The 288358-nt window shown below is 41.3% G+C and overlaps 1 pseudogene; it reads left to right on the top strand.

The window, feature by feature from the left end:
- The first annotated feature begins 187048 nt into the window (after positions 1-187048).
- LOC101109251 (casein kinase I-like) lies at positions 187049-188140 on the top strand (annotated as a pseudogene).
- Positions 188141-288358: the final 100218 nt, after the last annotated feature.

Below are 288358 nucleotides of genomic sequence, written 5' to 3'. Positions count from 1 at the left end.
GAATTGCATTCATCACCAATGGGATTTTCTAAATAAAAAGAAGCAATTTCATGACAGCACAGCCTGCAGCAGTTATGAGTCTCCATTTCACTCCACGCAGCAGATGTCAAGAGAGCTGTGATAATTTTCTTCTCATCTTTCAACCTGACATTATAGTGTGGAAGAAGGTGCGGGGGGCGGGGGGGCTGGAATTTGTGAATTAATTGCACTCTCTTGATTTTGAAACTTATATGAACAAGGCAATGTGGTTGGGAAAACTTTTTCTTCAACCGAGTACTTATTTGTGTATTTTTAGTATCAGCATTGAACAACCTCTTCCCCACAAAGATAGGGTAAAATGTGGCTTCAGTGTGGGTTGGGCAGGAGTCCTTCAGAGGGCACAGAAAATATCTCACAAACAGTGCACAGAACTGCCTCTGAATGGTTCCTTTGGGGTGCTTTTCTACACATTTTACTTTCAAACACACCACATGTGTTGGTGGCATCCTCCAGAAAGCAGATCTAAGACAAAGGAAGAAGAATAAGATAGGGAACACCTGTGACAAATTAAACATAGGGGAGTAGAAGTAGGAGAGTCTGCCAGCCATCATTCTACTCTGACCCTTGTGAAATAAGGAAAGAGGGCTGGGTAGGAAAAGATTCAGACTACCCAGCTCTTGGTATGCCACATCACACAAAAACAGCCAGGCCCAAGAACATAAGCCATACTGAGTCACCAGCTAGGGGCTGCTGGGAGGTGTGTCCTGAGCTCAAACATTGCTGCTAACTGCATCCTAACACCTGAGTAATAGGACAACAGGTAATTTCTTGACAGGAGATCCAAATGGTATGTGTCGTAGCTGCTTGATTTTTTTTCCTTTTTCCTTTCCCTTCACAAACACTATACTGTTAGCTCCGTGAAGGAGGTTTCTGTTTTTCTTTTTCTAGCTACTTTATCCTCTGCACCAGTAACTGGCAAACATTACTGTTTGGCAAACATTACTGTTGTTGTTCAGGCACTAAGTGGTGTCCAACTCTTTTTGACTCCATGGACTGTAGCACACCTGGCTTCCCTGTCCTTCACAGATTTTGCTCAAACTCATATCCACTGATGCCATCCAATTATCTCAACCTCTATCACCCTCTTCTCCCTCTGCCCTCAATCTTCCCCAATATCAGGGTCTTTTCTAATGAGCTGGCTCTTTGCATCGGTGGCCAAAGTATTGGAGTTTCAACTTCAGCATCAGTTCTTTCAATGAATATTCAAGGTTGATTTCCTTTGGGATTGGCTGGTTTGATCTCTTTGCAGTCCAAAGGACTTTCAAGAATCTTCTCCAACACCACAATTCAAAAGCATCAATTCTTCAGTGTTCAGCCTTCTTTATGGTCCAACTCTCACATTAATACATGACTACTGGAAAAACCATTGCTTTGACTGTGGTTTGGCAAATGTTAGGTGTTCAGTAATTACTTGTTTCTTTATAGTCCAACGCTCACATCCATAAATGACTACTGGAAAATGCATAGCCTTGACTAAATGGACATTTATTGGCAAAGTAATGTCTCTTATTTCTAATATGCTGTCTAGGTTAATCACAACTTTCCTGCCAAGGAGTAAGTATATTTTAATTTCATGGCTGTAATCATCATCTGCAGTGATTTTGGAGCCCAAAAAAATAAAGTCCCCTTGGACTGCAAGGAGATCCAACCAGTCCATCCTAAAGGAGGTAAGTCCTGAGTGTTCATTGGAAGGACTGATGTTGAAACTCCAATACTTTGGCCACCTGACTTTGGCCACTGAAGAGCTGACTCATTTGAAAAGACCCTGATGCTGGGAAAGTTTGAAGGCAGGAGAAGAAGGGTATGACAGAAGATGAGACGGTTGGATGATATCATCGACTCAATGGACATGAGTTTGGGTAAACTCTGGGAGTTGGTGATGGACAGGGAGGCCTGGAGTGCCACACTTCATAGGGTTGCAAAGAGTTGTACATGACTGAGTGACTGAACTGAACTGAATGCTGAATGAATGCAAAGAAAATGGTAGTGACTGAGCTCTTGCAAGGGGCCTAGGAATATGGTAATACTCCAGTAATACTCCTACTCCTACTGCTCATGACTACCATGCCAGAAGACATTTTAATCCATTGAACAAAAAGGAAAATCAGAAATTTTGAAGATTAAGTAAACTTGCCTAGGTCACAGGGTATGTTAACATAGGTGAATATTGCCTCTAAAGCCCTTAGACTTTCCACTATTCTAGGTTGTTCTGTTGTTAAGTAGCTAAGTCAGTTCAGTTCAGTTCAGTCGCTCAGTCGTGTCCAACTATTTGCGACCCCATGAATCGCAGCACACCTGGCCTCCCTGTCCATCACCAACTCCCGGAGTTCACTCAGACTCACATCCATCGAGTCAGTGATGCCATCCAGCCATCTCATCCTCTGTCGTCCCCTTCTCCTCCTGTCCCCAATCCCTCCCAGCATCAGAGTCTTTTCCAGTGAGTCAACTCTCTGCATGAGGTGGCCAAAGTACTGGAGTTTCAGCTTTAGTATCATTCCTTCCAAAGAAATCCCAGGGCTGATCTCCTTCAGAAAGTATTGGTTGGATCTCCTTGCAGTCCAAGGGACTCTCAAGAGTCTTCTCCAACACCACAGTTCAAAAGCATCAATTCTTTGGTGCTCAGCCTTCTTCACAGTCCAACTCTCACATCCATATGCTAGTAAAGTAATGCTCAAAATTCTCCAAGCCAGGCTTCAGCAATACGTGAACTGTGAACTTCCTGATGTTCAAACTGGTTTTAGAAAAAGTAGAGGAAAAAGAGATCAAATTGCCAACATCTGCTGGATCATAGAAAAAGAAAGAGTTCCAGAAAAACATCTATTTCTGCTTTATTGACTATGCCAAAGCCTTTGACTGTGTGGATCACAAGAAACTGTGGAAAATTCTGAAAGAGATGGGAATACCAGACCACCTAATCTGCCTCTTGAGAAATCTGTATGCAGGTCAGGAAGCAACAGTTAGAACTGGACATGAAATAACAGACTGGTTCCAAATAGGAAAGGAGTACTTCAAGGCTGTATATTGTCACTCTGCTCATTTAACTTGTGTGCAGAGTACATCATGAGAAACGCTGGACTGGAAGAAACACAAGCTGGAATCAAGATTGCCACGAGAAATATCAATAACCTCAGATATGCAGAAGACACCACCTTTATGGCAGAAAGTGAAGAGGAGCTAAAAAACCTCTTGATGAAGGTGAAAGTGGAGAGTGAAAGAGTTGGCTTAAAGCTCAACATTCAGAAAACGAAGATCATGGCATCCGCTCCCATCACTTCATGGGAAATAGATGGAGAAACAGTGGAAACAGTGTCAGACTTCATTTTTTGGGCTCCAAAATCACTGCAGATGGTGACTGCAGCCATGAAATTAAAAGACGCTTACTGCTTGGAAGCTAGATCATGTCTGACTCTATTGCAACCCCATGGACTGTAGCTCATCAGGCTCCTTTTTCCATGGGATTTCCTAGCCAAGAATATTGGAATGGTTTGCCATTTCCTTCTCCAGGTATTCTAGGTTGACACACCATCAATTTCTGTGCTACAATGCACCAACTTGTTATCATTTTTTTTTCTTTTCTTTAGATGAGAATATGTGTGTTATATACGCAATGATGAGGCACTGAATTATTTTCTTTTGATTTTGCAGACTGACACTTGTTCTCAATTTGTCCAGAAACCATGGAAGCAATTCAGCCACTGAATGCAGAATGCTATTTTACTTTTTACTTGCCAGTGATCTAAGAACCACTGTTGCATAGTTTTATTTCCTGCTACAATTTCAGCATGCCTTCAGTTAATCCTCTGGATTCAAACCATCCATGAGTGTTCAAATTTCTGGACCTGCCAAATTCATTTAACTCTTTTCTCACCTAGATAATTGCCTATTTAAAAAGAATCCTAATAGACCCATATCTCCTGTGTCCATGGCCACTGGCTTCCCTGTGCACCTGGCTCCACCAGAATACCTATGATCCAAGCAGCCATGCCACCTCCATGCCTGGTCCTCACTGGAGCAGACCCAAGTCCTCCATTGACGCCTCATAAGCTAACTCCTATGGATAATCCACATGCAGAGCTGGGAATAAAACCACAGTTGAGTTCCAGGGGCAGAGTGACTAAGAAAGAAGATCAAAAATAAATTTCCACTAGCTGTACAAGCTACAGATTAAATCCACATAATCAAATAGATAGACTCTGTGTCTGTGGACTATATAAAAGGACAATGAGTGTTTCCACAAAAGAAAATGCTCTAGCTCTGGCAGCTGTGGGCATTGGAGGCAAGCATATGCAGGAGTAGGACCAGACTAGAATCTGAGCTGTCCCTACAGCAGGTCCAGAGACCAGCCCTTCCCAGGATTGAAGGGTCTCCTAGGGAGGTAGAGGTAGGCTGCGGCTCACAGCAGAGGTAAGGATACTGACAGCTGAGACCTGAGAAAAACATTTATGATGATGATGATGTTTTAATTCATTCTGTAGTTGGTTCTGGATTTTTTTTCTCTTCAGCTTTTTCTCCATTGTTCATTTTATTATTATCTCTAAGCTTTTGGAAATTTTAATCATATATTTTTTAAATTTCCTTTATCTATTTCTACTTCTACTTTGGCTTTCTGCAGTTCTGCAGATTTTGTTGCTCTCTGCTTGTAGTTCTGCCTTAGTACATATATAGTCCTTTCTAACTTTGTTTTTATAGTTTTTTTTTCCCACCATGCTGTGTGTTTGTTTTGTTTTCTTTGCTTAATTCCTAAATTGACACTCTGCTTTGGTCTTATTTTGTCTTAGTTTTGTTATTAATTGGTTGTTATCATTTTTGTTTTCTTTGTCTGCTGAGTCACTCTCGTACTTTGTTTCTTTTCTTTGTTTTGGTTTCATTTGTGTGTGTGAGTGTGTGTGTGTGTGTTCCTTTGTTTTGTTTCTATTTGCATTATTTTGCTTTTACCGTTTGTATGGGATTCATTTTATGTTTCTAGGCTCTTTTGGCTGTTGTTTTTCTTTTCTTTTTTTGTCTGTTTTCTATTTTGTTTGTTTGTTTTAATTCCCTTTGTTGCCATAACAAACAGTTTATGGGATCTGAGTTCTCCAACTAGAAGTCAGATCTGTGACTCTGGGAGGGAAGGGCTGAGTCCAGGACACTGGACTACCAAAGAACTCTTGATCTCAGAGAGTATTCCCGTGAAGTCCCCCACAGAATACAAGACCCGGCACCACCCAACTGGCTGCAACATCTAGCAGCAGATGCCTCGAGCAAGCAAGCAAGATAAGAACACAGACCAAATCATCAGCAGATAGGCTGCGCACAGATAGCCCAAAACACATCACCTCACATGGACTATCACCATCCAAGGGAAAAACTCACCTCCCACCAGAACGCAGGCACAAATCCCTCCCAACACAGGCTTGCACAAGCCACTAGACCGACTTTACTCACCAAGGACAGAGAACAATAGCAAGAATTACAACCTATAGCCTGGGGAAATGAGACCTTAAACACAATAAGTTAGACAAAATTAAAAGACAGAGGAACATTTTGCAAATAAAGGAACAAAGTAAAAAACAGGACCAAATAAATTAAGAGGAAATAGTTAAACTACCTGTAAAATAGTTCAAAATAATGATAGGAAAGATGTTCCAAAATCTCAATAGTTGCCTATTTAAAGTGTTTCAAACAAAGAAGAGATGAAAATTATATTTCATACTAATTTGAGACTTTAATTATAAAATGCTTGTCTCAGTATCTATAATATTTCTTTTTACTTGGTCATATGACCATATCCTGACATTTCATAATAAATGAAATTAATGAAGTTTGATTAGTTACAGAGATTTAACTAAACAGCACTATGGAAGGTTAATATGACTATATTTCAGCAAGTAAAATAATTTATGAATAATTGCCATTGTCTATGAGGGGCAACCTGGCCCCAAGAATTTTATGTAGATGCACTTGGAAGAAATAGCTTCTTTTTTTTCCAGTCTTTTGGTTAAATTTTAAAATTCAGATTATTTATCTTATTTCCTGATACTCCACACAACTTTATTTTTTTTTCAGCTTCCCAGATATTTACATAACTTTCTTATATCTTTTAAAGTTCTCTTTATTTTTATTTCTCTAATGACCAGACTAGGAGGTGACGTTTGCTCCCTGTAGGCATTGGTCTGTTTTGCAGTAAAATCTGTTTGCAGTAATATCCTGAATATATACATATGGTATGATTTAGCACATGCATCAAGTCATAACTAAACAAATCACACCAGTATCATTCATTATGGGCAAAATCTCAAAACAATTATCTATCAACAGAAAAGTTAGACCATAAACTGCAGAATGTTCATAGCACGAAATTTTATTGGCAATGAAAACCAACAAACCACAGCTAGCCTCACAACACAGATGAATACAAATACTGAATGAGTATAGACAGACAGAAGTATACATGTTCTGTGTTACCATTACAAAGTGCTTGAAAATGAGAAACTAAAACACAATATTTAGGGATGCATGAATGGTAAGGTTATCCATTTTAAGATGTGGATGTTAATATCATAAGTGATAAGTTGGTTACCTTCAGAAAGATTTAGGAATGATAGAGATGGGGCAAGAGGGAGTCTGAAATGTTATCAGTGCTTGAATTCTCCACCTGAAGGTGTGGTTTCACATGTATATTCACTTAGTGATAATTTATTGAGGGTCTCATTCATTTTTATGCACTTTTCTATTTGCATTGAATGTTTTAGAATTTTAAACAAACTGTAGCATGGAAGCATATAGCTTCAATTACAGACTCCAACATAATCATCCTCTCTCTCATTCTCCTTCTCGTCTCCCTCTCCAATTTTTTTGTCAATTTCCCCAATCATGACATTAAAGAGATAGATTAGATGACTTCTAAACTCATCTCCAGTCCTTGTATTTTCTGATTCTAATTTGCTGATAATTTGTAAGATATTTTTCTGCAAGAAAATTATTGTTTGTTTCCTAAAAGACACATTTTTTTTTCAATTTCATCTCTTGCTTTTTATGCTTCTAAAGGAGTGATCAACCACCCTATCAGCTTGCTTGACTTTTGGTAAAATAATGAATGGCAGTGGTGAAGGAGAAAAACCATTTACTTTGTTGTCTTCTAACAAATGTCAGTTGAGACAGAAAGTGATGGTTAAGGAAAGGAGATGGTCCTTACCATCCAATCCCCTAAATGTAACAGGACTTCTGGAGGAGAAAGTGGGGACAAGGGTAAAATTTGTAAAGTATTTTTAAAAATGGTTAACCCAAAACAGATAAAGACATTTGGCTTCATTAGATTTTTTGAGATGAACAGAGGCTCTAGATTTATTAGGGATTCTGTTGCCATTTGAAAAAGAAAGATAATTAAACATACAGGGAGCCATCAAGGAAAAGTTAGTCTATCCTGAGGGCACTGTTCACCTTGAGGAAGAGCCACAGTATGAGCACCATTCTGTCTTGGAGGCTTGACACCTGAATTGTCAGTATTCAGAGTGGTTCCATTTCCCAGGACAGATGCACATTAAAACATCTCTCAGAAGCTGACATCTCAAAACCAGAAAGATCTCATTTCCTTCTATTGAGAATTTCAATTGTCAAATAGACCAAATGAACACTTTCATGAGTGCCAGCTGCAAAATACAAATATCAGCAGGTTGACTTAGAGGTTTCCTTCAGTTGTGCTTCTTTAAGACCTCCACTGACCTTGGCAATAAGGACCAGCTTCGTGGGGAATGTTTGGAGTTACTTTCATTTAGTGCTTGCTTTTGAACCCTCCTGTTTCTTTGCACCCCTATCTTGACAGTCTCTTCCCACACTGTTCAGTTCAGTTCAGTCGCTCAGTCGTATCTGACTCTTTGAGACCCCATGAACTGCAGCACGCCAGGCCTCCCTGTCCATCCTCAACTCCAGGAGGTTACATAAACTCATGTCCATTGAGTCGGTGATGCCATCCAACCATCTCATCCTCTGTCGTCCCCTTCTTCTCCTGCCCTCAATCTTTCCCAGCATCAGGGTCATTTCAAATGAGTCAGCTCTTCGCATCAGGTGGCCAAAATATTGGAGTTTCAGCTTCAACATCAGTCCTTCCAATGAACACCCAGGACTGATCTCCTTTAGGATGGACTGGTTGGGTCTCCTTGCAGTCCAAGGGACTCTCAAGACTCTTCTCCAACACCACTGTTCAAAAGCATCAATTCTTCAGTGCTCAGCTTTCGTCACAATCCAACTCTTGCATCCATACATGACCACTGGAAAAACCATAGCCTTGACTAGATGGACTTTTTTTGGTAAAGTAATGTCTCTGCTTTTTAATATGTTGTCTAGGATGGTCATAACTTTCCTTCCAAGGAGTAGGCATTTTTAAATTTTATGGCTGTAATCACCATTTTCCCGCACAGGTACAGTGCAAATGAACAGGCTTCTGGATCCGAAATCACAGTCATGTACTGATCTTTCTCCCTCACATTCCTCACTATCAGGATTGGACTTATGTCATACCTTTATAGCAGCGTCTTACTCAGCTCTGGCTGCTGTAATAGTATATCAGGCATCCCCCCAAAATAGGAATTTTTATTTTCTCACATTCTGGAGGCTGGAAGTCCAAGATCAAAGAGCCAGCAAGGACAGGTTCTGGTGAGAGCTCAATTTCTGGCTTATAGTCAGCCACTTATTGATGTGTGCTTATATAGACAGAGGAGCACTCTGGTCTTTCTTCCTCTTCTTATAAGGGCACTAATATCCAAGTCAGGTTTCAGCAATACATGAACCATAAACTTTCAGATGTTCAAGATGGTTTTAGAGAAGGCAGAGGAACCAGAGATCAAATTGCCAACATCTGCTGGATCATGAAGAAAGCAGGAGAGTTCCAGAAAAACATCTATTTCTGCTTTATTGACTATGCCAAAGCCTTTGACTGTGTGGATCACAAGAAACTGTGGAAAATTCTGAAAGAGATGGCAATACCAGACCACCTGACCTGCCTCTTGAGAAATCTGTATGCAGGTCAGGAAGCAATAGTTAGAACTGGACATGGAACAACAGACTGGTTCCAAATAGGAAAAGGAGTATGTCAAGGCTGTATATTGTCACCCTGCTTATTTAACTTCTATGCAGAGTACATCATGAGAAACGTTGAGCTGGAGGAAGCACAAGCTGGAATCAAGATTACCAGGAGAAATATCAATAACCTCAGATACGCAGATGACACCACCCTTATGGCAGAAAGTGAAGAAGAACTAAAGAACCTCTGATGAAAGTAAAAGAAGAGAGTGAAAAAGTTGGCTTAAAGTTCAACATTCAGAAAACTAAGGTCATGGCATCCAGTCCCATCACTTCTTGGGAAATAGATGGGGAAACAGTGGAAACAGTGGAAACAGTGGCTGGCTTTATTTTTCTGGGGCCCAAAATCACTGCAGATGGTGATTACAGCCATGAAATTAAAATACACTTACTCCTTGGAAGAAAAGTTATGACCAACCTAGACAGCATATTAAAAAGCAGAGACATTACTTTGCCAACAAATGTCCATCTAGTCAAGGCTATGGTTTTTCCAGTGGTCATATATGGATGTGAGAGTTGGACTATAAAGAAAGCTGAATGCAGAAGAATTGATGCTTTTGAACAGTGGTGTTGGAGAAGAGTCTTGAGAGTCCCTTGGACTGCAAGGAGACCCAACCAGTCCATCCTAAAGGAGATCAGTCCTGGGTGTTCATTGGAAGGACTGATGTTGAAGCTGAAACTCCAATATTTTGGCCACCTGATGCGAAGAGCTGACTCATTTGAAATGACCCTGATGCTGGGAAAGATTGAGGGCAGGAGAAGAAGGGGACGACAGAGGATGAGATGGTTGGATGGCATCACCGACTCAATGGACATGAGTTTATGTAACCTCCTGGAGTTGAGGATGGACAGGGAGGCCTGGCGTGCTGCAGTTCATGGGGTCTCAAAGAGTCAGACACAACTGAGTGACTGAACTGAATTGAATCCCTTTTCATTGGAGCCCCCATCTCATGACCTCATCTAACCCTAATTATTTCCCAAAGGCTCTGTCTCTAAATATCATCACCTTGGGGATTAGGGATTCCACACATGAATTTTGGGGAAATATAACTCAATCCACAGAAAGTAGATTAATTTTTGGAAGCCCCCAGAAATGGGGGTAAGAGACACCTTAACTAGTGCCACCTTATCCTAACCATGGCTTTTCCCTGCAAATGGCCTGAGGTATATGATGGGAATGCAGCTTATCTCCAGGAGACAGAAGCGTCAGCCTTGATCCTGACATTTTACAAAGAAATGGTTTTTCCTGAAGAACAGTTAGGGAGTCTCACTTCTTTCTCTCAGCTTGAGCTGCAGATGAGATCCTGGTCTATAGATTCATTTAGGAGCCACTCCCAGGGAAGAAGCCTGAAGTCTTTCTCAACTGCACCCAAAGACAAACAAAATAAGAGACCATTTTACTCAATGGAGATGCTACCCTAGTGATGTTATCCTATGTTTCTATGTAAGCAGCCAGTGCCAGCCACAGAGATGCTCTTGACCTCCTGCAGGGAAAGGGTACTGGAGAGGAGAAGTGGAGGAAAAGAATTCACAGATGTTTCCAATTTGTGGCCCATGGTGAACTGAGAGAGGAGGGATGGTACAGGGAAACATTTCAGAACCTCAAGGATAGTAGTTTATGGGAACATTGAGCCTTGATACTTAAGTCTTTCTGGATCGAGAAGGCCAGAGTAGTGTCATGGAATAAGTCCAATCTTAGGGCAACTTCCCTAAGCCTTGCTTTTCTCATCTGAGACAAACACTGCTATTTTACAGATATTAGGCAGAATGAGGTCATTTTCATTACTTTTTGACTTCTGGTATATTAAAAAATACCAAATAGGCTTACAAAAATTATATTACATTTCAATGATTTACATGTAACAGATTTTCTGTTTCTCTGGTCCCATTCCCCTCAGCATAGTCAACCTTCAACAGGGTTATATGTATACCTTCTAACAAACAACAGGCAAATCAAGAATATGTGCTTGTCTTTGATTCAAATTCATGTTCACAACACCTAGAACATATGCAGGGCATAGTCAATAAAGTTAGGGTTGTCAAATGTAGCAAATGAAAATATAAGATGCTCAGAAATTTGATTTCAATGTTAAACCTTAAAAGTATATTTCACACAATATATGATACATATGTATACTTTAAAAATCACTGTTTTTTTAATTTAAATTTAACCAGGTAAGGCATTGTTTATTTTACCTAGCTATCTTAAATGTTTATTTTTAAAAGAATAAATAAATGATTTTATGTGTATATTCATTTGACCATGTGGATTACAACAAACTGTTGAAAATTCTGAAGAGATGGGAATGCCAGACCACCTTACCAGTCTCCTAAGAAGGAAGTCAAGAAGCAACAGTCAGAATCAGACATGGAACAATGGACTGGTTCAAAATTGAGAGAGGAGTATGACAAGGCTGTATATTGTCACCCTATTTATTTAATTTACATGCAGAACATATCATGTAAAATATTAGGCTAGATGAATCACGAGTTGGAATCAAGATTGCTGGGAGAAATATCAACAGCCTTAGATCTGCAGATGATATCACTCTAACGGCAGAGAGTGAAGAAGAACTAAAGAGTCTCTTGATGAGGGTCAAAAAGCAAAAAAAAAAAAAAAGAAAAGAAAAAACTGGCTTGAAACTCAACATTAAAAAAACTGAGAACATGGCATCTGATTCCATTACTTTTTCAGCAAATAGATGCAGAAAAAGTGGAAACAGTAACAGATTTTATTTTCTTGGGCTCCAAAATCACTGTGAATGGTGACTGTAGCTATGAAATTAAAAGATGCTTGCTTCTTGGAAGCTATGACAAACCTAGATAGTGTATTTAAAAGCAGAGACATCACTTAGTGAACAAAGATCCATGTATTCAGTGTTATGGTTCTTCCAGTAGTCATGTATGGATGTGAGAGTTGGACCATAAAGAAGGCTTAGCATCAAACAATTGATGCTTTTGAGTTGTGATGCTGTAGAAAACTCTTGAGAGTCCCTTGGACAGCAAGGAGAAAACTAGTCAATCTTAAAGGAAATAAACCCTGAATATTGACTGGAAGGACTGATGATGAAGCTGAAGCTCCAGTACTTTGGCCACCTAATGCAAAGAGCCTATTCACTGAAAAAGACCCTGATGCTGGAAAAGATTGAGCCAGGAGGAGAAAGGGTGGATAGAGGATGAGATGGTTGAGTGATATCATCGACACAACAGACATGAGTTTGAGCAAACTCCAGGAGATAGTGAAGGACAGGGAAGCCTGGCATGCTGCAGTCCATGGAGTCTCAGAATCAGACATGACTTAGTGACTGAACACAGTATATTCATTTATGCATTCATTGATGTTAAATTATTTAATAGTTTGGTTTCCTCTACTTACCTTTTCATATTTTAAACTAAGTCTTCCCTATGAGGTTCAGCTTTAATACATCTTTCTCAATATCTGCTAAGAGGTCCCAGTCTCTCAATTTTATGACAGTTTAATTTTTATTATGTAATTTATATTTATCTGTTATTATTATTCATATATGTGTATCTTTTTATATTATATGACCATTGAGATTATAAATGGACACAATATATGCTTTGATTTTTTTGTAGTGAGGAAATGTGCTCAATGTTTTCTAATCCACTGATCTCTATGACTATAAATTCCCAAGGATATGAAGTACATTGTATAAAATATCAAACAGTGAAAATGCTGATCATAATTGTCTTTTAATTTTGCAGTTGACTGCACCCTCACAGCCTTCTGGCTTATTTGGAGAAAGATATTCACAAACAGAAATATAGACTTGAAAGAAAGCTTGCTTGGAATACAGAGCCAAAATTTTATTATAAGACAAGAATGGAGCATGTACCATGAGAGACAGTCCCACCACACAAGCAGAGAAAATAGGAATCCCAAAAGGATTCATTCAGCTTCCATAAATAGAAGTTGTATGAGGGATATTTGAAGGGTAGGAGAGTGAGTATAATAACCGTGTCCTTAAAAAAGGACCACATACACAATCAGACTCTAGATATCATTGAAAGTAGGGGTGGTGAAATAGCAAAAGCATTTATAAACCCTCAGAGTGATTGAAGAAGAATCCTAGAATCCCTGGAGGAAGTGTTTTGTTTCATTTCTATATCCAGCCTGGGGCAGGAATAAGGCTGGTAACAATGAAAATTATAGTACTTGCTTTCATGAGGCTCATGTTCTAGTAGGAGAATAAACTCCCAAATAAGCAAGTGACAAATAGATGTACATCATTTTAACATGATGTACACTTTGTTGTACAAGTGAATCATGATGATTAGAGGATGAGGAGAAATGAGGTTTTTTCTTTTAAAGGGGTCAAATTTAAGCTAAAAACCTGATAGAAGTGAGTGAAGTTAAAGGAAGATTTGCAAGAAAGTACAGCAGTGCCAAAGGTACTGGAGCAGGATTATTCTTAGACACTTGATGCTGCTGCTGCTTCCAAGTTGCTTCAGTCGTGTCTGACTCTGTGCAGGCCCACAGATGGCAGCCCACCAGGCTTCCCCGTCTCTGGGATTCTCCAGGCAAGAATACTGGAGTGGGTTGCCATTTCCTTTTCCAATGCATGAAAGTGAAAAGTGAAAATGAAAGTGAAGTCGCTCAGTCCTGTCCGACTCTTAGCAACCCCATGGACTGCAGCCTACCAGGCTCCTCCGTCCATCAAAAAGACCAGGGCAGGTGGTACAGATCAAGTGGTGAGAAGAGGGGTGAGGGATAAGAGATGAAGCAAAATAGATAAACTGGAGTAAATTACTTGTGATTAATTTTCTTCATTGTAATGGAAAAAAACTGCCAGATTTTGAAGGGAGGAAGTGAATTGTCTTATTTGCATTTCTAAAATGTCACATTTTCTAGAATATAGAGTGAGGCAAAATGTGAAAAGAGCCCATTTTGGAGGCTATTTTCATAACCCAAATGAGAGAAAATGTGGATTGTAGGAGTAGGTTGCGAACAGTGAAGTTGGTGAATAATGTATTTGAGATACATTTTGAAAATGGAGCCAATAAGACTTGCTTTTGGATTAAGGAGGTATGAGACTGGACAATCAAATGAAAATAATATCATTAACCAAGATGTAGGGAAAGGGGATTTGTGGAGAAGAGGGTCTATGTGGATGAAACCAATAAAATGTCTAAAAGGAGCTGTTGAGTAGTTGCTTGGAAAATGAGCCTAAGGCTCAGAGAAGTAGTCAAGCTAGTGATAAAATTTTGTGGTCTTTAGAATATTATTGGAGAAGGCAATGGCACCCCACTCCAGTACTCTTGCCTGGAAAATCCCATGGATGGAGGAGCCTGGTGGACTACAGTCCATGGGGTCGCTAAGAATCGGACACGACTGAGCAACTTCACTTTCACTTTTCACTTTCATGCATTGGAGAAGGAAATGGCAACCCATTCCAGTGTTATTGCCTGGAGAATCCCAGGGACGGGGAGGCCTGGTGGGCTGCCATCTATGGGGTCGCACAGAGTCAGACACAACTGAAGCGACTTAGCAGTAGCAGCAGCAGCAGCAGAGCATTGTTGATTTATAAAGACATGAAATTAGATCAAATCATCCAAGGAATATATGCCAATAGCAAAGAGAAGACAAAGAGCTGACCCCTGGCACCTTCATCAGACAGCAGATGCAGGAAAATGAATGTGCGGCATGAAAGAAGAAACCCAGAAAACTCAGCTACTTCAGAAGGCAAGAGCAAAAAATATGTCTGGAAGAAAGATGTAATCAACTTTTTTCATGCTTTCATTACACATGTATCTTATCTAATGGGACATTTATTAATTGGCCAATGTGTATAACAACACATGAGTCATCATCTTAGGAGTGCTTTCCATAAAGTCGTAAGACAAACCACTTACTGGAGTGAATTCCAGGGGGAAATGAGAGCAGATAATCCCTGATAGCTCAGCTGGTAATGACTCTGCCTGCAATGCAGGAGACCATGGTTTGATTCCTGGGTCAGGAAGATCTGCTGGAGAAGGGATAGGCTACCTGCTCCAGTAGTCCTGGGCTTCCATTGTGGCTCAGCTAGTAAAGAATCCACCTGCAATATGAGAGACTTGGGTTCGACCCCTGGGTTGGGAAGATCCCCTGGAGAAGAGATAGGCTATTCACTCCAGTATTCTGGTCTGGAGAATTCCATGGACTTTACAGTCCATGGGGATCACAAAGAGGCGGACACAGATGAGTGACTTTCACTTTCAGTGTGAAAATAGGAAAGCAGACAAAATCTTTGAGAAGTTTTATTAAAGATAGAAGCGGAATAAAAGAGTGGTGGCTGGATGGAGATATGGAAGTCAAAGAAAAGGTTTTTCAGAGATAGAAGATACTCTGCAGATTTTATTGCAGTGAAGTTGAAATCTTCAGAGGAAACTGAAAATTTTATAATGCAGGAGACTGGAGACTACACAAGAGCAAGCTCCTTGAGAAGGTAAGAGAATCACTTTGGTGATGGAGTTGGCCTCAGGAGTAGAGACAATTTTATCTGTTGTCTCTAGAGTAAAGAGAACACATATGTGTATAATGGAGAGGAAATGTTAGGTGTGGTGGAAAAGAGTAATTGTTCTTTGACTGCTACTAATTTCTCAGTGAAATAAGAGTACACAAATCAGAGAATGAGAAAGGAGCAGATATTGGCGATTTGAGCAAGGATGAAATGGTTGTATATGGGAGTAGGAAAGAAAAATAATAATGCTTAGAGAAATAATAGTATTTTTGCTGGACAGCACCAAGTTTTCTTAAGGTTTGTTCATAAATAGATTGTGGATTTGGTCAGCACAGTTGTTTTTCTCCTTTCATATTAAACTTACTTGAGTATAGACTAAAGAGTCTAATTAATTGGATTTAATTAAATTTAAAATCATGCCAAGGAACTTTAATAGAGGTTGGGAGGATCATGGGATTTAAGGATGCATTAAAAGAATGATTAGCAAAATAGACAATGGAATATTCCATACTTAAAGAAATTAAGAACACTATGGCAGAGATAAACAGTTAAATACTAGAAACCTCAATGTATTGGAAGTCTATGTGTTTTTGAAAGTTGCTGAAGTAGGAATATTATAAAGGGTGAACTGGAAATATAGGTTGTTGTTATTGTTCGGTTGCTAAGTCATATCTGACTCTGCAACCCCATGGACTGCAGAGCACCAGGCTTCCCTGTCCTTCACTATTTTCTGGAGTTTGCTGAAATTCAGGAACTCTAAGATATGGAGCTTAAAAAAGTGAATGCCTAAAACTGATATTTTTGAGGTGGCTTAGATAATGGTGATGGAAAGTCTTTGTGATATTTCTAAGGAAGTGAATGGTTAAGGTGGCATAGAGAAAAAAAAAATTATAAATGAGAAAATCAAGGCATTTGATGAATTATCCTCTGGGTTTTGTAGGTACCACGAGTAATTTAATGAGTCCCCACTATAATAGCATTGTTTTATATACAACTTATAAAATAGCAAATTTTCTTAAAATAATTTGCAATATTTCTTAAATTATTTTTATATACAGTTTTATTATTTTATATAGGGTTGGAATTTTCTCAGATCTGTCATTTTATAAAATAGTTTTATGTTTTTTGATAACATCTGATTGTTTCAAATAATATGAGTAGACCTATGTAAAGAACTTACTAGTGAAAAAAATCCCCATAACCTCTGCTTACTGATGATTAAGAAAGACTGTGGCAACAACTGTGGCCTCCTATGCCAACCATGAGTTGACACAAGCCCCAGAAATTCATGATTAGAAAAACAGAGGAATGCAGAAACAAAGATAGGTCAACCAGGCAGGGACAAAACCATAACTTAATAAATCAGTCCCAAAGGCTGCCAGTTCTGTCTCAAAGGTAAAGACAGTCCAATGCACATTCTTCCGCTGTTGTGTGGAAACCAGATCCCAGTAAGACAGAAAATAGCTATCATGAGCACATATCCACCAGACTGTCTCGAACATGAAGACTGATAAGGCTGACCCTATGGCTTCACCTGGTTACCTCACCACCCACTAATCAGAAATTGTGCATTAGTTGATCATGTTCCCCACAACCTTCTCCTTCACTTTGTCTTTAAAAACACATCCCTAAAAGCCACTGGGGGGTTCAAGACTTTTAAGTATGAGCTGTCCATTCTCCCTGTTTGGCACCCTGCAATAAACACTGTAATTTTCTTCACCTACAAGCTGGTGTTAGTAGATTGACTTTGCTGCGCAGCAAGCTAGAAAACCAAATTTTGGGTTGAAAATATAACTATTGAACCTAGAGATTGTATCTTATTTTCATTACTTCCCAGATTTTCTATATGACCCAGATTCTTATACTAAGCTTAGAAGAGCCACAATATTGATATTAAGTATCATTTGATCATCATAACTAGTATAGACTCATATATGAGAGATTCCCCATGAAGGATAAATGTTGATACATCACTAAGATGGAAATAAGAAGGTCAAGTCTGAGCCCTGATATCAGGGAAGACTTCAAAATGTTGACTTTGTTATCTGAGAAATCTAATATGATGGTAAGAACATATCAACAGGAATTGTCTGGTTCCATTTTGGTAAGGTTGGTGATCCTTTGGGTTGAAATAGCTATCTAGCCTACTGTTTTTAAGAAAAAGTTAAAGAAGAGAAACAAGGTTCATCTTGCAAGTACAAGGAACTAGTAAGAACCAGAATAACTGGTGGTAAACCAGGTGGGCAGTTTTAGCTTGTGGCTGGGCTTTGTCCTAGGTTCTGGATAGAACTAATCAGAAATGAGAAAGAGTCAGCTTTTACTTCAGAATTAAGGGGAAGACTGTACTTCTTTGGTCAGGGTAGGTTTATGAGACCTTGAACTTAAGATACCAATAGAATTCCCAAATTCCATTTTCTCTTGAAGTGAGTCATTGGACCGAGGACCCATGATTAGTTAGCACTGGTGTAAATAACAATGAATATTGATATTGGATATTGGATGTTAGATACCAACATTTCTTTAGTTTTCTTTCATTATATATCTTAAACCCCAGCTCATTTCACCAGAAAATATGTTTTATATCAAACCTTATCTATAAATCTTAGGAGATAAAAACTCAATGGTAGAAGCTAGTCTCTGATCTCAAGGAGCTGAGAGTAATGTATATTCACACAAAAATCACTTTTTCTTCTAAATCCAGTGAGTGATCTGTACCAAGTCCAAAATCAGACATATCACTGTGGAGGTTAGAAGAGGTATCATGTCACAGCTGAACAAAGTGGACACAGAAAGATTCCAGGAGAAGGCTCAGTCAGACAACCAGAGCTTTCAGCCATCATTCACAGATACTTCTGCTGTTTTCTCATATTTTCTGTCTTCTTCCAAAATCATCTATCTATGTTTACCTGCTTATCCTTTCCAATAGACTTTAAACAAACACAGTTTTACATTTGGAAGATGATAAGTAAAGTCTGAAAATATTGCTGTTATTTTTTTCACTAGTGTCCTAATAGTTCTTATTTCTATGTTAGGTTTTATTGCATTGGCTCAAAATTCCAGAATAGCATTAGAGACTAATGGTGAAGAAGAGTAGCATTGTTTTGTTTCTATTCAAATTGGAAAACTATTTGTTATGTATTTTAGCAGGTTAGTATGAGACTGAATATTATTATAGTCTTTGTGTCCAGAAACTTATCTATTAGTTTGTTAAAGAACTTCCTTTAAATGAAAGAAAGTTTAAATTTAAAAAAAGAAAGTAAGTAAGATTCCAGGAGGAGGGAGTATCTGAAAACATTTTCTCAGAAAATAGAAGAGAACAGGAAGAAAATTTAAAAAAAGGAAGAATGGAGTTAAAGTTTCAGTGGAAACAGCTGCCAAAGCCTACTGCAATGTTGGCATAAACAACTATAGGCTTTCTTGTTCAGAAATTCTCCTATTCCTACCTGCAGACCTATAGGTAGATTTTTCCTACTTATAATTCCTTGCTTTGCTGACAGTCTCATGTTCAGGAACCACATCCAGCTATGCAGAATGGCATGTGCAGGCTCTGTCCAGATTCCTAGAGTATGGTAAAAGTTACAGAATGGTGATGGAAATAACATGCAAACTCAGATAAAATAATATGAGGCTGCCTTTCCATTCTGTTCAGTGCATTTCTAGACAATAGTTCATATTCTCCTTCCTCTAGAATACTGGTCCTGTGGAGCCTGCAAAACCTAACAGAGAGAAAAAAGGCAAGATGGTTAGCATTAACCATAGTTCTGGAAGAGTAGACAGTCCTGCAATAGAAGAGTTTGTCTTTGAGGTTCACCACCTTGAGGGGAAGGACTGCTGCCAATATCCCTTCCTCTGTTCACTGGACCTGAAGCTTACCCCCTTCCCCTATCTTCCACCCTTGCTCCATGAAGGAGCCAATCAGATGAATCTGAATGACTGTTTCTTTCAACTTTTCCACCCAGTCAAGGCCAGCCTTCTTAACTTCCTAGAATAAGTCAATCTATTTGCTACTTCAGCACCTTTCCTGGTTTTTGTTCCTCTTCCCAAAACATCCTTCCCAGTGCTCTTTGCTTGTCCTCTAACTTCTGCTCAAGATTAGAAAATCTTGCTCTTGATCTCAGCCTCCAAGTCACTTCTGAATAGGGGAACTTTGCAATTATTATAAGGTAACCCTATATTAACCTTTATCCTGGCACAGTTTTTTTTTTTTTTCTCTTATTAACTCCTAGCACTGATGTAATTGTTTACTTGTCTGTGATCTTTCTAACCAACTGAAATGCCATGTCCCTAAGGAATTTGATCATGTTAGTACCCCATCTGGAACAGTGTCTAGCACAAAGTTCATAAATAATACATGATTTGTGATGAATAATTTCATTTTAAAAAGTTTTTAGTGATGTTATAACTACACTCCAACTCAACTTTTTCCAAGGCAGAAACTTTTCCCCACTCTAGAACCCAGCCACTCTGTTCTATTCACAGCTGAATTCCACGTTCTATAAGAAATCTCAGTAATTTGAAGTGTGATTTCACAATTCCTTCCTTCATCCTTTAACAGAGTTTCTTCTTCCATTTCACTTCACATATATCCACCCCCAGAGAAATCTTAAAATATCAGAAAAGTTACACGCCATTTCCTTTTAAAGTTAAAATTCATGTCATCTGTGACAGTGATGATAGAAGTTCACACTTTAGATGAGAGCCTCCAAATCATTAGCGATCCACACTGAAATGGTTTGAAACTCTCCTCTACATCATTTGCCTGAAAAGAATAAAGAAAAACACAATAAAAACTCTTCCCTTTCAGATATTTGGTAACTATGCATGCCAACCCAGGGATTGAACCCGGCTCTCCTGGATTGTAGACTGAGCCGCCAGGGATGCCTGTTTTGTTCTTTTTATTTTAAGATAAAAACCGTTTACTCTATATTTAGGGCTCTATGATTTTCCATGTGACTTTTGGAACCAACTCTGTACACTTTATCATGTATTTGTGGCAGTATGGAAACTGAAACTCACAGAAATTATTTAAAATCAGGAAAAATTTAGAGAATTTGAAACTGAGGCTGACTCAAATACCTAGACCCTAAACTTAGGCTAAACATCAGAACAACATCAAATATCCCATCTTGCCTGCTTCAAGTACTCAGGGATATAAATTCTATATAAATCACTCAGTAATGTGTATTCACATTGATAATATTTACCAATTTACAAAGTACACATCTGTGATCCCCTCCTTTACCGCAACATGAAATGCAAAAAAAAAAAAAAAAAAAAAAGAGCTCATTGCTTTTGCCGGCAATCATGTACAACATGGCTGACTCCTCCCTAACCAAAAATCAACATGTTCAACTTCAATAATCCTTGGAGTTCGAAGAAAGAGACATAGAGTCTGCTATTGAGTGTGCATTTTGGTCACTGACATCGTCATGTTGATGTGATCACTAATCTAGAGCCAGACATCTTGGAATGTGAAGTCAAGTGGGCCTTAGAAAGCATCACTACAAACAAAGCTAGTGGAGGTGATGGAATTCCAGTGGAGCTGTTTCAAAACCTGAAAGATGATGCTGTGAAAGTGCTGCACTCAATATGCCAACAAATTTGGAAAACTCAGCAGTGGCCACAGGACTGGAAAAGGTCAGTTTTCATTCCAATTCCAAAAGGCAATGCCAAAGAATGCTCAAACTACCGCACAGTTGCACTCATCTCACATGCTAGTAAAGTAATGCTCAAAATTCTCCAAGCCAGGCTTCAGCAATATGTGAACCATGAACTCCCTGATGTCCATCTGGTTTTACAAAAGGCAGAGGAACCAGAGATCAAATTGTCAATATCCACTGGATCACGGAAAAAGCAAGAGAGTTCCAGCAAAACATCTATTTCTGCTTTATTGACTATGCCAAAGCCTTTGACTGTGTGGATCACAATAAACTGTGGAAAATTCTTCAAGAGATGGGAATACCAGACCACCTGACCTGCCTCTTGAGAAATCTGTATACAGGTCAGGCAGCAACAGTTAGAACCGAACATAGAACAGACTGGTTCCAAATAGCAAAAGGAGTCCGCCAAGGCGGTATATTGTCACCCTGCTTATTTAACTTATATGCAGAGTACATCACGAGAAACACTGAACTGGAAGAAACACAAGCTGGAATCAAGATTGCAGGGAGAAATATCAATCACCTCAGCTATGCAGATGACACCACCCTTATGGCAGAAAGTAAAGAGGAGCTCAAAAGCCTCTTGATGAAAGTGAAAGAGGAGAGGGAAAAAGTTGGCCTAAAGCTCAACATTCAGAAAACGAAGATCATGGCATCTGGTCCCATCACTTCACGGGAAAGAGGTGGGGAAACAGTAGAAACAGTGTCAGACTTTATTTTGGGGGGTTCCAAAATCACTGTAGATGGTGACTGCAGCCATGAAATTAAAAGACGCTTACTCCTTGGAAGAAAATTTATGAGCAACCTAGATAGCATATTCAAAAGCAGAGACGTTACTTTGCCGACTAAGGTCCATCTAGTCAAGGCTATGGTTTTTCCTGTGGTCATGTATGAATGTGAGAGTTGGACTGTGAAGAAGGCTGAGCACCAAAAAATTGATGCTTTTGAACTGTGGTGTTGGAGAAAACTCTTGAGGGTCCCTTGGACTGCAAGGAGATCCAACCAGTCCATTCTGAAGGAGATCAACCCTGGGATTTCTTTGGAAGGAATGATGTTAAGCTGAAGCTCCAGTACTTTGGCCACCTCATGGGAAGAGTTGACTCATTGGAAAAGTCTCTGATGCTGGGAGGGATTGGGGGCAGGAGGAGAAGGGGGCGACCGAGGATGAAATGGCTGGATGGCATCAAGGACTCGATGGACGTGAGTCTGAGTGAACTCCAGGAGATGTTGATGGACAGGGAGGCCTGGCATGCTGCGATTCATGGGGTTGCAAAGAGTCGGACACGACTGAGTGACTGAAGTGAACTGAACTGACATCACCCAAGCCCACAGGGTATATTTAAATAAAGGTGAGATAAGCAAGGTTTCCATCTTTCTGTTCCAAGATGGAATACAGGGAGTTTTGCTTAACTTCCTTAGTGATGCAGAGATCAGCTTTTTCTAGCTGCTACACATTTTCTCTTCCAATGACCTCCATCAGATGTTGAGGTTTCTGGTCTTTGCACGCACATCCTCTCACTTTACACTGGATATTTTTTGTCTTTTTACCTGAAAACTATTCAATTGTATTCTAATGTAGAGTGATCCAACTAAATTTTTCCCAGTGGGACTGAAATTAAAAAGCTGGGAGAGTGAGAACATAAGAAACTCATATTTTCAAGGAATGTTGGCCTTTTGTGCTGGAGATGATGTGGAGGTAAAAAGAGACATACATTATTTTGACATAATGAAGACAGCATTAAAAAATGATCAGCTATTGGAAAGCTTTTATTGGAATATAATTGCTTCATAATGTTGTATTCGTTTCTGCTATACAGCATCATGAATCAGCCATATGTATGCATATATTCCCCTTACTCTTGAACCTCCCTCCCACCCATCCCCATTCCACCCCTCTAGGTCATCACAGAGCACCAAGTTGAACTCCCTGTGTTATACAGCAGCTTCCCAGAGGCTGTTTCTTTTACATACTGTAGTGATTGTATGCCAGTGCTACTTTCTCAATCCGTCCTCCCACTCCTTCCCTCCCTGTCCACAAGTTCATTCTCTAGGAATGCAACTCTATTCCTGCCAGGCAAATAGGCTCATCAGTACCATTTTTCTAGATTCCATATATATGCATTAATATATGATATTTGATTTTCTCTTTCTGACTTACTGGATAATTCCATATTTTTAGAAAAAATATGTATGAGAAACTACATAGGAAGTAAAAAATAAATGATGAAATCTTTTATTAGAATGTTTAAAAACAAATTATTGATATATGTTTTAAATTTTGTATTGCATACCATTGATAGTTTGCCTTCAAATTTTATCTATTATTAAATATTGTCAGATACTCTTCTTTTATTATCTTTATAATATCCTTATGCTCAGTAATGATGATCTTTTTGATTTCTAATATCAGTAATTTGGGTCTTCTCTCATTTTTTTCTTGCTTAGCTTCACTTGTTATTCAGTTGCTCAGTAGCATCTGACTTTTTGCAACCTCATGGACTGCAGCATGCCAGGCTTCCCTGTCCTTTACCATCTCCCAGAGCTTTCTCTGACTCATGTCTGTTGAGTTGGTGTTGCCATCCAACCATCTCATCTTCTGTTGTCCCCTTCTTCTCCTGCCTTCAATCTTTCCAAGAATCAGGGTCTTTTCCAATGAGTCAGCTCTTCGCATCAGGTGGCCAAAGTATTGGAGTTTCAGCTTCAGCATCAGTCCTTCCAATGAATATTCAGGATTGATTTCCTTTAGGATTGACTGGTTTGATCTCCTTGCAGTCCAAGGGACTCTCAGGAGTCTTCTCCAACACCATAGTTTGAAAGCATCAGTTCTTCAGCACTCAGCCTTTTTATGGTCCAACTCTCACATCCATACATGACTACTGAGAAAATCTCACTAGAGGTTGATAAATTCAATAATCTTTTTAAGGAAACAAATCTCATTAATTTGTCTTTATTGTTTTCCTATTTCTAATCATTGATATCTAACCAAACTTTTCAAATTTATTTTCTTCTGCTTCCTTTATGTTTATGTTGCCCTTTGGCCTCAAGATTTCAGAACTTTCTCCTTCCTAATGTATATATTTAAAACTTAATTTCTTTCTGAATCCTGCCTTCACAGCATTCCACATATTTTCACAAAATTTATTTTTATTTAGCTTTAGATAAGAATCTGCCTGCAATACAGGAGAGCCAGGTTTTATTCCTGGATTGTTAAGATCCCCTAGAGAAGGGAATGGAAACCCATTTTAGTATTCTTGCCTAGAGAATTCCATGAACAGAGGAGCCTGGTGAAATACTGTCCATGCAATTGCAAAGTATTGGACACTACTGAGCAAGTAACACACTCACACACAAACATTTTAAAATTATCTGGAGACTTCTTGGACCCGTGTTTTATTTAGAAGTAAGTTTTAAATTTCCATTTATTTGGAAAATTTCTGGTTATCTTTCAATTTTTCATTTCTAATTTAATTTCACTCTGTTCTGAGAACATTCTTTATACTAATGACTTCCATTATTTTAAATTTGTTGAGGTGTGTTTTATGGTTAAAATGTGGTCCACCATGATGAATGGTCCAAATGAGCTTGAGAAGAATATGTTTTCAGCAGTTGTTGGATAGAGCATCTGGTTGACTAGAAGTCAGTGAAGTGCTGCTCAAGTAATCTACAGTGTTACTAACTTGTCAAATTTATCTGTCAATTACTAGCAGAGAGCCTTTATATTTTCAACTCTCATAGTGGATTTGTCAATTTCTCCTTTAAATTCTATCTGTTTTTGCATCATGCATTTTGGCATTCTCCCACAAGAGTCATACAAGGGGAAGATTTCAATATATTTTTTTTGCAGGGGGAGAATTGATCTCTGGTAATCTTTCTTGTTCTTAAGTTTGCTTAATCTTAATTAATATAGCTAATCCATTTTTTATTATTGTTATCTTTGTCCATATCTTTCATTTCAGCTTGAGTCTGTATATGTTAAGTTGATTTCTGCCAACAATCTATAGTTGAGCCTGTGTGTGTGTGCATTTGTGTGTACATGTGTGTGATTTTCAAGTTCATTCAAGACAATTTCTATGTTGTGAGGGTGTATTTAGACCATTCACAGTTAAAATCAGTATTGGTATTCTTGGATTTATATACATCATGCTTGTAATTATTTTCTATCCATTGCATTGCTCTTTGTTTCACCCTTTTTTCTACCTTTGTTGATTTTAATAAGTATTTTAAATATCTCCATTTAATTTTCCTTTCAAGTGTATCAGTTATATTTCTTTTATAAAAATAAATTTTAGTGACTTTGCCTTAGGGTATATAAAATACACATTTTTTAAAATGTTAAAAAAAAAATGTGAATGTGTTAGCTGCTCAGTCATGTCAGACTCTTTGCAGCCCCAAGGACTGTAGCTGCCAGGCTCCTCTGTCCATGGAATTCTCCTGGTGAGAATACTGAAGTGAGCATTTTTCACTTTTCCAGGGGATCTACCTGATCCAGGGATTTAATTCAGGTCTCCTGCATTGCAGGCAGACTCTTTACTGTCTGAGCCACCAGGGAAGCCCAAAGAATGTAAGTCATCCTTCAAATAGCACTATAATGCTTCACATGAATGTGGTATCTGATATCAGTATTACAAACTCCTTCCTCTTTCCAGCCACCTGTGTCACTGTGCCTTTCTCTTCAATTATCCCTGGGATCTACCTAACACATTGCTACTTTAACCAAACAACTGTGTTTTAGGTCAGTTAATCAATAAGAAAAATGAAAGATATTATCTTATTTTTATTCATTCATTCACTGAACTCTTTTCACGCAGATCTGAGTTTCTGAGCTATATCTTTCTGAACAAAATCTTTTAACACTTCTTACAAGGAAGCTGTGCTGAATGAAATTTCTAAGCTTTTCTATGTCTGAGAAATTATTTCTCTTTCACTTTCAGAGAATATAATTTTTTTGGTCGAAACTATAAATTATAGGCTGGTGACTTTTTAAGACTTTAAATATTTCACTCCAACACTCTTCTTATTTGCATGGTGTCTGATGTAATTATTTTTCTTCTTTCCCTACAAGTAAAGCTTTCTTTTTCCCCTATGATTTTCTTCAAGATTTGTTTTCTCCATATTTTTGTGTATTTTGAATAAGATGTACCTAGGTATGTATTTTACATGTTTATATTTTGTTTAGTGACCTCTGAGTTTCAGGAGTCTGTGCTGTGATGTCAGTCATTTTTTTGGGGGGCGGGGAAGTTCTTGTCTATTGTTACTTCAAGTATTTCATCTGCTTTATTCTTTCCTTTTGCTTCTGGTATTGAAGTTATACCTTAGAAAAATCTTCACAGTGTTTAGATGTATTGTTTTTTAAATTATTTTTATCTTCAAATTTCAGTTCGGATCTCTTTTCAAGCTTATTGAGTCTTTCTTCAGTCGTGCTGAGTCTACTGATGAGCCCATCAAAGGGAATCTTCATTTGCATTGTTCTATTTTTGTTGTTGAGGGGTTTTTTATTTTAATGCTATTTTCTCAGAATGTCTAGTCTCATTAGTAGACTCGTCACTTCTCTCTACTTACATTATTCATCTGGTTGTCTACTTTTCCATTCTTTATTATATTAAATATAGTTATTTTAAATTCCTCATCTGGTAATTCCGACATCTGTGTCCTATCTGGGTCTAGTTCTGATGATTACTTTGTCTCTTCAGACTATTCTCGTTTTCCCCATGCCTTTTAGTTTGACATAAGTTCTTGCGGAAAACTGGACATATTGTACTCGGTAATAGGAAGTTAGTTAAATGGACTCTTAGCATATGGTTTTATGTTTATCTGGATGACAGACGTGTTGGTTTGATGTATACTCTGGACGTAGGAGCCAGAAACTTCATATTCCTCTCCTGTCTTCTTTCCTGTTTCTGTTGTGAACTGTGGATTTCCCCAAGTACTTGCCTCCAGAGTGAGAATACATCTTGAAGTTCTGTCATCTGTAATCCAGAATCATCTCTGACACTTCTCTTTTTCTCGTATACACACCAAACATGTCAGAACATCATACTGGCCTCATCTCGAACATACATCCAGTCTGATATTCCCTGTAGATACCTTAGTGTGATTACCAACATCTGCTACCTGTATTTTTACAACAACTTCTTAACAGGTTCTACTACATTTTTTTTCCTTGTCCTTTGAGGCAGATATCTATTTGGCTTTCAGATCTACTCTCTGCTCTTTGCCTTACTGCTCTGTGCCTCAGGATCCTGAACTGGCTTACGCTCTGCTGTCCACTTGGCTCCACATGGCAAAGATCTGTGGAAGGAAGCCAGTGGGAAGGAAGACACTGTAGGGGTTTTTTAGTCTTCTAGGACTCATGTAACAAATTAATCACAAATTGAGGACTTAAACAGAAATTTATTTTCTCACAATCAGAGATCAGAAGTCCAAAATAAGTATTATTGGGCTAAAATGAAGACATCGACAGGGCAATGCTTTCTCCAGAGGCGGTAGGGGAAAATTCTTCCCTGTCCTGTTCCAGCTTCTGATGGCTGTCCTTGTGTCTCAGCTGTGGCAGCAGCACTCCAATTTTCAAATTCCCTTGTCTTTCTCTCATAAGGACACTTCTGACTATACCTAGAACCTACAGGAATAGTCCAAGATAACTTTTCCATCTCAGTATTCTTAATGTAATCTTATTTGAAACGACCATTTTTTTTTTTTCATATAATGTACCATTTACTCATTCCAGGGATTAGGACCTGATATCTTTGATGACTATTTTCATTCTACAGGAGTGTCCTTCAGCCAAAGGTTATAGCTCTTATCAATGTTGCTTTCTCCATGCAATTCTCTTCTTCCTGATTAGGAAGACTGCTAGAGAGGTCCTCCTGTCCGTATATCATCAGGTCCAAGAGTGACAATGTCTGCCACCAGCACCACCATTAACATGTTGTTAAAACTCATACATGTCCTATGTCTTGGGTTTTCCTTCTTTCCTAGCCACACTGGTTACATTTTATTTTTCTTTAAATTACTGAGTTACATGTGCCATCTCTTTTCTGACAGAATCCTGACAGATAAAACCCTACAAATAGTCTCAACATAAAAGTCAAAGTGATACTTTTCAAACTAAATTTATATATAGGGTGCCTCCTTACATTAAGAATAAAAGTCATTACACCAAGAGGAGCAGAAAAAGAAGAAAAAGAAAACCCTTGAAAGTTAGTGGAAGGAAAGAAGTAATAAAGGCAAGAGTGAAAATAAATGAAACCAAGTCTAAAAAAATTGAAAAGATAAATGATGCCAATAAGTGATTCTTTGAAAAGATGAACAAAACTGATAAATCTCTGGCTAGATTCATCAGGAAAAAGAGAGAGGGTCCAAATAAATAAAATTAAAAATTAAAGAGAAGAAATTACAACCAGCATCACAGAAATACAAATAATATAAGAGATTAGTATAAAAAATGCATATCAACAACATGAACAACATAGAAAAATGGATAAGCTTCTAGAAATATATAATCTCCTAAGACTGAATCAGAAAGAAATAAGAAATATGAATAAATTACAAGTAATGAAACTGAATCAGTAATTTTAAAAAAAAAAAACTATTGACAAAGGTTCAGGACCAGATGACTTCATAGGTGAATCTTATCCAAAGAGTTAACATCTATCCTTCTCAAACTATTTCGAAGACTTGAAAAGGAAGGGGCACTTGAAAACTCATTCTATAAGGCCAGCATCACTGATACCCAAACCACATAAATACACCACAAGAAAAGAAAATTACAGCCCATTATCACTAATGAATATAGATGTAAAAATCCTAAACAAAATATTTAGAAAATAAATTTGACAATACATTAAAAGGATCATACACCCTAATCAAGTGGGGTTTATCTCAAGGACAAGAGGATGGCTGAATGTTATACACCTCAAATCAATGTTATATACCATGTTACCAAATTAAAAAATAAAAACGATATGCTCATCTCAATGAATTCAGGAAAAACTTCTGACAAAATTCAATATTCATTTATGATAACTCTCAGCAAAATAGAAATAGAAAGGACATACCTCAACATAATAAAGGCCACATATAATAAACCAATAGCCAACATCATACTCAACAGTAAAAAGCTGAAAACATTTTTTTTCTAAAATCAGGAGCAAAATATGAATGACCATTCTCACCATTTTTATTCAACATAGTACTGGTGAAACCAAAGACATTCTTTTGAGAAACAGTTTTTTAACACTATCATTGCATAAATAATGGAGATCAACATCTAGGATTTGTTGTGGATAAATATTTGCAGCAAATATGAGTTCTACTCTTATTTCCAATTATTAAAGGCAGTTTTACTACAGTAATTGATTTTGTGCCACCGTCTTTTGATTTCCTTGAACCAACAGTTGGTGATTATACAAAACTATATAATGTCAAATTTCTTCATTGAAACTTGCATACCTTAGAAAAATAACAGGAGAACATGGCAGACTTCAATTTTCTCAGCTGGTGAAAGAATAAATCAAGCAAGAGATTAAAAGTGATCACCAGTATTGCTGAGGGTGTCACAAATAATCTTCTTTTATGCGCATTTACTACCAGTCAGTTTCAAATTCCAAGTATTTAAAAAGGTGTCCAGATGAAGTAGCACAGTAATCAAAATCATCAAGGATTCTCTTCCATTCAGGAAACAAAGTTCAGTTTAAGTATGATGCAGTAGCTATATGGCTGAATCTAACAGAAAATCTAAATGCTGTGTATAAAAGGTCTTAACAGAGCTACAGAAGAAAAGTCCATATTTTATTGCATTTTTACTTTAACTAAACAATAAAACATAATGAATATTACCTGCATTAATAATATGGAGGGCTTCCCTGGTGGCTCAGAGGTTAAAGCATCTGCCTGCAATATGGGAGACCCGGGTTTGATCCCTGGGTTGGGAAGATCCCCTGGAGAAGGAAATGGCAACCCACTCCAGTATTCTTGCCTGGAGTATCCCATGGATGGAGGAGCCTGGTGGGCTACAGTCCACGGGGTCACAAAGAGTTGGACATGACTGAGTGACTTCACTAATAATATGGAAAGCACTATCTGATATCTAGTGCAGGTAAAACTGATTATAAGACTGCGGCTTATCTCTGGCTGGTATCAAGAAGCCTAAGATAAAATAGCAGAGGATATCTCATCAGCCTCAAGATCACATTGTCCTCTTTCTGAGGAGAAGTCTGACTGTTAACATTTGCTGTAGAAACAGATGCCCAAGTTCTGCCCTCCTTCTCTCCCTCCTCTTCATCATTTCACAATGTTCTGCTTGTTAATGCGATTCTGTCAAACAAATAAAGCCATAGGAAATATAGAGGGTACAATTTTATGCTTGACCTTGGGAAATAAATCTTCCATATGATTAAGAAATAAGAGTTTTAATTGCAAATTAGATAAGTATAATAGTACTTGGGCCAGAAAACTCAAATTGTGTGTGTGCTTAGTCACTCAGTCATGGCTGACTCTCTGTGACCCTATGGACTGTAGCCTGCCAGGCTCCTCTGTCCGTGGAATTTTCCAGGCAAGAATACTGGAGTGGGTTGCCATTCCCTACTCCAGGAAATCTTCCCAATACAGAGATCAAACCTGCATCTCTTGCTTCTCCTGCATTGAGAGGTGGGTTCTTTACCACTGTGCCACCTCACTGCTTAAATTTATAGATAGCCAGATTCAAGAGGAAAAATATTTCAAAATTTAAAAATGAGTATTAAACATTCATTTTTGTTAAACTAGAGGAAAAATTTTGCTTAAACCTTCAGAAGTCACATGGTTGAGTGTGACTGAATGTCCAGTATCAGTTACATATTTAACAATGGGATGAATGCTCATTCCAGTTTCTGTTTGATAACCCTTGAGAAAGACAGTCAAGCTAAGAAAGTTATATTTATTTTCAGGGCTAGCTGAGACTGTGGACACTAATAAATTCAGACCCCATAAAATCTGAAACCACTCCTACTAGAAACATACTTCCACAGCCACATGAAAGCCCAAAAGACATTATCAAATAACATTGTAATATTTTTATATTGAAGACAGTAACATTCTGCCCAGGAAGTTTGCCTCCTGTTGAACTATCTGTAAGTAAAATATAAGCATAGTTTGTATAAAATAATAAAAGCAATGATAATGACGTCTAATTTATGGAAATAAAAAATACAGAACTAAAACACTTGAAAATAACATGTACTTATGGAAAGAGTTGAAGTAAATTTTATTTAGTGTTCTTGAAGTATAGAAAACAGGTTTAAGATACTAATTTTAGAATAGTTAAGTTCATTGGTATAATTTTAAAGATAAGCACTAAGAAATATAAATAAAAGATTTCAACTTCCAAATGAGAAGAAGGGAAATGAAAAATAAAAAAGGCAACTCCAGTTGCATTAAATATGTTAATTTTTTAATGTAAGATTTAGAAAAATATAAATAGAATGTTTTAATGATATCATAAAGGGAATAGTTCAGTTCAGTCGCTCAGTCATGTCTAACTCTTTGTGACCCCATGAACCGCAGCGTGCCAGGCCTCCCTGTCCATCACCAATTGCTAGAGTTTACCCAAACCCATGTCCATTGAGTCAGTGATGCCATCCAGTGATGCCTCTGTCGCCCCCTTCTGGTTCTGCTCTCAATCTTTCCCAGCATCAGGGTCTTTTCAAATGAGTCAGCTCTTTGCATCAAGTGGCCAAAGCATTGGAGTTTCAGCTTCAACATCAGTCCTTCCAATGAACACCCAGGACTGATCTCCTTTAGGATGAACTGGTTGGATCTCCTTGCAGTCCAAGGGACTATCAAGAGTCTTTTCCAACACCACAGTTCAAAAGCATCAATTCTTTGGTGCTCAGCTTTCTTTATAGTCCAACTTTCACATCCATATTGAATGCAGAGGGGATAAGAGGACAAGAAAATTTTTTTCTAAACAAGACAACAATAATTAAAACCACTTATAAAATTAATTAAATTCAATGTAAAACTTGTGTCCTTAAAAAAACATACTAAAGAATATGAAAATGAAGTCACAAATTGTGAGATGTTTGCAACATACCTGACTCAAAAAGTAAATAAAAAGGGGCTTTTAAGAATCAGTAAAAAAAACAAAGAGAAACAACGCCCCCCCCCCAAAAAAAAGGCACAAAACTGAAAAGTGATTTTACCTAAAAGTAAACATGAAATGTTGCTGTTGTTCAGTTGCTCATTTGTATTTGATTCTTTAGGACCCCATTGACTGCAGCACACCAGGCTTCCTTGTCCTTCACCATCTCCCAGCATTTCCTCACTCAGGTCCATTGAGTTAGTGATGCAATCCAATCATCTCATCCACTGTCGTCCCCTTCTCCTCCTGCCTTCAATATTTCCCAGCAACAGGGTTTTAGTAATAAGTAGACTCTTTGCATCAGGTGGCCAAAGTATTGGAGCTTCATTCAGCTTCAACATCAGTCCTTCAAATGAACATTCAGGGTTGATTTTGTTTTGGATTGACTGGTTTGATCTCCTGGTTGTCCAAGGGACTCTGAAGAGTCTTCTCCAACACCACATTTCAAAAGCATCAATTCTTTGGTGTTCAGCCTTTTTAATGGTCCAACTCTCACATCTATACATGACTATTGGAAAACCATAGTTTTGACTATACAGACCTTGTTGGCAAAGTAATATTTCTATCTCTCTGTTTTTTAATTGAAGGATAATTGTTTTACAGAATTTTGTTGTTTTCTGTCAAACATCAATATAAATTAGCCATACTGTCTAGGTTTTTTATAGCTTTTTTCCAAGTAGCAAGCACCTTTTTATTTCATGACTGCAGTGACCATCCACCGTGATTTTGGAGCCCAAGTAAACAAACTCCATTACTGTTTCCATTGTTTCCCCATCAGTTTACCATGAAGTGGTGGGACCAGATGCCATGATCTTAATATTCTGAATGTTGAGTTTTAAGCCAGCTCTTTACTCCCTCTCTTCCTTCTTGATCAAGAGGCTCTTTAGTTCCTCTTCGCTTTCTGCCTTGAGGGTGGTGTCATCTGCATATCTGAAGTGAAGCGCAAGTCATGTCTAACTCTGTGTGACCCCATGGACTAGCCTGTCAGGCTCCTCTGTGCATGGAATTCTCCAGGCTTGAATATTACAGTGGGTAGCCATTTCCTTCTCCAGGAGATCTTCCCAACCCAGGGATCAAACTGAAGTCTCCCACATTGCAGGCAGATTCTTTACCATCTGAGACATCAGGGAAGCAACAATTACTGGAGTGGGTTGCCTATGCTATCCCCAAGGGATCTTCCCAACCAAGGAATTGAACCACGGTCTCCTGCATTGCAGGAGGATTCTTTACCAGCTGATCTATGAGGGAATCCATATCTGAGGTTATTGATATTTCTCCCTGCAATCTTGATTCCAGCTTGAGCTTCATCCAGCCTGGCTTTTTGCATGTTGTACTGTGTATTTAACTGCATGCAAGTTCCAGAAAAACATCTATTTCTGCTTTATTGACTATGCCAAAACCTTTAACTGTGTGGATCACAAGAAACTGTGGAAAATTCTGAGAGAGATGGGAATACCAGACCACCTGACCTGCCTCTTGAGAAATCTGTATGCAAGTCAGGAAGCAACAGTTAGAACTGGACATGGAACAACAGACTGGTTCCAAATAGGAAAAGGAGTACGTCAAAGCTGTATATTGTCACCCTGCTTATTTCACTTATATGCAGAGTACATCATGAGAAATGCTTGGCTGGAAGAAACACAAGCTGGAATCAAGATTGCCGGGAGAAATATGAATCACCTCAGCTATGCAGATGACACCACCCTTATGGCAGAAAGTGAAGAGGAACTAAAAGCCTCTTGATGACAGTGAAAGAGGAGAGTGAAAAAGTTGGCTTAAAGCTCACCATTCAGAAAACGAAGATCATGGCATCCGGTCACATCACTTCATGGGAAATAGATGGGGAAACAGTGGAAACAGTGTCAAACTTTATTTTGGGGGGCTACGAAATCACTGCAGATGGTGATTGCAGCTATGAAATTAAAAGACGCTTACTCCTTGGAAGAAAAGCTTTGACCAACCTAGATAGCATATTCAAAAGCAGAGACATTACTTTGACAACTAAGGTCTGTCTAATAAAGGCTATGGTTTTTCCAGTAGCCATGTATGGATGTGAGAGTTGGACTGTGAAGAAGGCTGAGCACCAAAGAATTGATGCTTTTGAACTGTGGTGTTGGAGAAGACTCTTGAGAGTCCCTTGGACTGCAAGGAGATCCAACCAGTCCATTCTGAAGGAGATCAGCCCTGGGATTTCTTTGGGAAGGAATGATGCTAAAGCTGAAGCTCCTGTACTTTGGCCACCTCATGTGAAAAGTTGACTCATTGGAAAAGACTCTGATGCTGGGAGGGAGTGGAGGCAGGAGGAGAAGGGGACGACAGAGGATGAGATGGCTGGATGGCATCACTGACTCGATGGACATGAATCTGAGTGAACTCTGGGAGTTGGTGACGGACAGGGAGGCCTGGTGTGCTGCGATTCATGGGGTCGCAAACAATCAGACATGACTGAGCGAATGAACTGAACTGAACTGAACTGAACTGAAGTTAAATAAGCCAAGTGACAATATACAGCCTTTATGTACCCTTGTCCCAATTTTGAACCCGTCCTTTTTTCCATGTCTGGTTCTAACTGTTGCTTCTTTACCTGCACACAGGTTTCTCAGGTAGAAGGTATGGTGGTCTGGTATTCTCATCTCTAAGAATTTTCCGTGGTTTTTTGTTGACCACACAGTCAAAGGCTTCAGCACAGTCAATGGAGCAGGAGTAGATGTTTTTCTGAAATTCTCTTGCCTGAAATTTTTCTATGACCCATCTATGATTAGATGTTGGCAATTTTATCTCCGGTTCCTCTCCTTTTCTAAATTCAGCTTGCACATCTGGAAGTTCTTGGTTCACATACTATTGAAGCCTTGCTTAAAAGATTTTGAGCATGACCTTGCTAGCATGTGAAATGAGTACAATTGTGTGGTAGTTTGAACATTCTTTGGCATTGCTCTTGATCAAGAAACAAATCAAAAGATGCTTAATCTCATTTTTACTCAAAGTCTTACTAAACAAAATCACAATAAGGTGTCATTTTACACCCACCAGGCTAGCTAGATTGACAGGTCAGTCAGTAAGGTTGGATATCATACAAGGCAATGGAAACACTTTCTGGCAGAAAATGTTGAAACATATAATCTCCTTTGAAAGCACTTTTCATTACATAATAATCCCACTCCTGAGTATTAAACTTGGCAAACTCTGGTACATTCACACTAAGATGAAGTACAAAAATACTCAGACATCTGCATATAGTCTGAAGTAAAACAAAATCACTTCTGCATATTTTAGCTGAAATGGGATATATCTCTTCAAGAATATTATGAACCTCAATGAATTTATGAAAAACCTTCAGAAATACACTGGAGTCAAACTTGCAGACAAGTCAGAGAGATATACTGCGGAATTCATGAGGGAGGTGGTAAACACTGCAGAAGCACTGTGCAGAACTGGCCCAGGAAGAAGCTGAGTCACTCTCACCAACTACAGAAGCCCACAGAGAATGGGCCTGGAGAATGGGCTGCTGCCACCACTCAGCCGTCCCTCAGAGGACAGAAATGACTGCTGCCCGCCTGAGGCTCGACTGAACTTATTTCACATCAGAAGTCTAGTACTACCCTGTTGTTGCAGAAATCCAAGGCACATTCCTTCAAGGAAGCTACAAGAGAGACTTTTGAAATACAAAGTGAGCACTGTGAAAAAATTCCAAAATATGAAACAGGAAGAATGTTATTCATAACAATAACAGAACAAAACATCATGCTATTATCTTAATAGATGCAAATAAAACATTTAGCACAATCCAATACTCATTCATGATAAAAATTCTCAGCAAAGTAGGGATAAAAGGAAACTATTTTAATCTGATAAAGGCTGTCTACTGAAAAACCAAAAGTTAAAACCATAGTTATTAGGAAGAGACTGAAAGCCATTTCCTAAGAATGGGAACACAGCAATGAGATCATTATCATGGCTTTCATTCAACATTGTGTTGTAAATTCTAGACATTGCAATAAAACAAGAAAAAATGATGAAAAATTGAAAAGGAAAAAGAAAAACATGTTTCCACTTGTACATGACATTCATTGGACACATAGAAAACTTTAAGTAGCATTAAAAGCAGCTACTAGAATTAATAAGCAAATTTATCAAGGTTGAAGGATTCAAATTCTGTATGCAAATAATAATTATATTTCTACATACTAGCAACAAGTGATTAAAATTGAAATTTTTGAAAACGTCATTTACAATAACAGAATGATACCTAGGAACAATTGCTTAAAATATGTGCAAGACCTATAAAATAAACTCTATACAATATTTTTGTGAGAAATAAAGACAAATAAATGGAGATATACATTGTGTTTTTAGTTTGGAAGATACAACATTAAGTTGTCAATTTCCCAAATTAATCTATAAATTTACTATAGTAAACTTTTTTAGTAAAAATTGAAAAAGTGATTTAAGAATTTGTATTATAGATGACCTAGAGTAGCCAAGATTATTTCAAAAAATAAAAACAAAGTACTTCCTGATTTTCAGTTCAGTTCAGTCGCTCAGTCGTGTCCGACCCTTTGCGACCCCATGAATCGCAGCAGGCCAGGTTCATCACCAACTCCTGGAATTCACTCAGATTCATGTCCATCGAGTCAGTGATGCCATCCAGCCATCTCATCCTCTATGGCAACCACAACAATGTGGCAATGGTGAAAGGACAGACAAGTAACTCAATAGAACAGAATCAAATATTGAGATATATGTGACCAATAGATTTTAGAAACACTGGTAAGTACATAATAAAGAATGTATTATTATCATATAACTGAATGTTATAAAATAGTTGTATGTGTTCAGATTTTATGGACACCTTATAAATCTACAAAATTGCAATTATTAGATTTTCAACAGATATTCTAAGGTACTTAAATGAGCAAAAAATTTTTGAAAACTTGTGCTGGAGAAAACTGGATATACATAAGAAACAAGTGAACCATGAACTAAAACCAAAATTAATTTCAGATCAATTATAGATCCAGATATTAAATAACAAAGATAAAGTTGTTTAAAAATAGGAAGTATCTTTGCAACTTTGTAAAATGAAGCACACAAAAACTAATCATAAAATTAAAAAATGAAAAATTATATTTTAATAAAATTAAAAATGGTTGCTCATCAAAAATCACCATCAAAGAAAAGAAAAATGCAAGGGAAAGACTTGGAGAAAATATTTGCTATATATAAGTGCACCAAGAATGGTATCCAGAATATATATTTTTTACAAAGTAATAATCAAAAGAAAATAACAACACAAAGAGTGAAGAAGGGGTGGGCAAAGACTTGGATAGATATTTCATAGGATGAGCAACATCATTAGTCATCAGTAAGATAATTTAGTGAGTTATCACTTCACTTTCAAGCATGGCTAAAATTTGGAAGACTGACAATTTAAAGTGTTAACTTGAAAAATGGAACTTTAATGCAAACAAAACTGGAATTCATTCACTGCTGGAAATGCTACAACCACTTTGGAAAACCACTCAGCTGTTTCATATGAAGTTAAACAAGTAAAATTTGAGCTAGAAGTTCATTTCAATGTAATTATCCAGGAAAAAGAAAAGCATACGTGGCACAAAATAGTTTGTATTATAATGTTTCCCTCTCACAACTGGAAACCACCAAAATAGCCATCAACATGTAACCACATAGAGGAAAATACAGTACATCCATTTAATGGAATACTGATCAGCCATAAGAAGAAATGAAGTTTTATCATGATCTTGCAGCAATTCAGCCAGATCTCTGGGCTTCTCTTATAATTCTAGTCCTCTTGCTATTTCCACTGCATCTCTAGTTACTTCCTCCACTGAAGTCTTGATTTTCTCAAAGCCATCCATGAGGTTTGGAATCAATTTCTTTCAAACTCCTGTTAATGTTGATATTTTCACATTTTCCCATAAATCAAAAATATTTTTAATGGCATCTAGAATACTGATTCCAGAAAATTTTAAATTCATGCTGCCCGGATCCATCATAGGAATCACTATCTATAGCAGCCACATCCTTAACAAAATTTTTTTTTAATGATAATAAACCTTGAAAATTGAGATGACTCCTTGATCTATGGGTTGCAGAATGAATGCTGTGTTGGCAGGCATGAAAATACCATAATTCTTATGCATTTCCATCACAGCTCTTGAGTAACCAGGTGCATTGTCAATAAGCATATTTTGAAAAGATGTTTTCCCCCAGGCAGTAGTTCTCAACAATAAGCCTAAAATATTCTTAAACCATGTTGTGAACGGGTTTCCCTGGTGGCTCAGAGGGTAAAGCATCTGCCTGCAATGCAGGAGACCTGGGTTCGATCCCTGGGTTGGGGAGATCCCCTGGAGAAGGAAATGGCAAACCACTCTAGTACTCTTGCCTGCAAAATCCCATGGATGGAGAAGCCTGGTAGGTTACAGTCCAAGTGATTGCAAAGAGCTGGACACAACTGAGTGACTTCATTCTCTCTCTCTCTCGTGTTGTAAACAGATGTGTTGTCATCTAGGCTTCATTGTTTCATTTCTAGAGAACAGAGTAGATTGAGCATAATTCTGAATAGCCCTAGGGTTTTTAGAATAATAATTAGATTGGCCTCAATTTATAGTCACCAGCTGCCTTAGTTCCCACCAAGAAAGTCAGCCTATCCTTTGAGGGTAAGCATTGGCTTCTCCTCTCTTGCTATGAAAGTCCTGGGTTATATATTCCTTCAATATAAGGCTGTTTCATCTATAAGTATTTTCTTTAGTGTAGTCACTTTTATTAATGATTTCAGGTAGATCTGGATAACCTGCTGCAGTTTCTACATCAGCAGTGATGCTTCACCTTGCACTTTTATGTGTAGAGATGGTTTCTTTCCTTAAACTTCATGAATCAAGTTAAACTTTCTTCCCTATCCTAACCTTCATAGAATTGAAGAGAGTTGGGGCCTTGCTCTGTAGCTTAAGAGAATGTTGTGGCTGGTTTAATCTTCTATCTAGACTGCTAAAACCTAGCAATAAGTTTGCTTCATTTTCTTGTCATTCTTGTGTTCACTGGAGTAACGCTTTTATTTTCCTTCAAGAATTTTACCTTTTATTCAGGGAGGCCTGGCGTGCTGTGATTCATGGAGTCGCAAAGAGTTGGACACGACTGAGCGACTGAACTGAACTGATAGGTATTTATAACTTGGTTAACTGCTTGGCATAAGAGGCCTAGTTTTCAACCTGTCTTGGCTTTTGACAAAACTTCCTCAAAAGGGAAACAAAACAAGACAAAAAAGCTTAAATCATTTCTAGCTTTTGATTTAAAGTGAAAGTTGTGTGACTGTGTGACTTTCCTTTCGCTTAAAACACTTAGAGGACATTGTACAGTTATTAACTGGCCTAATTTCAATATTGTTGTGTTTCAAGAATTAGAGAAGACTGAGGGAGGGAGCGAGATGGGGGAATAGCCGGTCAGCGCAGCGGTGAGAATGCACGTGCTAAACAATAAAGCTTGCTGTCATAAACAGGCACTTTGTGGCACCCCCCAAAAATTACAGTGGTAACACTAAAGATGGCTGATCACAGAATACCATAAAAAATGCAATAATGATGAAAAATTTGAAATATTGCAGTCATTAACAAAATCTGACACACTGGGTTTCCCTGGTGGCTCAGTGGTAAAGAATTTGCCTGTCAATGCACGAAACATGGGTTAGTCCCTGATCCAGGAAGATCCCACAGGCCACACAAGCCCATGCACCGCAACTACTGAGCCTATACTCTAGAGCCCAAAACTGCAACTACCGATGCCTGCGCAGGCTAGAGCCCATGCTCCTCAACAAGAGAAGCCGCCACAATGAGAAGCCTAGGCAATGCAACGAGAGAGTAGCCCCCACCCACGCAACAAAGACCCAGCACAAACAAAAGTAAATAAATAAAATTATAAAAATGCTGGACTCAGAGACAAAGTGAGCAAATGCTGTTGCAAAAAAATGGTACCAATAGACTTGCCTGATACAAAGTTTCCATAACCCTTTTAAAATGGAAAAAGATGCAATATCCACAAAGTGCAATAAAATAAGATGAGATATGTCTGTATATCATAAATTCTGCATTGCCAAAGTTCAATAAATATCATATATCGTCATTTTATTTTATATCTCAGGAGGTTTTGAAACAGAGTGCTAAGTTACTCAACAAATTATTAAATACTTCTTTCTTGAAGTACTCTCCCCTGCTGGTTTCTGAATCAGTGCAGGCTCCTTAATTTCTCCCTACATCAATAGCCACTCCTTGGTCTTTTTTGCTGGGCCATCTAATTTTTCACAACCTTTAAATTATGGTGTACCCTAGAGTCCAATCTTTGGACCTCTTCTCTATCTACTCTTACTCTCTGTGTGATTCCATCAAATCCTTTGGATCTAAGCACCAGAAGAACTGCATCACTCACAAATATATGTTTTTAACTTTGATTTCTCCCTCTGAAATGCTTCCTCGGATGGCCTTATCTAGAATCACTCTTTGTCACTACCTTTTTTCCTTGTGTTTCATTTTTTATTATAGCCCTTATCACTACCACACACACACACACACACACACACACACACACACACACACACACAATGTGTTTAAGGATTTAATATCTGTACCTACTCTATAAATAAATGCTATTTGAAGGCAAAGCTTTATTCATCATTGTATTCTCAATGCCTAAAATAATAGCTTGTTGTTCAGTCTTTCAGGCCGAGGGCTGAAAGAGCTGAGTGCATAGACTTTGTTCTGCGCTAATGAGATGAGCTGGTACATCAACAACAGTGTGCAAACTTGCAGCCATAGCTGATTATTAGGCCAATCTTCACAGCATCGGGATGGCTGTTGCTTCATGTTAGCCTTCACATTTTACACACATTTCTATTGTGCCCAACCATTACCTGGAAAAACAGGTAAGAGAACAGGTAACAGAGAGAATTCTAAAGAACGTAGTTCTAACTTTTCTAAGTTGACACAGCCCACAGTTACCATATGGAGTATCTTTCTTCTTGGAGAAAGTGCTAGTCCAGTAGAAAGCAGAATAAAGGAGGGAGTAAGATATACTAATCTCTGAGAGAAGCAAGTCCCAGACAGAGCTGACAGTGAAGGTAAAAGCCTGACCTGAAGCATGCTGAGAGTGCTCCAAAATAAGAAGGAGGTCAGCATGGCTTCAGTAGGGTAAGGGAGAGAAAGATGCTGTCAAAGAGGTGCCTAGGGCATCAATTGTTTGGGGCTTCTGTTTCCCATCATACTCCAGGCAGTGCACATAGAAGATGGCCAATACGTATATTTTAAGAAAGCAATAAATACACAAATAATTTTCTTTGTAATATGGGAGTTAAGAAAATTGAGTGACCTCTAATATAAACTATTTAAGTTCATGAATTCTGACTTAAGTGTCTGTGTGGTGGCTACAATGTCTTTTCAGCATCAGCACATGAGGGTTGTCTTATCTGTATCTCCATAAAACTCATAGAAACAAAGGTGTGGATAACACAGCCAACTTCTGTACACTAATCATGAAGTGAAGTGAAAGTCACTCAGTCGTGTTTGACTCTTTGCGACTCCATGGACAAGTCCATGGAATTCTCCAGGCTAGAATACTGGAGTGGGTAGCCTATCCCCTTCTCCAGTGGATCTTCCCGACCCAGGAATTGAACCAGGATCTCCTGCATTGCAGGTGGATTCTTTACCAACTGAGCTTTCAGGGAAGCCTGATATTCATCATATCTAAGATCAACACTGCAGAAGATATAGAAAAGATCAGATCTGTTATCAGAAAGATAAAATGACAGATTAAATTCTGATTAAATGCAGATCCCAGAGAGGTTACAATTGTTCCTGAGATATTTACAGGATGGAGGGGCAGGTGGCTAACTCCAAACAATAGCTAAATAGCTAAACCAAGCAAAGACTATAGAGACACAATATAATTATTATGAAGTTATGAATGGGAGCATGGGTGAACTATGTGCTTATTTACATATAGAATACACATTTTTTATCAGGTTTACATGTAGATGATACTCATGAAAACTCATATAAGAGCAGCACCTCTGAGGAAGAAGCTATACTTGAGGGCATTTGATTAGAACTTGAGGAAGGTCTTTGGAGGCACTTGAGATTCTGTTAAATAAACTACTCAAAACACTAACAATTTCTTTAATACATTAGAAAAATACCCATTAAAAATATAGCTGGGAAGCAATCATACTCTAGTTATTACAAGCCAGGGTAAACCCTTACTTATAGTCTCTTTAAAAACTGAACTCAAGATATCTCAGAATCCAGTAAGCATACGGAGAAAGTTTTTAGCTGAGAAAATAAAAGAACACTACTTTTCTTGCATTTGAATCATGGAGACATCTGCCATAAGGAGGAGTAAACTTCATGAGACATAATAACAGACCACATCTGCCATGTTGTACAGATACAGGTCACGCAATCAATTAAACTTTAAAACACACACAAAAAGGAAACTGTCAGAAAACAAACAAACAAGAAAAACAAAAAAACCTTAAAATGGTCAGTCTAATAACTATGAAGAAAACAAGAACTTGAATGGGCATGTAGACAAAAGATAGCCCATCTGTACCGAGGGAGAAGGGCAAACCAGCTAAGTCATAAACAATGCGATTGATAAAGAAAGGTAACATACAGGAAAATCACTAAGAAGTTATTCATAGTTGTTCTCACAAATAATATCCATTGGTCTAAGAGTCTGGTTCCCAAAATGGAAAACAAATAACAGAATAATGGACCACCAATGTGGATAAAATAACTGGAGAGGAAATACATCAAATATTAGAACATAGTCACATATCAATCAGATATATTTCAAAACCTTGGAAAGATAAAACTTGAAAATAAAAATAAAAATGAAGATAAAATAATATAACTAGATTTATAACATCCCAAACTAATCAGCTAGTAGAACCAGTAACTAGATAGGTCTATTAAAAAATTAGACATTTAGAATAAACCTGTCAGTTTCAGAGTCAGATGAATACAATTGCTATGCTCTTCTAAGACCAAAAGGTTGAAACAATGGCCAGAAGTCATCTAAATGTTGCTCTGATGAATGTCCTTATATAGAATCAGATCCAAAATAAACTATCATAGACAAAGTCTAGAAATTATGGTACTAATTTAACAGAGCAGGAGGCTTTCTTGGAACAGACCTCCCCCTGCCTTCATGTCCTCTGCCTGCCTCTTGTTTGTTGAAAATCTTTAGTCACTTAGACCTTCCTCAAGTTGGAAAAAATTAATCAGAGAAGTGAGACAATGTAGAAACAAAGGAAAACAGTCAGGCAAAACAAAAAATAATAGCTTACCCATTAAACAAACTCAAGGACCTTTAGTTCCTCCTCAAGAGGAACATATAGATAACAATATGATGCTTTCAAATTGTGTTGCTGGATAAGATTCTTGAGAGTCTGCAAGGAGATTGAACCAGTCAATCCTAAAGGAAGTAAACCCTGAATATTCATCAGAAGGACTGATGCTGAAGCTCCAGTACTTTGGCTGCCTGATGAAAAGAGCTGATGCATTGGAAAAGACCCCGATGTTGAGAAAGACTGAAGGTAAAAGGAGAAGGGGACGGCAGAGAATGAAATGGTCCATCACTAACTCAATGGACACAAATCTGAACAAACTCTGGGAGATAACAAAGGACAGGGGATCCTAGAGTGCTGCAGTTCATGGGGTCACCAAGAGTGGACATGACCTAGCAACTGAAGAGCAACAACAGTCCTTGAGCTATTTACAGATACTGAAACCACCACTAGCTCGAAGAAGTATGCTGACCACAAGCAGTTAGACCCCAAACCAGCAAAAACCAGAAGGCTGATAAGTTTGTTTCCCACAATGACCTCATCACCAACAAATCAAAAGAATATCCATATGCTTATCATGCAATCCACAACCCCTTCCCTCACCCTATCTTTAAAAGTATTTCCCTGAAAGCCATTGCGCAGCTGGGAAATTCTGAGTATTAGCCACCCATACTGAACAGCAATTCCTCTCTTGGTGCTTACAGTCATAGTTGCACTTTCTTTCACCACAACCAAGTGTCAGTAGATTGGCTTCACTGTGTACAGGCTAATAGACCCAAGTTTGGTTTGGTAACACTGTGGACCAAATTATATACTTGTTTTATATGTATTAGTGGTATCTACTAAAGCCATCATTATGCCTGTTTGGCTTATTTTAAATTGAGATATATTTGCTTTAAAGAGAAAAAGTACTGGTGAAGATATGTGTGTATTAGTCTCTCAGTCATGTCCAATTCTTTGGGATCCCGTAGACTGTAGCCCATCAGGCTCCTCTGTCTATGGGATTCTCCAGGCAAGTATACTGGAGCGGGTTGCCATTTCCTTCTCCAGGGGATTTTCCCAACCCAGGGATTGAACCCGGGTCTCCTGCATTGCAGGCAGATTCTTTATCATCTAGCCATCAGGGAAACCTGGTGAAGGTATGACCTAATATTCTTCATAGCCCTGTTGCAGATCACAATGCTTTGAATTTCCAGATTTATATAATGAAAACTGGTATGGATCACCTTTCTAAAATGCAGTAAAACTCACATAAAATTTCCTACAGAAACAGGGAGTTGATTTAGGTTTTGCAAAATTTGAATTAAATATAAAGTGAAATTCTTGAAAAGTAGAATATTAACAAGACAAAAAAAAAAAAAAAGAAACTGAGCTCCTCTAATATAGTTTTCAGAATTTTGTCTAACATCTCTAAAGCATTTAATAAATATGGAAGTTGTCTTCCAAGTCACTTGATTGCTACTGACTGCCTTATATTTACAGAAGAGCAAGATTTCTAAGTGGAGGAAAATTAACTTTTAACTATTATTCATACCCAATGGGGGATTCTAAAATTCTTTCAAGTTTCCTGCCAGTAGGAATTGCTTTTTATGCTAGAAACATCTTCTTAATGGAAGTTATAGGCTACAGAGAAAGAAAAGGCATGAACTTAGATCAAAGTAAGTCTGTTAAAAAAAAAAAAATGTTTCATCAGAAGCCTGAACATTACTTTGAAAGATGAAAGAAATTGAGACCAAACAGATCACAGTTCAGAAAAGAAAGACAAATAAGAAAATCAAGAAAGAGATGTAGGCTCTACAGAAGTCCATTGAAAGAGACAGTGTTTGTGTGTGAATGCATGTAAGTATTCATGCATATACAAAGTTACAAAGTTTGCCATGCTTCAGTAGCCAGATATAAGAGACAATGCTGAAAATTCTTTTATTTGAATGTTGGGTGCATGCACATCAGATACACTTGCATTATTTACTCTGATTGCTTCAAATGTAAAATTGTCTTTTAAAGATAATGTCTGAATCAAAATAATAGGCAGTCATAGCAGGCAAATACATGGAAGCTATGAAGGCAACAAGTGCAGTTATATGAGAATATCAACAGAACAGTGAATTGGGGAAAATCTCCAATGGAGATGAGAATGAAGAGAGATTCATGACATCAGAGAACCCTCTTTATTAAGGAGGATATGATTGGTACAATGGAAATTGTGGTATACTTGAAATAAGGACAGAAATAACATGCATAGGAAGGATATCCTAGTCATATCTTCATTCACATCTGATAACCAATTCCTTGACTTTTTCCACCAGCAGTTGTCATTCTCAAGCTGCTAGAGGTCCATTCATATAACAGTCAACAATCTTGAATGCATTTGCATTTGATACAGTGAGAACAAACACTGTAGATAAAAATTCTAATTTGCCTCTTCAAGTAACTAAAATTCTCATGCTGGAAGAAGAAAGAAGAAACAAAGTCAGAGAGCAAATGACTGAACTCCCAATATTTTTTTAATACTTTGCTATTACAATTTTTTTTCTATTGGACGTGTGCTATACTCAGTTCAGTTCAGTTGCTTGGTAGCGTCCAACTCTTTGCGACCCCATGGACTGCAACACAAGAGACCTCCCTGTCCATCACCAACATCTGGAGCTTACTCAAATGCACATCCATTAAGTCAGTGATGCCATTCAGCAATCATCCTCTGTCGTTTCCTTCTCCTCCTGCCTTTAATCTTTCCCGGTATCAGGGTCTTTTCCAGTGAGTCTGTTCTTTGCATCAGGTGGCTTAAGTATAGGAGTCTCAGCTTCAGCATCAGTCCTTCCAATGAATATTCAGGACTGATTTCCTTTAGAATGGACCTCCTTGCAGACAAAGGGACTCTCAAGAGTCTTCTTCAACACCACAGTTCAAAAGCATCAATTGTTGTGTGCTCAACTTTCTTTACAGTCCAATTCTCACATCCATACATGACTACTGGAAAAACCATAGCTGTGACTAGATGGACCTTTGTTGGAAAAGTATTGTCTCTGCTTTTTAATATGCTGTCTAGGTTAGTCATAACTTTTCATCCAAGAAGCAAGTGTCTTTTAATTTCATGGCTGAAGTCACCATCTGCAGTGATTTTGAAGCCAAAAAAAAAAAAAAAGCCTGCCCCTGTTTCCACTGTTTCCCCATCTATTTGCCATGAAGTGATGGAACTGGACGCCATGATCTTAGTTTCCTGAATGTTGAGCTTTAAGCCAACATTTCCACTCTCCCCTTTCACTTTCATCAAGAAGCTCTTTGCTTCCTCTTTGCTTTATGCCATAAGTGTGGTGTCATCTGCATATCTGAGGTTACTGATATTTCTCCTGGCAATCATGATTCCAGCTTTTGCTTCATAATGTTTCTCATAATGTACTCTGCATATAAATTAAATAATCAGGGTGACAATATACAGCCTTGATGTACTCCTTTCCCTATTTGGAAACAGTCTATTGTTCCATGCCCAATTCTAACAGTTGCTTCCTGACCTGCATACAGATTTCTCAGGAGGCTGGCCAGGTGGTCTGGTATTGCCATCTCTGTAAGAGTTTTCCACAGTTTGTTGTGGTCCACACAGTCAAAGTCTTTACCATAGTCCGTAAAGTAGTAGATGTTTTTCTGGAACTTTCTTGCTTTTTCAATGATCCAGTGGATGTTGGCAATTTGATCTCTGGTTCCTCTGCCTTTTCTAAATCCAGCTTAAACATCTGGAAGTTCACGATTCATATACTGTTGAAGCCTGGCTTGGAGAATTTTGAACATACTTTACTAAAGTGTGAGATGAATGCAATTGTGTGGTAGTTTGGTCATTCTTTGGCATTGCCTTTCTTTGAGATTGGAATGAAAACTGACCTTTTCCAGTCCTGTGGCCACTGCCAAGTTTTCCAAATTTGCTGACGTATTGAGTGCAACAATTTTACAGCATCATCTTTTAGGATTTGAAATAGGTCAACTGGAATTCCCTCACCTCCACTAGCTTTGCTTGTAGTGATGCTTGCTAAGGCCCACTTGACTTCACATTCTAAGATGTCTGGCTCTAGGTCGATGATCACACCATTATGATTATCTGGGTCATGAAAATCTTTTTTGTATAGTTCTTCTGTGTATTCTTGCCATCTCATCTTAATATCTTCCGCTTCTGTTAGGTCTATACCATTTCTATCTTTTACTGTGCCCATCTTTGCATAAAATGTTCCCTTGGCATCTCTAATTTTCTTAAGAGATCTCTAGACTTCCTCATTCTATTTTTTTCCTCTATTTTTTGCACTGATCACTGAGGAAGTCTTTCTTATCACTCTTTGCTATGATTTGGAACACTGTATTCAAATGGATATATCTTTTCTTTTCTCCCTTGCCTTTCACTTCTCTTCTATTCACAGCTATTTGTAAGGCATCCTCAGACAACCATTTTGGCTTTTTGCATTTCTTTTCCTTGGGGATGGTTTTGATCCCTGCTTCCTGTACAAGTCACAAACCTCCATCTATAATTCTTCAGGCACTCTGTCTATCAGATCTAATCCCTTGAATCTATTTCTCACTTCCACTGTATAATCATAAGGGATTTGATTTAGGGCATACCTGAATGGTCTAGTGGTTTTTCCCTACCTTCTCTTCAATTTAAGGCTGAATTTCACAATAAGGAATTCATGATCTGTGCCATAGTTAGATCCCAGTCTTGTTTTAGGTGACTGTATAGAACTTCTCCATCTTTGGCTGCAAAGAATATAATCAATCTGATTTCAGCCTTGACCATCTAATGATATCCATGTGTAGAGTCTTCTCTTGTGTTGTTGGAAGAGGGTGTTTGCTATGACCAGTGCATTCTCTTAGCAAATCTTTATTAGCCTTTGCCCTGCTGCAATCTGTACTCCAAGGCCAAAATTGCCTGTTACTCCAGGTATTTCTTGACTTCCTACTTTTGTACTATACTGGGGAAATTCATTTCTCCAGTGTTATGATAATGGATATAATCCAATATCTGTCTTTACATGTGTGTGGCTTGAGCATCAGTCTTGTTTGTTGCATTGTCTCCTAAGGATAGCTGTGATGCCAAGAACTTATGTGTAGTTCCAATCAGACTCAGAGACTCTGCAAATCTCACGTTTTTTATTTCCCCTGGGCAGTATTTCTCAGACTGCACTCGTGGGATCATGCCAATTTTTTCTGTGGAATACTTGAAACAGGCTTTCTTAAAATTGACAGTATATGAGAAAGATGAAAAGAATGTCCAAAATGTCTCTATTTTTATGATGTATTATAAGATACAAAGTGCAAAATCATTTTGACATAAAGATATTTCTCAGTATTATATAACTTCTCTTAAACATGGTAGAATTTTTTCTCATTTTCAATTACTGCATGCAAAAAATTAATCACCACAGAAAATAAACAGCATAACAAATTTTAAAGCCAAATAAATATTTTACCATTATTCATCTTTGAAGTTCTTCTCCTCAATTTCTAAATCCTGAGTCAGATTTAAAATATGTAAAGGAAGCATTTTCATTGCCCCTCTGGCCAAGAAATCAGTTTCTTGTCCCTTGCTCTAATAATTTCTCTTTTTTCTAATCTCAAAAGTGTGTTTAAATTTATTCCAAATATATAGAATTATTTCCATCTTCCTTCCATTGGAAATGTATTTTTCTATTGTGTAAACTTCCATTGTAATATTCAGCATTAGTCCAATTTTACAGCTATCTGAGATCCACTGATATTGCATTTACTTCTTTCAGTTACCACATCTATTTCATTTTATTACACTCTGCACAGGTACATAGAGACCTAAAGCCAAAGAAAAAGTTTTTGGTCCAAATTCCTTTAATTTCTATTGATTGCTACTTCCAAGCTAAATGAAGAAATCAAAAAAGAGTTGATATGCCATATACAACAAACCTGCAGCAAATATTATTCTTAATGGTGAAACACTGGAAACATTTCCTCTAAAACCAGGAACAAAACAAGGGTGCTCACTCTCACCACTACTATTAAACATAATTTTGGAAGTCTTGGCCACAGCAATCAGAGAAGACAAAAAAATAGAAGGAATCCAGACTGGAAAAGAAGTAAAACTCTCAGTTTTCAGATGACATGATTCTTTTCATAGAAAACCTTAAAGAAGCCAGCAGAAAATCGCTAGTACTAACCAATGAATATAATAAAGTCACAGGATACAAAATTAATACACAGAAATCCCTTGCACTCCTATACACTAACAATGAAAAATCAGGAAGAGAAATTAAGGAACAATCCCATTTGCCATTGCAACAAAAGGAATAAAATATTTAGCAATAAATTTACCCAGAACAAAAAGTATATATGCAGAAAACTATAAGATATTTATGAAAGAAATTAAAGATGACACAAATAGATGGAGATATATACCATGTTCTTGGATTGGAAGAATCAATATTGTGAAAATGCCTTCACTACCCAAAGCAATCTATAGATTCAATGCAATCCTTATCAAACTACCAGTGGTATTTTTCACAGAACTAGAACAAATAATTTCACAGTTTGTATGGAAACACAAAAGATCATGAATAGCCAAAGCAATCTTAGGAAAGAAGAATGGAGCTAAAGGAATCAACCTTCTTACTTCAGACTATACTATAAAGCTACTGTCATCAAGATATTATGGTACTGCCACAAAAACAGAAATATAGACCAATAAAAAAAGCCTGGAGATAAATCCATGCACCTGTGGGCACCTTACCTTTGACAAAAGAGGCAAAAACATACAACGGAGAAAAGACAGTCTCTTCAATAAATGATGCTGTGAAAATTGGGTAGCTATGAGTAAAAGAATGAAATTAGAACATTTTCTAACACCATACACAGAAATAAATTCAAAATGGATTAAAGACCTACAGGTAAGACCAGAAATTATATTTAAAAAAACAATAAAAGTAAAGCTACCAAACTAAAGGAAAAAATAATAAAGCACTTACACGCAGGTCAAAAAAAAAAAAAAAGCTCTTATAGGAAAATAGGGAGAACACTCTTTGACATAAATCATAACAAGATCCTCTATGACCTACCTCCTTAGAGTAATAGAAATAAAAACAAACAAATGGGACATAATTAAACTTAAAAGCTTTGGCACAACAAAAGAAACTATAAGAAAGGTGAAAAGACAACCTTCAGATTAGCAAATGAAACAACTGACAAAGATTTCTCTCCAAATTATACAAGCAGTTAATGCAGCTCAATAAGAGAAAAACAAACAACCCAATCAAAAAGTGGGCAGAAGACCTAAACAGATGGCTAATAAGGCCATGAAAAGATGCTCAGCAATGCTCATTATTAGAGAAATGCAAATCAAAACTACAATGAGCTATCACCTCACACAGGTCAGAAAGGCCATCATCAAAAAATCTACACACAATAAATGCCGGAAAAGGTGTGGCAAAAAGGGAACCCTCTTGCACTGTTGGTGGGAATGCAAATTTATATAGTCACTATGGAGAACAGTATGGAGATTTCTTTAAAAACTAAGAATAAAACTACTGTGTGTGTGTGTGTGTTTGTATGTGTGTGTGCACGTGCATGTGCACATTAGTTGCTGAGTCATGTCCAACTCTTTGCAACCCAATGGACTTTAGCCCACCAAGCTCCTATGTCCATGGAATTTTTTTCCAGGCAAGAATACTGAAGTGGGTATTTGTTCCCTTCTTTGGGCAATCTCCCCAACCTAGGGATCTAATCCCGGTCTCCTGCATTGGGAAGAGCCAGTGGGAACCCCAAACTGGTGCTCTGTGACAATCTAGAAGGGTGGGATAGGGAGGGAGGTGGCAGGGAAGTTTAAGAGGGAGGGGACATGTGTATGCCTGTGGCTGATTCATGTTGATATATGGCAGAAACCATCACAGTAGTATAATTATCTTCCAGTTAAAAATAAAATAAAAATTTTAAAAAGAGCTGATGGTTTTAAGCAATACAGTTTCTTTTTATTAACCTTCCCCAAATGTCCCCTGTAAATTTCCTCAAATAAGAGCATCAGTCTCATGACAATGTGTGTGTGTGTGTGTGTGTGTGTGTGTGTGTGTGTGTGTGTTTGAACTTGTGTGTTAGTCACCCAGTCGTGTCTGACTCTTTGTGACCCCTTGGACTGTAGTCCTCCAGGCTCCTCTGTCCATGAAGTTCTCCAGGCCAGAATACTGGAGTGAATAACCATTCCCTTCTCCAGAGAATCTTTCCAACCCAGGGATCAACCCTAGGTCTCCTGTATTGCAGGCACATTCTTTTTACTGTCCAAGCCACCAGGGAACATGTTCTTCCCAGTTTTCGTAATCAACTGTATTATCTCCAACAATACATCATTCTAGTATGGTAAAGTGCAAACTTGAAAATAAGATATTATTTTGTTCAGTCTTACTGGGTGGGGAATCACTTTCTAAATCCCTTTTCAATAATTCAAAACCAAGATTTCTAATTTCAAAAGAAGAAAATGGCAACTCTTCAATGTACGAGATTTTTAAAACTCTAGAAATACACTTCATATTTTTATTATTGTGTTTATTCTCATGCTGTTGCTGTTTGGTTGCTAAGTCATCTCCAACTCTTTGTGACTCCGTGGACTGTAGCACACCAGGCACCTTTGTCTTCCACTATCACCTGGAGTTTGCCCAAATTTATGTCCATTGAGTCAGTGATGCTATCTAACCATCTCATCCTCTGCTGCCCCCTTCTCTTTTAGCCTTCAATCTTTCCCAGCACCAGGGTCTTTTATTAATGAGTCAGTTCTTTGCATCAGGTGGCCAAAGTATTGGAACTTCAGCTTCAGCAACAGTTGTTCCAATGAATACTCAGGGTTGATTTCCTTTAGGATTTATTGGTTTGATCCCCTTGCTGCCAAGGGATTCTCAAGAGTTTTCTCCAGCACTACAGTTTGAAAGCATAAATTCTTTGGTGCTCAGCTTTCTTTATCCTCCAACTCTCACATCCGTTCATGACTACTGGAAAAACCATAGCTTTGACTATATAGACCTTTGTCAGCAAATCATGTCTCTGCTTTTTTTTTTTTTTTTTAGTTTTTTATTTTTTAAATTTTAAAATCTTTAATTCTTACATGCATTCCCAAACATGAACCCCCCTCCCACCTCCCTCCCCAAAACATCTCTCTGGGTCATCCCCATGCACCAGCCCCAAGCATGCTGCATCCTGCGTCAGACATAGACTGGCGATTCAATTCACATGATAGTATACATGTTAGAATGTCATTCTCCCAAATCATCCCACCCTCTCCCTCTCCCTCTGAGTCCAAAAGTCCGTTATACACAGCTGTGTCTCTTTCCCTGTCTTGCATACAGGGTCGTCATTGCCATCTTCCTAAATTCCATATATGTGTTAGTATACTGTATTGGTGTTTTTCTTTCTGGCTTACTTCACTCTGTATAATCGGCTCCAGTTTCATCCATCTCATCAGAACTGATTCAAATGAATTCTTTTTAACGGCTGAGTAATACTCCATTGTGTATATGTACCACAGCTTTCTTATCCATTCATCTGCTGATGGACATCTAGGTTGTTTCCATGTCCTGGCTATTATAAACAGTGCTGCGATGAACATTGGGGTACATGTGTCTCTTTCAATTCTGGTTTCCTCGGTGTGTATGCCCAGCAGCGGGATTGCTGGGTCATAAGGTAGTTCTATTTGCAATTTTTAAGGGATCTCCACACTGTTCTCCATAGTGGCTGTACTAGTTTGCATTCCCACCAACAGTGTAGGAGGGTTCCCTTTTCTCCACACCCTCTCCAGCATTTATTGCTTGCAGATTTTTGGATCGCAGCCATTCTGACTGGTGTGAAGTGGTACCTCATTGTGGTTTTGATTTGCATTTCTCTAATAATGAGTGATGTTGAGCATCTTTTCATGTGTTTGTTAGCCATCCGTATGTCTTCTTTGGAGAAATGTCTATTTAGTTCTTTGGCCCATTTTTTGATTGGGTCGTTTATTTTTCTGGAGTTGAGCTGCATAAGTTGCTTGTATATTTTTGAGATTAGTTGTTTGTCAGTTGCTTCATTTGCTATTATTTTCTCCCATTCAGAAGGCTGTCTTTTCACCTTGCTTATATTTTCCTTTGTTGTGCAGAAGCTTTTAATTTTAATTAGATCCCATTTGTTTATTTTTGCTTTTATTTCCAGAATTCTGGGAGGTGGATCATAGAGGATCCTGCTGTGATTTATGTCTGAGAGTGTTTTGCCTATGTTCTCCTCTAGGAGTTTTATAGTTTCTGGTCTTACATTTAGATCTTTAATCCATTTTGAGTTTATTTTTGTGTGCGGTGTTAGAAAGTGATCTAGTTTCATTCTTTTACAAGTGGTTGACCAGTTTTCCCAGCACCACTTGTTAAAGAGATTGTCTTTACTCCATTGTATATTCTTGCCTCCTTTGTCAAAGATAAGGTGTCCATATGTGTGTGGATTTATCTCTGGGCTTTCTATTTTGTTCCATTGATCTATATGTCTGTCTTTGTGCCAGTACCATACTGTCTTGATGACTGTGGCTTTGTAGTAGATCCTGAAGTCAGGCAAGTTGATTCTCCAATTCCATTCTTCTTTCTCAAGATTGCTTTGGCTATTCGAGGTTTTTGTATTTCCATACAAATCTTGAAATTATTTGTTCTAGTTCTGTGAAAAATGTGGCTGGTAGCTTGATAGGGATTGCATTGAATTTGTAAATTGCTTTGGGTAGTATACTCATTTTCACTATATTGATTCTTCCAATCCATGAACATGGTAAATTTCTCCATCTATTAGTGTCCTCTTTGATTTCTTTCATCAGTGTTTTATAGTTTTCTATATATAGGTCTTTAGTTTCTTTAGGTAGATATATTCCTAAGTATTTTATTCTTTTCGTTGCAATGGTGAATGGAATTGTTTCCTTAATTTCTTTTTCTACTTTCTCATTATTAGTGTATAGGAATGCAAGGGATTTCTGTGTGTTGATTTTATATCCTGCAACTTTACTATATTCATTGATTAGCTCTAGTAATTTTCTGGTGGAGTCTTCAGGGTTTTCCATGTAGAGGATCATGTCATCTGCAAACAGTGAGAGTTTTACTTCTTCTTTTCCAATTTGGATTCCTTTTATTTCTTTTCTGCTCTGATTGCTGTGGCCAAAACTTCCAGAACTATGTTGAATAGTAGCGGTGAAAGTGGACACCCTTGTCTTGTTCCTGACTTTAGGGGAAATGCTTTCAATTTTTCACCATTGAGGATAATGTTTGCTGTGGGTTTGTCATAGATAGCTTTTATTATGTTGAGGTATGTTCCTTCTATTCCTGCTTTCTGGAGAGTTTTTATCATAAATGGATGTTGAATTTTGTCAAAGGCCTTCTCTGCATCTATTGAGATAATCATATGGTTTTTATTTTTCAATTTGTTAATGTGGTGAATTACATTGATTGATTTGCGGATATTGAAGAATCCTTGCATCCCTGGGATAAAGCCCACTTGGTCATGGTGTATGATCTTTTTAATGTGTTGTTGGATTCTGATTGCTAGAATTTTGTTGAGGATTTTTGCATCTATGTTCATCAGAGATATTGGCCTGTAGTTTTCTTTTTTTGTGACATCTTTGTCAGGTTTTGGTATTAGGGTGATGGTGGCCTCATAGAATGAGTTTGGAAGTTTACCTTCCTCTGCAATTTTCTGGAAGAGTTTGAGGAGGATAGGTGTTAGCTCTTCTCGAAATTTTTGGTAGAATTCAGCTGTGAAGCCATCTGGACCTGGGCTTTTGTTTGCTGGAAGATTTCTGATTACAGTATCAATTTCCGTGCTTGTGATGGGTCTGTTAAGATTTTCTATTTCTTCCTGGTTCAGTTTTGGAAAATTGTACTTTTCTAAGAATTTGTCCATTTCTTCCACGTTGTCCACTCTGCTTTTTAATACACTGTCTAGGTTTGTCATTACTTTTCTTCCAAGGAGAAAGCATCTTTTAATTTCATGGCTGTAGTCACTGTCAGCAGTGGAGCCCAAGGAAAAAAAAAGTCATTGCTTCCACTTTTTCCCCATCTATTTGCCATGAAGTCATGGAACTGGATGCCATGATCTTATTTTTTTTTTTTAACATTGAGTTTCAAGACAGCTTTTTCACTCACTTCCTTCCCCCCTCATCAAGAGGCTATTTAGTTCCACTTTACTTTTATTTTATCTTATTTCTATTTATCTCCATAGATCTCCATAAATGTGTAGTACTATTTGTGAGAATTTGGAGTCCTTTAGTGATCATTTTTTATACAGTTCATGGGGTTTTCATGGCAAGAATACTGTAATGGTTTGCCATTCCCTCCTCCAGTGGACATCACGGATTCAGTGGACATGAATTTGGGCAAGCTCTAAGAGATGCTGAGGGACAGGGAGGCCTGATGTGCTGCAGTCCATGGGGTCAAGAAGAGTCAGACTCAACTAAGCAACTGAACAACAACAATAGAATGATCATTTTTAGGGGAACATAGTAAAGCTTCTAGTTGTAGTTGTCAAAAATGATTACAGAATAAGAGGTAGAGAAATATATCAAGGCTGTGAAAGAAAAACTACAATCATACCCTTGATGAGGCATTCAAAAACCAAGGTGTGGGCCTCCAATTATGTTATAGACACTCTCAACATTTTTATAATCTAAATGCATGTTTGTTTGTTTGTTTTTGTCTTTTCATATTGTTCATGAGGTTCTCAGGGCAAGGATACTGGAGTGGTTTGCCATTCTTTCCTCCAGTGGACCACATTTTGTCAGAACTCTCCACTATAACCTGTCCATTTTGGGTGGCTATGACTCATAGCTTCATTGAGTTATGCAAGCCCCTTAGCCATGACAAGGCTGTAATCCATGAAGGGACATGAGAATGAGGATGAGAGAGGGGCAAAAGAGAATGAGAAGGGTGGATAGAATCATTGACTCAATGAACATGGGTTTGAGCAAACTCTGGGAGATAGTGAAGGGCAGGGAAGCTTGGTGTGCTGCAGTCCATGGGGTCACAAAGTGTTGGACATGACAAATGTATTTTTAGCAATACGTAGTATATTATGATAAGTTTGCTTGGAGGATATCATCTGAACAGAAGCTCAGGAAATAGAATTAATATATTTGAAATTTTTAAAATGAGTACAAGACAAACAAAATTTATAAATTATGGTGTTCAAATAGAAAGATAAATGTGAGTTCATACTCTTTTCAAACTACATCATTTCTGATTTTACCTCTAAAATGACTGAGAAAGGATGTCAGCCACTATCTGTGCTCAGGTAAAGTTAACTGATGTTTGTTTCAACTAAAGGAAAACTATAACTCTTTGGAAAGGGCTCTAGGCAGAAAAACTCAAGTTGAGACAAGACATAATTATATTGCCAGAGTTAAGACTGATTTGAAAGATATTCTGCATAATGTTGGAATCAACAAAGGAGTTACTTAAAGAGACTTGTTCACTGAATTCAAACCATTTAAGCAATAAAAAAATAATAATAATAACGCCATGAAAATCCAGCTGCTCCTAGTGAGGTTTTAAAAGATCAACTACTGTCAGATATGGTAAAGAGCAGGTATACAAGGATTTCTAATTTAGAGAAATTCTGCATGTTAATCAGTTTATGGTCATAAACTGTTGTCAACAACTCCATGATTTGCTACCATGACCCAGACAGGAAAGAGGAAGAAGGATAAGAGCGAAGGGCAACATCTTTCCTTCAAAGTGGTTTTATGTTCTGTGACTTCATTAAGAAGAAAGTCTCTCTCCACCTTTGAGCTGCCCTTTGTTAAAGCATGGAGGGTTTTGCCCTACACTTTATGCAGCTGTAACTACAGAGGTTTTTTTCCCTGTTTTCCCTGCAGCATCTATAAAATTCTCAGGCAGGGTCTCTGGAATGAGAAGATAAATCTTTCTAGAAGTAAATTCAATGTTGTGAATGGTGTCCTTCTCATTTAACCACCTAGGTTTTAAGTAGAGTTTGCAGCTTTTCTGACATGATGGTTTTCTTTTCTTTTTTGTTTTGTATTATTAATTATTTATTAAGTCATTTTAAAGTAGCTGTAATAAGCCTATTATATATTAACATAATATTACATATTAGCATATAAGTACATTTTGATGAAAACCAGCCATATTAAAACATTTAAGCTATGTATTAATTCATTTAAAATAATTATAATAAAATGGGTATGTGTTAATATAAGAAAATATTTTATTAAAATGACTATTTTCCCAGATTAAAAAAAAAAGTCAGTGAGAAGAGGGGAATTGTTTTACATTTTTCAAATCACCTAATGTTTGGCTTTAAAAAAAACAACTGGGTTCTCACATATGCTTCTGCATGAATTCTGCTGGGATAGACTCTTGCTTGCAGTCTGTGAGGAAGAAGAAGCCTCACACAGATAGTAGCTGGGAAAGGAAGGAGTTTTCTAGTGGTCATTCAAAAATATATATATATTCTTCTTTGATACTACAACAAATATAAGTGATAGTTTCTTTTTTTAACATGATGAGAATTTTATTTTATTTTTTAAAATTTTATTTTAATTGGAGGCTAATTATTTTACAATATTGTGGTGGGTTTTGCCACACATTTACATGAATCAGCCATGGGTGTACATGTGTTCCCCATCCTGACCCTCCTTCCCACCTCCCTCCCATCCCATCCCTCAGGGTCATCCAGGTGCACCGGCCCAGTGCACCCTGTCTCATGCATTGAGCCTAGACTGGCGATTTATTTCACATATGATAATATATATGTTTCAATGCTATTCTTTCAGATCATCCCATTGTCGGCTTCTCCCACAGAGTCCAAAAGTCTTTTCTTTACATCTATGTCTCTTTTGCTGTCTTGCATATAGGGTCATCGTTACCATCTTTCTAAATTCCATGTATATGCGTTTATATACTGTATTGGTGTTTTTCTTTCTGACTTACTTCACTCTGTATAATAGGCTCCAATTTCATCCACCTCATTAGAACTGATTCAAATTCATTCTCTTTAATAGCTGAGTAATATTCCATTGTGCATACGTACCACAACTTTCTTATCCATTCATCTGCCCATGGACATCTAGGTTGCTTCCATGTCCTGGCTATTGTAAACAGTGCTGCGATGAACATTGGGGTACATGTGACTCTTTCAATTCTGGTTTCCTCATTGTATGGCAGTTCTATTTACAGATTTTTAAGGAATCTCCACACTGTTCCTCACAGTGGCTGTACTAGTTTGCATTCCCATCAACAGTGTAAGAGGGTTCCTTTTTCTCCGCACCCTCTCCAGCATTTACTGTTTATAGACTTTTTGATAGCAGCCATTCTGACCAGTGTGAGATGGTACCTCATTGTGATTTTGATTTGCATTTTCTGATAATGAGTGATGTTGAGCATCTTTTCATTTGTTTGTTAGCCATCTGTACGTCTTCTTTGCAGAAATGTCTGTTTAGTCCTTTGGCGCATTTTTTGATTGGGTCATTTTTTTTTTCTGGAATTGAGCTGCAGGTGTTGCTTGTATATTTTTGAAATTAATTGTTTGTCAGTTGCTTCATTTGCTATTATTTTCTCCCATTTTGAAGGCTGTCTTTTCATCTTGCTTACAGTTTCCTTTGTTGTGAAGAAGCTTTTAGGTTTAATCAGGTCCCATTTGTTTATCTTTGCTTTTATTTTCATTACTCTGGGAGGTGGGTTATAGAGGATCCTACTATGATTTATGTCAGAGAGTGTTTTGCCTATGTCTTCCTCTAGGAGTTTTATAGTTTCTGGTCTTATATTTAGATCTTTAATCCATTTTGAGTTTATTTTTGTGTATGGTGTTAGAAAGTGTTCTTGTTTCATTCTTTTGCAAGTGGTTGACCACTTTTCCCAGCACCACTTGTTAAAGAGATTGTGTTTTCTCCATTGTATATTCTTGCCTCCTTTGTCAAAGATAAGGTGTGCATAGGTGCATGGATTTGTCTCTGGGCTTCCTATTTTGTTCCATTGATCTATGTTTCTGTCTTTGTGCCAGTACCATACTGTCTTGATGACTGTTGCTTTATAGTATAGCCTGAAGTCAGGTAGGTTAATTCCTCCAGTTCCACTCTTTTTCAAGATTGCTTTAGCTATTTGAGATTTTTTTGTATTTCCATACAAATTGTGAAATTATTTGTTTTAATTCTCTGAAAAATACTGTTGGTAGCTTGATAGGGTTTGCGTTGAATCTATAGATTACTTTGGGTAGTATACTCATTTTCACTATATTGATTCTTCCAATCAATGAACATGGTATATTTCTCCATCTATTTGTGTCATCTTTTATTTCTTTCATCATTGTTTTATAGTTTTCTATATATAGGTCTTTTGTTTCTTTAGGTAGATTTATTCCTAAGTATTTTATTCTTTTCATTGCAATGATGAGTGAAATTGTTTCCTTAATTTCTCTGTCTGTTTTCTCATTGTTAGTGTATAGGAATGCAAGGGCTTTCTGTGTGTTAATTTTATATCCTGCAGCTTTACTATATTCATTGATTGGCTCTAGTAATTTTCTGGTGGAGTCTTTGCTGCTGTTATGCTGTTAAGTCACTTCAGTCGTGTCTGACTCTGTGCTACCCCATAGACAGCTGCCCACCAGGCTTCCCTGTCCCTGGGATTCTCCAGGCAAGAATATTGGAGTAGGTTGCCATTTCCTTCTCCAATGCATGAAAGTGAAAAGTGAAGTTGCTCAGTCACGTCCGACTCTTAGCAACCCCATGGACTGCACCCTACCAGGCTCCTCCACCATGGGATTTACCAGGCAAGAGTACTGGAGTGGGTTGCCATTACCTTCTTTAGGGTTTTCTATATAGAGGATCATGTCATCTGCAAACAGTCAAGAGTTTTACTTCTTCTTTTCCAATCTAAATTCCTTTTATTTCTTTTTCTTCTCTGATTGCTGTGGCTAAAACTTCCAAAACTATGTTGAATAGTAGTGGTGAGAGTGGGCATCCTTGTCTTGCTCCTGACTTTAGGGGAAATGCTTTCAATGTTTCACCATTGAGGATAATAATGTCTGCTGTGGATTTATCATATATGGCTTTTCTTATGTTGAGGTATGTCCCTTCTATGTCTGCTTTCTGGAGGGTTTTTATCATAAATAGATGTTGAATTTTGTCAAAGGCTTTCTCTGCATCTATTGAGATAATCATATGGTTTGTATCTTTCAATTTGTTAATGTGGTGTATCACATTGATTGATTTGTGAGTATTGAAAAATCCTTGCATCCCTAGGATAAAACCCACTTGGTCATGATGTATGATCTTTTTAATATGTTGTTGGATTCTGTTTGCCAGAATTTTGTTAAGGATTTTTGTATCTATGTTCATCAGTGATATTGGCCGGTAGTTTATCTTTTTTTGTGGCATCTTTGTCTGGTTTTGGTATTAGGGTGATGGTGACATCATAGAATGAGTTTGGAAGTTTACATTCCTCTGCAGTTTTCTGGAAGAGTTTGAGTAGGATAGGTGTTAGCTCTTCTCTAAAATTTTGGTAGAATTCAGCTGTGAAGCCATCTGGTCCTGGGATTTTCTTTGTTGGAAGATTTCTGATCACAGTTTCGATTTCTGTGCTTGTGATGGATCTGTTAAGATTTTCTATTTCTTCCTGGTTCAGTTTTGGAAAGTTATACTTTTCTAAGAATTTGTCCATTTCTTCCAAGTTGTCCATTTTATTGGGATTTAGTTGCTGATAGTAGTCTCTTATGATCCTTTGTATGTCTATGTTTTCTGATGTGATTTCTCCATTTACATTTCTAATTTTGTTAATTTGATTCTTCTGCCTTTTTTTCTTGATGAGTCTGGCTAATGGTTTGTCTATTTTATTTATCTTCTCAAAGAACAATCTTTTAGCTTTGTTGATTTTTGCTATGATCTTCTTTGTTTCTTTTGCATTTATTTCTGCCCTAATTTTTATGATTTCTTTCCTTCTACTAATCCTGCGGTGCTTCATTTCTTCTTTTTCTAGTTGCTTTAGGTGTAGAGTTAGGTTATTTATTTGATTTCGCTCCTATTTCTTGAGGTAGGTTTGTATTGCTATGAACCTTCCCCTTAGCACTGCTTTTACTGAATCCCATAGGTTTCGGGTTGTTATGTTTTCATTTTCATTCGTCTCTATGCATATTTTGATTTCTTTTTTGATTTCTTCTGTGATTTGTTGGTTATTCAGAAGTGTGTTTAGCTTCCATATGTTTGTATTTTTAATAGCTTTTTTTTTTTCCTGTAGTTGACATCTAATCTTACCACATTGCAATCAGAAAAGATGCTTGAGATGATTTTAATTTTTTTGAATTTACCAAGGCTAGACTTATGGCCCAGGATATGATCTATCCTGGAGAAGGTTCCATGTGCATTTGAGAAAAAGGTGAAATTCATTGTTTTAGGGTGAAATGTCCTATAGATATCAATTAGGTCTGACTGGTCCATTGTATCATTTAAAGTTTATGTTTCCTTGATAATTTTCTATTTAGTTGATCTATTTACAGGTGTGAGTAGGGTATTAAAGTCTCCCACTATTATTATGTTACTGTTAATTTCTCCTTTCACACTTGTTAGCATTCGCCTTGCATATTGTGGTGCATATATATGTTGGGTGCATATATATTTATAATTGTTATATCTTCTTCTTAGATTGATTGTTTGATCATTGGGTGGTGTCCTTCTTTGTCTCTTTTCACGGCCTTCATTTCAAAGTCGATTTTATCTGCTATGAGTATTGCTACTCCTCCTTTCTTTTGGTCTCCATTTGCGTGAAATATCTTTCTCCAACCCTTCACTTTCAGTCTTATGTGTCCCTAAGGTTTGAGGTGGCTCTCTTGTAGACAGCATATATAGGGGCCTTGTTGTTGTATCCATTCAGCCAGTCTTTGTCTTTTGGTTGGGACATTCAACCCATTTACATTTAAGGTAATTATTGATAAGTATGATCCCGTTTTCATTTACTTTGTTGTTTTTGGTTTGAGTTTATAAACCTTTTCTGTGTTTCCTGTCTAGAGAAGACCCTTTAGCATTTGTTGAAGAGCTGGTTTGGCGGTGCTGAATTCTCTGAGATTTTGCTTGTCTGTAAAGCTTTTGATATTCATATTTGAATGAGATCCTTGCTGGGTATGGTAATCTGGGTTGTAGGTTTTTCTGTTTCATCACTTTAAGTATGTCCTGCCATTCCTTTCTGGCCTGAAGAGTTTCTATTGAAAGATCAGCTGTTATCCTTATGGGGATCCCCTTGTGGGTTATTTGTTGTTGTTTTATTTTTTTTCCCCTTGCTGCTTTTATTATTTATTCTTTGTGTTTGATCTTTGTTAATTTGATTGATATGTGTCTTGGGGTGTTTTGCCTTGAGTTTATCCTGTTTTGGACTCTCTGGTATTCTTGGACTTGGGTGGCTATTTCCTTCCTCATTTTAGGGAAGTTTTCAACTATTATCTCCTCAACTATTTTCTCATGGCCTTTCTTTTTGTCCTCTTCTTCTGGAACTCCTATGATTCAAATGTTGGGGTGTTTAATATTGTCCCAGAGGTCTCTAAGGTTGTCCTCATTTCTTTTAATTCTTTATTATTTTTTCCTCTCTGCTTCATTTATTTCTACCATTCTATCTTCCACCTCACCTATCCTATCTTCTGCCTCAGATATTCTACTGTTGGTTCCCTCCAGAGAACTTTTGATCTCACTTATTGCATTATTCATTATTGACTGGCTCTTTTTTATTTCTTCTAGGTCCTTGTTAAACTTTTCTTGCATCTTCTCAATCCTTGCCTCAAGACTATCTGTAACTCCATTTTGTTTTCAAAATTTTGAGTCATTGTTATTATCATTATTCTGAATTCTTTTTCAGTTAGACCCCCTATCTCCTCCTCTTTTGTTTGGTTTGGTGGGCTTTTATCACGTTCCTTTGTGTGCTGAATATTTCTCTGCCATTTCATCTTGTTTAGGTAGCTGTGTTTGGGGTGGCCTTTCTGTATGCTGAAAGTTTGTGGTTCCTCTTTATTGCGGAGGTTCCTCCCAGTGGGTGGGGTTGGACGAGTGGCTTGTCAAGGTTTCCTGGTTAGGGAAGCTTGCGTCAGTATTCTGGTGGGTGGAGCTGGATCTCTTCTTTCTGGACTGCAAGAAAGTGTCCAGTAGTGAGTTTTGAGGTGTCTGTGGGTTTGGTGTGACTTTTTCCCACCTGTATTTTTGTGCTCAGGGTTATGTTCCTGCTTTGTTGGAGAATTAGTTTGGTATCTCTTGCTCTGGAACTTGTTGGCTCCTGTGTGGAGCTTGGTTTCATTGTAAGTACGGAGACTTTTGGATGAGCTCTTGTCAATTAATGTTCCCTGGAGTCAGGAGTTTTCTGGTGTCCTCAAGTTTTGGATTTAAGCCTCCTGCCTCTGGCTTTCAGTCTTATTATTACAGTAGCCTCAAGACTTCTCCATCTATATGGCACCGATGATAAAACATCTAGGTTAATGGTGAAAAGATTCTCCACAGTGGGGGGCACCCAGAGAGGTTCACGGAGTTACATGAAGAAGAAGGAGGAGGGAGATAGAGGTGACCAGGAGTAGAAGAGGGGGAATCAAAAGGGGAGAGAGCAATCTAGCCAGTAATCAATTCCTTATTTGCTCTCCACAGTCTGGAACACTCAGAGAGGTTCACAGAGTTCCATAGAGAAGAGAAGAGGGAGGAAGGAGATAGAGGTGACCAGGCGGAGAGGCTGGGGAGTCAAAAGAAGAGAGACCAGTCTAGCCTGTGATCAGTTCACCAAGTGTTTTCCACAGCCTGGAACACCCAAAGAGATTAACAGAGTTAAGTACAGAAGTGAAGTGGGAGGGAGGAGATATTGGTGACCTCGGGGAAAAAAAGGAAAGTCAAAAGGGGAGAAAGTAATCAAGCCAGTAATCACACTCCTAAGTAAAAATGGGTACTGAAGATTGGTTTCTTGAAGGTACAGAATTGATAACAAATACCAAAAAGCAAAGATTAACAATCTAGAGTAGAGGTTAGACTCTCAAAAATACAATATTAAAAAAACAAAATGAAATCACAAAAGTTATAAAAAATATGTATGTAAAATTTGCTTTAAAAAATAGGGTCTTTTTTTTTTTTTTCCAAAAGGTAAATAGCAAGTTTTTGCCTGGAAAATCCCATGGACAGAGGAGCCTGGTGGGCTGCAGTCCATGAGGTCATGAAGAGTCAGACATGACTGAAGTGACTTAGCAGCAGCAGCAGTAAGTTTTAAAAATGAAAATTAAAGGAGTAATAAAGAACTTAAAAATAAATAAATTAAAAAATGATAATAGTAAAATATATCTAGGAATTCCTCTGGTGCTGTTGAGGGTGGTATAGGGTCAGTTCAGTTTCAGATAGTTCCTTGTTCCAGCTTATACTTCTTCTCAAGGTCTATAGGTCCCTCCCAGTGTTGCCAGTGCTAACTACAGGGTTTTAATCTGTTGCACCCATCTCTTCCATAGCCATTCTCTCTTCTTTGTTTATTTTGGCTGCCTCTGTTTGCAAGTCTCTTCAGCATCTAACTTCTGCCCCGACACAAGGGGGCGAAGATGGTCATTAATTTAGGCTCACTTATTCAACTGTGCTGTGGGGAGGGAGGAACACTGCAAACAAATACCACTGGCGTGTGTGGGGAGTGCTTGCAGTGTCTGGGCCACATTGGGTTTGCCCCCACTCACAGCGTGTGTGCTTTCCCAGTCTACACTGCTCAGGCTCCAGGTTGCTCTCCTGGGAACTGTCTAAGATGGGCCCTGGGTTGCATGCACTTCCCAGGTCTAAGCCACTGAAGTTCAGGCTCTTGGGTACTCCAAAAAGGCACAGACTTGGTTGGGCCTGTGTTTTGTGCCCTTCCCAGGTCCAAGCAGCTCAGGCAACTAGCTGCTTGGTCAGTGCACTCTCTGCAGGTGCAGTGCATCTTATCACCTCCATGGTACAAGCCGCACAGTTTCCTGGGTGCATAGTAGGAGTGCCGCCTCAAGTGTGCCATATGTCTCTTCTGGGGAGCTGATCTCTGGCTGTGACCCTCCTGGCAGATGCCAACCGTCCAGGATCCCAGGAAGATTTGGTTAGCAACTGAGAGCTTGTTTGCAGTTTGGTAGGGGATGCCGTCTCTCGGCCAAGTTTGCCCTTTGCCTTTCGACTCTGGCTGTCGCCTGCCTGCCTCCCTGCCTCCAGTGGGGGATGGGCCAGTCTGCAGCCAGCTAGCCCTCCTCTGGTATTTGCTCAGTCCTTTGTTCTGTGAGTGGTCCCAACAGTGCCTTAGATTAGAGCTTTCTGAGGGAAAGGTCTCTGTCTCTCTCTTTCCTTTCTTTTTCCTCTCTCTCTGGCTATCCCAAGGTTTGGGTTGCTCTCTCACGTTAGCTCCCTTAGATTGCCCTCAAGGCATTCAGGCCCAGTTCTCACACTAAGCAATACAGCCCGTGCCTGCCTGTTCAGCCCCCGCTTGCGGGTGGCAGATGTGAGCATCCGGGTTACTTCTCTGCTGGCAGTTGCAGTTAGGTGGGTAATCTGTGGGGGTTATTTATTTATTCCCCCTCCCTCACCAGTTATGTTGCCCTCTGAGATTCCAAAACTCCCCACAAACCCACCGGTGAGAGGGTTTCCTGGTGTTTGGAAACTTCTCTTTTACAACTCCCTCCCTGGACAGCTCTCCATCCCTAATTCTTTTGTCTATCTTTTTATCTTTTATATTTTGTTCTACCTCCTTTCAAAGAAAATGGGCTGCCTTTATGGGTGCCTGGTGTGCTCCACCAGCGTTCAGAAGTTATTTTGTGGTATTTTCTCAGCGTTCAAATGATCTTTTGATGAATTTGTAGGGGAGAAAGTGGTCTCCCTGTCTTATTCCTCTGCCATCTTAGGTAAGTTGATGGTTTTATTTTCTGAGAAAGCTTCGGTTTTCAAGTAAATAGTTTTGGTGCAGGCTAACTTCACCATTTTGCTCATTGAGTATTACCCTATGATAGACAAAACTGAAGTTGTCATTTTCTAAGCTATGGCAATTTGTTTCAGTTGTAATTGTTTCAACTTGTAAAAAAACTTTTACTTTACTTTAAAAGTTATCTATATAGGCTTATATATAAAAGTTATATATATATATATATATATATGTATATAACATATGCATATATAGAGAGAGAGATAGAGAGAGAGAGAGACTTCCCAGGTGATGCTACTGGTAAAGAACCTGCCTGCCAGTGCAGGAGACATAAGAGACCTGAGTTTAATCCCTGGGTCAGGAAGAGCCCCTGGAGGAGGTCATGGAAACCCACTCCAGTATTCTTACCTGGAGAATCCCATGGACAGAGGAGCCTAGCAGGCTACCTTCCATAGGGTTGCAAAGAGTTGAACACAACTGAGTGACTAAGCGCACTCCCACACATACACGTACACATATATGAAATTTTTCATAACATTTTTAAAAACTAATGGTATTGCTGGAAATATGGAATAGATATAGTTCTCCTATTCTTCCCATTAAATAGAAATTTTAAAATCCTGAGATTATATATAAAATAAACATAAGCAGACTATGAAAGTGGGCCAGTATAAGGCAGGCCAACTGAGGACACAGGACTCCATAAAACACAGTGATATAGTCCCTAGTTTTTTCTTTTTCTTTTTTTTTTTTTGTCTCATACATCCTATAGGAAGTAATATCAACCTGAAAACTAGAAACCTGGAAACATGAACAGGTATAGACAAGAAAATCCCCAAGAAAAGCCTTCTCTCTCTAGCCAAAAGTACATAAAAAGACACCCTGACAAGAAAGAGAGCTTTCAGATAATAATCACTCTACTCCAGTCAAAGACATCAGAAAACAAAAAAGGCATACATCTGAAAGGAAAGAATAAACTGTTCCAGTTTGCAATGATGTGATAGTCTACATACATCATAATAAACTGATTGAACTAATAAACGTGTTCTTCAAAATCTCAAGATATAAGATAAACACAAAAATCAACAGATTTCTATATACTAGCTATGAATACATAGGCACTAAAATTAAGAACCCAGTACTATTTACAGTTATTTTATTAAAAAAAATACTTACATATAAATCCAAGAAAACATGTATATGGCCTATGTCCTAAACAATGCAAGATCTATACAGGGAGATACAGAACATGCTTGTATTTTGAAAAATTCAATATAGCAAAGATGCCAATTCTCCCCCTAACTGATATGCAGGTTTTATGCAATTTCTAGTAATACTTCAGCAAAATTATTTTGCAGATAAAGACAACATTATTCTAAAAAAATATGAAAAAGCAAAGAAACTAAAATTTCTAAAAGAATTTTGAAAACAAAGGTAAATTTGGATGAGTTACTCTCCACAGTTTCAAGATTTATTATATAGCTACATATATGAAGGTATGTAGTATTGATGACTAAACAATGATAAGGAATAGAGAATGAACTCATATAGATATGCCCAACTTATTTTTTTTAATCAAAAGAAGGAAGATTACATTTTAAGAAATGATGCTACAGCAATATTATACAACTATAAGTTTAAAAAAAAGGAAACTCAACCTATTTCTCACATTTATAAAAATCCTAAAAATGGATCATAAAGTGAAATGTAAAATATAAAGCCATAAAGGTTTTAGGAAAATTTAAGAGCAAAATTGCAGCATCTAAAGCTAGTCAAGGAATTCCTTAACCTTGACATGAAAAGCATGAACCATGAAAGGAAAAGCAGATAAGTCAGTCTTCACCAAAATTTATAACATTTTCTCTATGAAAGACTCTCTTAAAAAGTTCCCAGCTGGAAGAAACTGTAAGTGACATAGCTGATAAAGTACTAATATCTAGAAAATATAAAGAATTTTCAAAACTTGATATTAAAGAAGTATATCATCAAGATAGTAGAATAAGAAGCCCTGTAGCCATGTTCCCCTATAGAGTAATAGACTCAACAAGGATATGTGGACCAAGTTGCTTTGTGAAACCTCTGGAATCCATGTAAGAGGCTGCAGAACCTCAGGTGAGAACAAAGCCAAGAAAACCTCATCAAAGCATAGGAAAAGTTACTGCATTTTGCCCATTCTGGCTTCACCTCTTCCCCAGCAGTACAGTGCCATTCAGGGGAGAGCTCCCAACTCCCAGGTTTTCCCTTAGGAGAGAGAGAAGAGTAGAATGTGCATTCAACATTCTGGATTTTAGGGGACTGCCCAAGTAACTGGCTTTTATTTCATTTAACTTGAATGCTGCTGGAAATTGGTATGATTTGGAATGCAGATTGGGGCCAATGAGAACAAAGTCAAGTCATACAGCTCTTTTTACCACCAGAGGGACCACAATACTGTAGACAGGTACAAAAGGCAAGAGATTAGCAGAGACTAACCTCTTTAACTTGGAAATTGCACACACAAGGTCAGAAAAACCACATTCCCAGAAAAGGTTTGGGAGTCCCTCAGAATCTCTAGCCAGACTGATAGGTGAAGCTTTTCCCATGTACGGAGCCAGATTATGAAGAAGGGGAGAAGCAGTTGTTTTCTCAGATGCTCAAATCTCAACAGAGACCACAAAGCACATAAGGAAACAGAGAAACATGGCCCAATGAAAGAAACAAAATACTTTCTAGAAGCCAACCCTAAAGAAACTGATTGATGAATTACCTAAGCAAAAATGTAAAATAGAAATTTTAAATATCTTCAATGAACTGAAAGAGAGCAAAGATAGACAATGAAGGAAATAAAAAAATGATCAAATAGCAAAATGAGATTATCAGAAAAGAGATAAAAACTACTTCTAAAAATTCAAGCGGATTAATTGGGAACTGAAAAATATAGTAACTAAACTGAAAAATGCATTAGAGTTTCAACAGCAAACTTGATCAAGTGAAAGCATAAAAAAGAATCAGTTGTCTTGAAGACATGTCATTTAAAAATATTAAGTCAGAGGAGCACAATCAAAAAAAGAATGAAGCAAAGGAGATCCAAAAGAACTTATGTGACACCATTAACCAAAAGTTCATTGCATTTACCCACCCTACTCTCCTCCCTCGCAGGACAATGCAGAATAATGGGGAGAAAATTCCCAACTTCTGGCTTCTTTCTCAGTCAGTCAGTTCAGTCACTCAGTCATGTCTGACTCTTTGTGTCCCCATGAACTGCAGCATGCCAGGCCTCCCTGTCCAACCAACTCCCAGAGTCCACTCAAACCTGGTGATGTCATCCAACCATCTCATCCTCTGTCATCCCCTATCCTCCTGCCCTCAATCTTTCCCAGCATCCGGATCTTTTCAAATAAGTCAGCTCTTCACATCAGGTGACCAAAGTATTGAAGTTTCAGCTTCAACATCAGCCCTTCCAGTGAACACCCAGGACTGATCTCCTTTAGGATGGACTGGTTGGATCTCCTTGCAGTCCAAGGGACTCTCAAGAGTCTTCTCCAACACTACAGTTCAAAAGCATCAATTCTTTGGTACTCAGCTTTCTTTATAGTCCAATTCTCACATTCATACATGACTACTGGAAAAGCCATACCCTTGGCTAGACAGACCTTTGTTGACAAAGTAATGTCTCTGCTTTTTAATATGCTGTCTAAGTTGGTCATAACTTTCCTTCCAAGGAGTAAGGGTCTTTTAATTTCATGGCTGCAATCACCATCTGCAGTGATTTTGGAGCCCAGAAAAATAAAGTCACCACTGTTTCTACTGTTTCCCCATCTATTTGCCATGAAGTGATGGGAAGCTGGTACGCATCAGTGTACATGCTTTCTGGGGTATGTTTTCTGTCTCACTTGATTGAGAGAGCTGAAAGGAACAGAGACATAATTTGAATGACAGCTTGGGGGCTTCTGAAAACAAAGCCTAGCCCCAGAGCTTATTACAGTAACAGGGAGATTGCAGTAACACAGATAGACACCAGGTGGAAGAGATTATGGGCTCATGAGACCAGTGCAAACATCTTCAACAGGGAATTTACTTGCTCAGTAAAGACACATTCCAGAAAATGTTAAGGAGGCTTTCAAAATCTCTAGCCATGCTTATTTGTGAAGGTCTTCCTCTGTATGAAGCCAGGAGAAGGAAAAGTGGCTAGTTTTTCAAATTCCCAAACCTCAGCAAAAAGTTTTAAATTATAAAGAAACAGCAAAACATGGCCCAAACAAGTGAGCAAAATAGATCAGTTACCTAAGAATTGAAAATAATTATCTTAATGATGATAAATGAGCTTAAAGAAAGCACAGATAGACAACTAAATGAAATTAAGGAAATAGCAGATGAATGAAATAACAAAGAGACAGAAACTACGAAACATAACTAAATAAACATTTGGAAAAAATATAAAAAATAAAAGTTGATAGTCCATTGGACCTGCCTTAAAGAAGAGCTAAAATATCAGTAAAATCAACCAGTTCTTATGTAGATTAAGAAATAAGACAGGACTCACATAATTAATATAGATATGAGAGAAGGAACATTATAACTAGTGCCACAGAAATAAGAGGGATTATAAGAGACTATAATGAACAACTACATGCCAACTAGTTAGATAAGCTAGAAGAAATTAATATAAGTCTCAAAATGTCAAAAAAAAAAAAAAAGATCTTTACGACCAAGATAATCAAAATGGTGTGATCACTCACCTAGAGCCAGACATCCTGGAATGTGAAGTCAAGTGGGCCTTAGAAAGCATCACTAGGAACAAAGCTAGTGGAGGTGATGGAATTCCTGGAGATATTTCAAATGATGGTGGAGATACTTCAAATCCTGAAAGATGATGCTGTGAATGTGCTGCACTCAATATGCCAGCAAATTTGGAAAACTCAGCAGTGGCCGCAGGACTGGAAAAGGTCAGTTTTCATTTCAATTCCAAAGAAAGGCAATGCCAGAGAATGCTCAAACTACTGCACAATTGCACTCATTTCACATGCTAGTAAAGTAATGCTCAAAATTCTCCAAGCCAGGCTTCAGCAATACGTGCACTGTGAACTCCCTGATGTTCAAGCTGGTTTTAGAAAAGGCAGAGGAACCAGAGATCAAATTGCCAACATCCGCTGGATCATGGAAAAGCAAGAGAGTTCCAGAAAAACATCTATTTCTGCTCTATTGACTATGCCAAAGCCTTTGACTGTGTGGATCACAATCAACTGTGGAAAATTCGAAAGAGATGGAAATACCAGACCACCTGTCCTGCCTCTTGAGAAATCTGTGTGCAGGTCAGGAAGCAACAGTTAGAACTGGACATGGAACAACAGACTGGTTCCAAATAGGAAAAGGAGTACGTCAAGGCTGTATATTGTCACCGTGCTTATTTCGCTTATATGCAGAGTACATCATGAGAAATGCTGGGCTGGAGGAAGCACAAGCTGGAATCAAGATTGCCGGGAGAAATATCAGTAACCTCAGATATGCAGATGACACCACCCTTACTGCAGAAAGTGAAGAAGAACTAAAGAGCCTCTTGATGAAAGTGAAAGTAGAGAGTGAAAAAGTTGGCTTAAAGCTCAACATTCAGAAAACAAAGATCATGGCATCCGGTCCAATGACTTCTTGGCAGATGGATGGGGAAACAGTGGAAACAGTGTCAGACTTTATTTTTCTGGGCTCCAGAATCACTGCAGATGGTGATTGCAGCCATGAAATTAAAAGACGCTTACTCCTTGGGAGAAAAGTTGTAACCCACCTAGATAGCATATTCAAAAGCAGAGACATTATTTTGCCAACAAAGGTCCGTTTAGTCAAGGCTATGGTTTTCCAGTGGTCATGTATGGACCCAAGAGTTGGACTGTGAAGAAGGCTGAGCGCTGAAGAATTGATGCTTTTGAACTGTGGTGTTGGAGAAGACTCTTGAGGGTTCCTTGGACTGCAAGGAGATCCAACCAGTCCATTCTGAAGGAGATCAGCCCTGGGATTTCTTTTGGAAGGAATGATGCTAAAGCTGAAACAACAGTACTTTGGCTACCTCATGCAAAGAGTTGACTCATTGGAAAAGACTTTCATGCTCGGAGAAACTGGGGCAGGAGGAGAAGGGGATGACCGAGGATGAGATGGCTGGATGGCATCACTGACTCGACGAACGTGAATCTGAGTGAACTCCAGGAGTTGGTGATGGACAGGGAGGCCTGGTGTGCTGCGATTCATGGGGTCGCAAAGAGTCAGACATGACTGAGAGACTGAAGTGAACTGAACTAAACTGAACAAAAAGATTCCTGGAACACCTACACGTATTTGGAAACAAATTAAAATATTTTAAAATAAGACTCAAGTAAAAAAAAAATCAAAAATGAGATCTTAGCCAGTATAATAGGTAAGGAAAAAGAAATAAAAGGCATCAAGATAGAAAAGAAAGAATACAGCTGTTTTGTGAATGGCATGACCATTAACATCCAGGTCCTAAAGCTGTAGAAGCTATTGTCAGTCTTCTAGAACTAACATATAATTTTGATAAGGTTGTCAGATATCAGATCAATAGATATAAAAAATTCTATAAAACTGGTAACTAACAACTGAAATCTGAAAAAAAGATAATACCATTTTCAATAGCATAAACAAGTGAAATGCCTAAGATTAGATTTGACAAAAGTAAAAGACCTGTCACATGAAAAATGGCAAATCATTGATTAAAGACATTAAAATGACGTGAATAAATGGAGAGATTGTTTTGGGTCATTCTCAGCCCGTCAACAGTGATGCTATGGGCTAAAAATACCTGAACATTAACCTGGGCCTATATTAGTGTGGCAGCCCCTACAGACATTTCCCTGACTTGATTTGGAGATGTGGCTGGACTGGCTGACATGGTTTTTGTTATAATTGTGGGATGCACCTCAGCCAAAACCATCAGGGAACTTTGTAAAAAACAAAATTGATTACTTACAGGTCCCACAGAGTACATGGCATGCCCAGGTCCACAAAGCCAACTCCTGGGTAGAGAAATGAGGAAAACAGAGATCCCATGAACCTGGGGTTCTGTTTTTATTGGGGTCATAGATGGGGTTCCTAGAGTTTTGTAATTTTACTCTTTATTGCTGAATTTAGAAATAAGAACAAGAACTAAAGTGTGAGAAAGGAAAAGCAGGGTTACTCAAGCAGGGTTATGTAGGTCACCCAGGACTACAAAAGGAACTTCAGTGATGGTGTGGCACAGCTTGGCTCTTTACCGAGTTTTGTAGGTGGCAATGTACTTATTCCAGATGAATTACTTTGAAATGGATTCTTTGGCAATCAAAAGCTTAATGTCAAGCACTTACACTACAGTCAGAAAGGTTAATTGCCAGGCACTCACACTATGGAGACATACATGTTCACAAGTCCTAAGTTTCAATATTGTTAACTTGTGGATTCACTCCAATAGTAACTACACACTCTGTGAGCTTGCTATAGAAATTAACCATCTGATTTTAAAACCATGTGAAAATGGAAAAGGCATAAAATAACTGAAATAATTTTGAAAAAGAACAAAGCTAGAGAGTTAACATTACCAAATTCAATAACTTATTATAAAACAACAATAATCAAGAAAATGTAGTTTTATTTAAAAAAAAATAGTAAAATAGATCAATAGAGACCAGAAACAGACTTAAACATATACTATTGTTTTTAGTCTTTAAGACGTATTCTACTCTTTACGGAGAAGGCAATGGCACCCCACTCCAGTACTCCTGCCTGGAAAATCCCATGGACGGAGGAGCCTGGAAGGCTGCAGTCCATGGGGTTGCTGAGGGTTGGACACGACTGAGCGACTTCACTTCACTTTTCACTTTCATGCATTGGAGAAGGAAATGGCAACCCACTCCAGTGTTCTTGCCTGGAGAATCCCAGGGACAAGGGAGCCTGGTGGGCTGCCATCTAGGAGGTTGCACAGAGTCGGACACGACTGAAACGACTTAGCAGCAGCAGCAGCTGCAGCAGCTGCTGCTCTTTACAGCACCATAGGCTGTAGGGGCCCACCAGGCTCCTCCATCCATGAGATTTCCCAGACAAGAACACTAGAGTGGGTTGCCATTTCCTTTGTCAACACACATGTACAGGCAAGTTTTTCTTTTTTTTTACTATGGTGCAAAAGTTATTCAGTGGTGAAAGGGTAGTCTTTTCCACAAATGTTGCTGAAAAAAATTGGTATCTATACACAAAAATAAATAAACCAAACTAAATTAAACCAAACCAAACAAAAAGTCCACATTGATCTATACTTTGCACCATATACAAAAAAATAGCCCCAATTGGATTGCATACCTAAATATAAAATTAAAATTATAAAGCTGATAGACAAAAACATAGGATAAATTTTTCAACACTGAGACAAAGATTTTTTAGATTTCACACTGCAAGTATGATACACACACACAAAATCTACAAATTGGACTTCATCAGAAGTCAAAGCTACTGTTCTTTAAAAGATAAGGAAATAAAAAGATGTTACAGACTTGTAAAAAATATTTGCAAACATATGGGTGTTAAAGGGCTTGCAACCAGAAGTCATGAAGAACTCCCAAAGCACAATAAATAAATAAATAGTTAAATTTTTAAATGAGCAAACTATTTGAACAGACGCTTCATTAAAAAAGAAACATGAACAAATGTTCCGCATCATTAGCCATTAGGAAAATGCAAATGGAAACCTCAATGAGCACCTACTCCACACCTATTAGCATGGCTAAAATTTCAAAGACTGACCGTCCCATATATTGGAAAAGATATAGAGGAACTGAACTTCTAATATACTGCTCATAAGAATGCAAAATTATACAATTATTTTGGAAAACTACCTGGCATTTATCTTAAAAAGATAAATGTATCCTCCTAAGTGTTTACAAGAAACTAAACAAATCTCTATACAAATACTTAAACATGAATTTTCACAGCAGCTGAATTTAACAGTCAAAAGGTGAATGGATAAACAAACAATGTAACAATGCCCTGAAATAAAAAAGGGATGGGCTAATGATAGTCCCACAACATGAATGCATATCAAAATAATTACCAACAGAGAAGAAAATTTAAAAAAAAAAAACATATTGCATGGTTCCATTTATATAAAATTCTAATAAACACAAAAGATACAGTGACTAATGTAGGTGGGTAGTTGGGTAGAGCTAAATGGGAGTTATAGCATGAAGACATTATAAAAAGTCAGCAGAAAACTGTTGGGAATGAACTAATGGATATCTTCATCTTCTTGATTGTGCTGATGTTTTCACAGGTATATACATATATTAAAGCTCATCAAATTATAATGTTTAAATCCACACACTTTATTATATTTCAACTATACACCAGCATAGCTTTTTTTAAAAGAAAAATGTTAGAAACTTCAGTTTGTGTTGTCCTAACAGTGAAAATCCCCTTACCCAGCCACAATTCTCATGGGTAAATTAGAATTATGAAATGAAACTTCCTGTTTCATGAACATGGGGTGCAATGAATCAGTCTGATTTCTACTATTTCTGAAAAAAGAGAATAAACATACCAAAAGTGGCAAAATATGTATCCTAAACTGACCTGGGATTTTACACAAGGGTTTTTTGTTGCAAATGTATTTTGTAAAGTGGACTTTTCTTAATTTTAATGCTTTTAACTTCAAGAGAAATTAGTGTCTCTTGAGTGTAGGAAGTTAATAAAAACATTGATTACAACAAATGTATGAAATTAACATAATTAGACAAAAATTGCTTTTTTTGTAGATATAATATAGCACCAAATTGATCTTGCTAAATATGAGTGCATTAAGTTTTTGTTTTTTTTTTAAAGATTGATAATCAGTAGAGTATTTAATTTGGGGCTTTTAATGAAAAGAATGGATCTCTAAAAAACAGGGAGGGGAGAGATCATTTTATCAGATCTCCACTATCTGATTACTCTACCATCATGGAATATTCCTAAAATCATTGAGGATAGGGGGTATAATGAATCAACAGTAGTCTTTATGGTTTATTCCTTCCATTAGTAGGGACCATTTTTCTAGGCAAAAATAAAAAATAAGAGCAAAGGGCTGGCAATATTGTATTCAATTTTATGTGTTGACCAACTTTGAACTACTCCTCTGAGGTAAGTTCGACTGACTGTAAATTGGTAAGAGATAGGAGATAAATCCAGGAGATATCAACAGCATGACCAAAAAAAAAAATAAAAAAAAGTTACAAGAAAGTAAATAAATGGATAAAAGTGGGTGTGAATAGGGAGAAAGGGTGAGAGCACTCTTGCCTGGTTAAAAAATGCATAAGAAAAATGTTTATTTATATGTTCTGCCCATTTTTTACTTGGGTTGTCTGTTTTTTAATATTGAGCTGATTGAGCTGTTTGTATATTTTGGATATTAATCTCTTGTCTGTCAATTCATTTGCAAATATTTTCTCCCACTTTGTGGATTGTCTTTTCATTTTGTTTATGGTTTCCTTTGCTGTGCAAAAGTTTTTAAGTTCAATTAGGTTCCATTCATTTAGTTTTGGTTTTATTTCCATAAATCTAGGAGATGAATCCAAAAAGACCTTGCTGAGATTTATGCCAGAGAGTGCTCTGTCTTTGTTTTTCTCTAAGAGTTTTGTAATATCCAGCCTAATATTTAGATCTTTAAACTATTTTGAGTTTATTTTTATGTAATATTAGGGAATGTTCTAACTTCATTCTTTTACATGTAATTGTCCAGTTTTCCCAGCACCACTTATTGAAGGCAGTCTGTCTTTCATCCATTGTATATTCTTGCCTTCTATGTTGTAGATTAAGTGATTACAGGTGTGTGGGTTTATTTCTGGACTTTCTATCCTGTCCCATTGATTTATATTTCTGTTTTCATGCCAGCATCATACAGTTTTGATGACTATAGCTTTGTAGGGTAGTCTGAAGTCAGGGAGTCTTATTCCTCCAGCTCTAAAGAAGACATACAGATGGCCAAAAGCAGATGAAGAGATGCACAACATCACTAATTATTAGAGAAAGCAAATCAAAACTACAATGAGATAGTCCCTCACACTAATCAGGATGCACATCATCAAAAAGCCTACAAACAATAAATTCTGGAGAGGATGTGGAGAAAGGGAGCCCTTTTGCACTGTTGATGGCAATATGAACTGGTACAGCCGTTACAGAGAACAGTATGCATGTATGTGTGTTCAGTCAAGTCCAGCTCCTTGCAACCCCATGGACTGTAGCACACCAGGCTCTTCTGCCCATGGAATTTCCTAAGGAAGAATACCGGAGTGAGTTGCCATTTACTACCCCACAGGATCTTCCAGACCTAGAGACTGAACTTGCATCTCTTGTGACTCCTCCATTGGCAAGCAGATTCTGTACCACTGTGCCACCTGGGAAGGCAAATAAACAGTACAGAGGTTTCTTAAAAACTAAAAATAGAGATCTAGCAGTCCCATTTCTGGGCATATAGCCAGAATGCCATAATTTGAAAAGATACATACATGCATCTCAATGTTCATTGCAACGCTATTTACATAATCAGGACATGGAAGTGACTTAAATGTCCGTCAACAGAGGCACAGATAAAGATATGTGGTACATATATACATTGGAACATTACTCAGTCATGAAAAAGAATTAAATAATGCCATTTGCAACAACATGGATGGACCTAGAGATTGTCATACTGAGCGAAGTAAGTCAGACAGAAAAAGACAAATGTTATAAGAAGTTGCTGATGTGTGGACTCTAAAAAAAATTAGCACAAATGAAATTATTTACAGAATAGGAATGGAGTCACAGATTTAAGAAACAAACTTATGGCTGTCAGAGGGGAAAGGGGGAGGTATAAAGTGGGAGATTGGGTCTGACATATACACACTACTAGGCATAAAATAGATAACTAATAAAGATCTACTCTATAGCACAGGGACTCTACTTAAAACTCTGTATAATGGGTTCCCAACCCCTAGGCCATGGACCAATAACCTGGTAGGAACTGGGCTGTACAGCAGGAGGTGGCAAGTGAAACTTCATCTGTATTTACAGCCACCTTCCCTTGCTCTCATTACTGCCTGAGCTCTGCCTCTTGTCAGATCAGTGATACCATTAGATTCTCATAAGAGTGCAAACCCTACTGTGCTGGAATCATCCTGAAACCATCCCCACGCCCTGTCTGTGTAAAAATAGTCTTCTGTGAAACCGGTCCCTGGTCCCAAAAAGTTGGGGACTGCTGCTCTGTCTATATGGGAAATTACCTATATGGAAAAGAATATAAAAAAGAGTGAATGTATGTATATGTATAGCTGATTTCACTTAGTTACACAGCAGAAACTAGAATGACGTTGTAAGTCAACTAAATACTTGAATTTAGAAAAGTGAATGGGATAACTAGAAACCAGGAAGGAATGGCTCCAGCCTAGGGTATCTGGAAGAGGTAGTCTGACTGGAGATGATTTGCAGTTGGAAATAATAAAAGGGTAGCAGCAGCAAGGAGAACATAATGGTCTGTGTTGTGATAAACAGGGCCCGGTGATATCTTGTAGGGCCAGCAACATTTGACATCATGGGTACCTGTCTATTCAATACAACACGTGCTATGTGAGTGTATGTGTGTGTGTGTTAGAAAAACTATTGAATCTTGAATATAGGCCTGCATGCCTTTTGACTAGACCAGATGTATCACCTATTAAGGAGTAAGGTGTGTGAACAGACAGCAAGGTGATGAGATAAAATGCCAGCAAAGAGGCAGCAGGCTACAAGGGAATATGGAAAGTGGCTTTCTAACCCTTCAGACCCAGGAAGCACAAGAAGTGGGGCCAATAGTATTCTTAGGGACCTATCCATATTTTAAATATGTAATTTTTATTTCTTTGAAAATATGAAGACAGATGAAGATAATATAACAATGAATTTAACCTACAATATATTTATCTTTGGCTTCCCCAGTAGTTCAGTGGTAAAGAATCTGCCTGCAATGTAGGAGACATAAGAGATGCAAGTTTGACCCCTGGGTTGGGAAGATCCCCTGGAAGAGGGCATGGCAACCCACTCCAGTATTCTTGCCTGGAGAATCACATGAACAGAGGAGCCCAGTGGGCTACAGTCCATGGGATCGCAGAGTCGGACAGGACTGAAGTGACCTACCATGCATGCACATATTTGTCTTTATACTGATACAGTCACAAGTTTTAAATGCTTTTTATTTCTTTTTCAGGAAGGAGGACGTTTGCAATGGCAGCTGTTCCTCAGACCATAGGAGTTATAGCGCAGCCTTACTGGAAGGAGGTTACTGACATGGCTTTGTGTCTTATTAAATGTTAAGCCTATGCGGTGTCAGAGCGACCCTGGAGTTCATGACATGGACAGCACTGTGGACAGCAATGCAGCTTTCCTTGACTAGAAAAACAGCAGTGAGATGAGGAGTCAAAGCGATGTGTTTTGCTGTAGAGTCCCCCAGAGGTGCCTAAACACCCCTTCCCCAGAGCAAGTGCATCGCAAAGGGAGGTCAGGTAAGAATCTGCAGTCTTGCTTGAAGGCGACCTGCACTGCCTTTCTAATCAGGGCCTCTTCTTGCTAAAAACACATAGATGTTACCTTGACTACAACTTAAAATTATTGAAAGGATCATCAGAGGATTTTTATTACCTATTCCCCGCTTACCTTTGTTTCCTATCTCCAGGGGAAAATAAAAAGATCAGAAGAGAATTCTGGTTAGACAGTAAAATGCAAATACTAGTCAAAAAATAGAAAATCACCAGGGCCTGAGGAGGTAGACCCAAACACACAGAGAAAGAGCAGTGTCAGGATGCACAGTAGAAGGTAATTCCCATCAATATACACTATTTATCTAACCTTTGAAATATCGCCACCATTATTGCATAATATCAGCATTCATATATAATATTCTGATAAAGGTCCTGGAGGCTCTGAAGGCTTTTCATGTTAAAACATACTGTTTGTGTCACATCCAAGCTTTCTCTGCTTTTTCCTGATTTGACTGCCTCTCTTAACCTTTATTTTCACTGCAACTGGTAAGGATTGTGCCCCCACCTCATTTCAGATTTGGTGGGTTCATTCTGTTGTGAGAGTCTCAAGATGGGATGGACTGGAACTAGGGTTTCTACAATGAGGAGTGTTAGTGGATTGCCAGTCATCAACTGTGGAGAAGGCAATGGCAACCCACTCCAGTACTCTTGCCTGGCAAATCCCATGGAGGGAGGAGCTGGTAGGCTGTAGTCCATGGGGTTGCTAGGAGTCGGACACGACTGAGTGACTTCACTTTCACTTTTCACCTTCATGCATTGGAGAAGGAAATGGCAATCCACTCCAGTGTTCTTGCCTGGAGAATCCCAGGGATGGGGGAGCCTGGTGGGCTGCCATCTCTGGGGTCGCAGAGAGTCGGACGCGACTGAAGCGACTTAGCAACAGCAGCAGCAGCAGTCATCAACTGAGCATGAGGGTAGAAGGGTTGGCCTTTGCAGAAAAAGTAAATGATGTGGGGGGAAAAAAAAGCTAAGTGTGATGGAATGAAACCCACTCCACTTCAGTGATGCCGATGAAAATCCCCAAAGAGATGATTAAAGCCACTTCCGGTGTCTGTCCACCCTCACAACAGATAGAAGAGTTGGAGCAATGTGAGGAAGAACAACACTGCCACCTTCAGGTGGCTGCATGCCTCTGCAAGGGCACGGGTTGATCTACAGGTTGTATTCGTTTAGTCGCTCAGTTGGTGTCCAACTGTTTGCGATCCCACGGTCAGTAGCCTGCCCAGCTCCACTGTCCATGGAATTGTCCAAGCAAGAATACTGGAGTGGGTTGCCATTTCCCTCTCCAATAAGCCATATGCTATGGGTATTTATGATATTTTAAAGGCATAGACATGATGAGCTCTGTATCTTCATTACTTGTATATTGTGTTACCCGCTTTTTTTCTCTAGTAATGTGTACCATTTTAAAATAGATTTCAGTCTTAGAATGCTTTCTTTTTTACCCTTTTTTTCCCCATCCTTGAAAGGGGAAGAACTCTCTTGAGGTCTGTAGTGAAGTTCTTTCCAAAGGCTTCATGAATCCTTTGATCTCATTTCAGTTCCTTTCTCAGATACAGCTGAGGCTAGTCAGGGGGCACAGTGTTCCTTGCTGAGGATGGGGCACCCCACAGACTGGGGCTGAGGGAGGGCTCCGGGCTTCACTCACCCTCTCCTTGGTGAAGCTGGGTCAATGTCCCCATTAGAGACATTCTGAGGTTTTGGAGCTGACGTGCTTGGAAGGGGGTGTATATAAAAACATAGATCTTAAATCCTTCTTCACTATACTTCTACAACAGATTTCAAGTAGATTCCAAATTTTTATCTGAATCTGCTGAGACAACCAGTAGGGGTGATATCCCCTTCTGTTTGCATGAAGGTTTTGACAAAAGGGAGTCAGGGAAAAGAACATTTAAGTCAATACTTGACAACTATCTCCCATTTCTTATGTGCATAAGATTTCCTACTTTAAATACCTCATTTACAAATTATGCCTCAAAAGTTACCATAAAAATATTCCATCCATACTGCTCTGTTTACCAATAACATAAACATACAACTTTTGCTCAATTTGTTAGGAAATCAAAAGGAAATAATTGGCAATTAAATAAGTTTCTTAGGACCATTAACATATTATTTCTATAGTGGACAATTTGGAAGAATAGTAGAAGATAAACCAAAATTATGGAACAATTTGTATAGTTTACATAAGATTTGATAAAAGCAATAGTGAGATCCTCACCCTAATTATATCTGTGCTTCAGTATCTACATCTGTGTAAAGAGGAGAGCTTCTGAGAGCTCTATGGTATGATATAAAGGATAGTTTCTTCATTTCTGTAAAGAGTTAAAACTCCTACATCTAATTCCAATAACCTTATAGCACAATCAATAATTCTTTTCTGTTAGGATTTCTAGCAGTTCTCATTGCCTATTACACTTTTGAATTTGTAAAGCATTCATTTGTAAACTGTGCATTTAAATTACTTGGAAGGTGACAATAAATGCTAGATCTGAATGTGTGCCAGTTACAATAAAGAAAAAGGAACAATAAATAAAGGAGAATGTTGAATTAGACATAAAAGTATTTTGATAAAATGATCAAGGCAGGCATACCGAAATATGAGGAAATAGGAAAACTTGGCACTAGCATTTTTAGAAGAAGGTGTAATTCTGAGCCAGACAGAAAACCATAGCTATTTCCTGTTCCCTCTGGGTCATTTAAATATTTTAAACTGTTGTGAAGGCACAGGGGAACTTGGCCTACGGGTAGATTTGCATTGCCCATCACAGATTATCAAAATGTAGTAGTTACTGATGTTGCAACTTTAATATATCAAATATCATCTGTATTCATGATGAGTCTATTAATGAATATAGTTCATCACTAGATACCAGCTTCTTCACTGCTTAAATGTTTGCCTCTCTTTTTCCTTCCCTGATTTTACAGGGGGTATGGCATCCATGTATGTGCACAAATAGAAGAAGACGCTCAGGGAAGGCTCTGAAGGAGCTGTGATGGCTATGCTGTGCTCGTTCTTCAGTCTCACAGTTGTGTCCGACTCTTTGTGACCCCATGGACTGCAGCATGCCAGACCTCCCTGTCTTTCACCATCCCTCAGAGTTTGCCCAAGTTCACGTCCATTGAATTGGTTATCCCATCCAGTCATCTAATCCTCTGATGCCCTCTTCTCCTTTCACCCTCAATCTTTGCCAACATCAGGGACTTTTCCAATGAGTCAGCTGTTCCCATCCAGTGACCAAAATACTGGAGTCTCAACTTCAATATCTGTCATTCCAATGAGTATTTAGGGTTGATTTCCCTTAAGATTGACTGGTTTGATCTCCTTGCTGTCCAAGGAACTCTCAGGCATCTTCTCCAGTACCACATCAATTCTTTAGCTCTCTGCCTTCTAAAGGGGCAGCCTGGTGTGCTGCAGTTCATGGAGTTGCAAAGAGCTGGACACGACTGAGTGACTATCATTCACTCACCCTTTGGAGATGGCCAATAATTAAAATGTTATCCATTATCAGCTAGCAAGTCAATATAAAGATAATTCTCACCGTGTAGCTTTGCCTGCAGTACAGTTGTATCGCTTGCCAGCGGTTTTAAGGGAAAACAAAAAAGTATTGAAAAAGAAGCAAAAACATGGCTGGCCTATAGGGAAAATATATAAATATCATTCAAACTGCTTGCCTTTCTTCTTATCCTCCCCTTGAATTCTACTGTTTTTTTCATCAGTATTGTTAGATGAAACCAACCCCTGAGAAATATAGCTATTTCTCACCATGTCTCTATGCGTCTGTGGTTATATGTGTATTTTATTTTGTGTCTTTTTGATGGTTCAGTTTTTGCTAAAATCATCCCAAGAAACCATGACCAGCATTTCCTCTTTTTTGAATCAATATCTTGGTCAGTTATGTAGTGAGAATTTCCCCAGAGATTCAGCAAATGCCATTCAACTCAAATTTATTTGCATATCTATTTAATTACCATAAAGTACCAGGAACATAATCATGATAACTCAAATCTGAAGCATGTTTGTCTACTAGTGGTGAGGTTGGAATGAGGCCATGAGACGTTTATACTGTCGGAGGGTTGGCCTTGTGTCAGGTGAAAAGGGTTGGCTGTAAGAGCCAGGGCCATGCTGGAATGCAGGAAACTCTAAGAACCTTAGTCCTGGTGTCTGGTGAGATGTGCAAGCACTGGCCGATGTCATGGATAGATCAGAGGACCAGGTTAAGAAATGAACAAAGTCAGGAATCAGGAGGCATTCAAAAGCTTTTATAAGAGCAGAGAAATGGTTGCACAGATGGTAAAGAATCTGTCTGCAGTGCAGGAGACCCAGGTTTGATTCCCTGGGTTGGGAAAGTCTCCTGGAGAAAGAAATGGCTACCCAATCCAGTATTCTTGCCTGAAGAATTCCATGGACAGAGGAGCCTTGCGGGCTACAGTCCATAGGGTTGCAAATGACTGAGCAACTAACACATTCAGGGAAACAGAGGCTACATTTTAGGAGGCTGAAGACTCAGTGGAAAAGACACATATACAGGGAAACCCTAAAGGTGAGGTCTTAACATGCGCAGCAGGAGTTCAACCCCTTCTCTCCTGGATAACCTGCGTGCTCAATGGCTTTTGGTGTCCTGTTGGCCAGGGGAGACTGAAGGTAGAGGGATGCTCACTGAGGCATGCTCGCTGAGGGATGCTCATCAGAGAATTGATCCGGTCCCAGGGGGATGACCCACAAACAGGACGGCAGGCCTTCCAAGTGCGCTCCCATCTGAAAAGAACCACCACTGCAGAGTGTCTCAAAGTGACAGCTATAGCTGGCATTAGAATCCACTAAGAAACTCATTACAATGCAAATTCCTGGGATTCCATTCTGGATCTGCCACATTAGATCTAGCTGTCTTTCTGGGTGTGTAAGAGAGATGAATTTCTGCCGCACTTAAGCTTGCAAACCAGCCAAAGTCAAGTAAGTGCTGCCCTCAGTTTTATGTTCAATTTAGTGTTTGACCTTGTGCTACAGTTGCCTCAGCAATCAGAGAAGGATATCTATTTATATCCTGTCTATTGGTTAAAATAACAAGAAATTTCTTTTTAAATTTGGAAGTCTTCTCCAGAGATTGGGCTTCCCAGGTGGCTCAGTGAGTAAAGAATCTGCCTGCAATGCAGGAGACACAGGAGATGTGGGTTTGATCCCTGGATGAGGAAGATCCTCTGGAGGAGGGCGTGGCAACCCACTCCACTATTCTTGCCAGGAGAATCCCATGGACAGAGGAGCCTGGCAGGCTACAGTCCACATTGTTGCAGAGAGTGGGACACAATTGAAGTGACTGAGCACACACATATCCAGAGATTTGGATTAATTTCCATTGGATGAAGGTGAGCATTCCTCTGACCTCTGGCTGTCATCAACATCCATATTCTTGTATAGGTGCGGCAGAAATTCTTCTCAAGTGGGGCAGAAATTCATCTTATTCGTGTAAGACCATGTATAGGTGACATATTGAAACATGTCTCCCTAGGGTGTTGTGTTAATTTCCTTGATCACCATAATAAATTACTATTATACAGAATATATTCTGTGCAGCGTGGGGCAGTCCCAGTGGCTCAGTTGTAAAGAATATTTCTGCCAATGCAAGAGACATGGGTTTGATCCCTGGATAGGGAAGATCCTCTAGAGGAGGAAATGGCAACCCACTCCAAGATTCTTGCCAGGAAAATCCCTTGGACAGAGGAGCCTGGCAGGTTAGAATCAGACATGATTTAGCAACTGAGCACACAGGCATGAATGCATATTCTGTACAGGATAAATATACTGAGCAAAATGCATTTCTCCAGGAATATCTGCCAAAGAGCACAGAGCGCATGTATTACACATTGCAAGGCAGGGCATGTTCATCAGTGGAAAGTAATTTTGAACAGGACAGTACAAGTAAAGCTTCCTTCTGACAAAGGCTTTCAGGGAGGCTCCACATGAGAGACGTTCTGGGTCCTACACAGTGTTCAAAGAGCACAAAGGGCATTCCACAAATTGTGTACGTATGTTGCAGGAAGGGGGACCCCTTCCAGGACCCGAAACTGTGCTCTTATCTAATACTCAGAAATGAATAGCCCGAGGAGACACACGTGCTGACAAAGCAAGAGAGTTTACTGGGAAAGGGCACCCGGACAGAAAGCAGTAGGATAAGGGAACCCAGAAGAACTGCTCTGCCATGTGGCTGGCAATCTTGGATTTTATGGTGATGGGATTAGTTTCCAGGTTGTCTTCAGCCAATCACTCTGACTCAGAGTCCTTCGTGGTGGTGCATGCCTTGATCAGTCAGGATGGATGCCAGCAAGAAGGATTCTGGGAGGTGGTCGGACATGTGGTGTCTCCTTTTGACCTTTGCCGAACTCTTCCAGTTGACGGTGGCTTATTAGTTCTGTGTTCCTTACCAGCACCTCCTGTCATAAAACAACCCATGCAAATGGCTACTATGGTGCCTGGCCAGGGTGGGCAGTTTCAGACAGTGTGCTTCCCCTAAACTATAGCTTGTAGGTGGGAAAATGCAGCTGTGTGCTCCAATAATCCATAAGGTCCACATGACTGCTGTATAAAGTGTAGGGTGGCTGGTGGGATGAGAAAGGAAGTGACAGAGGAAAACACTAGCTGGGAAAACACTAGCTCTCAGCCTGCTGAGAGTTGGCCTAAGGCTGGTTGGCAGCGCTGGCCCTGTCCTTACTGTTTGAGACACCCTCACTCTGTAGCCCTGGAGCGTGGGGGGTGTCAGGCAGGGGTGCTCAGTTCCCCTTAGCATCACACCAGAGTCTGGGTGCCATCAGCAGAGCCTAGATGTGCTGAGTCTGTGCCCACCTGGGAGGCACAGCACAGGAGTAGGTGGGAAGGCAGAATCCCTTGTATCCCCCCAGAAGCTGTAGGGGTTTGTAGGTTTGTGACTCCTGGGTCAGTGCCTTGCTTTTTTGAGGCCCTTTTCTGACACTTATGTCCCCCAAGAGGGTCTGGGGCTCTGGACCATGCACACAACAACAGGCTGACCAATGGAGATTCACTTTCCATTCTAGTCCCTTGGCAGGAAGAGAAACTGACAGAGGATAACGCCTAGTCCCGAGATGCAGCAGGCAGGCTGTCTGTTGGTGAGAGTGGGGCTCTGGCCCTTCTGCTTGCTTGGGACTGTGGAAGAGACAGGGAGCAGCAATGGGTCAGGTCTCATCTCCTCTGGGGAGGTGGGGATGGAGGGAAACCAGTGCATAGAGGGGAAGGGAGCCCACCCCTTGCTCTGGAGAGAGACCAGGGCATGGAGGGGAAGGGAGCCCACCCCCTGCTCTGGAGGGAGACCAGGGCATGGAGGGGAAGGGAGCCCACGCCCTGCTCTGGAGAGAGACCAGGGCATGGAGGGGAAGGGAGCCCACCCCCTGCTCTGGAGGGAGACCAGGGCATGGAGGGGAAGGGAGCCCAGCCCCTGCTCTGGAGAGAGACCAGGGCATGAAGGGAAGGGAGCCCCACCCTCTGCTCTGGTCCACTGGCAGCTCTGATGCTGTTTATCATCTGTCTTGTCACCACATCCCTCGTCTAGACCAGGGCAACCGAAGGGTGATCACTCCTCCCATGACTGACCCAGTGATGGAGTCAGAGCTACATAATATTTTTCTGTGTGCCTGTTACATACTTTTAAGCCATTCCTCATCATAGTAGGAATTTCACATTTATTTCAAAAGTATTATTAAGCTGAATCTACTTGAAGTAAAATATTTGTCAACATATAGAAGTATTTTCACTATGTACGTGTGTGTGTGTGTATATATATATATATATATATATATATATATATATGAGGAGGGCATGGCAACCCACTCCAGTATTCTTGCCTGGAGAATCCTCATGGACAGAGGAGCCCAGCAGGCTACAGTCCAGCAAGTCGCAAACAGTCAGACATGACTGAGTGACTAAACATATATATATTATATATGTATACATACACACACACACACACACATACAGAGACGTTTACAGTTTGGGGTCATATCAATAGTTTTGAGGTTTTTGAGTATTACCTTAATTTATAAATTAATCTAGGAGGAATTGAGATCTTTTAGCTAGTCTATATTTTTCTTATGAAAAAAGTTAGCCATTTTAAGTTAAGAGTTTTATAATACCTCAACTCCATGTGTGTTTTTCTTCGGTAAATTGCTCATTTCTTGTTGACGCTATATCTTTGTATTACAATGTTCTATAACCTTATGAGTTTATCCAACTCATAATTCATTATAGAATTTGTCATCATTTTTAACATTCATCCTTCCACACATTCACATTTAAGTATTATTGTTGAACCATCTGAGTGAACTCCAGGAGTTGGTGATGGACAGGGAGGCCTGGCGTGCTGCGATTCATGGGGTCGCAAAGAGTCAGACACTACTGAGCGACTGAAATGAACTGTTGAACCATTAGAGTTTTATAAGAATACAATCATATATAAAATAATGACTCTTTCGTCCACTCCCTTCAAAGATCCTGCGTGGGTTTTGTTTTGCTTATGGCTGCATCTGCCAGAATTTCAGAACAATGTTTACTAGGCTCAGTTCTGTAATCGAGGACTCCCGGTTAAGACCAAGGCTGCTCTCCATTATGTTTTACAGGAACCAGCAGCACCTGAAGGATCTCAGCAGAGAAGATGGCTGCTGGTTCCAACAGACGCCACTCACAGTGAGTGTTTTGTTCCTGGGCAGTGGATCAGGAGTGGAGGGAGGAGGGACAGTGTCCTAATTTCTGACTCCATAGCTGTTAGGGCAACTCAGAGAGGGGATGGCTTGTCCCTGAACTATCAGGACTCTAATTTCCTCCCTGCCCCCTCCCCTTTTTCCCACCCTGCACCCCTCTGTTCTTTAACAGTGGCCCCTAACACCTCCCTGTCCTTCCCTCCTCCACCATCCTCTCTCCTCCCTGATTGCTCAGGGCCAGGTTGACCTGCTCTGAGACATCCAAGAGGTTGTGCTGTCCAGCAGGGCACCCACTGGCCCAGGGAGGCTGTGGAGCCCCTGTCCATGCATTCTAAGTCTCTTTAATCATGCCCGACTCTTTGCAACCCCATGGACTGTAGCCTGCCAGGCTCCTTAGTCCATGGGATTCTCCGGACAAGAATACTGGAGTGGGTTACCATGCCCTCCTCCAGGGATCATTCCAACCCAGGGATCGAACCCACATCTTACATCTCCTGCATCAGCAAGCAGGTTCTTTACCACGGGCGCCACCTGGGAAGCCCCGTGGAGCACCTGAACTGTGGCTAAAGCTGATGAGCTGTAGTATATAACTCGATCCTCTAGTTCAAGGAGTTGGTAGAAAAAAGGACTGTAATTTGTCTCGTTAACAGTTTTATTTTTCTGTATATTGGTTACATGTTGAGGGGCTTCCCTGGTGGCTCAGATGGTAAAGAATTTGCCTGCAATGCAAGAGACCAGGGTTCTGTCCCTGGGTCAGGAAGATCCCCTGGAGAAGGGAATGGCAACCCACTCCAGTATTCTTGCCTAGAGAATCTCATGGATAGAGGAGCCTGACAGGCTACAGTCCATGAAGTCACAACTGAGCAACTAATACTACATATTGCAGTGAAAAAACTTCTAAACTTATTTTTAATTGGAGGACAATTGCTTCACAATGCTGTGCTTGTTTCTGCTGTGCAGCAACAGGAACCAGCCATGCTGCTGCTGCTGCTAAGTCGCTTCAGTCGTGTCCGACTCTGTGCGACCCCATAGACGGCAGCCCACCAGGCTCCGCTGTCCCTGGGATTCTCCAGGCAAGAACACTGGAGTGGATTGCCATTTCCTTCTCCAATGCATGAAAGTGAAAAGTGAAAGTGAAGTCACTTAGTTGTGTCCGACTCTTCATGACCTCATGGACTGCAGCCTACCAGGCTCCTCCGTCCATGGGAGTTTCCAGGCAAGAGTACTGGAGTGGGGTCCCATTGCCTTAGGTACACATATATCCCCTCCCTCTTGAGCTTCCTTCCAACGCCCTCATCCCACTTCCCTTAGGTTATCACAGAGCACCAGATTGAGCTCTCTGTTATAAAGCAACTTCCCATTAGCTATCTATATTACATATTGAAATGAAACTTTGTAGAATACTTTGAGTTAGTACCATATTTTATGAAAACTAGTATTGTTATGTTTCATGTTTTCAGTGTAACTGTTAGAGAATATAAACTTGTGTTGGGTGCCCTCCTTATGTACTGTGGATGGTGGTGTGCACAGCATTTCACACACACAGCATTGAATCCGCAGCACAGTCCATGAGGCGGGTGGTGTTTGATCCATTTTATGATGAAATTCTTGCTCAGAGTCTGTCCCCATCCAGCTGTACCACAGTGTCAGGCAGTGAGGCTGAGCGGGTGTGAGGCCGGAGACCTTCCTCCCTCCAGGTCTTTGCTTTGTCCCCAGTGCAGAGGTGGCAGCCAGGGGGTCTCATCCTCCTGAGAAAGGCAGGTGCCCTCCTCTGAGGTCTGTTGCCCCTTGCTGTCCCACCCTCTGTCTCATATCACAGATGCCTTCTCCCTCTGTGACAGCAGTCTCCTCTTCCAGATGGTTCCTCACCCCCTGCTTAGGGCAGGACTCTCTGCTGACCTGGACTGCCCCCAACTGCTCTGGGTGCTGGCGAAGTCCAATGCCCAGTGCCCGGGTGGCTTGTTTCTTTGCTGCTGGGAAGCAGGTCAGGGGCGCAGAGCAGCAGGCTTACCAGCAGGGGGAGCTCCTAGGGTTCCCATCCCGAAGTGAAGGCCTGAATTGAGGGTCCTCTGCCTTTGTGAAAGCCTGTTCCAACTCTGTCTCTGTGACTTTCCCCCAACCTAAGCCTGAAGCTATTCTTCAGTGACTTTGCAGCTATCTTTTCCTTGTGACTTCTGTGATTCGTTCCTGAGGCAGTTGGGCCTCACATGAAATGAGATCCTTGTGGGCAGAGAATAGGCCTGGGTCTCTCCGGATGCCTTGTGTGAAATGCTGCCAGTCACCAGGAAGGGACAGAGGACCTCAGTCAACACCCTGATGGATGCCTTGGAGATGCTGGGGCAAAGATTGACAAAAGAGACAATTCAGGAGCTCCTGCTGTACTCAGAAAAGTATTAACATGTTTATGAAGAAAGTGAGACAGGCTCTGCTGTGCCCTGACTGTTTGAGGACTTCAGTCTTTCAGTTCAGGACACACTCCTAATAGACTTCTAGTTTTTATTTGTATTTGTTTGAAATTTGTCATTCATGTTAATATGTATGCATTTAATGACGTAACTTATAATGAAAGTGTTAGTCACTGAGGCATGTCCAACTCTTTGCGACCCTATGGACCGTAGCCAACCAGGCTCTTCTTTCCAAGGTATTTCTCCAGGCAAGAATACTGGAGTGGGTTGCCTTTTCCTTCTCCAGAGGATCTTCCCTACCCAGGGATGGAGCCTGGGTCTCCTGCACTGCAGGCAGGAGACTGAGCCCCCAGGGAGGCCCCGTGACTTGTAATACACATCATTAAAGTGCAGATGTCTTGTATGTCTTTGTACTTTTCTGTTTGTGCATGTATTTATATGTGTAGAAAAACATTTTGCAAAGATAATTTCTAGGTTTATGTGGGCTACCTGGTTGAGCATTGGCAATCCAAAGCAATTAGAAATACAAAAGGAGGGCATTCCCTGGCTGTTCAGTGGTTAGGACTCTGTGCTGAGAGCCCTGAGTTCAATCCCTGATCAGGAAGTAAGATCCCATAAGCCGTGAGGCAAAAACAAACAAAACCTACAAAACAGCAGCAACAATGAAGGAGAGCAAGCCCACTGCTGGGGGAATTTGACCACTTTGGGATTGCCTGGCGACCTCTTTAGGGTCCAGGCTTTAAACATGTCAACTTTATAGTTGGGTGAATATTTGTATTTTTTATAGGGAGATGCCAACAAGTGAGCAGAGAGGGAGGAGAAGTGGCCCCCCGTGCTGTGTCTGGTGACCGTGAACTGGGCTGTCACTCCCCGGGCTTCCTCCTGCTCATCTGGGAGGTTAGGGTGGGACGTGGGTTAGATGCGAGTGTCAGATAGTTTCTCTTATCAGTGACCTTCATTCCATCGGGGCTCAAGGAAGAGAGGACAGGGACCTGCCATGGTTTCCGGGAGGAAGAATGGACGGGATCCTGGGTTATGTTCAGTGCTGGCTTGCTCCGCACTAGATGGGCCCCACCTTGGTACTTGTGCTCTAAGCCCAGAATTGCCTTTTTGTGTTTGAATTGGCTAACTAAGGATCTCAGCCCCTCTGTAAGCTTTGACCTTCTATAGACAAGACGCAGAAATGCTGATTCTTAAATACTGTGAGAACTGACCTAAAATGCCTGCTATATTAGGGTTTTGTATTTTTTTAATTATTATTATTATTATTATTATTTTTACTTCTGCTAAACCCTTCTCCATAGAATTCCAATCACTGCAGGATATTTAATGGCAGAAGCAATTCTCAGGGAGGTTTTTGGTCTAGTCCATCTCAAGGTTTGTATGCTATCTTCCCTAAGGTTGATGTGACTGGTGTGGTCAAAACTGGAATTGCCTAAAATGTAGGTACAAATGGACACAGTGTGTGGAGGTCATGTGTGTCTGTAGAAGGGCCGCCCCCCGTGCTCTTGGTGCTGCCTCCCTCTGGCCCTGATGTCCCTCCCTGTCCTGGAAGTCAGGTGTTTCCTGTCTTTGCTGTTCCTTCTGTGCAGGACACCCTGCCTTCATCCCCAGGAGATAGACATGAATTCTTGGAACTAGCCTGGTGGTTCAGTGGTTAACACTCTGCACTCCCAATGCAAGGAGCCCGGGTTCAGTCTCTGGTTGGGGAACTGAGATCCCACACACCACAACTAAGCGCGTGCTCCGCAGCAACTGAGCCCATGTGCTGTAGAGCCTGCACATCACAACCAGAGGAGCCTGCACAGTGAGGAGTCTGCACAGCTGAAATAAATAAACAAGGCACAATAGCATTTGCAACTGTTGCCTATATATTACAAAAAGCATGTGCATTTGTGAAACAGTTTAAAAAATAAATAGTCCAGTGTCAGGTCACTTGTCCCTTTCTCAGAAGACTTCCTTGAGTGCCCATCTAAAGTATCAGTCTTGTCAGTATCTGTCATGTATATTCATTTGTACGCGTTTCTAATGTGCTTTACTAATGAGAACCTTCAAGAAATGTGAAACTTGACTCCTTTGTTGTTTTCCGGTGGGTGCTTAGTCTCTCAGTCGTGTGTGACTCTTTGCAACCCCGTGAACTAAGCCTACCAGACTCCCCTGTCCATGGGATTCTCCAGGCAAGAATACTGGAGAGAGTTGCCATTTCCTACTCCAGGGGATCTGCCTGATCCAGAGATCGAACCCGCGTGTCCTGTGTCTCCTGCATTGCAGGCGAGTTCTTTCCCTTCTGAGCCATGCGGGAAGCATTTCTGCTTTATGCCAATGCAAATGTGACAATTGAAAGTTTTACTTGAAGATTGGATGCCTGTTCAAGTTTCTCCTCAGTAATGAATTTGTGACCAAATTAAATATGCAATGAAATATACAAATTTTATAATTTTATGTAAATGTGCAATTTTATGATTTTGAACCAAACTGAATATTCAGTGTTATATACAAATTTTGCAATTTTCTATAAACATGCAATTTAAAGAATTTGTGACCAAATTAAATATGCAATGTTATATACAAATTTTATAATTTTATATAGATAAGCAATTGGATGAATTTGTGACCAAATTACATGGCAGTTACATAAAAATTTTGCTATTTTATGTAAACATTCAATTTTATGACTTTGTGATCAAATTAAATATGTGATGTTATATTCAAATATTATGATTTTATAGTTTATACATTTTAACAAATATGGAATATTATAAAAAGTATAAAAACTATCAAAATGTTATGAAATTATATACTTTTCTATAAATATATAATTTTATGAATTTGTGACCAAATTAAATATGTCATTTTATATAAAAAGAGGCATGTGTGTGTGTGTTTTCCCCATCCTCTGGTTCTCTGGAGCAGTTCTGAGTGAAGGATACAGGGGTGTGTTCTTGCTCTGTGACCCACTCCTTCCTTCTCCCCTTTATGCCTCAGGCTCATCCTGCATGGCTGTGTCTCCTGCTCTGACTCAAGATTTTCAGATACCAGATTCCTGGGGGACTGGAATTCAGCCCCTTCTCCATCCACCTCCTCCCCTCTCTTTCCCTGGGAGAGGGGCCCCAGCCTGGCCAGGCTCCTGCACAGCCTCCTCCCTGTGGTGTCTCTGAGTCCTATCTGGGCCTGCTGGGCTCCCTGGATGTACAGACTGGCTCTGACAGAGCTGTTGGGAAGGGCTGGTGGGGCCCTGCTTGCTGGGGTTCTTCTGTGGCCCCTCACTTGTGAGCCTCCTGCCACTCTGGGGCCACCTTCCCCTTCTGTCCCTGCTGTCCTTTCTGCATCCTCATCACAGGGGGTCTGGTGGCTCAGCCCTCTCCTCATGCAACCTCATGGGAGACCCAACTCCCTTTCCCTGGACCTTAGGGCCTTAGGGTAGGATCCCCCACCCGCCTAGATTTCCTGGGGGAGCCCTGTGGTCCCAGCCCGTCCCCTTCCCCAGAGCAAAGGTGCTAGTGCAGAGCTGCACACCCCCTTGACTGCCTCCACTCCTGCCTGTGAACAATTACATATTACATCAGGAGTGGGAAGAAAAACATTTTAGATCACAAATCAGAAGGAAGAGGTGAATTTATAATTACTTTAAAATAAATTCTTGAAAAGCAGTGTTGCCTGTGTGAGACCCCTATATCAAATCATCTAAGTTGTCCTTGAATGGAGAAGATGGACTGGGCCTCCATTTGTTTTTATGTCTGTTAACACTTTATGAGTAGCTGAGGGGTGGAGGGGGGGGCTGGTGAAGGTGTTAGGGGCAATATTATATAATCAATAGGCTTGAGCTTCCCTGGTGGCTTACATGATAAAGAGTCTGCCTGCAATGCAGGAGCCACGGGTCCAATCCCGGGGTCTGGAAGATCTCCTGGAAAAGGAAATGGCAACCCACTCCAGTATTCTTGCCTGGAGAATCCCGTGGACAGAAAAGGCTGGCAAGTCCCAGTCCATGGGGTCACAAGGAGTCAGACATGACTGAGCAACTAACATTTCACATATGCAATGCATCTGAGCAGTTTTACAGGATAGGTAAGAGCACGTATTAGTGGAAATTACCCTAAAACATAGTGTTTTAAAACTACAGCCTTATTCTTGTTGTTCCGTCACTCAGTCATGTCTGACTCTTTATGATCGCATGGACTGCAGCATGCCAGAATTCCCTGTCCTTCACCATCTCTCAGAGTTTGCTCTAACTCATGTCCACTGAGTCGATGATGCCATCCAATCATCTCATCCTGTCGACCACTTCTTTTCATGCCTTCAATGTGAGTTGGCTTTTCCCATCAGGTGGCCAAAGTATTGGAGCTTCAGCTTCAGCATCAGTCCTTCCAATGAATATTCAGGGTTGATTTCCTTCAAGATTGACTGGTTTGATCTCCTTGCTATCCAAGGGACTCTCATGAGTCTTCTCCAGCACCACAGTTAAACAAAGCATCAGTTCTTCGGTGCTCAGCCTTCCTTATGGTTCTATTTCAACATCCGTACATGACTACTGGAAATACCATAGCGTTGACCAGACAGATCTTTGTCAGCAAAGTGATGTCTCTGTTTTCTAATAATGGCATCTAGGTTAGTCACAGCCTTTACTACATCACCATTTCTAATGGTTCAGAGTAGTTTGGTTCTCTGATACTGAGTCTCACCAGACTGGGGCTGTGGTCCCTTCAAGGCCTGAATGGAAAAGGACGTGCTTCCAAGCATACACATGAGGTGGGGGCTGGATTCAGTTCTTGGGGGCAGTTGGCAGGAGGCTCTCCTTTGTGCTTGTGATGTGGGCCTCTCCATTTATTGTTTATTGTGATGTGGGCCTCTCCATTTATTGTTTATTAGTCGCTCAGTCATGTCAGACTCTTTGTAACCCCGTGGACTGTAGCCTATCAGGCCCCTATGTCTGTGGAGTTCTCCATACAAGAATAGTGGAGTGGGTTGCTATTTCCTTTTCCAGGAGATCTTCCAACCCAGGGATCAAACCCAAGTCTCCTGCATTAGCAGGCAGATTCTTCATGGCTGAGCAATCAGGGAAGCCCAGTCCTCTCCATATGTGTGTATGTACATGCTAAGTCGCCTCAGCTGTGTCCGACCCTTTGCAACCCTGTACCAGGCTCCCTCTGGCCATGGGATTCTCCAGGCAAGAATACTGGAGTGGATTGCCATGCCTTCCTCCAGGGGATCTTTCCAGTTCAGGGATTGAACTGGCATCTCTTAGGTTTCTAGCAATAGCAAGCAGATTCTTTACCCCCAGTGCCGCCAGGGAAGCTCAGGCCTCTCCTTAGGGCTGTACGAAACATGGCAGCTTGTTTCATCAGAGCAAGTGAGCAATTGGAGGTGGGGGAAGTCACCATCCTTTTACCCTGATCTTGAGACATCCCACTGCTTCTGTTGATCCATTTCTCAGTATTTTGTCTGAAATTCTGACAGGTCTGAGATCCTACTTGCAAGTTAATGAGTTACCTTACCACAGTTATTTATATGAGTCTCTATGAGTGTGCATATATACCTGGGTAGCATGTATTTATACCAGTATACAAGTGTATATGTATGCATACAAACATACATGCTAGCCAACTGTACACACACCATCCCGTCATGAGATCTCTGGATCAAGGATCAGACTGTTTCATTGCCGAGTAAACTTAGCCCTGGTTCCCCACAGGGTGAGTGGGTAGAGGCATGTGTACCTGTGTGTGCAGTGGGGTTTATGCATAAATTCCAGGTTATGAAACTCAGAGCTTAAATAGATGGCTGACACATCTACTCCTGCTCTCCTCCTCAGTAAGAAAGATCCTGTATTTTCTTCTGGAATAGAAACAAAGTCTCTTTCAGAGGAAAGCCTAGAATGTGAGTACATGGCCCTGATCGACAGGGGACAACCTCTAGTCCCTACAGGGCAGTAGCCGACCTCTCCCTTCTAAGGCGTGTCAACCATTTGTGCTTGTTGCATGCTAAGTCGCTTCAGTCATGTCTAACTCTTTGCAGCCTATGGACCTTAGCCCACCAGGCTTCTTTGTTCATGGGATTTGCCAGGCAAGAATACTGGAGTGGGTTGCCATGCTCTCTTACAGAGGCTCTTCTTGGCCCAGAGATGGAACCAGCATCTCTTAGGTCTCCTGCATTGACAGGGAGGGTTCTTTACCACTAGCACCACCTGAAAAGTCCTGTTAACCCTTCAAACAGCCTTTAAGCAAAGTTGCCCACAATCTTTGCTCAAAAAACTTAAACGTTAAGCAAATCTGAAAAATGTCATGTCCATTTTATAAATTGAAAATAATAGGATTAAAGGCCAGAAATTTGTCCTCAGTAGTAAAGATAAGCAGGGTGCACACAGTCTCTCTGCCTGGATGTTAAACATTCACTCCATAGAATTTCATTAAATACATATAAAATTTTAAAGATTTTTTGACATTCCCCAATAGTTTGAGTTGGACAAATAGGAAACACAAAACTCAGTTTTTGGAATAGATTTCCACAAAGCCATGAAGTGACTTTTCACCCATCCCTTTCCTGGGTCCTGAGACATCTTGGCCTGTTTTTTCTTGACTCCTCAGACTCGGGTTTTACCATGTCTCAGCACTTGACTGCTCTTCCTCTGGATTCTTTTGTTTTTCTGTCCTCTTGGGCACACCTCATGCTCTTCCTGCTGAATCACAGCAAAAATCTCTGGCTTTGACAGCTGTCTCTGTCCTCCATTATGTTACGATCCCACAGGAGTCTGGAATCTTCCTGATGCAAACCACTTCCCAGGATTTCCACCCCTCCCTCCCTGGAGAGTGTCCAGACAATGTCTTATTAAGCACTTGGCTTTTGCTCCTTTCTCTGAGTTGCTGAAACCATTTCCACACGAATGACCATTTTAGTCTACCTATTAGCCTTGTTAAATAATCATGGATTTTAGAGACATTTGGGCTTCCCTGGTGGCTCAGATGGTGAGGAATATGCCTGCAATGCAGGAGACCTGGGTTCAATCCCTGGGTTGGGAAGATCCCCTGGAGAAGGGAATGGCAACCCATTCCAATGTTCTTGACTGGAGAATCCCCTGGACAGAGGAGCCTGGCAAGCTACAGTTTGTGGGCTGCAGAGTTGGACACAACTGAGTGACTAACACACATATAGACATTTATGTGACAAAATGTTTTTGTAGTATTATTCAAATGTCAAAAACTTCAAAATAATTAAAATGTTCCCAGTGAGATTCTGGTTAAGTTACTGGTGTTAGACCCATACAGTATGTTAGGGAGTTATCAAAAGTAACATTGTAGCAAAATAATTAGTGAAATGAAGAAATGTTTTGTTTTGTTTTTTTTTTAAAAAAAAGATGTTTAAAAATGTTAAGAGGAAAAAACAAGATTATTAATAGTATTTACCTGTGGTGGTTTTAAGGCAGGTGCACAAATTCTTTGATCTTTTTATTTCAAGATATATAGCTGAACATGGGGTGCAATTAGTGACTCATCTGTAATCATTAGGACATGGCAGAGGTGGCTATATATGACCAGCTGCTAAAACTGGGATCTGTCTTCCAGATCGAAGGGCCAGCAACAAGCCATCACAGCAAACAGTTCCTCAGGACAGTGCGGTAACTGTCTTTTAGGGCACGCAGCCATGTCAAAGGGGTCCATGTCCACGTAGGGCATCTGGCCCAGAGTCAAAAGCTAGCTCCCACAGCATCCCTCTGAAGGCGCACCAGTCACTGGCACTGGAGAACTCATTATTAACCAGACCTTCAAGGGCTGTCCATCAAACCCGCCAGTTCTCATTGTCCCACAGGCAATGACAGAGTCCATGAGGAACAAGTCTCTGCAGACAGCATTGTCTGCGATCTTAACTTGAAGTGTGCCCTCAGCAATACGGTTCCTAACAGCCACATCTTGATGCATGCTTCCCTGCTGGACAGATAGCTCATTCCTCAGGCAATCTGAACATTCATGTGAACCAAGTCTTGTTGAGAAACCGCCTGTGGATTATGGGGCTCTACTAATTGGCACAGCCGTAAAAACAATCTAAGATGCCCCCAGTTCATGTAAGCCAATATCCCCAAGGGCTTTTCTCCTTCTATACACACCCTGGTGATGGAAGAGGATTTCTGTGATGAAGATCTCATAGCTTACAACTCTCAGTGAGCATCATTGTCACCCGAATTTCAGAAGCTTGATCTTTATCTGTTTTTACAAATATTTGCTTTTCTTTATTTGGATCTTTTTCTTTTTTTTCCTTTAGCCACAGACTTTATTGTTTGAATATTTGCAACTATTATTCTATACACTTTTAATTTCTTCCAAAACTCTATGCTCCATATTGCTAGGTCACTTCACTCTCCATTTTCTTCTACATTTCCATCAAGCAGTGTTTCCCCAAATCACAATCTGCCTGACTGTGTATTGTTGTTGTTCAGTTGCTAAATTGTATCTGTCTCTTTGTGATGCCATGAGCTGAAGGCCACCAGGCTCCTCTGTCCATGAGATTTCCCAGACAAGAATACTGGAGTGGGTTGCCATTCCTTCTCCATATTTGGACCTTTTTCATCTACTAAAATCCCATGGAAAATATGCTCAAAAGTACCTTATTGAAGTTCATCTTTTAGAATTATCCTCTCCCTGGATATTGCAATATCCTTCACCTTAGCGCTGGCCTCCAAAAGAGTGACCCTTCTCAGGTCATTCTTCAACCCTGCTTGAGTGAAAATAAAAACAAAAAACTTCCGGGGTCTAGCCCCGGTGGATTTAGGGTAATTTGAAGGGTGGACGGAGTCGGTGAGGAGAGATTTATTTAATTAGAAATATAAGATTAGATTAGGAAAAAATAGTGTAGTAGGAAAATGAGTGGAGAAAAGAGGCTGATTAACTTGCTTTACGTGGAAAACCAATAAAGTTCTAGACAAGGAACTTGCACCATCTACGCTGGGGCACAGGCGCCCACTTGAATAGCAGAGGGTGCCCCGCCTTGGGCTCCCTCTCGCGTGGGTCTCAGAAGCCCGGGCAAGTAAATAGACTCAGTGAGCCTCCATGTTCCAAGGGATCAGCCTGAAAAAGAGAGGGAGGGAGAGGGAGCAATAGAAAGAATTGACACAGGGAAGGCCAGGCTTGTGCAAAAACCCCTCTCTTTATTATTTAAAAGGTGTTTATATACCCTAAATTTTACATAATGGAAGATACAGAGTCATGCAGGGGCAGCAGTCTTTTCATATACAAAAGGTCTCAGGTGATTTACATTATCTTCTGGCCAAGAGGCTTGTTAACACTTTTGGCTCTCTTCCTTAATGAATGTTAATCTCGTTTCCCCTGAAGTGTTTTTCTTTAATCTGCATGTCCTTAAAGTACTAAAATTTCATCCCTATAGAACAAAGGCACAGTGGGTTATAACAAAGACCGTACTTAACTCAGAGATCTATGTTGCTACTTGTTTTATCTATATACCAACTATATCAACAAATAAAAGCTATGAAAATTTGGCAGCAAGTATTGGCTCAACAATGAGACACTTAATCAGTTTTATTCTAATGATCTTGACTCCTCCAAAGCCCCTGCATTCCTAGGATGTTTTAAGCTTCCTGTGCCTCTCAGTAGGGAAGCCGCAAACAATCACATGTGCAGCTGTAAGAGTTCTGCAGGCAGGCTAAAAAGCCATCAGAGGGGTTTGGATTGGAACACTCTATTATGCCCAGGAGACTTATTATCTAAAAACTCTAAATTAACCTTTCCCAGAAAAAGGTGGTGGGGGGATAGGTTCCCTGTTAATGTTAGAAGAGTGGATGAAAAGCATAATGTAGTATGGCAGGCAGACTCTCGTTTTGGGGGTGGATGTTCAGGAAATTTCAGGGGTTCCCCCTGAAGCCTGATCACGCCCTTGCTTTTTGTCAGTCTTCCTTCCTCATGACCTTTGCCATGGGAGGGGTTCCTCACATTGGCTCCTGGCAAAAAACCAAACTGTCGCTATGTCAGAAAGGATATCATCAACATAGTTCAGAAGTGACAATGCAAAACAATTTTTTAAACAAAAACATGTTTATTATGCAATCTGAGACAAAGTGCAGTCATGAGGGAGCCTGAATATACTTTAAAAGAAAATGCACTCAGGAGTGAGTCAGGAATCAGAAGCAGCTTTGGTATTTGTTGGACTGTGATCCTCACCCACTTTTGCCTAAACACACAGAGTGGATGGGTCTGCTGCCCTGTGTGCTGGGCTGCAGGCCCAATTTCTTAACACAGGGCAGATTAACTGGGCGAACCATCCCTGTGCTCAGTGGGCAAAGCTGAGTCGCTCTCCTGTCCTCATGGGGCTAGCAGGAGGGACTGACTGAAGACAAAGGGCCATGGGTTACACTTCAGAGGGGTGTGATGCAGGAGAAGGGTGCCGATTTTATTGATTGCAGCCCCATCCACTTCTTCCATCTTCCTGGCTTCCTCCAATTCTCCTGGATTTAACACCAATTAACCTCAACTTCGGCCCCTTACCTAGATTTCTCAAGAATTTCACCTGTGTATAAATAGGAGGAGGAAAAAAAAAAAAAAATAAACCTTTTTGCTGTGCTCAAAGACTCTGCATAACCATCTTGCTTTTAAAAAACAGAGTATAGCACCAGAACACTATATCTTATTCTCTTTCATTTCCTTTTATAATAGTTGAAAATAACATGAGGTGCTTTGGCCGAAAGTCAAGCTTGTTCTAGACCTGTGACTACCCTATAAAGATACAATTACACAAAGGCTCTGCAGAGCTCCACCTTCTCACCCCATGGCACACACCCCAGTTCCTAGCTAGAGACCTAGGCCAGGATGCATTTCTTGGTCAGCCTGCTCAAGGCTTATGTAACTGCTTATGTAACTCTTACCTTCTTCTAAGCAAAAGCAGGAAATCTGGAAATGAGTTTTCTAAAATAAAGAAAGGCACATTCAGGAGATGGTTAAAATGGCAATCATTTCATACTAATTATTTTTCTATATCATTTGAGGTGCTGGAGAAGACTCATGAGAGTCCTTTGGAGAACAAGGATTTTGGCCAACTGATGGGAAGAACTGATTCATTGGAAAAGCCCCTGATGCTGGGAAGGATTGAGGGCAGGAGGAGAAGGGAGTGACAGAGGATGAGATGCTTGGATGGCATCACCGACTCAGTGGGCATGAGTTTGAGCAGACTCTGGGAGATAGTGAAGGACAGGGAAGCCTGGCATGCTGCTATGCGTGGGGTAACAGAGTCAGACACGACTGAGTGATGGAACAACAGCAACAAATGAGGATTAAAGCCATGCACATTGGATGCTCAGTGTGTGGGACCATTGAATAAATTCACTCTGCTACTGTTGAATCACTGTGATTACTGTAAATGTAGAAACTGGCTGGAATTTCCCTTTCAAAAAAAATTTTTTTTTTTTACAACTTCGATGTTGGGCCTGTGATTAAACATCTACCCGCCAATGCAGGGGAGAAAGGTTCCATCCTTGGTCCAGGGATATCCCACAGGCCATGGAGCAACTAAGCCGGTGTGCCATAACTACTGAAGCCCACACGCTCTGCAGCCCATGCTCCAAAACAAGAGAATCCACATCAATGAGAAGCCTGTGCATTGTATCTAGAGAAAGCTTAGCAATAAGATCCAGGGCAGCCAAAAATAAAGAAGTGGAAAAAAAACAACAACAACATTAGTTCATGTCTAAAAAATAATTAGCGTTGTTCAAGGTAATGCTTGCTTACAAGCATTTGATTTGTTGGGAGAAATAATTACATTAAAGTAAATTTTATCATATTAAAAAGGCCTCTCTTATAAATAGAATCAAACATTGTATATTTTAAAATAATATTTCTTATATGTTTTGTTAGACATATTTCCTGCAGAAGGTTAAAATGATACATATATAGAAACCTCACTGTTTTTCTGTCATCTAGATATAGCACTCTCAGCACATTCAGTTCAGTTCAGTTCATTTCAGTTCAGTCGCTCAGTCGTGTTCGACTCTTTGCAACCCGATGCATTGCAGCACTCCAGGCCTCACTGTCCATCACGAGCTCCCGGAGTTCACTCAAACTCCTGTCCATCGAGTCGGTGATGCCATCCAGCCATCTCATCCTCTGTCATCCCCTTCTCCTCCTGCCCCCAATCCCTCCCAGCATCAGGGTCTTTTCCAATGAGTCAACTCTTCCCATGAGGTGGCCAAAGTATTTCAGTTTCAGCTTCAGCATCAGTCCCTCCAATGAACACCCAGGACTGACCTCCTTTAGGAGGGACTGGTTGGATCTCCTTGCAGTCCAACAGACTCTCAAGAGTCCTCTCCAACACCACAGTTCAAACGCATCAATTCTTTGGAGCTCAGCTTTCTTCACAGTCCAGTTCTCACATCCATACATGACTACTGGAAAAGCCCTAGCCTTGACTAGATGGAACTTTGTTGGCAAAGTAATGTCTCTGCTTTTGAATATGCTATCTAGGTTGGTCATAACTTTTCTTCCAAGGAGTAGGCGTCTTTTAATTTCATGGCTGCAGTCACCACCCGCAGTGATTTTGGAACCCAAAAAAATAAAGTCTGACACTGTTTCCCCATCTATTTCCCATAAAGTGATGGGACCAGATGCCATGATCTTCGTTTTCTGAATGTTGAGCTTTAAGCCAACTTTTTCATTCTCCACTTTCACTTTCATCAAGAGGCTTTTTAGTTCCTCTTCACTTTCTGCCATAAGGGTGGTGTCATCTGCATATCTGAGGTGATTGATATTTCTCCCAGCAATCTTGATTCCAGCTTGTGCTTCTTTCAGCCCAGCGTTTCTCATGATGTACTCTGCATAGTAGTTAAATAAGTAGGGTGACAATATACAGCCTTGACGTACTCCTTTTCCTATTTGGAACCAGTCTGTTGTTCCATGTCCTGTTCTAACTGTTGCTTCCTGACCTGAATATAGGTTTCTCAAGAGGCAGGTCAGGTGGTCTGGTATTCCCATCTCTTGAAGAATTTTCCACGGTTTATTGTGGTCCACACAGCCAAAGGCTTTGGCGTAGTCAATAAAGCAGAAATAGATGTTTTGCTGGAACTCTCTTGCTTTTTCGATGATCCAGTGGATGTTGGCAAGTTGACCTCTGGTTCTTCTGCCTTTTCTAAAACCAGCTTGAACATCTGGAAGTTCACAGTTCATGTAGTGCTGAAGCCTGGCTTGGAGAATTTTGAGCATTACTTTACTAGTGTGTGAGATGAGTGCAATTGTGCGGTAGTTTGAGCATTTTTTGGCATTGCCTTTCTTTGGAATTGGAATGAAAACTTTTCCAGTCCTGTGGCCACTGCTGAGTTTTACAAATTTGCTGGTAAATTGAGTGCAGCATTTTCATGGCATTATCTTTCAGGATTTGAAAGAGCTCCACTGGAATTCCATCATCTCCACTAGCTTTGTTTGTAGTGATGCTTTCTAAGGCCCACTTGACTTCACACTCCAGGATGTCTGGCTCTAGGTGAGTGATCACACCATTGTGATTATCTTGGTCATGAAGCTCTTTTTGTACAGTTCTTCCATGTATTCTTGCCACCTCTTCTTAAAATCTTCTGCTTCTGTTAGGTCCATACCATCTCTGTCCTTTATCGAGACCATCTTTGCATGAAATGTTCCCTTGGTATCTATAATTTTCTTGAAGAGACCTCTAGTCTTTCCCATTCTATTGTTTTCCTCTATTTCTTTACATGGATCGCTAAGGAAGGCTTTCTTATCTCTCTTTGCTGTTCTTTGGAACTCTGCCTTCAGATGCTTATATCTTTCCTTGCAGATGGTGATTGCAGGCATGAAATTAAAAGACGCTTACTCCTTGGAAGGAAAGTTATGACCAACCTATACAGCATATTAAAAAGCAGAGACATTACTTTGTTAACAAAGGTCTGTCTAGTCTAGGCTATGATTTTTCTAGTAGTCATGTATGGATGTAAGAGTCAGACTATAAAAAAAGCTGAGCACAGAATTGATGCTTTTGAACTGTGGTGTTGGAGAAGACTCTTAAGAGTCCCTTGGACTGCAAGAGATCCAGCCATTCCATCCTAAAGGAAATAAGTCCTGGGTGTTCATTGGAAGGACTGATGTTGAAGCTGAAACTCCAATATTTTGGCCATGTGATGCGAAGAGCTGACTGATTTGAAAAGACCTTGATGTTGGGAAAGATTGAAGGCAAGAGGAGAAGAGGATGACAGAGGATGAGAAGGGGATGACAGAGGATGAGATGGTTAGATGGCATCACTGACTCAATGCACAAGAGTTTGGGTAAACATCTGGAGTTAGTGATGGACAGGGAGGCCACTGAGCCACTGAACTGAACTGAACTGAACTGAATAGATACACAGATGCAGAGGAAGGACTTGTAAACTCAGCTGGAGAAGAAGAGGAGGTGACGAACTGAGAGAGTAGCATTGAAACATAGCCAATACCATATGCAGAATAGCCAGCTAGTGGGAAGTTGCTATATAACATACTGAGCCCAGCAGGGAGCTCTGTGACGACCTAGAGAGTGGGATGGTGGGAAGTGGGAGGCAGGCTCACCAAAGAGTGGGTAATATACTTATGGCTTATTTGTGTTGTTGTATGAGGAAAACCAACCAAGCATTGTAAAGCAGTTATTCTTCAATTAAAAATAAACACAATCTGAAAACTATCATTCAACACATATGTAATGTCATTAAACCTATATGGGATCATCTTCTATTCCTAGTTTTTTTCCAACTATAAGTGCTTATAAATGTCATTAAAGGTTGTGAAAATATGATTTTAATACCCACACAGTATTGCTTAATATATCATACATAAATAATGAAATTTCAGTCTCAACATAAAAATGTAATACCAAAAAAGTTTTCCATTCTAAACTAAAGCTTGCATTTTAATTCAGCTTGATGAGAATTCCTCTGAAGATCTAAAATTCTCATGAAAAGTAAATTATGTGGAGTCCTTTTTGTTTTCATCTGTTATGCCTATTGTCATTTATTTCTAAGGACTCTTGGACTTTTGACATTTTGCATTTGACTGTAATGTTTGACTGAGATAAAATCTTAAATTTAGATAAAAGGTGGCAAGAATACATGGAAGAACTGTACAAAAAAGGTCTTCACGACCCAGATAATCATGATGATCTGATCACTAATCTAGAGCCAGACATCTTGGAATGTGAAGTCAAGTGGGCCTTAGAAAGCATCACTACAAACAAAGCTAGTGGAGGTGATGGAATTCCAGTGGAGCTCTTTCAAATCCTGAAAGACGATGCTGTGAAACTGCTACACTCAATATGCCAGCAAATTTGTAAAACTCAGCAGTGGCCACAGGACTGGAAAAGGTCAGTTTTCATTCCAATTCCAAAGAAAGGCAATGCCAAAAAATGCTCAAACTACCGCACAATTGCACTCATCTCACATGCTAGTAAAGTAATGCTCAAAATTCTCCAAGCCAGGTTTCAGCAATACGTGAACTGTGAACTCCCTGATGTTCAAGCTGGTTTTAGAAAAGGCAGAGAAACCAGAGATCAAGTTGCCAACATCCACTGGATCATCGAAAAAGCAAGAGAGTTTCAGAAAAACATCTATTTCTGCTTTATTGACTACGCCAAAGCCTTTGACTGTGTGGATCACAATAAACTGTGGAAAATTCTTCAAGAGATGGGAATACCAGACCACCTGACCTGCCTCTTGAGACATCTGTATGCAGGTCAGGAAGCAATAGTTAGAACAGGACATGGAACAACAGACTGGTTCCAAATAGGAAAAGGAGTGTGTCAAGGCTGTATATTGTCACCCTGCTTATTTAACTTTTCTGCAGAGTACATCATGAGAAACACTGGACTGGAAGAAGCACAAGCTGGAATCAAGATTGCCGGGAGAAATATCAATCACCTCAGGTATGCAGATGAAACAACTCTTATGGCAGAAAGTGAAGAGGAGCTAAAAAGCCTCTTGGTGAAAGTGAAAGTGGAGAATGAAAAAGTTGGCTTAAAGCTCAACATTCAGAAAACGAAGATCATGGCATCTGGTCCCATCACTTCATGGGAAATAGATGGGAAACAGTAGAAACAGTGTCAGACTTTATTTTTGGGGGCTCCAAAATCACTGCAGATGGTGACTGAAGCCATGAAATTAAAAGATGCTTACTCCTTGGAAGAAAGGTTATGACCAACCTAGATAGTATATTCAAAAGCAGAGACATTACTTTGCCGACTAAGGTCCGTCTAGTCAAGGCTATGTTTTTTTGTGTGGTCATGTATGGATGTGAGAGTTGGACTGTGAAGAAAGCTGAGCGCTGAAGAATTGATGCTTTTGAACTGTGGTGTTGGAGAAGACTCTTGAGAGTCCCTTGAACTGTGGGGAGATCCAACCAGTCCATTCTGAAGGAGATCAACCCTGGGATTTCTTTGGAAGGGATGATGCTAAAGCTGAAGCTCCAGTACTTTGGCCACCTCATGCGAAGAGTTTGACTCATTGGAAAAGACCCTGATGCTGGGAGGGATTGGGGGCAGGAGGAGAAGGGGACGCTGGAGGATGAGATGGTTGGATGGCATCACGGACTCGATGGATGTGAGTCTGAGTGAACTCTGGAAGATAGTGATGGACAGGGAGGCCTGGCGTGCTGTGATTCATGGGGTCACAAAGAGTCAGACAGGACTGAGCGACTGAACTGAACTGAAGAATGTCAAGAAGCAGTCTTGTAAGTGTGAATCACTCAGTCATGTCCAGTTATTTGTGACCCATGGCCCACGAGGTCCTCTGTCCAGAGAATTTTCCAGGCAAGAATATTGGAGTGGGTAGCCATTCCTTTCTCGAGGGGATCTTCCTGACCTAGGGGTCAAACCTAGGTCTCCTGGATTGCAGGCAGATTCTTTACCATATGAACCACCAGAGAACCCTGACTCTGGTGTACATGGATGTAAAAATCCTTAAAAGAATATTAGTAAACCAAATTGATGAATACATTAAAAGAATCATACACTAGGATCAAATGTAAGTTATTTTGTGCCTGCAAGCATGATTTATTATCTGCACATCAATCACTGTGATACACAATATGAGCAAAATTAAGAATAAAATCACATGATCTTCTCAATAATTGCAGAAAAAAGCTTTCGACAAAGGATAACATCAATTTTGATACAATCTCTCAGTACAGTGGTTATACATGGAACATACTAAAGGGTATATAAGACAAGCCCACGGCTGATATCCAACTCAGTGGTAAAGAGGTGAAAAGTGAAAGTGAAGTCCGTCAATTGTGCCCGACGCTTGGCGACCCCATGGACTGTAGCGTACCAGGCTCCTCTGTCTATGGGATTTTCCAGGCAAGTGTACTGGGAGTGGGTTGCCATTTCCTTCTCCAGGGGATCTTCCCAGCCCAGGGATTGAACCTGGGTCTCCCACACTGTAGGCAGATGCTTTACCATCTGAGCCACCAGCGGTTTTCCTAAAAGATCAGGAAAGAACAAGGATGTCCACCCTCACCTATCTTGCTCATCATAGTAGTGGAAGTGTCCTTCCCAGAGTAACTAGGCAAGAAAAGGAAATTAAAGGCATCCCCATCGGAACAGAAGAAGTTACACTGTCACTATTCGATTACAACAGGATTTATATGTAACCTTAAAAACTCCACCAAGTGACAACTATTAAAACTAATAAACTCAGCAATATGGCAAAATATGAACCATCAGAGAGAGAACAGAACAGTCCCATATACAAATGCATCCAAAAAAAAAAAAAAAAACCTGAAATAAATTTAATCGAGGGGCAGAAGCACCTGTAAGTCATGGGCTCCAAGACCTAGAGTCTGGGTTCAAATCCCAGCTCACCCACTCACCTGCAGAGTGACCCAGGGCAAATCACACAATGATCTGAGGCTCAACATATTCAACTGTAAAATGAACACAAAACCAGTGTCTCCTCCCAGGGCTGTGAAACTCCAAGGAAATGCTTATTTAGGCCGAGGGGTTGGAGTGTCTTCAGGAGCCTCTCCTGGTATGAAACTCCTCTAGAACTGGGCTCTTCTGATCCTGTGGGCGAGGGTCAAGGGTAGAGCCTGGGAGCCAAATGGGACTGGACAAGGACAAGGACAAAAAAATGCTAGTTTGGTGTCAACGAGGGAAGCCACCTGCTTTCCAGATCTCAGAATGGGGCCTGCACCAAGGGCCCAGGGGATGCACAATCAGAAGTTATAACTCCAAACCCCCACAGCAGGGATGGAGCCTTCCTGGCAAGAACCTTCTCTCTGGTCCAGGCTCCAGTGTGATGTAGTATTGCTCCCTGAGTTCTCCATGTCTCCACCAGGCAAAGAGCTCTTGGGAGCTGGAGCTCTGTTAAACCACAGGTGCCTGAGTGTCAGAATGATACAAGGATGAACAACATTGAAAATTAGCTATATTTTTTAAAAATGACAGAAGTACAGATGAGGCAGGGGATGAGAAGCAGAAGGATTGATGACCTCTCAAGCCTTTAGCAGAAATATCTCCACAGCAGCTCAGCAGAGCCTACAGGAGGAAAATATAATGGAAAAGCAGGCTATGGATATATCTCTACACTGCTGGACACAGAGATCCAAGTCCCAATCCACCAACATCACTTTGCATATCCAGACACCAAGAGGAAGAAACACAGACCTTGCCTTAGGAGGTCTCAGCCAGACTTAATATTGGGGTTGCTGAGCGTGGTCACATGGTCACTATGGACTCAGACCCTCCTCCATGCTCACATCCTCTGTTCTCACAGAAACATACACGGTTCACTACAGAGAACCCTCTGAGGGTACTTCTGTATACAAGAAACTGGCAATGGTGAAATGCAAAGAGAAGACACAGAAATGGAAACATGCCTCTGGGGGGCTCTACAAATTAAAAAAGATCTGAAGTTCTTGATACTTGGCATTTTTAAAAAAGCTTCTTAATATGTAAACCCAGAAAGGACATTTCCAGGAGAAAGGACAAAAGAATCGCCCCATTGGGACAATTTGTATCCATATGGTAAAGTAAGTTGGATCCCTACCTCACAAAATACCACCAAACCAATTAGACACATACTAAGAACCAAATAGATTTAAGGGACTAGATCTGATACATAGAGTGCCTGATGAACTATGGACTGAGGTTCATGACATTGTACAGGAGACAAGGATCAAGACCATCCCCATGGAAAACAAATGCAAAAAAGCAAAATGGCTGTCAGGGGAGGACTTAGAAATAGCTGTGAAAAGAAGAGAAGTGAAAAGCAAAGAGGTAAAGGAAAGCTATAAGCATCTGAATGCAGAGTTCCAAAGAATAGCAAAAAGAGATAAGAAAGCCTTCCTCAGTGATCAATGCAAAGAAATTGAGGGAAACAACAGAATGGGAAAGACTAGAGATCTCTTCAAGAAAATTAGAGATACTAAGGGAATATTTCATGCAAAGATGGGCTCAATAAAGGACAAAAATGGTATGGACCTAACAGAAGCAGAAGGTATTAAGAAGAGGTGGCAAGAATACATGGAAGAACTGTACAAAAAAGAGCTTCATGACCAAGATAATCACGATAGTGTGATCACTCACCTAGAGCGAAACATTCTGCAATGTGAAGTCAAGTGGGCCTTAGAAAGCATCACTACGAACAAAGCTAGTGGAGGTGATGGAATTCCAGTGGAGCTATTTCAAATCCTGAAATATGATGCTGTGAAAGTGCTACACTCAATGTGCCAGCACATTTGGAAAACTCAGCAGTGGCCACAGGACTGGAAAAGGTCAGTTTTCATTCCAATTCCAAAGAAAGGCAATGCCAAAGAATGCTCAAACTACCATACAATTGCACTCATCTCACATGCTAGTAAAGTAATGCTCAAAATTCTCCAAGCCAGTCTTCAGCAATATGTGAACCGTGAACTCCCTGATGTTCAAGCTGGTTTTAGAAAAGGCAGAGGAACCAGAGATCAAATTGCCAACATCCGCTGGATCATGGAAAAAGCAAGATAGTTTCAGCAAAACATCTATTTCTACTTTATTGACTATGCCAAAACCTTTGACTGTGTGGATCACAATAAACTGTGGAAAATTCTTCAAGAGATGGGAATACCAGACCACCTAACCTGCCTCTTGAGAAATCTGTATGCAGGTCAGGAAGCAACAGTTAGAACAGGACATGGAACAACAGACTGGTTCCAAATAGGAAAAGGAGTGTGTCAAGGCTGTATATTGTCACCCTGCTCATGTAACTTTTCTGCAGAGTACATCATGAGAAACGCTGCGCTGGAAGAAGCACAAGCTGGAATCAAGATTGCTGGGAGAAATATCAATCACCTCAGATATGCAGATGACACCACCCTTATGGCAGAAAGTGAAGAGAAGCTAAAAAGCCTCTTGATGAAAGTGAAAGAGGAGAGTGAAAAAGTTGGCTTAAAGCTCAACATTCAGCAAACAAAGATCATGGCATCTGGTCCCATCACTTCATGGCAAAAGGATGGGGAAACAGTGTCAGACTTTATTTTTGGGGTTCCAAAATCACTGCAGATGGTGACTGCAGCCATGAAATTAAAAGATGCTTACTCCTTGGAAGAAAAGTTATGCAACCTAGGTAGCATATTCAAAAGCAGAGACATTACTTTGCCAACAAAGTTCCATCTAGTCAAGGCTATGGTTTTCCCAGTGGTCATGTATGGGTGAGAGAGTTGGACTGTGAAGAAAGCTGAGCGCCGAAGAATTGATGCTTTTGAACTGTGGTGTTGGAGAAGACTCTTGAGAGTCCCTTGGACTGCAAGGAGATCCAACCAGTCCGTTCTGAAGATCAGCCCTGGGATTTCTTTGGAAGGAATGATGCTAAAGCTGAAACTCCAGTATTTTGGCCACCTCATGTGAAGAGTTGACTCATTGGAAAAGACTCTGATGCTGGGAGAGATTGGGGGCAGGAGGAGAAGGGGACACTGGAGGATGAGATGGTTGGATGGCATCACCAACTCGATGGATGTGAGTTTGAGTGAACTCCGGGAGATGGTGATGGACAGGGAGGCCTGGCCCGCTGCAGTGCCTGGGGTCACAACGAGTTGGACATGACTGAGCAACTGAACTGAACTGAACTGAACTGAAGAACCAACAATTGAAAGAAAAACTTTAGAAAATTTTGAACAATTTTGGATGAAGGAATATCTTTTAAGTTGAGGTATTGTTGATTGACAATAATTTGTTTGTTTAAGGTGTACAGCAAAGTGATTCAGCGATTCAGCCTCTCAGGTGCTTCCTTGGACAAAATTCATTCCCTTTGGGGCAGTGGGCCATGCCCTCAACTCAGAACAGCTACGAATCCTGAATATGCAAAGCAGCATGTGGTGGTGCTTTTGGGGGTTTTAGACTGAATAAATTATTCTAACATAATACAAGAACCAAGCCCAGAGGTCAAGAGAGGATCTCCTAACCTATCTTAAAACAGGAGGCCCTGCTCCCTTGAATGTGGGTGCGTGAAACAGAGCTTGGGAAGGAAAGAGGTGTGTCATGAATATTTTGCCTGCAGAGGACAAAGTGGTGTGTAGAGAGGATGTGCAGGCATGTCCCAGGACACTGAGCACACGGACAGTGACTGGACTCTCAGCCCTGCTCTTGGAGCATGGCACTGTCTCTACCGCTGCATAGGGGGAGCAGCTCGCAGGTGTCCTGGAGAGTATGGTCACATGATCTGGACCTGGCCAATCGGTGTGTTCTATCCCCCCTGGCCACCGTGATTGGCTCAGAACTGGTGTGGTGACCAATCGGGGCCCAGGGCCGGGCCTTACACTTCAATCAAGGGAAGAGGAGCTTGCCTTCTGCCAGAAGGGGTGAGGCTGGGTGAGGTCAGGCTCCAGCAGTGGGAGGGGTGTGAGGTCAGCCTGGGGCAGTTGGTGACCTTCCTGAGCCCATCAGGGCAGAGCTGCTGGCCTGAGAATGAGGGCGCTGTTGAGCCTAGGGGTTGAGAGCGCTGGTTCCTGCTATGGTCCCGGAGCTCCACCTGAAACCAGAGGAAAGCCGTCTGCCTGTGAGTCCTCTCCTGCTTGTCTGTCAGCTTGTTTGAACCACGCTGGGTTTTCTGTCCAGCTGGTGAAGTGGAGACCCTGGAAATGCAACTGTGTGGGTTTTGGCTGGCTTCAGGGAAGAAATGCCAGATGACACTTGGAGACTCCAGTTTAATCTGGATTCAGGTCATAGCTCTTGAAAATGAAGTGAAAGTCCCTCATTCGTGTATGATTCTTGCGACCCCATAGGCTATACAGTTCATGGACTTCTCCAGGCCAGAACACTGGAGTGGGTAGCCTTTCCCTTCTCCAGGGGATCTTCCCAGTCCAGGGATTGAACCCAGGTCTCCTGCATTGCAGGCAGATTCTTTACCAGCTGAGCCTCAAGAGAAGCCCATGAATACTGGAGTGGGTAGCCTGTCCCTTCTGCAGTGGATCAGGATTCCCAACCCAGGAATCAGACCTGGGACTCCTGCATGGCAAGAAGATTCTTTACCAGCTGAGCTATCAGGGAAGCCCAGTATCTCTTAAGGCCAGCTATTAATTGTAGGATTACCCTAATTAGTCTTTACATGATTAAGGTAGCAACCTGCTAAGGTAGCAATCGATGTCTTTTTTTCTAGAGGACAAAACTGAGGCTCAAAGAAGGAGGTAACAGGTAACACAGCTACAGCAAGGAAGTGTGTACCTAGACAAAATCCCCAGATCCTGCTGTTAGAACTCAGGGAAACCATATGGTGTGGCTCGTCCATATGACAGGGGGTAAGGCACCCAGCCCACACTGGATACTGTGGGGACCTGACTTGGTAACTGCCTTCTGGCAGCTCTGAGACTCACAAAAGCAATTGGCACTGAAGAGAGGAAGGACACCTCCCTTCATCCACCCCACCAGCACCCTCCGGGCACTCCCATACTCTGCCCCCTTTCTCTTGCTTTGTGAGGGAATAAGAGTCACACTCATGTGACCACATTGGCTGTCCACTGTTCACGAGCTGCCAACTGGAGCTGCTCCAGGAGAGGCCACAAGCCTTTGCCCCTGAGTACCTCTCTTTCCTTTGCACCGTGGGAGCCCTCCTCCATACCTGCACACCAGAGGCCTTTTCTGAGACCTGTAGGGACTCTCCCTAAGTTTGCAACAGGTTGCATCCATCACTGTCCTTTCAATGCCTCCCTTGAAGCTTAGCTCATGAGCTCCTTTGTCTGCATCGCGGCCCACCTGGCTGCCACGGGAGGGACAGAGCTGACAATGAATCCAAAGCTCGGATCTCACAGCCGGGAATCTGTGTATACAGGACCTGATTATTCACGCTGTAGAGGCTGTAGTAGGTTCCAGGGATACATAACCAGGGCTTGGGGCAAAGTGACTCCACAGCTGTTTTAATGCCTGGGGAGGGTTCTGGCTATAGTGGGGGTGGAGTGAGTCTCCTGAGGTTCTGAAGGCCCCCTGTGTGCAGGTTCATGGTGCAGAGAGAAGAGAAGGCGGAGTCCTTCACTGGAGTTGGTCACAGCTCATGGGCGAGCCAGACAGGCAGGCAGGGCATGATAGCACCTGAGCTGCCTTCATGAGTGAATGGTGTGGGGGCAGAGGAAGAGAATCAGGTCTGCTCCCTTATGTGGTGCCCAGGGCAGGTTGTCACCAGAGTAAACACTTACTATGGTGATGACCATCACTGCTGTGTGCAAAGGGTTTACATTGGTGTGTGTCTACATCTGAGCAGTCAGGCCATCTCTAAACTACACTGGCCATGGGCATTGCTTCTCCTTAGAACTTAGTATGTTTCGTCTCTTCCTTACCGAACATTCATTGCCAAGAGGGGTTTGGGGCCACAAGGATGTTGGGTTTTTCTCTATCTTTGTCTCATGAGGAATGATTTTCTGGTTGTTGGTGTGGTTTGTTTTTCCAGCTCTCTTTCTTGGCTTATTTTGTGAATTTGTTTCTGCCAGAGGAAGAGCTTAGGATCTGCCTTCTGGCTGAGATGTGACACTTAGCACAGCAATGCCAACCTGGAGATCGTGACCGCGTTTGCCAAAAGGGCTCTGTTTTGCAGAAGACATCTTGAAAGTACCTACACTGTCCTTTCAGATACCCAAAGGCGATTTGAACTGAAATAAAACACAAGAATTCTCAAGTTGACTCTTATAATATGTGGGGAGTCAGAAAAACCCCTTGGAGAAGGGAAACACTTCCCACTCCAGTATTCTGGCCTAGACAGTTCCTTGGAGTGTATAGTCCATGGGGTCACAAAGAATCAGACAAAATCGGATGACTGAACAACAGCAGTGAAGTTTCACCATTTGTCAAACAGAGAAACCAACAGTATTTGCACGACTGTGTGCGTGTTCAGGTTTTCATTCGTGTCCAACTCTTTGCAGCCCTGTGGCCTGTAGCTCCCAAGATCCTCTATCCGTGGAATTTTTCAGGCAAAAATACTGAAATGGGTTGCCATTTCCACCTCCAGGGGATCTTCCCCACCCAGGGATTGAGCCCAGGTCTCCTGCATTTCAAAATCTACATTGGCTGGTGGGTTCTTTTCTGCTGAACCATCTGGGAAACAAGTCATTACATCGCTGGGTTATTCTAAAGTACTTAGAGGCTGGCACTCGGGAAATTCTCACTGGTGATGTGAATATTCAGTCATATATCATTATTGCTCATATGATAATGGAATGGCCATGCTCACAAAGGAGAAAGAAGAGCCTTTCCAAGTCCAGTTAAATCCTTCGCCACACATATCTTCTTCAAAACTTCTGACTTTGAAATAAACATCAAGCATAAAGACATTGGTTATGGCCACCAGGAAAGATCGAGTTGTACTAATAAGTGACGAGGCTTCTTCCAGTTCCAACATGCATGCGTTGTTTCCCTGGCACCACCCAGCACTTCCATGACAGCAGCTGGGGGTCTTGCAACTTAACTCAGTGTGGACACTGCCTATCTGGGGGTAGTTCCAGACCCCACAGGTTAAAGGCCCAGCCCTACAAGACTCTACCCCCAACTCCAGCCATCATTTACAAGCCCAGATTGCCACCTGCGCTCTGACCCACTGGCTACCCATTCAGAGGTTCTAATGACTTTGGGTTCTATTAATTTGTCAAGTGGTCACGGAACTCAGAGAAACATGTTGCCTCATAGATCACAGCCTTATTGTAAAAGGTAATAAACTCAGGAACAGCAGATGGAGGGGGATACATAGGACAGGGTGTGTGGGGGGAAGGTATGGAACTTCACGCTCTCTGAGCCTCACTTTCCCCAAATCTGCATGTGTTCACCAACCCAGAAGCTGTCCAGACCCTGTTTGGGGGTTTTTATGGAGGAGTCATCACACAAGCACAATTGATTAAATCACTGGCTGGTGGTGATTACTTCAACCAGAAGCCCTTCTGGCTTTCCCAAACATGGTCAGGGAAGGAGGCGGGGCAAGGGAGGGACCAGAAATTCCAATCCTCTAACCATGTGCTTGACAGAATGTGGTCCACTTGAGAAGGGAATGGCAAGCCACTTCAGTATTCTTGCCTTGAGAACCCCATGAACAGTATGAAAAGGCAAAATGATAGGATACCAAAGAGGAACTCCCCAGGTCATTAGGTGCCCAATATGCTACTGGAGATCAGTGGAGAAATAACTCCAGAAAGAATGAAGGGATGGAGCAAAAGCAAAAACAATACCCAGTTGTGGATGTGACTGGTGATAGAAGCAAGATCCGATGCTGTAAAGAGCAATATTTCATAGGAACCTGGAATGTCAGGTCCATGAATCAAGGCAAATTGGAAGTGGAATTCAAACAAGAGATGGCAAGGGTGAACGTCGACATTCTAGGAATCAGTGAATTAAAATGGACGGGAATGGGTGAATTTAACTCAGATGACCATCCTATCTACTACTGCAGGCAGGAATCCCTCAGAAGAAATGGAGTAGCCATCATGGTCAACAAAAGAGTCCGAAATGCAGTACTTAGATGCAATCTCAAAAATGCCAGAATGATCTCTGTTCATCTCCAAGGCAAACCATTCAATATCACAGTTATCCAAGTCTATGCCCCAACCAGTAACACTGAAGAAACTGAAGTTGAACGGTTTTATGAAGACCTACAAGACCTTTTAGAACTGACACCCAAAAAAGATGTCCTTTTCATTCTAGGGGACTGGAATGCAAAAGTAGGAAGTCAAGAAACACCTGGATTAACAGGCAAATTTGGCCTTGGAATGCGAAATGAAGCAGGGCAAAGACTAATAGAGTTTTGCCAAGAAAATGCACTGGTCATAGCAAACACCCTCTTCCAACAACACAAAAGAAGACTCTACACATGGACATCACCAGATGGTCAACACTGAAATAAGATTGATTATATTCTCTGCAGCAAAAGATGGAGAAGCTCTATACAGTCAACAAAAACAAGACCAAGAGCTGACTGTGGCTCAGATCATGAACTCCTTATTACCAAATTCAGACTTAAATTGAAGAAAGAAGGGAAAACCACTAAACCATTCAGGTATGACCGAAATCAAATCCTTTATGATTATACAGTGGAAGTGAAAAATATATTTAAGGGCCTAGATCTGATAGATAGAGTGCCTGATGAACTATGGAATGAGGTTCGTGACATTGTACAGGAGACAGGGATCAAGACCATCCCCATGGAAAAGAAATGCAAAAAGCAAAATGGCTGTCTGGGGAGGCCTTATAAATAGCTGTGAAAAGAAGAGAGGCGAAAAGCAAAGGAGAAAAGGAGAGATATAAGCATCTGAATGCAGAGTTCCAAAGAATAGCAAGAAGAGATAAGAAAGCATTTTTCAGCCATCAATGCAAAGAAATAGAGGAAAACAACAGAATGGGAAAGACTAGAGATCTCTCCAAGAAAATTAGAGATACCAAGGGAATATTTTATGTAAAGATGGGCTTGATAAAGGACAGAAATGGTATGGACTTAACAGAAGCAGAAGATATTAAGAAGAGGTGGCAAGAATACACAGAAGAACTGTACAAAAAAGAGCTTCACGACCAAGATAATCACGATAGTGTGATCACTCACCTAGAGCGAAACATTCTGCAATGTGAAGTCAAGTGGGCCTTAGAAAGCATCACTACGAACAAAGCTAGTGGAGGTGATGGAATTCCAGTGGAGCTCTTTCAAATCCTGAAAGACGATGCTGTGAAAGTGCTACACTGAATGTGCCAGCAAATTTGGAAAACTCAGCAGTGGCCACAGGACTGGAAAAGGTCAGTTTTCATTCCAATTCCAAAGAAAGGCAATGCCAAAGAATGCTCAAACTACCGCACAATTGCACTCATCTCACATGATAATAAAGTAATGCACAAAATTCTCCAAGCCAGGCTTCAGCAATATGTGAACCATGAACTTCCAGGGGTTCAAGCTGGCTTTAGAAAAGGCAGAGGAACCAGAGATCAAATTGCCAACATCCACTGGATCATCGAAAAAGCAAGAGAGTTCCAGCAAAACATCTATTTCTGCTTTATTGAGAATGCCAAAGCCTTTGATTGTGTGGATCACAATAAACTGTGGAAAATTCTTCAAGAGATGGGAATACCAGACCATCTGACCTGCCTCTTGAGAAATCTGTATTCAGGTCAGGAAGCAACAGTTAGAACAGGACATGGAACAACAGACTGGTTCCAAATAGGAAAAGGAGTGTGTCAAGGCTGTATATTGTCACCCTGCTTATTTAACTTTTATGCAGAGTACATCATGAGAAATGCTGGGCTGGAAGAAATGCTGGGCTGGAACCAAGATTGCTGGGAGAAATATCAATCACCTCAGATATCTGTGCAGATGACACCACCCTTATGGCAGAAAGTGAAGAGGAACTAAAAAGCCTCTTGATGAAAGTGAAAGAGGAAAGCGAAGAAGTTGGCTTAAAGCTCAACATTCAGAAAACAAAGATCATGGCATCTGGTCCCATCACTTCATGGGAAATAGATGGGGAAACAGTAGAAACAGTGTCAGACTTTATTTTTTGGGGGCTCCAAAATCACTGCAGATGGTGACTGCAGCCATGAAATTAAAAGACACTTACTCCTTGGAAGAAAAGTTATGACCAACCTAGATAGTATATTCAAAAGCAGAGACGTTACTTTGCCGACTAAGGCCCGTCTATTCAAGGCTATGGTTTTCCTGTGGTCATGTATGGATGTGAGAGTTGGACTGTGAAGAAGGCTGAGCGCCAAAGAATTGATGCTTTTGAACTGTGGTGTTGGAGAAGACTCTTGAGAGTCCCTTGGACTGCAAGGAGATCCAACCAGTCCATTCTGAAGGAGATCAACCCTTGGATTTCTTTGGAAGGAATGATGCTAAAGCTGAAGCTCCAGTACTTTGGCCACCTCATGAGAAGAGGTGACTCATTGGAAAAGACTCTGATGCTGGGAGGGATTGGGGGCAAGAGGAGAAGGGGGTGACAGAGGATGAGATGGCTGGATGGCATCACGGACTCGATGGATGTGAGTCTGAGTGAACTCCGGGAGATGGTGATGGACAGGGAGGCCTGACGTGCTGCAATTCATGGGGTCGCAAAGAGTCAGACATGACTTGAGCCACTGAACTGAACTGAACCATGTACTTACGTACCCTGGCAAGCAGCACCCCCTTTTGGAAAGGAGGCACTCTCCGAAAAGTCACTTCGTTCACCTAAGAAAAGACACCTTGACTGCTCTCCCCACTTAGATAATTCCCAGAGTTTTAGGAGCTCTGTTCCGGAACCGGGGGCAAAGACCAAAAATGTATTTCTTAATATTAATACAAATCACAAGGTCACAGTGACCTCAAATTTCAGTGATAATTTGGTTCTATAGCCTTAAAAGTTTTTCAGCAGTTGATTGGACCTTAAAAGAAAAATTTGGGGGCCACACCTCGAGGCATGCGGTGATCTTAGTTCCCCAGCCAGGGATTGAACCCACACTCCCTGCATTGGAAGGCAGAGTGTTAACTGCTGGACCACCAGGGGAGTCTCTGATTGGGCCCTTTTTAGGTGAAACTGTTATTGGCATAAACTAAATGGTTCAAAATTTCAAAAAACTGGAGCTGAGCATGAGCCATCTTCCTGTGGTGTCTTCAGATCATTACCAACTTTTCCATGGCCCCTGCAACCCAGAGCTTTCCCCTGAGATGAGTCAAGCCCCAGGAAGCCTGTTGCCTGCCCCTGCTCGAGACCAGAGTCTGTTCAGGGGCCGCTAGGCACAGGCAGTGTGCGGGGTGTGTGCGGGTCCAGGGATGTCAGGGATGGCTCATTCCTGGGTGTGCTCTGATTACAAGAAGTGAGAAGGTTTGGGGAACAAGATAGCCTCGGAGAGATCCAAGCCACACTACCTTGCCCACTGTGAAATAAAATTGGGGCTTATGCGTGCTTCTTCAGGGAGAAAGAAATCCATGGACTCCATTGGATACTCAAACAGTGACCCCCAAAAGATGGAGAGTCTTAAAGTGGGATTTTTCAGCCTTGGTGCTGTTGGCATTTAATATCTTGCATTCATAAATGCAACTGAAAATGTCCCCAGATGTCACCAGTATCCCCCGGGTGCAAACATGAGGGCCAGCTGGACAGGCTGGACCAGGAGCAGGGATGAAGGAAATGAAAGTTGCTCAGTCGTGTCTAACTCTTGGAGACCCCATGGGCTATAGAGTCGATGGAATTCTCCAGGCCAGAATATGGAAGTGGGTAGCCTTTCCCTTCACCAGGGGATTATCCCAATGCAGGGATCGAACCCAGGTGTCCTGCATTGCAGGCAGATTCTTTACCAGTTGAGCCCCAAGGGAGGCCCCAGGGAAGCCCAGGAGCAGGGGTGGGAGGATGCAAAAGGACAGTGAAGCAAGAGGAATGGGGGCAGATATGCAAGTCTACCCTCCTGGACTGTCTGCTGGCCCAGTCATCTGCAGTTATGACTGGGCAGGGTGTGGAGGGCACAGGGGCTCAGAGGTGTGTGACCCCCTTTGCTCCCCCTGGGCCAGCAGGTGTGACGAGGCCTGTGTGCACGTGAGCCTTTCTCCTGAGTCAGGAGGTTTGTTGTTGAGAAGATATCCCGTGATAACCGGTGGAAGACTGGCCTGGCTGAGGTAGCGGTCGATTGGTGGATCTTAGGGACACAGAACATTGAGTGTCCCAGGTGGGGCTTCTGATACTGACTACCACAAACTGGGGTCGCGGGGAGGCTTTAAACAATACTAATCGATTCTCTCCCAGTTCTGGGGGCCAGAAGTCTAAAGTCAAGGGTCAGCAGGACCGGGCCCCCCGACCTGGGCTCTGGAGGAGCGTCACTCCCAGCTCTTCCAGTTTCTGGGGCTCCGGGTGTTCCTGGGTTTGTGGCCACATCCCCCAGCCTCCGCTTCCTCCTCACATGGCCTCCTCCTCTCTGTGTGTCTCTCCTCTTCTTATAAAGACACCCATCATTCTGCATAAGGCCCATCTAATCCACTGTAATCTTATCTAACTTGATTTCATCTGCAATGACCCCATTTACGAATAAAGGCCCCCTGGCAAATATGGGGAGTTGGGATGTGGGTGTCTCTTTTGGAGGGCACCATTCACCCCACCACAAAGCTGAGCCTTTACACACAAGCAGTTATCCCAGAAGTGGAGGGAGCTCACGCAGGTCCCCTCGAGTACAGCCATGGATGGGGGAGGCATGGTGTGTGGTTGGAGAGCTGAGCAGGGCAGGTGGTCTGGCGGGGACCAAGCCTTGGCCTGGCTGCCTCGGTGCAGGGTCCTGGGGTGTGCACGGAAGCCCCTGGGGTCATCAAGATGCAGGTTCTGACTTTTAGTAGGTCTAGGAGTGCCCCACAGTGTGCTTCTCACCTGCTCCCAGGGTGTATAAACTGCTGACCCTGGTCCATGCTTAGAGGTGCGAGGAGCATGCAGGCCTGTTTCCCAAGAGCTGTCAGAAACTTCCCCAAGGAAGGCCCCCCGTCCAGTGTCTACACAAGTCTCCAACCCCTGTCCAGTGCCCCAGAGGTACCCCAGACAGAGACCCATACACAACACTGGGTGCCTGGGCCAGAAACCCAGTGGAGGAGGAAGTGGTGGGTCTGGAAGAAACGTGCTCATAACTTTGCATATAGGACGGATGGAGGCTGAGCCTGGCCAACTGGCTGTGACCACAAGTGACCCACTTGACCCCCCACCCTCCACCAGGCACCATGGGCCCAGAGGATCTCAGCTTAAAAATTGCTTCCCCAGCCACCCACAAGAGGAGCCCTTATTGTCAAATCAGGATCTGACACCTTGATCCAGAAGACGACGCCCGAAGTCAGTTTCACACATGAGGGTCCAGGAGGGGTGTCATGTCAGAAACCCCTGGGACAGCAGACAGGATGGAAATGGTAGGAAAAGGTCCTGGAGGCAGGTGGCCCAGGCCCACCTCTTCTGCCCATCCCCCACTGCTCTGTCCCTCCGATGGCTGTGGGGTTAGCAGCCAGGGTTCCAGGAAATGGACAAGAGCAGCTTGTGGGCCAACATGTTTCCTTGTAACTGAAACCCATCAGCATTCTTCAAGCACAAACTCAAAGCCAGGGCATTATTTATGTCCACTGGTAATTGCCGAAAAGGCCACACAGGAAAATCCCGGCTGTGTACTGCGGGGGGACCGAGGCCCACACCTCCCTGATGTTGAACTTGACTCCAGATTTGGCAGACTTGTTAAGGCCGCAGACAAGTGAACCCTGCAAGGTCAGTTTGCTTTCAAGCTGCCGTTCAGGGCTCGCCACCACACCCCAGAGCTGGCAGGCTGTAGTTTCTCCTCATTCCTCCTCGGAGTTGGTGTGGGCCGTGGCAGTATCTGTTTCCCATCTTCATGGATATTTCTTTTTGAAAAGCAAGCGAGCAACTGCCTGCTGGAGGATGGGAGCCCCCTGCACACCAGACTCCAGGATGGCTGGTCAGGCAGTAAGGGTACCTGAGCTCCCAGAGAGGCTCAGACCAAACACAGCCCCTCTGAGGCCACATGTGCAGGTCCAGACCCAGTCCGGCCACTTCTTGGGGGCTGAGCAGCCTCTGGCAAGTGGCTTCCCCACTCGGGACCTTGGTTTTCCATCTTAGAATGGAGGGGCTTTCATCTGCTGTGGGGTGGGCAGGGTTGCCATGGACATGGGACAGGGGAGAGGGGCATGTTTCTTGCAGTTTCCAGCTGAGGCTTTGTGGCCATGAGCTGGTGTCTGAGACAGTTCCAGACTTGGTTAAGCGTGGTGATGAGCATGGAGTTGGGGGGCAGGGGTCCCTCCTCATAGCCTGGACATTGGGGTGTGGGTTCTCGACTTAGAGGCACCTCAAATCTAATTTCAACAACTCTGTATGTAAGGATAATGCAGTAACAGATGTTCTCAGGGACTTGTCAGCCTGGATGCAAAGCCCCATCCCCACCCCACCTTCTGTGGGCATCCTGACCTGGCTTGTGGTGCAGGGGTCAGATCCCTTTACCGAGGGAAGGAACTGAGGCTCTGAGAGGTGGGGCAAGGAGATCAAGGCCACTGGGCCTGACAGGGCCAGTTGAACCTGGGTGCTGGGTCTTCATGTCAGACTCTTTGCCCTGAGCCGTGAGAACTGGACTATAAAAAGGGCTGAGTGCCAAAGAATTGATGCTTTTGAACTGTGGAGTTGGAGAAGACTCTTGAGAGTCCCTTGGACTGCAAGGACATTAAACCTGTCAATCCTAAAGGAAATCAACCCTGAATATTCATTGGAAGGACTGATGCTGAAGCTGAAGCTCCAATACTTTGGCCAACCCGTGTGAAGAGCTGACTCATTGGAAAAGACCCTGATGCTGGGAAAGATTGAGGGCAGGAGGAAAAGGGGGCATCAGAGGATGAGATGGTTGGATGGCATCACGGAGTCAATGGACAGGAGTTTGAGTAAGCTCTGGGAGGTGGTGAAGGACAGGGAAGCCTGGTGTGTTGCAGTCCATGGGGTCTCAAAGAGATGGACATGACTTAGTGACTGAACAACAACAAAATGTGGTCTTCAGCCTCCATCTCACTCTTACCCCCAGGCTTAGTGCCTATGCCATGAGCCTCTCCTACAGTGAGGTGTCAGGGGCCATTGTCTAGTCCCGAAGCTATTCATATCTCTATTCATAATTCCACCATTACACATTTATTTCTTTGGCTGTAAAGTTTTTATGTCTCTTGAGTCTTAAGTGCTGAGGCTTTTATACACCCCACCTGGCTTCCTTTGGGCCTCTCTTGGTTTTGTGGAAGCGTACTTGTTGTAAACTGAATAAGGAAATGGCAAAGTTATCAAGTGAATTCTGGACATGTTTTAAGAGTCTTGCAATAGATGAGCAATAGATGGTCTCAGAGAGGCTGAGTCACTCACCAGAGACAACACAGCAGCAGACTGGGACTCCGACCCCAGTTGTTGAAACCACGGCTCCCTCCTGGGCCCATCTGACCTGCCCCTTGAGGGCAGCAGGAAGATCTGGGCTCCCCCAGCCTGAGCGCCCATGCCTGCCTCCCCTCGTCCGTGCTGGGATGTGTCAATTCCCAAACCCGTGTGCTATTTCCCCCGGCCCTGGGCCATCATGTCAGGCTCCAGGCTCCCTGCAGGTGAGCCCCATGCCCACCAGCACACCTTGGAGCCCTGCTCATCTGTTCCCTGTGCCCGAGTGTCCTGATCCTAACTGTCTTCTTGAGGCAGCCTTAGGACTGAAGTCCTGGAGCCCTGCTTCTTCGAAGCTCCCTGCACCAAGCCCAGTGAGGCTCTGCCCGGTGGCGTCATGACCAGTACGGTGGGCTGAGTGGTGGCCCCGAAAACCATCCATCCTTCTGAAGCCTGCAAAGGTGACCTTATTCCAATGAAAGGTCTCGGCAGATGGAAATAAGTTACTGACCTCTGCACCAGATCACCCGGGATGCATGTGGACCCTAAATCCAATGACAGGTGTGCTTGGAAGAGAAGAGGGAGTGATCTGAAGCACAGAGCCACCCAGGGGAGAAGGTTTGTGCAGATGGACGCAGAGGTCGGGGTGATGTGGCCACAAGCCCAGGGAGGTCTAGGGTCCCCCAAGAGCTGGACCAGGCCAGAGGGACCCTCCCCTGGAGCCTCTGGAGGGAGCTGAGCCCTGCCCGCACCTTGATCACAGGTTTCTGACTCCAGAACTGGGGGCGAATGAGTTTGTGTTAAAGCTGTCCAGTCTGTGGCCAGTGGCTGCAGCCACCCCTGGACACTGAGAGTGAACTTGCCGGCTCCAAGGTGAGAACAGTGGCAGGACCGGCGCCCTGCCCCCCACACACAGACACACAACCTTGTCATGAGGTTAAATGAGTTAATACGCACAGATGCCTGAATCAGGGACTGACACTTGGACCTCAGCCCCCTTCACCTCTTCCTCCTCGTCGTCATCACTGTCATTGTTAGGGGCCCTCATCCACTCATTCAGTGGACACACAGTGCTCCTGAATGGCCCTGATGTGGGCAGCGAGGCCAACGAGCTGGGAGGCTCCACACAGGACTCACCTGCCTGCTGGGGCCACATGGACAAGGCCTGGGCAGTGACCCGGAGGCCCCGGGAGAGGCTGGATCCTCTGGTCGTGGGAATCACGGGGGCCTCAGCATCAGAAGTGGAGGGGTGAGCCGGGTTCATCCACGGGGGTGCAGCCCTTCACTCAAAGTGGGGGAAGAATGCCTCCCTGTGTCCGGGAGGCTCCCCTCGCCCTGGTGGGCTGCAGGTACAGCCTTGGATGACCAGGAGTCTGCATCTCAGTAGGGGCCGAGGCTGGTGCTGAGTGAATCTTCAGTGAGGTTTTTTCCTTAAAAACCATCCTAAGTGACTTTAGCTCCATTACTTTTTGCCAGAAACCCAGAATGATCCCAAGAACTTTGTACACTCCAAGGGTGGTGACTGGATGTGGAGCCCAGCACAGACCCGAGTCAGTCCTGCCCTGAGTCCCATGGGCCGGCCGCACCATCCCCCTTCAGTGGCCTGGCTTTCTTCTGCCAGGACCTTCAGAATGGTGGAAAGGCAAGAGTGGCCTCAAGCTGGGGGGCCCAGCGTGTGCTCCCAGCCCCTGGGGGTCCCCTTGGGACATCTGGTGGACCATAGTCCCCACTGCCGTCGGGCAGCTCTGTCTCAGGGATGTCGTGTTTCTTTGCTTTTTTTTGTGATGCAGCACCCCAGGGGCGATTGGGAAGTCTGCTGGCGTTATATGCTCCTGCCTTCAACGGGAAACGTTATTGCTGCATTGACGCTGCTCACTCGATGCTGGGAATCTGTTAAACACAAATGGCAAGGGGAACGGAGAAAAACAGAAAAAGAAAAATGGAGAGTGGCTTGGTTGCTTCAGGTCTCACCTGTGATTAAGAGTGTGTACAGCCTGCACATGAACCTGAGTTCCCACAACTGCCAGCTCTAAGGTGCCAGGCCCTGAGTTTAGAACCCTAGCTTCACTCAGGAGTCATTGACAGATACAGTTTTTGTGTATTTCAGGTCTACATTGCGATGACTTGATGCCCATAGACATCATGGAATGATTGCCCGACATACGCATCGCCTCACACAGTTAACTCTGTGTGTGTGTGTGTGTGTGTGTGTGTGTGTGTGTGTGTGTGTGTGTGTGTGTGTATCTTTAATGTTCCCGTACTCCATGGAGAAGGAATGGCACCCCACTCCAGTACTCTTGCCTGGAAACTCCCATGGACGGAGGAGCCTGGTAAGCTGCAGTCCATGGGATTGCTAAGAGTCCAACAGGACTGATCAACTTCCCTTTCACTTTTCACTTTCATGCATTGGAGATGGAAATGGCAACCCACTTCAGTGTTCTTGCCTGGAGAATCCCAGGGACAGGGGAACCTGGTGGGCTGCCATCTATGGGGTCACACAGAGTCAGACACGACTGAAGTGACTTAGCAGCAGTAGCAGTATGCTAGTCTTATAAAACAAGATGAAGAGTCTTCCTTGTTTACCCTGAGAGTTCCTGTGAGATTGCTGTTTTCTTCCCTAGATTTTAGAAGAATTGATTGACAAAACCAGTTGGTTTCATTGTGGGGAGGCTTTTAATTTCAGATTTAGTTTTTTCATGCAAATAAAATTTTCTGACTTTGTATGTCTTCTTGGGTATATTTAGGTAAAGCATTTCCCCTTTGCTAGGCCAGTAGACTCTCCTATTAGTAAGTGAACTGTGGTTCATAATATTTTTCTTTCCTGCAAGATGTGCTGTCTCCCCTTTTAAAAATCCTTGATTCTGGTGATTTGTGCTTTGTCTCTTTTTCTTAATCAGTCTCTCTAGGGGTTTATCAGGTTTATCAGTCCTTTCAAAGAGCCAGCTTCTGGCTTTGTTTTAAGAAAATTTCATGTTTGCCCTATGTTTCCTTATTTCCTGCTCCTATTTCTTCCATCTACCTTGTGTTCCATTCGCTGTGCTTTTTGTCTGGTTTTTTGGGATGGAGGCTCAATTGATTTTGGCCTTCCTTCTTTTCCAGTATATGTGTTTAAGGCTTCAAGTTACCATCTAAACACAGTTCGCTGGGTCTCACAAGTTTGAATAAGCCAAATTTCCATTATCTTTTAGGTAAAAGTATTTTCTAATATACATTGTGTTTTTATGAATTATCATTCATGAAATTCTACAAGAAGTATGTCATTTATCTTCCCAATGTTTAGGGAGGTTTTTCTAGTGACCCTTTTTTGATCCCTATTAATTCCATGAGGAGCCCCGTCTCAGTCTTTTGGGGCTACTGTTATAAATATTGCAGACCAGCTGATACACAACAGAAAGTTGTTTCTAATGGTACTGGAGGCTGGGAAGTCCCAAGATCACCAGCAGGTGCCACGTCTGGTGAGGCCCGTTTCCTGGTTCCTAGACTGCCTGCCTCTTCTCCCTGTCCTCGCAGCATGGGAGCCCATTCCCTCCTGACCTGACCCCTTCCAGAGTCCCTGCCTCCTAATATCATCACCACGTGCAGGGTGAAGTTTGAGGGCACATAAGCCATCAGCCCATTGCAATCCGTAAGTATCCCCTGCATTATTTCAGTCCTTTGAAATAATTTGAGCTTTCCCAAGGACCCAATATATATTCAGTTTGTTATATGTTCCTTGGGCTCTTGAAAATAATATCTATCAGTGGGAATGCAGTGTTACATGCAAATCAGTTAGATCAGGTTTGTCAATCGTAATTCAGATTTCGGTAGCCACGTCGAGTAAAGCAGAAGTAGGTGAAATTACCTGTAATATATTTTATTTTAACATTCCCAAAATATTATCATTTCAGTGTGTCATCAACCTGATAAAACCTAATGAAATATTTTATGTTCGTTTTCTCATGCTAAGTCTTTAAAATCCAGTGTGTTTCAGGCTTGCAGCCCATCTCATTGTAGAGCCAGCCGCATTTCAGGTACTTCATGGCTGCAGGAGACTACGTCCCAGGGAGCCCAGTTCCCCGAGAGATGAGTCTTTCACGTCTCCCACTGCAATTATGAACTTGGCTGTTACTGCTTTTCTGTTTCTGTCAGTTTTTATGTATTGACGTCTTGAGGTTATGTTATTAGGTGCATTCAAATTTAGAATCCTCATCTTCTTGGCAGACTGAACTTGTGTTAGTATGAGATGCTCCTTTTTATTGCTAGTAATGATTCTTACTTTAAATACTCTTTGACAGTGATATTGCCATATCAGTTTTCTGTCCTTGTTCACCTGGTCTTTTACTTTCACCTGTCTGTGGTCTTCCATCTGAACATGTACCTTTGTGAATAGTGTATAGTTTTAATCAGTTTGACACTTTAAATCTTTTAATGAGAATACTTGCTCTATTTATAATGTTGCTGTTTCAGCCTGTAGATACCGTGTTGCTGTGTGTTTTCTGTTCGTCCCACCTGTTCCGTGTTGCTTTCTCTTGCCTTCTTTTAGAGGACGAGGTGTTTCTCTAGTTCTCTGCTCCTTTGCTGGGTTGTTGGGTGCACATTCGCACATACAGCCTGTGTTTTACATTGAAGTCTAACTTGGCACTTTTACTGCCTCCCTGGCACGACTGTTTCCTCCTTGTCACTGTTATCCTTTAAAGTTTTAGATATATTTTTGGCGTTATCATCATTGTAGCATTAATATTTATCCTTACAGTTACCTCATTGTTGGTCTTTACTTGTTTTTTATATTTCAGTCAGAGACTACTTTTCTTTCTCCCAAAGCACTGCCTTAATATTTTTTTAGTTCGTGTCTGTGGGTGATGAATTGTCTCATTTCCATTTGCCCTAAAAGTCTTTATTTTGCTTTCACTTTCAAAGAGTGTTTTTGTTGGTATAGAATTCCAGGTTGGTGGTTATTTGTTTTTCAGCATTTTACAGATGCCAGTCCATTATCTTCTGACTTCTTTTTTCTTGAAAAGTCAGCTGTCAGTGTTGCTGTGCCATTAAAAGCCACACCTTTTTTCCTCTGAGAGCTTGAACATTTTCTTCTTGCCATAGACACCTGCAGAGCTGCTGAAACCAATGTGTGGTTTTCATTTTTGAGTCAATGCTCTGATTCTTGAACCAACTCTTGCCACAGTCCCTGTCAGTCAGTTCAGTCGCTCAGTGTCTGACCCACTGCGACCCCATGGACTGCAGCCCGCCAGGCTTCCCTGTCCATTACCAATTCCCGGAGCTTGCTCAAACTCATGTCCATCGAGTCGGTGATGCCATCCAAGCATCTCATCCTCTGTCTTCCCCTTCTCCTCCTGCCTTCAGTCTTCCCCAGCATCAGGTTCTTTTCCGATGAGTCAGTTCTTCGCATTAGGTGGCCAAAGTATTGGAGCTTCAGCATCAGTCTTTCCAATGAATATTCAGGACTGATTTGGTCTACAATTGACTGGTTGGATCTCCTTGCAGTTCACGGGGCTCTCAAGAGTCTTTTCCAACACCACAGTTCGGAAGCATCAATTCTTTGGAGTTCAGCCTTCTTCATGGGCCAACTCTCACATCCATTCATGACTACTGGAAAAACCATAGCTTTGACTGAATGAAACTTTGTCAGCAAAGTAATGCCCCTGCTTTTTCATGTGCTGTCTAGGTTTGTCATAGCTTTCCTTCCAAGGAGCAAGTGTCTTTTAATTTCACCATCTGCAGTAATTTTGGAGCCCAAGAAAATAAAGACTGCCACTGTTTCCATTGTTTCCCCATTTATTTGCCATGAAGTGATGGGGCCGGATGCCATGATTTTCATTTTTTGAATGTTGAGTTTTATGCCAGCTTTTTCACTCTCCTCTTTCACTTTCATTAAGAGGCTCTTTAGTTTCAGCCCCTGGAGGCATGTCTTATTCCCCTTCCTGTCTTTTCTCCACCGTGAGGGGCCCCATTTACAGTTTTTAACAATGTAGTTTAACAACGGGTTCCTTCGATATATTCTATACTTTTTTCCCTTATCTTTTTTTTTAACCGATCCATTCCTCATTTCACTGATCCTCTCTTCAGCTATGTCCAATTTGATGTGAAGCCCAGAGCCTGAGTTCTTAAATTGAGTCACTGTTATTTGAAAGTTCTCGAATCGGTTTTGAGTCTCAGAAATTTTTCCTTTTGTCAAGTATATTTTTGAACTGGTGAAGCTTGCATCTGATTCCTCTAGCATACCTCTGATATGTTGATATACATCTGATACCTCTGGATCTGTTTCAGTTCTTTTTCTCTTGGTCCTGTTTGTTGTTACACCTTTTTTTGCTTTTTTGGTTGCATGTTGGACATTATCTATGGAAAACCCTAGAGTTTCTGATGATGCTGTCTTCTCCAGAGGTTCCTCTGGTGCAGAGCTCTGGTGGAGACAGAGCTGTCTGTTCACTCAGGGTCTGAGTGACTTGAGGCTGGGGTGTCCTTGTAAGCTGAGTCTCAGCAGCCTTCACCCAGCTTCCCCCCTGACCCCAGGGAGGAGCCCTCCAGCATCTCCATCTGGAAGCCTGAGGTGCCTCCCATGGCCCCCTCCCTTCTCGGCGGTCCTGAAGCCCACCGTCTATCTCCCGAGCACCACAAGGTGATTGATACTCAGCACTCAGCCTGTTTGGGCAGAGTGTTGGGTATGTTTTCTGTGCCTCCCTTTTCTTGGGGAGCTTAGTCTCTACCATCCGGACTGACTTGTCAGGCCTGCGGTTGAATTTTTGTCTTCCCAGCCCAAGGAACTGTCCAGAGCTGTTAGGCAGTCCCCTCTGCTTGACTTTTTCCCTGCCTTTCAGAGTCAGCTTTGTTCTGATGCCCCGAGGGAAGGAGCAGCCCTCTCAGTCTCCAGCTCCCTCACTGGGCTTTTGCTTGAACTCTTGGATTGTGGCTGCCTAAGGACCTCTTTTGAAATGTATTTAGCTTCTCTAGCTCTTGGTAGGCTGACCCACAAGCTGCTTGCATCTGTAACTGGAAGTGGGGAAGCCCTGGGTGTCTTCTCTCATCTGAAGCCACATGTAAAATTCACAGTAATTATATTGATCATCTTTGATACCAGGGTAAACAAGAACCAGGAGTCCTTGCTTATTACCCACGGTAGTGTTTCTGATCAGAATCCCCAGCTTGCCCGGGCTGTTTCAATGCCACTTGAACTTGGGAAGAAGGTGGGGCAAGCGGCCCATGCAGCCTGGGGACAGAGGAGCCAGTCTGCCCTCTTCCCTTGCCCATGCTGGCCCAGGGCAGGCCTTGTGATGACAGGCGGCTGGTGGTGGAGGAGAAGGCTGAGGAGGGAGGGGTTGCGTGAACTGTATTCTGTGACGTGGTCACGTGCGGGCTTTCTTTTTCAGTTTGAAAAAATGACTGCTTTTACTCTTTTCTCCAGTTTCACTTTAAGGTTGAAAATGAAGATTTTATGCTTAAAGTTGAGCACAGTGATTTTACAGTCTTTTTGAAAGCAACAGTTGAGGTTTTCAAAAGACATCTCAGAGAACTCCAGCAGATAAAGCGAAAAAAAAAGAGAATGTGTTCAGGGTAAACTGGGGGCGGGACCCCAAACTGTCCTCTGTCTCTCCCAGAGTCGGTAATTGCTGAGATGGGTGGATATAGGGCCTCAAGCACCCTGGAGACCGAGGTCCTCAAGTAACAGCAGAGGTCCCGGCTGAGCCAGGAGCAGTATGGCCTGTGCCCTGGCGAGTGGAGAGCCACGAGGCTGGGAGTGGGGCCAGGAGAGGGGGTGGGAGACTCGGGCGTGGAGGGAGGGGCAGCACCTGGCGGGGTCTGGGAGGCGCTGGCTATTGCGGCTCAAGGCAGGGACACCCCTGAACTTCCACAGGGCAGAGTTGTCTGGCAGTCCCGGGTCAAAGTTAAGAGGGCGAGTTCACAGCAGATTGACGGAACCCCTGTACCCACTGTGAATTCATTTTAAGTGCTTGGAGCGAGGTTGGTCAAGCCCTTGCTGAGCTCGAGTGAGAGAGTCAGTCAGGGAGGACCGAGCTCAGGGTGAGAGTGAGGGGCAGCTAGCGCGGTGAGTCCTTGTCACCCAGGTGGGTTCTGGGGACCCCCTTGAGGTCAGTGGTGCCCTTTGAGTAGCCTCACTGGAGGCATGTTTGGGGGGTAGAGGAGGCAGAAGCCCACTTAGAAGACGTGCTTATTCCTAGTGGTGGTGGTTTCTGAAGCAGTTTATACTATTTGGTTTGACTGTGAACCAGTCCCCTTGCAGGGTCATGTTTGATGGTGGGCCTGAGCTGAGGGCACGGCCTTCCTTCTCCTGCACCCCACACTCATCTGTCGTCTTTTTGGCAGCCCCTCCCCCCTCTCTGCACCCTTGATGGTGGGCCTGAGCCCAGCTCCCCTGTTACCACGGAGCCCCTTGTGACTGAATGGGTTCCAGGTTCCAGGCTCCTAGGAGACGTGCTGGAGGCAGAGCCTTCGTGCCATTTCTTCTAGAGACAGCAGTGCTGACGGTTATAGTGTGAGAGTGGTGGTCGTAGTGTGAGAGCAGAGTGTCCGAGAGTGGTGTGTGAGAGTGTCGTGTGTGAGAGTGGTGTGTGAGAGCGTTGTGTGTGAGAGCGGTGGTCGTAGTGTGAATAGTGGTGGTCGTAGTGTGAGATCGGTGGTGATAGCTCGGGTGCTGAGGTATCTAACCGTGAAACAGCAGTTGCCCCTGAGTGGGGGGCTGCCCCCATCCACGAGGATGGGTCGCAGAAGGGCCCGCCTATGGGCACTTTTCCAGTGCTGCATCCCCAAGGCAAAGGCCAAGACAAGGAAGAACGTGGCCTCGGCCCAAGTCCTGGAAGCAGAGTGGCCTGAGGTGAGAGCAGCCGGGGGCTGGGCCCCTCGGATTGGCCTTCACCCAGCGAAGCGTTGGGGTTGTGTTTCATTTTGTGAGCCTGGTTGTGGGCCCTGCCGGCCAGGGCGTTTTGGCCTTCTGGGCAGGATCGACCCCAGCAGGTTGACCTTGTAAGTGGTTGTGCAGGTGCTGTGTGGAGGATGGGCGGTGCCCCACAAGAAGGGAAACACTGGCTGGAGGAGTCACTGGGGCATGGGGATTGAGCTATAGAGTCAGTCCTTGAAGCAGAAAGGCTAAGCCCCTTAACATCTCCCATCTTACAAAGCACAGAACAGTGTGTCCAGTATCTTAATGACGGGTACCTACTGCTTATGTGTATAACATACACCCTCATAGCTTCACATGTCTACTACATGCCTCTTACAAGTGTTGGGCAGTGTTCTAGGTGCTGAATACTCAGTATGTAGTAGGGGATACATAGCCCAGGATTTTTTAATTTGTGCAAAGAAAACTAAAAGAATGAAAGACTCCATGTGGTTCAGTTTGAGCAAGTTCACCACGTGGACGGCACCGCGTGCATGAAAATTGTGATAAAATCCATATAACATGAATTTAACATTTTATCCAGTTTCTAGAATGACTGGGTGACTTCAGCGGAGTCAGGCTAACAGATGGCCTTGGGGTACCATCAGCCTTTTTGCCAGAGGAACACTCCAAGGCCTGATGGCCTTGTAGATCTTACCTTTCTTCCTCACTCTCCCCAGCAGTTTTAGGTCACTTGTCTGTGTGTCATTTAAGAATCTCTTTATCCACTTTGTTGTTAGGTTTATGTTTAGGGAAGTTTCTCAGACTTCCCTGGGTCTTGAGAAGGCAGGCTTGGATTCCGGGTTCTCCCCTGCCGCGTGCCTGCCAGGTCGAGACGGAGGCTGAAGGCCGGTCTGAGTTGTGGTGGTCTGTGTGGTGTTGGGGTCAGTGGACCCCCTCTTCTCTGGAGGGGCAGGGAGACCCTTTGTGTGGAGCCTGGAGAGACTTGACAGGGTCAGTCTTCAGAGTCTCGCTCTCTTTTTAACTTGTGTTTGCATTTAGTTACTTACTCATTTCACTGTTTTCTAGGAGTTGGCAACATCTACAGAAGAACTCAATATATGCCGGGAGCAGCTTTTTGCAAGAGAGAAAGAAATTGCTGTGCTGAAAGCAGAGCGGAATAACACCAGGGTCAGTAGGGGGATTCTCACATGTTGACATTTGCCCCACGGAGGTCACCGCTGGGCTCCGTGTTGCTGTCTTTAAACTCTGTCTGGTTTTCAAGTCATTTTTCACATCTTCCCACTGAGCAGACCAGGGTGCATCAGTTTGGGGTTCTCATACTTTGCTTCAAATTTATGATGAGAGCTAATATAATTTTAGTACATTTGAGGAGGGAGTTCTCTTAACTTATATTTTTGTCCATGCTACAGTTTGTGTGGGGTCTTAGTTCCCCGACCAGGGATTAAAACCCATGACCCCTGCAGAAGTGTGGAGTCTTAACTACTGGGCCACTGGGGAAGTCCACTCTAACTTTAGGCTGCACTGGCGGGATTCCGACTTGCCTTAGCATGTTTCCGGATATAGCATGAGGCTGAGAGGGGTTATCGGCCCTGAATTCAAGCATGAAGTTGAAGGTGCTCCTTTGGCCCTGCCCTGCAGCTGCTGCTGGAGCACCTGGAGTGCCTGGTTTCCCAGTATGTACCATCCCTCCAGACGATGGCGGGCAAGTGGCAGGCGCAGTCCCCAGCCGGCATGACCAGTGGGCTGGAGGTGCTCAAGGCATTGAAGTCACTCTTTGAGCACCACAAGGCCCTGGACAAGAAGGTACCAGCCACCCGGCCATCCCGGATTTGTACACTTGCTGCCTTGTTAGGTGGATGATGCATGTATTTATGTAACTAGTTGACTTTTGAGCTTCTTAAATTCTTTTAAATACATTTTTCCTGTAAGAAGTCAGAGTTTTATATGGTTAAAAAGTGTTGCCTGCGTCCATGCTCAGTCATGTCTGAGTCTTTGTGACCCTGTGGACTGTAGCCCGCCATGCTCCTCTCTTCCTGGGACTTCCCAGGCAAGAATACTGGAGTGGGTGGCCATCTTCTACTCCAGGGGATCTTCCCGACCCAAGGATCGAACCTGCCGTCTTGCATTGGCACGTGGATTCTTTACCATTGATCTACCTGGGAAGCCCCCAGTTAAAAAGTATTAGTTGGTATAAATGTTTCCAGATTTATTATATTCTGTATATCAATTTGCAATTAAAAACTAAGTAATAGAATTATTTTAGGATAACTTTTTTTCCTCTCAAACTTAGGATTTAAAGCTGTTAATAAGCAGATTTTTTGACATTAAGATCAATGAGATACATTAAATGTATTCTGTTATAGTAGCTGTGTATTAGGGTGAGTATACACTGGCAACCCACTCCAGTACTCCTGCCTGGAAAATCCCATGGGTGGAGGAGCCTGGTAGGCTGCAGTCCGTGGGGTCGCGAAGAGTCGGACACTGCTGAGCGACTTCACTTTCACTTTTCACTTTCATGCATTGGAGAAGGAAATGGCAACGCACTCCAGTGTTCTTGCCTGGAGAATCCCAGGGACAGGGAAGCCTGGTGGGCTGCCATCTATGGTGTTGCACAGAGTTGGACACGACTGAAGCGACTTAGCAGCAGCAGCAGCATACACTAAGAAGTGCACTAACGTATAGACACACATCAACACACGAGGCGCACTTGAAGGGTGTAGTTTGTTAGAAGAATTAGGTGCCACACATTAAGAGGTAAGTTTGATCAGTAATCGTGTAATTTCAGTTAGTTCAGTTCAGTCAGTCAGTCCTGTCCGAATCTTTGCGACCCCATGAATTGCAGCACACCAGGCCTCCCTGTGCATCACCATCTCCCGGAGTTCACTCAAACTCATGTCCATCGAGTCGGTGATGCCATCCAGCCATCTCATCCTCGGTCGTCCCCTTTTCCTCCTGCCCCCAATCCCTCCCAGCATCAGGGTCTTTTACACTGAGTCAACTCTTCACATGAGGTGGCCAAAGTACTGGAGTTTCAGCTTTAGCATCATTCCTTCCAAAGAAATCCCAGGGCTGATCTCCTTCAGAATGGACTGGTTGGATCTCCTTGCAGTCCAAGGGTTTGTCATTTGTATCCTTTCATTTTAGAAGAAGTATGAAGGCTGTAGTGGTGGACCTCAGATGTTCTTTATCTTTCTGATTGAGGACCAGCCCACCTGGGTTATTTTAATGACTAGTAAACTAGACTTGTGGCTCAGAGCTGCAGGATCTCTTAAGTACCCCTTTGTCCAGTAGGAGACAAATTCTGACTCGAATCACCTGGTTCTATTCGGGATGGATAGCATCACCATGTATTTTCTTTTTATGCTGTATTTTCAGTTTTGAGTTGAGTTTTTCCAAATGGAGTTTTGCTGTCTTTACTTATTTCTTTATTCTGATTCAATTTTTTGGTTTTTGCTGATGATTCTTAAAGAGAAGAATAACCCAAAAAAGATACTAATGGACTGGGTGCTTGATGTAAATCACAAGCAAGAAAACATGCCAAGCGCCAACAGAAAGGCATGTCCTCGGTCTCACTCTCTGTCTGGTTCTCATCTTACTATCCAGTCTGTGCGAGGTTGTTGAGACCTTTCTCCAATGCACCTTGTAGGTCTGAGTGGCCGTGAGGGTCGTGTGAGCTCCAGTGCGCAGAAGGCAGTTTTGATTTCACCCATTTCCCGGAAGTGCTGCATTCCCTCCCTCCCGAAACAAGGCTGTCTAAGGTTTCCTTTCCCCCTTAGAGAACCAGCGACGGCTCTCTAAGCCGTGGGGAAGACCTGGCTCAGGTGATCGAGCTCCAGGAGATCATCAGGAAGAAGTCACGGGAGCAGAGTGAGATGAAGGACCGCCTGGCAGCCCTCTCTGCCCACATAACAGAGCTGGAGAAGGACCTGGACACGGCCAGGAAGGACCTCCTCAAGTCCAAGGAAATAAACGTGAATCTACAGCGGGACGTCCGTGAAGTGAGTGACAGTGGACGTGTCTGTTGTCCTGAGGCGGAATGTGGGTCCCTTGTTCTCCCAGTGATCTCAGCCTTGGCATGGCTGCGTGAGCAAGAGCAGAGCACTGGCGAGACTGCGACTGGCTGCCTTCCCGCCTCTGCGTCGAGGTCTCTGGGGTAAAGAGGCCTGGTCCAGGCGGGCCGTTGGCAGTGGACCAACGTGAGGGCAGTCCTAGCGCTGTGCTGCACCCTGGGTGTGGACTCCTCATTTCCACAAGTTCTAGGGGGCCTAGTGTGTTCCTTTTTTAAAAATTCATTCATTCACTCATTCATGTATTGGAATATAGTTGCTTTACACTGCTGTGTCAATTTCTGCTGTACAGCAAAGTGAACCAATCATATATATACATATACGCATGTATCCCTGTGTTTTAGATTTCCTGCCCATTAACTTCACCACAGAGCACTGAGTCGAGTTCCCTGTGCTGTACAGTAGGTCCTCACTCGCTGTGGACTTGATGCATAGTATCAGTAGTGTGTATATGTCAACCCCAGTCTCCCAGTTCATCCCCCTATCTGCCTGTTGAATGTATTCCCGACGATGCTGAAATTTCCCTCTGATTCACTCAGGCGAGTCTGAACGTCTGTGGAGCCCGTTCTCTCGGAGAGATGGGAGCATGCTGCATGGGCTCTGCTGAGGCAGCTTGCCTGGCCATCTTCTCTAGTTTTCTGAGGTTCCGCTCCTTGAAGGGATGTGTGACAGTGATACCAGCAGTCAGACAAGTCGAGTGGCGTTTGCTCACCCTCAGATCCTCAGGCCTGTGCTGTGTAACCATGCAGAATCAGGATGTTTCTGGCGATCGTGTCTGCTGGTGTCGTGATTTATGAGAAACTCCCTAACGGTCACTGTGAAAACAGAAGAGAGCTGGGGGCTCAGGCCTCCTCCTGTGAGCCTCACCTCGCCTCTGTGCGCAGACAGACAGTGCCCACCCTGCCCCACCCCTCCCCCATGAGGCCGTCTCAGAGAGCACCCCTCCAGCATGGGGGACAGGAGGTGTACTTGTTTAGTAGCTCCGTGTGAGTAATTCTGTGTGAGAACTCAAAACAGAAATAATTGCACATTTGTATAACCTATTCACACTACTCTTTGGCAACAGGAGGAGATTAGGTGGCAGAGTTTAATACATAGAGAATTCTGAAAAAAAGCATTTTTAAGACCTTTCACTTTTAATGTTAGGACAATATCATTTACTTAGTGAGCACGGAGGGACCTGAAATGGATTTTGAGCTGGCGGACAGGAGTCACACCAGCAGCAAGCTCTGCTCCTGGTTTGAGCGTTTCCTACATGTGGTGTAACTGCTTTAGAAGAACTGGGCTTGAGAAGGCTGCTCCCAGTTGTGTTACACTTTGACTTCTGTTTCCACTCAGTAATATTTAATTTTGAGGAAATTGCATGAGATTTTTCCAACTTTTACCCGAGGAAATGAGCCTCAGAGTTGACTGTTGGATCTGTTGAAGGTCCCTCCCTGTTCTGGGTCAAGCCGGCCTGTATGGTGTAGGAGACAGAGGTCCTCATTTCATGCCAGGTACCTTCCCTCCGGGAATTCCTGCAATGACAGAGTAGTTTAGTGTACTGTTTGTTTGCTGTTTGGGTTTATTATGTAGAAAAAAGCTTGGTAAATCGAGTGGTCAGACAGATGTTAAGGCAGATGGGTGCCATCATGGCAAATGTGACATTTGAGGTAGGCGCGTTTTTGCTCACATCTCAGAAAACTGCCATGTCTAGGACTTTAATTTTGAGGACGCTAATTTTATGTTTGATTTGAAACTTAGGATTTAGTCCCACTTTTTTACTCTTAAGTGTATCGGAGTATTCTATGATAATGACTTACCTTTTCTCCTCTGCAATGCCTGGTGTAGGCTATGGCCCAGAAGGAGGACATGGAGAAGAGAATCAGTACACTTGAGAAACGCTACCTCGCTGCACAGCGCAAAGCCATCTCTGTGCACAACCTCGATGATAAGCTTGAAAATGAAATCGCAAAAAAGGATTCTGTGCATCGGCAGGTAATGGCTTTTCCTGAACTGTGTCTGACTTTTATAGTAGTGACTCCCATGTTGGAAATCAAGTCCCAATGTAAAGTTCTTAGGACCCTAAAATAGTGCGTTCAAAAGTGTGGATGTACATCATGATAAATCAGCTGTACTGAGAGGAAATACATTTTTTAAAAATTGAGGGTGACTGCAACTTACAGGTTTGAATTATTTGGGATTTGGTTTAACCATTTTGTGGAATTCCACTCCTGACTCTTGTTTAACTTGACTTGAATCTGTTGGCTTGTTAGCATTTTTACTGAAAGAGCAGAGAGCAGCACGGAACGTCACAGCAGCTAGCTGCCTGTTGGGAACCGGGGTCACTGTGACAAAAGGCAGGGTTAGAGCTCCAGTCTGATTAGGGTTTGTACTTCCTGTAGTTTGGTGAGTTTTACTTGCTCCTGTTCCTGTGTGGTCTCAGATAATCAGGACTTAACCAGGAAAACCAAATCTGGCTTCTCCAAAACAAAGTGAGTCAGTCTGGTGTGTGACAAAGTGTATCATTGGCCCCACTACAAAAATAAAATACTAGAAAGCCATTGAAATATATGATGTGGAATGCTAATTAAGAGAATTACGATATACAAAATAATGGTGGTAAAAGGCAGATCAGAAAATACTACGTACCATATGCTGTTGTTTTCTGAGGGTTTTAAAGCATATCTTATTGTTTATGTATGTACATAGAGTAATACACACACAGAAAAAATAAGAAAGCTGCTTAGAAATAAACGCTAACCTCTCAGGAACCCGAGTGTATAATTTCTTGTTTTTTTTTTTTCTTTTTCAAAAAAGAATCTGTCTAAATGTTCTACACTGAAAGTTTTCAGAGTAAGAAGATCTGTTAAAAGAATAATCATGCATTTACAAATATTAGTTGACTGGCATTTCCCCAGGCACATTCTGATCAGGTCTGTATTTCAGAGGAGATGAAAGCCATATTTTGGCTTACAAGCCCATGGCCGTCTGCCGTCAGTAGGGTTCCCTTCAAATGATGATTCTGGTGATGTTTGAAGAAGGGTCAGTACTAACCCTTAACTTGTCAATAAGAATGAATAAGCTTCTACAGAAACCCGATCTTCTTTAATATATAAGAACTTTTATTTTTTTTAAAGACTTCTTTGGAGACGTTTAGGAAAAGCAAATACTCTGGCAGGAGGTGTTCTGCCCACTGAGACCAAGCCCAGAAACACTGAGAGAAAAATTACCGTGACGCAGCTTCCGAAACAGAACTAACCCTGTAGACACATGCATTTCGGTTTTGTCTCAGCTTACTAACAATGGCAGAGGCTACACCACTTAGCCCGTTTTGATGTTCTGCTCTCTCTTTGTAGAAGGAGGATAAAGGCCGACGGTTGCAGCAGTGCCTGGAGCTGGCAGAGGAGAAGCTGCAGCAGATGCTGACGGAAGTGGAGGCTGAGCTGGCTCAGCGGGTGGCTGCGCTCTCCAAGGTGCTGCTCTTGGTCCCCGGGGGGCGGGCGCGGGGAGGGCCTGTTCCGATGCTGTCCCACCCTGCCCCTCTCCGCGCTGCTCAGTCCACGAAGGAGCGCGGACGCGGGGGTGGTGCTGCCCGTCTGAGATGGGAGCGCTCCCTGAGTGTCAGACAGTCCCCGCTCCCGTGTCATCCCTACATTAATTTCCCTCCAGTTTTGTCCTGTGCTCTGTGTGTCCCCAGGATGCTTCAGCTCCGAGTCACTGCTGCTCAGAGTTCAGTCAGCAACTCAAAGCCTAGCAGGATAAAGGAGAAAAATCCCATTCTCTTTAAGAGATGGCCAGAATAGCTCTGTCATGAACACCGTTTTCAGTCTTTATTCATACATTGTTGACTAAGTCACAGCGGGGCACGGTGCAGACCCGGGGCCCCACTCCCAGCTTGCAGTCCCCGGGAGCCCACGGGTGAGGCCGCGTCCAGGAGACCTGGTGCTGCTGGAGCCATGGTCCCCATAGCCAGCCAGCCACCCCGACCTTCTGGAGGGAAAGGTGTTGCCCCGCATTGCTGGTGGGCACTGGCTGGGCATGGAGAGGCGGGCCGGGCCTGTGCTGGCCCGGCTGTCGGAGCGTTGCCTGGAGCTCAGTGAGTGGCTGAGTGGCCGGCCGGTCTCCGGAGGCGGGTGGTGTCCGGTGCTCGCAAACCCTCCCCGAGCAGGGTCACTAACAGCCGCTAGGGGGCGCCCTTCTGCCTGTGATCTTCCCCTCAAGGGTTGGTTTCTTCTCTCCCCTGGCATCTTTGCTGTCTGTCCCAGGTCGGCCTTGTAGTCTGAACTTTTGTCTTCCGGAAGCTCTGCCACTAAGGAGGCTAAGCTGTTCGAACTAACCTCCCAGCTTAGGAAGGTAGAACGTGTGCCCTCGTGTGTCCCGTGCTTGCCACTGCCTGCAGCCCGAGCTGGCTCGCCACAGGCAGTCTGAGGAGGGGGCGCAGCGGCCGCGGGTGTGAGGCCTGGGGCGGTGGGGAACACTGGGCTCTCATCTTCGCCGTCTTGGGTATCTTGCTGTTGGTGAGTTCCCGACGCGAGTCCTGGCTACAAAAGGCGCTCTTGGTGGCCCGGAAAAGGCCCGGGGGCCCCTGGCTGGGCAAATCCCGGCAGGACCCGCCCGGGCAAGTCCAATACGCGGCGTGTTGCTGTGGGGCGCTAGAGGAGTGCGGATCCCTGGCATCTACTCGCTGCGCAGAAGAGCCGGCTCCTTGGAGCGCCTGACCTCTGGGTTGGCCCCGGGCCCAGCGAGCATCAGATAGTCATTTCTTTCCTTTCCCTCCCCTTTTCCCTCTGCCGACCCTCCTGACTCTTTTCTCTCTCTCTCTTTTTCTATTTTGCACTGCATTTATCTTCTAACACATGTCCTTTGTAAATCACTCGGTGTAGGCCCCATCTTCCCCCCACCACTGCCTTAAGCACCCTTACATTTCCTTTTCTCTGAAAGAAGAACAACTTCAAAATTGCTTCCAGCTCCTTGCACTTTATGAATAGAAACCATCAATCAACTCAGCTTGGGTCAGATTCTCACCACTTTCTTTCAGAGGGGAGTTGGAGGCTCTGGGTGTGGTTCACCACTGCTGCTGCTGCTGCTAAGTCGCTTCACACGTGTCCAACTCTGTGCCACCCCATAGACGGCAGCCCACCAGGCTTCCCCATCCCTGAGTGTGCATTTTTAAGAAACTCACCGTGAGGAAAAATGTGCACACTTGGCACTGCTTTCTTGCATTGTTTGAGGCTGTTTTCAAAGTTGCTTATAGGTGCAAAGAAAAAAAAAAATTAAGGGTCTAACAAAGTTACAGGAATCGTGAAAATGTGCATCTTTCATTGAACAAATTAGTACCAAAAATCTGGAAAGAAACAGCATTTTGTATTCACAAGAAGTATAGAATTAGTTTTTAAAGTATCGGTTTGTAATAGGTAGGACTCCTGTTGAACACTACTTGATGAATGGGTCTGGGTGCCTGTCAAGTATCCAGTGTAGCCATGCGCATTGTCTGTTGGGTAACTCCTTAGAAGTGGAATTGCTGGGTCAGTGGGTTAGATGATTTTACACTTTTGTCTAGATAATGACAAACTGTTCTCCCAAAGAAGACTGGGACATTTTAACTCACACCAGGAGTCCACAAGGGCGCCCTTTTCCCCTGCACCCTTGCACACTGAACTGTAACACTTTGCCAGTCTAAGAAATAAAAATGGGGCACCATAGTGCCGTGGTTTTGATTCTTCCATTCCAGTAGATTGTTTCAAGGATCCATGAGATTGCTGAGACTGGGAGTGGATAACCAGGAGACCCCAGGTTAGGTCACAGGGGAGGCCACAAAAATACAGACAATAAAAGAACTAACAAAAATCTTTACACAAATTCTTTCAGACAACAGGAGTTCTTCACTAGTTCTTCTAAGGCCAACATAACCCTAATACCTAAACCTAACAGAAACATTTGAAAAGAAGAAAAAATACTCTTAAATACCCTTCCTAAAAACAGAGGCAAAATTCCTTTACAAAGCAAATAGTAAACTAAATTCAGGAAGATTTAAAGAAGAAAACATACCATGACCAAACGGGGTTAATCTCAGGAATAAGTGTTGGATTAACATCTGAAAATCAATCAGTGTTTTTCACTGTATTAACAGTGTGGAGGCTTCCCTGGTGGTCCAGTGGTTAAGAAACTTTCTCAGTGTGAGAGATACCCCTTCATGCCCTAGTCTGGGAGGATCCCACAGGCCTGGGAGCAACTGAGCCCCTGTGCTACAACTACTGAGCCCCCAGGCTGCAACTCCTGAGGCCTGTGCACCTGGAGGCTATGCTCCACAACAAGATGAGTCACTGCAATGAGAAGCCTACACATGAAAATCAAGAGTATCCTCCACTTGCCACAAGTAGAGAAAGCCTGCGTGCAGCAACAAAGACCCAGCACAGCCAAAATAAATAAATAGATCTTTAAAAACTATGGCAAAAAACATCACAATAAAGTAACTATCCTCTAATTAAAAATTTAAAACAGACACACAAACCAGTGTAATGGAGAAAAACTATATAGAAAAACTAAACAGCTTAACAGATGCAGAAAAATAATTTAAACTGACACTTAACCCCCTGTAATGAAAAGGTGAAAGTTGCTCAATCATGTCCCAACAGTTTGCGACCCCATGGACTGTAGCCTGCCAGGCTGCTCTGTCCATGGAATTCTCTAGGCAAGAATACTGGAGTGGATTGCCATTTACTTCTCCAGGGGATCTTCCTGACACAGGCATTGCACCTGGGTCTCCTGTGTTGCAGGCAGATTCTTTACTGTCTGAAAAAAGTCTCATTTTATCAGGGTAGAAGGGCCCTTCCTCCATATGATGAAGGCCACTCCCTCTTGGAGTCACATCAGAGATTAGGATAACTGAGGAAGGGGAGTGAGGGAATGTTTTGGAGCAAGCTAATTTCCATGATCTAGATAGAGGGTTTGGATTTCCCAACTGTATGCATTTAAAAAAAAAAAAAAAAGCTCTTTGAATGGTCCCCTTAAGATTGTGCACTTCCTTCTCTGGAAATCTTAACATTGAAATAAACAGTAAAGAAATATTGAGCTCAAGTTACTGACATAATGCCAATGTATGAAGAGTTGCAGATATGAATTTCATCATAAAAATAAGACACTTAAGAGAATGGACAGAGCGGGTGTGGATAGAGAAAGAAATATGTGATACACCTAAGTTACAGAATTTAAATGAGCATATACGCATTTAGTGAATGAATCTTACAACTTTGTTGGATGTTTGAAACTGTTCCTAACAAAACACTGAGGGAGAGAGTCTGTGAGAGGAGAACCTGGGAAGAGAGGAAGGCGTAGGATTGTGAGGGCAGGGAAAGGAGAGTCCACCAATTTGGGGTGACTCGGAGGAGGCCCAGACTGTGGAAGGGATGATTAGGGGACACATGTGAGCTTAGCTGTCCCCAAATATTTAACAGGTTGCATTTTATCTTGTTTAGATCCAGGCAGTTGAACTGCTCAACATAAGCTGTTTCCATTTTAACTTCGTTTTTCTTTCTTTTTTTTCCTCTTAATGTCACTTTCTACTTTAAATCACTCCCAGATTAAAGTTACAAAACTGTACAAAACCCTTTGTTTCCTGTATCATCTGAAACATAGCTGCTGACATGACAGATCCCACGACTGGACACTTGAATGTATATTTCCCACAAATGAGGACAGTCTCCCCCCAAATGATGATACGATCCTGAACATCAGAACACTATCATCAACACATTAATCCTGGTCGAATCCTCAGACTCCAGTGATTTCTGACTGGCCCCGTTGTGTCATTTTTAGCACAGAGACTTGGCTGAAAACCCTGTATTGCTGTTTCTTCTTTCTCCATGTGATTCTGGTATTTTGTGGAACACTGACAGCTTCCTTTTGGGGACAGCTTGTTGGATTAAAGCCACAAGTTCATTACTCAATATGTGATTCTATATCCTGATTATAAAAAATTGTATGCATGGCAGAACCCTCATTTGTGTAAATGTGTGTGTGTGTGTGTGTGCATGCACATGTGAGAAAGAGAGAGCTTGAGAGTATTGACACATATGGTCAAATAGAAGTCAAGACACAAAATACTGGATATCTTCTCTAATCAAGGGGATCTCTGTGGTTTCTGTATTCTTATAAAAAAATTTTTCCTTGCCTATACTTTCTGGGCTTCCCAGGTGGTGCTAGTGGTAAAGAACCAGCCTGCCAACACAGGAGATGCAAGAGACTGAAGTTTGATCCCTGGGTCAGGAAGATCCCCTGGAGGAGGAAATGGCAACTCACTCCAAAATTCTTCCTGGGAGAATCCCATGGACAGAGGAGCCTCATGGGCTACAGTCCATGGGGTCGCAAAGAGTTGGACACATCTGAGCACATACTTTCTGGAGTAAACATATTTTAAGAGGAAAGAATACAGGGGCAAAAACTTAAGTGAAAGTTACTTGCTAGCACAAAAGGCCAAAGGACATACATGAAAAGAATGAGAGTTTAGAGCTGGGAAGAAAGGTCCCAGTTCTGTCTCATTTTGCAGGCAGTCGTCAAGGAAATGTGGGGTGGATCCTAGAAGGGGTGAGAGTGTGAAAGCCACTCATGCCTGTCCCTGCTTTGTCCCCATAGGTCAAACCCACTTCAGCCATGTCTGTAAGGAAGGATGAAATTCCCCAGCAGTCATCAGCCCCACTGGAAGGGAGCCTCCAACAGAAGTTATGTCTACCAGGTAGATTCTAAGACTGGTCTCCAACCCTTGTCTTCATGTCTATGCATCTATTTTTGGCTGTGCTGAGGCTTTGCCGCTGCATGGGCTCTCTCTAGTTGTGGAGAGTGGGGCCTCCTCTCCAGTTGCGGTGCTTGAGCTTCTCCCTGGGGAGGCTTCTCTGGTTGCAGAACAGAGGCTCTCGGGCGCATGGGCTTCAGGAGTCGCAGCAGGTGTGCTCAGTAGCTGTGGCTCCCGAGCTGCAGAGCACAGGCTCAGTGTTTGTGACACCTGGGCTCAGCTGCTCCGCAGCATGTGGGATCTTCCCAGACCAGGGATGGAACCCGTGTATTCTGCATAGGCAGGCAGATTCTTCCCCTCTGAGCCACCCGGGAAGCCCCTGACCTTTCTTTTTACTGTTTAATGTGCCAGCTGTGAATGTGACTTGGATGAGTGGCTTGTAATATATTTCTGTTGGCAGTACTGCTCTAGGGTATGTCTAGGGTATGTGGTAGATGAAGAATCAAGAGATGAAAGCCCGGTTGAGGAGAGTTCCCCTTGTATATTCCACAGAAGGCCAAAAGAGGCCTCCCCAGCCACACTGCCAGCCTCAGGGAATCCTGTGGGGTTTACTCACCAGCTTTTCCCTTCCTTCCCAGGATTCTATATGGAAGAAGCCAGTGAAGGCTGTGCCTCGTGCACCGATGGGACAGACTACACCAGTCATTCAAACACCCTCCCTTCCTGCTTACCTTGTACAACTTACAAATCAGGTACAGAACCTGTGGTCCCTGTGCCTGCAGTTAGGGTGCTGGGTGATGAGATGGGATTTAAATGGGATGAGGGGTCAGACACCTGATTTCCAGCCCAGGTAGGTCTTCATCTTGTCTTAGCTCAGTAAAATAAATGAAAACAGAAGTTATTTGCATAACACATGCCAACTGGTAGGGAAGTCTTTCAGAACATCAGCTGCAAAGAGGGGATTAACGTGTCCCTTGATGGAGGGGGCTGGATGGTAACAGTGCAGAAGGCCTGGGGGAGTGGGGCAGGGCTGGGTTTGAGCTGTGTGATGTGTCTGATCCTGGGCCAGGCTCCTGTGGGCGCCATGCCCTCTGCTCTGGGGTCTCAGCCTCTCTCAGTCTTCATGACCTGAGGTCCCTCTGCCTCTCCAGCAGGGCATCACCTGTTGGGACATCACCCAAGGGTTCCTCTCCATCCACAGCGTCTCAGATTACACCTCAACCCACCCCACTTCTTGCTCCTCATTTGTGATCTACAACGTTTTTCTTCCCAACCCTGATGCAATCCGTAATGATGCACAGTCCGTTTTGTATGCCTCTGTTGGTGACACGTGAACAGTGGCTGTTCTATGGATGGTCTATGTGTGTTGCCACAGAAAATGATCCCAAAATTACTTAAAAAAAGATTAATTCATTTATTTTTGGGTGTTCTCGGTCTTTGTTGCGGAACAAGGGCTTTCTCTAGTTGTGGTGAGGGGGCTACTCCTTGCTGCTTCTCATCGTGGTGCACAGGCCCTATCGCACAGGATCAGTAGCTATAGCACACAGGCTTAGCTGCCATGCAACATGTGGGATCTTCCCAGACCAGGGATGGAACCTGTGTCCCCTGCTTTGACGGGTGGATTCTTAACCACTGGACCAGCCAGGAAGCCCTCCAAATTACTTCTTGAACTGAGTAGATGGAGATCTGGGTGAAGAAGGGGTGAGAGACATATTAGGGAAACATACCCTCAAAACCTTATCTTTGGTCTCTAGGAGAAGAAGAAGAAAATCTCTGCACCCCCACCAAGGAAACTGAGTGTCAGTGCAAACCTGGCACTTTCCGTGGAGAAGATGCGCCTGAATTCTGTCAAAAATGCAGCACCGGGTGAGACACAGGAGCCCGGGGGGCTTCCAACCCACAGGAGACCCCAGTTTCCTTGTACCCATTTCTCTCTCCTGCTTCCGTGAAGCCCCTCCCAGCTCTCAGAGCTCCCGTGTGCCTGTGGGGTCTCCTGAGCCTGCAGCAGCTCTCCCTACCACCCCTGTTTGTCCTGCACGGCTTTCCCAGTGGCCCCTTCCCACGTCTCCTCGGGAGGGGCCTAGAAAGATGGAAGGGTTGACAGCAGACAGAAGTCATGATGAGGCCACGTGTGTGCTCCTTCAAGGTTCCTATAAAACCGGAGCCAACTCGACAGGCCTCACACCCAGCCCCTTGTTCCCAGTAGCACCTGAATCTTTCTTATTTGGGGACTCAGGGGCCAATAGTAATTCACTATCCTCTGATGCTCCAGTGTTGGCTGAGATTGGTAGGAAGAGTCAACAGGTGGATGAGAGGGCCTTGTATTCAAGTTTGACTGGAAGTGAAGTGAAGTCGCTCAGTCGTGCCTAACTCTTTGCGACCCCATGGACAGTAGCCTGCACCAAGCTCCTCTGTCCATGGTGTTTTCAAGGCAAGAGGACTGGAGTTGGTTGCCATTTCCTTCTCCAAGGCATCTTCCCAACCCAGGGATCGAACCCAGGTCTCTCACATTGTAGACAGATGCTTTACCGTCTGAGCCATGACTGGAGGATGAGTCAAACTTGTGCCCACACCCTTCTGACCCTTGACCTGGGTGAGGCCCCCACCTCACAGAGCTTCCCGTGCAGCCCAGGGAGGCCAGGCGGGCCTTGCAGAGGAAGCCGAGCTCCTGAAGGACAGCTCTGAACACTCAGTAGGAGCCTGGGGGCCGCAGTACACAATCCTGGATCCTTCTCCCACCCAGTGACGGGGAGTGAGGGGACCCTCCCCTGCAGACAGCAAGAGCCTGTCCCCCCTCCACTGTCTTGTCAGGGGACCCAGGATGGGAGGCTGCCCCCCCTTTCTCCTCATCCGGCCAGCTGTCCCTGATGGTTCCCCCTGTGTCTGTACCCAGGTGCCCTGATGGGAAGGTCATGGTCACGGACTGTACCCCCTGGAGCAACGTCAAGCGTGTGGACCAAGAATCAGGCACCCTGGCCCATGGGGAGGCCCCAGTTCCTGGAGAGCCAGCAACCATGAGCCAGACACTACCCATCACTCCCTCTCCCTCCTCAGGCACTTCAGGGCTGGGGATTGGAACTGTAACTGGACTTGGAATTGTCCTAATCGGATGTGTTGTATGGTGCTTCTTTAACGGTGAGGTTCTAGAAGGGAAGGAGCAGGTGCTGGCTCCCTCCTCCATCTCCCCAATCCTCCTGTTCCCCCTGGCTTGTCTCTGATCTTGTTCCCCAGGAAACCCTGCCCACCTCACCTGGTCCTACAAAAACGTGATCGCATCAGGCCCCCAAGTCAGCTGACGGTCCCCTCTTCCCCCTGGCCGAGTCTGGTGGGAGGAGGCAGGAGAAGAGGGTGGTTCAGTAGCACTGTACAGAGATTTTACATGGGTTTCATTTTCCTTCATTTTCTCCCTTCTCTTCTCCTCCCTGAGGGTTCTCCAGATTCAGAATGTCCCACTTGCAGTCACAGGCCCGGGGCTCTTTGTCTGAGCCCCCAACCTGCACCCTGTCCCTAGGAAGGGAGGTGTGGCAAGAGGGCCCTCCCTACCACTCAGTGGTGTCTCTTCTCTTCTAGGTCTCTTTCATGAGTGCTGGCACAAGGTGATCGGTTTCTCCAGCATCTGACCCTCAGTAACTGGTTCCGCCCCCACAACAATTCCCAGGGTGGACGTGGTACCCGGTTTGTCCTATGCTGTTGTCTCTCTCAACTGGCCTGGGGGCTCTAGGCTGAATGTAGGAGGGAGACTGGCTTCAAAATAAGGGTGAAGCAAGGTTATTTTTCTTTTTCTTTTTTTTTTTACCTTGTTATTAAATATATTTGTCTGTTTATTGACAGAATGCTGTTCATTAATTGTTATTAAATATATAAAACAGTTAATTATTTAGAATTTTGAGAACATGATAGATCAATAAAATGGCATAGAAGAAAAGTATCCTGCATTCAACACATTTTTGAGAATTTTTAAAATTTTCTCATAATGAAAAGAGATATTTGAAATAAATGTGTTCAAAAATGGATTCCCAAATGTACAAGGAAGTATCTCAAAGACTGTAATGGACCAAATCTCAACCTGTGTGTCCCTGCTGGTGTGACGCACAGCATTGCATTCTGACTTGCCCTTGTCAGTATTTTCGATCAACAACTTAGATGAATACACAAGAGACTTGCTGAATAAAAACGCAAATGATAGAAAACAAAGAACCACAATTAATACATTGAACAACATAATCCAAAAATAGTTTAAACATCAGTGGACTAGAAGGTAGCCTAAACTTAACAAGGTGAATTTTTATGAAGGGTTTATAGTCATGTCTTTTTATTAAAAAAAATACAAGGAGAGAATGACAGAAGATATGAATAGATACTTTTTTCCCCAAAAAGACATACAGATGGCCAGTAGGTAAATGAATAGACGCTCAACATCTCTAATGATCAGTGAAATGCAGATCAAAACCACAATGAAATATCACCTCATACTCCTGAATGACTGTTACCAAAATGACAATAAATAACTAAGTGTTGGTGAGGATATGGAGAGAGGAGAACATTTATGATGGTTGGTAGGACTCTGAGTTGGTACAGCCACTGTGGAAAACATTATGAAGGTTTCTCAAAAAATTAAAAATAGGACGACCACTTGATGTAACAATTCTACTTCTGGCTATCTGAAGAAAATGAAAACACTAACTTGAGAAGGTGTATGCATCTCCGTGCTCATTGCAGCGTTATGTACGATATCCAAGATACTAAAGTAACCACCTCAGTGCTCACCAACAGATGAATGGGTAAAGATGGTATGGAATATATATACAATGAGATATTATTCAGCCATAAAAAGAATGAAATCTTAACATTCGTGACAATATAGAAGGACCTTGAAGGCATTGTGCTAAGTGAAATAAGTCAGAGACAGACAAATACCTTATGATCTCACTTATATGTAGAATTTTAAAAAATAATAAAACCAAGCTTATCGAAACAGAAAACAGATTGGTGGTTGCCAGAGGCTAATGGTGATGAAAGTTAGTTAGGTTTATTGTGATGCTCATCTTGTAATATCTACAAATATTAAATCATGCTATTCACCTAAAACTAATATAATGTTATCTATAAATTATGCTGTAATAAAAAAATAAAAGGATGGAAAAATTATCTTTTCAGAGGTATAAATGTGAACTCAGTAGTAGCCTAAGTTTCTTAGAGAATCGTTGTAATAAACCAAGTAAATATTTGTTGAGTATTTATTACATACCAGTCACTTCTAGATACTTTACATCTATTAAATTATTTAATTCCCTTAACCAATCTATGTAGATACTATTTTATACTTATTTTACTGATCAGTAAACTAAGGCACAGAGAAGTAAGTTGCTCAGAGTCACGCAGTAAGTAATGGAGCTAGAGATGGGTTTTCTCTAGAGCCGGCATATCTGACCGCAAGGCTGCAGAGCCTCCTGGGGCTGGGCTGCATCTATACAGCTGCACTATTCAAAGCAAGATAGCAAGAGCCCCTTCTGCCCCTTCTGGTCAGATTATATCTGAAATCCTGTTTCCTATTCTAGGCCTATAAAGGCTGCTGACAAAAAAAAAAAAAAAAAAAAATTGGTTTATCTACAGGAAAATGACCCAGATAAAAATGATACTTTCGACTCAGTGAAAGGGAAACAGTTGAAGAGTCTGGGGTTGTCTGATCTAATGAATCACCTGCCCAAAGTCAAAATATTAATAAATCATGGAGCTAGGTCCATGTCAAGATCTGCTGAACTCCAGAGCCCCTTCTTGTTGCCGACTCAAGGACATTGCTCAAGAAGATCACAGGCGATGCCTTCCATCTCAGAGGTTCCTTCTTCCCTTTCTCTTTCTGAGAATCCACATTAGAAGGCCACTGTGGTCAGGTTGGCAGGTCACTGGTTGACCAATGGCCTTCTCCAAGGTTTGCTGGCAGATACCGCCTTGCCTTGAACCCTATTGATCCCAGAAGTTTGCCCACTGCTCAGGCAGGCTCTGCGGGCAGGAGGAGATGGTGAGTCATGGCCCTGCCACCCCTGTCACCCATCTGTTCTCGTGGCGAGGAGAACGAAAATGATCTCTTTGTGGTATCATAAAACCCAGAGTTGCACAGCTAGCTAGTGTGGATTCAAGCTACAGGCCAGCTAGGTAGTCAGGATTCAAGCCAAGGCACTCAGATGCCAGAATCAGAATGATAGCTGGGGAAGTGTAAGCTCACAATGGAAAGCTCAGCAAGGTTATTTTTCATGCACAAAGATGGGAAGTTTATTTTTCTTTATAGAGCTTCTTTGAAGGAGAAGAGCATGCCATATACTTTTATAATCCATACATGTTTTACATCAAATCACAGCTTAGTTTACTAAACCAAAATAAAAATAAGTCCAATAAAATGTAAATGCAGAAAAGACTGTAGATCCTTTTCATGTGTATAGATGTTCAAAGAACATCCATGTGGCTGGGGCTTTCCACACAGTTAGCCATGTTGCACCCTGTCAAACATAGGAGCAGTCACATTCCTTGGCATTTTCCTGCAGCAGCCTCCACAGTAACAGAACATGGACTCAGTGCATAGGACACATAACTGCAGGGAAGGGAGCCAGTATCCATGTCAAAGCAGACCAGAATTCCCAGAAGCACTTAGAAGCACAGCCACTCCCAGCTAGGACACTGTCTCCTATCTCCTCACTAGCCAACCAACTCCCAAAACAAGTTTAGGAAAGTAACAACATAGATCCCTTCTCCCTGCCCCCACCTATATGTCTTGGGATTTGGTTTTTGAACTCTTTTTCCAATAATGAATCCAGTCGTATTTATAGCTTGAGGTCTTATCTATATCTATAGAAGTATATCTGAGGCAGCACATCATAATACACTGTACCTAATTTTAAAGTGGTTTAAAAAAACTAAAAACCAACTCTTTGATGAACTGATATTATATACATTTCTGTGTAACGGGTTTTCTGCTTGCCCTTAAGATCCTAGGAAGGGAATAAAGAGAAATGAAGGAGGTAGAAGGTGAGTAAAAAATAAAAATAATGTTAAGAAAGTGATAGTCCAGACCTCATCTCCTGCCAGTGAGGTGTCACATTGCAGAATAGTTTCAGCCAAAAAGCCAGACTGATCCTGGGAGAATACTTCCCCTACTCAAGAAAATGTTTTCTGCCAAAACCATTCACCTCAGATTGTGCTGAGACTCAAACCCAGCCAAAACCCATGGTCTTCCAGCTAAGATCACAAAGTCAATTTCAGGACTTAATGAAGCTCAGGTTCTTTGTGTCTCAGTGCAGAAGGAATTCAGCAAGAGGCAAAGTGGTAGTCAGAAAGTAAATTTATTAATATAAGATATTTGTAAGAGATGCAATGGGCAGGTGAGGGAGCTCTGCCCAGAAGATTAAGTGGGCTACAGTTTTATACCCAAAGGAAAATGCGTGAGGAGAAAAGACCTCCTTCTTTCAGCAGATGCCAGGCTTACATCCCTAGCTCCTCCTTCATATCAGGCAGCCGAGTGTCTGACGCTATGAGGTCAAACTAGTACTGTCATACCACTTATTCACATTAGTAGAAGGGTGGTGACATTTTTCTTTCACCTAATGACCTGGGACATAACTCCTGCTTTAACTTATGGCTTTAGAGGTAAGCAAACCTGCTTCATTCCATAATGTTCTGATAGTTTCCTAAGTGATAATTAATTTACAATGGTCTCCCAATGATTCCTATGTTTCCCTCTCTGTTTCTACTAGCACTCTACAGATACCTGTATAATTATCCTTTTCTATCCCTACCACCTCCCTTCTCCTATCATGCATTCCCAACACCCCATACAGGGGCAAGGGCTGAAGTATGATTAAGGGATGACTGTTGTTGTTCAGTTGCCAAGTCATGTCCAACTCTTTGTGACCCCATGGACCACAGCATGCCAGGCTTCCCTGTCCTTCACTATCTCCCTGAGTTGGCTCAAAGTAATGTCCATTGAGTCAGTGATGCCATCCAACCATCTCATCCTCTGCTTCCCCCTTATCCTCTTGTCCTCCATATTTCCCATCATCAGGGTCTTTTCCAACGAGTTGGCTCTTTTCATTAGGTGGCCAAGGTATTGGAGCTTCAGCTTCAGCATCAGTATTTCCAATAAATATTCAGGACTGATTTCCATTAGGATTGACTTGTTTGACCTCTTTGCTGTCCAAGAGACTCTCTGGAGTCTTTCTCCAACACCACAGTTCAGAAGCATCAATTCTTTGGCACTCAACCCTCTTTATGGTCCAACTCTCACATCCGTACATGACTACTGAAAAACCATAGCTTTGACAATAAGGACCTTTACTGGCAAAATAAGGGTTCTACATTTTAATACACTGTCTAGGTTTATCATAATTTCCCCCCCCCAAGGAGCAAGTGTCTTTTAATTGTACGGCTGCAGTCAGTGTCCGCAGTGATTTTGGAGCCCAACAAAATAAAACCTGTCACTGTTTCCATTTTTCCCCTTCTATTTGCCATGAAGTAAGAAGAGGTGGCAAGAATACACAGAAGAACTGTACAAAAAAGATCTTCATGACCCAGATAATCACGATGGTGTGATCACTCATCTAGAGCCAGACATCCTGGAGTGTGAAGTCAAGTGGGCCTTAGAAAGCATCACTATGAACAAAGCTAGTGGAGATGATGGAATTCCAGTGGAGCTATTTCAAATCCTGAAAGATGATGCTGTGAAAGTGCTGCACTCAATTTGCCAGCAAATTTGGAAAACTCAGCAGTGGCCACAGGACTGGAAAAGGTCAGTTTTCATTCCAATCCCAAAGAAAGGCAATGCCAAAGAATGCTCAGACTACTGAACAATTGCACTCATCTCACACGCTAGTAAAGTAATGCTCAAAATTCTCTAAGCCAGGCTTCAACAATATGTGAACCGTGAACTTCCAGATGTTCAAGCTGGTTTTAGAAAAGGCAGAGGAACCAGAGATCAAATTGCCAACATCTGCTGGACCATCGAAAAAGCAAGAGAGTTCCAGAAAAACATCTATCTCTGCTTTATTGACTATGCCAAAGCCCTTGACTGTGTGGATCACAATAATCTGTGGAAAATTCTGAGAGAGATGGGAATACCAGACCACCTAACCTGCCTTTCGAGAAATCTGTATGCAGGTCAGGAAGCAACAGTTAGAACTGGGCATGGGGGGCCCTTGTTCCACTCCATTGCATTGGATGAAACTTGGGTCCTGGCTCGAGCTAGCAATAAAATTCCCTTTTTGCGTTGGAAAAAAAAAAAAAAAAGAACTGGACATGGAACAACAGACTGGTTCCAAATAGGAAAAGGAGTGTGTCAAGGCTGTATATTGTCACCCTGCTTATTTAACTTCTATTCAGAGTCCATCATGAGAAACCCTGGACTGGAAGAAACACAAACTGGAATCAAGATTGCCGGGAGAAATATCAATCACCTCAGATATGCAGATGACACCACCCTTATGGCAGAAAGTGAAGAGGAGCTAAAAAGCCTCTTGATGAAAGTGAAAGTGGAGAGTGAAAAAGTTGGCTTAAAGCTCAACATTCAGAAAACAAAGATCATGGCATCCGGTTCCATCACTTCATGGGAAATAGATGGGGAAACAGTGGAAACAGTGTCAGACTTTATTTTTTGGGGTTCCAAAATCGCTGCAGATTGTGACTGCAGCCATGAAATTAAATGACACTTACTCCTTAGAGGAAAAGTTATGACCTAGATAGCATATTGAAAAGCAGAGACATTACTTTGCTGACTAAGGTCCATCTAGTCAAGGCTATGGTTTTTCCAGTAGTCATGTATGGATGTGAGAGTTGGACTGTGAAGAAGGCTGAGCACCAAAGAATTGATGGTTTTGAACTGTGGTGTTGGAGAAGACTCTTGAGAGTCCCTTGGACTGCAAGGAGATCCAACCAGTCCATTCTGAAGGAGATCAACCCTGGGATTTCTTTGGAAGGAATGATGCTAAAGCTGAAACTCCAGTACTTTGGCCACCTCATGGGAAGAGTTGACTCACTGGAAAAGACTCTGATGCTGGGAGGGATTGGGGGCAGGAGGAGAAGGGGACAACAGAGGATGAGATGGCTGGATGGCATCACTGACTCAATGGACGTGAGTCTGAGTGAACTCCGGGAGTTGGTGATGGACAGGGAGGCCTGACGTGCTGCAATTCATGGGGTCGCAAAGAGTCAGACACGACCAAGTGACTGAACTGAACTGAACTGAACTGAACAGGACCAGATGCCATGATCTTGATTATTTGAATGTTGAGTTTCAAGGCTGTTTTTTCACTCTCTTCTTTCACCCTCATCAAGAGTCTCTTTATTTCCTCTTTACTTTCTGCCATTAGAGTATTATCACCTACATATCTGAGATTATTTCTTCCAGCAATCTTGATTCCAGCTTGTGCTTCATCCAGCTCAGCATTTTGTATGATGTACTCTGCATAAAAGTTACATAGGCAAGGTGACAATATACAGCCTTGACGTACTTCTTTCCAAATTTTTAACCAGTCCATTTTTCCATGTCCATTTCTAATTGTTGCTTCTTGACCTGCACACAGGTTTCTCAGGAGGCAGATAAGGTGGTCTGATATTCCCACCTCTCTAAGAATTTTCCACATTTTTTGTGATCCACACAGTCAAAGGCTATGGCATAGTCAATAAAGCAGAAGTAGTTTTTTTTTTTTAATTCCCTTGCCTTTTCTATGATCCAGTAGATGCTGGAAACTTGATCTCTGGTTCCTCTGCCTTTTCTAAATCCAGCTTATACATCTAGAAGTTCTCAGTTCACAAACTGTTGAAGCATAACTTGAAGGATTTTGAACATTACCTTGCTAGCATGTGAAATTAGCACAACTGTCCAGTAATTTGAACTTTCTTTGGCATTTCCCTTCTTTGTGACTGGAATTAAAACTGACATTTTCCAGTCCTGTGGCCACTGCTGAGTTTTCCAAATTTGCTGGCATGTTGAATGCAGCACTTTAATAACATCATCTTTTAGGGTTTGAAATAGCTCAGCTGGAATTCTATTACCTCCACTAGCTTTGTTCATAGTAACCCTTCCTAATTCCCACTGGACTTCACATTCCAGGATGTCTGGTGTGAGTGACCACACCACTGAGGTGTGAGATGATTAGTATAGGTTTAGCTCAATGGGCAATGCAGAGCTATGGACACATTTACTCTCCCATAATCAACTAAAAACTGTCTTTTAGAAGGAATGGGAGGTACGGAAGTTCTAACTCAGCTGTGGGCTCTGCTGGGATCAGCATGCAGTGGGCAGGAAGGAGTGGGCAGAAATATTTGAGTGTGGCAGAGATCACTGCTCCTAGTCAATATGACCTAAAACTTCACTGTGCATGATGGCTGACAGCCAGGAGGCAAAGACTGACCTTGCACTCTGAGCTCAGGGCAATGGGAGAAGAGTGGCGTCCTGTATAAAAACGAGGGACTCCTCAACAGAAACCTGACGGGATGGTGGGAAAGGCTGTAAAGATCTTGCCTTGTGAAGCACCCATCTCCAAGAAAATTGTGATACAGAACTGTGATAAAATTGGACCCCTATCTTATATTACTCATAAAAATTAACTCAAAATGGATTAAGAAACCTGAAACTATCAATATCTTAGAAGAAAACATATGGAAAAACTCCTTTATATTAGTGTTGCCAAAGATTTTTTTTTGGATATGATACCTAAAGCTCAACCAACAAAAGCAAAAATTAAACAAATGGGGATACATCAAATGTAAAAGCTTTCTCCACAGCAAAATAATCAACAGAATAAAAAGGCAGCCTACAAACAGGGGGGAATATTTGCAAGCCATCCAATAAGAGATTAATATACAAGATATACAGGGAACTCATACAACTCAATAGCAAACCAACAAGTGGCTATCCAAAGAACATGATTTTTAAACAGACGAAGTGGTTTGTGAGATGTTTCTCCAAATAAGATGTACAAATGGCCAACAGGCACATGAAAATCACTAACAATCAAGGAAATGCAAATCAAAATCACCAAATATCACCTTATACATGTTAGAATGTCTCTTAATGAGAAACAAGTGTTGGTGAGAATGTGGACAAAAGGGAACCCTTGAACACTATTGGAGAGAATGTGTATTGGTGTAGTTACTGTGGAAAGCTGTAAGGAGGTTACTCAAAATAATGAAAATAGAACTATGATATGATCCTGCAATCACATTTCTGGATATATATTTGAAGGAGATAAAAGTACTATCTTGAAAAGATACCTATATACCCATATTCATTGTAACATTATTCATAGTAGCCAAGACTTCTAAAAATCCTAGGTGATAGATAAACAGATAAAGAAAATTTAGAGCATATATATGCAATGAAATATTCTTCAACCACAAAAAGAAAGAAATTGTTCCTTTTGCAGCAACATGGATTAACCTTCGGGGAATTATGCTAAGTAAAACAAGCCAGAGAAAGACAAATACTATATGATTCTCACTTATGGATAGCGTCTTTAAAAAAAAAAGCCAAACTTACAAAAATAAAGATTAGAAATGGTGATTTCTAGAGAATGAGGAGTGGGAGAGATGGGAAGATGTTTGTCAAAGCGCACAGATTCTTAACTATAAGACGATTACAATCAATAATGCTATTAATGTATTACAGAAGAAGAAATAAAGAGCCTCTTGATGAAAGTGAAAGAAGAGAGTGAAAAAGCTGTCTTAAAACTCAACATTCAAAACACTAAGATCATGGCATCCAGTCCCATCACTTCGTGGCAAATAGATGGGGAAACAATGGAAACAGTGGCAGACTTTATTTTAGGGGGCTCCAAAATCACTGCAGATGGTGACTGCAGCCATGAAATTACAAGATGCTTGTTCCTTGGAAGAAAAGTTATGACCAACCTAGACAGCATATTAAAAAGCAGAGATATTCCTTTGCCAACAGAGGTCCATCTAGTCAAAGCTACGGTTTTTCCAGTAGTCATGTATGGATATGAGAGTTGGACTATAAAGAAAGCTAAGCTCCAAGAATTGATGCTTTTGAACTGTGGTGTTGGAGAAGACTCTTGAGAGTCCCTTGGACTTCAAGGAGATGCAACCAGCCTATCCTAAAGGAAATCAGTCCTGAATATTCATTGGAAGGACTAACACTGAAGCTGAAACACCAATACTTTGGCCACTTGATGTGAAGAAGTGACCCATTGGAAAAGACCCTGATGCTGGGAAAAATTGAAGGCAGGAGGAGAAGGGGCCAGTAGAGGTTGAGATGGTTGGATGGCATCATCGACTCGATGGACATGAGTTTGATCAAGCTTCTGGAGTAGGTGATGGACAGGGAGGTCTGGTGTGCTGCAGTCCAAGGGGTTGCAAAGAGTCAGACATGACTAAGCAACTGACTACTGATGAAAAAGTAGAACCTTTAAAATTGTGAATCACTATATTGTACACCTATAGTTTATATAATCTTATACAGCAATTATACTTCAATAAAAATGACCAAAAAAGGTTAAAAAAAAGATTATTTTCTAGTTTATGATGTGTCTTTCATTTAGTAATTGCTAAGAATATATTGGAGAAGGCAATGGCACCCCACTCCAGTACTCTTGCCTGGAAAATCCCATGGATGGAGGAGCCTGGTGGGCTGCAGTCCATGGGGTCTCTAAGAGTCGGACACAACTAAGTGACTTCACTTCACTTTTCACTTTCACGCATTGGAGAAGGAAATGGCAACCCACTCCAGTGTTCTTGCCTGGAGAATCCCAGGGACGGGGGAGCCTGGTGGGCTGCCGTCTGTGGGGTCGCATAGAGTTGGACACGACTGAAGCAACCTAGCAGCAGTAGCAGCAAGAATATATTCTCATCAACTTGTGAGTGTGTGTGTGTGTGTGTGTGTGTGTGTGTGTGTGTATGTTCAGTCATGTCTGACTCTGTGACCCCATGGACTATAACCTGCTAGGCTCCTTTGTCCATGGGATTTTCTAAGCAAGAACACTGGAGTGGGTTGTCATTCCCTTTTCTGAGGATCTTCCTGACCAAGGGATCAAACCTGTGACTTCTACATTTGCAGGCAGTTTCTTTGCCACTGAGCCATCTGAAAGCCCCTTATCAACTTAGGTGATCATTATTTATATTTGGAATTCAAGTATACTTTTCATCAGTGAGTTTGACTAAAATCAAATATTTCATTAAGTAACTTCTAGAGCATAATATTTTCTGAACAATCATATTGAACTTATAAAAATAATTTAGATAATTAGAATAGGGGAAATACACCAGAGGAATAGTTTGAAAAACACAAGTATTAGACACAGAGCAATATCTAGGGGCTGAGAGGATTACAAGAGAAATATTAAGTAAGTGTGTCAAAGACCTGTAGCCTCACATGGAATATTGCACACAACTCAAATAAAAATGCACAAGAAAAATTATAGCAGAAAGAGAGTTACAGGCTGTCCTTAGTTACCAGGTCTAAACTCTATTCAGAAGTATAACCAGACCAGACATTGGATACCTCCCCCCACAAAATAAGTTATTTATTCTTAATCCTACAACAGGACTTGTATTTTGGAGAAATTAATATATTCAAATTCAGATATAGCTACTTAAAAACTTCCTGAGGAAAGTGAGCCCTAGTGTCCAAGTGAAAATTTCTATAATTCATCACCCAAGAAGAGGCCTTGTAAAAAAACACTTACTGAGCTAATCAGTCAACAGGGATAGGTGACAGAAAAAAATAAAAGATTATGTATCTAGTGAAGATATTTTATAACGATAGCATATTTCAGTTTCCCTGCATTTTTCTCCGTCTACATTCACTCAATGAAAGAAGAGGTTCTGGCAATCTGGAGTCATAAATGTAATATGACATGCTACTGGGCTAACAGCATTTTGATCTGATTATTTTGAATGTAGGCTCTGGTTACTTTCCCTTTGGTTGTAATCACCTAATCACCTCTGAAAGATCCCACTTATTTGGGAATCTAGACAGCATATTAAAAAGCAGAGACATTCCTTTGCCAACAAATGTCCATTTAGTCAAAGCTACGATTTTTCCAGGAGTCACGTATGGATATCAGAGTTGGACTATAAAGAAAGCTGAGCAGCAGAGAATTGACATTTTGAACTGTGGTGTTGGAGAACTCTTGAGAGTCCCTTGGACTGCAAGAAGATCCAACCAGTCAATCTTAAAGGAAATCAGTCCTAAATATTCATTGGAAGGACTAACGCTGAAGCTGAAACTCCAATACCTTGGCCACCTGATGTAAAGAACTGGCTCATTGGAAAAGATCCTGATGCTGGGAAAGACTGAAGGCAGGAGAAGAAGGGGATGACAAAGGATGAGATGGTTGGATGACATCATCGACTCAATGAGTTTCAGCAGGCTCCAGGAATTGGTGATGGGCAGGGAAAGCTCGCGTACTGCAGCTCATGGGCTCACAAAGAGTCAGACATGACTAAGCGATGAACTGACTGAACTGAACTAGGGAATCATCTCCTTGGGAATTAGGTCTCAACGTATGAATATTCATACCATAGCAGTTTTGAGTACATTTGCCTTTATATAGTAATTCTGAAATTGTCTGACTTGCCTGCCATACAGTAGGCATAGAGTAGAGGCTCAGTTAACACTAAATGACTCTATGGTTTCCATCAATGCTGATGAGATACTACAGTATTTTCCTATGTTGCACTTTCCTAAGGGGGCCTCTCCCACTCTGGACTTTAACTAGCATCCACATCATTATTATATATCTTATTAGTATTAATATTCCAGAAGTATAGGCATTCTTAGGTTAGGTTATTCTGATTCAATAAGTGAGGAAGGAGAGATGATGAGGATAAAGGAGAAGTTCCTTCCTCCTTTCCTTCCTTCCTCTGTTTATTTTCACAAAGAGGCTGAACTTCCTGGCTATTGATCTCACTGAAGAAAGACTGCTGCTGCTGCTGCTGCTAAGTCGCTTCAGTTGTGTCTGACTCTGTGAGACCCCATAGATGGCCTCGCACCAGGCTCCCCTATCCCTGGGATTCTCCAGGCAAAAACACTGGAGTGGGTTGCCATTTCCTTCTCCGATGCATAAAAGTGAAAAGTGAAAGTGAAGTCACTCAGTCGTGTCCGACTCTTCGCAACCTCATGGACTGCAGCCTATCGGGCTCCTCTGTCCTGGGGATTTTTCAGGCAAGAGTACTAGAGTGGGGTGCCATTGCCTTCTCTGGAAGAAAGACTAATCCAATGGAAAATAACAGTAGTGGGGTGGACCTTAGTAAGGGATTTAGTTGGGATACAGTCATGACTGATGAGGGCAGTACCTAAGTCTTTCGTTTCTCAAACAGAGACACTGAGAGCTAAAAGATAGGGTGTATGTGTCTGTGTGCGTGTGTATGGTGTTTCTACAGAGAAATGGTTGGACCCATAAACTCTGAGAACAGTTATATTTCATGATGGGCTTTTGTTATGTTTTGCATTATAATTTCCTTCTCTTACCAAACCACATTTGGGTCCACTTGCCTGCACTCAGTAGAACCGATATGCTGACATGAACATGTGGTGAAGGAAAGTACAGTGTTTGTTTCAAAGTTGCAAGGACGAAGTCCAAGTAGCTAGTGCTTAAAAGACCTTAATAACCAAAAGGCTTTCAGGGAAAAGCTTTTAAGGATAGGAGGAGAGAGGAGGGCTGTAGAGTGTGATCAGCTTGTGGACATTCTTCTGATTTGTTGGTGGTGAGGAAACTGGGAGTCAATGTCATCAGCCTGGTTCCAGCCCGTCTGGGTTCTAGCACACAGTAAACTTCTTCACCTGGTGCAGGTTTTAGTATTTGCAAAACAGCTCAGAATTCTATCCATAGCCCTTGAGGAGGAACTAAAGATCCTTGACTTCTTTCAATGAGCAAACTATTATTATTTTGTTTTGCTTTACTGTTTTCCTTTCTCTTTGAATTGTCTCAATTCTCTGATTAAATGTGCCTTTTGGAACTCAGGGAAGGCCTAGGAGGCTAAAATTTTTCTACAGATGAGAAGCAAGTGGAGGACATGGGAGGATGAGTCTTCCAGGAAGGCCCCATAGGGTCCTGCTTGGTTACACTTCCACTAATCACACATATTAATTAGTGTTTCTGATAACTACTTCAATCAGACATTACTTGTATGGGGAGAATTCAGGAAGGGCCCTGAATCCATGATGGATGTGGTGCAGGGAGGAAAGGGAGCCTTCCCTATGTTCGACATCACTCTCCATAGCCAGTGGAGGGGTAGGACCTGGGGATGGAGAGCACAACAGAACGCAGTGATGCTCAGCTTGATATGGACTTCATGCCCACAGTTAGCATCTGTAGGGAAAGAGCAAATTAGCCAAGACAGAGGTGGTAAGCTCTCTCGCCCCACATCCTCTTGCTCTTGCCCCACATTTTGTAAATAATGATTATGTAACAATTGAGATCATTTATAGCGCTGCTCATGTGTGTCACGAGGTACTTGCTTGGCCACAGGCTACTTTTGTTCTGTAAGCATATCTAATCTCCACTTGGAAAGCCCTTGAGGCTGTGTTGTGTTATGACTGTATCCATTGGATCAGCCAGGAGAGGAAAGAATACAGTGTGTCTGCTGCTATGGCTGCTGTGCCAGCCAGGGCAGGATAAACATGTCTGCAGTTCCTATGGCTTCTCAAGTCTTCTTCCAGCTCCCCTGCTCATGCCTTGCCTACCTTGGTTTCAGCAAACAGTGCGCATAGTGAGATATAGCAAGACAGGATCAAGCTGGGGGAAGGTGACTGATGTGCAGACTACAGTGTCAAGTCCGTAGGAATAAATGCAGCACTTCTTTCTCATGCCCTCCCCGACAGGAAGAAAAAAGGAACAGGTAAGGATGGATGTAGGTTGCAAGTACCCAACCAGCAGACCCTGAGTTGCCTACATTTAAGAACCAGCAGTTAAGGCGGTGGTTAAACAGCTGTGGGGTTCAAACACCTGGCTTTGCTACTGATCAGCTAATATCAGCCAAGTTAACCTCTCTAAAGGTAAATCTCTCAAAGTTAGCCTCAGTAAACAAACAATAATAGAGGTGTGCTATCTTTTCAGATACTTATGACCAATAAGTAAGTTGACACACAGTAAATCACTCAGAACACTCCTGACGTACTATTAAGTGTTTAGTATTATTGTTTATAATTAACTATCTGATTGCAATTGTTTATTCATAAATCAGTCTTAACTGATTACATTGCAAGCTCCTCAAATGAAGGAACGATTTATTTTTCTTTGTGTCTCCAGATTTCAATTATTGCTAGCATTTGGAAAGTGATCAATATAAATTAACTCAGTGCCAATTGTAGTATGGTGATATATATTGTGTATATATATGGAATTGTATATACTGCAAATATAGAATATGTGTTGACAGTAACATTTCAGTAACAGATGAATAGATTAATCTCATATCTGCCTGATTTCTTTCTTTTAATAAAGGACACCGAATTAGTTACTGCAGTGACTGCCATCACTCCCTGGTGTCCTCACTTTCGGAGACAAGACCAGCTGAAATAGCCCCCAATAACCTCATCAGTGAGCAGAGCTATGGGTCTTTCCTGATATTTTTTGTTCTAGCTTATCTGAGATTGATATATCTTGAGCTCTATATTTAATGCCTCCTTTAGGAAACAACAATAGAACCAGGAAGAAGCAAAGACAATTACATGGTCAATTATCTCCCTAGTTGAGATCATGTTAGACCCTCAGGCATGGCATATTTCCTAATGTCTGAATATCTGCAGGTGGGCCATTGTTTATTTCCCCAGCTGAATGAGAATGCGATTTAGAGTTGTCACTGCAGTGTGGCTGTCCTCATTGCTCACTCTTCACAGACCCCATGTTTTAAAGTCAAGCTGACTGACTTTGTCCACCATCTGCTAAAAACTGTTCCGTGTGTGTGTGTGTGTGTGTGTGTGTGTGTGTGTGTGTGTGTGTGTTAGAAGCTCAGTCATGGCCAACTCTTTGCAACACCATGGACTGTAGCTTGCCAGGCTCCTCTGTCAAGGAATTTTCAGACAAGAATACTGGAGTGTATTGCCAGTCCCTTCTCCAGGGGATCTCCCCAACCCAAGGATTGAGCTTGGGTCGCCTGTGTTGTAGGCAGATTCTTTATTGTACAAGCCACCAGGGAAGCCCAAAATGTTCCTTACAAGACCAAAAGTCCATTATTGTACTCCCTTGGAAATCAACTCAATTGGATCACACAGCAACTCTCAGAGTATAAAAATGTAAAATTCTTGCAGTTCACATTTCTCTCTTTGTGTGTGTGTGTGTGTGTGTATTTTATTTTATTTTTTTAAACTTTTAATTTTTACTTTATTTTACTTTATAATACTGTATTAGTTTTGCCATACATTGACATAACATTTCTCATTTCAAATTTTTTTTCTTTTACTGAGTAAAAGTGCTTCTGAAAGAATCATGCTTGCAGGCATTTTGCTCCTGTTATAGACTACAGAGTTAAGAAGTCAGAATCTCTGAGGATGCAAACAGATGCAGATAGGCCAATGAATGGACGAATAGACAGACAGATAAAAATAGATTGTATGCTCATCACAGGAGTCTCAAAGTCTGGGAAGGAAGAGGAATAATTTCTGCAACTGAAAAGAATCTCAGAGCTAATTACACTGAATTTAAAACGTATTTCATTATGGATACAAATATTGAAATTTACTTGTATTTTTTCACAAGTCTTTAAGGACAATTTCATCTTATTATTCTATCCATAAAATGAATAGTGTTTTAACTAACAATAATTTGATTTTCTGATTGGTAAATTAATACAGATATTTAAGAAACTAACTTCCTCTAAACAATCAATTTTGATTACAAGAATCTTTAAATTTTCTTAAAATGTTAAATCTACATGGAAGTAGTTTGACCCAGTGATGATAGACTGGCTTGTTTGTCACCAATTTCCTATGAAACAAAACTAGAAAAACTAAACAAAAGTATTTTTAAAATACCCGTTCAGTATCAATTGTACTTGCTAGCAAGGATTTGGAGCTACTTGAACTCACTTCGTATTTTGGGAATATTATACAGTGAAGTGAAGTTGCTCAGTCGCGTCCAACTTTTGGCAACCCCACGGACTGTAGCCTACCAGGCTCCTCTGTCCATGGGATTTTCCAGGCAATAGTACTGGAGTGGGATGCCATTTCCTTCTCCAGGGGATCTTCCCTACTCAGGGATCGAACGCGGGTCTCCTGGATTGTAGACAAACGCGAAACCGTCTGAGCCACCAGGGATTTGGAGCTACTGGAACTCACTTTGTATTTTGGGGAAATTATAACAACACTGAAACCCTATGACTCAGAAATTCTTCTAGGTACAAGGCTTAGTACATGTAAACCAAGAACATGTATAGGAATGCTCAGAGTAGCATTATTTAAAATAGTCATTAACTGGAAATAAGCAGTCAATTGTGGAATGAATAAGTAAAATTGTACATTGTCATAGAATTGACAAAGCAATGTCAATGAGCAAGTCTTGATGAATCCTACAAACTTTGTTTGCAGTTTAGTCACTAAGTTTTGTCCAACTCTGTGATCCCATGGACTGCAGCACACCAGGCTTCCCTGTCCTTCACTATCTCCCAGAGCTTGCTTAAACTTAGGTTCATTGAGTCAGTGATGCTATCCAACCATCTCACCCTGTGTTGCCTCCTTAACCTCCTGCCCTCAATCTTTCCCAGCATCAGGGTCTTTTCTAATGAGTGGCTCTTCACATCAGGTGGGCAAAATATTGGAGCCTCAGCACCAGTCCTTCCAGTGAATATTCAGGATTGATTTCCTTTAGGAGTGAATGGTTTGATTGCCTGGCTGTCCAAGTGACTCTCAAGAGTCTTCACCAGCACCACAATTTGAAATCATCAATTTTTCAGCACTCAGCCTTCTTTATGGTCCAATTCTCACATCCATACACGACTCCTGGAAAAACTGCAGCTTTGAGTGTACAGACCTTTGTATGCAAAGGGAGGTCTCTGCTTTTTAATATGCTTTTTAGGTTTGTAATAGCTTTTCTTCCAAGGAACAAGCATGTTTTAATTTCATGGCTTCAGTCACCACCTGCAGTGACTTTGGAGCCCAAGAAAATAAAATCTGTCACTGTTTTCACTTTTCCCCTTCTATTTGCCATGAAGTTACAGGACCAGATGCCATGATCTTAATTTTTTGAATGTTGAGTTTCAATCCAGTTTTTTCTCTCTCCTCTTTCACCTTCATCAAGAAGCTCTTTAGTTCTTCTTCACTTTCTGCCATTAGAGTGATATCATCTGGATATCTAAGGTTGTTGATAATTCTGCCAGCAATCTTGATTCCAGCTTGTGATTCATTCAGCCAGGCATTTTGCATGATGTACTTGTATGTAAATTAAATAAGCAGGGTGACGATATACAGCCTTGTCATACTCCTTTCCCAATTTTGAATCAATCTGTTGCTCCGTGTCTGGTTTTAACTGTTACTTCTTGACCTGAATACAGGTTTCTCAGGAGACAGGTAAGGTAGTCTGGTATTCCTATCTCTTTAAGAATTTTCCAGTGTGTTGTGATCCACACAAAGCCTTTCTTGCAGTCAATGAAACAGAAGAAGATATCTTTTGGAGTTCCCTTACTTTCTCTGTGAACCAGTGAATGTTTGCAATTTGATCTCTAGTTCCTCTGCCTTTTCTAAGTCCAGCTTGTACATCTGGAATTTCTCAATTCATCTACTGCTGAAGCCTAGCTTGAAGGATTTTGAGTGTTACCCACAAACCGAATATGGCACAAAATAAAAATGAATGAAAAACTGCTTATGAAAAATTCGATTTATACAATCTTTAAAGTGAACTAAACCCTTGTAGCTCAGTCAGTAAAGAATCTGCCTGCAGTGCAGGAGACCCGGGTTTGATCCCTGGGTTGGGAAAATCCCCTGGAGAAGGAAATGGCAACCCACTCCAGTATTCTTGCCTGGAAAATCTCATGGACAGAGGAGCCTGGTGGGCTGCAGTCCATGGGGTCGCAAAGAGTCAGACACGACTGAGCGACTAACACTAACTAACACTAACTAAACTAATCTATGGTACTAAAAGCCAATATGGTTGCTATGTTTTGGAAGACATATAATGGGCTTGACAGCTGTTGGAGCTCTGCTAATGTTCATGTCTTGAGTGGGATTTACACAGCTTCACGCATTTTGTGATAGTTCATAGGTCTCCATACTTGTGATTACTGTACTTTGCTGTATGTATGTAACCCATCAGTTTAAGTTTATTAAAATGAATACCACATATGCCAATATATCTGATTCTTTCAATTACTAAATGAATATTACTACAGTATTATGTATTCTGTGTTATATACCTGTAGTGTAGGTGTCTGATAATAAGCTTTTTAATTATAATGTAAGTGCTTGAAATTAAGCATTTGATTATCCAGATATCTACTTCAAAGATATTCATATCGAATAAACACATTGCCAGCTACACAACTAGGTAATGAGCCAGACTGTACTACCCCACCCATGAAGTTCCCCTTGTAGAAAGCCCTGGGTGACCTAGATAACTGACCACTTGAGTGACCCTGCTTTTCCTTTCCTGAACTTTGATTCTTGCTCACATGTTTTAAATTTGACAATAAAGAATGAACCTGCTGAACCCTAGGCACTTCACCCTCAACCCCAATAAAGGTAGAACTCCAGGCACACACTACCTCACTCTCTACTATGTCCTTGCTGTGTGGCCCTCAGGTGTGCTACACCCAGACCCGTCAGTAATAATCTTATGATTTTTCCCCCAAAGTTTGCTAACAGCTGTTTCTGAGGTACATAATAAGAATTACAAGGACCAAGAAAAATCTAATTTAAAAAGATGTATGCATCCCAATGTTCATTGCAGCACTATTTACAATAGCCAAGTCATAAAGGCAACCAAATGTCTACCTACAGATCAATGGATAAAGAGGATGTGATACATATATACAATGGAATACCATTCACTCAGAAAAAAATGAAATGATACCACTTGCAGCATCACGGATGCACCTAGAAGTTGTCATACTAAGTGAAGTAAGTCAGAGAAAGACAAACATCGTATATCACTTATATGTGGAATCTAAAATATGACACAATTGAAATTATTTACAGAACAAGAATAAATCCACAGACACAGAACACAAACTTATGATTGCCACAGGGGAAAGGAGGTGAGGGAGAGATTAATTATGAGTTTGGGACTGCCATAAATACACTACTAGAGATATAAAATAGGTAAAGAGCAAGGACAAGGAAACTAACACAATATTTTGTAATAATGTAGAACAGAAAAGAACCTGAAATGTATACATATATTTTTTTAATATGTATTATATATAAATATATATATACCTGAATCATTTTGCTGTACAGCTGAAACTAACACAACTTTGTAAATCTACTATACTTCAATTTTGAAAGAGAGAGATTAAAAAATAATTACAGGGACCAGTCCAGCCAGAATGTTGGCTATGGTTGGGAAAGTGTCCATGGGTCTTTACCAAAAGCAAGTAGAGACCCAAGTGAATGCCCCAGGCATTCTTAGCCAAGAAGATCACTATTGATAAGCTGAGACCAACACATTATACATTCTACATTGTATACTGCATTTTACTATATACTGTACTATAATGCCTATACCAATACTATTCATAGACCTAATAGGCAAACATTTTCTGAGCATGTAAACTGAGTTTGTAAATTAAAAAACTCAAATATAGAAATGCATTAATCAGTTTCCTTAATTTACAGACTTAACCGGTATCTTGAGGCATATATTGCTTCTTTGGACTACAAGCGGGAAACTTACATTTTTTGATGGTTTCAGTAACCATTTTTAAATACATTGGGTTGACAAAAACATTCCTTAATTTTTTTAAGTAAAAATGAAGGACATATTTTTCATTTTCACTAAGAATTTTGTTGAACAGTGTATTCACTGTTTTGTTCCACTACCTTCTGCCATTTATTTGGCAACTTTATAATCCCATCTTCCCAAAACTTTTATCTTTTTCAACAAATAAGTGTTCCATGTGCTTTTTATGGACTTCTAGGGAATTGAATGTTTTTCATAAAGAGAATTTTGTAACGAACAAAATAAAGAAAATCCAAAGGTGCAATGCCTGTTATACAGCAGATGAATCGAAACTTCAGAACTACAGCCAAGCTGTAACAGTTTTTGCCTGGTCATCAAAGAAACATGTGGTCTTGTTTTATCCTGATGGAAGATTATTAGTTTTCTGTTGACTAATTCTGGATGCTTTTCATTGAGTACTGCTTTCAGTGGGTCTAATTTGGAGCAGTAATTGTTAGAATTAATCATACATTTTCCAGAAGGGGCTCATAATAGAGGACTCCCTTCTAATCCCTCCATATACACAACATCACCTTTTTGGGATGAAGACCAGTCTTTGGTGTGGTTGGTGGTGGTTCATTCTGCCTTCCCTATGAATGCTTCCATTCCACATTATTATATTATATATATATATACACATACATATATATACTCACCCATCACCCACTTGTCATCACCCATCACAATTTGTTTTAAAAACACTGTTTTCATTACATTAAGCATGCAGGATGGGAGAAGGCAATGGCACCCCACTCCAGTACTCTTGCCTGGAAAATCCCATGCACGGAGGAGCCTGGTAGGCTGCAGTCCATGGGGTCGCTAAGAGTGGAACACGACTGAGTGACTTCACTTTCACTTTTCACTTTCATGCATTGGAGAAGGAAATGGCAACCTGCTCCAGTTTTCTTGCCTGGAGAATCCCAAGAACGGTGGAGCCTGGTGGGCTGCCGTCTATGGGGTCGCACAGTCAGACACGACTGAAGCGACTTAGCAAGCATGCAGGAATATGGTCAAAAGGGTTTTATTTTTGCTTACCTTATATGGAACCCAAATATCAAAGCAATCAACATAACCAAGCTGGTGCAAATGATTTTCAGTGCTTGATTTTGATATTTTGAATACACCAGCTAGCTCCCATATGGTATAAAATTGATTGTTCTAATCTGATGCCTCTGATTGCCATCAACTTCACTGGCCTACCCAACCATGGAGCATTGTCCAGTGAGAAATCTCCAGCACAAAACTTCATAAACCACTGCTGGCACATTGGGTCAGTCACAGCACCTTCTCCACACACTGCACAAATCTTTTTTTTTTTTTGCATTTCATTTGCATTTTTAGCTCTCTTGAAATACCAAAACATAATATGCTGAAAATGTTGCTTTTTCCTTCAATATCAAAATGGCTTCATAGAAATTCACCAATTTTGACATTAGTCTTTAAATGCATGCTGATATGACAACTGTCACAGTACAATAACAAATTGTTTCCGATGAAGTTAAAGACAACTAAGGGCTACTAGAGCCATCTTATAGAGAAAAATGAACGAACGATTCGGCCAACCCAAAAGTTTGTCCAACTGCCCATCTTTACTAGGCAAGTTGTCCATTATTGATATCTTGGGACCTTCAGGTTTTCTACCGTTTTTGTATTTTGGAGCTATCTTACTGCATGATTTAAGATACAGTATTATTCATTTCTGGGCTTCCCCGGTGGCTCAGGTGGTAAAGGATCTACCTGCACTGCAGGAGACCCAGGTTCGATCCTTGGGTCAGGAAGATCCCTTTGAGAAGGGAAGGGCAACCTGCTCCAGTATTCTTGCCTGGAGAATCCCATGGACAGAGGAACCTGGCAGGCTACAGTCCATGGGGTTGCCAAGAACTGAACATGACTGAGCAACCAGCGTGTACACACACACACACACATACACACACACACTTTATTCACTTCTAAGGCACCAGCCCTCCTGCGCTGTTCCACGCTTTTCTTCCCCAGCCTTATCTGCTGTCCTGTATGAGTCCTGGGGATGTGGGCCCTGTGCTCTCAGGGTGGCCTCCCCTGCTCCTTTTGCTCTTTCAGGTCAGGCACACAAGAGAACCCAAAAGAGGACGGTGCCACCTCAGGTGACAGCTCATCTGCTAGTGATATGAAGGTGGTCTGGCCCCACTCCAGTTCCTTCTGCTTCCATGTACATTCAAGCCTCTGCTGCAGGGCAATCTTACACCCACCCTCCACTGCTAGGATGCCCCCGGAGAGGCAGCCATGGCTCTCCTTAGCTTGGTCAGAGACACAAACCTCCTAAACTCTTCTCTGAGTTGGAAATCCCATTTGTGTGTTCAGCTGGGTGGATTTAAACTTCCAAGTGTCTCTCTTGCACTATCGGATGGTTTCATAGAATTGAATGGGAGAGGGAGGTGTGACTTGCATCTTCTCTCCCAGTACAAACGCCACCCCCATCCTTCAAAGCCTCTAACGCAGACTGCTACAGTGCTTAGCAATCTCCAGGCAACAAGTTGGCAACAGACTGTGTTTAGGTACATCCTTCCAGCTCCAGGGATACGTGTCAACTTTCCCCAGAACTTCATCACTACACACTCCCATCACTGTGAAGTTTAGTGACAGCAAGTTGATGCCTTTCAGTTATTTAAACCCTTATAATGTGACTTCTCTCCATGGTGTTTCTATTAATTTGGAGCAATGCCAAATTTTCCCCCAAATTTCCAAATCAACACAATCGACACTACTTCTTCATTGGATTTACCAGGATTCCTGATGCATTGACTCACTTTATTAGATCCTGCTACATCAATAAGAGGAGAAATTGGAGTTTTGATGCCTTTGTTACAGAGAAGACATGACTTAAGCATACACCTCAGATTTTCTTCCAAGAACGGGCGTAAGCCTTGGAGTCATGGTGCTTCATGAAGGAAAGAAAATCTGAAAAGATAAAGACCTGGACTCATTATTGGTCTTGGAATCTTCACAACGTAGGTATTAAAATTCCTCAGTAAACTGGCAAACATAACAGAAAAAAGTGAAGTCGCTCAGTCGTGTCTGACTCTTTGTGATCCCGTGGAGCCCACCAGGCTCCTCCGTCCATGGAATTCTCCAGGCAAGAATACTGCAGTGGGTTGCCATTCCCTTCTCCAGGGGATCTTCCTGACCCAGGGATTGAAGCCAGGTCTCCCACATTGTAGGCAGAGGCTCTAACCTCTGAGCTACCAATCTGAACATTTTTCAGACTCACATGGATTCCTGTTAAGCCACTAGATGTTAAATTTTATTAACTGAGCTTTTTTTCTTTTTTCACACCTAACAATTCTTTTATATAATATTTACATCAAAATAAGTCATTTCTTAGAAAGAAATTGTGGCAAGATAAAAAATATCACCATTTTTTATTTGCTTTAAATGCCAACCCACTCCAATAGTCTTGCCTGGGAAATCCCATGGACAGAGGAGCCTGGCAGGGCTGCATTCATGGGGTCGCAAACCAGTAAGACTTAGGGATTAAAGAATAGCAATTTTAATTGTAGGGCGCCATCTGCTGATCATTGCTCTTCTTCTGACTTTTTTTTTTTTTTTTTTAAATTACTCAAGTTATTTACATTGGGCAAATTCATAATCAAGAAAAACAATTTGGTTATGTACAGCATCCTTCATTTGGGAATTTGACCAAACTGATTTACCATTACACTTTGGAAGTAAACTCATAAGAATAATAATTCTTTAATATGAAAAAAAAATACTCATTTGGCAAGGGGGCAAAGAGAAGGAACTCTTGAGGTACCAGTGTGACCAGCAACTATGTAACTAGGTAAGGGTGTAAATAACTATGTATGCATAGATAAAAAGCCTTAAAAATATCCATTCCTCTTAACCACAGAATTCAAATTTTATGAATATATTCTTGGCAGCACCAGAGATGTGGGCACATATTCTTGTGGGTAGCTACTTACACTGAGTTATTTGTAACACTTTTTCCTACACATGCAGATAGAAGTGTATGTGTGCTGAGTCACATCAGTCATGTCCAACTCTTTGTGACCCTATGGACTGCAAGCCCACCAGGTTCCTCTGTCCATGGGGATCCTCCAGGCAAGAACACTGGAGTGGGGTGCCATGCCCTCCTTCAGGGGATCTTCCCAACCCAGGGATTGAACCCGCATCTCTCGTATCTCCTGCATTGGCTGTTGTATTCTTTACCACTAGCACCACCTGGGAAGCCCAGATAGATAAAGGTGTAGACATATATAAAGTATGCAACCATTATAATCCTAAATTTTAATCTAAAGAATAATATGGGAAAATGTCTATGATGCAAAGGCAAGTAAAATAAATTTAGAAACTTAACAGTATTTTCAGTATAATCCCAATTAGGTGCAAAGCATATTTATACATCACATTAAAACAAAAATAATTAAAAGAAGCTGTGGATGTAGTATAGAGATCACCGTTTAATCATAATCTTTAGTTTTGAATTTTTTATTTCAAAAATATATAGCTATCTTTCACGTTTGTAATCAGATAACTTGCCTATTTAGTGTAAACTCACATTTTTAATTGAAAATAAGGTTACAGTGGTTATGGAAAAATTAAGTTGTATACTTTGCTTCCACCTAGTGGACATAGAAGAAACTGCATTTAATGTCTGTTTTCTTTAAAAAATAAAATACCGATATTTAAGAACAAAACCAAGAAGTGGGAGTAACAGAGAAGAAGAAAAAAGAACAGAACAGGACTAAAGACCACGTGAACAACAACTTAATACAAACACATGAAGCCTGAAAACATGTTTTAAGCAAAATTTCATCACTAGTGTTTATATACAATTTCTGTTCAAATAACTCATCTCAGTTTGGCTTCTTTAACACTAAATTCCTTCTACTTTTTCATCCATGACCATAAACTCCCCACCACCCAGTGTCTATACCAGCCAGCTCCCCACTGGCCTTCAGGCTGCCCCGACCTAAACAACTATTAGCTGAACTACTGTGCCCTCAGGCCTTGTCCTGAAGGATCCCAGTGGCGATTTTCCTGGGGAGACTGACCTCTTCTCATCTCCTCCAAATACATTCTCTTCCCTTCTACTTGCATGAGTTTCCTTTTGTGCATTCTCTAAGACCCTTAAAAAGATCAAATACGCATTCTAACATGAATCTTTCCAAGTCACTGCATTGCTGAAAAATCCTTACCTGTCTTGTTGTGAAAAATAAAGCTGAAATTCCTTTCAGTTCTGTTAGTACTTGCTTTATATATTTAGGTGCTCCTATACTAGGTGCATCACTACTTACAATTGTGATATCTTCTTGGTGTATTTTTATCATTATATAATGACCTTTCTTTGTTTCTTTTTACTAATTTTAGCTTAAAGTCCATTTTGCCTAGTATAAGTATAGCTGGCATGCCATGCTAAGTCTCTTCAGTCCTGTCTGACTCTTTGTGACCCTATTGACTGTAGCCTGCCAGGCTGCTCTGTCCTCTGTCCATTCTTGTCCTCCAGGCAAGAATAGTTTAATCGGTTGCTGTGCCCTCCTCCAGGGGATCTTCCTGGACCAGGGATGGAACCCACGTCTCCTGCGGTTACCGCATTGTAGGTAGATTCTTTACTGTTGAGCCACAGGAGAAGCCCTGCTCTTTTTATTTTCTGTTTTGATTACCATTTGCTTGAAATATTTATTTTTCCTTCCCTTAAAGCTAAAATGAATCTTTTGTCCAGCATATTGTTGGATCTTGGTTTTTTCTTTGTTTGTTTTGTTTTTTATCCACGCAAATTCCAAGTTCCTTACAATGACAGAGGGTCACGTCACGCCCAAGCCTTTGCCTCCTCTTCAGCTCGGTCTCCCTTCATTCCGTACTCCCCATCTCACATTTTTTCAGTTTTCTGGAATAACCATGTGCTATTTCCTGAAATAATTTTCCCACTTTATCAGCCCGGAAAACTCCTGTGTACATCTGCATTCTCTGTGAAAACTGAATGTCTAGAGACATGCAGATTTTTGTTGTATGATGGAATTCTAAGAAATGATCTTTCCAGTTACTAATGCTTAGGCAAGATTTATGTGCATATTTGTATCTAGATAGAGATCTAGATATAGATATGTATCTCATTCTGGAGATAAGACAATGGACATCATGAGAAATTAAGTGACTTCATCAAATTCAGAGTTGGAAGCTATACCGCTGAGAGTGTAAATCGTTAGATATTTTTGGAAAGCTGTTTTCTAATGAATGTTAGATATCTCTGGCAGAGAAGTGGTGTTTGTTTTACACCTGCAGTTTCTGCAGGTAAATAACAAATGAAAGCCAAGGACAGAAGTTTGAGTAACTTGCACCTAATTGCAGGGTGGTGGGGAGTGTGATTCAGGAGAAGTGTTCAGAGAGGAAGGAAAAGACACAGGAGCTAGGGGGGTTGTGAGAACAAGGTGGGTGTGAACTTTGGAGGCAAATGGGATGATCGCTGATGGAGCCAGGGACCAGAAGGAAAGAGCTGAGAAGAAAGCCCTGTTGGGCAGCTGGCAGCAACAGGGTGACTGAGAGGTAGGGGCAGGAGCTCAGTTCAGGGGTATGGGAGAATGGGTGCTGAGGGAATCCAGGCAATTCATCTGGGTCCTGTCTTATGTAATGCCTGCAAGTACACTTGGGTCCCTTCCAGACTGACCAGACTGATGCATCTAAGCGGGCAGTGAGCAGCAAAGGGACTCTGATCTCTTACCTCCTTGCAATCAGAAATGGGGGCCTCCAGCCTCACTGGTGGGGGAGAGGTTGTGCACAGGTCAAGGCCAGAGGCAGCAGAGGCAGCTACAAATTCCCCAGCCCAAGCTGGATGGAGGTCACCCTTGGCCCAGACCAAGCACAGCCCACATCTCAAATCTTTGAGATTTGAAAAAAAAAAAAAAAAAAGCCTTTCATGCAGAGCCCACAGACATAATGTTCTCATTAGCAATGCCTCATAGTCACCACAAAGGAAAAGAGTAAAAAAGAAAAAACAATTAACTTTTGTTACTCTATCCCCAAATCCTCTTCATTGCTTAGTAAGACTCAATATCCCTGTGCACAGAAATAAGGAAAGGAAGGCTATCTTTGTGGAAAGTGAAGTGGAGCCCAGAGAAACATGGATCAGGATCAAAACTGAAAATTAGTCTCTTCCTCTGTTGTCAGTTTGTTGAATTCAAACAATGTAGATTCCCAATCCACAGTCAAGGATGAGATGTGGGAAGTCACTTGACTTAATGCTCTGCTGTCACCCATCTTAAAATTCTGAACTATTTCATTTTTAAACTTGGGTTTTACAGTGAAGTCCATGAGACAATGGTGTGTGCGTGTGAGCAGGAATCTATGCAGGTGTGTATTCTTCATCCCTTGCTGCCAGGTATTCATCATTTGCAATGCCCTGTGGACACGGAGCTCTGATGGATACGTGAAGTTCAGAGGAGTTCAAAGCGAGTCCCAGGTAAGTGTGTGATATCTTGACTGAGTAATGGAAGAAGGCTGATAGTTCTGAGAGGATGCACGTTATGTTTCAGCTACAACTTGCTTCATCAAATGCAGAAAGCACTGGCTTCTAAGAAACAACCATGGCACCCTATCTGCCCTATCCTTTCTTAACCTCTAGTAGCCAACCGCTTACTCTGCAAATGATGACACAGAACAAAAGAGCAAGATGGAACAGCCCACAGTTCCTTCTTCAGTGCTTCTTCACTCTTCAGTAAGCAAAGGTAGCGTGCTGATAAAGTGTGCATATCATGGAGAGAATTCATTGTGTGCAGGATTTTCACGATAAGAGCAAAATATGTGTGTACAAGCTACAAAATGAACGTTGTGTGCTTTCAATGATTCTATATACAGGTTAATGTTCTAATAGCTATACTTAATGCTGGTGCTACCAGTTTTCTATAAAAGTGAATAGTAGAATTCAGGCTAATCATTTAAAATTTTTATTTTTCTCTACTTAAGTGAAAGCGAAAATGAAGTTGCTCAGTCGTGTCTGACTCTTTGCGACCCTGTGGACTGTAGCCCACCAGGCTCCTCCATCCATGAGATTCTCCAGGCAAGAACACTGGGTGGGTTGCCATTTCCTTCTCTAGGGGATCTTCCTGACCCAAGGATCGAACCTGGGTCTCCCACATTGCAGGCAGACGCTTTACCTCTGAGCCACCAGGGAAACCCTTTCTCTACTTAGCGTGATATTAAATGGCAAATAAGGTGATATGGGGTGGGAGGTGGGAGGGGGGTCCAGGATTGGGAACTCATGTACACCCGTGGCTGATTCATGTCAATGTATGAAAAAACCAATACAGTATTGTAAAGCAAAATAAAGTAAAAATAAAAATTAAAAAAGAAATAAAAATCATAAGATAAGAGAGATACTATGGAAGAAAATGAAAACACATCATATGTTCATATACTTGACAGTACTTCTATCCTTGCAAAGGACCTACATTTTCATTTTCATTTGGAAAATTGTGTATCCAATTAATCTACAATCAGCTGTCTACCAAAGCCACCAAGAGCCGTACTAGGTTCTTTTAAGGATGAGAATATAGAACATTACAGACAAATTCTCTCTCTTGCTGTATAAACTTTAGCCACAAATCTTTATCTGGTCTTTGGCTGTGAATGGAGCGGGACCACAAATGGTCTTCTAAAATTCCTTTAGATTAAGGTCTGCAAAAAAACAGTTCTGCACGCAGCATGCTGCATACCTGCTTTATTTAGAACTCCACAGTTTCCACTAAGCCGCCAAAAGACGAGTACACCTGGAATGTGAGAGGTATCACCAGGCCCTTACTAGCTGCAAAGATGTCAGAACCCACTTGAGTAACGAGAGAAACTGTTGCTGACCATTTCTATTTATAATCCCTTTTCTCTTTCCATTGAAATCACCACCATATACCACATCACCTGCATTATATATTCCTTTTAACACTAATTTTATTTATTTTAAAATAAGTAATGTATAAACATGATTCAAAATGAGCAATCTTAGAAGGAATTTTCTCTGATCAGGATAAAATAACCTAAATAATTTTTAATTAATAAATTCATTTACGTTTGGAAATTAAGTAGTACAATAGTTCTGTTTTGAATTTAAAAATAAGAACAAAAACAAAGCTGGATATGAAAACATTGTGGAGCTTACTTAGGAAGTGTTCTCAGGAAGGAGAAGTGAAAGAATGGAAAAATCCAGACGGGAAAGTTGGGAAAGTCGATAATGTAAAGGTGTCCGGTTTGTCCAGTCACGACTTGATTTTTCAGAGACCTGCAACAACCACCCCAAAAAGCCTCCCAAAACTTCCTCCTGAAGGAGGGAAGGCTGGGACGTTTATACACCAGTTCTAATAGGCCACGGAGTTGTCATATTCTCTGTATTTGGGAGTTGAATTTGTGCACAAGTCAAGAAGTCTTCCAAAGAATTGAGGACAGCTGGAGCAGAAGTCATAACACATACTTGGCGCATATTTGAGGAGGAAGAATGTCCACACAACATTCACTGCAGCTGAGGCTGAAATCAGAGCAAATTGGGAGATGAAATGTGAGTACCAGGAGCATCAGGTACAGCCTATAAAGGAAAATAATCACAATGAAAAGTAGGAATATTTTAAACTGAACAATGATAAAAATACATGACAAAGCTTTTGGGACACAGCTAAAGCTGAATTCACATGCATAAATTGAAGAAGTGGAAAAATTGGAAATCAAGGGGTTTAATCTCTATCTCACAGAGTTATAAAGAGAAACTCAGATTAATGCAACAGATAGTAGAAAATGGGAATCAGAAAGGTACAAACAAACAAAAAATATAGCAATATAGGAAATAACTGCACACACAACAATAGAATCAACAAAGCCCAAAAGAAAATGGGGGAAGGGCAAGACTGATGAAGAGACAGAAAATAATGTACAAGTTATGATTATCAAAAATAAAAAATGGGACACTACTACAGACCTTTACGTACATTTAGGAGATGAGTCGGACGTTCTTGGTGGCACAGTGGATAAGAATTTGCCTTGCAGTGCAGGGCACACAGGTTCAATCTCTGCTCCAGGAAGATCCCACATGCCGTGGAGTAACGGAGCCATTATGCCACAGCTACTGAGCCTGCACTCTAGAGATTGAGACCGCAGCTGCGACTACCAAGCCCACGTGCTGCGAGAAGCTCACGCGCCTGGAGCTTGTGCTCTGCAACAAGAGAAGCCACTGCAATGACAAGCCTGCACACCACAGTAGCCCCTGCTCACGGCAGTTGGAGAGAGCCCGTGCAAAGCAAGGAAAACCCAGTGCAGGCCAAAATAAATTAAATAAATACATTTTTTAAAAAGCTCCAGCTCCAAAACAAGTAAAACAACAATAAAAAGATATTGAGTGGACCTTATGCAAAACTTTATACCAGTGAATTTGAAAAGGTAGATAAAATTGATTAATTCCTCTAAAATATAAATTACCCAAACTAACAGAAGAAACAAAAACTGAACAGTCTCATATCTAAAAGAGAAACTGAATCAATAATTAAAAACTTTTTCACAAGAAAAGCAAAATTTCAGGACTAGATGACCTTATCAATGAATTGTACTAAAAATTCAATGATGAAATTATACCAAATTTATACAACCTCTTCTAGAGAACAGAAAACAATAGACTACACCTGTATTTGTTTTAAGAGAACAGTGTAACTTGATATTAACTCTGACAAAGACATTACAATAAAGGAAAAATTATAAAACAATACCCCTTATAAAATAAATGCAAAAATACTCCACAAAAAGTGGTAATCCAAATAAAGTTATATTTAAAAACAATAAAAATCATAAAAAATTGAGGTTATGCTATGACTGCATATATTGGTCAATGTAATTCATCACATTAGGGTTAGGGTTAGGGTTAGATGGAAAGAAAGAGATGGATCAATATTATCATCCTGTGGTTCAGTTGCTAAATCATGTCCAGCTCTTTGAGACCCTATGGACCATCACCTGCCAGGCTCCTCTGTCCATGGGATTCTCCAGGAAAGAATACTGGAGTGGGTAGCTATTTCCTTCTCCAGGGGATCTGCCTGACCCAGTGATCGAACTCAGATCTCATGCACTGCAGGCGAATTCTTTTACTGACTGAACCTCCAGAGAAGCCCAATCATCATCCTAGTAGGTGCAGAAAATGTATATAAAAAATTTTTTTTAAAAAGCAGAAAAACACACCTCTCAGCAGTCTAGTAATAGAAGGATATATCCATATCTAATAAGTAGCATCTGTATACACAGTCATCAAAAATGGAACTTAATTATAAAAAGTTAACAATTTTGCTCCTTTGAGATCCAGAGGAAACAAGGATCACTTGAATTTGATATTGTTCTTGAGGCCCTTACTAGTGCAATATGGCAAGAGAAAGAAATAAAATACATTTTTAAATAAAATATGTCTTATAAAATATGAGAATTAGAAGGCATTATTTATATACATATGCTTAGTAAGTAGAAAAGATGAACCTGCAAATAAGTTACTAGAATTTATGTGTACTTAGTAGGAATGCTGAATAAAAAGTCAATTGTATTACAATAAATCAGCAAAAGCTTAGTAAGAAAAATATTATAAACTTATTACAGTACAGGACTATATTATGTTAGTTGGGTACCTAGGCTAACTTTGTTGGACTTACAAACAAATTAGATGTATAAACATGCTCTTGGAACAGAACTCATTCATATATAGGGGATTTACTGGAACAAGTTCTCTTCATCAGTAAGAGTGAGATGGCACGTCACAAAACAGCAGAAGATGTTTGCAACATATGAAAACAAAATAGCACTCTGAATATATAAAGAGCTTTTACAAATCAATTGAAAGACAACCAAATAGATAAATAAGCAAGCCACATGAAAACAGTCACCAAAAAAAAAAAAAAAAACAAAACACATGAATATTCAAATGGCCAAGAAACCTTATTAATCTGCAAGGAGATGAAAATGAAAACCCCAATGTGATATGAATATATACCTACATGAATTTTGAAATTATAAAGACTCAAAAGTTAAAAGGATGTGGAGCAACTGGAACTCTGGTGGTGATGCAAATAAATTCAACCGCTTTGGAAAAGAGATGGAATTACCTAGTAAATTTGAAGAGTAACATATCATAAAACACAGCATTTTCATTCTTTGTGATGTACCCTAATGCTGATTCATGCCTATTATATGTCAGGAACTCTCCCAGAAGTTTTGTAAACCTTAATTTTAATACTTCCTATGAACCTATGAACTCTGATACTTCCTATGTTCCTTCATAGGAACCGTGAATAAGTCCTATGGTATTATTTTTCCCATATTTGGAACAACTAATAATTAGCTTAAAGTCACATTGCTAGCAGCAATAGAGGGGAGGTTCCAACTTAAATCAACCCAAATTCAGACCTCAAGAATGAGCATATATTTCACTCATTTGGTATGTATGTAATTATATGAAATAGTCACTATCCTAACATACTATATGTATCTCTCTGTCTTTTCTAAAGCATCAGCAGCTGCAGATATGAGAACTACCTCTTGGTCTTCAAATGAAATAGACAAGCAGAGCCAAGGAGCTGATGCCTTTCTGATCAGCCCTCAGCAATGTAATGGACATTGGATAATAAATAGTATCTTTTCTTCATCTGGAGTAGATCACTTAAAGCTTGTTCCACATTATCTTCCTGAAGTCTTCAACAAAACCAAGTCCTGGCCTCCTGCTTTTCTCCCATCCCTGTCTCACTTCCACTCTCCTACCAGGCCTAACTGGGATCAGCTTCCAAATAAACCACTTGCCCTGGAGTTCTTCTCCCCAAGTCTGTGTTGGAACAACTCAAAAAGCCAACTTTACATAAAGATAGTAACCAACTTCTTATATGGCAACATTAAATATCTTAAATCGCTATGAATCATTTGATGTTGATATCATACGTGCTTGTGTCTGTGCTAAGTTGCTCCAGTGTGTCTGACTCTTTGTGACCCTTTGGACCATAGCCCACCAGACTCCTCTGTCTATGGAATTCTCTGGGAATGAATACTGGAGTGGGTTGCCATTTCCTCCTCCAGGGGCTCTTCCAGACCCAGGAATCGAACCTGCCTCTCTTATGTCTCCTGCGCTGGCAAGTAAGTTCTTTACACTAGTGCCACCTGGGAAGCAGTTAATGATACCATATTATTCATTATACATTGAAGGAATCAACCATTAATGAAATTATCTCCCTTCTTTCCTAAAATATTCCTCCAGAAGTTAGCCAAATGTCTAAAATTTATACTACTAAAATGTATTATTTTGGCATTAAAGGAATAGTTTTCAAATTACTGAAAGTAGCACAAATCTTATAGAAGAAAGTAATACAACTCTGTAAAACAACTATACTCCAGTTTTTTTTAAAAAGTAACATTGATCTTTTTTAATTAAGCAGAACCCCTATATATAATTAAGAGAAAAATCATGATTCTCTCTTGAAAAAGAATATGGGGGTTTCTGGATTTCATGCCCTGGACTTTCATTCCCTTAATATCCCTCTAGAGAACCTGTAAACTCTAGTATATACAGTCAGAATAGCTCTGAATTTTGGAATTAAATTCCCAAGAAATTTTTTTTCATGTCATGTCATTTTTTTCATGTCACTTGTTAAACACAAAATTCCATAGAAAGAGAAGAGAACTTTGACTGCTGTGTTGATGGAATTTAACCAGAAGCTTTGTTCTTCCTCTGTAATAAATAATACTGCAGAATCATTAACCAGTTACAGATAAAAAAACAAACAACAAAAAAGTGGCTCAGACTGGTGAAGAATCTACTGCAATGCAAGAGACCCATGTTGGATCCCTGGTCAAGAAGATCCTTTGGAAAAAAGAATGGCTACCCAGTCCAGTATTCTTGCCTGGAGAATCCCATGGACAGAGAAGCCTGGTAGGTTATATTCCATGGGGTCACAAAGACTTGGACATGACTGGGTGACTAAGAGGGTTGGAAACATGTCCCAAATAACACAGGTGATAATGCAGGAGCTGAGATTTGTTTCTATTGTTTGTCATTTCAAAGTTCATATATTTTATATAATTCACTACAAGAAAGCCAACTATTAGTGAAACCATGGGGAAAAACCAGCAGAGTTACCTTTTTTATTAGAGTAATTGAGCAAATTACTCAGTTCTGGAGAAATAACTCCAGAAAGAATGAAGGGATGGAACCAAAGCAAAAACAACACCCAGTTGTGGATTGGACTGGTGAGAAGAAGCAAGGTCTGATGGTGTAAAGAGCAATATTGCATAGGAACCTGGAATGTTAGGTCCATGAATCAAGGCAAATTGGAAGTGGTCAAACAGGAGATGGCAAGAGTGAACATCGACATGCTAGGAATCAGCGAACTAAGATGGACTGGAATGGGTGAATTTAACTCAGATGACCATTATATCTACTACTGTGGGCAGGAATCCCTTAGAAGAAATGGAGTAGCCATCATAGTCAACAAAAGAGTCCAAAATGCAGTACTTGGATGCAATCTCAAAAATGACAGAATGATCTCTGTTCGCTTCCAAAGCAAACCATTCAATATAATGGTAATCCAAGTCTATGCCCCGACCAGTAAGCCTGAAGAAGCTGAATTTGAATGGTTTTATGAAGACCTACAAGACCTTTTAGAGCTAACACACCCAAAAGATGTCCTTTTCATTATAGGGGACTGGAATGCAAAAGTAGGAGGTCAAGAAACACCTGGAGTAACAGGTAAATTTTGCCTTGGAATGTGGAATGAAGCAGGGCAAAGGCTAACAGAGTTCTGTCAAGGGAATGCACTGGTCATAGCAAACACCCTCTTCCAACAACACAGGAGAAGACTCTACATATATACATCACCAGATGGTCAACACCAAAATCAGATTGATTATATTTTTTGCAGCCAAAGATGGAGAAGCCCTATACAGTTAGCAAAAACAAGACCTGGAGCTGACTGTGGATCACATCATGAACTCATTATTACCAAATTCAGACATAAATTGAAGAAAGTATGGATAACCACTAGACCATTCAGGTATGACCTAAATCAAATCCCTTACGATTACACAGTGGAAGTGACAAATAGATTTAAGGGGCTAGATCTGATAGACAGAGTACCTAATGAACTATGGATGGAGGTTCGTGACATTGTACAGGAGACAGGAATCAAGACAATTCCCAAGAAAAAGAAATGTAAAAAAGCAAAATAGCTGTCTGAGGAGGCCTTACAAATAGCTGTGAAAAGAAGAGAAGCGAAAAGCAAAGGAGAAAAGGAAAAATATACCCATTTGAATGCAGAGTTCCAAAGAATAGCAAGGAGAGATAAGAAAGCCTTCCTCAGCAATCAATGCAAAGAAATAGAGGAAACAACAGAATGGGAAAGACTTGAGATCTCTTCAAGAAAATTAGAGATACCAAGGGAACATTTCATGCACAGATGGGCTTGATAAAGGACAGAAATGGTATCGACATAACAGAAGCAGAAGATATTAAGAAGTGGTGGCAAGAATACATAGAAGAACTATACAAAAAGATCTTCACGACCCAGATAATCAAGAAGGTGTGATCACTCACCTAGAGCCAGACATCCTGGAATGTGAAGTTAAGTGGGCCATAGGAAGCATCACTACGAACAAAGCTAGTGGAGGTGATGGAATTCCAGTGGAGCTATTTCAAATCCTGAAAGACGATACTGTGAAAGTGCTGCACTCAATATGTCAGCAAATTTGGAAAACTCAGCAGTGGCCACAGGACTGGAAAAGGTTAGTTTTCATTTCAATCCCAAAGAATGCTCAAACTACCACACAATTGCACTCATCTCACATGCTAGTAAAGTAATGCTCAAAATTCTCCTAGCCATGCTTCAGCAATACATGAACCGTGAACTTCCTGATGTTCAAGCTGGTATTAGAAAAGGCAGAGGAACCAGAGATCAAATTGCCAACATCTGCTGGATCATGGAAAAAGCAAGAGAGTTCCAGAAAAACATCTATTTCTGCTTTATTGATTATGCCAAAGCCTTTGACTGTGTGGATCGCAATAAACTGTGGGAAATTCTGAAAGAGATGGGAATACCAGACCACCTGACCTGCTTTTTGAGAAACCTGTATACAGATCAGGAAGCAACAGTAAGAACTGGACATGGAACAACAGACGGGTTCCAAACAAGGAAAAGGAGTACATCAAGGCTGTATATTGTCACCCTGCTTATTTAGCTTATATGCAGAGCACATCATGAGAAATGCTGAGCTGGATGAAGCACAAGCTGGAATCAAGATTGCTGGGTGAAATATCAATAACCTCAGATATGCAGATGACATCACCCTTATGGCAGAAAGTGAAGAAGCACAAAGTACCTCTTGATGAGAGTGAAAGAAGAGAGTGAAAAAGTTGGCTTAAAGCTCAACATTCAGAAAACTAAGATCATGGCATCTGGTCCCATCACTTCGTGGCAAATAGATGGAGAAACAGTGGAAACAGTGGCTGACTTTATTCTTCTGGGGTCCAAAATCACTGCTTATGGTGACTGCAGCCATGAAATTAAAAGACGCTTGCCCCTTGGTAGGAGAGTTACGCCCAACCTAGACAGCATATTAAAAAGCAGAGAGAGAAAAAAAAAAAAGAGAGAGACATTACTTTGTCAACAAAGGTCCATCTAATCAAGGCTATGGTTTTTCTAGTAGTCGTGTATGGATGTGAGAGTTGGACTATAAAGAAAGCTGAGCGCTGAAGAATTGATGCTTTTGAACTGTGGTGTTGGAGAAGACTCTTGAGAGTCCCTTGGACTGCAAGGAGATTCAACCAGTCCATCCTAAAGGATATTAGTCCTGGGCGTTCATTGGAAGGACTGATGTTGAAGCTGAAACGCCAATATTTTGGCCACCTGATGCAGAGAGCTGACTCATTGGAAAAGACCCTGATGCTGGGAGAGATTGAGGGCAGGAGGAGAAGGGGATGACAGAGGATGAGATAGTTGGATGGGCATTACTGCCTCAGTGGACATGGATTTGGGTGGACTCAGGGAGTGGTTGATGGACAGAAGGCCCCTGTTCATGGGGTCGCAAAGAGTCAGACACAACTGAGCAACTGAACTGAACTGAACTGAAAACCTGAGAACTGTTTAATAGGCTGGCCGGGAAACAAAACCCAGCAAGTTATTCATATTATAGATTTTTGTTTGGCAAAGGAATATGTTGATCCAGAGACAAAGAAACACATACCATACAAAAAACACAAGAGCCTTATAGGAACAGCTAGATATATGAGGATAAACACACATTTAGGGAAAGAACAAAGTAGAAGAGATGACTTAGAAGCTTTAGGTCACATGTTCATATATTTTCTGAGAGGCAGTCTTCCTTGGCAAGGTTTAAAAGCTGACACATTAAAAGAGAGATATCAGAAAATTGGAGATACAAAATGAGCCACACCAATAGAAGTGTAATGTGAAACTTTTCCAGAAGAAATGGCAATGTATCTTCGTTGTGTAAGAAGGCTAGATTTTTTTGAAAAACCAGATTATGACTACCTAAGAAAACTTTTTATTGACTTTTTTGATCAAAAAGGATATATGTTTGATTATGAATATGACTGGATTGGTAAATAGTTGCCTACTCTAGTGGGTGTATTCAGCAAGATTCTGCTCTGTATATCAAACAGAGCACATCCACACGGAGGTAAGACACAATCCAAAAGTCAGGTTTGCTGTCCTCTTAGGTATGTAATGTCTTAACTTATTTCTGTATTATTTTCTCACTGTTTATAAATTTATTTTGTGTTTTATCATGCTATACAGTTTTATATGTGCATGCCCTTGTTCATGTGTTTGCACACGTTTGTATACACACTTTTATATATATACATATATATATATAATGATTGAAATACATATCCTTTTCTTCTATAAAACAGACTGTATATAGATATTAAGGATAAAAATGCACATATTTTCAATAGATAGGCTATTTTCCCTAATGTTCACATTAGATTTGTTTAATCATAAACCCTGATTAGTGGTGTTAGTATAAACTTTGAAGATATTGCTCTGTTAGAATGGAAGTGTTTGGATACCCTGTTGGAATGAATTGTAATAGTAGTTGTCCTTTCTAACTGCAGTCTAGTTTAGTGTAATAAATTATTTACTGAGTTCTGTTACTTGAAAGCTACTGCTCTCCACATTGCAGAAATGCAGAAGTAAGGAAAAACACATAACCTGTGGGAAATGACTTTGTAATGAGTGGTTAAGAGCTCACTGAGCCTCTGGAATCAATCAGACCTGGATATGGCAGGTTACTCATTCACTCAAAACCTCAGTTCTCATCTATAAAATAGAAACAATATATGTTAATTAGTAGCATATAGTAAGCTTTCATTAAGTCTCAACTCTTATGGCTGGTGTTCCTGTTATCATTATTACAATAAATTCACAGGCAACTACATAACTGCAGAATAAATTCTACCATGGGAGATACACTAATAAAGTGACGTGAAGGATCATTGGAATGTGTAGGATCTATAAAGATTTTATGCAAAGGTGGTTTTTGAGATGGGCATGAAGAAAGAATGGAATTTTTAAAGGTAGGCTAAAGAATAAGAGAATTTTGGAGGGAGTGAGCATTAAAAAAATATAAAGCAAAAGTTTAAAAATATAGAATATGTTTGAGGAGAAATAAGCAGTTGGTTTGGAGCAGAGAGCAGGTTCAAAGACAAGATATAGAAGATTCATTGAAGAGTTTGTATTTCCTGGGTAAGATAAATTGGAAACTCTTGAATTTTTGAACATTTTCACTCTCCTCTTTTTTGTGTAAAGAATCCTTACTGAATCCATTTTTGAAACATTTTGCTGTCACCTTGAATTAAACAGTATCTTTAGAGTTTTCAGTTATAACCCTTTGTGGAGAGTGGTAGTATGCTATCTTTTTTGTATCTCATCAGGGTTGAGGTGAATGTTAAAAAAATAAAATCAAAGAAGAAACACAACTCACTAAAAATCATATTCAAATAAAATGCTACATTTAGGAAGTATTTATAATATTATGCTTTAAAGTATAGACAATTTTAAAAAGATTAGTTTTATAATTTTGCCTTAGAAAAACTGAGCAGTAAAGGGTCTTATACACAAATTACTTTAAGTATAAATTAAAAGCCATTGATAGCTTGAGTATTCTGATAAGATGCTGTATATTGAAAGAAATGGGAGAAGTGAAGACTTGAGGTATATGTTTTATAAATCAGTTAATTTCTCAAATGTATTTTGAACAAGACCAACAATTCATGTTCTGTTAAGATCTCCACTTGAGCTATGAGGTATCATAATAAATGAAACTCTTCTTTTATCGTTGAATTAAATTATTCTTAAAATAAATTTAAATATTTTAAAGTTTAAAAATAAATAAATAAAAGCAGCAGAGCACATATACTAGGGTTTGCCAAAGAATGGCTCAGTAGTCTGAGAACTCACTTGAAATTTGCAGTCAAGAATTTAAAGGTGGTTTGGTTTTTCTCACAAGCCTAGATTAATTAAATGCATGTTTGGAACAACTGGACCATCAACCAGTACATAGAAGAGTGGAGGAACTGAATTCAAGGTGTTATTCAGAAGTGATTGAAATGATGAATATTTTGGTGGGGTTTTGTGGATGATAAAGAAAGTGGAATTGATGGCAAAACCAATACAATATTGTGAAGTAAAAAATAAATAAATAAATAAAAGAAACAAGAGGGAAGAGGGGCAGGACACAAGATTTAAAAGAATTACACACACATGTACCCCAGTGTTCATTGCAGCAGTATTTACAATAGCCAGGACATGGAAGCAACATTTTGTAGCTATCTACAAATGGGTTAATAAAGAAGACATGGTACATATATGTAATGGAATATTACTCAGCCATGAAAAACAACGAATTTGAGTCAGCTGTAGTGAGATGGATGAAACTAGATCCTGTTATACAGAGTGAAGTAAGTCAAAAAGAGAAAAACAAACAGTGCATATTAGCACGTATATGTGGAATCTAGGAAAATGATATCGGTGAGCCTATTTGCAGGGAAGGAATTCAGACGATGTAGTAGAGAACGGACTGTGGACCCAGTTGGAGGAGGAGATAGTGGGAAAAACAGAAAATAGAATCAACATATATACACTACCACGTGTCAAATAGATAGCTGGTGAGAAGTTGCTGTATAACACAGGGAGCCAAGCCTGGCACTCTGTGACGACCTAGAAGGGTAGGATGAGGGGAGGGAGGAAGGCTCGAGAAGGAGGGGACATATGATTGATTCATGTTGTTGTACGACAGAAACCAACACAACATTGTAAGGTGATTTTCCTCGAATTGAAAAATAAAATAGAAAAGAATGACATAGCTTGAGGACACACATAAACTGTTTAGAACCAAATAGGTGCAAGATGGCAGACCAGCTGACTTCCACTAGACCTTTAGCCTTAGAATAAGCTCAGCTTAATACAACAAACTAAATGGCATACCCACCAGTGACGTGACAGTTCTGAGGCCAAATATCAAGGATCAAAAAGCGGTCAGTGACCCAGTTCCTAGACACTCTTACCTCTTCCCCCAAATTGCTGGAATAACCACTGCACTCATCAGTCTATGAATTTATCCAACTCGTAAAAACTAACCACACCACATTTTGAGGTTGCTCTCACCTTCTGAGATAGCCAACACTCTGCCTGTGGAGAGTGTTTCTCTATAAATAAATCTGCTTACCTATCACTTTCTGCAATGGGACATCAAGAACCTGAGTTTCATTAAGTCCTGAAACCAAGTGTGTGATCTTAGTTAAAAGGCAATGGATTCAAGTTCCAAAATGGGTTACATGGTTTCAGTAAGTCCATGCATTGGAAATCCAAATGAGACTTAAGAACTGCTAGTGGAGTTAATTAGGATAAGTGAGCTGGAAGACTAGGAACCAACAGAGTGAGAAGGGATTGTAGCTCTTCTCTAAGACATGGTGGCCCGATAGTGGAAGGTGTAATTCTGGGAAAGGAGGTGGTGAGTAGGAGGAGAAGAGGCGCTCTACCACTGCTGCATGGGCCAACAACCCGAAGCTGAGGCCACGAAGGCTGGTGGCCAGGGTATCATGAACAAGGAGGCACTGGGAGAGGGGCACTACTCCATCCATTCCTCTGGCCTTCCCATCCCACCTCCTCCTCCAGCCTTCTTCTTACATGGTACTCAAAACTCTTTCCTTCTGAAACCGCATCCTGAGTATCCTCATGAATGAAATCCTACCGAACCTTTTCCTCTCCCTGGATTTCCAGACTTTCTCACCGACTCCATCCCTCTGGATTTGCCACAAAATCACCCATTCTCTCCTCCGGAAGTTCCCCAGTGACACTGACCTCCTCACTGCTCCCAAATGTGCCCTCTATTCTTCAACATTCTGAACTCAACCCATCTTTCTATTAGATGCAGAAGCCTGAAGAAGCATCTGCTTCCACAGGCCTGCTTTTGACATGAGTGGCCTCTGTGTTCTTTAATCTACGTTAGCAAAGTGCACCTATTAGGCTGTGTATGAGCAAGATTACATAGATTGTACACAGTTCACTTCTCCATGTTAGTTATGACTGCAGAAAGCACTCAGCACAGATCCTATCTGATTTATAGGTATAGATTTGAAAGACGATAGCATTTCCAGACAATCAATCCCGAAGAATTAACAAACCCAGGCACCCTGTGGCCTGGCATGGCCCCAGCTATATGAGAAGGCTACACCAGTCAAGGGCCTTGATCATATGGGGGAGGGGCATGCATCTCTTATATAGACCTCTAGAATTAAGTCAGAATGAGAGAACTAGGTCGTGAGTTGTTATGTAATCACAAATAAAGAGAAATAGATGTCTAACCTGATGGAAATAGCAACTGATAACAAATACGTCAACTTTGATTTCCTGGGAAACATTTTACTTTTTATACGCTATTTATTGTTTGCTCCAAAATGCACACTTAAAGACATTCTTAAAGGGAATTTTTTTGTGTAGTCTGAACAATGTAAAACTGAATATGTTCTATTTTTGAACCCCTAAGCATAACTGCAACAGAAAAAAGCTTTCAGATTAATCAGTAGGAGTCTTCCAGATTTGATAAGAAACTCGGTTGCTCTTTCTATGGACTCTTTTATAGCTCACAGCTTACTAGTTATGTGGGTTATGAGAATGGTGGTCCACATCCTGACAAAATACCACAATGCTGTCAGCAAGAACTCTCATGTCTCAAGTCCCTCTTCACCTGTTGTAATGAGACAGTGATGGAGTTTGCTCAGGGCATGGGGGCCAAACCCACTGAACTTGGTACATCCTCTTGTCCTTTCCTGCTCTGTGTCTGAGGTACTAGCTAGAATTATGCTGTTTATCAGAACTTAACCCTTGGTATTAACTTTGAGCACACTCCATGAGATGGCCAGGGAAGCCTGGCCTGCTGCAGTTCGTGGGGTCACAAAGAATCTGACATGACTTAGCGACTAAACCACCCTTGGTATCAACAACCCAAGGAATCCTGAGATGCCTCTTCTCACATTAGTATGGAGTTCTCATTTGTGCTGAACAGAGGAACAAATACCACCTCCAAATCACACAGTGTGATCAAACTCTGAACTTTATCTCTCTCCATCAAAGTAATGGGGAAAAAAAAAAGGAGGGGGCAAAAGCAAGCTTGCATAGCTTCATGGATCAGAAATAGGTCAGAAACAGACAGAATTTGGGGCCTTAGACTGAAAGCTGCAACCACACGCCAGCAGGCTTCAGAGGTAGAAACAGACTGGTATTCTCTTGCACTCAGCCTGTGTTGGAGGACTAGAGCCAAGCTTGCTGCTTAACTCGAGTGCTGTGATGAGGGGCTGCTGAGGCTGGTGCAAAAGCCACACCTGGGTGAGTCAGCTACTAGGCAATCACATGCATCCTGCCAAGCCCTGGACAAGCCAGGCTGCCTTAAGAATCTGATTTTATAAACTGATGATGTAACTCCAGGGAAGGAACCCCAAGCTATGTCTGTGGCAACTGTGGTCCATGTTAAGCCATGGACTGTGAAAGTGATAGCAAAACTGCTACAACAGCGATTTAACAGAAAAAAATTTGCTATTCAAGATGCATTTCCCAACTAGAGCTCGGAGCACAACAGAAATTAATACTAACCAAGGAAACAACTATTAGAGTGTTCACTCCTGACTAATGAAGTAGAACAAAATATTAAAATAGCTACTATGTTTATGTCTTTGGAGAGCTAAAGGAAAGTGGGTCAACACTAAAAACCGAGTAATTGGAAAACATGGAAACGTGTATATTAAAAGAAACAAACAACGGTTTGAAATCTTAGAAATGACAGATGTGTTAGCTGCTCAGTCACGTCCGACTCTTTGCAACCTCCCGGACTGCAGCCCGCCGGGCTCCTCTGTCCATGGAATTCTCCAGGCAAGAATGCTGGAGGGGTTGCCCTTTCCTTCTCCAGGGGTCAAACCTGGGTCTCCTCCATTGCAGGTGGCTTCTTTACTATCTGAGCCACCAAGGAAACCCAATACAGAGGCTGAGATTTTTTTTTTCAATTTATTTTACTTTACAATACTGTATTGGTTTTGCCATACATCAGCATGAATCTGCCACTGGTGTACAGGAGTTCCCAATCCTGAACCCCCCTCCCACCTCCCTCCCTATATCATCTCTCTGCGTCATCCCAATGCACCAGCCCCAAGCATCCTGTATCCTGCATCGAACCTGGACTGGTGATTCGTTTCTTACGTGTAATTATACATGTTTCAATGCCATTCTCCCAAATCATCCCACCCTCTCCCTCTCCCACAGAGTCCAAAAGTCTGTTCTATACATCTGTGTCTCTTTTGCTGTCTTGCATACAGGGTTATTGTTTCCATCTTTCTAAATTCCATATATATGTGTTAGCATACTGTATTGGTGTTTTTCTTTCTGGCTTACTTCACTCTGTATAATCGGCTCCAATTCCATCCACGTCATTAGAACTGATTCAAATGTATTCTTTTTAATGGCTGAGTAATACTCCATTGTGTATATGTACCACAGCTTTCTTATCCATCCATCTGCTGATGGACATCTAGGTTGCTTCCATGTCCTGGCTATTATAAAGAGTGCTGTGATGAACATTGGGGTACACGTCTGTCTTTCAATTCTGGTTTCCTCCGTGTGTATGCCCAGCAGTGGGATTGCTAGGTCATAAGGCAGTTCTATTTCCAGTTAACATTTTAAAAAGTTTTGAAGGATAAAACAAACATTACCCAACTCTTTCTTTTTTTGGAAGAGAATGGAGTAAATCAGAAGATGAAACTGAATATCCTGTCTAGAACACAAGACAAAGAGAGAAACAATTGAAAATATGAATTCATGGTTGAAAAGCTTGCTGATTAATTTCCAGATAGGAGGAAGAACTAAATAACAGAATCATTAGAAAGTAGCCTATTCATACTGGGGTGAAACTGAATAATGTCAAAGGTAAAAAGAAAGCTTAAAAAATTACCAGGGAAGACAGATCAACAAAAAGCTGATAATTAGATGATAGATTTTTAAATTGGTAGTAACAGGTGCCCAAAGACAATGAAATAACTTTTGTCTTAAAATCACAGCTTGAAATCTAGAATTCTGTGTGTTGAATAGAAAGCATTAGTCAGAAAGGAAATCTTTGAATAAGAAAAAGGAAAATACATCAAGATAAGATATTTAAAACTGATAGCTAAAATACATAAATTCAGGAAAACCTAATCTTGGATAAAGGCCCCCACTGGCTTAGCAGATGAACAATCCGCCTGCAATGCAGGAGACACAGGTTCAATCCCTGGGTCAGAAATATCCCCTGGAGGAGGAAATGGCAACCCACTCCATTATTCTTGCCTGGAAAACCCCATGGACAGAGGAGCCTAGCGGGCTATGGTCCAAAATGTTGAAAGGAGTCAGACATGATTGAGCATGTACAAGTCCAATCTTGGAAAGGATGGATAACACAAGAAAAGCTGGACAGAACTGGGAAGTAGCTTCCGTTTCTTTAAGCCCCACCCCCGTCTAAGAACACAAGAACATCTGACAAATCTTTATTACCTCTTACTTGACTTTGATTTGATAATTGCCCCCCTCACCTTAGTGTAAAAGTATTATAATAGGCAAATCCCCAGCAAATGAACCAGACAATAACTGGGAATTAAACTGCAATCTGGAGAAAGGTCCAGAAGGAAATGTGAAAGGATTTCTTTCATAGACCCTGAAGTAAGTTATGTAATATATGTAGCAAAAGGGTTAGTTTGATTTTCAGTGCTTGCAAAAGGCAGATTGGTTCACCAACTTCATGTCTGGAAAAAAATCTCAGGACTCAGGATTAGGAAAATCCAGTTTCCCTATTCTGAGGCTCTATGAAGGATTCAGGGCCTTTCCTGTTGGCTCAGATGCATTAAAGAATCCTCTTGCAATGCAGGAGACTTGGGTTCGATCCCTGTGTAGGGAAGATCTCTTGGAGAAGGGAATGGCTATCTACTCCAGTATTCTTGCCTAGAAAATCTCGTGAACAGAGGAGCCTGGCGGGCTAGTCCATGCAGTCATAAAGAGTCAGATATGACTGAGAGACTAAGCACACACATGCCCACACATGCAGAATCCAGAGAAATCCAAGAAGCTTATTTTAGGGATTTCTTTCAGGAATCATCCAGAAATGCAGTGGAGAGCATCAAATCTATACCCAGCTAAGTGATCATTCAATAATAGGGGTAAAACACAGACATTTTCAAAAATGCAAAGTAATTTATCATTCAGAACTATTTTCTTAAAATGGGGTGGGAAATATCAAGAGAGACAGAAGAAACACTAGTTAGCAAAACAACTGTAAAACTGCTTATAAAATCTAATGCGATTATTACAATTAAGAAAAGTAATAGCTAGAATTTTCTCTTCTTAAAGAAGAAGTAAAATTAAAATATTATGCAGCAATAAGACACATGGGAACAGGAGATTTAGAGGGTAGTAAAGAGTCCCTTGGACTGCAAGGAGATCCAACCAGTTCATTCTAAAGGAGATCGGTCTTGGGTGCTCTTTGGAAGGAATGATGCTAAAGCTGAAACTCCAGTACTTTGGCCACCTCATGAGAAGGGTTAACTCATTGGAAAAGACTCTGATGCTGGGAGGGACTGAGGGCAGGAGGAAAAGGGGATGACAGAGGATGAGATGGATGGATGGCATCACCGACTCGATAGACATGAGTTTGAGTGAACTTCGGGAGATGGTGATGGACAGGGAGCCCTGGTGTGCTGCGATTCATGGGGGCACAGAGTTGGACACGACTGAGAGACTGAACTGAACTGAACTGAAAAGCACTTAAAGATTCTTATTTTTTTTAGAGAATCCACAATGTGAAGACCAGATTGTGATTAAGTTTTTGTTTTTAACAAAATCTATTCTTATATGATGGTGATTTTTAAAAGGTTTTTCATTTGTGTGTGCTCAATTGTGGCAGTCTCTTTGTGACCCTATGGGCTGTAGCTTGCCAGGCTCTTCTGTCCATGTAATTTTACGGGCAGGAATACTGGAGTGTGTTGCCATTTCCTCCTTCAGGGGATCTTCCCAACCCAGGGATCAAACCCATGTCACCTGCACCCACTGTACCACCTGGGAAGTTTGATTTAAAAATAAATAAATAAGACTAATTGTGTTGAGTTTAATACAGGACAAGTTTTTCAATTTTATTTTCCTATAATCATGAGTTGATTAATGGAAAAGTAGCTGAAAGAATAGCAAGAGTATTTGGAACTTCAGGGATCCCTATTTATTAATTTATTTGAGGGGATATATTATGGGCTTCCCTCATAGCTCAGTTGGTAAAGAATCCACCTGTAATACAGGAGATCCTGCTTCTATTCCTGAGTTGGAAAGATCCCCTGGAGAAAGGAAAGTCTACCCACTCCAGTATTCTGGTCTAGAAAAGTAGCTGGAAGAATAGCAAGAGTATTGGGGTCTTCCTGTTTATTAGTTTATTTGATAGAATATGTTATAGCATATGTTTGTGCCCAAAGGTGGATGCGATCACAATTTTTTAAAGATGAAAGAAGCAAGCTTAGAGACAGTAGGGAGGGGAGTTTTGGAGATTTGGGGAGTGAGAAGAATAAGTTGTCTCAGAAAGAGAGAGAAAAGACTGATGAGAGGTTCCTGGCAACCTGGCTAGACAGGTGGAAGAGTCCACCTGACTTTGGAGAGAACAAAGTGAAAATGCTGCTAAATATCATGGTTGTGTGCTCTGCTCTGGTCATGTTCAACTGCTTGCATTTTGCCACTAATTAAGCAGATTGTTTAACCACAGCTTAGGGTTCAAGAACAGGTATACTTCCCTGGTGGCTCAGAGGTTAAAGCATCTGCCTGAAATGCGGGAGACTTGGGTTCGATACCTGGGTTGGGAAGATCCCCTGGAGAACGAAATGGCAACCCACTCCAGTATTCTTGCCTGGAGAATCCCATGGACTGAGGAGGCTGGTGGGCTAGAGTCCATGGGATCGCAAAGAGTCGTACACGACTGAGCGACTTCACTTTCACTTTAGCTTTAAAGAAAAGGTACACTACTGGGAGAAATGGACAAGAACAGTGAGATTATCTACAAGGAATAATTATTGTGTGAGACAGGGACATTTAAACCAGGAAAGGAGGGAAGTGGGTGATATGACAGTTAATAGCCTGAAGGGCTCCATGGCTGAACTAGAGAAAATCGGTTGGGATACCAAGAGGTGGTGGTGAGGGAATGAGATGCTCACAATTAAGACTTGGAAGGAAATGCTGTTGTTGGCAATGATCAATGCTAGAATTTAACCATGGGAGTAAGCTTCTGAGGTGACTTGATAGAAAAGAGCATCGGTAGGAAGGTGCAGGAATGAAGGGGAGCCTGGATGTAGGGTGCAGTGGTCCACATGAATGTTGAAGTCACCAAATATGGTGACAGAACTGACGGAGAAAAAGCAGGAAGCCAGATACTAAACTTTTTCAGGAACAATAGGGAGCACTTTAGTTATGAAAAGGGCAGAAGATTTTACGTAATGAGCTTCAAACCTGGGGGAAGTGGTTAGTGAAGAAGGAGGAATGGTAGTCATGAAGCCATAATAAGGAACAAGAAGACAGATTTTCCACTTCTAATCTTGGGGGTAAAGGAGTGTGGAAAAAGTGGCTACACTTCAGATGGCCAAAGCTAAAACAACATCCTTAAGGAAAAAATCATTTTCAGTTAGAATGTTAAAGTAAATGATTGACTGAGAAGAGAGAGATGTTGTTCTGACCACAGTCTCTCTAGGGTGCAATTGGGAGACTTAGGGAAGCTGGAAAGACCTCTAAGGACCACAAGGTTGGATGTGGGGTGAGACCTGAGGCTACAGAACATTATGAAATCAATACTAATATTCTGTTACGAGTATGTGGGTCAGTAGTTCTAATGATGGTGTCTTTTGAGAAACTAGGCTACCTTGTACACAGTGTCATCAGCAGCGGTGTTTGGCTGAATAAGTGGAAACCAGGGAGGAGCCCATGTTGAGGAGGCAGAGGCAGGAAAGCACGTGGCAGTCATTCTAGACTCAGTCCTCAGCTAAAGGGACTGACAGAGGCCTGGAGGGTCACAAATGCCAGCACAGCTGACTTGGCAAGAAGAATGAGGAACACATGATAGACACAATGCATGCAATTACCCCTGCTGTGCACATTCTTCAGAGTCTAGGATAATATCAAGTGCTAGGTCAGGAGTTTGATGTTTGTCATATAGAAATCTTACTTTCCCTTGGGAGACATAATCAGCTCTGAGGTCTTTAGCTTCAGTTCAGTTCAGTTGCTCAGTCATGTCCGACTCTTTGCGACCCCATGAATTGCAGCACCCCAGGCCTCCCTGTCCATCACCAACTCCCGGAGTTCACTCAGACTCACGTCCATCGAGTCAGTGATGCCATCCAGCCATCTCATCCTCGGTCATCCCCTTCTCCTCCTGCCCCCAATCCCTCCCAGCATCAGAGTCTTTTCCAATGAGTCAACTCTCTGCATGAGGTGGCCAAAGTACTGGAGCTTCAGCTTTAGCATCATTCCTTCCAAAGAAATCCCAGAATCCCAGGGCTGATCTCCTTCAGAATGGACTGGTTGGATTTCCTTAAAGTCCAAGGGACTCTCAAGAGTCTTCTCCAACACCACAGTTCAAAAGCATCAATTCTTTGGCGCTCAGCCTTCTTCACAGTCCAACTCTCACATCCATACATGACTACTGGAAAAAGCATAGCCTTGACTAGATGGACCTTAGTCGGCAAAGTAATGTCTCTGCTTTTGAATATACTATCTAGGTTAGTCATAACTTTTCTTCCAAGGAGTAAGCGTCTTTTATTTTCATGTCTGCAATCACCATCTGCAGTGATTTTGGAGCCCAAAACAATAAAGTCTGGCACTGTTTCCCCATCTATTTCCCATGAAGTGATGGGACCGGATGCCATGATCTTCGTTTTCTGAATGCTGAGCTTTAAGCCAACTTTTTCACTCTCCACTTTCACTTTCATCAAGAGGCTTTTTAGCTCCTCTTCACTTTCTGCCATAAGGGTGGTGTCATCTGCATATCTGAGGTGATTGATATTTCTCCTGACAATCTTGATTCCAGTTTGTGCTTCTTCCAGTCCAGCATTTCTCATAATGTACTTTGTATATAAGTTAAATAAGCAGGGTGACAATATACAGCCTTGATGTACTCCTTTTCCTATTTGGAACCAGTCTGTTGTTCCATGTCCAGTTCTAACTGTTGCTTCCTGACCTGCATACAGATTTCTCAAGAGGCAGGTTAGGTGGTCTGGTATTCCAATTTCTTTCAGAATTTTCCACAGTTTATTGTGATCCACACAGTCAAAGGCTTTGGCATAGTCAATAAAGCAGAAATAGATGTTTTGCTGGAACTCTCTTGCTTTTTCGATGATCCAGCAGAAGTTGGCAATTTGATCTCTGGTTCCTCTGCCTTTTCTAATACCAGCTTGAACATCAGGAAGTTCACAGTTCACATATTGCTGAAGCCTGGCTTGGAGAATTTTGAGCATTACTTTATTAGCGTGTGAGATGAGTACAATTGTGTGGTAGTTTGAGCATTCTTTGGCATTGCCTTTCTTTGGGATTGGAATGAAAACTGACCTTCTCCAGTCCTGTGGCCACTGCTGAGTTTCTTTAGGTTACGTCACTTATGACTTTAAGTTACGTTACTTAACTTATAAGTGGTATGACTGATGTCAAGTCTAAAAGTCACTTTTACTCCAGTGCTTTCACTTAAGCTATGGCCCTTTACCGCCCTTCAGTCACTGCTGGGAAATGATGGAAGGCCAGAATAATTGAGAGTCATAAGATAACCCTGGATGAGTCAGTAGTCATGCAATACCTCAAGGCCAACAAATGATCAGCTCATGGAATGATTGGGTAGATTTTACCACGGGCTTCACACATCTACACTACGAGGAACCCATTTGTGGAGTACTCTGGATTACTATTAATACCTCACTTCACATCTTAAACCACTGATCTGAATACCCTGGCACAAGGAATCATGTATGCATTCATCAGTTCAAGGCATCTCCATGCATGTCATTTTTCACTAGTAAGTCAAAAACTCTGACATACATGGGGAATGTTTTCAAGGAGCTCAGAGTCAAGAATGGGGACAAGTATCATCTTTCTAGTGCTGCAAAGAAAGAACATCAGAGCCTTTGCACTGACCTAGAATACAAGGCGCTGACAATCTGAGAACTGCATAGCTGGAGACAGCAAACCAATGTCAATTGTTTGTTTAAAGGCCTATTTCCTCACTCTCAGTTGAATTGACTAACAGGAACTCTTTCCATATTTTTCCTTATCTTCTCTGTACCCATTAAATATGTAAAAGTTCATTTAGAATGTGTGCTCTCTGAACTTGTATGCTGCTGAGAACACATCCAAACCTCTGGAACATTCCAGACACTTTTGCTGAGCTGGCTAGAGAACTCATATTCTCTAAACTATGTCATATGAACTAGAGAGCTCATGCTCTCTAAACTATGTCATATGAAGCAAAACTTATGCTCAGTGATTTCATCTGTCATTTTGCTCATTTCCTAGAGATTGTACATGCATATCAAATTAACGGAGATGGTTAAGATTTGCTGAATTCCTTCTTCTTTCAGTTGATTTTTTTTTTTTCAACAAGAAAGAACATGTGTGAGCCTTTTTATTCTTAGCTCTCCAAATCAGTATCTTATAGCTTTTTGCATTTTCCTGTCTAATCCTTTCACTGGATTTAGGAAGGTGTCATTTATTTGTTGAAATGCTAATAATTACCTTGCATGATGCAAACTTCGTGATTTGTTAAAAATTTCTCTTTGACCTGTCAACATTTCTCTACATCTTTTGACATCAGCTGCAGTGCATGATGCCCAATGAATATGTATATAGAATTCTCTCTCTTTCTCTGTTCCCTTCTCCTTTTCTCTCTAACATATACACGTATGCAGGTATGCATCAAAGCTAACATAAGCATGGACATATTTTTGTGATAGATAATTACACCAGAAATTGCACAAGTCTCTTTGAAACTGTGAACAAAGGAAACAATTGAGAGAGTGTCAGAGAAAGGATGTTTACCAATTGTATATTATATGGTCTAGGAAGGAAAGCGGAGAAGGCAATGGCAATCCACTCCAGTACTCTTGCCTGGAAAATCCCATGGACAGAGGAGCCTGGTAGGTCTGCAGTCCATGGGGTCTCGAAGAGTCGGACACGACTGAGCGATTTCACTTTCACTTTTCACTTTCAGGCCTTGGAGAAGGAAATGGCAACCCACTCCAGTGTTCTTGCCTGGAGAATCCCAGGGACGGGGGAGCCTGGTGGGCTGCCATCTCTGGGGTCACACAGAGTCGGACACGACTGTAGCGACTTAGCAGCAGCAGCAGCAGCAGCAGCAGCAGGAAGGAAAGAGATAACAACATCAAACAAGAAAGTGTAAATATTTCAACACATCTGTGTTGGGGTAATCAATGCAGGGTTTGGGGAAATCAATGCAAAAGAGTGGGTTGTTGTTGTTTAGTTGCTAAGTCCTGTCTGACTCTTTGAGACCCCCATGGACTGTAGCCCACTAGGCTCCTCAGTCCATAGGATTTTCCCAAGCAAGAATACTGGAGTGGGTTACCATTTCCTTCTCCAGGGGATCTTCCCAAGCCAGGAATCAAACCCGCATTTCCTGAACTGAAGGCAGATTCTTTGCCACTGATCCACTAAGGAAGCCTTGGAAGAGTGGTGCCCCGGGGTTAACAGCTGTAGCCTGAGGAAACAATAGGAGGGGTTAGTTAGCATTGCCTGCTATCCAGTGAGGGTGGTTGTTAGAAGGCTGCCTGACAGGGCTTGTACCAGCAGGAGTGGGGCACAGCAAGCCTGCAGCTGAGGCAGCCATAAAGATTCAGCTGCAGCCACCGGGGGCTCCTCTTTCTGCCACCCTTTGATGACACCTGACAGGGAGTAGGGGGCAAGGGAGCCTCCTAGTACTCAGAAAGGAAAGGATCCACAGGGACGGGGTGATGCCAAGCACACTTCCTCCGCTCAGGGATGGTGTTCTATTGTAAAAGTTAGCTATTTATTAATACTATATTACCCTGATCTGACTCTAAGAAGATTATGATGTACTTGGTGCATTCCGATGGAATAACATGCCAGGTTACGGTCACCTGCAGAAGCAAGTTTACAAAACAGAATTCCTGCCTCTCTCCATTATACTCAGGGAATCAGATCTGCTAGTAATGCAAGCCATTTCAATAGCATGAAACCCCTAACAGCCAAACACGTTAGTCTTTTGGTCTCCCGTTTGGTACATGCAAACTCAGGATAGAAATAATAAATGTTCCCAGCATCAGTTCAGTTCAGTTCATTTCAGTTCATTTCAGTCGCTCAGTCATGTCCGAATCTTTGCAACCCCATGAATTGTGGCACACCAGTCCTCCCTGTCCATCACCAACTCCCAGAGTTCACTCGAACTCACGTCCATCGAGTCAGTGATGCCATCCAGCCATCTCATCCTCTGTCGTCCCCTTCTACTCCTGCCCCCAATCCCTCTCAGCATCAGAGTCTCTTCCAATGAGTCAACTCTTCCCATGAGGTGGCCAAAGTACTGGAGTTTCAGCTTTAGCATCATTCCTTCCAAAGAACACCCAGGGCTGATCTCCTTTAGGATGGACTGGTTGGATCTCCTTGCAGTCCAAGGAACTCTCAAGAGTCTTCTCCAACACCACAGTTCAAAAGCATCAATTCTTCGGCACTCAGCTTTCTTCACAGTCCAAGTCTCACATCCATACATGACTACTGGAAAACTATAGCCTTGACTAGACGGACCTTTGTTGGCAAAGCAATGTCTCTTCCAGATGCATTACTTAGTACAAAGACATACTATCTGGCTACTCATACACACACTCACTTACGGTCCCATCACTTAAGTTATTTCCATGGTTACTGAAAATAAGCCCAGGGCACTAGAAATTCTACAATAGCTAGAAAAATACTGAGTGTATATTGAAACTCTGTTTCATCTTAAAAACAAACAAACAAACAAACAGATTCCTGAAAGTAACCTCCCCTGTGTTTGAAAATTATTTCAAAGCCTGAGAAGACCCTAAAAGTGATTTTTCTCTTTGTGCCTAAGAAGTGCCTCTTTGCACTCCCTAGCAAGAAATTTGCACTAGGTTGGCAATGTGTTAAGGGATGATAGAAAGGTTATTTGTTCATTTGTTGTTTTACTTTTTTTGCCATAAATGCATTCATTTTGAAGACATGCCAAATCTCACTTTGAATCAAAACAGCAAAGACTGAATCAAAACAAACTGAAGCCAGAAATGTTATGGTTGGATCTAGTCCTGGGATCAGAGCGAAAAACTAAAGAACCTTCATTTGGGTTAATCTCCCCCCTACCAGAGAATGGGAGTTGGGGGTGAAAACCTCAGGAGGGTCCTTCTGGCTAATGAGTCTAGATGAGCAATTTTCAAAGTAGGCTCTATCTATTAATAGTCATACCAACAGAAGTTACATAAGAAAAGGGAACCATATCCAGACAGGTTTGAGAAATGTAACATTTCATGATATTAAAATTAATTACTTTAATTGAGAACTGTGTGAATCTCCAAAAGAATGACATGGTACACATTAAATTATTCAAATTCATTTGACAATGGAGTCCTTTTCTCTAATTTTTTGAATAAAACCTTAAGGAAGGAAAAATTTTCCCTGAAATATATTTTGAAAAATAACTATAATCTGATTTTTCTCAGATCCCCAATATGTGTTTTAAAAGACTGTTTTTCAGAGACAACCAAGGTATAGAAACCAGAACTGTTTCTAGAGCTAAAGATAATGCTATCAGAATCAACTTCTCAGAATGGCTGATACATAAGCATTTTGAAAGATATCACTTCCTATTGCAGGATTTTTTCCACTTAAGGAAGACCCTTTAACACTTCCTATAAAGTCAGTTTACTACTGATGAACCTTGAACTCTTTTAGTTTTTGCTTCTCTGAGTATCTTTATCTCTCAGAAGATACACTCCAGGTTACAGTCACCTGCAGAAGCAAATTTATAAGAGAATTCTTGCCTCTCTCTACTATACTAAGAGAATATAGTATAGTAGAATTATTAAGAATTATTAGAATTGAAGAATCTCCTTCAATTCTAAATAGTAACCTTGCTGAGTAGAATATACTGTGTTGTGGGTTTTTTCTTTCAGTACATTAAATATATTATGCCATTTTCTTCTAGCCTGTTTTTAGGAGTTTCTCTTTAATTTCTGCCATATTAATTATGATATGTCTTGCTGTGGGTCTCTTTGGGGTCATCTTGTTTGGAAATCTCTGCGCTTTCTGTACCTTGATATATGTTTCCTTCCTAAAATTTTGGCAGTTTTCACCCATAATTTTATCAAATACACTTTCTACCCCTTTTTATTTATCTTCTCCTGCAAGGGCTATAATGCCAATATTAGATATCCTAGGTATTGTCCAAAAGATCCCTGAAACTGTTTCTATTTTTTAATTTATTTTTCTTCTTGCTGTTCTAAGTGGGTGATTTCTAAATGTCTGTCTCCCAAATTGTTTCTGTATTCTTCTGTAGTACCTAATCTGCTGATGATTCCCCCTAGGTGTTTTTCTTTTGTTAATTTCAGTTATTGTATTATTCATCTCCGACTGGTTCTTTTTTATATTTCTAGTTCTCTGTTAATATTTTCACTGTGTTCATCTGCTCTTTTTCCCAATTCAGTTAGCGTTCTTCTTACTATTGCTTTGAACTCTCCATCAGGTAGGTTATCTCTTTTTCATTTTTTTTAGGGGTCCTTTCCTTTTTCTTTCATTTGAAACATATTCTCACCTACTTTCTCATTTAGTTTAATTCTCTCTGTCTTTATGAAATTGAGTGAAGCAGTTACCTGTCCTAATCTTGAGTGCACATTTTTGTATGAGAGCATCCCCATGCAGTGTGGATACACCCAGTGACTTTGGTAGGAAAGTTGAATCTGAAGTGATCACAAGCTATATCTTCCCCTGAGAAGTCCTGGCAGTCACCACCTTGATTAGAGGTAGGGCTGGAGTTGAAGGAGCTAAAGACAGAGTCAGTTTCATTCTGGGGCTTCTCCGAGGTTCAGTGACTATCACTGCTCTTCTGGGGAAAGGGTCAGGACCCAGTGGGCTGAAGGGAAGCCCTTAGGGAGTTGGATTTCTCCCATCTATGTGATGATAGTTTCTCCTTTGTTGAAGTTGTAGTAGGGATCTGAGGGCTAGGGCCTGCACTTCTGTTTTAGTTTTATTTATTCCCTCTTTGTGCATGCCTTGGTTAGAGTCTGGTTCAGTGCTGCATGCTAAGTTGGCCCTGCCTCTTCCCAGCTCTGCACAGGAACATTCCTGCTCACAATGACTACTTCAGCCTCCACCCTAATGGAAGAGCAGCACTGGAGCAAGATAGGCTGAAGAAGGGGCCCAGTGCAAGCCTAGGGGCATGCAGGGCCAGTCCTGGCAAGCCAGCCAGAGCCCCAGGCAGTTTCCAATCAGCTGCCTCTGTGTTGTAACCAGGAGTAAGCATGACTGTGCACATGCTTTTCGAGTCTGGAGTCTCTCCTTTGCATCATCCTTCACTAAACCCTACTGATTTTCAAACTGGCTACAGTGGTTTGTCTTCTTGGTGTTGGACCTCAAGCCTGAGGTTTTTAGTATGTGGTTTGAACCTCTGACTCCCCAAGAAGGATCAAGTCTGGGATATCCCCTTCTTCTTCTATGCCCCCGCTAGTGGTGCAGGCCCCAATCATATCGCTTCTCCTCCCTTCCTAACAGACTCCATGTGGATCTTTCTTTATAGTCCGGATTGTAGAAGACTTGTTTTGCTAGTTCCCAGGTCAACATCAGTGACAGTCCCTCAATATGTAGTTGTAGTTTTGATGTGTTCTAGAAGAGGCAAGCCCCAAATCCTCCTACTCTGCTATCTTGATCGCAAATTTTTTGAATGAATTAAAATATTGACAGCAAAACAGCTTCATTCTAAAACAAATCTGCATCAGCAGCAAAGTTATCAGAAAATGCCTTGTGCACATAGACAGTCCTGTGTGCCTCTGGATATTGAATTCCCCGTATTCATCAAGCTCTCCTCAGGTGTAGCTGAGAGCCTATCACCTGCAGATGAAGAACCCTCAGACTACTTTAGCAGATGGGAAACCCACACTCACTCAGAGCCCTGCCCCTACCTACCAAACCATGCTTTGTCTGGTATCTCCTCAACCCTGTCCTTCTCTCCCCCAGCCCTTCCTATCATGGGACTTGCAGTCACATGTGCAACATGTGAGAAGCAACATGTGCTTCTCAGTCTCAAGTCTTCCTAAACCAATGGTGCATCCAGTCACAAAGAGTAAGCTAAGGACAGTCAGTTTAGTCGCTCAGTCATGTCCAACTCTTTGCGACCCCATGACACGCCAATCTTCCCTGTCCATCACCAATTCCCAGAACTTACTCAAATTCATCTCCATAGAGTTGGTAATACCATCCAACCATCTCATCCTCTGTCATCCCCTTCTCCTCCTGCCTTCAATCTTTCCCAGCATCAGGGTCTTTTCCAATGAGTCACTTGTTTGCATCAGGTGGCCAAAGTTCTGGAGATTCAGTTTCAACATCAGCTCTTCCTAAGAATATTCAGGACTGATTTCCATTAGGATTGACTGGTTGGATCTCCTTGTGGTTCAAGGAACTCTCAAGAGTCTTCTCCTACACCACAGTTCAAAAACATCAATTCTTCGGTGCTCAGTTTTCTTTACAGTCCAACTCTCCCATCCATACATGACCACTGGAAAAACCATAGCTTTGACTAGACAGACCTTTGTTGGCAAAGTAATATCTCTGCTTTTTAATATGCTGTCTAGTTTGGTCATAGCTTTTCTTCTGTGGAGTAAGTGTCTTTTAATTTCATGGCTGCAGTTACCATCAGCAGTGATTTTGGAGCCCCAAAATATAATCTCTCATTGTTTCCCCATGTATATGCTATGAAGTGGTGGGACCAGATGCCATGATCTTAGTTTTCTGAATGTTGAGTTTTAAGCAACTTTTTCACTCTCCTTTTCACTTTCATCAAGAGGCTCTTTAGTCCTTCTTCACTTTCTGCCATAAGGGTGGTGTCATCTGCATATCTGAGGTTATTTGTATTTCTCCCGGCAATCTTGATTCAAGCTTGTGCTTCATCTAGCCTGGCATTTCGCATGATGTACTCTGCACGTAAGTTAAATAAGCAAGGTGACAATATACAGCTTTGACATACTCCCTTCCCAATTTGGAACCAGTCTGTTGTTCCATGTCCTGTTTTAACTGTTACATCTTTACCTGCATACAGATTTCTCAGGAGGCAGGTAAGGTGGTCTGGTATTCCTATCTCTTGACAAACTTTCCACAGCTTGTTGTGATCCACACAGTCAAAGGCTTTGGCATAGTCAATAAAGCAGACATAGATGTTTTTCTGGAACTCGCTTGCTTTTTTCGATGATTCAGCACATATTGGCAATTTGATCTCTGGTTCCTCTGCCTTTTCTAAATTCAGCTTGAACATCTGGACGTTCGTAGTTCACATACTATTAAAGCCTGGCTTAGAGAATTTTGAGCATTACTTTACTAGTGTGTGTGATGAGTGCAACTGTGTGGTAGTTTGAGCTTTCTTTGGCATTGACTTTTTTTGGGATTGGAATGAAAACTGACCTTTTCCAGTCCTGTGGCCACTGCTGAGTTTTCCAAATTTGCCTGCATATTGAGTGCAAGCAAGCTAAGGACATTGCATTGTACTTTTAATTTTAGAAAAATAGAGGATATAGAGAATGTTAATTTTCATTGTTTATAAAAATCTGAGGATTAGTAGGTAAAGACATGTGATGAAAATATCTTTAGAACATTCTTTCCTAAAGCCTCAGTGACTTTCACCCTTGGAAGGCCTGCAAGGAAATTTCCTTTATTGGCCTGCAAATGCCCCCTCCTTCTCTTCAGCACCTGGAATTAACCAGCTACTGGTAATGGACAAGGGGCTTCAAAATCTCATAACATACGGGCATCAGATGGTAAGAATGTGGAATGCTTTAGAATGCTTTGCTAGGAACTCTGATTTCACTTGAAATTATGTTTGCTTGTTCTTTTTATTTCTGTAAAGACATCTCTCAGGATGCTGAATGAGGCTGGGGCTCTTCATGGAGGCTCTTAATTCAGTTCAAAGAGAGTCAGCTCGGGGCCTGCACTAGTGGGCATTGAAGACCCTCACCTTTTGGCAAGTGCTATAACAAAAGATGCGGCATGTTCATATCATTTAGCAATTGTAAGGAATAAAGGGACAATATAATAATAAAAGTTAGCATAATAAATATAAAAATAAATTTAAAATTAAAAATTATATAACTTCATTTCTATCTCTTGCTCTCTGAATATGTATTTTGTTATCATAAAAATAATCAGAGTAAGGTACAGAGAGAGAATATGAAACATTCTGGCAGATCTCAAGATAGAAGTGAATCTCTGCAATCTGTAAAAATAATGGATTTTCAGATTTGGAGATTTGGTCATTTTTCCAGAATTTATATACCCCATACTTTATGTGCCAGGCTTTATTGGGTGCAAAAGAAAAGAATTAGACAAAGGTTGGCCCTCATTCACTGTCCAATCTAAGAAGAGAGAAGGATGTAAATATGAAATCACAACATATTATTAAGTAGGGGTATAAAGAAAATGTGATGAGAATACAGCACAAAATGAAGGAGTGAGAAACTCAGCATTGAGTGATGGGCAAAACTTCTTGAAAATGTGAACTTTTAGATACAGCAGAATGCATCCCTAGCATTTCATAAGGCTGAGGGAAAGCAGATGCACCTCCAAGAGTTCAGATAATATAGGGCATGGGGTGAGAAATGATGGAGAAAAGGGAAAGAAAGCAACTGAAGAAAAGGTGTATAATAAAACCAGCTACCCACAAAGCACCTGGAGTGAATTCTGCAGGGAGCCTGGAAGTGATGAGGAACACACACCTTGAAATGAGGGAGCCAGGGTATGTGTACAGTCCTGGGCTACCCACTGCTGGAGTGTGTCCTGGAGACTGGGCTACCAGTGGAAGGGCAGAAAAGTCTTTGGCTTGGCTTTGGAGCATTCCTGCAGCCTGAAACAGGAAGGAAGCCCCAAATATTTTGGCAGTGTGAAATCAGGTTCTGCTACAAAGGGTTGTTGGAGGAACAGTTCCAAAGACTTCATCAGATGATCCAGATGAAAGAGTTAACTAGTGAGAATGTGGAAAAAGAGGGGGAGGGGATGACAAAAAGTCTAACTGAAATGAATAGTGCTTGTATAGCCAGAGACTCCAGAAAAAGAAGCAAGTTTAAAGAAACGAAAAGATGAGTGACGTTTTGGAATTTTGTGACTATGCTAAAACTGAATGGTTACATCTAGTAAGCAATTTGAATGATGAAATGGTAGCTGAGATCTTAAGTTTGTACAAAGTCACAGAGCCCAAAATGAGAAGAGAAGAAGAAAGTCAAAAACATTCACACTGGTATTTCTATTGTCAAACAAAATTTTCTCTAGTAGCTCTGTGGCTGAACAGAGATAGACACATACTAAGCAGAGAAATCGTGGCTCACTGGTAAAGAATCTGCCTGCAATGCAGGAGACCTGTGTTCAATCCCTGAGTTGGGAAGATCCCCTGGAAAAGGGAAAGGCTACCCACTACAGTATTCTGGCTTGGAGAATTCCATAGATTGGATAGTCCATGGAGTAGCAAAGAATCGGACAAGACTGAGCAACTTTCAGTCTCACTTTCAAGCAGAGAAAAAAAAATAACGACATTGAGCAGCATGCCAAAGAGCATCTCTCTACATCATGGAGGTGTTTGTTGGACTGACGGGAAATGAAGCTGTTCTGATTTCCAGAGGAAGAGAAGACTGAGGAACTCTACTTTTAAACTTGTTTTCTGGGAGATTCATGTTATGTTGCTAATCAACAGTCCTGCTTTGACAGTTTTCATTTCCTATAAATATAAATCCCAAAAAGAATGTCCAATATTTCCTGACTCAAATCCAGAAGGAGCAGGTGTGTTCTCTGGGTGAGTCATGCCATTAGCAGCCAAGACTGGGACATGGCTGAAGAGTCCTTTAAGGGAATAAAAGCAAGCTCAGAGGAGGGCCAGGCTTCTGGAATCACAGTTATTTGGAATTTGGGGATTCTGATAGGCGTGGTTCTCATTTTTTATTCCTGTTGAAAGCAATAGCATCATCTGATATTCCAAGGATAATTTCTACATAAATAGATGAATATGATTTTCATCCATTTATCTGTTGATAGATATAAACTGTTTCCATGATTGACTATGGATAAAAAGATGAGATACAGATGATGAAAAATTCTTCTGTCTTAGAAAGGAAAGAAATTCTACCACATGTGACAACATGAATGGACCTAGAGGACCTTGTGCTAAGAGACATAAGCCAAACACAGGATGAGTATTTTATGATTCCACTTATGTGAGAAGCAGAGTAGCATAGCAGCTGCCAGGGAATGGAGGAGGGGGAATGGGTTGTTACTGTTCGATGGATATAAAATATCAGTTATGCAAGATGAATGAGCCCTAGCCATCCACTGTGCAACACTGCGCCTGTGGTTAACAAGACTGCACCATGCCCTTAAACAGCTATTAAATGGGTAGATCTTATTTTAGTTGTTTTTACCATAATCAAAGAAAATAAATAGATGAATCAATAGATCAATCTCAAAACTCTTCTTATTTTCTTTAAATTCACAAGATACACGTGCACTGAGATGATGTCATTACCAGTTTCCCAAGTCAAAATACCTACTTTACCCAAAGTATCTCAAAGGAAGCTCTTTCATAAAGAAGTAACACATACATATATTAAAAACACTTCACTTCATTCTAAATAAATACATTGACAACTAAATTAGTTATCATAATGATGAAATACATATAATATCACGTTTTATTTGAAGATCTCTTTCTCAAAACAGTGATGTAAGAGGGTCAAAACATTGAATACATTTGGAGATAATAGTAGTTTCTGGTGCTAAGTTCCATGTTCATCAATCTTGTAAACCACAAAGTCTTTTTTAGACAATTAAAACAGAGTTGCTACAGTGGAAGACCTAGAAATCTAAGGAGGAATTTTGTATTCCTTTCTCAAATTATTTTTTTCATTAATGAAAACATACTCATAAAACAGGAAAATAGGCTGTACATCCTAATTTAGGACACTGTTAAAGTTATATCCTGTAGTTTTAATATCATTACATCTGACTAAAATGCCAAATAAAATAGGAGAACTTTTTAAAACTACCACTAAAACTCAACTTGGAGAAGGCAGTGGCACCCCACTCCAGTATTCTTGCCTGGAAAATCCCATGGACGGAGGAGCCTTGTAGGCTGCAGTCCATGGAGTTGCTAAGAGACAGACACACTGGGCGACTTCACTTTCACTTTCTACTTTCATGCATTGGAGAAGGTAATGGCACCCCACTCCAGTGTTCTTGCCTGGAGAATCCAAGGGACAGGGGAGCCTGGTGGGCTGCTGTCTATGGGGTTGCACAAAGTCGGACACGACTGAAGCAACTTAGCAGCAGCAAAGCTCAGCTTAGAGACAACACCACAGTAAGCAGCTATGCTGGATGAAACACTGAGTCATGTTTGTGGAAGTACAAATGTGGTTTCGTGTTCAGAGGATCGTATTAGTCATCACTCTTCTGGATTCTCTCCTACTTCCTAAATAATTTTTCTCCTCCTGTCGCTCGGCCGTGCCTTTCCCACAGGGTCCCTGGCACCAGGAACATGACAGGTGAGGCTACTGGGCTGATGGCTCCTGTGCAGCAGCTGTTCTTGCCTCAAAGAGGAGGCCACAGGTTACATCAGGATGGATGAGTGCAAGTCACTGTAAACAGAGCTGATGTCATTTTTCCCACAAAAAGTCACCGTACACATAATAAGATGACAACAGCTTTCAGGGTATGATATGACAGACAGTTTTCCCTGTCCACATGTCCCTGCTATATATCAGAAAGCAAGCTTGTTCTTCCAACTGGACTCAGGATATAGAAAATGATAAGCATTCATTCCAATTATGCCTAGCTCTTTTTACTGCGTGTCTGCTGCTTTCACTCATTCTTTTTCTTCTATGTGCATGTCACTCTAAGAGAGTTTCTGAGACTAGTTGCACTTTAGTGAAGATCTCAGAAAGCTGTATTAGATATCAATATCATTATTTAGGGAATAATGTGCACCATAATGTATCATTTATGGTTATCAAACTCTTCATGAAAAGCTGTAAACTAAATGGTTATATGGCTTTTGTTGGGAGACTGTTCTATTGCTCAGAAAATATTCATTCCCTTTGTCACACTCCCAGCTTGCCCCTGGAAAATGGATATTCTTGTCCCATGAGTGATGGAATGACTTGCTTTGGTTTATTGGGATGAGAATGTGAGAGTGGAGGTAGATACTCCTGGCTGTGCAAAGACATAAACATGCATGCTTGTTTTGGCTGATTCTTGTGCTCCTGCTGTCTGTCCCAGATAGTGGTTCTTCCTTCAGTGTGAAAAAATGCTTTTAAGTCATTGCGAGTTTTTGTTGCTAATCCTGAGTTATCAGCTAGGACAATAAGGGCTGTGAGACTGGGGTGAATCATACACTCCTGGGGAGCTTATAGTGAGAAAGCAACAAGCCTGTACTCCATCATGAGTATAGTGAAAGCACTGAATATTTCTAAAATTAATCGAATTTACCACCCTTGTTAGCCCTAATATTTTAAGAAAGATGTTTGCTTTTTCTTTTACATTCTGCTTTCCTTTTCCAGATTTGCGTCAAAGGAAATATAGTATAAAGACATATTCGTAACCAGCATACAGTGCCTTCAAGAGACTTCTGCCGTTGAGCACTTATCTGTAATGACCTGTAAGCTAATTAACTGATCATTCCCATGTTATCTATTTAGTATTGATCAAGCAGAGTGGAACATATTGAACAGCAAACTTGGGACTATGACATGAATCCCTATTGTCCAATATGGTGCCATAAGTCACACTTGGCTACTGAGCATTTGAAATGCATCTAGTCCAAAACCAGAAGCTTTGTTAGTGTCAAATACACATCAGACTTTGAAGACTTCCTGTAAAAGTGTAAAACATATCATTGGCAATTTCTATATTGATTATATATTAAAATAAAAGTATTGGATATACTGGGTTAAATAAAGAAGAGTATTAAAATTAATCTCAGAAATAAAGGGGTTTCTGATGAAGTCTCTCTCCTTGGCTTGCAGAAATCTGCTTTCCTGCTGTGCTTTCACATGGCCCCTTATCTGCATAGACATATAGAGAAATCTCTGGTGTCGCTTCTCACAGACACCAGTCCTGTCAGACAGAGCCCCACTCTTAAGAACTCATTTAATTTTAATTATCTCCTTAAAGGCTCTGTCTCCAAATGCAGTCACATTAGACATTTTAATTGGTTGGGAGGGGTGAGGGACACAGTTCAGTCTATCACAGGAGGTCAACAAAGATTCCACTCTTGGGAAAAGACTTAAGGACTGAGATTGTGGTGGCATCACTAATATTCTTTCTAATCTAGTTTGAAATGATATCAGGGTGTGTTATTGTAACTAGTACTATTAAAGAAAAAGTTACATGAAAGGAATTATATTTCATAATTATAATGATATAAATTTAAGGGATAAAGTTTCAATCCATCTTCTTTATGGAAGAATTCAGTGGCACATTCAGAAAGTTGTGAAATTTTAAAATATTAGGGATGGAAGGAACTCTGAGGTCATCTGGTAAAAAAAAAAGTAGCCAGATTCATAAGGCTCCCTGGTAGCCCTTCAAACTGCTCTTGTTCCCTCTGAAAATGGAACCATTATTCCTTGTATTCATATTGAGGTGTAGTGAAAATTAATGAAGATATACAAATTGACCAAGAAAAGAATTATAAGCAAAAGTCCAGAAAATGTGCCACTAATTTGAGGGGGGAAAAAAACAGAATTGATCAGAGATAGCTAAAGAAAATTATATTTCAAAAACTATGTCCACATTTTTGAGTTGTTTAAATGAAAGGTGAAGTTAACTGTCATTGTTAAAAGTTGACTAAAATCCCCCAAACGGAAAAATCTAATAGTACCTAGAAAAAAACCTCAAAGTACATGGTTCTCAAACTCCAAGTTTAAGCAAATATTCACACCTCCACCCCTCGTAGTCTGACACATTAACCGTGTGTAAATATTCCTAGACATTATGCTCATGTTACCTACAGACTTCACATAGGAGGCAAAGAGCCGCAAAATACATCTCTACAATGTTCTTGATCTATAAATCTTCAAAGCAGCAACCCTCGCCTAGAAAAGAAAAGGAAAGATCATAAGTAACCCATCTTCAAATTGTCACTCTAATCCCTTCTCTGAGCCTTAGATTAAAGGATGCTGCTGTCTGGATGGTCGATGGCTTCAATAATGGATGAAGTCATCAAGAAGCTTAAATTGGAACTTAGCTTCACTATTCCCCTTGGGGGAAAGAGAAATAGTGGCTTATCAGATATGCCATCAAGAATAAGAATGGATCCTGCATATACATAAAATGTCAATAATCTTTCTGATAACAGTATGAGGCATTTGTATTCTGCAGTAGTGAAAGTCGCTCAGTTTGTCCACCTCTTTGCAACCACACGAACTGTTGTAGTCCATGGAGTTCTCAAGGCCAGAATACTAGAGTGGGTAGCCTTTCTCTTCTCCAGGGAATCTTCTCAACCCAGGAATCACACCAGGGTCTCCTGCATTGCAGGTGGATTATTTACCAACTAAGCCATCAGGGAAGCTCTGAGTACTGAAAACTTCAGTGTCAGTTTGCAGTAGATGTAGACAGAGCTTTGTTCGAGAGTCAGTGACAAAAATTGGAGGTTGGCAAATTGCAGGTCATGGCCCAAATTCATTGCAGCCTGTTTAAGCATAGTCTGTGAGCTAAGAATGATTTTTGAATTTTTAAATAAATTTTTAAAAATACTAAAAGAAAAACAATATTTCATGACACATAAAAAATACATGAAAGCCAAATTTCAGTCTCCTTAAAGATTTGTTAGAATACATATGGATAACGGTCATTTGTTATAGGTCATCTGTGCCTTCCTCTGGGATACAAAGGCAGGGCTGAATGGTTTCAACAGAGACAGTATAGCTCTCAAAGCTGACAATAGGTGTCTGGCCCTTTCCAGAAGGAAAGGTAGCTGCCACTTGAGGCAGACTGTGGTCCTCTACCCTGGCTGGACATTATGACCATTTTGAGAGTCTTTAAAACAATCATCCTCAGGCTTTCCAGAAGGAGCTTTATTTACACAAATTGGTAAGGGTTTCCAAACTGATTGGTCTGGAAGCCTGAGCCCGGTTTTTTCATAAGCTCTCAGAGGGTTCTACCTCATCATGAATTTGCAGCTTCAAGTTGCCCATTCTTCTCCCTGACCTCTGGTCTTACCTCCCATGACTTTTGGCATCACGTCTGGTTTGGATTATTACTACAAGAATGTCTTCTCAGAAATGACACACCACACATGTTCACACATATATATGTGTATACACACAATGTACAGGTTTCTCTCACACGCACACATGTGTACATGCACATTCACAAACAAATACATACACATGCATACACATACATACGATTTTCAGAGCTCGAAAGAGTGGGAAATGGATTTTACTAAATCAAGGAGGCAGATTCCTTATCCAAATAACACATGTATCCTTTCCCTAACTGGAACCCCTTTAGCCCTTGATTTGGAAAAATAAGCAGTTGCTCTTGGATGCAGAGATGGTTGGTAAATTAAGATCTCAAGGGGGTTTCATTCTTCCATCTGCTGCTTCCAAGCTGAGCCTCTGGGTGGCAGCAGAAACTCACAGTTGAATGTCTGATTAAGTAAGTGTGTCTTGGTATGTATGTGATACACGTGCATCTGTGTGTAGGGTGCATGTGTCTTGTGTCTGTGTCTTTATATATGTGGTTATACGTGTCTGTGTAGTCTGTGTGTCTCTTTGATATGTATATTTTTGTCTGTATGTGCGTACCTGTATATGTGAGGTATGTATGTGTGATGTGTGTGTATGTGTGTGTGTGTGTGTCTAGTGTGTGGGTATTTATGCATGTAAGTGTACGTGTCTGTGCAGTGTGTGTGGGGCTTGTGTGTATTTTCTATCTGTATATGTGTATGTGAGGTATGTATATGTATGTGTGTATGCATGTATATAGGTAAGTATGTGTGTATATGAGATATGTGTGTATATGTGCATGTGAGGTGTGTGTCTGTGTGAGTTATGTATGTGTGTGAATGTGTGTGTGATGTGTGTGTATGTGAAGCATGTATGTGTGCATGTATATGTATGTGTATATTGTTATATATGTATGTGAGTTATGTATGTGTATGGGTGTATATGTATATGTGAGGTATGTGTGTGTGTGTGAGGTGTGTGTGTGCACATATGTGTGTGTGAATGTGTGTATAAGTCTATGTGACATATATGTTTATGTTAGGTGTGTATGTGTGTAAATGTGTGTTGTATATGAAGTATGTGTGTGTGTTGTGTATATATGTATTGAGTTATGTATGCATCTGTGTTTATGTGAGCTATGCGTGTGTGAGGTATGTGTGTGTGTATGTGTATATGTATGTATGTGTATGTGAAGTATATATGTGTGTGTGATGTGTGTGTATATGTGTATGTGAAGTATATACGTGTGTGTGAAGTGTGTGTGTATGTATATATGTATGTGAAGTATATGTGTGTGTGTGCGTGTGTGTGTGTGTATATCTGCGTGTGCGTGGAGCACAACTGCTTTAGATGGCCAGCTGCCCCAGAGATGCCTCTCCAAAGAAGACTCTTGTGAGGAAGATGGGCTATATTCTGTGCTGCTCACAGAGGAGGAGGGATAATCACAGAGACAGTCCCGCTCACCTGCTGGCCAGGACCAAGCAGCAGGGAGACAGCTGCGCACCCGGAGACCCCACTCCAGTCCTGGGCTCGAGCGCTGCCACTGGGTCATGGCTGTGGGCAGGTGCCTCCTGGAACCGCATCTTCTTTCTGTAGGAACTTTCCCCCATTGTCTGTTTTGCTCCACTGGGTTCCTTTGCCTTTGCCATCCATCCTGGCCAAGGGGCACTGTGTTTTGCCTTTTGAATCTATTTGTACAGATTCCTGCTGACCGAGTAAGGGAGGGGACCACACACTCACTGCAGCCCACCTCAGGTGTGGTGGGTGAAAGTGCCTCGTTCTTTCCAGTCTCTTTGCACAGCTGTCAGCCTGGACACCCTCCCTACTAGTAGCCAAGGTTATCATGACTTCACTGACCTTCCTCTGAAGTGATGAGGAGAACTCTGGCCCTATCTTCTCTGCCTGGGGCATGTGATAAGAAGATGAGGGGAGGGGAAATTGATATTTAATTCTTCATGATTAAAATATGTTTGCAGACACAAAAGCCTGGAAACAAAGGAAGGATATGGATGCACACAGCTCTCTAGTGAGAGGGTCTGGTGCCTTCCCCAAAAGATCAGACCTACTGCTTACCAGTCTCTCTAAGCCCAAGTTTCCTCATCTGTAAAGTGAGGCACGTTGCCTCCCCTATCATTACCAACTCAGGAGATTAAACGGGACAGTATGTCCAGGAAAACTATATAAACTAAAGCCACAAATACAGTTTCTGGATCCAATATCAATAAACACCGTTTCCATGTGGATGGTGATCGGACGTCTCAGAACTTCAGCTTAGATGCCTCACCCTGACTGACTCCTGGCTCTTGTCCTTGCCCTTCATGAGCTACCTAGGAGCTGGGCCTGCACTCCATAAGCCCTGGGTCTTTCTGTTGATTGCATAATTGAGGACTAGGTGAAATACAGAGCAAATGTGAAGGCTCCCAGCCGTGCCAGCCCCCGTGTGGCCATCCTGTGGGCTGGTGGGGCTGGAGCCCTGGGATTGCAGCTCTGGCAGAACCAGGTGTCATCTCTGAAGTGCACTCCAACAGGAACACGAGAACACAGAGGAACTTGCCCCAGGGTGGCCTCAGCATCCGTCTTGCTGCCTTTGTTTATTTGGGTGCCTGGGAGACGAGCGCCCTGCTCACTCACCCACATTCTGGGCCAGGGCAACTGTACCCACACATTGCCCTTTTACCTTGGAACAGGCCTTATGATGCCAGTGTTCCTTCCATTGTGAAAGATGCCAGCTTCTCAGCCCTGTGGATGCAGCTTTCTTCACTCCCCAGCCAGGACTAGAGCCAAAGCTGAAATAGGGGCCCCACCATGGCTCTGACCTGCCCCATGCTGCTCCCAGGGAACACGACCTTCATCCTTAATTATTTGTGTGACGTTCATAGTCTCTACATAGCCAGTTTCCTTTTCCCCAGGCTCAGTTTGTAGGTGAGATCTTCCAGTTTGGACACATCTACAGGCACTGAAGAATTCTTACGAGACTCTAGATATTGATTTTAGTGGAAAAGGAGCTTGGTCTCCCAGGAAAGCTGCTCCTGACATTTCATCCCCTCCCCTGCCCTGAGACTGCCCATATTCAGGTCAGCATGCTGGTTCTTTTTAAGACACACACCTGTCTACAGACCCTGCCCTCACTCCACTTCTCTGCCCTGATCAGGAGCCAGACAGAGAGGCAGGCCTGCCACAGCTCTAAGCTCAAAGAGAGTGCTAGAGTCAGACATTCTGCAAAAGCAGCAGGTAGTGTTGACTGCAGAGATCTGCGTCTCCTTCAAAGTGACTCTTGAAGGAGAAAACTACTGAGCAAAGTCAGGTCTATTTTCTCCACTTGTTCAGAGGAAAGTTATTGTCAGAAAGGCACTGTGCCTGTAGGATTTAGGAGTAAAGATTGATATATAGTGAGATATATAAAGTGAGATAGGGTTTTCAGTAGCTCTGAGATGTCTTGCTCTGTGTGTGTATGTGCACACACATGTTTGTGTCAGTCCAAAGGCACACAGGGCCCCCTACAAATGATCTGTGCTCTTTCTCAGATAGATCAGGACAACATTGTTAGACTATTAAACATAAAAAACCTGTGTCCTTTCTTCCTGTTATTTTTTTCTGCCTGTTCAAATAGTAGTAGTGCGTTAGCAATAATAGTGTTCATGTCACTTAGTTCCAGCAAACCCATCAAAGCAAAGATGGCCAAGATGTTCCCCAAACCCACAGCTGCTGAGTGCTCACCAGCACTCTCCAGGGATGCTCCTGAATGCCCTCTGGATCAGCAAGAGTTCAGAGCCCTGGGCTTCTGGTATCACAGAGCACAGGGGGAGCTGCATGTATCCAAATGTACTCAGAAGACACGGGCAGATTGGGCTTGATTTGAAGGTACTTTGGTTCAGTGTTTGACACTAAAAGAGAGCACTGACCTTGCCTGGGGAGTAGTCCTCACTGTAACTAATAATTACCATAAAAACAGGTATAAGTGCAAAATTTCCCAGGCATTGACTAAGACCAGGAGAGCCTTTGTGCACAGACATCTCTGTGCACACCCACAGGTAGTGGCTTGAGGTGGAAGAGAAGGACCTCTGGGGTGCTTGTAGCACCTGTTAAGCTTGTATTGGCCACAGAGCGAGCGACAGCCAAGAGAAGACATTCCCGGCTGCTGGCTTAGTGATTTGTAAATAATGAGCTCCTGGTGGGAGGCCTGTGCGTTTCAGAGCATATGCTCTGACAGATGGGATGGACATCAGCAGGTTTGTGGGTACACTCTGGGGACCTGCCAATCACCAGCATCCAGCTCCTGGGAGTGAAACAGCCTTCGGCAAAGGATAGAGGTATTAGATAGCAACTTCAAACACATTTCAGTGCAGGCTAACCTTGACCACAGTGATCTTTCTATACAGAGCCCCTTCCCCTGGAGTGCAGAGAGCCCCAGAAAGACTTCAGATCAGTCTGGGGATGCTTCATATGGGGAACATTAACTACATCTACGGTTCTTCAAGTGGGGTCCCTGGACTAGCAGCAGCTGGAATCCGGATGGATATTTCTGGAGGGAATAGAAAAAGAAAAGAAAGGACTCTGATATAATTTTGACTTCACTCCTTAAATTTGGTTTCAGATTGAAAAGTGGAAATTCCAGGCAAAGAGCCCCTGAGAGTAGGTATATTTTACACACTCTGTCAGGAGCAAGATTCAGTGCCTTAGGTCAGAGCCTGTTCCTACCAGACTCCAGGAAAAGTAGATTCTGCAGAGAAATGAAGGACTAAGGCTCACCCAGTCTTGAATCTAGGACTATTCCATTTGAAGCAATAGGAACAACCTGCAGTGCTTTGGACCTTACCCTTTAGCAAGTGAAGCAAAACCAAAACCAAACCAAACCAAAGAAGCTACTGAAGAAACTCTGGCCAAATCATTGGATCAGCAGTGATCAAGGATTATCCATCAGTGATGCTCCTAGCTGAGACTTGGAGAGGTTGATATTCAAAGACTGCACAGCATTCTTGGGTCCAGACACGGAAAAGTGACTACTGCCAGCAGAGACCTGGTGCAGACTCAGGGCCAGGGAGCTCCTGCCACCCCCAGCAGGGCAGGTGTCCACTCCTGCCAGCAAAGCAAGAGAGTGGAACAAGAATGGTCTTTTATTCAGTTCAGTTCAGTTCAGTTGCTCAGTCGTGTCCGACTCTTTGTGACCCCATGAATCACAGCACACCATGCCTCCCTGTCCATCACCAACCCCCAGAGTTCACTCAGACTCACATCCATCACGTCAGTGATGCTACCCAGCCATCTCATCCTCTGTCGTCCCCTTCTCCTCCTGCCCCCATTCCCTCCCAGCATCAGAGTCTTTCCTAAAGAGTCAACTCTTCTCATGAGGTGGCCAAAGTATTGGAGTTTCAGCTTCAGCATTATTCCCTCCAAAGAAATCCCAGGGCTGATCTCCTTCAGAGTGGACTGGTTGGATCTCCTTGCAGTCCAAGGGACTCTCAAGACTCTTCTCCAACACCACAGTTCAAAAGCATCAATTCTTCGGCACTCAGCCTTCTTCACAGTCCAACTCTCACATCCATACATGACCACTGGAAAACCATAGCCCTGACTAGACGGACCTTTGTTGGCAAAGTAATGTCTGTTTTTCAATATGCTATCTAAGTTGGTCATAACTTTTCTTCCAAGGAGTAAGTGTCTTTTTAATTTCATGGCTGCAGTCACCATCTGCAGTGATTTGGGAGCCCCCCAAAATAAAGTCTGACGGTTTCCACTGTTTCCCCATCTATTTCCCATGAAGTGATGGGACCAGATGCTATGATCTTTGTTTTCTGAATGTTGAGCTTTAAGCCAACTTTTTTACTCTCCTCTTTCACTTTCATAAAGAGGCTTTTTAGTTCCTCTTCACTTTCTGCCATAAGGGTGGTTTCATCTGCATATCTGAGGTGATTGATATTTCTCCTAACAATCTTGATTCCAACTTGTGCTTCTTCCAGCCCAGCATTTCTCATGATGGTCTTTTATTAGGCAAAGAATTTTTCCAAGTCACTTACACTGACTGAGGTTTCAGTTTTCTCATTGGCAAAATGAATCTATTAATATCTTCCTCAAAAACGTTTTGTAGGTGTTAAATGAGTCGTGCCTGGCATCTAGCATCTGGTACATGTTTATGCAGTGGTTTGGAAATCTGAGTTGCCACCCATTAGAGGGAAGGACAATCAATTCAGTAAGTCATGATTCTAAATGATTTATTGGGGACTTGAACTTAAATCTTTTCAAAGTCATACTTGATATTAATCTTTCTTTTTATTTTTCTTTATCAAACATAGTAAGCTTTTTCACTAAATTTTTGTTTCAGTTGTATCTATCATACACATGAAGTACAATGTGAAACATATTTCTCTTTTTTTCAGTTCCTCTTATATTTATTGATAAATAAGACAGTAAGTATTGTGCATATATGCACTGATACATTTGCTTTTGATTTAGAATGCAGGAATTTTTTTAATAGTTCTATTCAGTTCAGTTCAGTTCAGTCGCTCAGTTGTGTCTGACTCTTTGCGACCCCATGAATCGCAGCACACCAGGCCTCCCTGTCCATCACCAACTCCCAGAGTTCACTCAGACTCGCATCCATCGAGTCGGTGGTGCCATCTAGCCATCTCATCCTCTGTCATCCCCTTCTCCTCCTGCCCTCAACCCCTCCCAGCACCAGAGTCTTTTCCAGTGAGTCAACTCTTCGCATGAGGTGGCCTAAGTACTGGAGCTTCAGCTTTAGCATCATTCCTTCCAAAGGAATCCCAGGGTTGATCTCCTTCAGAATGGACTTGTTGGATCTCCCTGCAGTCCAAGGGACTCTCAAGAGTCTTCTCCAACACCACAGTGTAAAAGCATCAATTCTTCGTTGCTCAGCCTTCTTCACAGTCCAACTCTCACATCCATACATGACTACTGGAAAACCATAGCCTTGACTAGACGGACCTTTGTTGGCAAAGTAATGTCTCTGCTTTCGAATATGCTATCTAGATTGGTCATAACTTTTCTTCCAAGGAATAAGCCTCTTTTAATTTCATGGCTGCAATCACCATCTGCAGTGATTTTGGAGCCCCCCAAAAATAAAGTCTGACACTGTTTCCACTGTTTCTCAGTCTATTTCCCATGGAGTGATGGGACCAGATGCCATGATAGTTCTATTAGAATTTGTTTAATTTTTAAAAATATTTTAAATAACAATAAAATAATATATATATTTTTAAAAAGTAAAATATTTCTTACTCAGAATTGTAACCCCAAATTGGAAAGCACTGTATTAGCTAGTCAATAGATATTAGTCCCTTTCCTTCTTCCTCCTTTGTCACTTCATCCATCCCTCAGAAAAGCAAGGTGGCCACCTTCAATCATCTGAGTATCTAAAGGGGTTCTGCATCCAATTCTGATGTGTGTGTATATGTGTGAAGGTATAGGGAGGTCTCCTGTGCATCCAAGTACCTCCATTCTGACACTGTCTCCCTGGTTTAGCATCAGGTCACACAGGTGAAGGGCTAAGTCCTGCAAGACTTGCCCACCACCTCCGCACTTCAGAAGCCAGTCCTCAAGTCCAAGTTGTCACCTGAAATTTGGGACAGTGGATCAGAGGTTCTGATGACCTGCTCCTTGGGTCTGATTAATTTGCTGGAGCAGTTCATAGAACTCAACCATTTTACTTACTAGACTGTCAGCTTTTTAAGAAAAGGGTATAACTTGGGAACAGCCAGATGGAAAAGAAGCACAGGACAAGGCATGGGGAAGGGCATGGAGCTTCTACACCCTCTCTGTGCTTGTCATTCTCCCCACGCCCCCACGTGTTCACCAACCCAGAAGCTCTCTGAACCCCATCCTTTTGACTCTTCTATGGAGGTTTCATTGCCTAGGCATGACTGATAAATCATTGACTATTGGTGATTGATTCAGCCTCTACATCTTCCTCTCAGCCTTTCTAGAGATCCAGGATGGGAGTGAAAGTTCCCACCCTCTAATTCCAAGGTTGGGTCTCCAAGCAACCAGCAGGCACTGTTAGGTGCTTTCCAGAAGTCACTTCATTAACATAACAAAAGACACCTTGATCCTTTTTGTTGTGAGCAAATTCTAAGTTTTAGGAGCTCTGTGCCAGAAAGTACCAAATGTATATATAAATCATACAGGAGGGGCTGATTTTCTTTTTTAACTGGGGTATAATTGCTTTACAGTATTGTGTTAGTTTCTGCTATATATATATATATATTTTTTTTTTATAAATCAGAATATCACAATGTCAACATTACTGGTCACCACAGTTGAAGCAGAGGAAGAGGCTACAAAACAGTACTTCAGCACGTGGTGTGACCTGTGTAGGGGGTTCTGTCATACTACAAACACCTCCATCCCGACACTATCACCCTGGAGATAGCATCAGATCACACAGATGAAGGGCTCAGCCCAAGACTCGCCCATCACCTCTGCACTTCAGACTCCAGTCCCCAAGTCCAGGTTATCACCTGAGCTTCAGGAGACAAAGCTCTCTGGAAGGGAACTCCTGATGCAGCAGGATTTCCCTGCACCGAGAAAGCCCTAGAAGAAGAGCCAGTGGGATGCCAGGGATACCGGAGGGCCAAATCGGGGTCTGATGGCAGCTTGTGAATAGAGAACAGAGCACTTTCCTTGCTGATTCTTCTTTCCCTGAAGGTAATTAGAGAAGCCAAAACTCAGAGAGCATCAGGAGGTAGCAGGAAGTGTGTGTGTGTGAACAGAGAGAGACAGAAGCATGCAGCCTTGTAGGTAGCACGGGGGCAGTTCCCAACCAGAGCTACTCCTGTCCTAGTGTTTGAAGAAAAAACAAATCTGAGTGACCTGATGCCTGGCTGCCTGCTGGGGCCAAGCTCACCCACCCTGCCCAGCTGGGCCGCTGTGGTGAAACACACGTATGGAGACACAGGCTTAGCCAGTGCAGGACAGTAACAGTTGCTCCGCTGAACAATGACCTGACTCCTCCGGGAGCACAGCCGCATAGATTTACCGTGTGGCTTCTGTAGGCAGACATCCTGCATGGACACCCTCCTTGGAGGCACAGCTCTCCACCATCTCTCCTCTTTTCAATTCAAACATCCCTATGCTCTCTCATTGGGTTTCTGAGCAGAAGAGCTCAGAGAAACAAGACAGCAAGAGTGTTGCCAGCTCACCTTCTGCTGACCCATGGTACAATTTCCCAAGCTTCTTTCCCAAGAGCTGGAATGTTCTGGCCTGAGATTCTGGGAGGGAGGCCTGCCATCTGCAAGCTCCAGAACACTGCCAGATTCCTTCGACCTGGGGCCCTGCTGAGAGGCAAGACAGTGATGGGGTGTGAACAGCAGGCAAGGTGGCCTCTGAGTTAAGAGGCACTCTGACCTCTGACCTCAGGTCAAGCGGAAGTTTAGGACCAAGCACTCTACTGAGGAAGGTGTTGGAAAACCCTGCTCAGAAGTTCCTCCCTGCTCTCTTCAGGGTGGGGGGGGGGCACTTTCAGAGGCTCTGCATCACCCCTTCTGCTGCTGCTGCTGCTGCTAAGTCACTTCAGTTGTGTCCGACTCTGTGCAACCCTATAGATGGCAGCCCACCAGGCCCCCCCATCCCTGGGATTCTCCAGGCAAGAACACTGGAGTGGGTTGCCATTTCCTTCTCCAATACATGAAAGTGAAAAGCGAAAGTGAAGTCGTTCAGTCGTATCCAACTCTTTGCGACCCCATGGACTGCAGCCCACCAGGCTCCTCTGTCCATGGGATTTTCCAGGCAAGAGTGCTGGAGTGGGGTGCCATCGCCTTCTCTGTCACGCCTTCTAGTTTCCACCAAAACCTGGGAGATGCAAGAGGTCTCAGCAGATAGGGACAAGGCATGTCTTATTTCCTTTTCAATATTATTTTTCTTTTTTGGCTATTTGGAATTCAACAGAAATATCTTGCTATTCATCTAAAGATGAGGTCTTACCCAATAGATAAGGTAAAGACTCAAAGATCTCTACCAAGGTATTCTGAGAAACACTTTTAGAGGAAAGTAAAACACCAAACTGTGATAGGTTTACATTAAGCATTTTTTTTAAAAAATCATCTTACTGAGTTAGATTCATATTTTTTAACCAGTGCTTTCCCTTTTCTCACCCCCATCAAATGCATGCTGGATAAATTGGCAGCAAATTGACTTAGGCTTTGGGTTGGAAAATAAAGCTGGAAGGAAACCTTGCTTTTAGCTCTGTGGGTAGCATGCTATTATTTTACTTCTAGAAATCATTGTCAAAGTACCTTCAGCTTTCACTTCCAACTCTAACATTTTCAGAAACTTGGATTTTTTTGAGTGACATTCAAAATCTTTTCATTTTGCACTTACCAGTCCAGCAAATATGCAGACGTGCCTTTGTCCATTGGAATGACAGCCAGCCTCTCTTCTTTGCAGTGTGATGAAGGCTATAGCACGTGGGCTTAAACAACTTTGGCTGCACAACCAAACCGTTTAGAAAGTCACTTAATCTCAGTGGTCATGAACTCTCACTGTTGAATACTTACCCAACAAAATGGAAAGCAGGGACCCTATAGGTTTTTGTACACTCACATTCACAGCCATATTATTCACAATAAACAAAAAGTAGAAATAAATGTTGACAAATAAATGGAAAAACAAATGATTATATATACACACAGTGGAATATTATTCAGCCTTAAACAGGAGTGAAATTCTGACACATGATACAACATGGATAAAACTTGAAGATGTTATGCCGAGTGAAATGAACCAATCACAAAAAGACGAACATGTATGATCCTACTCGCATGAAGCACCTGGCTTGAGTAGTCAAAGTCACAGAGACAGAAAACAGAATAGTGGTTGTCAGGTGCTGGAGAGGAGGGTAATGAGTTCTGGAACAGGTATAAAATTTCAGTTTTTCAAGATGAAAAAGCTGGCTAGTGAGAGTTGCGCAACAATGTGAATGTATTTAATGCCACTGAACTGTCCACTTTGGTTAAAACAGTAAATGTTACGTATATTTTACCAAAAAATAAATAAACTATCGATGTTTAGACACTGTATCCGTTTAGACACTGTACCATGAATCAAAATAGTGTTCATGGAAGCAGGTCCCAGGCATCAGGCTTCAAGGTGCAGCCCAGACTGAGCTGGTGTTTTAGATGATTCCAACGCCAGGGCTGTCAACAGATTTCTCTAAGGCATCCATAGATTGGCCTATGCTCATTCAAAGAAGCTGATGTGCTGAAAACATGGAAAGGAGACACACTCTGATCACTTGTTGAGATTACAGAAGTATTGAGATTCTCTTTGGGGCCCACTTATATTAAACGCATCTGAATTCATATTGATATCCAAGCTCAGTTACTAGCCCTCACTTCACTTAATGTGCTGATAGAAACTGCACAAGAATTCTGCTAGGTGCAGGGCCACAACAGTGAGCGAAGCTTCTACCCAATCAGGGAGATGGACACATTTAATAAATATTCAAGATTTGTATAGTGTATGTGAATGTGGTAACTGCTAACAGAGCAAAGTGAAAGAAGATTAAGAAGATGGGAATGGGGTGTAGGGGTTACTGGTTTTAAAAGTATCTGTCTGACTGGATACCATCAAAAAGAAAAACAAAAAGACAAAGACAAACAAAAATACATAAGGACTATTCTAGCTGGAGGAATTTTTTTCTCACAGGAATAGCAGGTAGCAATTTTTGAGCTATTTTTTAAAACTGAAGTACAGTTGATGAGAAATATTATATAATGTACAGGTGTACAACATAGTGATCCACAATTTTTACAGGTTATATTTCACTCTTATTTATTGAAAAATATTGGCTATATTCCTTGCATTTTACAAAATATACTTTTAGCTCATTTTATACATAGTGGTATATGTATAAAATATATACATACATCTATGTGTTCCCCCAGCTCCTCAAACTAGTTGGAGGTCTAGCTTGTTTTCTATTTATCTGTGAGTCTATTTCTTTTTCATTATATTCACTAGTTTTACTTTTTAGGTTCCACATCTAAGCGGTATCATGCAGCATTTGTCTGATTTATTTCACTTGGCATAATGCCTTTCAAGTCTATCCACATTGTTCCAAGTGGCAAAATGTCATTCTTTTTATGCCTGAGTAATATTCCACTGTGTGTGTGGATGCGTGTCACTTCTTCCTTATCCATTCATCTGTTGATACACACGTGTGTGTGTGTGTGTATATATAAATTAAAAATTAAAAATGGGCAAAAGACCTGAATAGACATTTTTCCAAAGAAGACATCTGAAGGCTAACAGGCAAGTGAAAAGATGTTCAATATCACTAGTCATCAGGGAAATGCAGATAAAAACCACAATGAGACATCATCTCTCACCTATAAGAATGGCTACCATCAAAACACACACACACACACACACACACACACACACAAATAACAAGTGCTGGTGAGGATATGGAGGAAAAGGAACGCTCGTGCACTATCAGTGGGAATCTAAGTTGGTAAAGTCAGTGTGGAAAAAGAGTACAAAGATTTTTCTAAAAACTAAAAATGGAACTACCATATGATCCTGTTTCACCCCTGGGTATATACATCTGAAAAAATGAAAGCAGCAAAGCAAAAAGATACATGTATTCCAATGTATACAATGGAATACTACTCAATCATAAAAAGGAAATTTCAGAACTACTTTACTTACATATACTAGGACTGAACAAATATGCATTCTGGGAGAATGCCGTAAAGGTGACATGTCTGTGTCATCCCATCATATCAAGGGGCACATAATTTCACTATCACGTGTCCCCTGTGGTATCCATCTTGATCATCTGATTAAGATGGTGTCAGCCAGCGCTCTCGATTGTAATATCACTACCTTGCATTTTCTTTGTGTGCTTAATTACTCAGTCTTGTCTGACTCTTTGTGACTCCATGGACTATAGCCCACCAGGCTCCTCTGTCCATGGGGATTCTCCAGGCAAGAACACTAGAGTGGGTTGCCATGCCCTTCTCCAGGTGATCTTCCCAGCCCAGGGATAGAACCCAGGTCTCCCACATTGCAGGCAGATTATTTACTTGGAAATGTTTGGGAGTAGATATTTGAGGCTTTTTAGATATACACTGTAGATAATGAGACCCAAGTTTCTCACCGACAAAGAATGAAATGAAAAATAAGCAATGGAGAGGATACTATGGAGAGGATACAATGGAGAGGAATTAACCCTAGGGCTTCCCTGGTGACTCAGAGGTAAAAACATATGCCTTCAATGTGGGAGACCCAGGTTTGATCCCTGGGTGGGGAAGATCCCCTGCAGAAGGAAATGGCAACCCACTCCAGTATTCTTGCTTGGGGAATCCCATGGATGGAGAACCCTGGTGGGCTAGTCCACAGGGTTGCAAAGAGTCAGACATGACTGAGCGACTTCACTTTACTTTTCTGGATTATACTGAGAGATATCAACTGCTTATTTTAACACATGCACCATTTAATAGATACCGAAATGAATATACATAATGTTTGTATGTGTATATACATAGGTTAATATAGATAAAGACTAGGTTAATATAGATAAGGGCTTCCCTGGTGACTCAGATAGTAAAGAATCCTCCTGCAATGCGGGAGATCTGGGATCCCCTGGAGAAGGGTATTGCATTCCACTCCAGTATTCTCACCTGGAGAATCCCTATGGGCAGAGGAGCAAAGTCCATGGGGTTGCAAAGAGTCAGACATGATTGAGCGACTAATCATAGCACAATATAAATAAACATTTTTATATTTCTGCCTGCTGAAAGGGCCTCAAAGCTGTGACACCTTAGTAGCCATAAACACACAGGCCAACTAGGACTTGATTTCTAACACCTTTTTTTTTTTTTTTTTTTTTTCAAAAAAGGAGCCAGGACTCCTTGGAAAAATGGCTGATTCCAAGACTGGGACAGGAAAAGCATAAGATAAGGCTATAGCATCTTGCGGTGCCAGGAAGTAAGGAAGGGATTTTAAAGATTGGGAGGTGGGATTAGGAGTATGTCAAAAGGACCCAACATGAAACAGCTAACAATTGTCAAACCTGGAACAATTTAAGCACCAAAAATAAATAATGAAGTGCTTGATTAGACCCCAAAGAATAAAATAAATAGCCATGAGTTTATGCTGATATAATAAACGGTTGAACACATATTCAAAGTGGGAGTGAAGAAGTATATCTTCCTTAGAGAATAATTCCAGTCAATAAATGCACAAGGACTGAGGGAAACAGAAATCATCATGAGAAAACCACACGAATAGTAGCTGTCAGCAAGGTCAAAACTTTGAGGAAAAGCAAGACACTAACATGGCTTCAGAGTATCTACCCTAAACTACTTCCAAATTACTTGTTAATGTTAACATATTCCATAAAATGTTCAACATTCCTCCCTCCAGGAAATGAAGCTGAATTGCCCTCCTTCAAGGAAAGGGAAAGGTGTGATGTTATAATGGAGAGCCCTGGCAGATACCGCCTTAGCCAAGTGGCCAATGTGGACAGCACGGTGACAAGTCATGGGGATATCATGTTCTGTTTGATATGATGAGATGATACAAACACACCACCTCTATGGCATTCTCTTCAAATTCATAATGTCTGTGTAATCATGAGAAAACACCAAACAAGCCCAATTTGAGGGAAATTCTACAAAATGCTTGACTCACATTCTTCAAAAAGTGTCAAGATCTTAAAAAACACTGAGAGAATGTCACAGATGGGAGGAGACTTAAAGACACATGACACTTAATGCAAATGGTAGCCTCCATGGAATCCTGGTAGAAAGAAAGGCTGCTAGAAATCTGATGAAATCCGAAGAGTCTATGGCTCAGTTAATAGTACCGCATTGTGCGTCGGGCTTCCCTGCTGGCTCAATGGTAAAGAACCCACCTGACTATGTATTAGACACAGGTTCAATCTCTAGGCTGGGGAGCTCCCCTAGAGAAGGAAATGGCAACCCACTCCAGTAATCTTACCTGGAAAATCCCACGGACAGAGCAGCCTGACTGGCTAAAGTCCATGGGGTTGCAAAGAGCTGGACACAACTGGGCGACAAAACAACAACATATAACAACAACATTATGTCTCTAGAACTATATCCATGATAAATACGTTATGGTTTTGTGAGATGCTCACTTTAGAGGAAGCTGGTTGAAGAAACTTATGGCATTAGTTTTGCAACTGTTATGTAAATTTAAAATTAAGTCAAAAAAAAAAATTAAACTGGAAAAAAAGGTGTCACTGGCCTTTCAGACCTTCAGACGCCAAAGTTTAACAGTGGCCCAGACTTTCCAAATGTGAAAGTACAAAGGCTTGATTCTGGATGGTCTACAGTGAGGCCAGGCCAGCCTGATCACATCTTGGTGGTTCTTAGGGACAAAGGCTGACCACTGTCCTTATAGTAAGAGTGAAAGAAATGGAAGTTGAGGAGCAGATTTCTTTCACGTCTCAACGCTGAATTTTGGCTGGATCATGGCTTTTTCCACTAGTACATTTCAACTGGAAAAGAGTCAGCTCAGACTGGAGCCACCTGCTAAACACAAGCTAATTACAGATGAGAACCAGCTAGTTCTAGACCCTTGAAACTGTCGCTGTGGTTTTCAATTTGGTCTTGGTGTCTTAATTTTCATTTGTCCTTGAGTCAGTCTTTGCACACCAGTCAGAAAGTCTTTTTCAGAGTAAAGAGCACACCAAGATGCACACTGTCCACTGGTAGAGAGATGCCCTCACTCAAGACAGAAAACAGAACAGCAATTAAGAACCGCTATTCTGCTTCAGTGTGGTCAGCATAATCAGTGTTAACCATCAGTTTATCTATATAAATTTTATGTACAAACAACATTGCAGAATGACCTTGTAGGGGAAAGGAGGGAAGTTAGGGTTGGGGGCAGGGGAAGAAAGGCTTTTGTGACCTTTAAAGAGACACACTGATGATTCTAGAATTTGGCAAGTTTTCCTCTTTTTTCTTCCCTCCAAAGAGATTGGTAATGTATGTACAGCTGTGTGTCTGTGTGTGTAGTATGACACAGATATTAACATCAGTACCTACAATGGAAAGAATCCAGAATCAGTAAGTAACCAAGGAATCTGGTTCTAGTCCTAACTTTACTACAAACTGTGTCTGAATAAACACCTGAACCTCTCTGCTCTCATGCGTACGTGCTGTTGCTGCAGTTGTGTCCAACTCTGTGCGACCCTATGGACCACAGCCCACCAGGCTCTTCTGTCCTCTCCAGGCAATAATACTGGAGAGGGTTGCCATGCCCCACACCAAAGGATCTGCCTGACCCAGTGACTGAACTCGCATCTTTTACATCTCCTGCATTGGCAGGTGGACTCTTTACCATTAGCGCCTGGGAAGCCCTCTCTACTCTCATCTCCTCAGATATTAACCATGGAATTTGAACAATAACAATGTCTAGGGCTTTTATCCTGTTAGCTCAGGTACAATCTCAGGGAGATTGACCTAACTCTGTAATGTTACAAGTAGAACATTGTCAAGTATTATGGAGTCTGTCTAGCACCATTCTACCTGAATCAGCTCATACACAAATGCAAAATGAAGAAGAGATTACTTTCAAGTGTTCTCTCCAAGTAAAATTTCTCAGTAAGCCCTAGATAAAAGTCGACTGAATGTCTGTATGTTTCCAAATGATGTCAACAGCCATCCATTTCATAAAATGGAAATCTGTGGGTTGAACCACTAGTAGGTCAGTTTATTGCTGTCTGACAATATAGCAAGACTAACTTCACTATGAGCAATGTCAAGCCTCTGGTTTCAAAAGATGTGGTTCCAAACTGAAATGATCAGCCATGCTCTCTTTTCTCTTCTAAGACAAGAGACAATCCTCCAATTATAGCAGACCACAATAAGAAGATCTATAACTAATTCAGGTGAAAATTAATTAGGTACCTTTTACCAGGATAGGCAATAAAAGCCTTACTCTCTGGTAACCAACCCCTTCCCTGAAGGCTTCAGGGAGACAAGCCCCCAAGGCATGTCCTGCTGAGCTGTGCTGCCACACCATGCTACTGGAAGGACTTCAGTGGGATCAACAGATGTGAAGTACAGGAGTCCAGCTTGAACCACACAGCAGGGCCCAGCCTGGCTGTTAGCTGAAAAGTGCTCTATGCAAAGCAGCAGGGAAACTCAACTGAAATCAGTACAAATTCAAAAGATACTCTCTTAGTGACCTGGTTTACCCTCCTCACAACGTGAATTTTTGCTACCAAGCGTCTCAAGGGTATTCTTGGACATCAAACATTGCTCAGTCAGCAAAACCACATTTTGACAAATTTAAGGAGAAGCAAACCAAAACCATTCATGGGTGTAATTGCTCATAAAATGCAGATGCATTGAAAAGCTTAAGAGGCAAAATATCTGGGCAAAATAAAGTCGGAGTTAGTAAACACAAAACATGCAAAAACTACTTGAGATTTTGAGAACAAAGCTTCTAGGGTCAGATGACCCAGCCCTGTTATTAAATCTCGTATCTCAGCCTCAGACAGCCAATAGCAGTGTGAGACCCATACAAGGCACTATATATTGTCCATCTAATGAAATAAGCCCCAGACCCAGGCTGCTGAGTGGCAGGAAAACCCTCCAGAAGCACAGTGCACTGTACTCAGAGCTCTTCCAAATACGCCAGCAACAAATTTTTATAGTCCAGCATACCTATAAAATATCTGTGCTGGCTGCATTCTATTGGCTTATGGCCTTTCTAATCAGGAAAGATAAATAGATAAATAGATAGATAGATGATATTATATTATATCTGTATAGATAGATAGTGATATCAATCTACATGTATAAATTGGGCGGGACCCAGTGAGTTTTAGCCTGAAATCAAAATTGGGTAGTAAAGGTGAATACCTGGATTTGGAGCTAACCCTCCAAATACACCTCTTTTGAAAAATTGGTGGCCATCTTAAACATTGTCCATTGTTTCTTAACATCTGAGTTTGTAATTTCAAATTCATTTATTGGAGCTTACTTTTCTTGATCAATATTCTAACCATTCTGAAAATAGAATTTGGAGGGCAATATCCTTCAAGACATATTTTATCAATTTTTCACTCAGAGTAATTAAACCAAGAAATCACAGTCCTTCATCTGTTTAATCCTAGTTAACAACAAATGCACAGATTCATTTTGGAATGATGTTTCAAAATGTAGTGGAGAAAACTGAACACACCTCATTAGCAACCTCAATATTTACTCTTGACAAATCTCATGCCCTCTTTAACTTTTCAGATTAAACTGTATTCTGGTCTAAGTTTGCAAATAATTTGATTGTTTTGTTAATGTTTTCTTGCAACAAGAACAAACGGGTATAGAAAAACGATGTTCAATATATAATAGTGGTCTGAAAACTATTCTAAAAGTAAGTTAAGTACAACTCAACTGTATTTGATATAAACAGTGTCCTCACTATTTGCTCTGTAATTTGAATTGCCCTCTGTTAGCATCTGTCTGCAATGAGGTAGCATACGGAGATATAAACCAACAGGATTGTATTTAACATAATCACAATCTCTCCACAGCAACACACACACATTATTTTCTATTCTTCTTAGTAAATCGCATGTATTTATTCTACTGTATGGACTAACATTATTTTTATTCAGGGCTTCCTCATCTCCCTGACACAGAAACTTAACAAGAGATTAAGGTTCTGACTTAAACTGCAGTTGACCCTAATGATCAGCATATGAAAATGTATGCTAAAATCCAATGTTCAGGTTGATGCCAACAGTTGTATCTCCCTTTACATATTCCCCCTCCCATCATTCTCCTCCCTCTACTTTTTAATACATATTTCTTATAGCGCAAGAAGTAGTTCAATATTTGCCTCTTCTCAGAACATTTTCATGGTTCTTGTATCACCTTATTCTGTTAAGACTAAGACTTAATGGACATGTGCTCATATAGAATCTGGGCTTCCCAGGTGGTGCTAGTGGTAGAGAACTCACCTCCCAGTGCAGGAGACATAGTAGACCCAGGGCTCGATCCCTGGGTTAGGAAGATCCCCTGGAGGAGGGCATGGCAACCTACTCTAGTATTCTTGCCTGGAGAATCCCATGGATAGAGGAGTCTGGTAGGCTAGAGTCCATAGGGTCGCAAAGAGTTAGACATGACTGAAGCAACTTAGCACGCACACATACAGGATCCAGTGCTTACCTCTATGCCAATGCTCATGTAATTTTGTAATTGACAAATTGTCTATCTGCCCACTAATTTCAGTGGAAGTTTAAAACTAGGCCATTTCCTGGAAATTAATGTATGTGAATAGTTCAATTTCTTTGAACAGTAGACCAAAAGCCTTCCGAAGGCAGCCCTCTTCTCTGCTTTCCTTGTTGCCATATATAATGACACTTGATAGACATTTAATACATTTTTGTCCAGTGAATTAGTTAAGTTTCAATTTAGTGGAATAAAAACATATACTTAGCAACTGATGCTGGCATAATCATACAAATCCCTGGGGAAAAAAGCTGTTTCTCTAAAGCAGACACAGGCAAACCACAGCCCACTGCTTGCTTTTGCATGCCCACCAGCTAAGAATGGCTTTTACATTTTCAAAATGATTTGCTCAAAAGAAGACTACCATTCCATGAGATGTGAAAATTATATGAATTCACATTTCAGTGTTTACAAATGAAATTTTTATTGGAAAAGCAGCCATGTTTATTCTGGCATGTACTGCCAATGTCTGCCTTCACCCTACAACTATAAACTGAACTAGTGACTAGCTATGTGACTAGCTATGTGCCATCGTAATTCTGTGGTTTTCCCAACACTGCTTGTACTTGCTGCACAGCAAGATTTTATTTATTCAGTTTCACTTTACTTCATCACATCAATCAAGAGAGGGGTCAGAAAGTGAGCACTGAATATCTAGCTTTCAAGGCACAGTGGAGAGTAGATTATTTATCTTCACATTACATGGCAAAGCATGTCTTCATTATGCAATGACACTTTAACTATGCTATAGAGTACAATACACATTGGCATTGCCAGACTAAGGATTCATTACTAGAGTCTCAACTTCAGGCAGAAATATTAGAAAATTTGAAATGGAATACCTAATCACAACAGAATTTTCCACAAATTTTGTATCTCTGTATCTATCTATTTGGGCTTCCCAGGTGGCAGTAGGGGTAAAGAACCTGCCTCCCAGTGCAGGAGATGCAGGAGACTTGGGTTTGATCCCTGGGTTGGGAAGATCCCCTGGAGGAGGGCATGGCAACCCACTCCAGTATTCTTGCCTGGAGAATTTCCATGGACAAAGGAGCTTAATGGGTTACAGTCCATGGGGTCACAAAGACACGACAGAGTGACTAAACACAGAAGTTATCTTTATCACTTTGGGAATGGGAAAGAGTTTTAAACAAAGCTGAAGTATAACAAACCCATAAAGGGAAAGGTTTAACATTCCTACTTCATTAAATTAAAATTTAAATCATTTAAAAGATATCATAATCTCATAATTAAAGAATACAAATTGAAATTGTACCTCTTAGATGGGCAAAAATCCAAAAATGTTTATCTCAACAAGATGGCAAGATAAGAAGGAATATATCTTCTCTTTCACTACTGATGAGGAAGTAAATTGTTCTAGCCAACTCACTTTGTAAAGTGAATTTCACAATATATATAAATAACTTACAGCATTTCTATTTCTGTAATTTTAGCCCTTGGTAATATATATAAAAATTATCTACTTTACATTTTTTACAGTAGTAGAAATGTTAAACAACCTGGACATCCATCCTGAGGGGACTCATCAAATGAATTAGAATACACACACAACATGAAAAATAAGTGCAATTATAAAAGTTTGTTAAGTACTTTATGAACAAAAATAAGTAGAGTTATATACAACCCTTTCTTTTCTCTCTCTCAGTTAAGTGAATAAAAAGCAAGGTGAGGAAACATTGATATAGTATGTCCACAACTGAAAAAAAAGCACAAGAAATAAATACTATAGCCACATTGTTTTTGTGTATTAAAATATCTGGAAAAATGCAAGAGAAACTGAGAGTGATTACCCTTTTGCTTTTTAATTTCTTTGAAGGCCTCCTGTCTAGCTGAGCAGTGGTTGGAAGTAAAATTTTAACTGTTTAATTTGAGTCTTTGAATTATGTGACTAGCTTGCCAGTTTAAAATATAGAATTTTTAAAAATCTAAGCCTTTACGTTCAAAACTATAATGACTTTTAAGGTACATTAATAAAATTGGAAATATAAATCACTCTAAGTGATGTTCCTGGCAATACATATAAATGACAAATTATTGGTACTCAGAATGTATACTGTTCTTAGTCACTCAGTTGTGTCCAACTCTTTGCAACCCCATGGACTGTAGCCTGCCAGGCTCATCTGTTCATGGGGATTCTCAGGCAAGAATACTGGAGTAGGTTGCCATGCCTACCTCCAGGGGATCTTCCAAGCCCAGGGATCGAACCCAGGTCTCCCACACTGCAGGCAGATTCTTTATCATTTGAGCCACCAGGGAAGCCCAAGAATACTGGAATGGGTAGCCTATCCCTTCTCCAGGGGATCTTCCTGACTCAGGAATTGAACTGGGGTCTCCTGCATTGCAGGTGGATTCTTTACCAGCTGAGATACCTAACTGCAAATTAATTATTAGAAAAAGACTAAGTTGCATTGCAGAAATGGGCAAAAGACTTGAGCATCATTATATATTAGACTCTCATTATTAGAGGAAGCTGGAAGTGTCAAATTTCTAAATAACCTTAATCCCATTAAAAATCTGAAACATGAAAATCAACATCAAAAAGAGATTAAAATTTCCCACCCATCCAATTGGAAGCAAGTTCAGAGTCTGATAAAATCAAGTGTTGGTTAAGGTTATGGAGATACAGGAACTCTTACATAACTGCTGTTGAGAGTCAAATTGGTGCAACCACCATACTTTGGGAAAAAAATTCTACTTCTCAATATACCCTTGAGAAATGTGTGTGGCAGAATATATGAAAACAATGTTTATAAAGCATAGCTTATAATGGCAAGACACTGGATGCAGCTAAATTTTCAACAAGAGCAGAATGGATAAATGAATTGAGGTATTTTTATTTTATTATAGTGGATTTCTATACAGCAGTAAAAATAAATGGAAAACATTTACAAGCAGCAACACAGATGAATTTCACAAATACAATGTTTAGTATTTGTCATATGAAGTATGTAGTATGAAAGTGAATCACACTACTGTAAGATTGCATTTAGGTAAAATTTTAAACATTCAAAAGTAAACATGGAAAGTCACTCAGTCATAAAAAAAAAAAGAATGAAATAATGTCATTTGCAGCAACATGGATGGACCTAGAGATTATCATACTAGGTGAAATAAGTCACAAAAAGACAAATAACATATGGTATCACTTAGATATGAAATCTAGAAAATGATACCAATTAACTTATCTACAAAGCAGAAATAGACTCACAGTTATAGAAAATAAACTTATGGTTACCAAAGGGGAAAGGTAGCAGAGGGAAGGACAAATTCCGAGTTTGAGATTAACAAATACACCTTACTATATATAAGATAGATAAACAATAAAGACCTACTGAATAGCACAGGGAAATAGATTCAGTGTCTCATAATAATCTATAAAGGGAAACTGATAAAGATATATATGTATAACTAAATCACTTAGCTGTATACCTGAAACCAGCAAAACATTGTAAATCAGCTATATTTCAATTAAAAAAAATAAATGAAACACTATGGCTTTTAGGAATACATAAATGTATGTGTCTAGTCACTCAGTCATGTCCAACTCTTTACTTCCTCATGAACTGTAGCCCACCAGGCTCCTCTGTCCATGAAATTTTCCAGGCAGGAATATTGGAGTGGGTTGTCACTTCCTATTCCAGAGGATCTTCCCAACCCAAGGATCAAACTCACATCTCCCACATCTCCTGTATCGGCAGGCAGATTCATTACCACTGAGCCGCCTGGGAAACCCTAAGTGTACAGTAAATATATAAAAATCAAAAGAAATGAAAAACAAAAAATAATTAGGATAGTGGTTAGCTTTTAGGAAAGAGGAAATGAGAAGAAACATGCTTAGGAAGGGGTGTGATTAGAGTAATACAGGCAGGATCCCAAAAAGTAATTGCAGTTATCTAGTCTTAAACTGATTTATGGGTACAAGTTGTAGATTATACTATTACTCTTTATGCATTAAACAATTGTTATAAATATTTCTATTTAAGCCATTATTTATTAAAATCACTGAATTTTCCATTGCCTAATCTAATACTTCGGAATAAAACTCATTTGTCTGTGGAGAATTATTATTTTAATATAGCGTAATATTCTATATTTTTTATTTAATATAGAATTCTGGAACCAGTATTCAAAACTAAAATATGATCTTTACTTTTTCTATTTCAGTATTATCTTGGTTTTAAGATTATTCTTGACTTCACAAAATCAACTGAAGAGTTTTCAATACTTTTATAGTCTGAAAGTGCTTAGGTACCCAGGCATTATCTGCTTTTTGTCTGTTTTCTTTCTTTCTTTTTTTTTTTAAATTTGTATATTTTAAACATTCTTTTGTTCTAAAATATAGATAGAAACAAAGGGATAGTCAAGTAATTTAGGAATCTTTTAATTCTTTTTTAAAATGCAAGCATTTTCAACCACTTGTCTCCCTGATTATATAAATCAATTTGCTTTTGAAAAAGAATCAGGGCATGGCATCAAACTTTAAGGCCATTTAAGCATTCCATTGTTACTTAACAGACTTGGACAAGTAATTCATGTGGAACTTTCCCAGCTATCCTCTGGAAAGAACTCAGCTCAAAATTAGGGCACTCTTCACATAGTGAATTACAGAGTAGCTTAGTTCACTTGTTGAGTGATCCTAGGTAATGTGAGAGAATATTTTGGTATAACGGGTTGCATGATGATTCCCAAAGTGGTGGATTTTTTTTGGAGCCCTGTAATCCAAGTAAGTTACTGGTAAAAAGGTCTTAGAAAATGTATTGAAATTAGTGATCTTGAGATGAGAAGATCATCCTAGTTACTGAGGTGGACCTTAAATTCAATTAAAAGTGTCCTTACGAAAAACAGAAGTACAGAAGACATAGACATAGACACACAGAACTGAAGGTGATGTGAAGACAAGGGTAATAACTAGAATGATGTGGCCCCAAGCCACAGAAGCCAGAAACCAATCGAAGCTGAAAAGGGCAAGAAACCAAAATCCTCCCTGGGGCCTCTAGGGAGAACAAGGATCTGCTGACTCTTTGATTTATTATGTGGCTTCCAGGACTGTGGGAGAATAAAATTCTATTATTTTAAGACACCTGGTTTGTGGTAATTTATTACAAGAGCCACAGGAAACTAATAAAGATTTCTGTATGATGAATTGAGTTGCTCTGTAACTACTACTTAAAAAAGTGGAAGTGATTTTGGATTTGGGCAATAAACAGTGACCAGATTAATTTTGAGGTATATGCTAAAAAAAAAGTCTAGGTTTTTCTTGAAAAGACGGTTGGTAGAAGAAAGGTGCTAATACTCTGCAAGTGAGGGCTCAGGAGAAAGTGAAGAACACAATAGAGAACACTTCTATTATCTCAGAAAATGTATATGTTGTCATGAACTGAATGCTGGCAAAAATATGAACACTAAACTTGCTTTGATGAAGATTTAGAAGGAAGAGCATGCTTTTGGAAACTGGAGGAAAGGTAACCCTTATATTCAGTGCAGAATATAATAGAATATAGATATAGAATTTATAATATAATATAGAATTATATTATAATTCTAACATATATTATTATCTAATAATAGAATTTAGCTGAGTTATGTCCTGCTATTGGGTAGAATGCAGAACTTTTAAGCAATGAACTTGAATGTTTAGCTGAAGATAATTTTTCAAATAAAGTGTTGAAGGTGTGATCTGGTTTTTCATTTCTGTTTATAGTAAAATGCAAGAAGAAAGTGATACTTGAGGGAAAAAAATGTTGGGAGAAAAGGAATCAAAAAGGAACACTTGAAAAAATTTTAATAGATTCTAATACTAGGAGATTTACTGTTAAAAAAGTATACTCTGGAGAGAAGTCCAAGGGTATATATGGACAATCTTTCACAGAAAGAATTCTGTGTGTCTTGTGGATCCGCTTGGCCATCTCAGCAAAGTGAGGAATTGATGTGAGCCTCCATGATATACATAGGAGATCCATAAGGCTTTTTGACAATGTTATATCAGCAGAAAAAACTGCCAGCTTGCAATGAAGGAGACAGAAAGAGTGTAAAATGAGGGAAGGCTATTGAATCTCTGAAATTCTACTGGTAGAAAATGAACTGATAGAGTTATTCAGCTGCAAATATGTGCTAGTCTCCAAGAAAAGGAAGATGACTCTGAAAACAGTCTTGGGCCCAGAGGATGGAGCTTTGGGAACATAGCACATATTATCAAGCAATGGAGTGTTATTCCCGGCATTAAAAACTAACAGGATTTTCCCTTATGCCTTTGGATGTTACTTGGGACTGGAGACTTAGTTCTGCTTTCCATTTTCTCTTTTGGAATAAGAACATCTATAAATTATTATACTATGATTGCCTCATCATTATATTTTGTTTTCTAGTTTACCAGGTTAACAGATGGAGAGAAATTCTGTCCCAGCCAGAGCCAAACCCATTTATGATTTACATGATTAAATGAGATTTGGAACTATTGAACTAATAATATTTAGATAAGATTTTAGACGTAAGAGTTGTTACTTTGGGCAATATTCTGATGAGGTGCATATATTTTGCATGCTGGACAGACATTGATTTGGAGTGGCCAGTGGGAAACCTATAGAGTTGAGTGGTAGCCCTCAAAAAGATATTGCCTGAAACCTGTACATGTTGGCTTATTTGGAAGGCAGGTTTTTGCAGGTTTCTTAATTAAGAATCTTGATATGAGAACAGCGTCCTCAATTTAACAGGTAGGCCCTAATTTCAATCACAAGCATCCTTAGAGATACATGCAGATGAGAAGGCAAAATGAAGGAGGAGGCAGAAACTGGAGTGGTGTGGCCCCAAGCCATGGAATCTGATGAATATCAGAAGCTGGAAGAGTAAGAAACAGAACTTTTCCTGGAACTTCTGGATGAAGCATAGCTCTCCTAACATATTGACTTAAGACTTGTAACTTACAGAGTTGTCAGAGAATGCATCTGCGTTGTTTTAAGCCTCCAAGGTTGTAGTAATTTTTATGGAAGCTCCAAGGAATTGAGATGTTTTGGAAATGCCATCAAGCCTCAGATAAGAGATCCAGGGATTGTTAAAGCATTGACCCTGGGAAGAAAGCAGCACACAGCAGCCTCTCTAATGCAGTAAACCTGGGCTTCCCAGCTACCAGTAAACAGGTATAGAAGTATTTCCAGTGCATAATAAGAAACTTCTTCTTTTAACTAGTAGCTTAATTAGCTTACCCTCAATCATACTCAAGAAGTGAATTAAAATTTAGTTGTAGGTACTAAGAAGTAGGAAAAATTAAAATCCACTGTATTGGACTAATTTCTCCTTTAATTATTTGAATATTAACTTATGTGCATCTAAAATAAAATACTTTGACAGTTTATCTTTTGGTACCAGAACCTATAATGAATTTTTTTTAATTAAATAAAAAATAAAGATAAACTCTCTTTGTAAACTTCTAAAAGATTGTTTCTTTTATTTTTTAGCCCTAAGAAAGCTGAAATAATTTGCTGTGGGGAATCAAAATCTTTACAAATCGTTAGCTTTCATCTGCAGAGACACAGAGACAACCATATGGCTTATTATCCCTAAACTAGATGATTATTAATACTCTCCCAAAATTATAGGTCATAACCTGTTAGTGAATGATGGGTTTAATGAGGCTATTATAGAAGAGACACAGACATTGTATATTAGCAAATACTCAAGAAAATAACTGTAGCGCAGCAATAATAGTTAAAATGTTCTGGGCTGTTACATAGCTAAGCATTTCACAGTGGAGTGAAAAGTGGTTGACTGTGGTTTCTTGAGGCTTACCGCTCTCGCTATATGTCACAGCCATCTCCGTCTTGCAAGTCTTGAGCTTAATGGGACTGACCCAGACAGCGTCTGGCTTTCTTTTATCTTCATTATCTGGCAGTACTGTTTGCCTGAAGGTGAAAATAGAAAGTGAGTGCACAGGCAAAGATAAAACATAACATCTGAAGAGGATGAAAATGTGGATGATACAGACAAACTGATCATTTTACATACAATGTGATGCTCAAAACCATCCTCTGAAATTGGTGCTATTATAATCATCATTGTGAGCAAGGCATTTTATATTTAATCCCTTTCTGGTCTACAGCTTATGTTAGCAGCCCTCAGCGCTGATGTCCAGGACAAGGGCCTTCTTAAAGCAGCAGCTTTTGTGCATGTACCGGATTCACTGCTCTTGTGGAGGGGCAGTCCCACTTTCTCCTTGAGTCACCTCATCAATTATATACAAAGCAGCAGAATCCACAAAACTCAAAAAAGAATGCAGCCCTATCCCCACCTTGTAAAAGAAGACATTTGTATCAATGTTTTAGATCTTGATTTGTGGTGGGCAATAAATTTTAATCACAGAACATTAAGAAAGAAATTTGCTGTCTATTAAGAAACAAAATAGCTCTTCCTTTCAAGTAGGAAAATTAGGCCTGCTACTTCCATTAAGGGTAGGATCTTGTTGTTTTATTGGCTTTTAGAGTCTCTTGCAGTTCTAATTCCACCATTTTATCATTCAGAGTCACTTCTATAAAGTTGAAGGTTATCACAGGAAAGTCTTTGTGACAAGCCTCTAAACCAGCCTGCCTGTGGACTACCCCCCCATAGAAGGAAACCCCCAAACTTTAAAGAAACTGTGGGGACTCCCAGAGGTGATAAGATCTGCTTGTATGGAGCTTCTGATGTTGGCCCAAAGGTGAGGCAGCCAGGCTCTGCATTAGGAGCATAAAGTAGAAAGGGAGCTGAGGGGTTTTCCCATTTTGCTCTGCACTGCTGCTGTCTTGAGACATTATACCTCTGTTCCAGAGAAATTTTCCTGCTTGAGAGGAGTTCTAGGAGAGAAAGTGTGGATGGGCCAGAGAGGAGCTGAAAGAGATACTGGTTGCAATGTTTCCAGAAGTGATGTAGAGCAGGGGCTCCTGGTGTGAGGGTGCTTTAGGAATCCTTATCCTGTACATTTGCTTGTATTTTCTTTTGTTTGTATGAGCATGCTATTACACAAAAACTCTACCTCTTTGAAAGAGGTCTAAATAAAAGACTTCTACCAACTGATTTAAAATAAATATTCTAAGTGGTCAAAAGCACAATGGCACCCTGCAACTTTTATCCTTTCTTTGTAACTCTTAAAACAATGGTACATCCTTCAATCAATGACAACTTAGATTTTATTAAAACTAACTTCTCTATTTGAAGTATATATATGTATATAAAACCTACAATAATTTGGGTTCAGTTCAGTTCAGTTCATTTCAGTCAATCAGTGGTGCCTGACTCTTTGCGACCCCATGAACCACAGCACTCCAGGCCTCCCTGTTCATCACCAACTCCCGGAGTTCACTCAGACTTGCGTCCATCAAGTCAGTGATGCCATCCAGCCATCTCATCCTCTGTCCCCTTCTCCTCCTGCCTCCACTCCCTCCCAGCATCAAAGTCTTTTCCAATGAGTCAGCTCTTCTCAACAGGTGGCCCAAAGTATTGGAGTTTCAGCTTCAACATCAGTCCTTCCAATGAACACCCTGGACTGATCTCCTTTAGGATGGACTGGTTGGATCTCCTTGCAGTCCAAGGGACTCTCAAGAGTCTTCTCCAACACCACAGTTCAAAAGCATCTATTCTTCGGTGCTCAGCTTTCTTTAGAGTCCAACTCTCACATCCATGCACGACTACTGGAAAAGCCATAGCCTTGACTAGATGGACCTTTGTTGACAAAGTAATGTCTCTGTTTTTTAATATGCTTAATCAAGATGTAACAATAACAACAGCAAATTAGCAACCTAGTAAAATATTCAAATGACATAACTGAAAGGGTTTTTCCTGGGAAGTGAAAATGCCTCATCATTAGGAATTTTATTAATAAAATCCATTATCAATCAATCAGTTCAGTCTCTCAGTCGTGTCTGACTCTGCAACTCCATGGACCTTAGCACACCAGGACAGCTTCTCTGTCCATCACCAACTCCTGGAGCCTACTCAAATTCCTGTCCATCAAGTCCGTGATACCATCCAGCCATCTCATCCTTTGTCATCCCCATCTCCTCCCACCTTCAATCTTTCCCAGCATCAGGGGCTTTTCCAATGAGTTAGCTCTTCGCATCAGGTAGAAGTATTGAAGTTTTAGAGTTTCAGCTTCAGTATCAATCCTATTAAGAGATAATAACATCTAGATAGCATATTGAAAAGCAGAGATATTACTTTGCCAACAAAGGTCCGTCTAGTCAAGGCTATGGTTTTCCCAGTGGTCATGTATGGATGTGAGAGTTGGACTATGAAGAAAGCTGAGCGCCAAAGAATTGATGCTTTTGAACTGTGGTGTTGGAGAAGGCTCTTGAGAGTCCCTTGGACTGCAAGGAGATCCAACCAGTCCATTCTGAAGGAGATCAGCCCTGGGATTTCTTTGGAAGGAATGATGCTAAAGCTGAAACTCCAGTACTTTGGCCACCTCATGGGAAGAGTTGACTCATTGGAAAAGACTCTGATGCTGGGAGGGATTGAGGGCAGTAGAAGAAGCAGACGACAGAGGATGAGATGGCTGGATGGCATCACTGACTTGATGGACGTGAGTCTGAGTGAACTCTGGGAGTTGGTGATGGACAGGGAGGCCTGGTGTGCTGCGATTCATGGGGTCACAGAGTCGGACACGACTGAGCGACTGAACTGAACTGAACTGAACATATACAAAGAAGGAAATGGTTAAAATTTACCTGCTATAACTATTGTATACACCAACTATCAAAGTGATACAAGATATGGATGCTATAAACATTTGAAGAATTAACATCAATCCTTGTCAAATTTTCCCCCAAAATTTAAGAGGACTGAACACTCCCAAACTCATTTTGTGAGATGAGCATTGCCCTGACACCCAAGCCACATAGGGATAGCACAGGGAAAGAAATCTACGGGTCAATTTAACTGATGAATACAGATGTATTCTCAACAAAAACTAGCAAACTTAACTCAGAAGCACATTAAAAGGATCATGCATCAGGATCAAGTGGGATTTGTTCCTGGGATGAAAGTCTGGTTCAACATACACAAATCAGTAAGTGTGATACATCAGAATAATAGAACGAAAGATAAAAGTCATATAGCCATCTCAATAGATGCAGAAAAAGCATTTGACAAAATGCAACATTCTTCCATGATAAAAATGATTTAAAAAAAAATGCTCAGTGGGTTAGATATGGATATTCCAGCACAATGAGGGCCATGTATGACAGGACAACTAATGGCATAATACTCAGTGGTGAAAGGCTGAAATTTTTCCTTTAAAATCAGGAATGAGACAAAGTGCCCACTCTCACAACTTTTATCCAGCATAGTGCTGAAAGTCCTAGCCAGGGCAATCATGCAGAGTAAAAGAAACTAAAGGCACCCAAATCAGAAAGGAAAAAGTAATGTCTTTGTCCGCATATGATTCGGCCTTATACAGACAAAATCCTAGAGATTCCACCAAAGGGCTACTGAAAGTAATGAATGAGTTCTGTAAGATTCAGGATACAAAAACCAAAATGCAAATGTGCATTTTGGCTGTACACTAACAATGCACAATTTGAAAAAGAATAAAAAATTATATTACAATATCACCAAAATCAATAAAATACTTGGGTATAAATTTAAGAAAGTGAAAGATCTATAAATGAAAACCTCAAGACTTTGATGACAAATAGAAGGGAAAAGGTGGAAGCAGTGACAAATTTCTTCTTCCTGGACTCTAAAATCACTGCAGATGATGACTGCAGACATGGAATCAGGAGACAATTGCTTCTTGGCAGGAAAGCTATGACAAACCTAGACAGTGTGCTGAAAAGCGGAGACATCAGTCTGCTGACAAAGGTCCATATAGTCAAGCCTATGGTCTTCCCAGTGGTCATATACATTTGTAAGAGCTAGGGCATAAAGAAGGCAGAGTGCCAAAGAATTGATGCCTTCAAATTGTGGCGCTAGAGAAGACTCCTGAGAGTCCCTTGGACACAGAGATCAAACCAGTCAATCCTAAAGGAAATCAGCCTTGAATATTCATTGTAAGGACTGATACTGAAGCTGAAGCTCCAGTATTTTGGTCACCTAATGTGAACAGCTGACTCACTGGAAAGTCCCTGATGCTGGGAAAGAATGAGGGCAGAAGGAAAGCTAGTGGAGGTGATGGAATTCCAGTTGAGCTGTTTCAAATCCTGAGAGATGATGCTGTGAAAGTGCTGCACTCAATATGCCAGCAAATTTGGAAAACTCAGCAGTAGCCACAGGACTGGAAAAGGTCAGTTTTCATTCCAGTGCCAAAGAAAGGCAATGCCAAAGAATGCTCAAACTACCACACAATTGCACTCATCTCACATGCTAGTAAAGTAATGCTCAAAATTCTCCAAGCCAGGCTTCAGCAATACATGAACCGTGAACTTCCAGATGTTCCAGCTGGTTTTAGAAAAGACAGAGGAACCAGAGATCAAATTGCCAACATCTGCTGGATCATCGAAAAAGCAAGAGAGCTCCAGAAAAACATCTATTTCTGCTTTATTGACTATGCCAAAGCCTTTGACTGTGTGGACCACAACAAACTGTGGAAAATTCTACAAGAGGTGGGAATACCAGACCACCTGACCTGCCTCTTGAGAAACCTATATGCAAGTCAGGAAGCAATAGTTAGAACTGGACATGGAACAACAGACTGATTCCAAATAGGAAAAGGACTACATCAAGGCTGTATATTGTCACCCTGCTTATCTAGCTTATCTGCAGTGTACATCATGAGAAGCGCTGGACTGGAAGAAGCACAAGCTGGAATCAAGATTGCCGGGAGAAATATCAATCACCTCAGATATGCAGATGACAGCACCCTTAGGGCAGAAAGTGAAGAGGAACTAAAAAGCTTTCTGATGAAAGTGAAAGAGGAGAGTGAAAAATTTGGCTTAAAGCTCAACATTCAGAAAACTAAGATCAGAGCATCTGGTCCCATCACTTCTTGGGAAATAGATGGGGAAACAGTGGAAACAGTGTCAGACTTTATTTTTTGGGGCTCCAAAATCACTGCAGATGATGATTGCAACTATGAAATTAAAAGATGCTTACTCCTTGGAAGGAAAGTTGTGACCTACCTAGATAGCATATTAAAAAAGCAGAGACATTACTTTGTCAACAAAAGTCTGTCTAGTCAAGGCTATGGTTTTTCCAGTAGTCATGTATTTATGTGAGAGTTGGACTGTGAAGAAAGCTAAGCGCCAAAGAATTGATGCTTTTGAACTGTGGTGTTGGAGAAGACTCTCCTGAGAGTCCCTTGGATTTCAAGGAGGTCCAACTAGTCCATCCTAAAGGAGATCAGTCCTGTGTGTTCATTGGAGGGACTGATGTTGAGGCTGAAACTCCAATACTTTGGCCACCTCATGCGAAGAGTTGACTCATTGGAAAATACCCTGACTCTGGGAGGGATTGGGGGCAGGAGGAGAAGGGGATGACAGAGGATGAGATGGCTGGATGGCTTCATCAACTTGGTGGACATGAGTTTGAGTAAGTTCTGGGAGTTGGTGATGGACTGGGAGGCCTGGCGTGCTGCGATTCATGGGGTCGCAAAGAGTCAGACACGACTGAGCGACTGAACTGAACTGAATGTGAACAACTGACTCATTGGAAAAGATCCTGATGCTGGGAAAGAATGAGGGCAGAAGGAGAAGAGGATGTCAGAAGATGAGATGACTGGATGGCATCACTGATGCAATGGACATGAACTTGGGCCAACTCCAGGAGATGGTGAGGGGTAAGGAGGCCTGGTGTGCTGCAGTTCATGGGGTCACAAAGAGCTGGACATGACTGAGTGACTGAACAACAACAACAACAATTTTGGGGTATAGTTTGAGAAAGATAATTGTTAACTCTTCTGTAAATGTTTGATAGAATTTGTCTATGAAGCCATCTGATCCTGTATTTCTGTTTATTGTAAATCTTTTAACCACAGTTTCAGTTTTAGTACTTGTGATTGATCCATTCATAGTCTTGGAACAGTCATTGATATTTTTCAGTCTTGGGAGGCTGTACCTTTCTAAGTATTTGTCCATTTCTTCTGGATTTTCCATTTTATTGGCATACAGTTACCTGTAGTAGGCTCTTATGATCCTTTGTATTTCTGTGGTGTCAACTATAACTTCTATTTCATTTCTGATTTTGTTGGTTTGGGTCCTTTCCCCATTTTTTTTTTTTTTTGATGAATCTGGCTAAAGTTTTATTGATTTTGTTTATTTTCTCAAAGAACCAACTTTTAGTTTCATTGATCTTTTCTATCATTTTCTTCATCTCTATTTCATTTACTTCTGCTTTGATCTTTATGATTTCTTTCCCCTACTGACTAGGTTTTCTTTGCTCTTTTTTCTCTAGTGCTTTAGGTATAAGATTAGGTTGTTTATTCTATCTTTAACTTTTGAACTTTAATTATTATATGTCTTAGTATGGGTCTCTTGTGGTTCTTATTTGGTATTCTGTGCCTTCTGGACTTGAATGTTTATTTCTTTAGATTAGGGAAATCAGCCATTATTTTTCAAATAGAGTTTCTGTCCCTTTCTCTCTTTTTTCCTTCTCAGCCCCCTATATTTTCCCAGAAGTCCCTTAAGCTTAATCCTCATTGTTTATATTATCTTTTCTTTTTTGACTGGGTAATTTTTACTACCCTGTGTTCCAGACTTCTATTCTATTCTTCTGCTTCTTGTAATTTGGTGTTGATTCCTTTTTGTGGGTTTTTCATTTAAATCATTGAGTCTTTCCGTTGTAATTACTTATTTTTATACTCTCTGTCTCCTTGTTAAAGTTCTCATTGAATTATTTATTCTTTTCCTGAGTTGAGCATCTTTCTAACCAATGACGTCTTCATCTGATAAATTGCTCATATCTGTTTCATTCAGTTGTTTTAGGGGGAGTTTGATCTTGTTCTTTCATTTGAAAGGTTTTCCTTGTTTCTTCATTTTGCTTAATTATCTGCATATATTTTTATTAGGTATATCAGCTACATCTCCTGGTCTGGAAAGAATGACCTATATAGAAGGTGTCCTGTGGGGCCCAGTGACAAAATCACTCCTTGTCACCAGAGTGCTCTAAGGGTATCCTTTGTGGGGCTGCCTGTGCCTTCTTGCTGTCCTCGAGCTGCAATTGCTGCAGCCACTAGTGGGTAGAACTGGCCCCTGATGGCAGACACCCTGGTGGGAAGGGCTGGTCCCCAGCCTGGCTGTCCACCAGGCCTGGTTTCAACTGCTGTAAGCAAGCTGGTATGCATTTCTAGCCTCTAATATGACTAGCTACAAAGCCTGGCTGTGATTGTTGTGGGTGTGCTGATGTATAAGGCTTGCCTCTGGGAGAAGGAGCTGCTTTAGAGGGATGCTGGTCCTGGCTGAATCTGCCTGTTGTGTGGGAGGGGCTGGCCACCTGGAACTACTCCAGAGGGGAGCTGATGCTGGACAACACTGCCTGCCAGGAAAGGTATGGTTGGAACTGCTTTGGAGGGGCCCAGTGGGGAAAGTGGGTTGAGCCGGGCAAGTTCTCAGGGGAACGTAGGGGCAGTGCTCATGGCATTAGGTAAGTTGATTAAGAATGACAGAAATACCACTTACCAGAGCCAAAACAACGAGATGAAGCAAGGGTAAAAAAATAAATAAAGGGAGGGTTCTTGCTAGTACTTTATCCCCAGAGAAAGTTCTATCAGATTTCTTCCCCTCCAGTACCCACCTTAGTATTAGGCAATGTACCTCCTTCTCAAATGGCTCAGGTGATTTCCAGGCTGTTGCCTTTGCCCTGTGAGTGAGTGTTTGTGTGTGAGTCCTAAAAGAGTGGAGACTTGATTTCACACAGCCTTCCATCTCCCCCAGATGTAAACCTCACTGGTTTGCAAAGCCAGACATATGGGGACTCATCTTCCCAGTGCAGGTCCCCTAGGCTGGGATCCTAATGTGGGGCTCAAATTCCTCCACTTCTCAGGGGAACCTCTATAATTGTGGGTCGTCACATCGAGAGCGTGAATGGTGATTAGACTGCATCCTGTCCCTCCTACCTATCTCAAGGTGTCCTTTCCTTTATATCCGTAGTTGTAGAAAATCTGTCCTGCTAGTCTATGTAACTGAAATTTTGGTATGTCCACAGAAGAAGGTGATCTCAAGATTTCGCTGTTCTGCCATCCTGAATCATGCTGCACAAACTGTAAATTTCTTATGGAAAGTCAACATTTTCTGTGAGAGTACGACATTTGAGTGTTACTGAGAAAAGCAAGTAAATGTTAGCTTTTGTAGCAGGAAAGGTAGAAAGAAACAAAGAATTAGAGGGAGAAATAGCATGAGCTATAAAAGAAGTCAAGCTTTTGGAGGTGAAAAATAATAGATATATAGACAGTATTGAAGAAGGCAATGGCACCCCACTCCAGTACTCTTGCCTGGAAAATCCCATGGGTGGAGGAGCCTGGTAGGCTGCAGTCCATGGGGTCGCTAAGAGTAGGACACGACTGAGCAACTTCACTTTCACTTTTCATTTTCATGCATTGGAGAAGGAAATGGCAACCCACTCCAGTATTCTTGCTTGGAGAATCCCAGGGATGGTGGAGCTTGATAGGCTGCCATTTATGGGGTCTCACAGAGTCGGACACGACTAAAGCGACTTAGCAGCAGCAGCAGCAGTATAGACAGTATAAAAAACAGAAACATTACTTTGCTGATAAAGGTACATCTAGTCAAAGCTATAGTTTTTCCAGTAGGCATGTATGGATGTGGGAGTTAGACTATAAAGAAAGGTGAGCACTAAAGAATTGATGCTTTTGAACTGTGGTGTTGGAGAAGACTCTTGAGAGTCCCTTGGACTGCAAGGAGATCCAACCAGTCCATCCTAAAGGAAATCAATTGTGAATATTTATTGGAAGGACTGATGCCGAAGCTGAAACTCCAATACTTTGGCCACCTGATGTGAAGAACTGATTCATTGGAAAAGACTCTGATGCTGGGAAAGATTGAAGGCAGGAGGAGAAGGGGACGGCAGAGGATGAGATGGTTGGATAGTATCACCAACTCAATGGACGTGAGTTTGAGCAAGCTCCGGGAGCTGGTGATGGACAAGGAAGCCTGGCGTGCAGCAGTCCATGGCTTCGCAGAGTCAGACATGACTGAGTGACTGAACTGAACTGATAGAGTTTCAGAGATAGAAGGGATCTTGGTAATTGTTTGGGCACCTTTTATTCCTTAGATGAAAACATTTAGTCAAATGATTACAGTACATCTCATGATTATTCAATAGAAGGCCCACTAGAATCTAATGAATCTTGACTTCTAATTCAAGACTTTTTTTCCAGTTAAGGGAACTGTACAATTTTTCCCAAAGAAACTCCTTTCATTGGCTACAACTTTCTTCTTTTCATCATTCAAAGCCATTTCAAAGCTCTGTGTTCTATGAGAATTTGCCTCTTCTCCTTCTTCTGTCTCACTGCACCGCCTGGGGGAGATTATATTTTTCAAAGACAGACTCAGCAGCATTCTGTTATGAACTGAATGTGTCCCCTTAAAGTTGATATTTTGAAGCCATAAATCCCAGTGTGGCTGCTTTGGGAGATGTGACCTGTATGACAGTAATTAAGATTAATGAAGTAGTGAGAGTGGGGCCCACATTCAATGGCTTTAGTATCCTTATAAAAAGAAACACCTGAGAGCCTTCTCTCCATGCACATGTATTGAAGAAAGGCCATGCGAGGACACAGAGAGAAGGCAGCCATCTGCATGCCAAGAAAAGACTACTTGCCAGAAACTAAATCAGCCAGAACCTTGATCTTGGACTTCCAAACTCCAGAACTGTGAGTAATAAATTTTAGTTGTTTAATCCAACCAGTCTGTGGTCTTTTTTACGTGGCTCAAACAGACTGATATGTGTCACACCCCACAACCCTTTCTACTTTCTCATTAAAAATGGGGTAGAATGATCTCCCCCTGAAGCTAGACTGGCCTTAGGAACTTGCTTGTAACCAATAGAATGTGGTAGCAAGAATGCACTGGAGACATTTGCAGTTATGTGCTGCGAGATTCCTGAAGTCTGGTCAGAAGAGGCCATGCATTTCAGACTCCTCCCTCTAAACACTGGCTTTCCACATGCATCCTCTTGAAGCGCTCTTTCTCAGAACCCAACTTTCATGCTGTGAGGACCCAAGCCACATGCTGAGGTTGTGTGTGGCGAGGGCACAACTGAGTCCAGACTTCAAGTCATTCCATTCTGGGTGCCAGATGGTTCCAGATAGTTTCAGCTCTCAGCCAGTCAAGCTCTCAGCCAGTCAAGCCACCCCCAAGGGTTTAGATCCTCCCAGCTGAAGCCCTGGAGCCCTGAGTTCTAGAGCAATGTCTGAATTTCTGATTATAGAATCTGCAAGCATAGTAAAATGGCTGATTTAAGCCATTGATTTGGGGTTTTTTTTTTTTTTTTGGTGCTTCCATGGATAATTGGAACATGGAATTTCTTGCTGTAAAATATCTTCAGTGGTAGCTGTCTGACTAGTGCTATGCATTCTACTCCTTATGACTTGTAAGACGGAGAAAGAGATAAGATGAACATAGGACAGAAATCTTCCCACAAGTAAGCTAGAGACAACTTTTGAAATAGTCCAGAATCTTTGCTACTTAACTTCCTTTGCCAAGCATTATACTCGATGATGAAAGATTAAAACATGCTGACTTTAAATACAAGTGTCTCTGAGCTTCTGACATTTGGTTATTTATATTCAATACTAGTTTAATCATCACAGCTATATTAAAAGTTGAAACTCTCAAAATGATCAAGGTGCTCCATGCTGACTTAAGCCAGTCTGAGTAGTCAGCCATTCTTACTAGACAGAAATCAGGGTGCCTACTCAAGAGGGAACACAGAAGTTAAAACCAGGGTAGATTTGGTCTACACTTAGATAATTAGGGATCAGAAACATTCTTGCAACTAACTCCTTGCCTGTTAATAAGTTGATTACAGTCTGGTTAATTGCTCAGATTGAAAATGTGGTGCTAGTCATAAATACACTGCTACAATAGGCATGCATCCTACATGATTGCGTTCATGAAAAATTCTACAGAGTGCAAAATTCCTAGCGACTGAAAGCACTAGAGATAGCAACTGAAAGTATTAGTGTTTGCCTGGAGATGGGGAGGAGGGGTAATTACAAGGGTCAATGGATGTGTCCATTATCTTGATGTGATAATGGTTTCATAGATGTACATATATGCCAAAACTTTTCCAGCTGTAAACTTTAAATGTGCTATGCTTAGTCACTCAGTCATGTCCGACTCTTTGTGATCCCATGGATGGCAGCCTGCCAGGGTCCTCTGTCCATGGGATTCTCCAGGCAAGAATACTGGAGTGGGTTGCCATGCCCTCCTCTAGGGGATCTTCCCAAGCCAGGGATCAAACTCAGTTCTCCCACATTGCAGGTGGATTCTTTGCCATCTGAGTCACCAGGGAAGCCCACGCTTTAAACACATGCAAGTTATTATAAGCCAGTTTTCTCTACAAAGCTGTTTTTAAAATTTCCATCATAGCCAAGATCATAGCGTTGAACTTTCTGCTGGTCTTTTTTTTTTTTTTAAGAAAAGAAAGTATTGCAGAAATATCCCTCTTACTCCCTCTGCCTTTGTCATTTTCCCAAAGCAAACACTATCAGAAAGTTAATGTATTTCCCATGCAAGATTTTATACATTATCTCTGAGTGTGTCCATTGAATTTACTTTCTTTCATGAGTTCAAAATATTTGCATAAATGTTATCATATTTGGATAAGCACCTATTTGTGATCATTGAAAGGGAAAAAGAAATTCTTTCCTCTTCCACCTTCCTTTCAGACATAAGTTTCCAGCCTCAGATTACTTTGCATGCACCCTTTGCTTATGATCATTATTTCTTAAATGCCATGTTTTCTGTTTTGTTGGATTCTTTTTGTTTTTCTGTGGTATGTTCTCAATGAATCTTATTTTATGAAAGGTACTTGGATAGGAAACAAACTTTGCAGTCCTTCTTTGCATGTCTAAAGGTGTCTATTTAATTTTGTATTCACATTTGATAGATAGCTTGGCAGGGAATAGAGTTTTAACTTGCAAATTATTTTCCCAAGAAAATTCAAGCATTGTTCCATCACATTCTAAAAACTGGTGATACAGATGAAAATTCTGCCAAACTTGATCTTTCATTGTAGTTCACATGCCTTTTGCTTCTAGAACCCTTTAGTATCTTTATTTTGTTATTAGTTTTCTGAATTTTTTTTTCTCTCATTCTTCTTAACTCTTTACTGGGAAATTTCAGCAAATCTTGCTTTTAATTAGTTCTGTTAAATGGTTTTATTCAGATATCATGTTTTTAATTCCATGAATTGACTCCATTTTTTTTTTCCTTTTGAATAGTAGTCTATTCTTAGGTTAAGATTCTTTGCTAAGTCTGTCTAGAGATTTTAAATATCTCATCTTTCCTCTGAATTATCTTCATTTCCTCTTTGTCAGTTCTGTTTGTTCATCCTTCCCTGACTCTTCTGTTTTCCCGTCTTTTCTCCTTTTGAATTTTTTCCTGGAGTGTGTATTTATAAATAATTCACAGTGTTGCTTAATTAGACAGTTCACAAGAATTTACTCAATTATTCACGTGTGGCTTCTCCTCAGAATTTGAGGACTTCTTACAAGCTGGAATATAGGTGAAATATGTCATCTGGCAGATTTCTTTAAGTTTATAAACAATGGTGTGAAAACTGGCAAACATCCCGAAGTCACAAAGGGATCCTGTCTATTATTTTAGGAACCTTATCCTCTCCTACTCAGGTATTTCTGCCTTCACTCTGGGAATAAATATAGACTCTGGGAAAGAAAGTTAGAAAAAGCCTACCATGACCCCTACTCTATACTCAGCATTGCTATGAGTTTGTTCTGCTTTATATATATCTCAATCTCAGGAGTGCGACTCATGTAAACTGCATTCATTAAAATCTGTTATTGGGTCTACTTTGAAGTGAACCTAAACTAAGCTAATCTCTTGAATTCAACACTTAATCCTAGAATCTGAAGATTTATTGTCTTTGATTCATTACTATGTTCTTGTAAAAATTTTTCTCTTAACTTTGTATTTTTACAGGAAAATAGATGTAGATTTCAGTGCTGCCAGAACCACTACTACCTATTTTGTGACATGTTTTAATGTAGACACATTTACTCAGCTTCAATTACAGTCTTCCTTCTTGAATCTTCCATGCATTAGTCCTAAACCTTCCCTCCACAGATCCAGAAAAAGTAGTCTAATAAAGTCAATTAACTTTGATCTCTGGACAGCTCAAGATTTTGTGGAAGTTTTTCCCTCTATTCTCCAAAAATCAGCTAATGAAATGAGATACACGATTTGATCTATCCATCTAGTTAAACATTAATGAGTGACTGACCCTCTACTTCATGCCAGGCAGTTTAGGAGATTTAAAAAAATCCATAATCATAGGGCATATTATCACAAAGATTACAGTCTAATAAGAAATACACACAAACAACAATTGTGCTCTGTGACACAAAGGCTATGAGACAAGAGTACAGAGTGCCATTATAGCCCATGGGAGAATCAGTTGCTGGTAACTGTCTATAGCAACTGGGAGCGTTCCTGAGAGGAAACAATCCTATTTCAATCTTGAAGGGTGGGAAATAGAACTTTGCTAGTTAAAGGGACCAGGTGTTTCAATTAGAGAGAATAGCATTTGCGAAACTTTCTATTTCATCTACTAGACCCATAATTTTCAATAAATTTTGTAACGGGAGCAGAACACTTTCTTAAACAAGAATCTTTGTGGGATACCAAGAATGGTCTGGGACTCTAAGAGAGACATCTTTCAATTCAAGTTTTCTACTGACTATAACATATGCCTTCTCCCCATCCCAGGCAGCCCCCACACAAGGATGATCCATGGTACGATGAGTTTACATGATGCAAGCACAGCTCCAGAAATAAAAGGAAATCATTCCTATTACAGGCTCCTCTGGTATCTCAGACAGGAAAGAATATGCCAGCAATGCAGGAGACCCAGGTTCAATCCCTAGGTCAGAACGATTCCCTGGAGAAGGGAATGGCAACCCACTCCAGTGTTCTTGCCTGGAGAATCCCATGGATAGAGGAACATGGTGGGCTATAGTCCATGAGGTTGCAAAGAGTCAGACACAACTGAGTCACTAACACACATACGCATTCTTATTACAGATTCTCATGAGATGGACCAATCTAAAATAGAAAGAATTTCAGTGGCAGGTATAAAAATGCCCTTTTGAAGGGAGGCTTTACCTAATTGGTTCCATATACAGCTAATATGAGTTAGAGAATGAGTTGGCAAGAAATAGGAAAGCAAAGATTGCTGAATTAGTCTCCTTAGGAAGATGAGGTTTTTTAAAATGTATTTTAAATCTTATTTATTACTCTTGAGGTGATGAGGAAATAGAAATCAGAAATGGAGAAGAAACATGACTTGTTGCTCTGATGGCAAAAGTCACAGTTGGCTGAAATAGCAAAGAGACAATATTTTTAAGGAGCACAGGTGTACAATATTTAGTTTTCAGTTATTTATAAAGCACGCTGGTGCCAGCACTGGTGGCTGGAGTCTGCTCTAAAAGTCAATTGTTAAACTGTCAGGAATTTCACAAGCTTGTCATTAAACTTAGCATTTATTCCAGATTAAATAACAGAAATGCACAATAAGTAACACATATTAAAAACAAAGGGAACAGATACTCAAGACTGATTACCCCCTAATTATTTTGCTATATTATACATATGTACTCATAAGTTCCCTTATACCTGTGGCATAAGTACTGTATAACACGATAAAGTATCACGTAGTGACATTATACACAGTGATCTTTTCCTGACTAAGCCAGTGGTATCATGTTGGTAGCTTGAATTATTTGCACCACAGGATTTGGCAAATGCTTCAGATCAGGGTGTTTCTGTTAGAGCGCAGGTCGTTAAATTTTTACCAGAGCATCAGCTCGTCAAGGGCCAGTGTGCCTGAAAGCAGTCACTCAGAGTCCTTGCTCCATCACTAACCAGCAGCATGACTTGAGCAGTTACTTAGTCTCCTTCTGCCTGACTTTGCTCTTATGGTTATTTTCAGAAGTAAATGAATCAAAATGTAATTGTTATCCATTATTGGTGTTTTGTTGTAACATTTTTTTAACATAATAATATTAAACTACACGTATCCTATATAAATATCTGGCATCTTCCTAAACCCTCAGAAGCACACACAGAATCCTGGCTTTATCCTGTGCTGTGCTTAGTTGCTCAGTCATGTCTGACTCTTTGCAATCCTGTGGACAGTAGCCCGCCAGGCTCCTCTGTCCATGGGGATTCTCCAGGCAAGAATACTGGCATGGGTTGCCATGCTCTCCTCCAGGGGATCTTCCCAACCCAGGGACTGAACCCAGGTCACCAGCATTGCAGGCAGATTCTTTACTGTCTGAGCCACCAGGGAAGCCCAAGAATACTGGAGTGGGTAGCCTATCCCTTCTCCAGGGGATCTTCCCCACCCAGGAGTCAAACTAGGGTCTCCTGCATTGCAGGCAGATTCTTTACCAGCTGAGCATCCATTTACTCAGTAAGTTTTCATAGTTAAAAAACAAACAACTGTTAGCTGGGGGTAATAACCTCTATAACGAAGAAAACATTTCTCAGCTTCCTTTGGTTGTTCTGAGTTACATTTTGAAACCCTAAGTGTCATAGAACTGCTGCTTATAGTCTTCCTTAAGAGGCAACCAAGTGGCAGACTTAGCTCTGCCTCTACGACACTTCTTTTTCTCTGCTGGTGGGATGTCAGCACAATGGTAGGATCTGCAGCAGCCATTTTGAACTCTAAAGAATGAAGTTTCCATAACGGAGCAGCAATATGGAAGTTGCCTGGGTCTCCTCAGACTCCATGGAGCAGAGTCTCCACATCAACATTTCCCTTGGAAAGAAAAGTATTAATACGTATCTGTGCTATTAATTCCCTTCTACTTCAGAGTGTGTTCTTTGAAACAACAGTTCTTATCAGAAATTCAGAATCTCTCTGTCAAGTCATTTGGTGGTTTAGTTGCTAAGTCACGTCCAACTCTTGTGACTCCATGGACTGTGGCCTGCCAAGCTCCTCTGTCCATGGGGTTCTCCATGCAAGAACATTGGAGTGGGTTGCCATTTCCTTCTCCAGGGGATCTTCCCAATCCAGGAATTGAGCTTGGGTCACCTGCATTGCAGCACGATTCTTTACCAACTGAGCTACAAGTGAAGCCCAAGACTGTTGACCTGCATAATAATAAAATTTGCACTAACACAATCATGGCATGCTCCATTTGCACATTAAAGGTGGGGACATGCTGGCGTAAGCATGGGATAATGGTGTTTAACTTTCACCATTCTTACTTTCAGTTGAGCCCCATTCTAACTTCTTTTATTCTTATGGGATCAAATCTGTACAGAATAACCAATGGGAAGGGCAGTATGCATACTTGGGTCCTCAGGATGAAAAGGAACAAATCATGGTTTGGTAAGGAAAATAGATGAGAGGCAGGAAACTGGGACCTGTGCCACAAGCAGAAAAAACCCTTTGTCTGGAAAAAGGGGAATTACTGAGTTTTACTCAGATCTTGGGCTTCCCAGGTGGCTCAAGTGGTAAAGAATCCACCTGCCAGTGCAGGAGACACAGGCAGGAGATGCAGTTTCTATCCCTGGTTCAGGAAGATTCCCTGGAGGAAGAAATGCCAGACCACTCCAGTATTCTTGCCCAGGAAATCCCATGGACAAAGGAGCTTGTTGGGCTACAGTCCATGGGGTCGCAAAGAGTCAGACAAGACTAAGTGACTGAGTACACACTCAGATCTTGAAATGGAGGATTACAGTCTTATCCACCAGTCTGTTCAGGGTGATAGTAATTATGCTGCCATCTTGGTTGATTGTCTTGTCTTCCCCACAGTTCTTTGCCTCCTTGTGCTTGTCAGTTTCACTTACTCTTTTAAATCCAAGGTTTCCTAAGACATGAAATGCCTAGGAAAGGAAAACTCTGTTGGTTCCCACTATTGCTAAAACTAGCTTGGGTTGTTCTTTAAAATGTAAGCTTTATTATTACTCAGGTATGCTGAGGCCAACAAATCAGAAGGAGACAACGCTGTTGACAAGATAGTTTCTTACTTTCAGTTCTCAAGAGGTGGGTACATGCCATGCAGAGCCAAGAGTGGAGCATCAGGGTCAGTCAGGAGGCAGAGGAGAAGATAAGATGTGGGCAAGGGTCTGTTTTCATGAGAAGGAATTGGCAAGCAGAGTAAGCATGATAAGCAGATTTAGGATTGGCTAGTTTGAATAATCTCATGGGGCTCTGGGATATAGAAAAGAATAAAAGTGTTACCCTCTCAGTTGTGTCTGATTCTTTGCAACCCCGTGAACTGAAGCCTGCCAAGTTCCTCTGTCCATGGAATTCTCCAGGCAAGAACACTGGAATGAGTAGTCAATCCCTTCTCTGGGAAATCTTACTGACCCAGGGATCAAACTCAGGTCTCCTGCATTGCAAGCAGATTCTTTACCATCTGAGCCACCAGAAAAGCCCAAGGTGTAGAGGTTACCCCAGGTTGTCTGGTACCTGGCCCAGAGAAATATAGGCCTAGAGTGTGAAAGTTTTCTAGAGGAGGTATGGACTAAATCAGTTTGCTTATGAATGGTACTTTCTTGAGCAAACTGTTTGCTATCTCCAGAAATTAACTAATGCAAGGAAGAGCAGTCCCTCCCTGATTTGCAAGATCCCAGTTGCCAGAATATCAAGAATAAAGAAAATGAGAAAATATAACAAATCAAGGAAGGCTTCAGTTCAATGCAGTTCAGTACAGTCTCTCAGTCGTCTCCGACTCTTTGCGACCCCATGAACCACAGCATGCCAGGCCTCCCTGTCCATCACCAACTCCCGGAGTTCACTCAGACTCAAGTCCATTGAGTTAGTGATGCCATCCAGCCATCTCATCCTCAGTCGTCCCCTTCTCCTCCTGCCCCCAATCCCTCCCAGCATCAGAGTCTTTTCCAATGAGTCAACTCTTCCCATGAGGTGGCCAAAGTACTGGAGCCTCAGCTTAACATCACTCCTTCCAAAGAAATCCCAGGGTTGATCTCCTTCAGAATGGACTGGTTGGATCTCCTTGCAGTCCAAGGGACTCTCAAGAGTCTTCTCCAACACCACAGTTCAAAAGCATCAATTCTCCAACTCTCACATCCATACATGACCACAGGAAAAACCATAGCTTGACTAGACGAACCTTTGTTGGCAAAGTAATGTCTCTGCTTTTCAATATGCTATCTAGGTTGGTCATAACTTTTCTTCCAAGGAGTAAGCGTCTTTTAATTTCATGGCTACAGTCAACATCTGCAGTGATTTTGGAGCCCCCCAAAATAAAGTCTGACACTGTTTCCCCATCTATTTCCCATGAAGTGATGGGACCAGATGCCATGATCTTCATTTTCTGAATGTTGACCTTTAAGCCAACTTTTTCACTCTCCTCTTTCACTTTCATCAAGAGGCTTTTTAGTTCTTCTTCACTTTCTGCCATAAGGGTGGTGTCATCTGCATACCTGAGGTGATTGATATTTCTCCCGGCAATCTTGATTCCAGCTTGTGCTTCTTCCAGCCCAGTGTTTCTCATGATGTACTTTGCATATAAGTTAAATAAGCAGGGTGACAATATACAGCCTTGACGTACTCATTTTCTTAAAGGAAGGCTTAGAGGAAATAATAATTTGGTCTCAAAGGAAGAAGATTTGGTTTAGAGATAAAGAATATTCTCTTTTTTATTGGAGTATAACTGCTTTATAATAGTGTGTTAATTTCTGCTTACAACAAAGTGAATCAGCTATGTGTATACATATATCCCCTCCTAGTTGAGCCTTCCTCCTACCCATCCATCATCCCACCCATCTAGGTCATCACAGAGTACTGAGTTGAGCTCCTTGTACTGTCCAACAGCTTCTCACTAGCTATTCTATACGTGCAGTGTATATATGTCAATGCTATTGTCCCAGTTCTAAGTCAAGTAAAAGCACAAAAGGCTGATCTTCAGGAAGGATGACAGTAAGGATGAAGAAGATTGTTCATTACAGGAGCTGTCTACTGCCTGCTAAGAGCTGCAGCAAACCTCTTGCACCCATGAGATAATGAAAGGAGGAAGGACGTGTTGGCGGAATGGAGCCTGAGACCATCATACCATTGCTGAGTGGCTTGGGATGATCTAGCTCAAGACAGCTTGCATGACGTAGTGAGGTGTTATTCTTGCCTCAGGCACAGCTAGGTTGGTTCTCTGACACCTGCCCTGAAAGCTTGAAGTCAGTATAATAAAAGCAGGCAACTGGGGAATAAGCAATTTGGGATTGGTAAAATCTGACCTGAATACTAAAGGATTGAGGGAAGAGCTATGATCATAATATTTCTAAAAGGTTATTGTGATAGTCATGCATAAGATGGACTAGAGAGGAAATAGAACAAAGGAAATATATATATATATATTTATATATCTCTCTCTATATGTATATATATATATAGAGAGAGAACTAGCAAAATAATTTAGGCAGTGAAAATAAAAAAGAAAAATAAGGAAGTCTGAGAAAGTTTCACAGCAGGGCTTCTGAGGTGGCTCAGTGGTAAAGAATCTGCCTGCTAATGAAGGAGACACAGAGATGCAGGTTCGATCCCTGGGTCAGGAAGATCCCCTGGAACAGGACATGACAACACACTCCAGTATTCTTGCCTGCAGAATCCCCTGGGAGGCTACAGTCTATGGGGTTGCAAAGAGTCAGACATGACTGAGTGCACACACATACACGTGACCGCTGAAGTTGAGACCCTGGATAAGAAAGGAAACAATTTTGAGTCCCTGTGAGCAGGACAGTGCTGGAGCCTCAAAAGGAGAATCATCAGTAGAACAGACTCGGGAGCAAAACCAACACAGTCAAGCTTAGACCAAGCCCAGGTCTCCAGGGACGTCCACAAGCTCCTAGCTGCATATCACATGCCATAGAAGAACATGAAAGTCTTTACTCCTGATAAAAAGAAGTGATATTTTTGACCTTTGAGAATAAATATACTTTTGGAATAAGTGAAGATTGTTCATTAATTGAGCACTGATTCTCTGGCTTCCCAGAGTGGGAATTACATCATCTCCTTTTTCTTACCGTAACCATGCACAACTATTGTGACTGTTTTATTCACAATTTAATTATGAAGAAAAATTTAGGCTCAAAAAGTCAAAATTCCTTGTAGTCACAAGCTATAAGTGGAGGAGCTGGTAGCAAAGCAACTCAGTAGCCACGAAAGTACACATTTACTGAAATGACAAGCACGCATGATGTTTTAAGAGGATCTGAAAGTCTCTTTTTAATCTGGCTTCAAAATCTCCACCTACTGTTTCCATCATCTTAAAGCACCTCCTGAATTAGCCAGCGACTCATTTTACTCCAGAATTTATAAATAGCACTGACAATTTTTTACCAGGATGAAATATAGAACAGAACAGATAATCTCTATAAACACAGGGATTAAACATTTCTTTTTATCTTTATGGCAGGATCTGGGTCAAAAGTTTTTATGAATTTAGGGTCCTGCATTTCAGAGAAGAGTTGGGACAGAATGCAGGGGAGAGTCAGTGGGAGTTTGTGCAAGATGGTGAGAGAGATAGAGTTGTTTACAGGCAAGATGGAGCATCCATTTATTTATTTACTGTCTGTAGCCTTAAACATTACAGATAGAGATATGAACCAACCCACACAGAGTCAGGTCGGGGAGGCTGGTTAAGAGCGTGCCAAGCAACTCAGGGCACCCATCTGTCTAGACTGGGAGTCCTCTATCACCCAGGCAAACACCATTGAGTTTTCTCTCTATGGATCTGTGTGGCAGAGGATGAGGACGCTGGCACCTGCTTCATCAAGATAAGTCTCTTTTAAGGCTTGCTCTAGGTAAGCAGCTCACCTGGCTAGTAAAGATCAGGCGATCCTCTTTGTTCCTCCCTGTGGTGCAAGGGACCTTTTGCCTGGGCAGAAAGCACTATGTTTTCATTGTGCATTATGTATGAGCCCTTGCTCAAGTATCAGCCTGTGGTGAAACGCACAGGCGATCACATCCAAAGGCATCCTGTGATCCACACCCTCTGAGCATTGGCTTTGGCAACCAGGAGCACTAAACACTGAGTGAAAACAGAAGGCAAACTGTCCTTTTGTAAGGAAATATGAATCAAAGGTCCAATTTCAGAATATAAAGTGGATGACTCTGGGTATAGATTTTAAAATATCAGCCTGCAGACAGCTCTCCAAGGTCATTGACTTAAACTTTGCCTTGCTCCTAACTTTGTACCACTCTCATTCCTGAAGCTGCCCCTAGCCCCACCTCCCTCACTCCCTGTCCATCCCTGGTAGGATGCCCCAGACCTTCCCAGAGCTGGCTCCTGCCATTCCTACAGTGGCTCCAGCCGAACCACAGCACATGACATTGCCTGATGCTTTTGGCCAGCAAGGCCATATAAAAATTTTCTCAAACCACTATAGGACCTGTGTTTTCCAGAACCCAGAGGAGTTTTCTGTTGCATGACCCAGATTGTTCTTGCTATCTCCTACCCGGCTTGTGGGTCAGCTTCTGCCTGGTTTAATATATCTTAGTAAGAGCTTAATTCCCAGGTACCTGTTATCTGATCTGCCAATTTTAGCCCTGCGTTTTCTGGGTCAGTTGGATAATGGACCTCATTTACTGGTTGATCATTACCACTTTGTTTTTGAGGGGCTATTATTAGTTTCCTAGGACTGCCATAACAAAGTACCACAGACTGGGTGACTTAAAGCATCAGAAATTTATTGTCTTCCAGTTCTGGAGGCCAGAAGTCTCAAATAAGACTGTCAGTGGGCAATGTGCCTTCAGAAGACCCTAGGGGGAAGTTCTTCCACTTCCAAGTTTCTGGGGAGCTCTGATGTTCCTTGATTTGTGACAGCATCATTTCAATCTCTGCTTGTTTTTACAAGGCCATCTTTTTCCTATGTGTCTGTGTTTTCAAATCATGTGTATATGTGTGTGTATACATGTGTATTTGTATGTGCATGAATATGTGTATATGAATGGGTCTATGTGCATATGTATATATATTTTTTATGTATAGGTATGTGTCTTTCTGTGCATTGCATGTTCAATCATAACCCTAAGTTAGAGCACAGGGTGAAGACTAGGACAAAGGAAAGGTAAGCCATAAGACAGTATCCCTTGTGGCCTGCCTGGAGGAGGGCAACCCCAGCTGTAGAACACCTGGCCTCTTGTAAAGCAAAATAATGAGATAAATTATTTTAGGTGGGACTTGTAAACCCCATGGCCTGGTATGGAAGGAGGAGACTGAGATGCCCAGAGGGTTAGGAAATTTAGGAACCACAGGGAGCCTAAAACAAAGGTGGCCACTGGATTTCCCATTAGTGGTCCAGCTGGAAACTGAGAACAGAAACACTGAGTCTCCATCCTAAGTGATGTTTGCTTAAGTGGTGTGGATGGCGCTGGTACCAGCGGAGAAATCAGGTCACTGTGCCTCCTGGGAGAGAGGCCCGATAAAATACAGGCTGCCTCTTTAGAATGCGAAATTTGAGATAAATAACTAATTGATTAGTATAAAGTATGTCCCAAGCATTATGAGACATAACTGTACTAAGATATTGTTCAGTGCCTATCTGAAATTTATAATTAACTGGGCATCCTGTACCTTTATTTGCTAAATCTGGCCACCTTATTTGTGAGGACCCTCAAGGCATAAAGAGACAGCCTGTGAGAATGGACCTATTCTATAATCATCCTCCTACCCCCAGGGCCACCCCTTGGAGACCACCAAGATGGGGTGAGAAACAATTCCGTTGGATTCTCCAGATATCTGATATTCTAATATATTTAGTACTAACAGGGTAAGAATGAAAAAGGGAAAGAAAATGAACCTCACCTGCTATCAAGCATTCACTAAGGGAGGCATGGAGCATCCATGGAGTCTTTGCTCGGGGGAATCCTAAGTACAGGTGGGGAAATGGGCACCTGGTGGGTAGGTATAGAGATTAAGTAATTTGTCAGTAATTAATAAGTGAAGCGAAGGGACCATTAGTAAGTGAGGGCAAAGAAGGGACTGAGGTGTCTTTACAACAACCAACTTTATCTACCTGTGTATCACTTTTCTCCTGGAGTCACATCAGCACCATCTGTTTACCCATCCTCCAAGTTTGCCCAGGTTGAAGGTCAGCCTGGTTCCTAGCTTCTGCCTTGCTCCTCCACCCATCATTGATTACCTGACCAACACCACTGTCATAAACAGAATGCACAGAGTCTCTACCTTCACTGGGGAAGGAGTACATGTGGGGTAGGATGCACTAATTGGAAAATGCAGACTTACTTGATGGGAAAGTGGCAATTAACTTTAGTAGGGTGGGACAGTAAAATGAAAGGATTTTTCTCAAGACTCGATATTTAAGCTGAACAGCAAAATTAGTAAGAGTTACAAAAGCCTGGTGGGAGAGGTATGGGGGAGTTCTAGCTGTAGGGAACAGCAGGTACAAATGCCCGGAGGTGGGGAAGTCATGCTGTATTCCAGAAGCCAGAAGACCATCACCGTAACTGAGAGGAGGAGCGGGGGGTGGGTTGGGATGAGGCTGAGCAAAAGATGAAGCCTCAAGACTGAAGTTGCTGAAGCCCAGATTTATCCAATTGGAACCTGTCCTGCAGTTCCTCTGGTTGTCCTTCTGGAGCCTCTGCATTTGCACAGCCCCCAGCTGCCCAGTGTCATCCTCCAGGGCCATTTGATAGAGTCTCCATACAATGACCTCTGATGGGAGGGGCACGATGCTTCCAGATTGTCTGGGGCTCCTGTCTATGGCCTTGTGACGGGATACCCTAGTCACTCCCTGCTGTTCTGTCCTGCCTCGGCAAGCAGGTTTCTATCTCACTTGGCCCATTGTCTCCCACAGGTTCCAATATGACCTCATTTCCTGCCTCATATCTTCTGCCTATGTCCACCTCCCCACCCTACTCCTCAAAGGCATGTCCCAGATCCGCAGAATAGCTGCTGATTTTGTATATTTCAGGACAGAGAAGGAGAGAAATGTAAAGGAGAAACTGTCTTGTTCCATGTGATTCCTGGCAAAGCAGTCTTTCTAAAGTGGGAAGAAGGCTTTGTAGTAGAGCCTGAAGTCAGGCAAGTTGATTCCTCCAGTTCCATTCTTCTTTCTCAAGATTGCTTTGGCTATTCGAGGTTTTTTGTATTTCCATACAAATCTTGAAATTATTTGTTCTAGTTCTGTGAAAAATGTGGCTGGTAGCTTGATAGGGATTGCATTGAATTTGTAAATTGCTTTGGGTAGTATACTCATTTTCACTATATTGATTCTTCCAATCCATGAACATGGTATATTTCTCCATCTATTAGTGTCCTCTTTGATTTCTTTCATCAGTGTTTTATAGTTTTCTATATATAGGTCTTTAGTTTCTTTAGGTAGATATATTCCTAAGTATTTTATTCTTTTCGTTGCAATGGTGAATGGAATTGTTTCCTTAATTTCTTTTTCTACTTTCTCATTATTCGTGTATAGGAATGCAAGGGATTTTTGTGTGTTGATTTTATATCCTGCAACTTTACTATATTCATTGATGATCTCTAGTAATTTTCTGGTGGAGTCTTTAGGGTTTTCCATGTAGAGGATCATGTCATCTGCAAACAGTGAGAGTTTTACTTCTTCTTTTCCAATTTGGATTCCTTTTATTTCTTTTTCTGCTCTGATTGCTGTGGCCAAAACTTCCAGAACTATGTTGAATAGTAGCGGTGAAAGTGGACACCCTTGTCTTGTTCCTGACTTTAGGGGAAATGCTTTCAATTTTTCACCATTGAGGATAATGTTTGCTGTGGGTTTGTCATAGATAGCTTTTATTATGTTGAGGTATGTTCCTTCTATTCCTGCTTTCTGGAGAGTTTTTATCATAAATGGATGTTGAATTTTGTCAAAGGCCTTCTCTGCATCTATTGAGATAATCATATGGTTTTTATTTTTCTACAAAGCCACAGTCATCAAGACAGTATGGTACTGGCACAAAGACAGACATATAGATCAATGGAACAAAATAGAAAGCCCAGAGATAAATCCACACACATATGGACACCTTATCTTTGACAAAGGAGGCAAGAATATACAATGGAGTAAAGACAATCTCTTTAACAAGTGGTGCTGGGAAAACTGGTCAACCACTTGTAAAAGAATGAAACTAGATCACTTTCTAACACCGCACACAAAAATAAACTCAAAATGGACTAAAGATCTAAATGTAAGATCAGAAACTATAAAACTCCTAGAAGAGAACATAGGCAAAACACTCTCAGACATAAATCACAGCAGGATCCTCTATGATCCACCTCCCAGAATGCTGGAAATAAAAGCAAAAATAAACAAATGGGATCTAATTAAAATTAAAAGCTTCTGCACAACAAAGGAAAATATAAGCAAGGTGAAAAGACAGCCTTCTGAATGGGAGAAAATAATAGCAAATGAAGCAACTGACAAACAACTAATCTCAAAAATATACAAGCAACTTATGCAGCTCAACTCCAGAAAATAAACGACCCAATCAAAAAATGGGCCAAAGAACTAAATAGACATTTCTCCAAAGAAGACATACGGATGGCTAACAAACACATGAAAAGATGCTCAACATCACTCATTATTAGAGAAATGCAAATCAAAACCACAATGAGGTACCACTTCACACCAGTCAGAATGGCTGCGATCCAAAAATCTGCAAGCAATAAATGCTGGCGAGGGTGTGGAGAAAGGGAACCCTCCTACACTGTTGGTGGGAATGCAAACTAGTACAGCCACTATGGAAAACAGTGTGGAGATTCCTTAAAAATTGCAAATAGAACTACCTTATGACCCAGCAATCCCACTTCTGGGCATACACACCGAGGAAACCAGAATTGAAAGAGACACATGTACCCCAATGTTCATCGCAGCACTGTTTATAATAGCCAGGACATGGAAACAACCTAGATGTCCATCAGCAGATGAATGGATAAGAAAGCTGTGGTACATATACACAATGGAGTATTACTCAGCCGTTAAAAAGAATTCATTTGAATCAGTTCTGTTGAGATGGATGAAACTGGAGCCGATTATACAGAGTGAAGTAAGCCAGAAAGAAAAACACCAATACAGTATACTAACACATATATATGGAATTTAGGAAGATGGCAATGACGACCCTGTATGCAAGACAGGGAAAGAGACACAGATGTGTATAACGGACTTTTGGACTCAGAGGGAGAGGGAGAGGGTGGGATGATTTGGGAGAATGACATTCTAACATGTATACTATCATGTGAATTGAATCGCCAGTCTATGTCTGACGCAGGATGCAGCATGCTTGGGGCTGGTGCATGGGGATGACCCAGAAAGATGTTATGGGGAGGGAGGTGGGAGGGGTGTTCATGTTTGGGAATGCATGTAAGAATTAAAGATTTTAAATTTAAAAAAAAAATTCTATACCAATGAAAAAAAAATAAAACTAAAATATTTTTTTCCATTAAAAAAAAAAAAAAAAAAACGTGGGAAGAAGGGACTTCTGTTCACCTGGGTGCCTTTGGAAAGACATTGCTCTGGTAGCCAGTAGCAGAACGGGTTCAATTCCCAGCAATGCCATTCCCTGCTTGTGTGAGTTCCTACCATTTGGCTTCTATGTGACTCATTTCCTCACCTGTAAGATGAGGTCAACCACAGTGCCCCTTTGAAGACTAAGAGCAGTGACCCTTAGGAACCCTTATCACAGTCCTCGCCTGTGGTCTTCACCCTCAGACAATGAGTAGAAAGAGTGGGACTCCCACCAGTCCCAAGTCTTGAGTAACAATGGGGGAGGTAGAGTTGGAACTGAAACATCTCAGATTTACTCTGCTCATCAGAAAGTAATTTGCACCTTCTGGCAGAAATCTGGAGGGTGGGGAAGGACAGAGGGAGGCTGGGTCTTATGGAGAAGAGCACGAGGTGAGACATGTCTTTCAAGTTTAAGAAAATAAGAAAGCTGAAGAGACATTGGATGTGTGAAAACTCATCCCTCGATTGAAAAGCTACAAGCATTGCAAAACTATAAAGAAACGCAACGACTTAGTGACTGAACAGCAACAAGTGAAGGAATGCGATGCAGCAAGTAGGTTAAATTTGAACTTATTATTAGTCAGTGCGTGACACTGCAGGCAGAGATTAAACCCTTGCCCTCGATGCCCTCCCCGTGACAAATACTGACATGTGGGTGGGTCTCAAACTGTCTGTGCCCTTTTGTTTCTGTGGTTCGTGTCCAAAGGGGGCCTTCTTCCTTAGGGAACACTGTCTATTGTTCACCTAAGTGTGGAAAAGGGGGAAGGCAACAGATCAATTTACCATGACTTTGTCCTGCTGCATTTTAATAGAGGTAGAATGTCCAGGCTGTACTGAAGATGCAGCTGTTGAGACATATTCTACGGCAACACTTGAGCCGAGCACTTAGGGATAAAAAGACAGGTATGAACATCTATGTGGAGTTTCCAGTGTAGTGGAGGAGGCAAACTTCTAAACTTACTAGGTAGAAAACTACCCAGGATTTAAGAATGAGATATATGCAGAAAGGTTGCTTGCCCACCTTTCACTTGCCCACCTTGCCCACCTTCCACGGCAGCAGAAGTTGAAGCAGGTAACCCTGATAAGGAAACGTAAACATTGTGTCAGTTGGAAAAAAAATGTTTGACTGTAACATCACTGAGTCCAATGCAGAGTCAGGGGGCAAGAGAATGTGCAGACAATGATACATCCTTCTCCCTCCTGGTTGCAGCAGGACAAAGTGCACAGCAATGTCTGCCTGGAGAGAAGGAGAATAGACAGGGAGGGCAGGCCGGGAGGGCAGGCCAGTTGGGCCCTGCAAACTGAGATGGGGCCACAGACCATGTTAGGGAAAGAAGCCATATGGACACATGAGGATCTTTAGAAAGATCCTGTCTACAGTGATAACAGCGAATATTTTTTTAAAATCATCTAAGACATCTCTCACCTGGAAAAAAAAAATCAGAACTTGGAAAAGGTGAAGGGATTAAACACTTTGGTGAGGAAAGGTACAGGCACAGCAGGAATGCCAGAGGCAGACAAAGCTGGTGGTACCCACGATGAGCAAGACAGTAAAATGGGATGTAGTTGTGGCCTCAAGTGGGTTAACCCATTTATGGACAAATTGTATCCTCCCCAAATTCATATGTTGAAGTTCTAATCTCCATTACATCAGAATATGACAGTATTTGGAAATTAGATCTTTACTGAGGCAATTAAGCTAAAATGAAGTCATTAGAGTTGGCCCTAATCCAACCTGACTGGTATCCTTAGAAGAAGAGCAGAGTAGAACACAGATATTCACAAAAAGAAGACCATGGGAAGACATGGGGAGGAGACGGTCGTATGCAAACCAAGGAGAGCGGTTTCTTGATCTCAGACTTTCAACCTCTAGAACTGTGAGGACATGTGTTTTCTTTACTTAAGCTCCCAGATATTTTATTACAGCCAGCCCTAGCTCACCTGGGCTTCCCTGGTGGCTCAGAGGGTAAAGTATCTGCCTGCAATGCGGGAGACCTCAATTTGATCCCTGGGTGGGGAAGATCCCCTAGATAGGGAAATGGCAACCCACTTCAGTGCTTTTGCCTGGAGAATCCCGTAGATGGAGAAACCTGGTGAGCTACAGTCCATGGAGACGCAAAGAGTCGGACACAACTGAGCGACTTCACCTTCACTTTCTTTTCTAGCTCACCTAGACTTTCTCCCACTTGTGTCAAAGGCCAGTATGACAACAAGCTGAGTTCATAAAGATGTATATTTTAATTTTTATTTTGGCTCAGAACATCACTATTTTTATTTGACTAGTAAAACAGTTGTTTTATCCTTTGTTGCATAACCAATTTGTTTCTGATTAAATAAAAGGAAGTAAATATAAACTCTCAGAACATGTTTTCCAGATAAATTAAATAACAAAATTCTCCGAAAGATAAGAGGAGAAATAGAAGCTGGTAAAAATTCACTATCCTTTGAGGACATCACCTTGAACAGATCAAGCTCTCTTAATGATTATAATCTCTTCTCCAGAACAATTTAATTTACTCTGTTGGTTTTACTAATTATACTTTACTCTTACAAAGATTGCCCAGTCTCCAGTTTCACTCATTCCTTTTCATTTGTCCAGGCACAAAAAAGAACGCCCTAATGGAAATGTGCTTGTGTATCGGGTTTTGGTATTGGTACATTGGAGAATTCTGCCATCTCCCAGTTTCTCTGCTTTGTGACATCTTTCGAAACTCCTCTTTTGGAAACTGTACTGCCAGTGTTGTATGGTTTTCTTCCCTGGTTTCAAAATAAATTTATTTAACTTCTGCTTCTAGGAAGATGTAGTAGCTGTATGTTTCCCTATTCCTTTTGCTAGTTACAACTGAAAACCCTAGACTTTATATAGACAACAACCAAAGAAGATTCTCAAAGGTGGGGAGCAAAAGGAAGGCCAGCTAAGAAATCTGGGAAAAGGGGATCACAGGGCAGTAGGTTCTGGGTTTTCTTTTTGCCTCATACAACTGCAACTTGAAGCTGAATAACATATAGACAAAAATATCTCAGCAAAATCATTCTGTCTCTACCCAGAGGACAAGAGGACTCATGCTGGCAGGACAGAAACTTTCAGATGATAAATGCTCTCCTCCTAGCCAAATCCCACTGAGAACTGTGGACTAACCCTCATCCATGCCAGCAAAGACCAAGTGGGAAACCTTGACTTGCATCCCCTCCAGGCAATAATGCATGCATGTTCTGTTTCTCAGTTGTGTCCAGCTCTTTGCGACCCCCTGGACTCTAGCCGGCCAGGCTCCTCTGTCCATGAGATTTTCCAAGCAAGAATACTGGAGTGGGTTGCCATTTCTTTCTCCAGAGGATCTTCTTGACCCTGGGATCAAACCAGTGTCCCTTGAGTCTTCTGCATTTGCATGAGTCTTTACGGCTGAGCTTAAAGAGGCATCATAAAAGGCCCTCGCATTTCCCCAACCGAGCAGTATCACAGAAAGCCAACTAAAATAGAAGACTTAAACTCCAAATTCTCATAGTATAATCTCCAAATTTCCAAGTTTCAATAAAAATAACTGATCACAGACTTAAAACTAAATGGAAAAAATACAATAGATCCCATCACCAAGTTGGCCAATATGCTAGAATTCTTTTGGACAACTTTATACAAAACATGAACCTTCACTAAATTCTTACACCTCATATAAAAAAACTCAAAATGGTTTATGAATACAAAACCTAAAGTTTTTACCAAAAAAAAAAAAAAAAGGAAAAAATATCTTCAGGCTCTAAGGCTTGGCAAAAATTTCTTAGACTTTACACAGAAGCATGATGCAAAAAGGAAAAAAAGTTAACTTGGATTTCATCAAAATGTATAACCTTTGCTCTGCAAATGACTCTCTCAAGAGGGTGAGAAGACAAATTACAGATTGGAAGAAAATATTTGCAAACGTCATATCTGAGAAAGGGTTAATATATAGTATATATAAAGAACTCTCAAAACTGAACAGTTGAAAAATTCTCAGAAAAAAAATGGGCAAAAGAAAAGAAAAAACATTTTGCCACAAAGGGTATACAGATGGCAAATAAGCATACAAAAAGACGTTCAACATGTTGCTTTCAGGGAAATGTACATTAAAATCACAATAATATATCACTATACGATCATCTATGCCAAAGCCTTTGACTGTGTGGATCATAATAAACTGTGGAAAATTTTGAAACAGATGAGAATGCCAGACCACCAGACCTGCCTCTTGAAAAACCTATATGCAGGTCAGGAAGCAACAGTTAGAACTGGACATGGAACAACAGACTGATTCCAAATAGGTAAAGGAGTATGTCAATGCTGAATATTGTCACCCTGCTTATTTAACTTATATGCAGAGTACATCATGAGAAATGCTGGGCTGGAAGAAGCACAAGCTGAAATCAAGTTTGCCAGGAGAAATATCAATCACCTCAGATATGCAGATGACACCACCCTTCTGGCAGAAAGTGAAGAGGAACTAAAAAGTCTCTTGATGAAAGTGAAAGAGGAGAGTGAAAACGTTGGCTTAAAGCTCAACATTCAGAAAACGAAGGTGATGGCATCTGGTCCCATCACTTCATGGGAAATAGATGGGGAAATAGCGGAAACACTGTCAGCCTTTATTTTTTTGGGCTCCAAAATCACTGAAGATGGTGATTGCAGCCATGAAATTAAAAGATGCTTACTCCTTGGAAGGAAAGTTTTGACCAACCTAGATAGAATATTAAAAAGCAGAGACATTACTTTGCCAACAAAAGTCCGTCTAGTCAAGGCTATGGTTTTTCCTGTGGTCATGTATGGATGTGAGAGTTGGACTGTGAAGAAAGCTGAGCGCCAAATAATTGATGCTTTTGAACTGTGGTGTTGGAAAAGACTCTTGAGAGTCCCTTGGACTGCAAGGAGATCCAACCAGTCCATCCTAAAGGAGATCAGTCCTAGGTGTTCATTGGAAGGACTGATGCTGAAGCTGAAACTCCAATACTTTGGCCACCTGATGAGAAGAGCTGACTCATTGGAAAAAACCCTGATGCTGGGAGGGATTGGGGGCAGGAGGAAAAGGGGATGACAGAGGATGAGATGGCTGGATGGCATCACTGACTTATGGATGTGAGTCTGAGTGAATTCTGGGAGTTGGTGATGGACAGGGATGCCTGGCGTGCTGCGATTCATGGGGTCACAAAGAGTCGGACACGACTGAGCGACTGAAATGAACTGAACTGAACTGATATGACCATCAGAATGACTAAATTTTTTTTTAATGGTGACATTACTGAATATAGGTGGGAATGCAATGGAACTGGATCACTCATACATTGCTGGTGGGAACATAAAATAGAACAGCCCCTCTAAAAAACATTTTGGCTATTTCTTAAAAAAAAAAATCACATAACTATCATATGACCCAGAAATTATACCTCTGGGAGTTTATCCCAAGAAATGATGACTTAAGTTCAATAAAAATACTTAAAACATGTGAATGCTCATTCAGGCTTTTTTTTTAATATATTTTTAATTATAGGATAATTGCTTTACACTACTGTGTTGGTTTCTGCCATACATCAACATGAATCAGCTATAGGTATACATACGTCTTCTCCTTCTTGGACCTCTTGCCCACTTCCCGTCTCATTCCACCCCTCTAGACTGTCACAGAGCCCCAGTTTGAGCTCCCTAAGTCATACAGCAAATCCCCACTGGCCATCTATTTTACATACGGTAGTGTGTATACTTCCGAGCTCCTCTCCCTCCCCTGCCCTGGCCGCCCCACTCCGCCACTGTGTCCACAACTCTGTTCATTCAGGTTTACTTGTAATAGCCAAAAACTGGAAATAACTCTGATATCCATTAATGGATGAATGGTTAAACATACTACGATCCTTCCACACCATGGATCACTACTCAGCAACAAAAAGGAAAGGATTATTGATACAGCATCAAACTGGATGAATCTCCAGGAAAGATGAGTGAAAAAAGATTGAAGTCATAGTTCTTGTAAAGCCCCATCTAACATGTGGCATTCTATCACTTTGGCTATCCTATCTGTTAGTGAAAGCAAAAGTGATAGTCGCTCGGTTGTGTCCAACTCTTTGCGATCCCATGGGCTGTATCCCCCAGTTCCTCTTATGCATTGAATTCTCCAGGCGAGAATACTGGAGTGGGTTGCCATCCCCTTCTCCGGTGCATGTTCCCCAACCTGAGATCGAACCTGGGTCTCCTGCACTGCAAGCAGATTCTTTACCTTCTGAGCCATTCTGTTGGTTAGAAGTAAATCATTAGGTCCAGCCTACATTCAGCAGGAGGGTTTTTTCACAAGCATATGAGTTCCAGGAGCCAAGATCATTTCAGGTCACCCTGGAGGCTATCCACCAAAGCAGGTAATAACCCTCTCCTGCCTGGAGAGGGAAATGGAAACCCACTCCAGTATTCTTGCCTGGAGAATTCCATGGACAGAGGAGCTTGGCAGGCTACAGTCCATGGGTCACAAAGAGTTGGGCACCCCTCCCCTGCTTAGGCAAGCCAAAGGATCTCAGCACTCCTGGTAGAATTAATGTGGCATCTGGGGGAGAGAGGGCCTGTCTTGAGATGCCTTAAGTCGACCTAGAAAGATCATTTGTAAAGGGTCCAGTTTGTTAAAGGCAAGAGTTAGCAAGTACAGTGGACACCTGGTAAACCAGAGCCTGGGGGGAGCAGCTGCCAGCCGAGGAGAGGCACCGCCCCACCTTGAAAACCACAGCTGTGGAGGCCAGCAGTGAAATAGCACTGGGAGAACTGCAGAAAATTGCCTTGGGGACAATCCCAACCGTACCGCCTCAGCAGATGGAAAATGAATCCACGCATCAGACTGCATTTTCTTTCTTTTCTCCCCTTCCCCAGGCTCACCATGGAGGGGCCAAAACTGTTTACCAACTGAGTTATCAGAGAAGCCCAAAGTTGACTGGAGGAAAGAGAGAAATAAGAGGAAGGGAGGGGAGCAGCAGATATCGGGTTCCTTCTGCAAGCGGCTGGCCCATAGTGCTAGGTGGGCCAATGGAGGTGGAGGTGGTGACTGATTCCAGTCTGGGAGTTGGCAGTTTAGTTGTGAAGGAGACGCTGAGACAGTATGCCACCCTAGGATCATCCGTTAGGTGAAAGGGAACAGAGAGGTCAGGGGAATAGCTGGTTCCTCCAGGAGTGGGAAAATCTATCCCCCTGGTATAAATTTCTTAGGGGCCACAGAAAATGAACACAAAGTGGACTGTGAGCATATCTTTTAGGAAGAGTTTGTGCAATGTCCCAGTTACAGTTACAGAAAAAAACCTGTCCCTGCTTGACCATGCTTACCCACTGGGAATTGATAGATACAAAAGAACAATTTCTATTGCATAAATGTAAGCCACAGCTATCCCTTGTTACTGATGCTGCTAAGTCGCTTCAGTCGTGTCCGACTCTGTGTGACCCCATAGATGGCAGCCCATCAGGCTCTGCCATCCCTGGGATTCTCCAGGCAAGAACACTGGAGTGGGTTGCCATTTCCTTCTCCAATGCATGAAAGTGAAAAGTGAAAGTGAAGTCGCTCAGTCGTGTCCGACTCTTCGAGACCCCATGGAATGCAGACCTACCAGGCTCCTCCGTCCATGGGATTTTCCAGGCAAGAGTACTGGAGTGGGGCGCCATTGCCTTCTCCCACAGCTATCCCTTCAGTTCAGTTCAGTTCAGTCACTCAGTCGTGTCCGACTCTTTGCGACCCCGTGCATGACAGCACGCCATGCCTCCCTGTCCATCACCATCTCCCGGAGTTCACTCAGACTCATGTCCATCAAGTCCGTGATGCCATCCAGCCATCTCATCCTCAGTCGTCCCCTTCTCCTCCTGCCCCCAATCCCTCCCAGCATCAGAGTCTTTTCCAATGAGTCAACTCTTCGCATGAGGTGGCCAAAGTACTGGAGCCTCAGCTTTAGCATCACTCCTTCCAATGAACACCGAGGACTGATCTCCTATAGAATGGACTGGTTGGATCTCCTTGCAGTCCAAGGGACTCTCAAGAGTCTTCTCCAACACCACAGTTCAAAAGCATCAATTCTTCGGCACTCAGCCTTCTTCACAGTCCAACTCTCACATGCATACATGACCACGGGAAAAACCATAGCCTTGACTAGACGGACCTTAGTTGGCAAAGTAATGTCTCTGCTTTTGAATATACTATCTAGGTTGGTCATAACTTAGATATCCCTTAAATCTCTAGCAACCCTTTCTTTTAACACTGTATCCAGGTCACAAGTTCATCTGCGCTGCGTGTTTCACATTTTACACTTTGGTGGTGTGTTGACAGATATACCCACCAGAGCACATGAAGGGGTCCTTCTGTAGCCCTCAAAGCACTGCTGTGACCAACCAGGAGTAAGAATGGGGTATAACAGCCTCCCTGGAAGGATACCTTTCTGTGGAAACCTCTGGGATTCCAGGAGGGCCACTCCAGCTTGACATCTCTCATTTACTCCCTGGACAAACGCCTAATCCTCTGAAGTCACAGTCCTTCAGCTGAGAGTCACAGCCTTAGTGAACATGGCTGCTAGCTAGAGAAGAGCATGCCCTTTGAGCAGCTGTAAGGCTGCACATAGACGGAATTCATGGGCAACTGTCTAATATTAAGTGGCATCGGGTTTCAGAAATAGCCAATCTAGCCACCTCTCTTAGGATTTTTTATAAACAGAGAATTGAAGACTTTGGGTACAGATAAGCCATAAAATCTGGGTTTTGCCACTTGCTGGTCCCAGGTCCTCCAGCAGATGACTCAATCTTGCAGCCTCAATTTTCCTGGATTTAAAACTGGAGGTGAAACAGCAACCCCTCCATAGCGGTCTTGTTGGGGGGTAAGTGAGGTGACATGGGGAAAGTACTCAGCCTGTGCCTGGCTTATGGTAGCTGCTGCCTCTTAACTAAAAACTCAGGATAGGCAATCCAGGCTCTGTTGGCCATGCTACCCAGCTACTGAACACAAGAAAGGGGATGCCTCTATCCAGGAACTGATACTAAAGAAGATGACGTCTCTTCTCTACTCACTCTCCTCTGTTCCCATTCCTTGAACCTTTTCCCTTGAAGAAATCCTGGGCCACCCTTGGAAACCAGAGATGCCAGCTCCTGGTGGAGACAAAAACCTGCCTTTGTCCCTGCTCTCTAGAGAGGACTTTGCCCCGGTCAGGTCAGGGCTTGCTCAGGAGGACTATGCTGATAGGAACCTAGATCCATCCCTACTCACTGCCTCTCCTCCAACCATTAAATAAGGTAGCCCCTACATTCACAGGACAGTTCCTTGTCAAAAAAGAAGGAAGCCAAGTCCCAAGGCATTTTACAGCTGCTAAAACTCACTGTGAGCCTTTATTTTCAAGGATGTCAAGTAGCATCATTCCTCATCTTGATGTTGATGGGCAGATTGTAAAAAGGACCATAGGGTTTGCTGAAATACACAGCCCTGTATCATCTCCTTTCCGTGCATGAGAGCTGGACCTAGTCACTTTCTTCTACAAAGAGATGGGATGTCACTTCCATAGTGAGGGTACAGAGGACCCCATGTTCTATCTCCTACATATTCTCTTGCATTTTGCTTACTCAGTCTTCAGGAAGCCAGCTATTCTGATGTGTTCTGCCTCTTGAGAGGCCTCTTGGCAAAGAACTGACAGCTCCAGCCGGCGAAGAACAAAGGGCTTCAACTCAACATGCGCGAAGCCCAGAATCTTACTCAGAGCTATGGGAGTGAGCTTGGAAGAAGAGCCTACCCTTTCCCCCTAGTTCTGAAAGAACTGAAGATCCTTCAACACTCAGACTGCAACTTCTGAGACCTTTAACCAGAACACTGAATAATAAAGATTTGCCAGTTCAAAGTCATTGAGATTTCTCAGGCAGAAACAAACTAAAACCACTGTGTTAGATTTTAAACAGTCCTAGAAACCTCCTCCAGTTATTCTTTCATTCTCATTTAAATACTCTCATTAACATCAATAAATAGCTCATGAGAAATAGACATGCAATTTTAACGCCTACACACCAATCTTGAGTGAGTGCCTGACACTGTACCTCGGTTTCAAAATACTTACCGCTTGCATTTCATTCACAGCCCATGCTCCATCCTACTGCTTTCTTAATCTACTTTTCTGCCTTTTTTTCTTTTTTTTAAACAGGGTTAGTCTTTTGAAAAGGAAATATTGAGTGATGACTCTTACAATACTGCCAAGCATCATTGAATTAGAACTAGATGTGTGGTCCCAGTGCTGATTTGTTTACGTGCTTGTACCCGCAGGACACGGTACAGTTTCTGGGTGAATCACCCCATTGCCTTTCTCCAAGGCTTTGGGAGTTGATTAAAATTATCCTCTGCCTTCAGACACACAGCAGAAGGAGGCCGTTGTTTCTGGGAACGAGTCATAGTTTTTCTTTCATTGTCTTCCCAGACTTAGGTGCTCCAATTTTTCCTTTTCATGAGGTTTTTATCCCATTATTGGCTGTCATTTCTGTCACTTCCTCCTTGTTGTCACAGCACAAATGGAAGCTCACCAGTCGCCAGGGATCTTTTTGTGTCTCCTGTCACCTGGGGATCTGCACCTAACAGACTTTAAAAGATTAATTTTCTGTTTTCAGCCACAAAGGAGGACAAGAGAGGGCTTAGTCACCTTGCAAACCAGGGTCCAAAGATTATTTTTACAGACACTTTGCTTTTTTTTATTTGTGATAAAATATGCATGACATAAAATTTACTATTTTAACCTTTTTCAAGTGTTCAGTTCGGTGGAACCATCAACCACTATCCACTGTCTGTCTTCAGAACTTTTTCATCTTCCCAAACTGAAACTCTGTCCCCAGTAAACACTAACTCCTGCCATTAGCCCCTGGCACCCAACATTCTACTTTATGAATTTGAAGTAGGTCCCTCATACAGCTGGAATTATGCAGGCTTTCTGTGGTTGGCTTAGCTCACTTAGCATAATGTCCTCAGGGTTCATCCATGTTGTAGCATGTGTCATTTTTTGTTATGGCTATATCTTGGATATATATATATATATATATATGTAAAATGTATGTATATATATATAATGTATAATGCACATTATATATATATATATATATGAGCATCCCATGGATGGAAGAGCCTGGTGGGCTACAGTCCATGGGGTCGCAAAGAGTCAGACACGACTGAGCGACTTCACTCACTCACTCACTCATAATGTATATATATATACATTTCAGGTAATGTATTTTGCCATTTTACCCAAACATTTTGCTTTAGGTGGACTTGTACGTTTTGCTGCAATATATACCATTTTATGTGTTATATTAGACTGGATGTCCTATCTTTTTGGAGGCAGTGTTCCCTGACTACCACAGTTTCAAGACTGACTCTTAGCATGTACTATATTTTGTTTATTCATTGTTGGACATTTAGGCCATTTCAACTTTTTGGCTACTGTAAATGATGCTGCTATGAATACAGGTTATTTTCACAGAAGTCTTGGCCCCATTGCTGACTGAGGATAATAGTAACAAGACAGAGAACATGTGGGAGATGGGCCTAATTTGACTTTTTCCCCTTTTTCCCTTCTTTCCTTCTATCACTCAATATGGTTCAAGTAACTGAGCTGGGCACCAGGGGTGCCAGGCATAAATATGACAGCACCCTGTGTCATACACTCCCAGACAGGGAGGAGAACTTCACACATGCTCTGTGGGGCTGGTGAATCTGCGGGGTAAGGTCGAGTCCTACAGAAAAGATGTAGCCTAGCTCAGGATCGACCAGAAAGGCTTGGCCCAGGCCCTTGACAGACAGATTAGAACAAATGTAAGGCAGAAAACAAGAGTGGCATTGGCACAGTGCAACTTGTGCTGAGTGGCTTCAGTACCAGGAAGGTACATAAGAAGCCTGACCTCGTTAGAAAGGGAGATCAAAGCCCATGAAGAATAAACTTGTGTATCTTGCAAAAAAGCAACCCAACCAAACACAATCAAATCATTGAAGTATGTTTTACTTTATTACAAACTTATACTGGGGTAAATGTTGAAACGCTAAAGATAATAGAGAAGCTACCATGATATCACAACACAGTTAGATTTTAAAAAGTCATCATAACATAGACAACAAATGAGATGTGGTACCCTGGGGTGGGATCCTTTAAAAACTGGTGAAATCCAAATAAAATCCACAGTCCACGTAATAGTAGCATACCAATGTCAGTTTCTTAGTTTTGATAAGTGAGCCATGATATGAAATATATTAGTGATGAGGGGAACTCAGGGAAGGGTTTATGAGAACTCTGTTTTTGTAACTTTTCTCTTATATCTAAATATGTTTCAAAATAAATTTTATTAAAATTTTAAAGTCCCAGAAGTCTATAATCCTATCCTTTAATTGAATCTCTTTTCCTTTTTCCTATGTTTTGCTCTAATTTATAGTAGACATGCATTTTTATATCTGTAAAGAAAGTTACTAGATAGACTTACTATAATCGGCAGTTTTAGTTAATATTGCTCACACTTAGGTTTCTCCATTTTGCTTCAGTCTCTTTATTTTTTGTCTCTCTCCTTCACCCTTTTAACACCATCACAGAACCAGTATTACATACTTTTCAGTATGCCCTATACCTCATATATTAATACAAATGTGTAAACACATGTACATCAATGGCAAACATCTGTCTTTGTTGAGTTTTATAGAAAAAGAATCATAAGCTAGATGATTGATTGATTGATTGAAAGATAATCTGTGTACCTTCTTTACTTCACAGCAAAAAACATCCTACAATTCAAGAGATATAGGTCTAATTAAAAATGTTAAATGGCCAAATAACATCTCAGGTAATGTATTTTGCCATTTTATCCAAACATTTTGCTTTAGGTGGACTTGTGCATTTTTGCTACAATATATATCATTATATGTTTTATATTGGACTGGATGTCCTGCCTTTTTTGAGGCAGTGTTCCCTGACCAACTGTTTCAAGACTGACTCTTAGAATCCACCCTAGGCTGGAGCCAAGGCCTTACCTTTTCTCTCTGGTACATTCCCTGTGTGGCTTAGGTCTTCCAAGACTGGGCAGGATGGAGGATGAGTGGAGAAGGCAATGCCTTCTCTTATTTTTATCTCACTGGTGATGTTTTAGTTGGACACTGGTGCCACTTAGGTGACATTAAGTATAGTCACATGGCTCTGCAACCATCACCAATATGCATCTGTAGAACACTTCCATTTTTTCAAGCTGAAACTCTGTATCTATTAAACAGCAACTTTTCATTCCCCATCTTCCAGACTTGGCACCCACCTTCCTTCTCACTGTCTGTTTGATTTGAGTCTTTGTTATTGGGAGCTCCGGCAGGTTCTCAGAAGATGGCCCTATGCCCCTAAGACCCTAATAGAGTCAAGGACTACGTAGGGCTGTCCCTGACTATTGGGCACCCTCTCTCAGGATGCCTCCCAAAGGCACATCCATGATTTCTGTCTGCTCTCAGGAGCCATGCCATTCAGCCTCCCCGTTCTGCCCTCAGAATGCCCCTAGCTAGTTCCTGACATAGATTCACCGAGCCAAGGTTAGACGACAGCTCAGGAGTGCATACACCCTGTTTCCCAGGGATTCTCTTAAATACCCCTCAGTTGGCAGGTGCTGGGGAAAACAGTCCATGCAAAGGCAAGGTATCCTGCAGCTTCTCTAAAGAGACTTTCCCTAACCTTTCTCACCACACAACCCTCCCTTCCGGGTCCATCTGAGGACACAGAACAGGTTCTGCTGCCTCCTTGGCAAGCGTTTTCAGAAAGTTTGTTCTCTCTTAAAAGGCGTGGGCCCTTTGTTCTCTTGCAGCCTGATATTGGAGGAGTCCCCGTGACAGTCTGCTGCACAAGAACACACTTTGCCACTTTCCATTATGGATATAAAATGAAGATTCCAATACTCAAGGCAGAGGGTGGAGGTACACAGCAGGGAGGTGACATACTCTCTCTTTGGCCAAATTTTACCCAGGATATTTGGAGCTCTTTTTCTTTTTTTTTTTTTTTAATAATTTATTTGATTGGAGACTAACTACTTTACAGTATTCTGGTGGTTTTGACCATGCATCGACATGAACCAGCCACAGGTATACTTGTGTCCCCCTATCCTGAATCCCCCCTCACCTCCCTCCCCACCCCATCCCTCTTTTTAAGCTAAGCCTCTACTTGGGTTCTCTGCATTGTCCCACTTTAGGAAGAATCCTTGGAAGTCTGTTTAATCACCCCTCTCCACATTGTCCACATCTGATCACCCTCGATGTCTGACTAGGTTCCTCATCCTCACTACCTCCCACCCCCTACCCCATGGTGATGTCTGATCACCCTGGCCTGCCTTCATCAAGAATCCTGTTAGGATGGGTTAGCCAGAATCCCCCCTCATCCCTAATGGTCCTCATAGTGACTTTTCATCCACTGACCCCCATCCTCCTCCTTGATCATAAATTCCCACTTGTTCACACCATATTCAGAGTGGACCCTGATCTCTCTCCCATTGTAGTAGGCCTTTCTTTGAATAAAATTGGCCTTACAGTTCTTTAACAAATGTCAGTAAGATTTTACTTTTTAATTGAAATATAGCTGAAACACAGTTTTATATGAGTCTCAGATATACTGCAAGACAATTTGACATTTGCATAGGTTATGAAGTGATCACCACTATGCATCTAGTAACCGTCTGTCTCCATACAATGTTACTATCTTATTGACCATATTTCTCATGCTATATAGTATATCCCCATGACTCATTTATTATAATAACTAGAAATTTGTACCTCTTAATCTCCTTCACCTATTTTGCCCAAACCCTTTCATGGTGACCCTCTATTTGTTCTCTGTATCTATTAGTCTGTTTCTGTTGTGTTTTGCTTATTTTGTTTTTTATATTCAACATATAAGTAAGATTATAGAGTATTTATCTTTATCTGACATATTTCACTTAGCCTAACACCAATTAGATACATCAATTTTGTTGCACATGGCAATATTCCTTTTTTATGACTGAGTAGTATTTCATTGGGTATATATTGGGTTGGCCAAAAATTTTGTTCAAGTTTTTCTGTAACATCTTATGGATGAACTTTTTTGGCCAAGACAATATATACAGCATATTCTTTACCCATTTATCTGTTGGTGAACATTTAGGTTGTGTTCATATCTTGGCTATTGTAAAGAATGCTAATGTGAACATTGACATGCACGCATTTTTTCAAATTAGTGTTTTTGTTTTCTTCAGGAAAACCCCCCCAAATGAAATTGTTGGAGCATATAGCAGTTCTACTTTTAATTTTTTGAGGAACTTGCATAGTGTTGTTCATAGTGTCTGCATCAACTCAGTCCCATCAACAGTAAACAAGGATTCTCTTTTCTCCATGTACTTGACAACACGTGTTCTCTATGTTGTATTTTTGATGATAGTCATTCTGACGGTGTGAAGTGTTCTTTTCATTAGAACTTAACTGATGATTAGCAATGTTGAGCATCTTCTCATGTGTCTGTTGACCAATCTGTATGTCTTCCCTGGAAAGATATATATTTAGCTCCTTGACCCATTTTAGATCAAATTACTTGGGGTTTTTTGTTGTTGAGTTTTATGAGTTCTTTGTATATTTTGGAAATTAACCCCTTATCAAATATACCATTTCTAAATATCTTATTTCATTAGGCTGCATTTTCATTTTGTTGATAATTTTATCTTCTGTACAAAACAGTTTTAGTTTGATGTATTGCAATTGTTTATTTTTTGTTTTGTTTCCTTGACTGAAGAAAGAGATTTTATAAACATTGCTAATATCAATGATAAAGAGTATATTCTCCATAACATCTTCTAGGAGTTTTATCATTTCAGGTCTTACAATACATTTAACACATTTGGAGTTTATTTTTGTGTATGTTGTGAGAAAGTAGCCAGTTTGATTCTTTGGCATGTAGCTGTTTAGTTTTCCCAACACCATGTATTGAAGAGACTGTCTTTTTTCCATTAGATATTATTACATCCAGTGTCATAGATTAATTGACCAATCATGTAAGCATGGGTTTATTTCTAGACTCTCCTTTCTATTCTGTTGATCTATATGTCTGTTCATTAATGTCAGTACCATACTGTTTAGATTATTGTAGTTTTGAGTATCACTTGAAATCAGGGAATGTGATATTTCCATCTTTGTTCTTTTTCAAGGTTGTTTTGGCTATTTGAAGCCTTTTGTTTTTGTACAAATTTTAGAATTACTTGTTCTACTTCTGTGAAAAATGCCATTGTTATTTTGATAGGGATTGCCTTGAATCTGTAGATTGCCTTGTGCAGTATGCACTTTTTTTTTAATTTTTATTTTTACTTTATTTTACTTTTACAATACTGTATTGGTTTTGCCATACATTGACATGAATCCACCATGGGTGTACATGCATTCCCAAACATGAACCCCCCTCCCACCTCCCTCCCCATAACATCTCTCTGGGTCATCACCATGCACCAGCCCCAAGCATGCTGCATCCTGCGTCGGACATAGACTGGCGATTCGATTCTTACATGATAGTATACATGTTACAATGCCATTCTCCCAAATCATCCCACCCTCTCCCTCTCCCTCTGAGTCCAAAAAGTCCGTTATACACATCTGTGTCTTTTTTGCTGTCTTGCATACAGGGTCGTCATTGCCATCTTTCTAAATTCCATATATATGTGTTAGTATACTGTATTGGTGTTTTTCTTTCTGGCTTACTTCACTCTGTATAATCGGCTCCAGTTTCATCCATCTCATCAGAACTGATTCAAATGTATTCTTTTTAACGGCTGAGTAATACTCCATTGTGTATATGTACCACAGCTTTCTTATCCATTCATCTGCTGATGGACATCTAGGTTGTTTCCATGTCCTGGCTTTTATAAACAGTGCTGCGATGAACATTGGGGTACATGTGTCTCTTTCCGTTCTGGTTTCCTCGGTGTGTATGCCCAGCAGTGGGATTGCTGGGTCACAAGGTAGTTCTATTCGCAATTTTTTAAGGAATCTCCACACTGTTCTCCAAAGTGGCTGTGCTAGTTTGCATTCCCACCAACAGTGTAGGAGGGTTCCCTTTTCCACACCCTCTCCAGTATTTATTGCTTGCAGATTTTTGGATCGCAGACATTCTTTTTTAACAATATTAATTCTTCCAACCTATGAGCATGGTATCTTATATCAATGCATAAAATATATATATATATATAATATATATATATATTTGGTCTAACGTGTTGTTTAAGGTCAGTGTCTCCTTATTGATTTTCTATCTGGATGATTGGTCCTTTGAAATTACTGGGATGTTAAAGTCTCCTACTATCATAGTATTACTGTCAATTTCTCCATTTATGTTAGTTAGTATTTGCTTTGTGTATTTATGTGCTCCTATATTAGGTGCATATATATTTATATATTAAGATGATGAATTATAATAGGATACTGCAGTTGTTATACCTTCTTATTGAATTTATTCCTTTATCATTGTGTAACATATTCTTTTGTCTTTGTGTTAAAGCCTACTTTTCCTGGTATAAGTATTGCTACCCAACTTTCTTTTCATTTCCATTTGTACTGACTTCTTTTTCACAGATTTTCTCCTTCACTATCTTTAGTGTTGTGTTTGGATTCATTTTCTTGTGTGTGTGTATCTACCATAAAGGGTTTTGGTTTGTGATTACCATAAGGTCCCTATCTTATCTGTTTATCTGTCTATCTGATTATAGTAAGTTACTAATCTTTTAATTATGAATAGATTCTAACAACCTTGAAGTTTTACATCTTCCCCATGTTTAATGTTTTTGACATCATGTTTTACATTATTTTGCTTTGTGCATCCCTTAACTACTTGTTATGGGTATAGATGATTTTACTACTTTGCCTTTTAACCTTTCTATCAGCTTTATATGTGGCTGACCTACTACATTGGCTGTGTGTGTCTTTATCAATGATGCTTTTTCTTTCATAATTTTCATGTTTCTAGATGTGGTACTTACTTTTCTGCTTAGAGAAGCTCCTTTGACATTTCTTGTGAAGTCAGTTTAATATTCTAAACTCTTTTAGCTTTTACTTCTCTGCAAAAATACTTTCCTTCAAATATGAATGATAACCTTGCCAGGTAGAATTTATTTGGTTGCAATCCTACCACTTTTACCGACTTGCAAATTTTCTACTCAAAAGTCATCTGATGGTCTAATAGGAGTTCCTTTGTACGCAAATATGCATGTTTCTTTTCCCTCAATGCTTTTAAGAGTCCCTGTTAATCTTTCTTTAATTTCATTCATTTTAATCAGACTTTTTCTTGATGGATCTCTTTGGTTCATCTTGTTCAGGACTTTCTGTGTTTCCTGGATCTTGATGTATGTTTTCTTTCAGAGGTCAGGGAAGTTTTCTAATTTTCTATTATTTCTTCAAATATCCTTCCTACCCCCTTCTCATTCTCTTCTCCTTCTGGTCCCCCTACAATGTGAACGTTAGAATGCTTGATGCTGTCTCAGAGGTCCCTTAAAAAAGTCCCTTAAAAGTTCTTTTTAAAAAA

The sequence above is a fragment of the Ovis aries genome, chromosome 2 (assembly GCF_016772045.2).
Source record: "Ovis aries strain OAR_USU_Benz2616 breed Rambouillet chromosome 2, ARS-UI_Ramb_v3.0, whole genome shotgun sequence".
In the NCBI taxonomy this organism is placed as follows: domain Eukaryota; kingdom Metazoa; phylum Chordata; class Mammalia; order Artiodactyla; family Bovidae; genus Ovis; species Ovis aries.
Note: the sequence above shows the minus strand (reverse complement) of the source record. Positions and strands in the feature narration are given on the sequence as shown.